Source organism: Pan paniscus, chromosome 8 (genome assembly GCF_029289425.2).
Source record: "Pan paniscus chromosome 8, NHGRI_mPanPan1-v2.0_pri, whole genome shotgun sequence".
In the NCBI taxonomy this organism is placed as follows: Eukaryota; Metazoa; Chordata; class Mammalia; order Primates; family Hominidae; genus Pan; species Pan paniscus.
In genome coordinates this window covers 133,242,822-133,531,179 of record NC_073257.2, presented here as the reverse complement: position 1 = coordinate 133,531,179, position 288,358 = coordinate 133,242,822, and the positions used below count along the sequence as shown (strand labels likewise).

The window sequence follows — 288,358 nt, the reverse complement described above, 5'->3', positions numbered from 1 at the left end:
CTGGTGGGGATATTTTGATGCCAAAATGTGCAAAGCCAGCAAGAACGGGACTATTATTAGACCTTCCCCCACCGGCCCAGTTACCGGCCACATGACTCGGCCCTTTGATGGCTCAGTGGGAGCCTCAGCCCAGCTCTCTGTGACTACTAATATGGTGTTTCTAAAATTGCCTTCCCACTGGTGCATACTATCACTGTCCTCCTGATGGTGATCTTTTGTTTCCAAAAGCAATTAATCTTCTTTGTCTTTTCCTATTCTTATTGCATGTGGCCAGTTCCTGGTCTTTGTTGCTGTACTAAATCTGTGAATTGTTTTGGAGCATGTGGTGGACGGGTTTTTATGCTCCAAGTTTTTGCTGAAAGCTGTGATGGCAGGGATGGCTAGTGAGATTTTTTTTAAGTGCTACAATTCTTAGGCATGTAGCAAGAGGTTTCACTTGAAAACTTGGAGAGATACATTGTAGATGACCCAATTTCACAGCTTCATAGCGTGCTGCAACCTGACTAGTTCTGCAGCTTGTCAATCAGAGATTTACTGAGCAGCAGAGAGGTCCTGGGGGAGGTGCTACAGGGACGGATAACGCAGTCCCTATCTGGTTGTGGAAATAAGACACAGCGTGTAGGTAGATAGCAAGCATAAAGGTGCCCAGGGTGTATACGCTAAGTGGAGGTTCAGGAAAGCAATGCTGTTCATGTAAATGCTACTGTAGGTGCCAGAACAGGAGGGGTGACCAGTGGAGGCTCCCAGAGGAGGCAGGTGCTTGAGCTGAACAAAAAGGTAGGATGTCATAGACACAGTGGCCAGGGAAGGTACCAGCAACTCCAGCAGGAGGCTCCGTACACGTGGAGAATGGAGTATTGGGCTTTATGATGCTGTAGGTTATAAGCTTTCCATTTCATGGCAGAAGTGGTGATTCTTAGAGTCAAGAACATTGGGTTCTCTTTCTAGCTCTGCTGCTGACATCCTCTGGTGACTTTGGCCAGTCACATGACCAGCTCAGGACCCCTCTTATGACTAACAGGGCTTGTCATTGCCCTTCCCTTCTTCTGCTGCTCAGGAAAGATCAAATCAACCATTCATCCATCATCCACCCATTTAAACACCCACTTACCACACCCATCACCCATCCATCCACCTGTCCATAAGTACATATACCCATCCAATCATATACCTATCCATCTGTCTATCCACCCATTCACCTGCCTAACAATCCATCCATCCATCCATCCATCCATCCATCCATCCATCCATCCATCCATCCAATCATCCACCTATCTAATTATCCACATATCCATACATCTATTCATCCATCCATCCATCCATCCTTTCTGTAAGTCAGCTGTGCATTTGTTCATTCAGTTTCTGTTTCCTGAGTATCTACTCTGTGACAGACACTGTACTAAGCGCTAAGATATGCAGAGCAAAAAAGCATGATTCCTGTCATCAAGATAAGCCAAGGGTGAGGGGAATGATACATACACACATTTTCCTACCCAAATGATAGGGTTGCTGCCACTACAGAGGAATAAGTAAAGGACTGCCAGTTTAGAGGAAGAGGGTCCTTTTGAACATGTAGTAATAACACTGTAGGCTCGCCTCCACCTGAGCACTAACCTCATGGGTATAATTACCTGTCTATCTTCTCTGGTAGACTGAAAGATCTTGAAAACAAAGGTCATATTTTCAGGACCATCCTTAGACCTTGGCAGGGGGGAATCCCTAGTCTGGGACCCCTGTTTAAGAATCCTACTCTGGGCCTCTTCAGTGGAACCCCATTCCATAGTGTGACGAATCTGAGGCTAGAAGGACATGCGCATCTGGAGCCTCTGTCTCCTCCCCATTAGTTAGTCCTGTCACAGAAGCCAGGGACCAACATTCTCAGCCTCAGTGGATTTGAGAAGCCTATGTCTAGGACCTGTGTAAGCCTCTCCCCTGTGTGGGCCCCCTTGAGTCTAAGTGGAGGGCCAAGGTCAGCCATTTGTAGGGTGTGGACAGAAATTGGGAATGAAACTAGTCGGTCCACTTGTGTCTTATGTGCACGCAAGGCCCCATATGGTATGGTTTAGCATCGGATGGAAAGAGAAGGACAGGCTACAGGCCAGGGACAGGAGCCTACCCTTCCCAAGCCATCAATTCCAGCTCAGAACCCCAAGAGGTCCAAGAATTCCACATTCAAACACGGACTTCCAGGTTGTTATAAAGGTATATTTTTCCAGGTTTACAGAGAGAACCTATTAATTAACAGTTAAAAAAAAAAACCTTAACATATTTAGACATATGGTACATGGATCTCCTCTAGTGAACTTGCCTAGGCCTCATAAATATTAGGGATGGGACTTCATGCCTTGTTTGTGGTTGAATCATAAATTCTTAAGCACACATGGTAACTAAATGTAGTGTGTGATTCTGGACTGGACTTGGGACTGGAACAAAAAGTGCTGTAAGAGATGTAATTGGGACAGTGGACAAAATTGGAATAGGAACTGTGGATTAGATAAAACATATAAATGTTAAATTCTTGAATCTGACAACTGTCCTGTGGTTTCCTAAGAGGACATCCTAGCCTTTAGGAAACATAAATAGATACATGGGGGTAAAGGGTCATGATGTCTGCAACCAATAAAGAGAGAGAGTGATAAATGTGGCAAGACAGTAAAGACCGATGAACGTGGGTAAAGGGTATATAGAGGTCCTTTCTGTATTATTCTTGCAATGTTTTTTCAACTGTGAGTTTGAAATTATTTCAGACTAAAAAGTTAAAACAAACAAATAGCACACTGCCTTGGGCAGAGTAGATATTTCGTAAGTGTTTGCTGGGGTGACATTGAAGCAGGCTCTTGAGGAGGGCTCTGGTTTCAATAGTCAGCAACAGGGAAAAGAGCATTAATAACACTGCCCAACAAACACAGGGGTGAACAACATGCCTGCACTGTGCTCAGGGCTCTGCTTTATTAATTTATTTAATCTTGGTGGAAACCCTGTGCGGTAGGTGCTATTATTCTCCCCATTTCTCATACAGGTGAGAAAACTGCAGCCTAGTGAAATGAAATAACTTGCCCCAGTCCTACAGTGGTTAACAGTCTGTCTCCAGAGCTAGCTGCTCAGCACTTGTGCTTTGCAGTCTCTGATAACATTAGTTAATACTCAGTGAGTGCTCAGTATGAAGAGTCATGGTTCTAGAACTCTCACATGTACCAACTCCTTTAATCCCCATAAACCCCTATGAGGTTACTATTATCCCCATTTTACAGATGGGGAAACCACAGCACAGAGAGGGGAGGAACCCAGGGAGCTGGAGTCCAGAGCATGTCCTGTTGAGCCATGCCCTCTGCTGAAAGTGTTCCTGGAAGACTGGTTCACATCAAGGCACAGAAAGGGAAATATAGGAGAAATGTCTATAGGAGGCCAGTAATTGGGTCTACCTGGATTGGAGCTATCCATGGGTAATATGGTGCAAGGGCAGAGACTGGGCTGGGAGATGCAATGGCCAGCTGTATCCCTTGCTGGTGGATCACAGCCCCGGGCGGTGATCAAAGCATGGGTTAGTCTGGAGGGGGCGCTCAGTGATTATCTCACAGGGCCTGTGTTGGCCACAAACCATTTGGCATCCTCAACAGCAACTCCTAGTGGCATGTGTGTATTCCAGGTGGGGTGATGTCAGTGGGAGGAGGAGGAATGGAGAAACCACAGGACCCTATCAGGATCTAGGAAGAGCCAGGCGTGCAGGAACAAGGCAGCCCAGCCTAATAAGGCAAACTTCAATACAGCCTGCCTTTTGGCCTAATTGCTCAAATGTAGGAACGAATACATTTGCTCAGCCATAGCCTGTGTACCCAGGACTCAATGGTTTGGTCACTGTCAGTTCAGCTGGGGCACAGGATGGTGGGTTGCTGAAGCAATCAGCTGCAGGCCCAGGTCGCCCTGTGCAAAGAAAACAGAAAGGCCTGTCCTGTCCGCACTGGGCACCCACTCTGGGTTACTATGTTCTCTATGAGGTGCAATGCTTTGGGGGCATACAGACCTGATTAGAGTTTTGTTATGGGCTGAATTGTGTCTGCCCTCAAAATTCATATGTTCAAGTCCTAACACCCAGTATTTCAAAATGTGGCTGTATTTGGAGATAGAGCCTTTTTTTTTTTTTTTTTTTGAAACAGTCTCTTTCCATTGTGCAGGCTGGAGTACAGTGGCATGATCTTGGCTTACTGCAACATCTGTCTCCCGGGTTCAGGTGATTCTCTTGCCTCAGCCTCCTGAGTAGCTGGGATTACAGGTGCCTACCACCATGCCCGGCTAATTTTTATATTTTTAGTAGAGATGGGGTTTTGCCATGTTGGCCAGGCTAGTCTCAAACTCCTGACCTCAAGGGATCGGGCCGCCTTGGCCTCCCAAAGTGCTGGGATTACAGACGTGAGCCGCCACACCTGGCCCTGAAGAGGTAATTAAGATAAAATGAGACCATTACAGTGGGCCCCAATCTAATATGACTGGTGTCCTTATGAGAAGTGGAAATTTGGACACAAAAAGAGACACCAGGGAGGCACATGCACAAAGAGGCTGGGTGAGGACACAGTGAGGAAGCAGCCATCTGGAAGCCAAGGAGAAAGACTCAGGAGAAATCAAATGGGCTGACACCTTGATCTTGGACTTCCCAGCCTCTGGAACTGGGAGAAACACATTTCTACTGTTTAACACTCAGCCTGTGGAACTTTGTCATGGCAGCCCAAGGAAGCGAATACAAGTGCATTCAGTGGAGAGGAGCCTGGGTGCCAGGGATTTCAGGTTATTTCATAGGAGACACAGGTGACATCTTTTTTCCATACTAGACAGGTTATGACAAAAAATGATGACTCATGGGAGATAGAATCACTGACTTCCAGTAAGTGAAGGGCTGTCATGGGAGGGGAAGGGGTCTTCTCCCTTACAGCTCAAGGGGCAGAACCAGGGCTAGTGAATTGACTCTTCAGGGAGATGTGAGCTGAGAAGTGAGGTTCCCATCACTGAAGGCACTCAAACACAGCTAATCACCTGGCAGAAATGCAGAGTTGTGTAGAGGTGGCAGAGTTCAGTAGCCTGGATCCCATCCAGCTCTAACACCTGGAGCTCTCTGCAGTGCTGAGAAGGCCCACTGGAGACAGATGTGGTTGGCCTCAGATGTCAGGCTAAGAAACTGCAGAGAACCGCTGGAGGTTTCTGAGCAGGGGAGCACCAAGGTCAGGGCATGACTTAGGAGGGTCACCTGGAAGCAGTGAGCAGCATGGATTGCAGGGGTGAGAAGGAAGAGAATGGTGGCGGGGCAATAGCCTAGGGGACATAATAAGACCCTTAAAGGTTTATATGGTGGAAAAGGCACGAAGAGGTTAAACGCAGGAGCTGTTTCTGGGGTGATGGACAAGATCTGGCAACTTTGGAACAGAGGAGGGCGCCAGCGAGCAGCTTCCCACACAAGAGGATGTGGCACCACTAACTCAGCTACTCCCTCCGCTCCACGCATCGCTCAACGCTCCAATCCCACCTTCCCACTGAGGCCTAACCTAATGGGTTAGCAGGCTCCTCGAAGAGGCAGATGCCTCAATGGTCTTAGCTGGTCAAGAGATTTCTTAGGAGCCACTCCAGTGAAAGAAAACCAGGCGAGAGCAAGGAGAGGCTGGGAGAGTCTGACGCCTGCAAAGGAGAGACGGCAGGGAGGTTAGGTGGGAGTATCTTAATCTGCAGGTGACTCTTAAGAAAGTTCAGCATGGCTGTCGGGGCACCTTGAGCCAAAGTAGCCCCGTGTCTCCCAGGAACGGGCCTCACATCCCTGCAGTGCTGTCAGCAGCCTGTGGGAGGCCTGTCCTGAAAGCAAGCGCATCTCAGAGCCCAGCAGCGGATGCTTGGCCGGTTACTCGGTTCTGAGATGTACATTTTCAGAGTGTGATGCCTGCCTACTCTGTTTAATGCTGTCACCTGCCCTGCCCTCCGTCCCTGTACCCGGGCCCCCGATGCTGCTCACCCCGGCCCTACTTTGTTCCCCCATTGCATTGTTCATATTCAAACATGATATCTAACATACTTATTGATTATGTGTATTGTTCATTTTCCATCTCCCTGACCTCCACCTCCAGCTAGAATGCAAGCTCTATTAGGGCAAGGGTGTGTATTGATTTCATTCGCTGACGTATCCCAAAAGCCCATGGCACTGCTTGACGCATAGTAGGTGCTCAATAAATACTTGTTAAATAATTAAACTGAATTAACAGAGCTGGGGAATCGGGAAGAGGAACTAGTTTAGGAGGAAGTGTTATGAGGCCAAAGAGAAAAGTTCTGTGACCTTCCAGAAGGCATGGTTTGTAAAGTGCGGTCTCCACCCCAATTCCTCTGCTAAGCCTGGTTTCCCAGGACCAAGATACAGCCCATGTGGGTGGCCCTGGCTCCCATAGGTTGAGGTCGCCCTTGCCTTACGCAGAAAGACCTGAACTAATGTGCCTTTCATTGTAAAGGCCAATGGAGGTTGGGAGTTTTAATGTTACTGTTAGCAGGAGAGGAGTCATTTCTCAATGCAATCAGATCAACAAAGGTTGCATTTTGTACCTGAAAAAAACTTTTCCCTCAAAAATAAGTTTTACCCGGAAGAGCTGGTGAAGATGAGCACTTGTGCTCCTGACAAACAGCACGACTCTTTGACTGGCACGAAAGATGGTGCCATTCACAGGATGGGAGCTGGAGGCCTCCTCTCCCAGCCTGCGAGGCTGCTCGCCACGTGGGCACAGCGGATGTGGCCCTCCACGCTCCCTCCAGAGTCCCAGAACCCCTTCCTGCTATTGCTTCCATGGGTGTTGTTGCTGACCTGTGGCCAGGCCCCCCGGGGCTGAGTGTGGATTCCGATGCTCCTCCAGGTCACTTTGTCAGTGTTGCCCCTGGCACTGTGCTCCCTGGCTGCCCAAACAGTTGGAAGAGATGCTTTGAGGGCTGCTTCCAGACTTGGCTCTCTCCATGGAAATTCCGGGCCGCTTCTACCACCAAGCAGGCTGGCTGCCCGCTGGGCCTCCCAGCATCTTCCAGCCCTGGGAGCCCTCCTTCCTGGGGCCAATCCTCTGCCTTCACTTTCTCAGAGGCTGCAGCAGGACTGGGTATCCACTGACTCCTCATGTAGGCTCGTAAATTGGGCCTGAAGATAGGAACCATCTGGAGAGTCTGCGAGACCAGCCCTTGGAGATCCACCCAATAAACTGGCCACCCCCAGCTTGAGAAAAGTTGGGGCCAGGATAACCAAATAAAGCGTCTAGAACCTTGGACAGAATTCTGTTTGTAAAAACTGAGAACTTTTTCCAGCTTACACTAAGGCCTTCCAGAAGCTGGCCTCCACCTCTGTGTCCATATCTCCCTCCACTCCACCATCTGAGCCCCACGGCAGGTCCTGTGTACACAGCACCCAGCACATGGTGGGCACCCAATACACAGGTGTGGGACAGGTGCATTCCCTTCTGCGGGGATGGACACTTCGTACCTCTCTGAATACCAGTGATCCTTCAAAACCCAGGTCCAGGACTTATTGTATGTGAAGATTTTTGGGACATCTTTGCCCCGCAGAAACTGCTCCCTGCTCTGAAATCCGGAGGCAGATGTCTGGACCCCCGGTCTGACATGCAGCAGACACTTCTTGTCATTCATTTTTTCCCACCAACATGTATTGAGCTAGTCGTTACCAATGCAACGAAGCAAAAATGCTTCCCGTTGCTGCCCTCAGAGAAGTCCTCACAATAGGGTGAGTATGATGGTTAATTTTATGTGTCATCTTGGTTGAGCCACAGTGCCCAGATATATGCCCAAATGTTATTTTGGAGGTTTCTCTGAGGGTGTTTTTGGATGATATTAACATTTAAATCAGGCCAGGTGTGGTGGCTCACGCCTGTAATCCCAGCACTTTGGGACGCCGAGGCAGGCAGATCACCTGAGGTCAGGAGTTCGAGACCAACCTGGCCAACATGGTGAAACCCCATCTCTACTAAAAATATAAAAATTAGCAGAACGTGGTGGCGGGCACCTGTAATCCCAGCTACTCGAGAGGCTGAGGCAGGAAAATGGCTTGAACCCAGGAGGCAGAAGTTGCAGTGGGCCGAGATGGCCCCACTGCACTCCAGCCTGGGCAACAGAGTGAGACTCCGTCTCAAAACAAAAACAAAAACAAAACAAAATGAAAAAAACATTTAAATCAGTGGACTTTGAGTAAAGCAGATGCTCTCCATAATGTGGGTAGGCCTCACCCAATCTATTGAAGTTCTGATGGGAACAAAGATGACCTCCTCTGAGCAGGAGGGAATTCTGCCAGCTGGTGGTCTTCAGACTTGATCCACAACATCAGGCTCTCTGGGTCCTACCCTGCAGATTTCAGACTTGCCAGCCTCTGTAACTGTGAGCCAATTCCCTAGAATAAGTCTTTCTCTCTCTATGTATGTACACACATATCCTACTGGTTCTGTTTTTCTGGAGACTCCTGAGTAACGCAATGAGGAGCCACCAGTGAGAAGTGGCACAAGGTGAAAAGTGAAGGAAGAACAAAGGATCTTGGAGCACAGAGCCCTCTCACTCAGCCAGGGTCAGGGATGGCTTCCCAACAGAGTTCAGAAGGACACTTTGCCACGTTGCCTCCATAGGAACTGCCTCCAGGTGGGGGTTTTCTTTGCCTTCGCAGGGGAACTGCATGGAACCCCAGAATGCTATGGTCATCGTTATTGATGACAGATCACTTTTGCAGCCCAGTCATTTTATCCGTGTTATTTCCTACCCTGCTGTAGTCAGATGTGGGAGGCAGCCAGCCTGCCTTGTGGTCATCGTTTCAGCCTGCTGAGTGCCTGTAAACTGCCGAGCTGGTTCTCCTTCCTGTGGCCAGGGGAATCGGAAGCGGCTTTGTAAGCCTTCATGGACTTCCTCACTCAGCACCCTCTGCGGGGGGCTGAGGATGCTCAACAAGACCCATTCATCCAACATGTGACACTCTTCCCTCCATTCCACCCACAGCCAGAATTGAGGCCCGTCCTCAAAGCTGCTTTGCTGCTCTCTAATCTGAACCAGGTCTGAACAAATCGGCTGATGTGACACCTGCAAGTGAAAGTCCTCTTTTTCTCATAACTTAGATCCAAGAGTTGGCCAGGTGCGGTGGCTCATGCCTGTAATCCTAGCACTTTCGGAGGCCGAGGCAGGTAGATCACCTGAGGTCAGGAGTTCAAGACCAACCTGGTCAACATGGCAAACCCTGTCTCTAACTAAAAATAACAAAAATTAGCTGGGCCTCGTGGCACATGCCTGTAATCCCAGTTACTTGGGAGGCTGAGGCAGGAGAATCTCTTGAACCCGGGGGTGGAGGTTGCAGTGAGCCAAGATCGTGCCAGTTCACTCCAGCCTGGGCGAAAGAACAAAACTCTGTCTCAAAACAAACAAACAAACAAACAAACAAACAAACAAAACCACACAGACACACACAGGAAAAAAAAAAAAAAACCCAGAAAAGAAAAAGATCCAAGAGTTGACCTGGTTCCAGTATTTTCCAAGATTACAATCTTCAGCCTTTCCTTTAGTTCTGCTAGAACCTCCAACTTTACAAGGAATTCCTTATGTCCATTGGAGCTGGTTTCTATGACTTGCAACCAAAGAATCTCATCTACTTTATGAATAGAGACTTGGGCACAGTAAAAAATGAGTCGGGGCAGGGAGAAGGGATCATTATATATATTGAAAACTCCTCCATGCCAGGCAACATGCTGAGTCTTGTATTTCATAGATTCCAGCATGCACATTTCTCGAACACATGTGCAGTTTAACTTTAAAAAAAAAAAAAAAAAAACTGGCATGACTATATCCTAGCTGTCAGTCACACAGCCAGATGTGGCCATTACTGCTTGTGTGTGAACATCAGCACTTGCAGGGTCAAAGACTTGGACAAAAATCCCAGAGATGATAGAGGAGCACTTCTTTTCTTTCTTTTCTTTTTTTTAACTTTTATTTTAGTTTCAGGGGTACATGTGCAGGTTTGTTATATGGGTAAGCTCATGTCTCAGGGGTTTGTTGTACAGATTATTTTGTCACCCAGGCACTAAGCCTAGTACCCAATGGTTGTTTTTTTCTGTTCTTCTTCCGTCTCTCACCCTCCACCCTCAAGCAGGCCCCAGTGCCTACTGTTCCCCTCTTTGTGTCCATGTGTTCTCGTTATTTAGCTCCCACTTATAAGTGAGAACACATGCAGTATTTGGTTTTCTGTTCTTCTGTTAGTTTGCTAAGAATGACAGCCTCCAGCTTCATCTATGTTCCTGCAAAGAATGTGATCGTTCTTTTTTATGGCTGTGTAGTATTCCATGGTGTATATGTACCACATTTTCTTTATCCTGTCTACCACTGATGAGCATTTAGGTTCACGCCATATCTTTGCTATTGTGAATAGGAGGAGCACTTTTTAAAGAAAAGTCACGTCACTACCAGAATGAGGATGCTATATCTCTGGCAGCCACAGAGAATGATACTGTATGGGAAAACATGAACAGTGACAGCTCTTAGTTTCGAAGAAGATTGAGAAAAATAGGGCTCTGAATAAGAAGGTTTGGGCATACCTTAGTCAATTTAATTCATTTATATTTACCATTTCATTAAAATGCAAAAGAGTGGTACATGATTTTAAAAAATCAATGTCCATAGAAGCTTAAAAGAGCTATCTTAATAAGTATACAATGGGTATTCTAAGCTAGAGATTGCCACAGTTTTTCTAGGAAGGGCCAGAGGGTAAATATGTCAGGTTTTGTGGGCTAGGCAATCGAGGGGGCAGCTACCGAGCTCTACTGTTCTGGCCCAAAGGCAACCATCCATCATGCATAAACAGACGAGCACCACTGTTTCCATTCCAGATGCCTGCATTTGTGGATGCTGAAATGAGAGTGTTATATAATTTCCTTTTTGATTTTCTTTAAGGGATGGGGTCTCACTTGGTCACCCAGGCTGGAGTGCAGTGGTCTGATTGATCATAACTTTTATTTCTTAGTTCAGTATTGGGCCCCTTACAGTCAATGAAATAAACTTTACAGCAGTCCCATGAAGTAGGTAACAATCCCAGATGGTGACATGAAGACACAGAGAGGGCCGGGCACAGTGGCTTGCACCTATAATCCCAGCACTTTGGGAAGTCACGGTGGAAAAAAAATTAGTCGAGTATGGTGGCATGTGCCTATAGGCCCAACTGCTCATGCTCAGGAGGCTGAAGTAGCAGAATTGCTCGAGCTTAGGAGTTTGAAACCACAGTGAGCTGTGATAGTGGTGCTGCACTCTGGCCTACGTGACCCTGTCTTTAAAAAACAAACAAACGGCCAGGCGTGGTGGCTCACACCTGTAATCCTAGCACTTTGGGAGGTCAAGGTGGGTGGATCATGAAGTCAAGAGATCAAGACCATCCTGGCCAACGTGGTGAGACCCCATCTCTACTAATAATACAAAAATTAGCTGGGCGTGATGGCGTGCGCCTGTAGCCCTAGCTACTCGGGAGGCTGAGGCAGGAGAATCACTTGAACCGGGGAGGCGGAGGTTGCAGTGAGCAGAGATCGTGCCATTTCACTCTAGCCTGGAGACAGAGTGAGACTCCATCTCAAAAAACAAAAACAACAAAACAAACAAAACAAAACAAAAAGATATAGACATATTTTGCTGCTGAAGATCAAACAGCAGGTCCAAGTTAAGTTTCAACCCTAGGTCTGATTAACTAGCTAAAAAAAAAGCAAATGTGCCTCTTTCAAAGATGGCAACTTGGAGGTTGTAACTAACATTACAGTCTATAGGTATAACCTAGAATAATTCTAGCTGCCTTTCATTCGAGTCTGCCTCCTTTACACAGAAGAATGTAGGAATTTAAGTGTAGTTTTGGGTAACAACAGCATGACTGACCAAGTGGGTCGTTCTGAATGAGCGCTGATGGCATGATACAGTGACTGACATATGCTGGAGGGCTAAACTGCTCGTAGAATTTCTCAGACTTACTGTCTTACCCACCTCTTGAATATTAAGAAACACATTTTTATGCAGAGAGAAAAATGCAGTAAAAAAAAAAAAAGAATCAAGTGTAACTTATAATATGTGCAACTGGCCTCGGGGGCTTCCTGGCCTCTTCATACACTTGCCTTTCCTGTAACTTGGGCAGGGAATTGCTATCCCACTTGAGTCCCCCGGAGGCCTGGAGGAGCAGAGGAGTGGAATGAGCCCTGAGGTTGATGGAGCAGGGGCTGGCACATCCCAGTGGCCCCAGAGCCACAGAAGGAATTAACAAGTGTTCTGCTTCATTTTTCCAGGCTCCGTGCTGTGGACAGGCCTCCTGGACAAGCCCTCAAATGAGTTCTGCAAATGGGCTTCCAAAATCAATAGGCTGCAAAAATCTATCTGGCCTGCAAAATCTTCCTCAGTCTCCTTCACATCCATCAATGCCCCCCTCTCCCTGGCGCAGGCATGTCCCTCCACTCCGCACTGCTTGGCGGTCACAGCACTGGCCTGGGATCTGGCAGGTTAGCTCAAAGCTGCAAATATGGGGACCTGTGAAATGATACCAGAAGCGAGCCATAAAAAAAGCTTGAACAAACACATCTCTGTGGGAATCGTTCCGGGCCTGCTGGTGCTCCTGGCTACCCTCAGCTATTGAGATGTTGCCTTTCCCTCTTTGGGTGTGGTCCTAGAGAGTTGAATGTCTTCCAGTTACTGTTTAGGTCTTGCTTCATAATATTAACAGCTACCATTTATTGAGCAAATGCTGTGTGCCAGGCATGGTTCTCTGAACTTCAGAACCATTAGTCCTCTCCTTAAAAAACAAACAACAACAAAAAACAGCCCTAAAGTGTTGGCCCTGTTTTACAAATGAGGAAACTGAGACTCAGAGAAGTATTAAACTTGCCCAAGTGAAAAATGAGCTTTATGGCTTAGCTGGGATTCTAACACAATTCTGTCTTCCTGGGAAGCCTGCGCTGGTTTCATGTTACAGAAGCAGAGACTTTGAAGAGCTAATCAAGCCGAGGTGTGAAGTCAGAATCATTGCCTCTGCCATGTCCCCACCATCATTTCTCAAGTCCAGGCTCTCTCTAAAGCCTTTATCCGTCTCCCAACAAGAGGTGAGACTGTCTATTGTCTATCCCCCGACGTGGCACACAGAAGCAGGTGTTGGTGAATATCTGTCATCTCCTGGACCAGAGGGAGAGTCCATCACAGGAAGAGAATGAGCTGTTGGTATTGGAACTGACCCACCCCAAACACTGCCCCTGTGGTGTAGGGCTTACTAAATACTGAATCCATGAATAAGCCCGCCATTCCAATAGCCCGCTACCTCTGTCTAAGATGAGTCCAGATCACTAGGTGGAAGCACACCTCAGTTTAGGGAGCTGCATCGTTAATTTTTGGAAACAGCTGGAGTTCCATGTTGAACCTGTGTATACAAAGCCAGCTCAGAGCTCCATGGTCACTTGCAATGGAAGAGAGTTTTTATTATGTAAGCAGAATGTATTTTTGAACTAACTGGTTTTCCTGAAGGCATTCAATTCTTAGGGTTGTATTTTACCGTGAAAATTATAATGGGTTATTGAGAGCAAGCTGTACATTTCTAATCTGACAGGCAATTGGAAATATGCATGCTGAGAATGAAAAGCATGTTGCCGTGTTTATGGAAAACTGAGACACTCTTGTGATTAAGGACTGCTACATGGAACTCATCGCCAGGGTTTGTCTACTGTGGTTGAGTAGAAGAAACAAAACAAACAGCTCTGGACACATGGAGAGCCATCCATCCCACCCCTTACTGTGAGGAAATGGTAGACGTCAAGGTGTGACTTCAAAAGGAAATCCCCGTTTTGTCTTGCCAATGGGACGTGAAGACTAGTTAAGCAATTACATCCAAGCTGTACCTTGATTTTGCATTCATCTGAGCTATGCGCGGAACTCAGTGGTGAGTTTTCTGGTAAAAATGGCTCTAGAATTACAAAAATTTCAGTTCACAGATACTTGAAAATGTTGCATTGCAAAAAAACTCAGTATTCTAAAACTAACTGTTCCAGTGGGGAGACAGCCAAACAAAGATTGAAAACCAAGCCTCCGGCTGTTGGTAAACCCAAGGACCCTGGTACGTTTACTGCGGGATGATACTGGAGGTGCATCCAGGCTATCCGAGAGGTCTTCCTCGTGCACAGAGCTCTACTGAGCACCTGGGGAGGGGGCATGGTAGGACTGGAAGAGGCGACCTGCAGGACTGGCCCAGCTAAGTTCCCCACTTTAGCTCCCTCCCTCAAGGCCCGCAGCCACACATCAGCATGCCCAACTCAGGCCTGCCTCAGGGCCTTTGCACTGACATTGCCTCTGCCTGGCTCACTCTTCCCCCAGCTCCTGCTATGGCTCACTCCTTACCATTCAGGTCTCTGCTCAAATATCCTCTCCTCCGAGAGCCTTTCCCAGCCGCACTATCAAATCAGTTCCTCTTCCTCCTCTCAGCCTTTGCCCGTGACCCTCTTCTATTTTTCTCATAGTAGTTGTCACAATGTGAAGTGATATTATGTATTCATCTGTGCACTTGTTTCCTTTATTCTCTGCCTCACCCATTGGAGTGCAGTGCTGTGAGAGCAGAAATCACTCTTGTTTAGGGTTGTAGACCCAGGTCTCAGAAGAGGGCTGGCTTCTGGGGCCAGGAACCCCTTTGGCCTCTGATGAAGCCCATGGACCTTTTCTCAGAATAATGCTTTTATTTTTTTTTATTTCAATAGGTTTTTGGGGGAACAAATGATGTTTGTTCACTACTTGTTACATGGATAACTTACATGGATAAGTTCTGAACTTACATGGATAAGTTCTTGAGTGGTGATTTCTGAGATTTTGGTGTGCTCATCACCCAAGCAGTGTATACTGTACCCAATGTGTAGTCTTTTATCCCTTCTACCCTTCTAGTCCCCAAAGTCCATTGTATCACTTATGTCTTTGTGTCTTCATAGCTTAGCTCCCACTTATGAGAACAGATGATGTTTTGTTTTCCATTCCTTAGTTACTTTACTTAGAATAACGGCCTGCAACTCTATCCAGGTTGCTGCAAATGCCATTATTTTGCTCCTTTTTATGGCCAAGTAGTATTCCATGATGTATATATACCACATTTTCTTTATTCACCTGTTGATTGATGGGCATTTGGGCTGGTTCCATATTTTTGCAGTTGCGAATTGTGCTGCTATAAACATATGTGTGCAAGTGTCTTTTTCATATAACGACTTCTCTTCCTCTGGGTAGAGACCCAGCAGTGGGATTGCCAGATCAAATGGTAGATCTACTTTTAGTTATTTAAGGACCCTCCATATTGTTTTCCATAGTGGTTGTACTAGTTTACAGTCCCACCAGCAGTGTAAAAGTGCTCCCTTTTCACCACATCCATACCCAACTTCTATTATTTTTTGATTTTTAAATTGTGGTCATTCTTGCAGGAGTAAGGTGGTATGACGTGGTTTGGACTTGCATTTCCCGATAATTAGTGATGTTGAGCATTTTTTCATATGTTTGTTGGCCATTTGTGTATCTTCTTTTGAGAATTGTCTATTCATGCCCTCAGCCCGCTTTTTGATGGGATTATTTGGGTTTTTTTTCCTTGCTGATTTGTTTGAGATCCTTGTAGATTCTGGATATTAGCCCTTTCTCAGGTGCATAGTTTGCGAAGATTTTCTCCCACTCTGTGGGTTGTCTGTTTACTCTGCTGATTATTTCTTTGGCTGTGCAGGAGCTTTTTAGTTTAATTAAGTCCCATCTATTTATCTTTGTTTTTGTTGCATTTGCTTTTGGATCGTTGGGCATGAAGTCTTTGCCTAAGCCAATGTCTAGAAGGGTTTTTCTGATGTTATCTTGTAGAATTTTTATGGTTTCGTGTCTTAGATTTAAGTCTTTGATCCATCTTGAGTTGATTTTTGCATAAGATGAGAGAGGAGGATCCAGCCAGAATAAGGCCTTCAGATGCATAAAATAAAACCCATAAGACTGAATAGAAAACAAGTAGATTGAAATATAATTGAAACAGTTATCAAAACATACAAAATGTGATACATGCATGTGTTCTTTTATTAACACTTAAAATAGTGAGATTCAATGTGGGTGTAATCACTATTGTAATTTCAAGGTGGTGATGAGAATAAATGCTATTTACAAGGCCTGCCACAGCTATAATGTGATGTGAAACTATCTGACAAAAGTCACAGGTACTACTAACACTACTGTGGTTTGGAGGCCTATGTTCACAATTTATGGAAATGCTGAATATTAGTTCAAGGTTACTAAAATGAAACATGTCAATTTTTTACATCCAAGTTCACAAACTCTGTAAATTCACTGACCCCAGGATAAGAAACTGTATGCAGGTGGTCAGTAATTGTTTGTTGGATAAACGAATGAGAGGCTAAAGGTTTTAGAACACATGAGTCATGCTCTCTAAGCTTCATGCACATCAAAAAGATGTAGGCTGCTTTGAGGAGCCAGGTTCTGTGCTGGGTCCTGGGGATATGGAGATAGAAAAGATACAGCCCTACTCTCAAGGAGTTTCCAGTTCTAGTTGGACAGAATACCTGTGCATAGGCAGAACATTTCAATACAATATGGCAAATCTGATGGCCTGTGTCCAGGGACTGGGCCCACACTGGCACTGCAGAGCAGGCACCTGGAGAAGAAACTTTTTGAGCTGAATGATGGAGAACAAATTACAGTTCCCCTGACAAAGGAGGGGTTGGAAGTGTGTTCTAGACCCAGAGAACAGTGAGCAGAACTCAGAGTTTTAAGAGAGCTGGGGTAGGAAGCGAGCAAAATCAACTGTGGGAAGTAACGGGAGACTCTCTCCTTCCTTCCACAAATACTTATTGAGCATCTACTAAGTGCCAGGATCTGTTCCGGGGATTGGGAATTCTGTGCTGAATGAAACAGATACATGAGCCTCCATGTCCCTCCACATCAGAAATCTCCTGTGCTGCCCACAGCGGGCCCTGGCTTATTTCACCAGCAGAGTGGCTACTCCTGAGTGTTTGCCAATGAAGGCATGATTGAGAGAATGAAATGAAATGAAGCAAGCTCTCTGCTTCCACTGAGCTTGCATTTATTTATTTATTTTTATTTTATTTTATTTTTGAAACAGAGGATCACTCTGTCACCCAGGCTGGAGTTCAGCGGCGTGAGCTCGGCTCACTGTAGCCTCGACCTCAGGGGCTCAAGTAATCCTCCTGCCTCAGCCTCTGGAGTAGCTGGGACTACAAGCATGCTCCACCATGCCTGGCTAATTTTTTTTTTTTTTTTTTTTGAGACAAGGTCTCACTCTGTCACCCAGGCTAGAGTCCAGTGGTATGATCTTGGTTCACTGCAACCTCCACCTCTCGGGTTCAAGCGATTCTCCTGACTCAGCTTCCGTAGCACCTGGAATTACAGGCACCAGCCACCAGGCCTGGCTAATTTTTGTATCTTTAGTAGGGACGGGATTTCACCATTGTTGGCCAGGCTGGTCTCGAACTCCTGACCTCAAGTGATCCATCTGCATCAGCCTCCTACAGTGCTGGGATTACAGGTGTGAGCCATGGCACCTGGCCTAATTTTTGTGTTTTTTGTGGAGACGGGGTTTCACTATGTTGCCCGGGCTGGTCTCAAACTCCTGGGCTCAAGCGATCTGCCCACCTCAGCCTCCCAAATTGCTGCAATTACAAGAGTGAGCCACTTCGCCTGACCGAGCTTGCATTTTAGTAAAGGGAGTCAGACAGCAAATAAGTAAGTATATGCCATAGTGTCCAACAGTGACAAGTTCTGAGAAAAATAAAATAGTAGACAAGGCTGAGGTGTTTTATGAGGACTGTGGTGTGAGGAACTCTGTAGCCTATGCATGCTAAGAGGCTTTAGGGCCGGGCGCAGTGGCTCACACCTGTAATCCCAGCACCTTGGAAGGCCAAGGTGGGCAGATTACCTGAGGTCAGGAGTTTGGGATCAGCTTGGCCAACATGGTGAAACCCCATCTCTACTAAAAAATAAAAAATTAGCTGGGTGTGGTGGCGCGTGCCTGTAATCCCAGCTACTCGGGAGGCTGAGGCAGGGAGAATTACTTGGACCTGGGAGGCAGAGGTTGCAGTGAGCGGAGATCATGTCACTGCACTCCAGCCTGGGCAATAGAGCCAGACTCTGTCTCAAAAAAAAAAAAAAAAAAAAGCTTTAAGGGTATGGGGGTTGACGTAAGCTGCTGGTGATGCAGAGATATTGTTATGAATTGAACTGTGTCCCCCTAAATTTATAAGTTGAAGCCATAAACCCCCCAAAGTGACTGTATTTGGAGACAGAGCCTTTAAAGAGGTAATTGAGATGAAATGAACTCATAAGGATGGGAGCCTAACCCAACAGGGCTGGTGTCCCTAAGGAAGAGGAAGAGACACCAGGGGCACGCTTGCACACACAGAAAATGCCGTGTGCGGACACAGAGATGAGAGAGCTGTTTGCAAACCAAGCAGAGAGGTCGTAGGAAGATTTTCCTTACTTTGACTTGTAAGATTCTCAAGACTGTCCCTGGTAAGTCAAGATCACAGTACACAGATGCCACCAGGCAGGGATGGGGGTGGAAAGACCATGGGCTTGGCCTCTGGGCTTACTCACTGTGTGACTTGGAATTATGAAAGTGGATTTGCTGTAAGGCAAGGTCCTGGGAGTGATTCTCTCAGTGATTGTAGAAGAAACAATCACTGTGGATCCCCGGCACTGTAGGGGACCCCCAGAAGCTGTTCAGTCCAGCTTCCATCCTTCCATCCTGCTTCCATCTTCCCGGGAGAAGCAGACAGGCTACGCCAGCCTATGGGACTCTGACACATTCACTCATTTGAAAAGGAATTCATGGTGCCAGTTCTGTGACAAGCTCTGTAGTAGGTGCTGCAGAAACAGAACAAAATGGACAGAAATCTCTTCTGCCTTAATGATCCCACGGACAAGCAGTTGATGTGCAGGCACACACATGACCTTGGCGTTCATTTCATTCTCTCGCTCATGCCTTCATTGGCAAACATTCAGGAGTAGCCATTCTGCTGGTGAAATAAGCCAGGGCCCGCTGTGGGCAGCACAGGGGATTTCTGATGTGGAGGGACGTGGAGACTCATCTGAGCAAGAGGGCTACAAATCCACCTGCCTTCTTTGTTAAAATGCCATTCTTTTGCGACCAGCATTGTCCCCTCAAGCTACATCAGGAGAGATCAACCTTGCTGACACCTTGATGTTGGACTTCCAGCCTTCAGAACAATGAGAAGGTAAAGGTCTGTTGTGAGGTGCCCTGATTGGCAGCCCCAGCAGACTCACGCAGGGGTGCATTGTCAGAAAGCCCCAGTTGGACAGAGGCAGAGAAAGATGGGAGAGAGAGCGCGTGAGGGAGCACGGCGTGCAGTGGGAGGAGGTGGCAAGAGTCCAGACGTGAGGCCATGCCCAGGCCAGCTGGGCTCCTGTGGAGGGCGTGGGGACCAGAGACCTGCCGCAGAGGCTTGTGTGGTGGGCCTGGGATGCTGGGTAGATGGGAGGGAAGATGAGCACCTGGCAGGTGTGGATCAAGAGGCGACCAACATGCAGGTAGAAACTTGGGCTTGCTGGAGTCACTAGAGCCACTAAGTCTTCAAAGCGCTAAGATTTATCCCTTCTCTCATTTCCATGCAGACTAGGAAGTAGGAGGCAGGAAGGTCGTTGTCCTGAGACTTCCTCTCTCTGGAGGTTGGACTCTCTGGGCTCCATTGTTCCCACACAAAGGGGCAGTGATAAGTTGGTTGTTTGCCGCTTCTGGTGTCAGCAGGAGAGACTGCCTCCTTGCCTCACCCCCCATGCATGGGGCACCAGATGATGTGAGGCCTCTCAGGGCACCAGTGACTGCAGAGGAGGGATGGGTACTTGCACCTCAATCACAAAAGAGGGATTGAAGGGCTGTAGGGCAGGCTGGGAGGCGAGGACGCAGCCTGGCAGCCCTGGGCTGGCACAGGCTGCTCCTGGGCTGTGAGCAGCACAGCTGCTTCTCTGCACTTCAGAAGCACGTGTTCTGCTTCCTTGAGCCCAGGGGCCCTCGGGGGTACATTATATTCTGTTTCTAGACCTCCCATTCTGTGCTTCTGTCTTCTGGCCACCTGGGGTGCATCTGCTCCTTACCTACCAAACCACCTTACTCCTCTTTCCGGGGGAGACCAGGGCTCTGTTGACCTGGTTCACACCAAGGCTAAAGCATCTAGCATTTTACATGACAGTCTGAGGGGACAATGCTGGTCACAAAAGAGTGACATTTCTGCAAAGGGGGCATTTGTATCCCTCTTGCTCAGATGAGCCTCCATGTCCCTCCACATCCTAAATCCTCTGTGCTGCCCATAGCGGACCCTGGCTTATTTCACCAGCAGAGTGGCTACTCCGGAATGTTTGCCAATGAACCCATGAGCAAAAGAATAAAATAAATCCAAGGTCACATGTGTACACCTGCACATCAACTGCTTGTCCCTGGGATCACGAGGGCAGAGATTTTTGTCCATTTTGTTCTGTTTCTGCAGCACCTGCTATAGAGCTTGTCACAGAATTGGCACCATGAATTCCTTTTTGAATGAGTGACTGTGTCGGCCAGACATAGCCTGGCTGCTCCTCCCAGGAGGATGGAAGGATGGAAGCTGGACCGAGTGGCTTCTGGGGATCCACCACAGTGCCTGGGATCCACCTCGTGTAGGTTTCTTCTACAATCATTGAGATAATTGCTTCCAGCTCTTGCCTTATGGCAAATCCACTTTCATAATTCCAAGTAGTATTTGGATGGCTGTCGTAGGCCCTGCTCCATTTGTTCCTCACAATTACCTGTGATGGAGACAGGACTAACCCCATTGCCCCCATCCTATCACGGGGAAGCTCAGGCTTGGGGACGCTAACTGTCTTGCCCAAGGTCACACAGTGAGTGAGCCCAGAGGCCAAGCCAATGCTCTTTCTGCCCCCATCCCTGCCTGGTGGGGGCATCTGTGCACGGTGATCTTGATTTACTGGAGAGATCCTTGAGAATCTTACAAATCAAAACAAGGAAGATCTTTCTATCTAAAGAGAGAAACATCCTCTTCTATTTAAATGTGTGGCTCTCGGGGCCTTTCCCCCCCTTGCTTTTAAAAAAAATTAGGTAAAATTCACATAACATAAAATTAACCCCTAAAAATGCACATTTCAGTGACATCTGGTGCATGCACTACTATGTTGTGCTATATCACACTCACATGAAATTTCAAAACATTTTCCTCATCCCCAGAGAAAACCCCTTACCCAGAGGTAGTCAGTCCTCCCTCCTCCCCTCACCCCCAGGCTTGGCAACCACTCATCTCCTTTCAATCGCCATGGATTTGCCTATTCTGGGCATTTCACATCAATGGGGTCAGACAACCTGTGACCTTTTGTGTCTGCCTGCCTGCCTGCCTGCCTTCCTTCCTTCCTTCCTTCCTTCCCTCCTTCCTCGCTTCCTCCCTCCCTCCCTCCCTTCCTCTCTTTTGATGGAGTCTTGCTCTGTCACCCAGGCTGGAGTGCAGTGGCATGATCTCAGCTCACTGCAACCTCTGCCTCCCAGGTTCAAGCAATTCTCCTGCCTCAGCCTCCCGAGTAGCTGGGATTACAGGTGCCCACCACCACGCCTGGCTAATTTTTGTATTTTTAGTAGAGACGGGGTTTTGCCATGTTGGCCAGGCTAATCTCGAACTCCTGACCTCAAATCGTTCACCCACCTCGGCCTCCCAAAGTGCTGGGATTACAGGAGTGAGCCACTGCATCCAGCCTGGCTTCTTTCACTTAGGGTCATGTTTTCCATGTGTAGTGTGTGTCAGTACTGTGTTTCTTTTTACGGCTGAATACTATTCCTTTGTTTGGAGAGACCACACTTTATCTATGGTGTCTAAAAGGTTGCGTGAAAAGGTTCGACTTTCTTGGGTTATTGCCTTCTATGGAGATGCTCTGAGACAAGTCTATGGAATCCCACTTCCCTAAGGAAGCCCGTTTCATATCACATCCTTTGATGACACCGAGATGTCTCTGAGGAGGCAAACTGAAGGTCAGAAATGGGTGAAGACCAGCAAGTCCAGTGAACCCAAACAAGATCTGATCTACGAGGTTATGGGGGACAGCAGTCAGAATGGGAGATGGGAGACAGCTGTCTGCCCAGCCCTGCCCCAAGGTCACTGGCAGCCTGGCTGAGAACGAGCCTTGCGGGGCTTTGCTCCCTTCTCTGGAGAGAGGAAGTTAGGCTGTGGCTCCTCTCTGCTTTCCAAACCCCGAGGTTCCACCCTGTTCTTTCCACAGCACTGGTTCCTCCATGGTTAGTATCCAGGTTTGGGTTTTCCATGTTGTTTTCCCCTCCACCTGCTGTGTGGAACTTTTTGGCGCCCAATAGAACCTTCCTTAGGGGAGAGATCACTGGACTCCTGCAGAAGCCGCCTTTGAGACCGTGGGTTAGTGAACAGGGACTCCTGGGGCAATGACAGGAGTTAATTGCATCAGGTTCCTGGCTCATGGTAAGTTTTTGGTAGCTGTAGCTGTTACTACTATGATACTAATAACAATAATTATTAATGTTATAATTTAGGCCATTGGAAAAAGCAGTACAAAAATGTGACTGGTTTGTTCTTGTTTGCCAGGTGAATTTCCAGCTTCCCTGGGTGGGGTTGAGATGGGAACTATGGACCTGTCTTGCTTGGACTGAAGCGGCACCATGCAGCTGGCCACCTGTGGCTACCTGGCCATAGACTACAGCGTTCCCACCTCCACATCAGCCACAGACGCAAAGAGGAGCTGGGGTTCTGCACACCAGGTCATAGCCCATATTTGATTCGATTTAAACCAGACACAGCCCTTTCTCAGGGCTCCCCTTCCCACATCCTGTTCCCAAGTGGCTTTGAGGATGAAGCCAAGTTCTCCTTAATGATATCACAGCGGGAGTTGATTGCTACCTTGAGTGATTTGGCTGCAACAAGCTTCATAAATGAGTGTTTCTTAAACTTGAATGTGCTTATAGATCACCTGCCGATCTTGTCACAAGGTAGAGGCAGATTTGGCAGGTCCGGAGTGACGTCTGAGATTCTGTGATTCTAACAAGCTCCCGGGGGAGGTCGAGGCTGCTGGTCCTCAGATCACCCTGGCAGTCGCAGGGCCCTACACACGTTATCTCCTTGCCTGGGCTGTGTGTCAGCCAGCTCGGCCTTCATGGGGAGCTTCTAGAAAACCCCTAGCAGGGCTTCTTTACTGCCCTGTGGTATAAAAACCATTCCCTGATGACATTAGGAGAGGGCCTCCCAGCAGCTGTGACCAGCCATCCAACAGGAGGAGGGGCCATGGCCTTGCTGTGCTAATGGTGGGTGACCTGGGACAGAAGCTGGCTCTGCAGTCTATCAAGCATAGCAGTCTGAGCTGTGGCAGCCACTCCTGCCCTGTGGGCATAGCCCAGGCTGCTGGGGGACTCAGCCCATCTGCGTGGGGCTCAGGACTGAGGAGCTCCTGGGGGTTCACTAGGAGAGTGGGGGGTTTGGACCCCCTTTACTCTGCTTTAGTCCCTGCTCTCAGTCATATGTAACCAGTTAGTGTGACTTGGGGTGTCATGTTACTGCCACATAGACTTCACCGTGCTACAGGGAACAGGGAAGGGGACTAATTCCCATCCCCGGGTCACCTGGCCCAGATCCTGAATCATCTTTTCCCCCAGCCAGTGCCGCAGTGTCTACTGAAGGGTAGTCACATTGTAGAGATTATGGAGGGCACGAAGGCTTCTGGAATATTCTAAAAGCAGAAGAGCATGCATACCCGAATCCTGAGAGACTGTGGGAATGAACGATCTTCTTCCCAATGGCCATGCAGTGCCTGAGGTCCACTCCCTGCCACCCCACACTCGGTACCGTCCGCAGCCACGGGGCCTTGTAATTTATGACACTAGCATTTCCTGTAGGATATGGGGTGGAGAGCCAGGAATCATATGTTTTGTCCTTTCCCCTTCTTTCAAGGGTAACAGAGCATTCCCTCCATTCCATAATCAAGGAATGAAACCTATGTCCCTGTTTGGATTGCATGAGTTTCAAAGACACCTTTCCAGGATTGAGATGTGATGAAGCCTCCACTGGAATTTTTAAATCATGAGTGGGGGTTAAGTGGTGAGCAGTTGAAAGAATCAGTTTGCAGCATCTATAAAAGCTGCTACGTTTCAAACTCAGGGTAGAGGTGCCAGGGCCACAGGAAAGCCGTGAGAGGGCTACCTGGACAGTGGGGAATGTGTGAGGGCTTGGGGAGAGAGATGCTGGTCCCATGGGTGACGGCCGGGCACGGTGGCTCATGCCTGTAATCCCAGCACTTTGGGAGGCTAAGGCAGGCGGATCATGAGGTCAAGAGATCGAGACCATCCTGGACAACATGGTGAAACCCCGTCTCTACTAAAAATACAAAAATTATCCAGGCATGGTGGCGCATGCCTGTAGTCCCAGCTACTCAGGAGGCTGAGGCAGGAGAATCGCTTGAACCTAGGAGGCGGAGGTTGCAGTGAGCTGAGATTGCGCCATTGCACTCCAGCCTGGTAACAGAGCGAGACTCCATCTCAAAAAAAAAAACAAAAAAGGAAAGAGAAGAGAAGAGGAGGGGCCAGGGTGAGGCCAGCAGTAATGAAGTGAAGGGCTTGTCACCACAGCAAGGGCAGGGTGAGGATGGTCTGAAGAGGGGAAGATACCGCCTCTGAGAAGAAACTAGCTAACACCAAGAATCTCCCCTGAGCCAGGTGTGGTGGCTCATGCCTGTAATCCCAGTGTTTGGGGAGGCTGAGGAGCGAAGATTGGTTGAAGCCAGGAGTTAGAGACCAGCCTGGTCAACACAGAGAAACCCTCGTCTCTACTAAAGTTACAAAAATTAAATGGACATGGTGGCGCATGCCTATAGTTCCAGCTACTCAGGAGGCTGAGGTGGGAGGAAGGTTTGAGCCCAGGAGTTCAAGGCGGCAGTGACCTATGATTGCGCCATTCCACTGCACTCCAGTCTGGGTGACAAAGTGAGACCCTGTTTCAAAAAAAAAAAAAAAAGAAAAGAATCTTTCTTGAAACGAGTGCTTTACGTGTATGTGTGTTACTCAATCTTCACAAAGATCACACACAGGAGATGTCATTATGCCCATTTTACAGATGCAAAAACTGAGGCTCCTTGACAGCTGCAGTCGTTTAAAGCCATGGTGCAGCCACCCAATGATGGAATGCATCTTTGGCAATCTGTTTCGCCAAGCCCTCCAGGTGACTGCGAAGCACTGGAGTGATGACCTCATGGCTGGGGTTGTGCAGTGGTAGCCATTTTTCGAAAAGGAAAAACTGCTGTTAAAAACTGAGACATACCATTGTGAAAGCCTGATAGAGAAAAATAGCAACTGATGGCCTTCTAGGAGCACCCTGTGGACTCTTCAGGCAACTGATTTCTGAGCATGGACTAAGGCCAGAAGGGCTTTGTAACTCCATGGAATCTGCATGTTTAGACAGTGTACATCAGCTTTTATTGAGAGGGAACAGCTTTTGTATTTGCTAGTGTTCTCGTAAGGTAAGATCTTCACCTTTAAGGATTTTATTGATTCAGGGCTTTCAAAAATGCCTTGTTTTGATCTGTTGCTGTGCAGAAGCTGAGCTAGTATATAAATATGGGTAGTGTTTATTGAGTATTTACTATGTGCTGGATATTGAATATGCATTACACGTATTGCCTCATGTGATCCTCACAACATGCCTATGAGGCAGGTATTATTGTTATTCTTATTTTATAGATGGGGACATTGAGGCCCAGAAAGGTTCAGTAACTCTCTCTCTTTTTTTTTTTTTTTTTGAGACAGAGTCTGGCTCTGTTGCCCAGGCTGGAGTGCAGTGGCACGATGTCGGCTCACTGCAAGCTCCGCCTCCCAGGTTCACGCCATTCTACTGCCTCAGCCTCCTGAGTAGCTGGGACTACAGGCACCCGCCACCACTCCCGGCTAATTTTTTGTATTTTTAGTACACACGGGGTTTCACTGTGTTAGCCAGGATGGTCTCGATCTCCTGACCTCATGATCTGCCTGCCTCGGCCTCCCAAAGTGCTGGCATTACAGGTGTGAGCCACTGCGCCCGGCCACAGTAACTTTCTCTTTGTCACAGAGCAGGGGAGGGTTGTAGCCAGGAAATGAGCCCAGGTTGTTTTTTAAAACAAAACTTTTATTATAGAAAAATTTAAACATATATAAAAGTAGAAAAAAGTTGTATAATAAACTCCCATGCATCCATCACCCACTTTGAACAAGGATCAGCATTCTGCCATTCTTGTTTTATTTTTCTTCCTCACATTTGTTGTTTTCTGGAGTATTTGAATCCTGGATACCACATCATTTCACCTGTAACTACTTTCATAAGCCTTTGTAACAGATAAGGACTTCTCTTTTTTTAATATTACTATAATAAGATTATCACACCCCCAAAATTATTCCTTTATATCCTCTAATACTTGGTCCATGTCCAGTTCCCCTAACTGCCTCAAACATGTTCTTTTGCAGTTGTAATGTCTGAATCAGGGCACAACCACCCAATGGTGTATTTGGTTGTTGTGTTTCATTTCTTCAAATCTGTAAGTTTCCCACTTCTTTCCCTTTGCCATTTATTTGTAAAAAGTTCCATATTCTGGATTTTGCTATTTATATCTCTGTGGTGTCATTTAACATGCTCCTCTGTCCCCTATACTTCCTTTAAACTGTGTGTTAGAGCCAGAAGTGGATTTGATTCAGGTTGAATTTTCTGGAAATAATGCTTTCTGGGTGATACTCTTCCTGCCTATTGCACAGATTCTCTGGTGACTCTGTTTTTGATGATGTGAAGATTGTCCAGTGGGCCAGGTGACGTCATCCTGATCAATGCATCACACAACTCTGCTGGAGTCTTCCACTTGTCTTAGCAGCCATCAGTGTGTGTTATTAAGGTGCATTATAACATTACAGACAGCAAAATGGTGGGCGTCTCATCCCCTCCTTCTGATCTGTATTCATTAGCTGACATTCTTCTCTCAAGAGTTTCCTACATCAATGACTTGTTAACCCAGGCAGTCTGGTTCTAGACTTTGCTCTCAGAATCTATGCTTCTCATACTTTCATGTGGGCACAAATCACACTCGTCAAAATGCAGATTCTGACTCAGTAGGTCTGGGGTAGGAGCTGAGAGACTGCATTATCGATAAGCTCCCAGGTGCTACAGATGCTGCTGCTCTGCAGACCACCCTCTGAAAGGAGTCTGGATCACCTGTTTTGCCAGTTAAACTCTTCAGACTGATGCTCTCCTCTACAGCATTCTTTATGAATGGCCAGCTATCTCTGAATGGGCAGCTATTCTAATGCTAACCAGTAGTTTGACATTTTCCCTCATAAAGGCAAGGTTAGTGGTTTAAACCTAAGCATCAGGGTGTATTATTCAGACTACAAAATGTTACTGTAGCTTAGAATGTTTTGAGAAAATTTGACACATCACATAATATAATATTGAAGGTACAATTTTTATTCTTGTCTTGTGTCTCACATTTTGTCAAAAGTGAAATGCTTTTCTAAGGGAAGGCCTGGTGACATGCCAACCACCACTTAGCATCTTCTGGTGCCAAGTTTATAGACAGCTGTGGTTCTGCCTGCCCTGCAAGGCCTTTTTCTTTCATTGGCAGAAACTTGGCATTGCTTTGGAGGACTATCTTTCCAAGGTCTTTTGCTCTCTCTTCATCAAAGCGTGGGCCGATCAGACCTTCTCTCTCCATGAATTTAAATCTTGAGTAGAGCAATGTCAGGACTGAAGATGGCTGGAGCTGATTCCTTTCAACAGGAGTGCTGAGGAGAGATTGTCTTCGATGTCCTTCCTCTTAGGTTCTGGGAGCTCCCCTAGTCACATGTCTTCTAGCCCTGACTTCTCAGTGTCTTTTTAAATATGTGAAGTATCTCATAAGTTCCAAATGAGACATTTTTCTGCTTAAGTTATCCAGAGTTGCTTTCTGTTGCTCACAACCAAGAAACCCTTGGTAGAGCCTCCATCCTAGAGCCTCAAAATGGTGTGACTTACCTGCTATTGCTGTGACAGTGGAGAGTGAGCAGGTTGACAAGGAAGCACTTCAGGCATTTGTCTTAGTGATGCCAGCATCACCAATCACCCTTTAATAGTGGTCACATGTCAGAGTACCCTGAAAGCAGGAGTAAAGATAATGAATTGCAACAGGAGAACCCCTTGGAATGAGGCTTCTTCCTCTTGACTTTTCCAGTGAATTTGGTTTTATGGGAAGCACATTTTTTCCCACTGGTCAGAGGAGCATGTAATTTTACAGGCTAATCTTGCCCTTATGGAATAGAGGAAAGGGAGCAAGAAGCTACCAGCATCAAAGATTGGGTCCTGTCATGAGGCCTCAGGTACCCTCCTTTTCTACTACAGCCTCCTCAAGCCCTGGGGCTACAGCTTTATCTAAGGAGTAATAACTATGATCTTAAGGAAGCCCCTGAGTCATCAGAAAAGTTATGTTCAGTATGTTCTGCTTAAGAACAGAGGGAAGAGTTTTTGGCTACAGAAGGAAGAAGGATATATATCCTCAGCCATTCCTAATGAAATAAAGTAGTCAATAAACAGAAATAAAATCACAACAAAAACAAATGTAAGTAGTAACTAAACAAGGAATTACCTTTGTATCTAGAAAAGTCATGACCAGGCTGGGTGTGGTGGCTCATGCCTATAATCTCAGCACTTTGGGAGGCCAAGGCAGGAGGAAGGCTAGAACCCAGGACTTTGAGACCAGCCTGGGCAACATAGGGAGACCTCGTCTCTAGAAAAAAAGTACAAAAAGTCAGCCAGGCATGTTGGCGCACACCTGTAGTCCCAGCTACTTGGGAGGTGAAGGTGCAAAGATCGCTTGAGCCTTGGAGATTGAGGCTACGGTGAGCTATGATTGCACCACTGCACTCCAGCCTGGGTGACAGAGTGAGACCCTGGGAGAAAAAAAGAAAGAAAGAAAAAAGAAAAGAAAAGAAAAGAAAAGGAAAGGAAAGAAAAGAAAAGTCATGACCTTGGAAAGAACCAGAAAATTCTGATGTAGTACAGCTCCTGAATTCAAACTGCTCTCTCCAATGAAAGAAGGAATTAATGAAACTTGGAGGATTCTTACTAATATTCTTCAGTCTAGAGAAAAACATGACCTGTAGTAGAGAAGACAAGAGTAAGCAGTTCCATGAAAAGTTCAGGGGAAAGATCCCTTGAGTTTGGAAGGCCCTAAATGTCACCTGGAAACCTTAGTGGAGAAAGGAGGGGTTGCCAAGGCTTGCCATTGTTCAGGAAGCCAAAACACACAGAAGTGTGATATAGCAATGGCTGGATGGAATGAACCTTAGTTTCTGACATTTAGTGGGATCCCAAGTGAGAGAGAGCAGAGCCCAAACTTCCAAGAGAAGGCTACTGGCCAAGCTCCTACTCCTGACCTGCCCCTTCCCCATTTCCTTGTCCCCTGACTTTAGAAGGGTGGAGAGTTAGTAAAATCTATCTCCACACTGTAGCCCAGATGACATTGAGCCCCAGATAAAGTGAGAAGGGTGTCAAGGAAAATCCCCCCACTATTTCAGAATAAATAGGTGTTGAGCTAGATGTAGTGGCTTATGCCTGTAATCCCAACTACTTGGGAGGCTGAGGTGGGTGGATGGCTTGAGGCTAGGAGTTCAAGACCAGCCTGGGCAACATAAGGAGACCCTGTCTCTTAAAAACAACAGCAACAACAAACAGAGTAGATAGATGTGTACAGAGCTGTACCCATTAAACTTGAACAACATGATAAGACATGGTGTGACAAATATTTAAACACACTATAGAACACAATAGCAACAGATGAAAGAAAGGAAATATTGGTGAAAAAAAAAATCAATGAAGGCCTGTCCTGGACAAAAACATATTCTTCAAGAACTACCTATGAATCTTTGGTATAATAAAGAACTTAATAAGACTATGAAAGATTTAATTCATAAATTAGAAGTAAGGAATAATAAGGCTAGGCATGGTGGTTCATGCCTATAATCCCAGCACTCTGGGAGGCTGAGGCAGGCAGATCACTTGAGATCAGGAGTTTGAGACCAGCCTGGCCAACATGGTGAAACCCCATCTCTATTAAAAATACAAAAAATTAGCCATGGTAGTGTGAGCCTGTAGTCCCAGCTACTTGGGAGGCTGAAGCAGGAGAATTGCTTGAACCTGGGAGGTGAAGGTTGCAGTGAGCTGAAATTGCACCACTGCACCAGCCCGGGTGACAGAACAAGACTCAGTCTAAAAAAGAAAAAAAAAAAAGAGAAGTAAGGAATAATAAAGATATGACTGAACAATCAAATTATTGGCATGGAAGAAGTGCTGAAATTATTCATGGCAAACACACAAGAAAAAGGCAACGATTACAGTAGGTTAGAGGAGATGCTAGTTATGGAGGACAAAGATGATCCAATATAATTATAATTGGTGTCTCTGAATTAGGTACCCAACAAAAAAAATAGGGAAAAATATGTTCAGAGATGTAGGTCATCAGAAATAAATTGCAAATTTTTAGATCAAAGGGCATCAAGGGGAAAAAATGATATGTAATGACTGACATTAACCTGTATCCTGGTTAAGATATTGAACTTGGAGGATAAACAAAGACTCCTTCAGACTTGCAGGCTGCCTGCAAGGGAAAAAAAGTCAGGTGTCCCAGACTTATTAAGAGAAGACAATAGAGTAATGTCTAGAGTGTACTGAAAGAAAGAAAGCAAAATCCAAAAATATTAAACAGATGCAAGCTGTCATTCAAGCAAAAGACTTGCAGGCAGACACTGATACAAGAAAGAGTTCAGGGACGATAGTACCCATGTATTCTTCTGCGAAAAAGCCCTGCCAACCAAAAAGATGGATTAAAATGAGGAACTTGGGGCGGATGCGGTGGCTCATGCCTGTAATCCCAGCACTTTTGGGAGGCCAAAGTGGGTGGATCACTTGAGGTCAGGAGTTTGAGACCAGCCTGGCCAACACAGTGAAACCCTGTCTCTCCTAAAAACACAAAAATTAGCTGGGCATGGTGGCACATGCCTGTAATCCCAGCTGCTTGGGAGGCTGAGGCAGGAGACTCACTTGAACCTGGGAGGCAGAGATCGTGCCACTGCACTCCAGCCTGGGTGACAGAACAAGACTCTGCCTAAAAAAAAAAAAAAAGGTAAACAAATAAATAAATAAAATGAGGAGCTCAGAAATGCAACACACTTAACCAGGGAGTGGGGAAAAGGAGAAGGGAGAACATGATGGCAAATTTCCTTTCTTTTTTTAAAGAATAATAAATCAAAATTAAAACAAAAATTTGAAAAAAAGCTCATGACTCCAATGCCTTCATGATTTTTAAGTATCATTTTTCTTAACCTTGGGAGAATTTATAAGTACGAATAGTCATCTCTCAGTGTTTGTGGGAATTGGTTCCAGGACCACTTTGGATTTATATCAAGTCCCTGATATAAAATGGTATAGTATTTGCATATAACCTATGCACATTCTTTAAATTGTCTCTAGATTGTTGTTAGTACCTAATCCGATGCTTACATCACTTCATTTGCATGGATTCAGCATAGTACTCAGCCCATGGCAAATTCAAGTTTTGCTTTACAGAGCTTTTTATTTTTCTTTGAGACAGGGTCTCACTCTGTTCACCAGGCTGGAGTGCTGTGGCATGATCTTGGCTCACGGCAACCTCTGCCTCCTGGGCTCAAGCGATCTTCCTAATTCAGCACTCTCCCAACCTCTAGTAGCTGGCTACAGGCACGTGTCACCTAATTTTTGTATTATTTGTAGAGATGGGGTTTTGCCATGTTGCCCAGGCTGGTCTTGAACTCGTGGGTTTGAGTGATCCACCCATCTCGGCCTCCCAAAGTGCTGGGATTACGGGCATGAGCCACTGCACCAGGCCTACTTTTTGAAACCATGTGGAATTTTTTTTTTCCAAATATTTTTGATCCATGATTCATTGAATCCACAGATGCAGAACCCACGGACACAGAAGGCCAACTGTATTTGTTTTGGAAATAACAATTTATTTTAAGTTCAGAAATCCCTTCAGCTTTTTTTACCTTCCATAAAATTTAAGTTCATTTAAATTTTATACAGAATTTAAATTCTTTTTATTCTAATATGGCATTATGATATGGTACTCGTCTGTTAATCATTTAACATTATATGTAGAGCCTCCTGTGTGCCAGATACTGTTCTGGGAACTATGAAACTGCAGAGATAAAAACAAGAACCAAAATATTTTAAAATTATTTCTGCACACTCTGTATCCTTAGAGAAATTCAGGATGATGTTCGCAAAATATTAATCTTACGATTTCTGGATTGTAGGATTTGGTGTGTGTCTTTGAACATTTTATGTTGATTAAACTTTTAAAGCACTTGTATAACGCTTTTTTAACTTTTTAATTTATTTATTTTTTCTTTTTGATTTCTTTGAGACAGGGTCTCACTCTGTTACCCAGGCTGGAGTGCAGCAGTGCCATCTCAGCTCACTGCAACCTCCACCTCCCGGGTTCAAGCAGTTCTCCTGCCTCAGCCTCCTGAGTAGCTGGGACTACAGGCGCATGCCACCACGCCTGGCTAAATTTGTATTTTTAGTACAGATGGGGTTTCACCATGTTGGCCAGGCTGGTTTTGAACTCCTGACCTCAGGTGATCTGCCCCCGTTGGCCTCCCAAAGTGCTGGGATTACAGGCATGGGCCACCGTGCCTGGCATTAATTGAATTTATTTTTAATTGACACATAATAATTGTACATATTAAGGGGTAAGAGTGATATTTCCTTTTAAAAATTAATTTAATATAACACTTTTCCATGAAAAAGTTATGTGTTTTTAAAACTTGAGTGCTTTAATGAATTGGAAATTGGAGAATTATTCCTTCCATTTATTAATTTTGCAGTTTTTTCATTTGTAACGATGCTGAGGCCAGGCGTGGTGGCTCACTCCTGTAATCCCCAGCACTTTGGGAGGCCAAGGTGGGCAGATCACGAGGTCAAGAGATTGAGACCATCCTGGCCAACATGGTGAAACTCTGTCTCTACTAAAAATACAAAATTAGCTGGGCGTGGTGGTGCACACCTGTAGTCCCAGCTACTTGGGAGGCTGAGGCTTTACAGGTTGCTTTAATGTGAAATTCTTTGATCACTTGAACCTGGGAGGCGGAGGTTGCAGTGAGCTGAGATCGCGCCACTGCACTCCAGCCTGGCTAAACATTTTTCCATGTCTTTTTTCACTAGGAATATATTCATCTTTGTTGACAGGTCTGTTATATAATTTTCCATTCCATATACATTTATATGTGCTCTTTCTACCTTTGCTATCTTTGACATATTTTCTCTTGGCTGCAAATGTTATTCCCAGTCTTGTTTGTGTATGTATTTTTATTATTAAAATAATCTTTTCTTCTTGCTAAGAAATACATGATCACTGCAGAAAAATCAAATCATATAAATAAATGGAAAAAACAGAATTTTAAAAATCACACAATTCCACCTATTCAGAAATAACTTCCATTAACATCTTGGAGTTTATATTTCCAGATGCTTTTCTATATAATTACCATTTGGGATTTTTTAAAACAAAAATGTCACCATACCACACTGTTTTGCATATGCTTTTCTTCACTTAGTTTATTGTGAACATCTTTCCCTGTTATTGAACTTTTTTTGAAAGTTTAATGGTGTGTACTATTTTATTGTTTGGCTCTTTATTTTTAGTTAATTCACTGTTGGTCATTTAGATGGTTTCCTGTCTTTCACTATTATAATGTATAATGCAGTAAATGTGCTTTATAAATAAATTGTTGTGCACACCCATACTCCTTTCCGTAGGACAAATCCTAGATGTAAAAAGTTGCTGGGGCAAAAGTAAAACACATTTCAAAATGATGCTTGACGTATGTTGAAAACTGCCATCTAGAATGGCTGAGCAAATTTCAGTTCCATCAGAGGTGTATGAAAGTGTCTGTCCTTGCAACTTGCATCCTTTTTGTCTCTTAAGCCTTCACATAGGTGAAAAATTATGTCTAAAAGTTGCTTTAATGTGAAATTCTTTGATTACTAGGGAGGTTGATTTAAAACAAATACTTATTGGTCATTTCTATTTCCACTCTAAGAACTGCTTCTTCATGCGTTTTGCAATTTAAAAAGACTAGGCATCTATTTCTTCTTGCTTGGAATAGTTATGTAGTAAAGATAGTGATATTCCTGGTTTGACATTTTATTTGAATTGTGATCTCCTTTGTGCAGAAGTTTTCGCTTTTTTTCTGCAGTCATATTTGTCCAAAGTTTCCTAAGTAACATTAAGGAAGTATATACTGCAACATATAAAAGTTTCTATTTAATCACAGTGAAAACAGAAAAACGTTCAAGCCCTTGACTTCATTTCCACCAAGGCCCCCGTTTGACTCTCAGGCACTGCTCTTTCTGTTGAGGTTTTGGATTACTCTGGTTCCACTCCAGTTTGCTTTCATCTTTCCAGCACCAGGGTATTTGTGACTTGCTATGATCCATTCCTCTTGTCTGGGGCACCTATGACTCAGCAGGCCCTGTAGATAGAGATCACACAGGGTCTTCAGGGTGCCAGGGTTTTAAGCCAGGCTGGTGGAGCTGTCCCCAGGCACCAACACGAGTCCTCCTAGATGGGCAGCCCTTTCTGGAGGTGGGTGCCTGCTGATGTTTCAGCAGTCAGGGCATGCGACCTGGGTCTGGGCTCTGGTGTTGGGAAGTGTGAGGCATGAGGCAATGCTCTGGTTCTCAGGACCTGGGAGTCAGCTGAGAGCCCTGGGCCCGAGGCCTGAGCTGGGGCCCCACAATTGACAGTGAAGGTAAAAGAAGCTTGGTCATGAGAAACAGCAACATGCTGAGTCCAGAAACCAGGGGCTGGTCAGAGTCTAGCCGGCTGCCAGAAAGGATTCTGGAGGCTAAACACAAGAGCCGCCTGTCCCTGCAGGCTTCCCCATTCTTCTTCACCCCTCCCAGGCTTGAGGCAATCTCCTCCCACCTGGGACCCCCCCCGCCCCCCCCCCAGCGCTTTACCTGCTGCTCTTTAGTGTGCACTGCCATGTGTTACAGTTATTGATAAACAGGTGTCATCTCCCTCCTGGCCTGCAAACCCACTGATGGCCAGTCTCATCTTTGGATCCCTTGAGCACCCAATGCAGTGCCTGCAGAATGAGGGCCTTGCAGGACACATGCGACCACACTGATGGGATGGTTACTGGATTCGCAGCAACAGTTGCTCTTGCTCCTCCTCTTTCTCCCCCTCTTCATTCTTATTTTTATTGCTCTTCTTTTTTTTTTTTGAGACAAGAGTCTTGCTCTGTCGCCCAGGCAGGAGTGCAGTGGCACAATCTCTGCTCACTGCAACCTCTGCCTCTGGGTTCAAGCAATTCTCCTGCCTCAGCCTCTTGAGTAGCTGGGACTGCAGGCTCACGCACCACCACACCCGGCTAATTTTTGCATTTTTAGTAGAAACGGGGTTTCACCATGTTGGTCAGGCTGGTCTTGAAATCCTGACCTCGTGATCTGCCAGCCTCAGTCTCCCAAAGTGTTGGGATTACAGGCACGAGCCACTGTGCCCAGCCCTTTTTTTTTTTTTTTGAGATGGAGTCTTACTCTGTCTCCCAGGCTGGGGTGCAGTGGCACAATCTCGGTTCACTGCAGCCTCTGCTTCCCGGGTTCAAGTGATTCTCCTGCCTCAGCTTCCCAAGTACCTGGGACTACAGGTGCCCACCACCACACCCCGCTAATTTTTGTATTTTTAGTAGAGACGAGGTTTTGCCAAGTTGGCCACGCTGGTCTCGAATTCCTGACCTCAGCTGATCCGCATGCCTCGGCCTCCCAAAGTGCTGAGATTACAGGCATGAGCCATCCACCTGGCCTTCTTCTTCTTTGTTCACACATTCCCTCAAAGTTGGTTGTATTGATCCGGTAGTTCCTCTGATTTGGAAATTGCAATTTACCAGGTTCATTGAAGAAATAGGGAAATAGCATTTTCCCAGTCATTCACATTTGCTCTCTGTTTGCAGCTCTTGAAAGACAGCTGTTGAAAATAAACCTGGACTGTTTCTCTTCCCGCACATGAGCTCTGCTTGCCCTGTACCCTGGCACAGGTCTATAAGTGCAGATGTCAGGCTGTGTTCAAAACCCGGTTCAAACAATCAGTGCCCAGGCTGGGGGAGGCTGGCCCTCACCCTTCAGTGGGCCCCCTTTGGGTCCCCTGCCCAAGGTCCTGTTGCCAGTGCCAGCATGTAAAAAACTCCATGTGTGCAAGCTCTGACTTGGGAGAAGAAAGCCAGAATATGGCTGGGTGTTTCTAAGCCCCCCAAGCTCCACACTGTAAACACAAGATGTCCTGGCCACCAGAAAGAAACAGAGTAGCATTTGTTATTCTTTAAAATATGCCTTTTAAGCATTTGGCAAGTCATCGTATAGAAAAGTAATGTGTGCTCCAGTGAAGGAGGGCTTGAGTGAATAAAGCTGACTGTTCGCTGTCTGGCCTGGTTTGTTTGACTTGAACAACAGTCAGAGGACGAGTGCATACTTGATCTTTCTTCTAAAGCAGAGTGTCTTATGCGTTGCCAGTCCCTTCTCCAGGATGGGAAGCCTGGAGAAACCTCTGTGCCTTTACCAGTAACAACAGTAACTTTTAAAGACGTCACCCAGCATGGAACCACTTTCAGTGAAAAAACTGGAGGATTCAAACTTTTCTCCTTTGTTCCCGAACCAAACTGGGAATATAGATGCCTGGCTTCTGGTTTGAGTGTGGCCAGGTTTGCAGCTGTGTTACTGTAGACAAGTTGCTTGGCCTCTCTGTGCTGTACAAAGCAGATGGTCAGATTGACATTTGTGAAAACGTTGAGATCAGGGGCAGGCAAACTATGGCCCACGGGCCAAATCCATCCCACCACCTGCTTTGGTACAGGCTGTGTGAGGTAAGAAAGCTTTGTACCTTTACAAATCACCGAAAACAAATCAGAAGATGGCTAACATTTTCTGATATGCAAAAATGATAGGAAATTCACTTTATGCTATGGGAAAGAAGCCAGACACAAAAGGATAAATATTGTATGATTCCACTTATATGAAGTACTTAGGGTGGTCAGATTCATAGAGGCAGAGTAGGATGGTGGTTTCAGTAGATGGGGTGGAGGAAGGCGGAGTTAGTATTTAATGTGCATCGAGTTTCAGTTTGAGAAGATGAAACATTTGTGGAGATGGGCGATGGGTGATGGTTTCAAAACAATGTGAATGTACTTATCACCATCGAATGGTAGCTTTAAGATGGTTAAAATGATAAAATTGTATGTTCTTTCCATTTCACCACAGTAAAAATATGATATGACATCAAATTTCAGCATCCAAAAATCAAGTTTCATTGGGATACAGCCATGCCCATGACATACACACATATGATCTAGGGCTGCTTTTGCTACAAGGGCAGAGGAGAGTATTTGTAACAGAGACTGTGTGGCCTGCGAAGCCTAAAGAATCTGTAATGGCCTTTGCAAGAAAACACTTGCCAAGCCCTGGTTTACAGACATAAGATATGCTGCATTATGTGAGGGGGACAACGTTACCCAGAGCACTAATTCAGAAATGGTTTCCCATATGGTTCAGGGCAGAGTTAGATTCCCAATGTCACTATCCCCTCCCTCCCTTCCTCCCTCCCTCCCTCCCTCCCTCCCTTCCTTCCCTCCTTCCTTCTTCTGAGACAGAGTCTCACTCTGTCACCCAAGCTGGAGTGCAGTGGCACGATCTTGGCTCACTGCAACCTCCACCTCCCAGGTTCAAGCGATTCTCCTGCCTCAGCCTCCTGAGTAGCTGGGATTACAGTCATGCACCACCACACCCGGCTAATTTTTGTATTTTTAGTGGAGACGGGGTTTCACCATGTTGGCAAGGCTGGTCTCAAACTCCTGACCTCAGGTGATCCACCCACCTCGGCCTCCCAAAGTGCTGGGATTACCACCGTGCCCGGCCTATCGCCATCTCTTTAAAGAGATGCTACTTACTGCATGGCCCTGTGCCTCAGTTTCCCCATCTGTAAATAGGGCTAATACCCTACCTCATAGGATTAAAGAGTGGATCTGTGCAGTTTGGGATCATGAAAAAGTGCTGGAGATGGATGGTGGCAATGATTGCACAACAACGTGAACAATCTTAATGAACAAACAGTGCACTTAAAAATGACCAATATGGGCCAGGTGCGGTGGCTCATGCCTGTAATCCCAGCACTTTAGGAGGCCGAAGCAGGTAGATCCCTTGAGGTGAAGAGTTCGAGACCAGCCTGGCAAACATGGTGAAACCCTGTCTCTACCAAACATACAAAAATTAGCTGGGCATGGTGCCGGGCACCTGTAATCCCAGCTACTCGGGAGGCTGAGGCAGGAGAATTGCGTAAACCTGGGAGGCGGAGGTTGCAGTGAGCCGAGATGACACCACTGCACTCCAGCCTGAGCAACAGAGCCGGACTCTGTTTCAAAAAAAAAAAAAAGACCAATATGGTACACTTTATGTTATACTCCTTTGACCACAGAATTTAAAACGACTGGATGTGTGTACAGTGCCTAGAACTGCATGTGGCATGCAGCAAGCATTCAATAAATGCAAGTCGTCTCCATAATGAAGAGTGGGAACCAGATGGTGATGCTCATGCTGTGTGAGGCTGTGTGCACTTGGGTTCCACTGGCTGCGTAGTGTGTGCGCTGTCAGACCCTACTTTAAGACACGCACATCAATTGCTGAAAGCAGTCTGTCTGTCTGTGTATTCTAGTGCAGGGATTTTGTGTAATGATGAGCAGGGGAAATTGGGTGGGCACTGGGGTTTTCCTCCACACTGAAAGGAGCCATCGACGAAAGGAATATGCTTGAATTCTTCTTCCTTGATGATACCCAGGTGGCCAAAATAGGGCTTGCAGCTTCCCTAGTCCCACTCTGTCTATCCTCCCACGGTGAAAACCAGTTAGAAACAACCAGCCCCAGAGGGCACTAAATGATGAGCTGGGACTAGGGGGTGACTGGCAAGGTCCTTGCTTGATCTCTTCTAATACTATGAGCAAATAGTTTCCTTTAGAGATGATTAAGAACATTACTGTTGCATAATTAATTGTCTTAAAACCAACCGTTCCACTTCATTGATTTGCTATTTTTAGCAAGATTTTCCACAGTCTCTTTGTTTTGTTTCCAAAATAATTGAGTTACAGCTAAATTAATGAGAAGTGATCATTTCATTGCTTTAAAAGGCTTACGTCTTCTCAGGGAAGCACGCGGCCCTCAACCCAGTCCTTTGTAGCACAGTCGGGACTAGCAGGGCAGGCAATAGAGTTATATAAGACTTCTCTTCAAGTAAAACTTTATCTCTGATTTTTAAAAACGTTGTAAAGAAATGTTGATGGGGAAAGCCAGTTGAAGTCCCAGCCTGGATGTATCATTCTCCAAAGAAAAGAGCCCCAGTGCCTGGAAACTGACAGAAATGAAAGGCAGGGCTGTGAGGAGAGCGTCACAATTTAAACAGGCTTTGCTAAAAATCACAGTGCACGCTGCAAAACGGCAGCTCGCATTTCAGTCTCAGAGTTTTGCTACAGTCTGTGATTATCCGTTTGAAGAGTCGGGCCGTAACTTAATTCTGTAAATCAGAGCGTTCCTCAGAAAGAGACTTGGGGGGCTCTGCTGAGCCTTTTCTTGGCAGCCTGGCTTGGAAGTGGTGAGTGCCTTTTCCCCTAGTCAAAGCCATGAAGACTAAGCTGAGAGACGAGAAATTTTAGCCTGTTTAAAAGAAACTCAGTCCGTATGCGGCTGCCTGACAAGACCCAGGGTGTGCTGGAGACTTAAAAATGTGATGATCACACTTTGTTTGGGACATGAGAGCGGGGAAGTGGAGGGGAACTGGATAATTCTTTAGCAAGTGAAGGCATGTGCAAAGCATGGATCTGAAAGACATTCTGTAAACACATTTTCACAAGCAGCGTGCTGAACTGACTCATTTGGGGTGATGGGACTTGGTTGTAAGAGATTCTGTTATAGATAATACCTCTTTTAGAACCGCGGTGTGCTGGCTACCCACAATTGGCAGGGACAAGCAGAAGGGTTGAGCGGCACTCAGATGGGTCTTGGGAGAAAATGGATAACATGGTCGAAACTGGAGAGACTGGCTGGTGGCTCAAGAGCATTAAGACATGTACAAGCAGGCAGAGTGAGGGGAAGGAGGGCTTGGTGTCACATAGGCAGTGGTGTGCTGGCTAATGTTTAACAACTGGTTTTCTAAGAAATGTTTTAAAAAGCCTTGATTTGTAGTGTTTGCTGATTTCCATAGTGTAAATACTTCCAGAATGGCTCATTTCGAGCTATCTATGTGTCTTCCCTAAACATGGCCTTGGCAAGAGGTGCACACAGTTGGCTCCTGTGAACCAGGAGAGCTGGCTCTAGCTCACAGATGAGATAAATAGTGGTTTTCCAGGATTTAAGGGAGAAATGAAAATGCTCTGGAAAAAGGACGTGAATGGGGAAACCTATCAGGTATAAATTAGGCTGAGTTATTTAGCAGGGGGGTGGGGTGCCACCCATTATTTTTCACTGGAGGTAAGACTGGAGCTAAGACATTTCATTCAGCAGGGATGTTTGGGGGTCTTTTTGAGAGTTCTTGCATCTTGACTGGGAAAGTTAGGTCATTGTCAGTTCCTCCCAATGGTAAGCAATGTGACAGACATTGAGAACAATGACATTCAGCAAATGTTTACCTGAGAGCCATGGTATCCCACCCACTGTGCCAAGCACGGCATCCGTCTCTAAATAACTGAGTCTCTAGGAGCAGACATATAAACAAGTAATTAGGCTGTGTGTGGTGGCTCAAGCCTGTAATCCCAGCGCTTTGGGAGGCCAAGGTGGGAAGATCACTTGAGGTCAGGAGTTTGAGACCAGCCTGGCCAACATGGTGAAACCCCATGAGTACTAGAACTACAAAAATTAGCCGGGCATGGTGGCATGCACCTGTAATCCCAGCTACATGGGAGACTGAGGCAGGAGAATTGCTTGAACCTGGGAGGCGGAGGTTGCAGTGAGCTGAGATCACGCCATTGCACTCTGGACTCCAGTCTAGGCAACAGAGTGAGACTCTGTCTCTAAATAAATAAACAAAAAAGTAATTATACTATGATAGAGACATGAATGGGAGCAGCTAATTCTGACCAGGATGTGTCAATAATCAGGATGAACCAGTGATTTCTGAAACAAACACGCTGAAAGAAGACAGGGGAAGCTGAAAGTAGGTTGTTGGTATCACCGAAACCAGGACGCTAGCTACCATTCCTGGTATAAGAATCTACACGGTGGCCCGGCGCGGCGGCTCACGCCTGTAATCCCAGCACTTTGGGAGGCCGAGGTGGGTGGATCGCCTGAGGTTAGGAGTTCAAGAGCAGCCTGGCCAACATGGTGAAACCCTGTCTCTACAAAAGTACAAAAATTAGCCGGGCACATTGGTGGGTGCCTGTAATCCAGCTACTCGGGAGGCTGAGGCAGGAGAATCGCTTGAACCTAGGAGGCAGAGGTTGCAGTGAGCCGAGATCGAGATTGTGGCATTGCACTCCAGTCTGGGCAACACAGCGAGACTCTAACTCAAAAAAAAAAAAAAAAAAAAAAGAATCTACATGATGAAATCTTCTACTTCAGTGCAAGAGAATCCAGGAGACACATCGTTAGCAATCACACACTGTTGTGTGGCCTGGGGCCACCTCAGAGAGGTTTTTTTAACGTCTCTGAAGTTCACTGCCATCCTTTGTAAATGAGGATCTTTCAGAAACTTGGTGGGGCTTAGAGGCCACCTCCTCACAGCTCTTTTCTGCAGTGTTATGGAGACAACAGGTGGGAGCTTAGCTCCCCAAGTGGGACCCAGAGCCTGGGACCAAAACCAGTGTGACCTTAAAGCAATGTTCTGCTAATAGGCAGTGTGACTTCAGGTTGCTCAGCTTATTCAGGTTCACTAGCTTCATATGTCAAATAAATATGTTGGATTTGATGATCTCTAAGCATCTCCTCTATTAAATAATAATAGCCGGGGTACCCACAACCCTTGGTTGTTGGGCTAGACCTGGTTTACACCTGTTATTCTGTTATGACTTTTTTTTTTTTTTTTGAGACAGTCTCGCTCTGTTGCCCAGGCTAGAGTGCAGTGACATGATCTTGGCTCACTGCAACCTCTGCCTCCCGGGTTCAAGCAATTCTCCTGCCTCAGCCTCCCAAGTAGCTGGGGCTACAGGCATACGCCACCATGTCTGGCTAATTTTTTATATTTTTAGTGGAGATGGGGTTTCATCATGTTGGCCAGGCTGGTCTCAAACTCCTAACCGCAGGTGATCCACCTGCCTCAGCCTCCCAAAGTGATGGGATTACAGACGTGAGTCATTGTGCCCGGCCCTGGTATGATTATTATAGTCCCCTATTCACTATCAAAAGTGTCCCTGGTCAGCAATCATGTATATAGTCACCTTCAACAACTAACATTTTAAAAGTACTTCCGCCTTGCCAGTTACAGTGCTTTATCAATATGATTTTATTTTATCAGTTCAGCTTATGAAGACATGTGTTTAGACAGCTTCAGGCCCCACAGACAGAGCTGATACTCACACCCAGATCCTAGATCTGTCCGAAGCCAACATCTTAATCCCTCTTAGCCACTATGCTTTGCCCCCTCTGTGTTGTTCGGTCACTCTACAAATATTTACAGAGTGTCTGCTATTCTATTCTAGTCCTGTGGTTCAGAAGAGGTTTCCAGAAACAAGTTCAAAAAGCTCTGCCTACGAAGCTGGCAATTGCTAAGAAGCAAAAAGCATTATTAATTAGGTTCATGCCCACGCACACCCTGGAAGGCTTTCGTGCATGTGTGGAGCATACGAGGCACATGAGGCATCAAGGGACACTCGCAGCAAATGAGCTTTGCCTTTTCAACTCGATGCATTGGGGAGGCCCAAATAATCTGAAACATTAGCTTAAGTAAAGCACCAATTAAGTAGGTGTGTTGGGTGCAGGGCATGTTTCAGCTTGATAATTGTTCTTTATTCTGCACAGATGTGGGTCAGATTCCCAGAGATGCCCAATTCTGATGCCAAAGAAAGTTGGGAGACTCGCGAGGGACTTAAAGAGACAGCACAGCTTTTCCAGGTACAACTGGTTTGCTCCACACAGGGACTCTGAGATAAAGAAACCAAACAAAGATCCAGTAGAAGGGAGGGAGCGAATGGTGGGAGAGGTAGGTTCTGTGTTCACCCGCGGTCATTTAAGCAGAGTCCCCTGTGTGCCGGGTGCTGTTTTAGATACTGATTTTGAGTGATGTTGATACAAGCCTGCTTTCTCATGACTCCTGATAGTTGTCCTTTATTCTAACTATTGCAGCTTCATAGATGCCGCCTTGAATCCCTACCGCTACAGGACATGGCTGACTTTTTTTTTTTTTGAGACAGAGTCTCGCTCTGTCACCAGGTTGGAGTGCAGTGGCGTGATCTCAGCTCACTGCAACCTCCACCTCCCGGGTTCAAGGGATTCTCCTGCCTCAACCTCCTGAGTAGCTGAGATTACAGGCACATGCTACCACACCCAGCTAATTTTTGTATTTTTAGTAGAGAAGGGGTTTCAACACGTTGGCCAGGATGGTCTCAATCTCCTGACCTTGTGATCCGCCCGCCTCAGCCTCCCAAAGTGCTGGGATTACAGGCATGAGCCACCGTGCCTGGACAACTTTTTTTTTTTTTTTTTTTGAGATGGAATTTCGCTCTTGTTGCCCAGGTTGGAGTGCAATGGTGCAGTCTCGGCTCGCGGCAACCTCTGTCTCCTGGGTTCAAACGATTCTCCTGCCTCAGCCTCCCAAGTAGCTGGGATTACAAGTACTTGCCACCATGCCTGGCTAATTTTTGTATTTTTAGTAGAGGCGTGGTTTTACCATGTTGGCCAGGCTGGGCTCGAACTCCTGACCTCAGGTGATCCACCTAGCTTGGACTCCCAAAGTGCTGGTTTTACAGACATGAGCCACTGTGCCTGGCCCATGGCTGACTCTTAATCAGCTTCCCTCAGCTAAGGGTCCCCTCTGTCTATTTCAAGGCTGGGTAAACTCCAGGCTGCTAGATCGGACGTGCTCATTATGTTAACGGTGTCTGTTTCCTCTGATCAACACCATGATACCACACGGAAAGCAGGCAGGCAATTTTGGCTTGGTGCACAGATGGGACCACCAGGGCCGGGAGGGCGATGCTTGTTAGGGTTTAGCTGAGGCTCAAGTGCCATCAGTTCCAAACACGTGTGCTTTCCACAGCATGCTGAGACCTGAGGGCTGAGTGCAGCTCTTTGGAACTTAAGAAGAAAGAAGTGGGACCAAGGTGGGCAAACGGACTGGGTGCAGAGATCCATCTCATGGCTGCTGGTCCAGTCCATCTCAAAACCAGCTTCATCATAGAGCTGTCCTATCTCTGCCACCACACATACCCAGCTAAGAGATACTTCTTCTTTTTTTTTTTTTTTAATGGCAAAGGCAGATGTCTTTGCTTAAGTTTCCTGGCAGCCCTGGCAGCTGGTTGAGACACCTCTGAGCTCTACCGCAGCTCCTGCTAAAGCCACTTGGTCGGGTTTGCAAGGCACAGCTATGCAGCTGCTGATGGGTCTGGTCAGGCTTCTCCAACCTCGGAAGTTCTGCAGGTCTTTGCAGGCTCCCTCCTCCGCTTCCCTCGGGTGCCATCCTTGGGGCAAGGGGCTATCACCATCGTCTGGGCTTGGCACGGAGTAGTCCATGTTCTGTGGACCTACACTGTAAAAAGCATGGCCCCACATCACCTGGGAACTGGTAGACATGCAGAATCTCAGGCCCCACACCAGAACTACTGAGTCAGCTTCTACATTTCCACAAGGTCCCCAAGTGCTCCGTGCACACACTGAAGTATGAATGGAGTCCTGCTTTGGGATGTGGCTGTCCACCTGCAGAAGATTAGGGTCCAAGACCAAGAAGGATGAGGCCCCTCACTAACTCTCTACTTCCATTACTTTACTTTTGTTTCTGCTTTTGCTGCAATTAATAATTGTCTTATTTATTTGTTTATTGTCTATCTCCCCCAGAATATAAATCATATGGAGGCAAAGATATTGTCTCAGTCAGTGCTGAATTCTTAGTGTCTTGCCCAGAGCTCTGCACAAGGTAGGCATTCAAAAAATATTAGTAGGTTGGCTGGTGGGTTGGATAAATGTGTGAATGAAGCAATGAAGATAGAGAAAGGGGAAGAAGGAGGGAAATAGGTAGGTGCTTTGGCTGACAAGTTGGCTGTCCTCTTCTTTAGGTCCTTAGAGACAACTCTTGTCATTCTCACTCTCCTGTGAATGTTTTGGCCCAGGTGCAAGGCTGCTGTTAGTAGCAATGTGACTGGGCGGGGTATAGAGTTGTTGCAAGAAATCTCCAGTCACCAGCACTGTGACTGGAGAATGTGGTCGTCACATTTAATTCAGCAGGGAAACTCTTTTGTAAATGAAATCTGATGCAGAAACCCAATCTAGATGATGTATGTATCCGGGGTGTTCATTGCTCTCGGATTCCAGATCAGGGGACACTGACATGCCCTGCTCAGGCCTCCCAACCACAGGTGCCCTCAAGGGGACAGGGTCTTCCTCCTGGGCCACTCTGGGCACTTGCTCTGGCATCCCTTCCCCTCCATCCTTCTTGTTCTGTGCTCACCTTTTTTAGATTGCATGGACAAATGCTCTTCTGCATCTCCTCTTTCATGCTGGGGCTTGATGGTTCATCAGAGTAATGCCAAAGCCAGTCATGTTCCTGCAACAGGGCCAGCCTGATAGTAGTGGGCACAGCACCCTGAGTCCTCCCTGGAACCTAGCGACCTTCCCCAGCCCACACAAGACGGACTTTTTATCCTGCTAAACAGATAACAGCAGAAGGGTCCCTAGATCCACAGTGTGGCTGGGGGACCAGAGCCTCCTCCATAAGGCCAACCCCTCTCCAGCTGCCTCCTTGTTGCTCCTGAAGAATTACTCAATGACAGACCATGGTCAATAAATCTCTGCTACCCAATTTCGCAGATGGAAAAACTGAAGCCAGAGAGGAGCAGTGACCTGCCTTTGGCCCCCCAGTGGCTGAGCTGGGGTGACAGTTGCATCCCCTGGGAGATCCATAGCTCTTACCTCAGCCCCTTCTCCAGCCTGGCCCTCTCTTTTGGCAAAAGAAAAATGCTAAGCAATGGTGAGTTACTAGACTGATGGTCCCTAGGGGCCAAGTTACGGAAGGGTGACTTGTTTTTCTCTGTGGTCAAGTGTCCTTTTACTGACAACTCTTCAGTAGTACAAAATTCAGACTTTGTATCTTAGCATGATATTTGGTGGCTGGCTTGCCAACACAAGTGTCAGGTGGCATGAAATCAAAACACAGCAGCAGACAGCTTTGGCCCTTGAATCATTTGTTCATAAAAGATTACTTTTTCAGTAGCTGCAGAATCAAAATTGTGACTTTTTACTGATACAAGGATCACATGGTTCACTTTTTTTTTTTTGGAGACGAAGTTTTGCTCCTGTTGCCCAGGCTAGAGTGCAATGCCATGATCTTGGCTCACTGCAACCTCCGCCTCCCGGATTCAGGTGATTCTCCTGCCTCAGCCTCCTGAGTAGCTGCGATTACAGGCGCCTACCACCACGCCCTGCTAGTTTTGTATTATTAGCAGAGACAGGGTTTCACCATGTTGGCCAGGCTGGTCTCGAACTCCTGACCTCAGGTCATCCACCCGCCTCAGCCTCCTGAAGTGCTGGGATTACAGGCGTGAGCCACTGCGCCCAGCCACACAGGACTCACTTTTGCAGGAAGGGACCCATTCTTGCAGGGCACTGTTGTCTTCTATGGCTCTCCTCACACTTGTCATTGCTAGTTCAATACCTGTGTCCTCACCTGACTCCACACTCCAAGACTCACATTTGCTGCTGTCCCCGGGTCTGGCATACCAGGTACTTGATAAATGTTGGCTGAATGAATGAATAAACAAATCTACGATTCAGTGGAACTCCTCTGGAGTTTCTTGGTTATTTATTGCAGAGTTTGTCCACACAATGTCTTCTTATCAAATGCCTCCCAGTTACCTCCCAGATGTGCCTTGATGTGGAGACCAACTCTCTTTTTTGTTCATTCCAGTTTGGTTGTAAGTTGGTTTTGGGAACACGTTGCACAAGAAAGTAGAAAAATATGCAGAGAGCAGACTGCTGCACTAGTGGAGACGCGCGGGGGCTGTGGCCCTCCAGAGCTGCTAAGCTTTGCCCTCACGTCCTCTGAAATTGCCTTGTAGGTGAGAAATCACTTTCTGGAAATCTGGTGTGGTTTTCACCTTCCTCATTGGGAAGGCATTTAAAGCTGTTTCTGACGTCCACACCCATCCTCCCAGCTTGCTCAAGGAATTGATAGAAGTGGCCTCCTGGGTATGCAGGGGTCTCCTCAGGGGTCCAGCTCGGAGATCCATGCTGGGCTAAAGATGTGATATCTGCAGTCTATGTATGTGAAATCAGAGAGGGATGGGTGAAAAACAAGGTTTCTTTTTTTTTTTTTAAAGGTTTTTAAAAGAGGAGTTAAAAAAAAAAAGAGCAAGTATGTGCCCCTCTCTTTCATGTGCACTTTCTATGTAATTTTTTTTTTTTTTATTTTTTGAGATGGAGTCTCACTCTATTACCCAGGCTGGAGTGCAGTGGCACAATCTCGGCTCACTGCAGCCTCTGCTTCTCAGGTTCAAACAATTCTCGTGCCTCAGCCTCCCGAGTAGCTGGGACTACAGGCATGTGCCACCACACCCAGCTAATTTTTGTATTTTTAGTAAAGATGGGTTTCACCACGTTGGCCAGGCTGGTCTCAAACTCCTGACCTCAGGTGATCCGCCTGCCTCTGCCTCCCAAAGTGCTGGGATTACAGGCATGAGCCACCTCGCCCGGCCTACCTATGTAGTCTTAACTTACCACACATGAATTAAGCCCTAGGATGAAGTTCCACTTTATTTAGTTCACAGCGTTGTCACTTCTTGTGGAAAACAAGTGTTGAACGATGTGTTTGGAGCTCGGAACTGAAGGGTGCAGAGAGGAAGTAGGTTTCCTAGTCTGATCTCACCAGGAGACTTGAAGCAGGAGTTTGCAGTTAAAGAAGACTTCCTGTTTGCCTGAGGAACATCCTATCCAGACTCAAAAGAAGGAAAGAAAAAGGTGGCTAGACCAGGTCAATGGACTTCAAAACACCAGGTTTCCACTCCTGTCATCATTGCTCACACAGGGAGTGAAAGAGGAAGAGGTTTCTCTTGTTTCTATAGCTTTGTGCCCTCAGGTTGTTGGTCTCCCTGCCAGTTGTGATGTGACTGCTCCTTCACTCCGTTTGTTGTGACTCCTTACTCCATGAACTGGGGTCTTTAGCACTGTAATAATGTCACCAAAGTTGGGTGTCATTCTCCATTTCCCTAACAGTGACCACCTGCAGTGGGTTAAAAGGTGGCTGCAAAGTTTCTGCCACCTCTCCCATCAAGGGGTAAAGATTCTTTCCACTCCTCTTGCATCTTGGCTGGCATATGACTTGGTTTGCTCAATAGAATGTGACAAAAGCAATGTTGTGTAACTTCCAAAGTCAAGACTTAAGAGATTTGCAACTTTTGCTTTCCCTTTCTTGGAACACTCCTGCTTGGAATTCAGTGCTATGCTGTGATAAGCTCCAGCCTAGTAGAGAGCCCATATGGAAGGAAATTGAGGTGCTTCTATCGACAGCTCACCTGAGCCCCTGACTGACAGCCAGCAGGAACTGCCAACTAGGTGAGTGAATGAGAGAGTGCTCACTCCAGCCCAGTTGAGCTTCTGGATGAGAGTGGCCCCTGATGACATCACTATAGAACAGAAGAACCACCCAGCTGAGCCCAGTCAACCTACAGAATTGCAAGTAATGATAAATGGTTGTTGTTTTAAGCGACTATATTTTAGGATCATTTGTTATGCAACAATGCAGAAATGAAACTTATAGCAGGGTTTGTGAAAATTTCTGAAGGCAGAGAATGTCTTTTCCTAATTTCTTACAAAGTGCAGTGTTTGGCTGGGGTGTAAATTTCCAATGAAAACTGGACCTGGGTGGTGATTTTTTCAATATTAGAACCAAAGGGGCCCTTGCAAAGTGCCTTACCCACTCACTTTTTACTCATAGGCGGGTGACCTTCCTTGTCAGCTGGAAAGCCCTGTCCTCATTCTGGCATCAGGAAGCCTCTCCTTCCCTGGATGATCTCAAACTATTTTCGTCATGTGGATTGCATGTTATTTACTTATCTTCTCTGCCTCTACCTCCAACCTGCCAGCAATATCTGGATGCTTTCTAAAGTCAAGTCTTGGTCCCTGTGGACAAAATGCCAAAGGCTGTCTTTACTCATCTTTCACATGAGTGAAAGTCAAGGAAGGCTTGGAGTACCCGACACTTCAGGGTGCCTCCCATTGCTGGACTCCCTGTGGCTGCTCCAAGCCTCACCTCGGGGAGCCCATTTTAGCAGCACCCCAGGCATCTTTGCCAATTCCAGGGATGCCATAGAGGCTTCAGAACTAAATGGATGTGAATCCATTTTATTTCAAACAATATTCCATGAGTGGGGCAAGTGAAAATCACGGAGGGCAGAATGAGAGCCTCTCGGGAGGGGACCAGGTGGGCATGGGACTCTCACCCTCCTGCAGTCCCCAGATGCCCCTTGCTGTGGTGTCTGTTGACAACCTCAAGATGCCAGAAGCTGCCAAACCACGATTCCACTTGTGGTCCTGCTTGAGGTCAGGTTCCCCATGAGCTAGACTCTGAGGTCAAGATTTGTACACAGGAAGCTTCCTGAGGTGCTGGCCTTGGGATCCCCAGCCATGGAGGAGTGAAGGAGGTGGAACTTGGTGCCAGTGAACCTGCCTTGGTCAAGGCAAAAGCACCTGGAGCTACTGTGGTCTTTCAGAGTTGTCTCCCGTTGGGTGAGGGGCCAGGCCTTTCTGTGCTCCCGCCCTACCTCACCCCAACAACTAGGGTGACCACCTGTCCCTCACCCCAACAGCTAGGGTGACCACCCATCCCAGGACTAAGGGGGATCCTGGGATGTGGGCCTTTCAGTGTCAAACCTGAGACAGTCCCTGCAAACTGGGATGAGTTGGTCACCCTAAAACAAGTTGGGGAGGGAGGGGCGTCTCTTCCACACAGGGCAATTCCCCACAAGGGACTGGGCAGAGAGTCGCTGCCAACTCTCACGGCAGTGGCTCAGCCCCGAGGGAGGATCTGGGCACCTCTGTGTCATCCGCCACAGCGATTTATTCGTTTCCTCTGAGTGTTTCTGGCTGTGTTCACGTGAGAGCTGTGACAGGCCCAGACCTCTTTTGGGGTGTTGGGGGCATGGTGGCCCCTTCTGCCTGAGCTGTTGTGGGGAGGGGTTAGGGTCTAAGGTTAGTACTGAAGGCGAAAACCTTGTTTAGTCAGGATTCCCCTTGGAACTCTCTGGAGAGACGCTTGGAGACTATGTGCTGTTTCCCATAAGCCCTGCACCGCCAGTTTTTCTTCCGGGGCTGGAGCTGCTCTCTGGTTTTCTGAGCAGCCGCACAGTGGTTGGTTTGTCTGTGGGAGCCAGGCTGTCACCTCGGTGCTGGGAGGTGCTGACACCATGGCAGTCACTCAGACGCCTGACAAAGGGGACAGTGATTCCTGACTTTGGAGTCCTGTCACTGCTGCTGGACAAGCCCATGAACTAGGATGGCCATTCGGACACCCTCCCCCGCTCTCCCTCCTCCTCTCTCTTCCTCTCCCCTCTCCTCTTTCACTCTTCCTCCCTCCCTTCCTCCTTCTCCTTTTCCAAGCACAAAACCCTTAACTCGAGGTTAAAGCAACCCACTGAATGGTAGAAAGACCTTCCAGCAATGAATCAGACCCACCTCTGGGTCCCTTTCTGTTACTTACTAGAGGAGGCCTTGGCCAAATCCCCAAGACATCTCTGGGTGTCTGTTTCCCAAAACCTGGCCTCTGTGTCCCCTGGACTGTAAGACGCTTGAAGGCAGCCACTGTCTCACTCACCGTTTTGTGGCCAATGAGCACCCAAAGCGGGACCCAGCTCCAAATGCGCTACCAGTTAATGAATACATCAATTAATTAATGAATTAATGAATTGATGAAGCCTTAGAGGGCTTCACGAGGCCCCTCTTTGTGGACCAAAAGCACATGAATAAATGCCCTTCATGATGGCGCAGATGAATGGAGGAGCTGATGAAGCCCCTGGTACCTTCTGCCAGCCTCAGCTTGAGAAGGGGTGAAGCCCAGAACCGAATTTTCTCCTGATCTGTCTGCATGCCCCACAAGGGGACGTAGGCATGGGATGTGGCAGATGTTTGCCCGTCTAAGGTGCCTCAGAGTCACAATTAAGAGGTAATCCCTACTTAAATGTCTCAGGTCGCCTCTCACCTGGCTCACCTAACCTCACCTGCTCTTGGCTGGGCTGCACCTGGCAGGTGCTTGTGGCCGCCTCCGGGATCAGTTGAAGATGATCGTGTACCTGGCTTGCACCGTGGGCCTCCTGGGTTCTGCTGGCGACTGTACTAGAAGGATCTGCTGCTTGGACTCTCCCTCCCCCACATCCTAACAGAGAACATTCCTCGGAGCAGAACTTTTACACACAGGCCCATAGGAGGGGATCCATAAACGAGGTTTATTAACCAGCTGAACGGTGAGTCGTCAGGACCAGGGCTGTGAGGCTAGGAAGATTCGGTCAAACACCACCACATTTGTTTATTTTTTTTAAAGTTTCTGAGCGAATGTATATTTCAGCATGTTTAGAGATTGGCAGCCCTGGAAAATGAAGTTTATTTATCCTCTAGATAGACATTACATAAACAGCTGCAACGGCCTTCCTGCCCCATGTGGTGGTGGCTCTCAGCTCTGACCTGCGGGCCGCGCTCTGAGCCCAAAGGTGGCCCCATTTAATCACATACTCTTCCCTTAGTGGGGCCTGGGCTGAGCCTGTGGGAGGTGAACAGCCTCCTTCTGGGACCAGGGTGAGGTTGAGACCAAGCCTCGACTGCAAGTGGTGGTGGCTTCCAGAATCTTCTCTGGTGGCCTCAATTCACATCCAGGTTTCCATTTATGTATTCATGTAATAAACAGTTATTGGTCTTTTCCAGGCCTTGGGTTACACTCTGATGATGCCAGGATAATCAGACCAGCCTCTGGGAGACCCTCCCCACCAGGGTGAGAGCCTCGGGGGGGCAGTGTCCTGCGACGGAGGATGATTTCCCTTAGGGACATCTTTCAGCCCAAAACGAGCCTGCCTGTCTCTTCCATTCCCCCTGCAGCAACAGCTGTCCCTCATCCTCCCAGCTCTGTTCCCATCTGCGCCTGGGGAAGTGAGCTTAAGGATTTTTCCGGAAATGAGGAGAGGTCAGGATGCTGAAGTGTTTGGAAGGCATCCGACGGAATGACGGCTGAGGCCCTCACTCTCCACTGAACTCTGCTTGCGGCTGGGGACTGCTCTGTGTCTGCACGTGTTCGCATTTATTAAATGTGGAGGTGCAAAACAAAACAAAACAAAACAAAACAAAAAAAACCAGTGAGATTCCTGGACTGCTGATGGAATCTATCAAACCTCTCCTCCTCCTCATTATAAGGCAGGCCCCCACATAGTAAATGCGCAAGGGTGGTAAGCTGCCAGTACCTAGGGGCTTGTATGTCACGCAGATCCCAAAGAATTATGGCCCCTAGAAGGCCAACTTGGCAAGAGTGCTTGGATGTTATTGTTGTTCTTTCTAGGAAGAAGAGTTCGTGTTTACAAGAAGGATTGTTATTGGACCAAGATAGGCAGGGGGTGCAATTTCTTGCCTGAAAATTGCTCTTCTTCCGAACCTTTCAGCCACTGAGTCAGCACCTTGCTTTATCTTCCTTTCTCTCTGACAGAGTTGAGTCTTCCGTCTGCATTTCCTCATGGACAGGCTCTGTTTCCAGCCAGCTGAGCAGTACAGTCCATTCCTATCTTTAATCACCTACCTTGCCGATGGGTGCAGCACATGAGGGTGGCCTCTCCCAGAGCAGGTGGGACTTGAAGGATGGCCAGGATGCAGATTTGGATTGGCTGGGAAAAGGGAGCGGGCACTGCAGGCTGGGGGCCAGGCTGAGTAGAGGTGTGGAAGGGAAGCTGAGCATGAGATAGGAGGGGCAGTCAGGAAGGAGGCTGGGAGGAGGCCTGCTTTCTCAAGCTGTCATCACACATTCACTTGCTGTCCCAGTCCATACCCACAGGGACCCAGACAGCATCCAAGACTTGACTTGCGCATTGCCAACTGCTACTGTAGATTAAGTGGGCCAGAGGTCAGGCCTTGTGCTAAGTGCTTCTCCAGCGTTACCTGTGCTTTGGGTTCAATTGTGACCGTCCTCCTCTCCTGCCAGAAAAATATACAGGTGATCATTCTAACTCCTCTTATCTATGGATGTAACCTTATTTAGAAATAAGATCTTTGGGCCAGGTGCAGTGGCTCACGCCTGTAATCCCAGCACTTTGGGAGGCCCAGGTGGGCAGATCACAAGGTCAGGAGCTCGAGATCAGCCTGACCAACATGGTGAAACCCCGTCTCTACTAAAAATACAAAAATTAGCTGGGTGTGATGGACTGTGCCTGTAATCCCAGCTACTCAGGAGGCCGAGGCAGGAGAATCGCTTGAACCCGGGAGGTGGAGGTTGCAGTGAGCTGAGATCACGCCATGGCACTCCAGCCTGGGCAACATGAGTGAAACTCTGTCTCACAAAAAAAAAAAAAAAAAAAAAAAGAAAGAAAAAGAAAAGAAAAGAAAAAGAAATAAAACCTTTGAATTACTTTGAGACCAAGGTGAGGCGAGTGGATCATTTGAGATCAGGAGTTCAAGGCCAGCCTGGCCAACATGGTAAAACCCTGTCTCTACTAAAAATACAGAAAAAAAAGTAGCCAGGTGTGGTGACACATGCCTGTAATCCAGCTACTCAGGAGACTGAGGCAGGAGAATCGCATGAACCCAGGAGGCGGAGGTTGCAGCTGAGATCACGCCACTGTACTCCAGCCTGGGTGACAGAGCGAGACTTCATCTCAAAAAAAGAAAATAAAAAAAAGAAAAAGAAGTAAGATATTTGCAAATGTCCTCAAGTTAAGATGAGGTCATTAGGGTGGGCTCTAATTCAATATGACTGCTGTCCTTATATCAAGAGAAAGGTGTGGACTTAGATGCACAGGGAGAACGCAGTGTGACTGAAGCCACTGAAGTGCTGCAGCAGCAAGCCAGGAACGCCAGGGAGTGCCAGGGAGTGCCAGGGAGCGCCAGGGAGGGCCAGGGAGCGCCAGGAAGGGCCAGGGAGCGTCAGGGAGGGCCAGGGAGCATCAGGGAGCATCAGGGAGGGCCAGGGAGCACCAGGGAGGGCCAGGGAGCACCAGGGAGTGCCAGGGAGGGCCAGGGAGCACCAAAGAGCACCAAGCAGGGCCAGGGAGCGCCAGGGAGGGCCAGGGAGCGCCAGGCAGGGCCAGGGAGGGCCAGGGAGAGCCAGGGAGCATCAGGGAGGGCCAGGGAGAGCCAGAGAGGGCTGCAGTCACCAGGAGCTGCAGGAGGAGAGAAAGGATTCTTTGCTAAGGCTTCAGAGGTAGCACAGCCCCATGGACAACTCGATTTGGGGCTTCTAGCCTCCAGAACGGTGAGACAATAAATCCCTGTGGTTTTAAGCCACCAGGTTTGTGTCCTTTTGGGAAATGGACCCACCTTGTTTTACCCTATAACATCCTTCCCCAGCTGCAGGAGGCAGAATAACACCCCCTCCAAAGACATCCATGCCCTCTACCCCAGAATTGAGTAAAAGGGACTTAGCAGATGGAATTGAAGTTATTTTAAAATGGGGAGATGATTAAGGTGGGCCCAGTCTAATCACATAAGCCCTTAAAAGTGGAGAACATTCTCTGGCTAGAGGCAGAAGAGATGGGGTAGAGGAAAGAGAGAGATTCAGAGAGTGAGAGGGATGTGATGTGTCCTTACTGGCTTTGAAAATGGAGTGGGGGAGCTGAGCAAGCACCCCCCCAACCCACCACTGACCACCAGGAAGGAAACAAGACCTGAGCTCACTGCACAGCACCTGAATCCTGGCAACATCGTGAATGACTTTGGAGGCAGAGTCTTCCGCACAGCCTCCAGTGAGGAACGACGCTCTGCCGACACCCTGATTTCAGCCACCTCCATCCAGACCTCTGACCTACAGAGCTGCGAGATAATACATTTGTGTTGTTCTTTAAGCCCTTAAATGTGTGGTAATTTCTTATAGCAGTGATAGAGAACAAATATGCCACCTATAAAACAGATGCAGCAACTGAGACCCGGGCACCGAGGTTTGGCAACTTTGCCCATGTTCTGAGAACTGGGCAGGGGAGAAGCTGCTGTGGGAATCCAAGTTTGAGGGAAACCAACATCCATGTGGCTTACTTATCTGAAGCTGAAGGAATTTGTGGCAAATTTGGACGATGGGTAAACTGAGTCCAAATAGGAGAGTGACATGACAGGGAGCTGGCAGAGGGGAAAGGAGGGATGCCAGGGAGATCTGTGATCTCTCGGTTGGCACAGGGGTGGTGCCCATGGCAGACAGCTGATACTGAGGAATTGCTGGTTATGAGAAACCGCTGGAAACCCACCAGGCTTGAGCAGGTAGCAGGCTCTGATGGGCACGGTGGCTCATGCCTGTAATCCCAGCACTTTGAGAGGCCAAGGCGGGTGGATGACTTGAGGTCTGGAGTTCAAGACCAGCCTGGCCAACATGGCAAAACCCCATCTCTACTAAAAATACAAAAATTAGCCAGGCGTGGTGGTAGGCGCCTGTAATCCCAGCAACTCGGGAGGCTGAGGCAGGGGAATAGCTGGAACCCTGGAGGCAGAGGCTGCAGTGAGCCAAGATGGCGCCATTGCAAACCAGCTTGGGTGACAGAGTGAGACTCTGTCAAGAAAGGAAGAAAAGAAAGAAAAAGGAAAGAAGGAAGGAAGGGAAAGAAAGAAAGAAGGAAAGAAAGAAAGAGAAAAGAAGAAAAGAAAGAAGAAAAGAAAGAAAAAGAAGGAAGGAAGGAAGAGAAAGAAAGAAGAAAAAGAAAGAAAAGAAAAAAGGAAAGGAAAGGAAGGAAGGAAGGAAGGAAAAAAGAAAACAGGCAAACAGGCTCTGAGAATCAGAGCCAGGTAGAGAAGCAGGGCAGGCACTGGAAACAGCCAGGAAAGTGAATGGTGTGGGCACCTCTGTAGCAGGAGGTTAGTCGGCTCCATTTTAGATAAGGGGCTCTATTTCACCCACCAGCTCCCACTGGATGGCAGAGCAGGGGAAGAAACACAGTGGCCGTCTCAGGCTTTGCTGGCAGTCTCTCCTAGATCCTCATAGCAGCCCTGGGCAGGAAGGCCGATGTCGTATCATTCCCTGGTGACACGGTTTCTGGGCTCTGGAAAATGGATGGTGGCTCTGTCTGGCTCTGTCTAGCTCCAGGCAGCCGTGTTTGGCGGCATAAATGACGTTCCACATGTAGCAAGACTCCATCCTGGGAAGTGACCACAGCTGCACATGTCATATACACTTGACATCCCAACAGTGTTATACATCACTCCCAATAGTGCAGACTAAACACCAGGGGTTATTACTTCATTCAGGAGGAAACGCAGACTTAGAACAGATGATTACAGTTATCACCAAATATTCAATAGCTCTGTCAATACATAAATTGATCACTACGAAACAGGCCCAAGCTGCCACAACAGTGGCTCTGGAAACCAACCCCAAGGAAAACATGACAGAATTTCTGGTCAGGCGCGCCTCCCAATACTAAAAGGGGTTTTTGGGCATAGACAGGCGGGAAGGAGAAGGGTGTTAGTTCTCAATGATTTCCTGGAAGAATGATTGTTTCCCTTGGACTTGCCCGGACTAGTCAACCTGTGGGTGTGGCTTCTAGCCAGCACAGCATTGCCATATGCAATACAGCATACTTGGTTACATCTGGATTTCAAATACACAATGACTATCTTCGTAGATGTATGTCCCATGCACTATTTGTTCATGAGATAGTGGGGACCTATTTATACTAAAAAAAATTACTTGTTTTTCATCTGAAATTCAAGTTTAACTGGGTGTCCTGTACTTTTATCGGCTCAATTCAGCAGTGCTCTGAAGTCATGTCTTATCTGATTCAGAGGAGATGAGGGTAACCATTATCTTAATTCTTGCTTGAAGCACACAGAGGAGTTTTACAAAGAAAACAAATGGATCCTTTCCTCGTATACAGAGGATTTCTTTAAATAGAAATTTAAAGCAAAAGATAACTCAGTTGGATAAGGTGAAGAATTTGCTGACCGTCATGAGTCAACACTGGAATGAATTTCTACGTGATGCTAAGAAGAACTTTAGAAGAATGTGAGCAAGTCCCCCTGCCCTGGACAGCCTAAGCTGCTACTGAAATCAACACCATTATGGGTGAATTTTGAAGATGATTACCGCTAATATTCACAGCCTACAAATAAGGCCACAGAAGCTCATAAAAGCCGAGTAACCTACCCCAGGTCACACAGCAAAGAGAAGTAGCAAGTAATAAGGTCAGGGGTAGGATAGGGTTAGACAGAGCTGCAGAGGGAGGTCTGGATGCCTCTGGTCTGGAAATACTAGTACCAGCTGACAAGTATTGATCATTCACCATGCACTCAGCACTTCACCTGAAGTATTCCATTCAATCTGCGCAGATTGTGTGAAGCAGGTATTAGCATGACTTCATTTTACAGATGAGAACGTGGTAAGGAGGGGCAGATGTAAGGCCCAGAGCAGGCAGCTGGACTCCAGGTCCCATGATCTCAGCCACTATAGGACAGCAGAGGGTGCAGCCTGCTGTCCACAGGCCCACTAGAAAAGGAGTCAACATCTGAAAACTGGGACAATTGTCATCTGGATGGGACAGCCAACTTCTCTGGGAAGATCAGGAGAATCAGCCCCTTTAGCCTCTGTTTCCATTCATCAGCTGAAGTCACTACCCCATCACCGTCACGGGGACGCTGGCAGCATAAGCGAAAGCACAGGCTCCAGGGTCAGCCCTCCCTCCCGACTGTGTAACCTTGGATGAGCTCTCAGTGTTTCCATAGCACGATTTATAAAATGGGGGTCACAGTAGTGCTACCTCACAGGGTGCTTGTGATTGAAGTGTGATCACCCATTAAAGGCCATAATCCCAGTTGCATGGAACATGGTATGCACCCAATAAACGTCAGCCTCCAAGCACCCACTCTGTGCTAAGAGGGCCGTTGCCATCGTTCCTGAAAATGTGGAACCTTCAAAGCTCCCACTGGCCTGATGAAAGGGCAGGACTGGGGTCCCCACCTCTGGGCAGGGTGACTGGCAGGGGAGAGACCAGAGGCGGAGGCTGCCCCAAATCTGGCAGGTACCTCTCCAGGGCAGCTGTGGTGAGACTAGGAAGGAAGCAGGTGTGGTGGCTTTCAAGAGAGGACAGCTCCAAGGGGTGCAGTAGCGCAGGCCTGTAATCCCAGCACTTTAGGAAACTGAGGCGGGTGCATCACGAGGTCAGGAGTTCGAGGCCAGCCTGGCCAAGATGGTGAAACCCCCGTTTCTACTAAAAATACAAAAATTAGCCAAGCATGGTGGCACATGCCTATAATCCCAGCTACTCTGGAGGCTGAGGCAGGAGAATCGCTTGAACCCGGGAGGTAGAGGTTAAAAAAAAAAAAAAGAGAGAGAGAGGACAGCCCACAGCTAGGACTGCCGGGCCTTGGTGGGAGAGGAGCGCCAGAGAACACCAGGGCCAGAAGGCCCAACAGGGGGCCGGAGGTAGGAGCTGGTTTCCCGGCGAGGGTGCAAAGGTGGTTCTCCGCCTTGTTGATCCACAGGCTGGAAACGTGGGGCCGCCTCCCGGGGGCGAATCCACGCAGCGAATGGAGAATTAGCCTGAGGTAGCCGCACGCCAGGCCCAGGCAGAGGCCGCTGCAGCACCACGTCCCTGCAAGGTCCCGCGCCCCAGCCGTCGGGGTAAGAGACATTTCGTCCAGCTGTGCTTGGGCAAGCACCTGGGCTCCTGATTCGCCTCGACCTGGGTCGCTCATCATCTGCACAGCCGAAACGACTTCAGGGCTGGGCTCGGCGCTGGCGGGGCTGCCCCTCCTCCCTGCCCGGCCGCCCTCTACCTTGATGCCAGCCCCGTCACCCATGCCCCGGGCGGCGCCCGCCCGCCCTTTGCGCTCGCGGTGCTCGCGGCCACACGGGGGCGCTGGCGCCCGATGCGCTCCTCCCTGCGCAGAACCCGGAGAACAAAGGGCGCCCCGGGACCTCGGCCTCCCTCACCTGGAACCACCTGCTTCCCGGGCGCTGCCCCAGCGCCAGGCCAGCATCCGGCCTCCGCGAAGGAGTTAATTTTTGCTCAGCGCTGCTCTTAGAAATCTGTTAAAGAAATCGCTCCCCACTTGATGGTCTTTCTCCCCAGCTTGGGGACACAATACGAGAGCTCTGGGACTCTAAAAGGGTTACTAGGTTTGTGGTTTTACGATGTGTGGGGCTCTGTATTCTCCACTCCCTCCCCGAGTTTACCAGGATCCTGGCAGCATCATTTTTCTCCCCTTTGGTTTATGAAAGTGAACTTCTTTTTTTTTTTTTTTGAGACAGTCTCGCTCTGTCAGCCAGGCTGGAGTGCAGTGGCGCAATCTCGGCACACTGCAACCTCCGTCTCCCGGGCTCAAGCAATTCTGCCTCAGCCTCCCGAGTAGCTGGGATTACAGACGTGTGCCACGACGCCCGGCTAATTCTTGTATTGAAGTAGAGCCGGGGTGTCACCATGTTGGCCAGGCTGGTCTCGAACTCCTGACCTCAGGTAATCCGCCCGCCTTGGCTTCTCAAAGTGCTGGGATTACAGGCGTGAGCCACCGTGCCTGGCGAAAGTGAACTTCTTTTCACATTTGGAAGAAGTAGACACACCCTCGGGAAAGAGTGTAGCAAAGGCAGAAATCAAGAGAAAAGAGAAAGAAACGCATCGTGGAAATGAGGTAATTGCAGGGAAAGGTAACTTCCTCACACAGCTCAATCAGCTTTGTCCTAAACTGGCTTCTATTCCCCACCTTCTAAAGAGACCGTGCTCACTGTGTACACAAACCTATGTACATGTGCCTCTTTGCACTTATGAGGATGCTTTAATTAGGAAATGCTGGAGGAGGCTGAGTTGCAGTCATCAATCAACAAGCATCTATTAAGAGCCTGTAAGGTATAAACACAGCCCCATAAACTGCTCCCACTAGCCAGGTAGTGCCAGGTCCTGGGAATCTAGAGATGGGAGATGCAGCCCCGGCCTTTCTGAGTATTAGCATTTAGTGGTCCCCAATTAACCCCTTTCCACCAAAATTGTCGTCCAAGGTCAGTTTCTGCTAGGCTTTCTTCCATGGACAGGCTATCTTGGTTCAGTAAAGCCTTTCCTCCCTCTGGGCTTGAGGCTGAAAGCACACAGTTGTGAATCTCTGAGGATTTGAGGGAGCAGGAATCCTCGAAGGGAGGAATTTAGGGCCCATAGAAACTCCCACTGAGACCAGGAGCTGCTTCCAGGGGGCCCCAGGATCAGAAGGTGATGGTGCAGACTAAAATCTTTTTTTTTTTTTTTTGAGACGGAGTCTTGCTCTGTGTCCCAGGCTGGAGTGCAGTGTCGCGATCTTGGCTCACTGCAGCCCCCACCTCCTCAGTTCAAGTGATTCTTCCGCCTCAGCCTCCCGAGTAGCTGGGATTACAGGCACATGCCACCATGCACAGCTAATTTTTGTATTTTTTAGTAGAGACGGGGTTTCACCATGTTGGCCAGGCTGATCTCAGACTCCTGACTTCAAGTGATCCGCCCTCCTCAGCCTCCCAGAGTGCTGGGATTACAGGCGTGTGCCACCATGCCCGGCTAAAATCGTTTTCATTGTCAACAGTAAGACCTGTCCCGTGTATCTCCTGCACCGTTCTCTATCTAAGGAGTAGAATTCTTGTCCCTACCTGCACCTTTCTCTATCTAAGGAGTAGAATTCTTGTCCCTACCTCCACCCTGGTAAGGCAAGATGCCCATTTAGGGCATGGGGAGCAGTCCAGGGGTGATGAGCGGGGGGACCTGGAGAGGGAGAGCAGGAGCAGTTCCTGGGGACTCCTCTAAGGAGGTCTTCTTGGAGGAGGAAGCGGAAAGCAGGGTGTGCTCTCTAGCACAGCCCAATACATCGTCTGCCACGTTGAAAATACCCTATAATACTGCACTCTCCAATGTAGTGGCCTGGCCCCGTGTGACTGTTGAGCCCTTGAATTGTGGCTAGTGCTACTGAGGAGCTGAAGTCTTATTTAATTTTAATTGATTTAACTTTAAATAATCATGTTGGCTGGTGGTTAACGTTATCAGACAGCATAGCTTCAGGCAGCGATAAAGGTGTGGGTGGGGTGGGAGCAGACGGGATATTGTTGCTAATCTCATCCTCATTTACCCCACCCTGGCGAAAACCACTTGTATAGTTTCTGTCCAGTGAGCTGGGAAACCTCGTTGTGGTGGAAGTGGTCGTGATGTGTGGAGGGTGGGGGTGATTGAAAGGCACGGAGTCACAGCCAAGAAATGACATGCCATAAATTGCCCTTAAATAGCAATGGGCCAGGGATTAGAGGACTTTTCCGGTAGATACTTGTTACCAGTAGGAACAGCACGGTTCCTAGACTGTGGTTTCAGAATACTTTGGAGAGGATGTTCACTTCCTGTAACACCAGGGTGGCCTTCAGTGATGGGTGAACCACAAGTTTTCAGCTCCAGGTGGAGGCGGGGAATGTTCAGAGATAGGCCGGAGATCATAGATAAATTTATTTTTAAGATAGAAGGGGGACACTTCAGTTATGCAAAAGAAGGTGAGGCCAAGGTTAGGGTGGGATGGGGCTTGTTCAGTAACTTGCCTAGACTTGCAGAGTTAGCCCTTGACCACGATGGGATAAAATCCCAGGTCTTGGGGGCCCTGACTCAGTGCTGTTTCTATGGCACCACATTACTTGTCAAAAATTTACCTTGAGACCTTGGACATTGTAGATGTTACATGCAGCTGGCTTGGCCAACCAGCTAATTGACCTACCAGTTTTCCTTCATAGATTCAGATTGGCAGAAGCCAAAGGTAGGAATGTGTTTGTGGCCACAGGGGTGGCACAAGGGACAGTACTGGGGTCAGAGTCCATAATGCCCTCCACTAGAGTTCCCCCAGGTTTTAATTGTGAAATTGTTTAAACATTAAGAAAGTTGGGTGAATAGTGCAATAAGTAATGTATACTCTCAACTGTATAGTGTCAAGAGTTAACATTTTGCATATTTGCTTTATCTGTATGTGTTTGTCCTTTTTTTTCCTGAGCCACTTGAAAGTCAGTTGTAAACATCAAGCCATTTAATCCTTTAAACTTTGGCATGGATCTCATAAGAATACAGAAAATTTCCTACAAAGCCAAGCTGTCATGATCTTATGTAAGTGAATTAACAACAATCTCTAATATTCAATCTCTAATATTAATATGATCTCCTATCTGGACAATATTAAAATTTTCCCAATTATCCCCCCCCCCACTTTTATAGTGATTTCTGCTTTTGTTTAATTTTTTTAAAAACAGAATGCATTCAAGTTTCCCAAATTGCCCTTCCGTTGCATTTTGGGCAACAAACCCGATTACTCATTTGTAAATTGCAAATGTGTCGCAGAGTTTTAAGTCTTAATTTCTCAAATGCAAGTCTTAGTAATTCTTAAAAATTTTTCATTTCCACTTGTTATTGACAATAATCGTTCTGTGAACCACAAATTGCTCCTTTATTCCTCCCCTATTTTGAAGACTATGCAGATTCAGCAGATGAAACTGTAGGTGTGTGAAAGAGGTGTCTAACAAGCGTATGCACCTAAACTTGAAGGCTCTTTGAAATATTAACAACAATAATAACCCTTACAGAAATCCTTCTTAGAGCACTTGAAGGAGGAGAAGTGAGCTGAACTCATGGTGAGTGGGTAATTGTTTTCTGGAAATAGTAACAGTTTCAGAGGCAATGAATGCTACTTGAAATATCTCCGTTCTGGCCGGGCGCGGTGCCTCATGCCTGTAATCCCAGCACTTTGGGAGGCCAAGGTGGTTGGATCACCAGAGGCCAGGAGTTCAAGACCAGCCTGGCCAACATGGTGAAACCCTGTCTCTACTAAAAATACAAAAGTTAGCCAGGTGTGGTGGCGGGAACCTGTAGTCGCAGCTACTTGGGAGGCTGAGGCAGGAGAATCGCTTGAACCTGGAAGGTGGAGGTTGCAGTCAGCTGAGATTGCACCACTGCACTCCAGCCTGGGCAACACCTGGGCAAAAGAATGAGACTCTGTCTCAAAAAAAAAAAAAAAAAAAAAAAAAAAGAAAGAAAGAAAGATGTGGAATCCCCTAGAAAGAGCCAATTGCCTGGCATTGGATGGGTGAGACTCACCTGCCATGGTGGACTTGTACTAGTGGCCATTGTAACCCCAGCTGGGTCAGGAACACAGACTTTTCTGGGTTTTGCTGCCATTAACCAGAGGGGTGACTTTGAGCCCATCACCCCTCTGTGTGCCCTGCTTTCTTCCCCTGTAAAATCCAGGGGTCACACTTGATGCGCTGTCATAGGTTTGACATGCACTTCCTCACCTTTAGGCCTGGTCTCCTTCGGAAGAACAACCTGTGCCATTCAAGTCACTCAGAAATTCAGGAAATGGTTAGAGCAGGGCAGCCTTTATTCAGATGTCCCTAGTGGTTTTCAAGAAGCTCTTTCCTTGCGAACAGAGATGTCCTTGCTATCTCTTAGCTATTTAATAGGGTCAAAGAGGATTCAATGAATTGGGATGTGACAAGCACTTAGACATTTTTATTTGTATGGTCCTCATGGTATTGAGAAACTCTTTGGCACATGGGAAGGTTATGTGTTTTCTATGATTATTCTTAGCCATATACAGTGGTTTGTTCACCCTTATATGTGGTTCTCCTAGTAGGAAAAGTGTCTTCTGCCTGGCACTGTCCTTGCCTCCCCCTGGACCACTGCTGGGGAGCAGTGGGCACTGATTGGCATTGTGACGCCTCCTGTTTGGATGTTTTTTCCTACGCTTACACACTATGAGAAAGTTTAATATCTAAATTAGGCACAGTAAAGTATTAATAATAGGCCAGGCACGGCGGCTCATGCCTGTAATCCCAGCACTTTGGGAGGCTGAGGCGGGTGGATCAGTCGAGGTCAGGAGTTTGAGACCAGCCTGGCCAACATGGTGAAACCCCGTCTCTGCTAAAAATACAAAAATTAGCCGGGCGTGGTAGCAGGCACCTGTAATCCCAGGTACTTGGGGGGCTGAGACAGGAAAATCTCTTGAACCTGGGAGGTGGAGGTTGCAGTGAGCCGAGATGGCACCACTGCACTTCAGCCTGGGTGACAGGGCGAGACTCTGTCTCAAAAAAAAAAAAAAAGTATTAATAATAAACAACTAATTAAAAAAGGACAGTTATAATAAAAGTTATATGAATATGGTCTCTCAATTAAAATATCTTATTGTACTATGCTCACCTATTTTCAGACTGCAGCTGACCTCAGGTAACTGAGGGTAACTGAAACCATGGCAAAGGAAACTGTGTATCAGGGTGGACTACTGTGTATGGATAGTAATCCTCGAGAGACTTGCTCGTGTGTCAAAGTTTCTCCAAACCATGAGGACCACCTGAATAAAAATGTCTAAGCGAGGCTGGGCATGGTGGCTCACGCCTGTAATCTCAGTGCTTTGGGAGGCTAAGGAGGGAGGATCACTTGAGGCCAGGAGTTTGAGACCAGCCTGGGCAACATAATGAGACCCCTGTCTCTACAAAAAATACAAAAATTAGCTGGGCATGGTGGTGCTTGCCTATAGTCCCAGCTACTCAGGAGGCTGAGGTGGGAGGCTTGCGTGAGCCCAGGAGTTGGAGGCTGCAGTGAGCTGTGATTGTGCCACTGCCCTCCAGTCTGGGTGACAGAGAAAGATCCTGTCTCAAAAAACCAAACCAAACCAAAACAAAAACAATTAAGTGCTGGGTGCGGTGGCTCATGCCTGTAATCCCAGCACTTTGGGAGGCAGGTGGATCACTTGGTGAAATGCCATCTCTACTAAAAATATAAAAAAATTAGCCGGGCATGGTGGCAGGCGCTTGTAGTCCCAGCTACTCGGGAGGCTGAGGCAGGAGAATCACTTGAACCCAGGAGGCAGAGGTTGTAGTGAGCCAAGATCGTGCTACTGCACTCTGGATGACAGAGCAAGACTCCATCTCAAAAAAAACCAAAAAGCAAAAACAAAAACAAAGGCAAAACAAAACAACCAAAAAAACCCCAACGAATAAAAAAACAAAAACAAAGAAAAACTAAGTGCTTGTCACGTCCTAACTCATTTCATCCTCTTAGTGATCGTATTAAAGATCTAGGAGAGGCTGGGTGCGGTGGCTCACGCCTGTAATCCCAGCACTTTGGGAGGCCGAGGCGGGTGGATCACGAGGTCAGCAGTTCAAGACCAGCTTGGCCAAGATGGTGAAACCCCATCTCTACTAAAAATACAAAAAATTAGCTGGGCGCGGTGGCAGGCACCTGTAGTCCCAGCTACTCAGGAGGCTGAGGAAGGAGAATCATTTGAACCCTGAGGGTGGAGGTTGCAGTGAGCCGAGATCGTGCCACTGCATTCCAGCCTGGGCGACAGAGTGAAACTCTGTCTCAAAAAAAAAAAAAAGAAAAAAAAATCCATGAAATAAGAACCATTATTTTCCCCATTTTACAGCTGAGAAAATGGAAAATTCAGATAACTCAAGCAATTGGCCTGAGGTCACACAGCGTTTGTTTGTTTGTTTTTTTTTTTGAGACGGAGTTTCTCTCTTGTTACCCAGGCGGGAGTGCAATGGCACAATCTCGGCTCACCGCAACCTCTGCCTCCCAGGTTCAAGTGATTCTCCTGCCTCAGCCTCCTGAGTAGCTGAGATTACAGGCATGTACCACCATGCCCAGCTAATTTTGTATTTTTAGTAGAGACGGGGTTTCTCCATATTGTTCAGGCTGGTCTTGAACTCCTGACCTCAAGTGATCCACTTGCCTCGGCCTCCCAAAGTGCTGGGATTACAGGCGTGAGCCACCATGCCAGGCCTTTTTTTGTTGTTTTTTGAGAGGGAATCTTGCTCTGTCACCCAGGCTGGAGTGCAGTGGGGCGATCTCAGCTCACTGCAACCTCTGCCTCCTGGGTTCAAGCGATTCACATGCCTTAGCTTCCAGAGTATATGGGATTACAGGCATGCGCCACCACAAGCGGCCAATTTTTGTGTTTTTAGTGGAGACGGCATTTCACCATGTTGGTCAGCCTGGTCTCGACCTCCTGGCTTCAAGTGATCCGCCTGCCTCGGCCTCCCAAAGTGCTGGAATTACAGGCGTGAGCCACTGCGCCCGGCCACAGGTCACAAAGCTATTGAGTAAAGAAAGCTGCATCCAGCCTCTCACCTTAAGAAAGCCATTCCCCTTTGCCTCAAAGTGAGGCTATACTTCCAGAAGGACTTTGTCTCCGGGGAAGCCTTGGCTTTGGAATTCAGGCCCAGTTCTAAGTTTAAAATCATTGATGCTGTTCAGTAGTGGGATCAATGATTTTGCTTCACTTAAATGCCACAAGCTCCCTGAAGATGGGCTGGAGCTGTCAGGGCATCCAGCCCCTCCCCTTACCCAGAAGTAAATACTCTTATCATAGTCCTCCGACTATTCTATATCCTTCCATTTGAGTGCTTCTTTTATGCCGCGGGCACTATTGAGATGTAGCTTAGAGAATGAAATTCCTGGTGTTGCAGGGAGCTCAGATCCACCCGGGAAGGTTCATGAGCACTTCATGTCAGCAGGCTTTATTTTCGTCTAACGTTTCCATAGAGTGAAGGAACAGCCACCCATTACAAAACAAATTATTAAAAGAAAAATTTCAAATCTTCAAAGGAGAGAGGCCCGTGGTAGTGAGCGCTCCCACCCCCTTCTCCTTTCTCTTCCCATCACCAACGGGCTAGCAGCACAATTTGTTTCTTGAAACTTTTGGGGGCATCGGAGTTCTGGTGTCCTCATTTTTCTTCCTTCCCATTGATGTATCATTACTAGAGTGAAAAAAGAAGGGCGTCTCGAGGGCTTTTGAAAAAAAAAAGGGTGACTACTCAAGACATTTTGTAAAGGGGGGAAAATTGCGAAGAAAAGAGACCTCAGTAGGGGGTGGAGGAACTGTGAATGTGTCCTTGTCTGGCGGTTCTTTCAGCTGAAACCTGGTGCTGGCGTTTGCAGTTCAGTTCAAACTGTCACCTTTAGTTCTTACTGGCTTTTCTGCCCTTGCCCCAGAACCTCAACAGATTGGGGCTTATTTACCTATTCACACTCCGCCGTGGAAGCTCATTAATAGGCTTTATTAGCAACACCATTCATGGGAGGCCATTGACGAAAGGGGTTCCAGCCACTTGAAGAGGGAAGAGAAAAGAAAAAACTGTAAAGAGATTATTTTCTCATTCAGAAGCCTCAGTGGTGTGAAGGTTTTCCTGGATGGTCTGAGGTCACTTGAAGACTAAATATGGGGACATAATTGATTTTTTAAAAATAATTCTAAACATACATCCCTCCCCTCCCCAAAACTGAAGAGTTTGCTGTTGTGGTCTCGTGGGTTTCAGTCCCTTATATATGAGCCCTCTTTAGGGAATAAGGAGCTTTTGATAGATTGGTGTCTTCATTTCTATAAAAAATACATTCTGCAAACTGTGCCTGGACATGAAAGTAGGTGTTCTTATTTGTCATTTTCAGCGGAAAGCTTCCTTTCCATTCAACATGCATAAAGCTATTGATGAATGGGGGATAGGGACAGCGGCTTCCTGCACCATTAATTTATGTGAGAATGCGTTAACAGCATTTTCAATGGCTGATGGATGCGGTGTAGGATGGGAAAGGAACTGTCCTGAGACACTCGAGTTTCCCATTGGTGGGGAATATAAAGATGTAAGTGGCAGCCTGTGAGCAGGCAGACACGTTCAGCTGCATCCCTTTTCTGAGAACTTGAAAACATACTGCTATCAGAACAACCCATGTGGGAGTGAATGGCTAAGTGTCACCTGGGCTGAGGTGTCTGTTAATGTATAGGCTCTGGGGCTAATCCAGGTTAGAGGACTTGACCAAAAACATACCCTCCCACCAAGCATATAGAGGGATAATTTTGCTTAAGAACCAGTTTTTATTTTGTTGCTATCAAATTTCCAAAATACAATGTTATAGCCTTTTGCCTGAGGCAGTTAAATGGATTTCTTACTTGTCTGGCTTTTAAATAACTTGCATAAACGTTTTCTGTGCTATATTTGTGAATAAAAATGATTTTCTAATCATGTAGCACCTTGAAAAATATTTTTGTAAATGTTATGAAGGGTGCAATGTTAGTGACACAGGTGCAAATATGTTTCTAAATCCAGGAAAAGTCTGTTTTCCAAGTCAGGTTTGTTCTCAATGCTTCATCTATCTTCAGGCCTCAAAAGGATTCTAAAGCATTTCTGGGTTTAGTGACCTTTTCTAAAGAAAAATAATTAAGGTTTTAATCTATATGGTCTTGAACTTAAGCACGGCTGCTCAGGAGCTGGATGAATAAGGAGGGAGAAAAAGCATATTTAAAATAAATTATTCCGAAGACACGGCTTAGTGAAAAGGTAAATGGAAATAGGAACTTTAACCAGTTACAGCTTGGTGTGCAGTTGAAGAATCAGATTTTGCATTTATGATTTTTAATCTAAGATTCAGAGGGAGGAATTACTTTGTTCAAGGTCTATTTATGGTAGAGTTGAGTCTTTAGACTCCTTTGAATTTCTTTTTATTAATCCAAACATATATTATTAAACACTTTTTTTTTGGATGCAATTTTGGCTTTTTCTGAGAGAGCCACATTCAAAGTCAGGCTGTCCTAGTAGCCAGCTGTGTGATCCTAGGCAAATTACTTAACCTCTCTGATCCTTAGTTTCCTTATCAGAAACTGGGAATAGTACTCTGCAGGGTGGTTGGGCAGATGAAATAGAATCACCTATGTAGTGTGACCCTCCCATAGTAGGGCCTCCATTAATATTCAGTTTTTTCCTCTCATTTCTATTGTTTAGAAGGACAGAAACATGCAATGTCCTGCGAACATTTCCAAGTGGCTTCCTCTCCTCCAAAAGCTTCAGCTGCCTGGCAACCCTTCCCGCAGTATCAAGCAGGCGCATTTTAAAGTCTCTTTAGCGGGAGGACAGGGTTAGAGCCTTCGGTCACTTGTTTTCTAACTTGACATAAAACAACGTAACGCAGTCGCTCAGCGAGCCGTTGGCCAGCCTCGCTCGCCCGGGGAGGAGGGAGGAGGTGGCGCGGGGCGCGGGACCAGGCCTTATTCGGAGGCTTTGGCTGCATCCCTACGGCCGCATCGCGGCCGAGCCCTCGCCGCCCGGGCCGGTGTCTCCGGCTGCTCGGAGGCGTCGGGAGCCGCGCGGGACTCGGGGCGGCCCGGGCGCGCGGCGCTGATTGGCAGAGAGGGCGCCGCCGTCCAGGAAACGGCTCGGGTTTCAGTGGGGGCGTGACCCGCCGCGAGGAGGCGGCGGCGGCGGCGGCGCGGGCGGCGGCTGGAGGAGAGCGCGGTGGAGAGCCGAGCGGGCGGGCGGCGGGTGCGGAGCGGGCGAGCGAGCGCGCGCGGCCGCCACAAAGCTCGGGCGCCGCGGGGCTGCATGCGGCGTACCTGGCCCGGCGCGGCGACTGCTCTCCGGGCTGGCGGGGGCCGGCCGCGAGCCCCGGGGGCCCCGAGGCCGCAGCTTGCCTGCGCGCTCTGAGCCTTCGCAACTCGCGAGCAAAGTTTGGTGGAGGCAACGCCAAGCCTGAGTCCTTTCTTCCTCTCGTTCCCCAAATCCGAGGGCAGCCCGCGGGCGTCATGCCCGCGCTCCTCCGCAGCCTGGGGTACGCGTGAAGCCCGGGAGGCTTGGCGCCGGCGAAGACCCAAGGACCACTCTTCTGCGTTTGGAGTTGCTCCCCCCAACCCCGGGCTCGTCGCTTTCTCCATCCCGACCCACGCGGGGCGCGGGGACAACACAGGTCGCGGAGGAGCGTTGCCATTCAAGGTAATCGCCGCGCAAGACGCCTCGGGGAGCTTCGCCAGCCGGGGACGTGGGCGCCACGGGAGCCCGGGACGCCGGGTGCACCGTCCTCCGGGCGGGGGGCGCGGAAGGACTAGCATTGTGGAGGACGCTCCGTGTCCTCCCTCTGTGGCTGCATAGGTGATGGGGGAGGTGGGTGCGTGCTGACGGTCGGCGTTCTGGAAGTTCTGCCTCTGCTACCCCCATCCAGATGCTGACATCTGCTTCTGGCGTTGACGCCCCCCTCCCTGTCAAACCCTGGCGGGCGCATTCCCGCTGACTGGGCGCGTTTCTCCGACCCCAGAGCAGACGGGCGGAAGGTTCGCCTGCCCGTGGCACAGCCCCGCCGGCCGGGTCCCGGGGGGCATCTCCGAGGTGCCCCATCCGTGTGTCCTGGGAACTTCCGTACCATCCAGGCCCTGCGGAGACCCCTTTTTCGGGAGGGGGCCGCTGGGGTGGGGCCGGTGACATCCCGTAGGGGTGGCGATGGCCAGGGGTGGCACTGCTGGGGAGGCGACGGCTCCGGTGCCCGGTTTTCGGTGCCTGGGCGCCCCTCGCCCGCGGCCGCCGTCGGCGCTGGAGGGAGCGCAGTGCGCCTGGGGCTAGGGGGCGAACTGGACCGACTTTTTCTAGTTCGCCTGCCTGCTCTGCCGCAGCGGCTGGGAGATGTCGAAAGCGCAGGCGAGTTCTAACTTGCGCGCTCATTTTTTCGGCCACGGGGCCGCGCTGGGGAAAAAAGCCGAGGGCCCTGCGTGGCGCTGGCTCCGACCCTCACGGACCACGGACCTGGCGCAGGAGGCCCGCTCGGGGGCCACCAGCCTCCGTCGCTCTCCTCGCACCCCGCTCCCTTGCAGACCGTTCTCCAGACCCTCCTTCCTTTCTCCCAATTCAATAAAACCTACCCTTAAAGGCAAACCTGCTTTCAAACTCAGGGCACCCATTATGTGTTTGGTGTGAAACGCTATCAACATTTAAAACTCCATTGTCTCCCTGGTCCCAAATCCCTGTAAATCTTCCACCGGGCTCGACTCATTTTCATCTGAAAAGCCTGTTTAGTTTGAATAGAAAAGCAATCAGGCGCCCCTCTCCCTTTCCCTGGAATGTCAATTAAAATGCAGATTTCTCTGAGCTCTTTAGCGCCCCGAGAAGGGGGAGAAAAACAGGATATTTCAGGCAAACAAATGAAAGAAGTGCTGCCCTGAAAGGGGGTGGTGGTGGGGAGCACCCCCAAGCTGCTCGCAAGTTCTGATTGGACGCAAGCATTAAACCGGGAGGGCATTGTGGTCCTGGGTCAGTGTGTGTTTTTTGAGATTTAAATTTGTTGAGGAATTTCCCCCTAGCCTTGACCCCTTGACAGCTCCCGCTCCTACTCAGTGCTGGGGAGAAGTAGGGAGGCCTTAAGCGAAGAGATGGGTCTGCACTTTGGAGGAGCCGGACACTGTTGACTTTCCTGATGTGAAATCTACCCAGGAACAAAACACCAGGTGCTCCCAGTGGCCGAGCCAGCAGTGGACAGATCACCCCTTAGGTGGAAGCCCAAAGCGGAGGGCACTGTATTGGTCTGCCTTCTTGGAGGGCGGGGGTTTTGGGAATGTCATGGTAAATTGAAGAGCCCAGCACAGGCCTGGCATGGGGACCGCTCCGCAGCCAAGCCCTTCCTGCTTGTCACTCTGCCTGTCTTTGGGGGCAGGCTTGTGCCGAGGTGAAAATGGACCGGGGGGCGGGCGGCCGAGAAGAGCCATCCATCAATCAGAGGGAGGGTGACAACTCCTCCCGCGTGCAGGCTGAGAAGAGAGTTCCCTTTCAAGGGGAAAAATAAACACGCTGAGGCTTTCACTGGGGCTCAGACTCCAGGAAGGATTATGGTATTGAAGGCAGGAAGCCGGGATTGTGGCCGCCAGCGGCATGCTGGGCCTGTGTTCCCAACACCGAGCCTGGGGACCTAATTATCCTGCCTAGGAGGTCGCACCATACTTTTGTCCACTGGTGTGAGGAACTGTGCAGACCTGTCGCCTTAGGTCTCCGCCTTCCAGAGTTTTGGGGAGGGGGCTGCCGTGGGGTTTGGACCTGGAAATGGCTGAAATGCAAATTTCTAGTGCCAGCTAGCGGGATGATGGAACGGCTTGAGATTCAGCGGAGCGCCCTGTCCACCTTTCTCTGCCTGGAGCCAAGGAGGCTCCTCTGGGCAGGGACAGGTGGGCGAGCAGGCCGGGGAAGGAGCCTGGGGTGAAACCTCTGCGAGGACTTAGGATTGTTCCTGAAGTCGTGTTAGAGGTGGAAAATTCCCCTGCATTCTGCAAATGCTTAGTAAATCAATGAGAATGTTTGTGTACTTTCCTCCCACATGTATGTAGAAATAGATCCGAAATTATCTTCTGAGGCTCTTGACTTAAGAGGAAAGAAAAGTTAAGAGGAAAAATCTTTCAAGCTATCTGAAAGCACATGCACACACCGTGCACGCACACACACCATGTACACACACACACGCTGCACACATACTTTTCTTGCTTTTGCTGTGAATCACACCGTTTCACCTGTGCTATCTTTGAAGCAGAGGTTTTCTTTATTCCTCCTTTGGAAATGATGTGGCATATTCTTTTCCCTCCTCCATTTTTGTCCTCAGTCAAAGCTAAAAGGAGCAGTTTTTATGATGAGATTTGGGGAGGCTCCAGCAGTGTTGAAATCCTATGACATAACTTGAAACATCGAGTGGGTACATAAAAAATGTAGAGTTTAGAGATTTTTGTATTAAAGGCCTCCCTGCCACCCCCAGTCTTAGAAAATGTGGTTCATTCCTGCGGTTCACAGAATCTGAAGCCTGAGATTGATGAGCCCCTTCTTGTGATTGTTTTAATCATTCTCTAAAGTTTGTGCATTTTACTGTACCCTTAGTCACAGAGAATACTGAGTGAATTTAAAGTTGCTTGGAATATGTTAAGCTTTCTTGGAAAATTCTCTTTCCCTTGGATCAGATGGGTGAACAGAATATTAAGTTGAGTGTCCTCTTCTAACTTATACTCTGAAAATTTAGCCAATAGGTTTGCATATTGAAAGTTATTGGTCCAATCACATACCATGACTATAATTTACATAATTTACATCATCATTATTAATAAATTCCTGCATTATTCATCAGAATTTGCATCTGCTCAGTTTCCTCACCCTTCTACAGAGGTTGAAGACATTTAGCAGCCCTGGACTGCCATTTAGTCACAGGGGAAGGGAATTCAGGCTTCGAAGTCCTTTTTGGATCAGCTGCGTTGAATGCGCTGCAGTTGTGTTCACTCTTCGTAAGTGGCTGCTTGGCGGAAGACTGAAAGACACTTCTCCATTTGAAAATGAATCCTGACAAGTGTAAACTGGTGGGAATTTTCTGTAGCCTTCCTGGGATTCTTTTGATTTTGCTGGTCTCCTTTCTTCCCAAGAGCTACAGTGAGGGTGGGACAGACTGCTCACCTCCAGCCCAGCAGAAATACGGAGCTGTGAGCAGACGCCTCCAACAGTTTAGCTTTCTAAAGCCCAGTTGGACTAAGAGAAGGGAACGAGGTTGGTTATGCCAACCCGAGCATTTTTAACTTGCTTTTGTAGTTGCCCTTGAAACTAAGGTCACGTTGCTTCTGCTCATTGAGGGCGGTGGAGGCGATAGTGGATAGTAGAAGAGAGCACACATTGCCTCACTGAAGTGGCTGCACGTATCTGAGTCCTGTAGCTACTGTTTTATCTCTGTTTCTTAAAAGTATGCTTTTAAAAAGATTAGCCTCACACATTTCTGTGGACCGGTCTGGTGGTATCACCTGGGACTCTGAGGTGAGGATGGAAGGATTTAGCAGATAATGAAAAAGAACTCTGTTTGCACACATTTGAGAGGCTGAAAAATGGTTTTATCCCACTTGGGCTGGAGTGATTTGGCATTGGGGAAGATTCCCTGACTCGCCAATCTCTTTCCTTTAGTGACTGCAGCAGCAGCGGCAGCGGCGACAGCGCCTCGGTTCCTGAGCCCACCGCAGGCTGAAGGCATTGCGCGTAGTCCATGCCCGTAGAGGAAGTGTGCAGATGGGATTAACGTCCACATGGAGATATGGAAGAGGACCGGGGATTGGTACCGTAACCATGGTCAGCTGGGGTCGTTTCATCTGCCTGGTCGTGGTCACCATGGCAACCTTGTCCCTGGCCCGGCCCTCCTTCAGTTTAGTTGAGGATACCACGTTAGAGCCAGAAGGTAAGTCATTTCATTTCACTTTTCAGGTTTGTCTTGGGATTTGTCTGGGGGCAGATTGTTAAGGCCTGTTTTAGAATCAGCTACCCTTGCATTGTAAATGGGGCTTCTAAGAGCACCTGATCGTGGTCTCTTGGCTCCCGGCAAGGCAGAGCTGATGAGAGAAGGTCCATTGCCGCAGCACTGCAGGCAGGATGGTATAGTTTGGTGGTTTCTTGCTGTGTGTGTTTCTCTGTGCTGGGTGAGGGAGACAGCTGGGAGTTGGCCTTTATCCAGTGCCCGAGAGAGCTGTGGAAGGGATGAACCTTGGGAGGATGAATGTCATCTCTAGTCTCCCCCAGCATCATTCCTACTGCTTACAATGTAAAGAATTGCTATTTTCGGACAAAATGAACCACTAAAAGAAATTGCCAACATCTGAAATGCTGACATCTTATTTTCATTGTTTAAGGAGAAAAGAAGTTTCTGAAGTTTAGCACAGAGAGAGAGGCTTGACATCTCAGAATTTTTTTTTAGCCGTTGTAATTCATAATACTTAAGCAATGCATCATCACAGAGTGGCAGATTCTAGTTTAGGTAAACTTGAAAGTGAATGTGCCAGGGGATCTCCTCCAGCTCCGAGAACCTCCAAGTATCACAGGGCATGCACCGGTGTCACAGCTTCGGAAATTTAATTTTCAAGGTGTACGTCCAATTGTGAGGACTACATGAGGCTGAATTATTCAGCTTAGCAGATTTGGAACCTCTCTCCCAGCCCTTTGGAGACAACATGAGCCAAGCCTCTACTTGGTGCTGCACTGAAATCTGTCATCAGTAGGGAATATTGGTAGCTGAGTTATTTTTCGAGTGGTAATCCGAGAATAAAACGGCAGATCCCAGCACTCATCGCCACTTAATGAACCTGTTTGCGGAGAGTCCACCTGGTGCCTGCCTGGCTTTAGGAACCCGCAGCAGTCCGAGTGGTGTCTGGGGTAAGCTGAGCTGCTCTGGGAACACATCTCGTGCGTGGGGTGAATGAACAGCACACTTACCCAGTGGGGTAGGCTGGGAGAGGACAGAGAGCCCAGCCTCCTGAGCCGGATCAGGACAATTTAGGAAGGAGGGTTGCGTCCATCTGAGATGAGAGTTCTGAGAGACATGGGCTCCCCAGGAAGACCCCAGGCACCTGTCATTGAAGGATGAGGACCGAAGCACTTATCACCTGAAGCAATCGTGTGAGACTGGGGAACTTTTTGTTACACAGAGGGATGGCAGCTCTATAATTAACAGGTGTGGTGACATCTCCCTATGTCTCTGGGAAGGGAATCTGGTAGGAGTTTGTGTCTGAGGCTTGTATAGCTACAGCTACAGGCCGATTATGGAACTGCCTCTTGGTGATTTGTGCTGGGACACCAGGATGAGTGTAATTTGCAGTGGTGATGCATTTTTACAGGGCTTTCATGTAAGAGGGAAAAAGTTCCTGGTTTCTGAAAGTCATGCCTGTACGTCTTTAATTTTGCTGATAATTAAAATGGATGTTTCTGTGATTGCTGGTTTTCCCTTGAGTGCGTGGCTCAGCAAAAACTGAGGAAGCTGAGCTGGGATTTCCTACGGTGTGGGCTTTAGGAGCAACCCAGGTTAGGGAAAAACTGTCATTTTTCATTTTGGCTTTTCAGGGCAGCGTTATTGTGAGTTTATTTCAACATAAAGTGTAAAATGGTCCCAGAGGATTTGTTTTACTGTATTTAATTCTTGAAGGAAGTTTAAGATTGTGTATACATGCAGGGAGGCACAGGTGAGGCAGAGGGAAGAAATAGTGGAAAGGGACGAAGTTCCCCGAATGAGTCTTTGTGTAAGAATTTACATCCAACAATGTGGGTATTGTTGGAAGCAGGCCTGCTCAACCTGGGATCTGTGGATGCACTTACGGATCAGGAAGGAGGTCGATGAAGTTCTGGAAATTTTAGGTAATATTTTGTTAATGTCCTTTTGTGCATTTTTATGGGTTTATAGTTTCCATGAGCTATGAGTTCATTTGCATCCAGAATTATGAGATGGAAAAGAAAAGATGTCTTAGAGGAAGGTGCAAAACCTGGCAAAGAAGAGGCTTTGGAAAAGTATACAAGTCCCAGGCCTCAGTTTCCCTTTCTGTCGTCTGAGGGCTTAAGAAGATGATCTTTAGGGTCTCTTCATTAATAGTCATTGAATATTGATGTCCTCAGAAGTCTTCTGACTCTTCCACCAAAAGGTTGTTAGGAGATTTCCATTTGACCTGGACATAAAGAGCAATTAGCACAGGGGCTGGCATCCAGTAAGCACCGGGTGCATGGCCTTGTCGCCATTGTCGCCAGGGAGCTGGGAACATGGGTCTTCCCAGTCCCGTGGGCTGGCTGTGCCAGGTGCCACAATGTCAAAAAACATCTAGGCTTTTGGAGACAGTTGAGAAGAAAGTTGTTTTTGGATGGAGGAGGCCCTTGGTGTTTCCAGGAAGCTGTGTTTGCTTTCTGTAGGGTCCCCACTTCCCCTCATCTGTTAGTCTAATACTGGCCACTGATTTGAGCCCTAAGACCAGTTCTTCTGTTGCAGGATTTCGCTTTGGTGTCAGAGGTGATTAGGAAGGTCATTGAATTATAGATGAGAAAGGAGTTTTTAACAGCTGAAAATGGGCTCAGGTTTAGGCTCTGTGCTGGTGAATTGGAAGAGAGAGAGAGAGTGTGTGTGTGTGTGTGCGCGCGCGCGAGCGCACGTGCGTGCGTGCGTGCCTGTGCCCCTGTCCATCAGTTCTCCATGATTAGAACTACTATAGCTTTGGTTAGCAGTAAGTTCCACCTTGACCTTCTGTGCACCAAGGTCTTATCTTGTGAGACTTTTTGGTTTGCTAATTTATTTGGAAGCTCAGTTTAGATAATGTCTATTGGATAGGAGAAAAATGGGACTGAGAAGTTCCAGGAAGAAGCCTGGGCCCTAACACTAGAAGGTCCTTTTCTTTTGGCCCCTCAGGGAAAGGTTATGTTTAGTCATCTTGGCTTTGTGCAATATCGTATCATATCATATGTCATATCATATATCATATATATCATTTGTCTTCTGGACACTTTCTGAAATAGTAGCAGTGGGGTCGGGCCCACTCAATTGACTTAAGAAAATAATCTCTAGAAGATTTTAGTTTTTAATATTTCAGATTAAATATGAGTTTTCCAGTTGGTCATTCATTGTTAATTTCCTTTTGGTCATTCATTGTTATAGGGCACCAGCAGAGGAGTGAAAACATGGTTATTGACTCGAAGGGGGGCAGTCCTCAATGCCAAGTACTATTCTGTTGATTAACATTATAAATATTTGAAGTCTAGTCAAGCTTGATTACCCTGAGAGGGGGCAACTCTTACTTTCAAGTTCTTCCTGACATTGTCACCTACTCTGGTTAATTAAGTCATTGTTGACATTAATGGCATCTTTGTTTACACCAACCCAGTAGGAGCTAAAATGAAAGGGCTTTTCAACCCTAAACCCTTAATTACTTTCCCACCCTCCACAGAGTGTGACTCTGAAAAGTAACAACCTGAAAAAAAATGTAGTTTGTGTAGCAATTTTTTGTCAATCTTCTGAGAGGCGATGCTCTCCTGGACCAACGTGAGTTGGTCCAGAGTTCAGTAGCAGAAACGTCGAGGACAGGATCTACACAGAGACCTCCCTAAGTCAGATTTTTCCAGTATGGTTTAAGTCCTTTGTTAGAAGTATTGTAAATGCCATAATATTAACCATACGCATTTAATTGCAAGTTAAAAGAAAGGAAGAAAGAATATATCCGCATACCAAGAGTGAATGATTTAAAATAATCTTCTGTTTCGTATTATCTGCATCTTTGTTTTTCAATATGAGTGTTAATATTTAAGAGTTGACTGTAACTTGATAGTTAGCTTTGGAACAAGGACTTATTCTTGGTCAATTAAACCAAATACAGGCTTACGCAGTTAAATACACAATGAAGTACACATTCTTTATTAGTATATAAAGTGTTTCACAATTCATAGACCAAGAGCCATGTTTAATATTACTTATAGAGCAGAAATCTGGCAAGCCCAGAGAACTGGTACTTGTATCATTTTATACTGGCTCTCTCTGATTCAAATTTGGGGTATATGTGTGTGTTTCTGTTTTGTCTGTTTATTTCAACCAGTTAAAAGACAGAGCACTTACTATGCCAATGGCCCCGCATCAAGCCATAAGTAAAGACTTTATTCCTTTCAAGTCTTTCTGACCCAGTTGAGGGTGAGAATTCACAAAACCACAGCAATCCAATATGAGATGTTTTTAATATCAGACTTAACAAATAATTACATGGCTATGAAATAACTGGGGTCGTGTTTAAACTGGAAGTGTTTTGTTTAATGTTCGTAGTTTCAATAAAATGTATCCACTAGTCTTCCAGTTTGCAGACTGTTGTTTAGGTGTTTGTTTAGCCAGGGTAATTGTTAAAAACTCTGTCTAATCTAGCTTACCCTTACATTTCCACGGAAGCTAATTTTAGTCATTAAAGGAAAACATGGGAAATTGATTTTTGGGTGCCTGGCTGTTAAGCTAGGTAGGAAATATAGCTGGTGTGCTACTCTCCACTGTACTGGTCCGATTCTCGGCAGGGGGACATCTCTGTAGGCAGTTCAGAAATTATTTTTTGGAAGTTTTTTAGGCTATTCCACAGATAATTCTGATCCAGTAGGTTTTATGCAACTGTGCAAAATGCTTATGGTCTCTATTTTTTTTTCCTTGAGAGATGATTTTAGCCTTTGGTTTTTTGTTTGTTTTTGTTTTTTGAGACGGAGTCTTGATCTGCCACCCAGGCTGGAGTATAATGGTGCAATTGTACCCTCACTGCATTGTCAAACTTGGCTCACTGTACCCTCGGACTCGTGGGCTGAAGGGGTCCTCCAACCTCCTGAGTAGCTGGGACTACAGGCCTGGATAATTTTAAAAAATATTTCGTAGATATGGGGTTTCGCCATGTTGCTCAGGCTGGTCTCCAACTCCTGGCCTCAAGTGATCCTCCAGCCTTGGCCTCCCAAAGTGCTGGGATTACAAGTGTGAGCCACCACACCTGTCCTAGCCTTAAGTTTTGCATTTTTTCCATCTTTTTGCTGTATCCCATATGATTTAGAGATTTTTGCTGTATCCCATGAGATTTAGAGATGGCTCTACTTTTTTTAGCTTTCCTAGCATTGAAATGCTTGGTGTTGCTAATCATACCCCATCTTTACCACACCATCTTCCTCCCTGACTTGCCTTCTTAGTGTAGTGTGGTCAAGAACTTGAGGCCAAGTTCTTTTTTTTTTAAATTTAGCTTTTATTTTAGGTTTGGGGGTACATGTGATGGTTTGTTATATAGGTAAACTCGTGTCATGGGGGTTCATTGTACAGATTGTTTCATCACCCAGGTATTAAGCCCAGTACCCAATAGCTATTTTTTCTGCTCCTCTCTCTCCTCCCACCCACCCTCCACCCTCAAGTAGACCTCAGTGTCTGTTGTTCTTTTCTTTGTGTTCATGAGTTTTCATCATTTAGCTCCCACTTATAAATGAGAATATGCAGTATTTGGTTTTCTGTATTTGGTTTGTTGCTAAGGATAATTAATGGCCTCTAGCTCCATCCATGTTCTTGCAAAAGACATGATCTTGCTCTTTTTTATGGCTGCATAGTATTCTATGTTGTATATGTACTACATTTTCTTTATCCAATCTGTTATTGATGAGCATTTAGGTAGATTCCATATCTTTGCTATTGTGAATAGTGCTGCAATGAACATTTGTGTGCATGTGTCTTTATGGTAGAATGATTTATATTCCTCTGGGTATATACCCAGTAATGGGATTGCTGGGTCGAATGGTAGTTCTGCTTTTACCTCTTTGAGTAATCGCCACACGGCTTTCCACAATTATTGGGCTAATTTGCACTCCTACTAATAGTATATAAGTGTTTCCTTTTCTCTGCAATCTCACCAGCATCTATTATTTTTTGACGTTTTATTAATAGCCATTCTGACTTGTGTGAGATGGTATCTCATCGTGGTTTTGATTTGCATTTCTCTAGTGATGAGCTTTTTTTTTCATATGCTGGTGGGACGTATATATGTCTTCTTTTGAAAAGTGTCTGTTCATGTCCTTTGTCTACTTTTTATGTGGTTATTTGTTTTTCTCTTGTAAATTTAAGTTCCTTATAGATGCTGGACATTAGATCTTTGTTAGATGCATAGTTTACAAATATTTTATCCCATTATGTAGGTTGTCTATTTACTCTGTTGATAGTTTCTTTTGCTGTGCAGAAGCTCTTAAGTTTAATTAGATCCCATTTGTCAATTTTTGCTTTTGTTGCAATTGCTTTTGATGTCTTTGTCATGAAATCTTTGCCCATTCCTATGTCCAGGATGGTATATTGCCTAAGTTGTCTTCCGGGGTTTTATAGTTTTGGATTTGACATTTAAGTCTTTCTTCCATCTTGAGGTGATTTTTTGTATATGGTATAAGGAAGGGGTCAGCTTCAATCTTCTGCATGTGGCTAGCCAGTTATCCCAGCACCATTTATTGAATAGGGATTCTTTTCCCCATTGCTTGTTTTCATCAGTTTTGTCGAAGATCAGATGGTCGTAGGTGTGCGGTAGGTGTGTGGCCTTATTTCTGGGCTCTGTATTCTGTTCCATTGGTCTACGTGCCTGTTTTTATACCGGTACCATGCTGTTTTGGTTACCGTAGCCCCACAGTATAGTTTGAAGTAAGGTAATGTGATGCCCCCAGCTTTGTTATTTTTGCTTAGGATTGCCTTGGCTATTCAGAGGCTAAGTTCTTTTAAGGAGAGGTCTGATTGAACAAGATGCTGGACAGGTCATTGTGGTGGTCCTTCACGTCTTGAAGATGTCTTCTTCTGTAATAGACAAAAGTCACACTTTTTACAAGTTTCTCTTTCCTCACTGTGATTTGTGTGTGGTAGCTGATTTCTATTTATATAACTTCAAGCTCTTACCATTTAAATATTTATACACAAGTATGAATCATTGGGACAAGCCATGGCCATCCTTGAAGAGTGTGTGTCAAGTAAAATAGGCGTGCTTTAGATTTTCAGTAATTTTGGTTTTGGGAAACCGGTACCATGGAAGAGCTTTCAGATGCTGAATGTGTAATTTACTCCACTTTGGAATACTGTAAGTAATTCTGCGCCATTGTGGACTTTGGCCACATCATGCCACTCTCAAAAACTTCTGATTCTTTTTGACAGTACCAAGTCAGGGGGCTAAGCTGTTGTATATTCTTTCCTTTAACCCCTTGTCTAACTAAAGAATGGTAAATTCCAATTCATTTCAGAATGGAATGCACACATATAGAGTTTCAGGTTATGCTGAATGTGTTTTATGAGGAGGCTAAAAATAGCTTATAAGGAAAATGCTGATAGATTCAGGAACGAGAACAAGGGATGTGTTTATTTGTATGATTTATGTAGCACCTTTCTTGGAGAGAACTCAATTCTGAGCTCTAACGTTAATAAACTCTATATCAATTGTCGTGATTATTTTCGAACCCTTGAGCTCCTATATTACTATATGTGACCCATTTGTATACCTGACAGTTTACTGTTAAATTTTCCATAGTGACCAGTTGTAATATTTTAAAAGTATCCAGACATTGAAAAGGCCAACTGTGTGTATCTGTGGTGTGTGTATGTGCTCAGGGGGCTGTGCTATAAAATGAATGTCAAGATCATTGCAATGGTTAAGTTTAGGTTTTAAACTCTTTGAACACCCTTAAAATTCAGATTGTCAGTTGACAGTGGGATTGCCCCCAAAGATGTGTGGCTGCCTTAAGGAGCCTTCTTGTCCTGCTAAGCCTCCTGGATTTCCACCAATGCATGTTGCATTTCTACCTGGCTGCAATAGACGCACAACTGAATATATATCGTGGACATTTATAAGTGTTTCAAATTTAAAACCACTCAAATTTTTAAAAGAACAAGAATCTTCTATGCATTTAATCTAAATTCTGTATCAGCCATTCTTAAAAATAGAATTGAATAAAATCATTTTGGATGGCATGTGGTATGCTTTCTGGAGACATAAACTAACAGAGGGAACTTGACCTTGGGAGGTAGGTTTGAATCTCTCTACTATCTACTGATGCTGTGATTTCAGAAAAGTTAGATAACCTCTCTGAGCCTCAGAGATAGTATCTATCTTGAAGGGTGAATGTGCAGATTAAATGCAAATGAAATGTAAAGCCCCTACTGAATTTCCTGGCCCAGAGTAGGTGTTCATTAAATGCTGATTTCTTCCCTGTCCCACTTCCTGTCAACATTTCCTGGACCAATAAGATGTTTACTCTACAATATTACCAATATTTCCTGGACCAATAAGATGTTTACTCTACAGTGTATAGTGATAATTGTCTGATGAGAAGCATTTACATTAATTAAAATGTAAAACTGGCTCTAGGCCCTGGATTTGTCCAACCCTTTTTATTATCTTGGGTTTTTGCAAGTCCCATGGATTTTAGAAATGGGATCATCCTGCTGCTTGCAGTCCAAATGGTTCAAGGTTGACATTTTTTTTCCCCTCTGTTGAAAAAAGTCAGTTGCAGCTCTGTAATAATAACAGCAGACACATACTTCATGAGGAACAATGTATTTTGGCAAAAGAGTTTTCTGTTTGAAGCTTCAAAATACAAAATACTCTGCCACATTGCCATTAGGCCCGGTGAAGAACATTGGAGAGGGGTTATGGAATCGGTTGGGGTGGGGTGCAGGATGGAGAGGGGTTATGGGATCGGTTGGGGTGGTGCGGGATGGAGAGGGTCATGGGATCGGTTGGGGTGGTGCGGGACGGAGAGGGTCATGGGATCGGTTGGGGTGGTGCGGGATGGAGAGGGTCATGGGATCGGTTGGGGTGGTGCGGGATGGAGAGGGTCATGGGATCGGTTGGGGTGGGGTGCGGGATGGAGAGGGGTTATGGGATCAGTTGGGGTGGTGTGGGATGGAGAGGGGTTATGGGATCTGTTGGGGTGGTGCGGGATGGAGAGGGGTTATGGGATCAGTTGGGGTGGTGTGGGATGGAGAGGGGTTATGGGATCTGTTGGGGTGGTGCGGGATGGAGAGGGTCATGGGATCGGTTGGGGTGGGGTGCGGGATGGAGAGGGGTTATGGGATTGGTTGGGTTGGGGTGCGGGATGGAGAGGGGTTATGGGATCTGTTGGGGTGGTGTGGGATGGAGAGGAGTTATGGGATTGGTTGGGGTGGGGTGTGGGATGGAGAGGGGTTATGGGATTGGTTGGGGTGGGGTGCGGGATGGAGAGGAGTTATGGGATTGGTTGGGGTGGGGTGTGGGATGGAGAGGGGTTATGGGATTGGTTGGGGTGGGGTGCGGTGTGGTGTGTTCTGCTTTTGGCCAGGCTGGAGAGGTGAGCTCCATAACATGGTATGGTCATCCTTGCCATGTTTGCCTGTAGTGACCTCCCCTGAACACTCCTAGATGAGATTTTTGTCTACATGGAAGGGAGCTCAAGGAAATTGTGATGGGACCCACAGTACTGAAGTGGACAGGAGCTGAACAAGCATTTGCACATGATACCCCTATGGAGGTTACTTGGTAGGACAGGCTATGAAGTAGGGGCAGTATGGATGAGGTCACGTTTCTTTAGCCCATTCCTTGAGATGATGATGATGATGATGGTGATGATGATAACTGGCTACCATTTATTGAGTGCCTGTCATGGTTGGACTCTGTGCTAGGTACTTTAACATACATTATCTCTCATCTTAATAACCCAGAACATCTTGGGTTTTCCTATTCTCATTTTATGGACAAGGTAACTGAAATTCTTGGGGATCAAGTGACTCCTCCAGGACCTCATCATTAGTGAGTGTGGGCCCAGGTCTTTGGGTGAATGTGTTGGTGTAAGAAAAATTTCCCTTCTTCCTGAGCAGGAGGATTTTTTTTTTTTTTGCTGGAGAATGTGGTGACCCCTCATTCTTTCCTAAATCTGTCGTTTGACTATTAAACCTGTTAGGGACACTGCTGGTTGATGCTGTTTCTTTCTCACACATCCATACCGAATTCTCCGAAAGACATTTGAAGAAAAATTCCAGACAATAAAAATGTTTAATGATTATACTTTGTGATTCTTCTAGAATGGCTTCTGGTGGCATGTGACTTATTGGAAAGAGGCTAACCCTGACTGCTGCCAAGGAGACCAATGGGAGACTGGGTCCCAGTTGGTGGTCCAGGCTGCGCCACACCGTAGGAGTCCATAACAAGAAGGGCTGGCCTCTGTTGCCCGTTGATGCATGAGCCATCTCAGCAGAGCAGGCCGTCCCCAGTTATTCCTTGTCCCGGATGCCTCTGCTGGTTTGTCCTAGTGCCTGCTAACCCTCAGCTGTTGCCACTTTGATATTATGTCAAGCTTTTCTTCCCAGAATTTCTGATTTACGACTGGATATGAAGTCAAGGCCTACCTGCATAGACAGACCCCTGTACCTGGGACTCCCACGAACTGTGGTCATGGAAACAAGCACCAAGGACTACCTGACCCTTCTAATGTCACTTTTCTGCAGAGATTAGGAGGAGAGACTAAGAAAGCCAAAAAAGAAAAAATTCCAAGAATGAAAAGGCCAAAAGCAGAAACACCTACTCTTCTTCCAGTCTTGGCCAGGAAGGGTGTCCTTAGGGGAAAAAAAGAGGCCAGGGAATGGAGCCCATTTTTAAAGCAAGCAAAGATCAGTTCGGTATTTAAAAATAAAAAGTGAACTCCAGTACCAGTTAATGTGGAGGTGAATCGAGGCTGGTTTAGCCAGCTGAACTTTGTTCTTGGCTACTTGTACAGCAATTGCAGAACACTCAGGGGTCCCAGGCATTTCAAAGTGGGAGTTGAGTTTTGGAGGAAAGTTGTAGAATTCCTTTTTCTTTTTTTTCTTTTTCTTTCTTTTTTTTTTTTTTTTTTTGTGAGACAGGGTCTCTTGCTCTGTCACCCAGGCTGGAGTGCAGTGGAGCGATCTTGGATCACTGCAACCTCTGCCTCGCGGGTTCAAGCGATTCTCCTGCCTCAGCATCTAGAGTAGCTGGGATTACAGATGTGCACCACCACGCCCGGCTAATTGTATTTTTAGTAGAGATGGGGTTTCACCATGTTGGTCTCGAACTCTTGACCTCGGGTGATCTACCCACCTCAGCCTCCCAAAGTGCTGGGATTACAAGTGTGAACCACCGCACCTGGCCGTAGAGTTCTTGACTAGGAGATGCTGCAAATTTCCCTCTTAAATTTGCAGCTCCCCGTGCGATGACAACTTTCAGAGCTTGGCAAAGGCAAGATGGTATAAACATGATTTTTAGATTGCAGGGTAATTGCTGTGGTTTCTTTGAGTTTTTCCATCCATTTGCTCCTCAAATAATTTTTGAGACCTACTACGTGCCAGGTTCTGTGGGGATGGAATAGCAAGCAATAAACAGTTGAGTAGGGGAGACAGGCTCTTGTCAAATAATTGCAAAAATGAAGGGCTGGGACCGGGTGCAGTGGCTCACGCCTGTAATCCCAGCACTTTGAGGGGCCGAGGTGGGCGGATCATGAGGTGAGGAGTTTGAGACTAGCCTGGCCAACATGGTGAAATGTGGTCTCTACTAAAAATACAAAAATTAGCTGGGGGTGGTGGCAGGCACCTGTAGTCCCAGGTACTTGGGGGGCGGAGGCAGGAGGATCTTTGAACCTGGGAGGCAGAGGTTGCAGTAAGCTGAGATCACGCCATTGCATTCCAGCCTGGGCGACAGGGTGAGACTCTGTCTCAAAAATAAATAAAAAATAAAATAAAATCAAAATAAATAAAAATAAAAAATGAAGGGCTAGGTCCAGTCAAAGGTGAAGATTCTGTGAAGGAAAAGCATGGGCCGGAGGCATGGGCCCCATGTTTAGGAGTTCCCAGGGACTGGGACTATGAAGCTGCTGCTGCTTTTTTTTTTTTTTTTTTTTTTTTTTTTTAAATGCAGGGTTTCACTCTGTTCACTGTGTCACCCAGGCTGGAGTGCAGTGGTGCAATCACAGCTCACTGCATCCTGGGCTCAAGCGATCCTCCCACCTTGGCCTCCCAGAGTGCTGGGATCACAGGTGTTAGCCACCACACCTGAGGCTGGTCTTCCCCTTAAGGAGGTGGCACCCACCTGGATTCCCCAGCAAACCCACCTGCATTGCAAGGTTGACCCTTATCAGTACCAGCCACCTTGCCTGCTAGGTTGACCCTTGTCCAGTGAGGTGATTTTCCAGGGCCTAGCCTCTCTGCTGTCCCTTGCTGGCTTCACCTGTTGATGTTGATGGAGGTGGAGCAGAGGCCGTTGAGTGAATGCGTGCAGCTGGGCTCAGAGGCCCCTCTTCTCCCCTCCTGTGAGGTGCTTGCCCTTGAAGGTGTGGCGAGTGAGGAGGCCGGTCAAGGGCATCCCGGCGGCCTCCAGGCCGTATTTGAGTGGGTCGTTTCAGCCTGCTTCCTATCTCTTTTCTGTTACTACCTCTAATTGGCAGAGTTTCTTGCCAGGTCAATGTGGAGGCAGAGAGATGGCCGGAGGGCGGCCAGGGGAGTCAGGCCAGGTGTGGGCAGGATGGGATTCTGCCTCCTCCCAGGTGCCTCGCCTGGGGGATGCCCTGTCCCAGAAAGCCTACATTCGTGGGAGCCGCGCACACCCCTTCTGAGATCTAAAGCTTCCCTCTGAATGCTCATTTGGAGGATTGTGAGAGGTAGTGACTCTTCAAAGTTTGTTTGTTTTCTTGAAGCTTTTACCTCTATGCAAATATGCGGTTTGGAGCAGGGAAGAAAGGTTAACTGTGGTGGCGCCGGCTCTTAACGTGGAATGTCCTGAATTAATGTGGGTTTCAGTCCTCTGGCTCAGGATCCCCTGAGGGAGAGTTTTTCTTTCCTCTGCAAAACACAGGAGAAAAGTGATCCCTGTGGCTCCGACCTGCCTTCCTTGGGTCCTGCGGTGCAAAACCAGCTGGGACCGTGTCCCGCCCACCCGAAGGCAGTGTGGGGAACCTTTCCTCCAGGTCATTCCCATTCAGCTGATTGCTGCTGGCTCCCCCGGCCACAACTCTGTGCCTTCAGGCCTCTGCACGGGTTTCGATGCTGGCCAGGCCTGAACTTGGTGAGCCTCAAGCAGACCGTTCAAACCCATTCAAATGAGGAAGACCATCTGTTTCCCAGTCTCCAGCTGCTGCTGCTTCATTTGCAAATGGCTGGGATGCTGCTGAGGGGATCAGGCGGGGACACATCTGCAGACTCTGAAGGAGTGTTGGAACCGAGATCCTGCTGAGAGAAGAAAGGCCGAGCCCTTTAAATCAACTTGCCAAACAGTACCCCCAGAAGGTCCTGAGTTGAGAAAGCAGGAGGCAGCCTTGCCCTCCTGGAATAACTCTTAACCTTCCCTTTTCTTTTGTAGCCTTGGCCACTTTAAAAGTATTTCTTTATTCAGAAAGTGCGTAGTGTGGGAGGGCCTGCTCTATGGGCTTGGGGGAAAATGTCAAACGGGATTTGGACATCTATCTGACCTTTCAGGGCCATACAGGGCAAACGTATCCGCTGGAGTATGCACCATTTATTGAATGTTTACATCAATATCAGGGAGGTGAGCTTGTCCCAGCAGCAGCTTCTAGGAGCCACAGGTAACAGTAAGTGTGGCAAGGTGACTGTCCCTGAAAACCTGCTTCTGGAATGAGTCAGGCTTTAGGGTATGCTCTCTGGAATGCAGGCCAGCCACCCCAACTCACAGTAACGCAGGCCCTTAGCTCTGTGGACTGCGTGAGGCACAGCTGTGGAGACTCTTGCCCATGGTTTGGTGTTTGCAGGGTTATTCCCGGCATGCAGTGGGGCTAGGGTAAGTTATCCGGCTCCTGAGCCCTGCTGGGGTTCTCATCTCAAGGGAATTCTGTGGTGTGTTACTGTGCCCCACATGCAAATATCAGCTACTCTCAAATGTGTTGGATGGATGAATAGTAGAAGGTATTTTAAGAAGCCACAGGCCTCTTTGTAAATTAAACAGGCATCATACATGGGTGTTGATAATGATTAATCTAACAAAATCTTCAGATGTTTAGTCTCTGGGAACATTCCAGAAATCCTCACTTAGGTAACTTATATGTGATGAGACCTATTTGTTCACTTGAAAGAAAACCTGTTTTGAAGTCAGAGGAATGAGAATAGAGGCTCTCACATGGTTGGAAAAAGCAATCTGCAGGCCGGTTACGCCCCGTAAACAGGAACCCAGGACTGCCCTCCTGGCCAGGGCTGAGTTGCAGGATGGGGACCCCCCCCACCTCCAACCGCCCGCCAGGATGAGGAGTGCTTGCTCTCAGACGTGCCCCTCACTTTAAGTATACAGAGGCCTTCCTAGGCAGCCTTTGATTGTGTCCTTGTGGTGACCTTGCCCTGCAGCAGGCAGCACTGGAGATGTTTTTCTCTTCTCTAAAGCATGACTCTGAGGCTCAGCGGTGTGAGGCTGTCCAAGCTGACACGTTCACTACTGGCAGAGGCGGGTCTCAAAGTCTCATCCTTGGACACTGGAGCTGAACTTCTTGTAGTGTGGGTCTTGGACCAGCAGCATCAGGCCTCACCTGTGGGAAATAAAGAATGTCAGCCCGCACCCGCAGGCCTACTGACCCAGAATCTTTTTTTGTTTTTTCCTTTTGAGACAGACTTTTGCTCTTGTTGTCCAGGCTGGAGTGCAATGGCACAATCTTGGCTCACTGCAACCTCTGCCTCCGAAGTTCAAGTGATTCTCTTGCCTCAGCCTCCCGAGTAGCTGGGATTATAGGCTCCTGCCACCAGACCTGGCTAATTTTTGCATTTTTAGTAGAGACAGGGTTTCACTGTGTTGGCCAGGCTGGTCTCTACCTCCTGGCCTCAAGTGACCCACCTGTCTTGGCCTCCCAAAGTGCTGGGATTACAGGTGTAAGCCACAGCGCCCAGCTGACCCAGCATCTTTGGAAGTGGGAGCAAGGAAGCTGTCTTAAACTGACCACGTGGTTTTATGCACAGTAAAGTCTGAGAAACATTGCATTGATCCCTACTCCAGTCCCTCTCCGTACATCTTTTGGGTAGAGTGGGTTGGGGACGCAGACTGTCTTTGGCTGTGCATGTGCTAGAGGCTGAACAGGACGAGATGGGAGCAGTGCAGTGTCTTAATGGGAATCGGGATTTTCACGGAGGAGCTGTTGGAACTGGGCTGAATAGGAGCCTGCCAGGCAGCAGAGCTGGGTGGGCTTGTAGGTAGAGGGAACAGTGCCCATGTGGACAGGTAATAAGCCAGAGTGTCAGAGAAGAGGGATGTGGGGCTTGGAGCAACCAAGCCTCAATGCGCATGATGTTCTTTGGGTTTTATTCTCTCTGACTTTGGAGTGGTCTGTGCCTTTTTAAAAGAGTAGAGATCATGTGCTTTTCAGAAGATTCCTCTGGGGGTCTGCGGTGGCTACAAGGGGCGCACCATGGGTGATGGGTTAGGCGCATTGCAGAGGTCTTGTGGAGGACTGGAGGAGACCTGTGGGATGCAGTTTTGCCTGTACTTTCTTTCAGAGCTAAGCTTTCTATCAGGGATAGGCCTAATAGGGGAAGGGGTGTGGGGACTGATCAGAGGAAGGGCCAGAGGAAAAGAGGGGCTTCAGGGCCGACTTGGAGCTTGGGCGGCAGTTCAGTGGTGTGACTCCCTTCATCGTGTAAGCGAAGAGGCTGCTGGAGGAGGAGGAGGTTGAAGGTCACTTGCTTGTTTTGGATACGACCTCTGCAGACATCCAGGTTATGTATTTCCTCCCCCCGGGCAGGTGGAAATATGAACCTACAAGCAGGGACTTGAGTGGCATCTGCGGGGAGGAGGTGGGAAAAGCCACAGGTGCCCAGGAGACTGGAATGCAGGGAAAGGACCAGAAGAGCCAGAGGTGGAATTCTGGGTATATCCATGGATACAGGAGGGGTGGCAGGGAAGGAGAAGTTTCCTAGAAAGGCAAGAAGTCCTCCTTGACATGTTCCTGTCCATAAGAACACATACGCACATGCACGCACCAGGAGGAAGCAGAATGCTAACCGAAGATAATTAACCCCCAACTCTGTGTTAGGGATTGAGAAATAGACCAGGAGCCCTGCCCCCTCCTCTCTCACTTCCTGACCTTCCACACTGAGAAGACCTGGCTAGGCAGCCTTGCTTTTTTTCCTGTTTAGCGGAGGAGTGAGGATTTCAGCCGGAAGGTCTTTCTGATGGCAGATGTGTAAGTGCCAGACATTGTGCTGGGTGCCTTCTGTGTCCTATCTCATTTATTATTGTTCCTGCTCTGAGGACTTGCCTCAAGGTCATACGATTTGTAAGTGGCATAGTCTCGGTGTCAGTGACAGGTCTGTTTGGTGTCTCTCTCTCTCTCTCTCTCTCTATATATATATATATATATTTTTTTTTTTTGAGATGGAGTCTCGCTCTGTCATCCAGGCTGGAGCACAGTGGCGTGATCTCGGCTCACTGCAACTTCCGCCTCCCAGGTTCAAGCGATTCTCCTGCCTCAGCCTCCCGAGTAGCTGGGACTATAGGCGCCTGCCACCATGCCCAGCTAATTTTTGTATTTTTAATAGAGATGAGGTCTCCCCATGTTGGCCAGGCTGGTCTCGAACTCCTGACCTTGAATGATCCACCTGCCTCAGCTTCCCAAAGTTCTGGGATTACAGGCATGAGCCACCATGCCCGGCCTTGGTCTATACCTTTAACACCCCCAGCCTTTTCTGAAGAGTCACCAGAGAGGGGACAAAAATGAGGCCATAGCCTTACTGCTAAGGGACCATGAGAGGCTTGGGGTATAGCTGTCTGTTGAGACAGGTGCTTTACTACTTTGTAAGATGAAGAGAGCTGCCTCTGGCTGAGCACTGTCATTAGGACTCAGGGAATGGAAGTGTTTTGAGACCAGAGGGTTCAGTTTCAGGACTGGAGATCACAATGCATTCATTTTACAGAGTGACAACTCTGTAGGGCCACTCTTCACCCTAAGATTGGGTCATTAAAGGCCAGGCACATCCTATTCACTCCTTCACCTCCTTGTGAGCCCCCAACATGCGTTTTGATGAAAGGGTTTTCCCCAGAACAGTGTGTCCCAAGAAGCCCTGAAGGGCTGGAGATGTACCAGCTTTCTCTGCTATGTCCAGCAAGTGTATTTTCAGAAGGTAGGAGGCTCGGGCTGGGCTGGCCAGGCAGCCAGGCACACAGACTCCTCATTGTACATCCAAGCCGGGGCGTGCAGGACTTCAACATAACTTGTAGCGCAAGTATCTATTTCCTGGGCGCTACATGATCTAATGGCCTGTCGCTTTGGGAAATGCTTTCTGAACAAAAGACTCGATTTATTTATTTATTTATTTTTTGAGACGGAGTTTCGCTCTTGTTGCCCAGGTTGGAGGGCAGTGGCGTGATCTCGGCTCACGGCAACCTCCACTGCCCAGGTTCAAGCGATTCTCCTGCCTCACCCTCCTTAGTAGCTGGGATTACAGGCGTGTGCCACCACGCCCGGCTAATTTTGTATTTTTAGTAGAGACGGGGTTTCTCCATGTTGGTCAGGCTGGTCTTGAACTCCTGACCTCAGGTGATCCACCCTCCTTGGCCTCCCAAAGTGCTGGGATTACAGATGTGAGCCACTGCGCCCGGCCTTTTATTTTTTTAAATTATTATTATTTTTATTTATTTATTTTTTTGAGATGAAGTCTCGCTCTGTCACCCGGCTGGAGTGCAGTGGCACGATCTCGGCTCACTGCAACCTCTGCCTCCCTGGTTTAAGCGATTCTCCTGCCTCAGCCTCCCGAGTAGCTGGGATTACAGGCGTGCACCACCATGCCTGGCTTAATTTTTGTATTTTTAGTAGAGATGGGGTTTCACCATGTTGGCCAGGCTGGTCTTGAACTCCTGACCTCAGGTCATCCACCCGCCTCGGCCTGCCAAAGTGCTGGGATTACAGGCATGAGCCACCGCACTCGGCCAGGACTCAATTTTGAAGTTCTTATGCAAGCAAAGCTGCCCATATCTAGGAGTTTATGCACACAGTACTGATTCAATACCTGTGTCTTAGTGGTCCATCAGGAATTTTTCACTCATGAAATATGACTTTAATACACGTGTTGGGACCAGAGAGAAAACCTTCCCTCTGTGCATCTTTTTTTGGAGAACACTGTCATGAACAGCCGAAAACATCAGATCAAAAGCGAGAGGGATACTGACAAAACAGGGAGTGCGGATTTCCACTTTGGGTGGGGACATTGGGAGACACGGTGACTCACTCCTCGGTAAGTGCATTCTTAGGCTCTTTACTCTGTGTGCATTTTTATTTTCTCATGGGCAACAATATAATTTCTTTCAAACATGAAGAGCCATCCAGCATGTTTCTCAAAGGCAGACTTAAATGATATGAGGGGTGTGCCTAAATATATAATTTTTAATGGTTACCATATTGGAAACATTAGCCATGATCCCATCTGATGACTAGGAACATGAGCCAGTCTGGAGTTTCTGGAGAAATCCAGCTACCGCTGCAGAGGCGGCTGTTAGCTGTTGTTACCGGCATCCTTGTTAGCGACCAGGGAGGTTTCAGTCCCGACTTGTGTCTACCAGACACCCTGACAACTGGTTAGAAAGAGAGGACTGCACCCTTTCAGCCTGCGTACTTATCTGTTGTTTGTTGCTTTGACTTCTTTTTGTTCTCCGTTTTTATGTTGGCAGTATTTCTCGAGGTAGAGAACTTTCACCTTTATATTGTGCGGAGTATTTGTCCCTTCCTCGCCCCCTTAAAGAACACGTAGTACCTATGCCTTATAAGGTCTCTGTTTGATGTGAGGAATTTGGTCTTCTTGCAAGTCGGCTCTTGCAGAGGGGAGGCTTTGAGGATGTCTGGGCTGCAGCAGGCTGTCTTCGTTGCTGTGTACACAGCCCTCATGGCAGGGCACGCAAAGGTGGTTGGTTCTGACTTCAATGGCGGGACTCCATTGCCTTTATTTTTTAATTTAATTATTATTATTATTATTTTTGAGATGGAGTTTAGTTCTGTCACCCAGGCTGGAGTGCAGTGGCGCGATCTGGGCTCACTGCAACCCCCGCCTCCCGGATTCAAGCAATTCTCCTGCCTCAGCTTCCCGTGTAGCTGGGACTACAGGCACACACCACCATGCCCATCTAATTTTTGTGTTTTTAGTAGAGACGGGGTTTCCTCTTGTTGGCCAGGCCGGTCTCGAACTCCTGACCTCAAGTAATCCACCTGCCTGGGCCTCCCAAAGTGCTGGTATTACAGACATGAGCCACCGCACCTGGCCTCCATTGCCTTTATTTCTTTCTGCTGATAAGTTCTGATGCCAGTGATACCCAGATTGTGCCATAGGAAAGAGGGGGCTGGGCTCTTCCAGAAACCCTATCTTGCAGAAATCTCTCTTCTTTTCCTATGGACAGAGAATTGGGTATTGACCAGTGAAGACTTCTTGCTGGGACTGGGCGTGGCCACTACAGGACATCTTCCAGACTAAGAGGGCCAGTTGGGGGTTACTGGACCAGGGAGGACAGTGGCGGCCACTTACTTGCCATGTGCTTTGTGTGCAGTGACTATGTAGCGACATTTGCAGCCGGACTGTGTTTCTTCCGTAGAGACACTGGCAGCCCTACAGCCCTACAGCCATGACATTTACTCTGTACAAGGTGGCAGGAGGTGTGGGAGGGCACCGGGAACCGAAGGCCATTTTACTACCCTTCCCGCAGTGCTCCTGTTACAGTGCTTGTGGGAGTCCCAGCTGTGCCTCCAGGTACAAACGGGTTTCTTCCTGCAGCCCGCAACCCTGACAGGACATGCCTCCCGGGTGTGCTCCTAACCTGCCTCTTCTCTCTGCCCCCTCCCTCTTTCTCCTCTCCCCTTCCCCTCTCTTTCTTCCTCTTGCCTTCCTCTTCTTTCCTCTCCCTCCCTCTGTTTCTCTCCTTTCCTTTTCCTTGTCTCCGTCTCTCCTCTCCTTTTTCCCCCTCTCCCTCTCTTTCATCCTTCTGTCTCTTCCAGAGGAGTCTGTTCAGGGATTTCTTTCTCTCTTTCTTCTTCCTGGAGGAATGTGTTTAGGGATTGGACACCTCTGACTTTGGAGGAGGGAGAAACCTCAGTGGGATGGGTTCCAGGACGACCCCACCGCATCCTTGGAACTAGGATGATCTAGACGTTGGAAAAGACACCATCCCTGGGAAACCCCAGAAAAGGCTTAATTTGTGAAAAGTAATGGAGGGAGCTGTGCCGTTGGTAGAAACTGCTTTTTTCTTCCTTAACAGTTTAAATCTGTCGTCCATTCTCCGTGAAGTGATTGGACGGGGCAAGACTCAGGTTTCCCATCTGTTCTCTGTTTGCATTTGGGCGCCATTTCAAAAACCACACGGGAAAAGTTTATAGGCAAACATTATAAAAAGTGACAGTCTGAAGTGCTGCTATCGCTGGTTTGGCAATGTAAAGTGTTACCTGAAATAGCTTACCGTTTCCAAACCCTTTTGCTGTTTCAACTGTCTCAAGACAACCCTCCCGCTGAGATGGGTGAGAAGTCCAGCTGGATGTGTGCAGTGAAGTCACATAAGTCACAGCCTTTTTTGACTTTTACAAGATTTCCCCCTCCTGGGGCTATCTTCACATACAGCGAGGATTTTTTTCTCTCTGTTTACTTATAGAGAGGTAAATTCATGCAGCTTGTGGCTAGTGGCACTCCGTGTGATGTCAAATGGTCTGCTGAGGGGCTCGGAGAGTCAGGCAGCCCCTGCCTCAGTTTCTTTCTCTCCCCAGTCAGAGGTCCTATGAGCCCCCAAGGAATAACAGGATGGTTTTCTTAGGGAAGGAAGGCCAGGTCAAGGCAGGAATTACTCACAGCTGATGTGCAGATGCCTGTTGTTATTCATACTATTTATTTATTTGTTTGTTTTTTTGTTTGAGACAGTTTCACTCATGTCGCCCAGGCTGGAGTGCAGTGGCATGGTCTCGGCTCACTGCAACCTCCACCTCCCGGGTTAAACGATTCTCCTCTGCCTCAGCCTCCCAAATAGCTGGGATTACAGGCACATGCCACCACGCCCAGCTAATTTTTTATATTTAATAGAGATGGGTTTCACCATGTTGGTGAGGCTGGTCTCAAACTTCTGATCTCAGGTGATCCACTTGCTTTGGTCTCCCAAAGTGCTGAAATTACAGGCATGAGCCACTGTGCCTGGGCTACTTATTTATTTTTGGAGACAGGTTCTCGTCTCGCTGTGTCACCCAGGCAGGAATGCAGTGGCGCGATCATAGCTCAGTGCAGCCTCTGGGGCTCAAGCGATCTTCCTACCTCAGCCCCCTGAGTAGCTGGGACTACAGGTGTTTATCATCATTCCCGGCCATTTTTTTTTTTTTTTTTCATTTTTTGTGGAGAGAGGATCTTACTGTGTTCCCTAGGCTGGTCTTGAACTCCTGACCTCAAGTGATTCTCCCACCTCGACCTCCCAAAGTGCTGGGATTGTAGGCATGACCTGCTGTGCCTGGCCCATTTATTTTTTGATTAGCTGTACAAGTACCTGTCTCTCTCATTTTTAAAGTATCAAAACAGTCAATTTTATTTTTTATTTTTATTTTTGAGATGGAGTTTTGCTCTTGTTGCCCCGGCTGGAGTGCAATGGCGTGAGCTCAGCTCACCGCAACCTGTAATCCTAGCACTTTGGGAGGCGGAGGCGGGTGGATTGCCTGAGCTGAGGAGTTTGAGACTGGGCTGGGCAACGTAGTAAAACCCTGTCTCTACTAAAATACAACAACAACAAAAAAATTCCCAGGCGTGATGGCATGCACCTGTAATCCCACTACTCCAGAGGCTGAGGCAGGAGAATCACTTGAACCCAGGAGGTGGAGCTTGCAGTGAGCCGAGATCGCGCCACTGCACTCCAGCCTGGGCGAGAGCGAGACTCCGTCTCAAAAAAAAAAAAAAAAAAGGCCAGGCATGGTGGCTTACGCCTGTAATCCCAGCACTTTGGGAGGCTGAGGTGGGCGTATCACGAGGTGAGGAGATCAAGACCATCCTGGCCAACATGGTGAAACCCCGTCTCTACTAAAAAAAAATACCAAAAATTAGCCGGGCGTGGTGGCAGGCTCCTGTAGTCCCAGCTACTCAGGAGGCTGAGGCAGGTGAATAGCGTGAACCCGGGAGGCGGAGCTTGCAGTGAGCCAAGATCGCGCCACTGCACTCCAGCCTGGGCGACAAAGCCAGACTCCGTCTCAAAAAAAAAAAAAAGAAAAAAAAGGCTGCTTGCTAACACGCTGCTGGTACTTCCCAAGTATTTGAAACTTCTGGGAGAAAATTCACGTGGATGCAACTGAGCTTTATGCAGCAGGGCTGCAGTAGTGTGGCCACGGCAGTAGAAACGAGTGTTGAGCTGTGTCCCAGGAAGGAGACTTGGTGCCTTGTTTGTTTACCAATTTTAGGAAACAGTGACAAAGATTGGCCAATACTACTGTGAAGCTTGCTTGCTTCTTTTCGAATTTTAATTCATATTGTGAAAAATACATGGAAACATATTCTCTGTCTGTGGAAACCTCTGAAAGAGCATTTGTGCATAGCAAGGCGGCTTCTGGAACCTTCTCCCCATTGCGTTTTGGCAGGAGATGAGGGAGATGTTGGGCTGTGCACCCCTGGTGGATTCGCACAGGAAAGGTGAAAAGTATGCCACAGCAATGGGAAAAAGTAAATCCAGGAAGTGCTCACATGACTACAAAAGGAGTTATGTACATTTCCTGGGGAATTCTTTGCTCTTTCACAGAGCAGGCTGTGCAGCCTGGTAGAGTCAGGGAGAGGTTGTCCATCCATGGGGGGTGACCAGAGTTAGGGAGGCCCCTTTGCACATGCAGGCACAGGGGATTCTCTGATTGTCCTGGCTCCGCGCAGCCTGGGGCCAGGTCAGTACAACTGTGGGGATGAACATGGAGGGCTCAGGGAGTGCATGTTTGCAGGGAGTGGGCAGCGGGTCAGGTCACCTGCAGCATTCAAACCCAGAAGAGAAGCTAAGCCCTGTGGACGGCAAATGGACCCAAGGACACGGGCAGGGACAGAGCTGCTTCCACTGAGCCAGCTGTTAGGCGCTTGTGTTCTTGGCCCCCTGGCCGGGGTTGTCTTTGATATGTGTCGTGTGTGCTGGGCCCTGCAGGCTGGGCTTGGGGGGCCACTGGGTGGCCTGGGAGGCTACCAGTGTGGCATTTGGCCCCTCCCCAGCGTATGACCCCACCCCATCCCTGCCTCTCTTCTTACTTACATCCTCCTCTTTTTATTCTCCCCAACCTCTTTCTCTCTTTCTTGTGTGTTTATTCATGCATTCTCCCTAACATGTGCTTGCAGAGTCTTCTGGGATACCCAGGGGTATTACTGGCATGTTTACTAAAGGCACCGCTGATCCCCAAAATGGGCCCTTTGTGAAATGACCACTGAAGGGGTGGAGGGAGGAGTCCTTGCTTTCTCAGTTTACCAAGACAGCAGTTACTGGTTTGAGACTTTGAAGACAGGATGGCTTGATTTTTATGGATAAACATCATTATCTCATTGGTGTATTTTAGGGGGTGATATTTTACTATCCTTGAAGCTTGGCTATCTAGATGACAGTTTTGATCTGGTTTTACTGGGATCAAAAGCAGTTTTAGTACATCAAGTCATCTTAACTGTCCATTGAGATGGGACTCCTGTAAAATCACTTTGTATCTGGAGATAGCAATCCAAGTGTTCTGGCTGGGCGCAGTGGCTCACGCCTATAATCCCAGCACTTTGGGAGGCCTAGGCGGGCAGATCACGAGGTCAGGAGTTCAAGACCAGCATGGCCAACATGGTAAACGCTGTCTCTCATAAAAATACAAAAAAGTTAGCTGGGTGTGGTGGTGCACGCCTGTAATCCCAGCTACTCGGGAGGCTGAGGCAGGAGAATCGCTTGAACCTGGGAGGCGGAGGTTGCGGTGAGCCGAGATCGTGCCACTGGATTCCAGCCTGGGTGACAGAGCAAGACTCCGTCTCAAAAAAAAAAAGAAAAGAAAAGAAAAAGAAACCCAGATGTTCTGTGATTATCCTCTGAAAATCGTGGTGCTTAAAAAATCACAGCAAGTATCTTCCGCCTTGAAGAATAACAGTAATAGTGACAGTTATTAGCCCGACACGTTGTAGTTGATGATCAGGTTCGTCTTCGTTGGCTCATTGGAATCTTACCAATAATAAACCAGTATTTGGGTACTCTTACCCTGCAACAGATGGGGAACACCAGGCCAAAAGGTTAAGCAGGAATGGAGAGGCGTGGGAACTCAGGGCTTCATCCTCTTCTCGTCCAGGGCAGCACCCTTCACCAGGCATCTCCCATGTCCAGCTCCGAATAAGACACAGGTCCTCGCTGTCCCCTGTTCTTCCTTCTAGAACAGCACGTGGTAGTCCAGCAGCTCAGATACCCCCAGTTTCAGCAAGATTTTGGGGTTTACTGATTTTAGGTGAAGGAAAGGATTCTCAGTGAAAACACTTTCATTTAAAAACAGGAAATCATACATCATAACTCCTCCTTTGCCGGGAGAGAGATTTTTTTCTGCATCACAATTGCAAATGCCTTGCTTATCTTTTTTTTTTTTTTCTTTTTTTCCCCCTAATGGAGTCTTAGAGCATTCCTCTGCGTGACATAGGGACATGGTTGCACCTTATCTGAGGGTCAGGATGGAGCAGATTGGTGTGTGGGTCCCAGGTGCCTTCCCTGTAAGGGAGGGAAGCTTTGCTGCTTCTGCTCAGCGGCTGCCCTGGTGATCAATTCTGGCTAAGAGGAAAGTACATTCCATAACATTCCTGGTGACTTGCTGATCATGTGATGTTGTCGTAATAGACATTGATCATTTTATGACCCAGACTAATCCAATGTACATTCATTCTAACATGGTGGGTGCTGTTTCAGCAATGAGTTGTTGGAGACCTGGGACTCAAAGGACATCTGGTCCTTGCCTTAGCCAGCTGTCAAAGGGGTTGGACCAATAGCGTTTGGGGCCCCTTCAGCTCTCATGTTGAGTGAATCTGTGACTCTAGGATGTTGGGAGTGGGAGATGGGCCAAGATTTGGGACCAGACTGAATCCCTGCCGTCTTCTCCTCCTTCTCATATTTCTCTTCCTTTCTTTTTTCTGTTTGGTCTCCATAGTTTAAAGTATTTCTATTAGTCACTCAATTCAGCCGCATTTTGACTTAACCAGCCTTGAGAGACTTGCTCTAAGAGCCTTCAAACTAAGTTCCCAACATCTTTTAAACTTCGCTTTGTCCTTCACTTCTCAGCTCAAATGCCTGTTCTTTGGAGAAGTCTCTCTGATTGTCTTATACAACAGGGATTGAAACACTTTTTGCAAAGGCAAGACTGCAAATATTGTAGGGCTTGCAGGCCACAGGGTTTCTGTTGCAATGACTGAACTCTGCCCTTGTAACACACAAAAGCAGCGCCAGACAATAAGGAATGGGCATGGCCGTGTTCCAATAAAGCTTTGTTTACAAAAACAAGCTGCGGCTGGCTTGGCCCGCGGGCCATCATCCGCCACCTCCTGCCAAGGGACCAGCCCTCCTCTGCCACTGCTGTGTGTGCCCGTACCTTGCCATGTCCTTCTTCCTAATGCTTAAGCAAGAACACTGTATTTTTTGTAGATTTTGTATTTATTGTCTGTCACCCCCACCATAATGGACGCTCCACAAGTGCAGGGTCTTTATCTTGTCTCCTCTTGCTGCGGAGCTTCCAGAATAGGCTTGTTGTATAGTAGACATGCAGTAAATAATTACTGAGTGAGAAAACAAATGTTAGAAACATAACCTGCCCGTCAGCTGGGCTTTCCTTGCTTTGGGGTGCATTTGTCCATGTTACATTTAGCTTCTATTTTCCTCCTTTTGTTGTGATTCTCTCTTTGTGTTCACGTGCTAGTTGGCATCTGGGGCTTGGCATGCATGCCTTTGGTGATGCCCCTTTGAGAAGCCCCGGGCCTCCTGTGTGGCTGTTGATGGTGGTGGTGAGGGGGATTTCTTGTCCCCGATGCGTGTGGCCCTTGCTCCTTTCACAGTGGGACTGAAACACAGATTGACTTGATTTCAGTCTCCTGTGGGAGATTTGTCCTTCTGAGGGGTGTCTAGGCAAAACAGTTGCCTTTGATCCTGCCCTGATTTGGTGCTGTCTCAGTGCTGGGAAGCTTTGCATTTTCTAGGCCTGGAACTCTGGGTCCCATTCACACTTCTCACTGGAGGGATGAAAGCCTCCTTCTTGGGCCCTCGTGGCCATCCCAGCTGGCCGCTCCAGCTGTTGTTATTAATAAACGCCAATGGTGTCCTCTCAACTCCAGTGGAGAGGTTGTGTGGGTTGGATCCTTGTGGGTCCAATCCCGTGCTGCATATCTGGGAACTGTGACCTTGTTTGACATGGCCATGTGTCTGCCAAGCAGGATGGGGTCGGTGGCGGGAAGCACAGAGAACCATGAGACCCACGCCTTTTCTCTAGGGTCTTGGTGTCTCCTTGGGGAGATGGGATGCGTTCATGAGAATATGGTGCATCCCATGAGCTGGCAAAGTGGGCAGGTGCATGGTGGAGGGGGAGGGAGCCAGTGCTCTTCCGCCCAGGGGGATTGATGCAAGGTGACTCCCATCATGGAGGACCCTGCTTGATTTGGGCCTTGGAGGGTGGATGACAGGGAAGAGAGGGAGGAAGGACTGTCCCTACAGAAGAAGCCTGGGACATGTGTGGTGGGTGTTGGTGAGCAGGGCGGGACTCAGCTTTGTCGTGTGGAGTCGGGGGCACACAGCACCCAGCGGCTTCATTTCAGGACCCCTGTAAGTGCAATGGAGACTGCCTTGCAGCTGTCTGGGCATTTTGCTCTTTTTGTTTTTGGTGTTAAGGCCTCTAGGCTTTTATCATTTTGGGAAAACAGCAGGTCTCAGCTCACCCAGCACAGAATTAGGTCTCTAAACCGGCAAACTACTGATCTGAACATGAGAGCTCATGAAAACTCTGGGTGGCAAAGAATCTTGTAGAAGGATCCCTTAGTTTTCCTTGAGTTTGAGACATTTCATTTTAAGAAGCTTGGCCTTGGGGCAACAGACCAAGTCTAGCACAAATAATAAAGAGTGTATGTGTGTGTGGCGCACAGTCACGTTTCACGTACAAATGTGTAAAACTCGGCATTCTTACAAATAAAACATACCACAATAACAGATTTTTGCAGGTATTACGGTGCAAGCACGCTTTGGCAATCAATTTAAACATTTTCTTGTGGAATATTCTTCCATGCTATGGTTTGGTTTGTTTCTAAAGCCCCATAGGATGTGGAAACTAAGTCAGGACAGATTTTCTGGGGGTATCCTCTGGTTGCTGTTCCAGATACTTCCTGACTTCCTGGGGCTTGGGGAGAGGTGGATGCCTGCTGGGGCCATTTGCAGAGCAAGAACAGCTTCTCCTGGGAATAAGCAGGCCTCCACTGACCTTTGTTGGACGTTCTCTCCTCTCCCTCCTTCCCATCTGTCTCCGTCTTCTCTCTCCCACCTTTCTGCAGAGCCACCAACCAAATACCAAATCTCTCAACCAGAAGTGTACGTGGCTGCGCCAGGGGAGTCGCTAGAGGTGCGCTGCCTGTTGAAAGATGCCGCCGTGATCAGTTGGACTAAGGATGGGGTGCACTTGGGGCCCAACAATAGGACAGTGCTTATTGGGGAGTACTTGCAGATAAAGGGCGCCACGCCTAGAGACTCCGGCCTCTATGCTTGTACTGCCAGTAGGACTGTAGACAGTGAAACTTGGTACTTCATGGTGAATGTCACAGGTGAGTTGGCCCGCCAGCACTATGCTCTCTCTTCTCTGTAGCCATTATCTGATTTACATTTTTTTGGCCAAGTGAAAAGGTAGTGAGATCTCTAATTGTAATTGGATGCCAGGCATACAGCTTCATAGTTTTTGAAATTCTTCTTTGGGACCTGGTGCACCAGAAAGGCCAATCATTAAGAATGATAGAATTCTTGTGCACAAAGTAACATTTTTCTTAAGATAGTACGCTTTTATTTAAGTAAATACATGCTTTTTTTTTTTTTGTACCACTGACATCTTTGGCATTTAGAATATAGAGTTGAAATTTGGATACTCAAGATTTCTGATTCGTTTAATAGAGTTTGAGTTTCTCTCCTTGATTTCCTTCTATGCAGTGAGCGGGACAGAACAGGCCCCCTTTGTGGCCGAGTTTAAAGTTCTGCTTTCAGAATGTTAGTTGATGATGAGAAGGGCCACACAGGGACTGAGTTTTGTTAGGGATCAATTTCTTTCTTCAAGGGGACCCTGCATACTGAAAGGTTAATGTTGGAAAAAGAGTCTTTGGGTGCTACACAATTGGTAAATTTGTCAGGGGCTTGAATACTGTTTGAAGCTTGAAATCCAGTTCTCATATATCCAATTTTATAGCCTGTTTAAATAGCGTGAAAGCAGAAAACATTGAGAATCATAACATAGACCAACTGTCATCATGGAGGGAAAATTTAAGCCATTAAAACTATCTTAACTGAAAACAATCCCAGGCTCTTTGCGAGGGTTCCTGGGTTGTTGACTTTGCTATGGAGAAGGTCTCAGTTGTAGATAATTGCAACCTTTTTGCTTTGCAAAAAACACATCCATGGAATATGTTCTTTTGCATACAGATGCCATCTCATCCGGAGATGATGAGGATGACACCGATGGTGCGGAAGATTTTGTCAGTGAGAACAGTAACAACAAGAGTAAGTAACTGCCCGGCTCCGATGGTCCCCGAGAGAGGAGCATGGAGGGAAGTCCTGCCTGTCACCTGTCTTCTTGTCGACTCTTCTGCGCCATGCTGTGTCCCGCGGCCCTTGCCTTTCCCCGCTGTGTCTACTTTCCTGACTTTCAAACCTGAGAATAAACCAGTGTTGCTGCACAGCCTTCTCTGTCGTTTGTCCTTTCTTCTCGTGTCACTGGTCATTCGTTTTTCAAAGCAGTTACTACTTTTCTTTCCTTGATTTTCCCTTTTCCCTTTGACTTCTCCCTATTCAGAGACATAAGAATAGTAGAACCATGTAACATCTTGGTTTTCCTTGTAATCAGTGATTGTGCTTGGTTTAATCCAGTGGTGCGTGACTGGGGCAATTGCCTATTCTTGCTCTCCCGGCACATTGGGCAATATTTGGTTGTCACAACAGAGGGAGGGGGTGCTGGTGGCCTTTAGCTGGGGAGGGGCCAGGGATGCAGAGCACAGCCCCATAACAAAGAATTATCTGGTCCAAGATGTCAATCATCCCTAGGGTGAGAAACCTGGCCTCCTACAACACACACCTCATGCTGAGTGAAAATGAAGGACGTGTGCCTTACTTTGTAGACCACGATTGAAAAGGGAGCCAAGGGTGGCTTGCTTAATGAGGGCCGTGAACACTGAGTGCTAACGTGGGAGAGGCCATTTACTTGCGAGGAAGAACATGGCGTAGCCTCTTGGAGCTGGGCAACCTGGGTTTGAATCTTGCTCCACAACTTCTGAGTTGCTCATTTCACTTCTGTGCCTTAGTTTCTTTATAAAATGGGAGTAATAATAATAATAATACTATCTTCTGGGGTTGTTACGAGGATTACATGAGTTCCTAGTTGTATAGTGCTCAGAAGAGTGGGTGCTTGCAAATGTTTATTCAACACACAAAATACAATATAGCATTACTTGCATTTTCCAATGACTTGGCTAGAATGTTCCTAAAGTGTTTGTACATAGGGTATTGGGGTTCTCTGCTTACATGGTATATTCTACATTTTTCTTAAAAGGATTTTAGTCAATTTGGTACATTTAAACAAGGCCTAAGTAATATACCACACCCGGCTAATTTATGTATATATATATATTTTTTCCCGAGATGCAGTCTTGCTCTGTCACCCAGGCTGGAGTGCAGTGGCACCATCTTGGCTCACTGCAACCTGCACCTCCCAGGTTCAAGCAATTCTCCTGCCTCAGCCTCCTGAGTAACTAGGACTACAGGGGCCTGCCACTACACCTGGCTAATTTTTGTATTTTTAGTAGAGATGGGGTTTCACCATGTTGGCCAGGCTGGTCTCGAACTCTTGACCTCGTGATTCACCTGCCTCAGCCTCCCAAAGTGCTGGGACTACAGGCATCAGCCACTGTGCCCAGCCTAATTTATGTATTTTTAGTAGAGACAGGGTTTTACCATGTTGGCCAGGCTGGTCTTGAACTCCTGACCTCAAGTGATCCACCCGCCTGGGCCTCCTGAAGTGCTGGGATTACAGGTGTGAGCCACTGCGCCTGGCAATACTTTATTTTTTCGAGCAGTTTCAGGTTCACAGCAAAATAAAGAGGAAGGAACAAAGATTTCCCATATAATCTTCCCCAACACATGCATAGCCTGTCCTGTTATCAACATCCCCACCAGAATGGTACATCTGTTCCAGTTGATGAACCTGCACTGCCATCATTATCACCCAAAGGCTGTGGTTGACTTTAGGGTGTGTAATCATACAGTGTGTAGCCTTTACAGATTGGCTTCTTTGACTTAGTAAGATGCATGTAAGTTTCCCTCATGTCTTTTCATGGCTTGATGGGTCATTTATTTGTAGCACTGAGTATTCCATTGTTTGTATGTATCAAAGTTTATTTACCCGTTTACCTACTAAAAGATATCTCGGCTGGGCACTGTTGCTCACGCCTGTAATCCTAGCACTTTGTGAGGCCGAGGCGGGTGGATCACTTGGGAACAAAAGTTCGAGACCAGCTTGGCCAACATGGCAAAATCCCTGTCTCTGCTAAAAATACATAGGTTAGCCAAGTGTAGTGGTGCATGCCTGTAATCCCAGCTACTCGGGAGGCTGAGGCATGAGAATCACTTGAACCCAGGATGCGGAGGTTGCGGTGAGTCGAGATCACACCACTGCACTCCCGCCTGGGTGACAGAGTGAGACTCCATCTCAAAAAACAAAAACAAAAACAAAAAAAAACCAAACTCTGTTGCTTCCAAGTTTTGATAGTTGCAAATAAAGCTGCTACAGACATCTTTATGCGGGTTTTTGTGGGGACATAGTTTTCAATTACTTTGGGTAAATGTTAAGGAGTGTGATTTTTGGATTATGTGAGAAGAGTATGTTTAGATTTGTAGGAAACCACCAAGCTGCCTTGCAAAGTGGCTGCACCATTTTGTATTCCCACCAGCAATGAATGAGAGTTCCTGTTGCTCCACATCATTCGATGTGCTTGGTGTTCTGGATTTTGGCCATTCTGATAGGTGTGTAATGGTATTTTGTTGTTTTAATTTAAATTTCTCTGATGACAGATGATGTGAAGCACCTTTTCATATGATTAATTGCCATCCATGTATCTTCTTTGGTGAGATGTCTGTTAAGGCCGTTGGCCCATTTTTTAATTAGGTTGTTTGTTTTCTTACTGTCGAGTTATAAGAGTTCTTTGTATATTTTGGATAACAGTCCTTTATTACATCTCTTTTGCAAATAGTTTCTCCCCTCACCTGTGGCTTGCCTTTTCATTCTCTTGACAGTGTCTGTTGCAGAGCAGAAATTTTTAACTTTCATGTAGTCCGGTTTTTTCTTTTATCGATGGTGCCTTTGGTGTTATACCTAAAATGTCATCACCCAACCCAAGGTCATCTAGATTTTCTCCTATGTTACCTCCTAGGAGTATTATTGTTTTGTATTTTGTATTTATGTGTGTAATCTATTTTAAGTTAATTTTTGTAAAGGATGTAAGGTGTGTGTGTGGATTCACTTTTTAGCCTGTGGATGTCCAGTGGTTCTGGGACTGTTTGTTGAAAAGACTGTCCTTTAGGTTTTTTTTTTTTTGTTTTTTTTTTTTGAGATGGGAGTTTTGCTCTTGTTGCCCAGGCTGGAGCGCAATGGTGCGATCTCAGCTCACCGCAGCCCCCGCCTCCCGGGTTCAAGCAATTCTCCTGCCTCAGCCTCCCGAGTAGCTGGGATTACGGGTATATGCTACCACACCCCGCTAATTTTGTATTTTTAGTAGAGACGGGGTTTCTCCACGTTGGTCAGGCTGGTCTGGAACTCCCGACCTCAGGTGATCTGCCTGCTTCGGCCTCCCAAAGTGCTGGGATTACAGGTGTGAGCCACTGCGCCCAGCCTGTCTTTTAGCTTTTTAAAGCAAAAAGATAAAATAGATATTGGTAGGTGCCTCGGATAAATGAGTTACTTAAGTGAAGACTTAGATTTGTCCCTGAGTCTCCTAGCAGCTGGGGCAAAAGAGAAATATTTTGATTGATGCAGTTTTTACTTTTTGTCAAGAGGAAGCTTAGGGCAGTGGTTCTCAAAGTAAAGTTCCTGGACCAGCAGCATCAGCATCACCTGAGAACTCCCTCGAAATGCAGATTCTCAGGTTCCTCCTCAGACCCACTGCCTCAGAAACTCTGGGGCTGATTCTGATTCACACTGAAATGCGACAACCACTGGCTTAGAATTTGCACGTGGAGGTCTGCCCTGAATGGGAGCTTACTGTTAGCGGTCTTGTTCGTAAAACAGTGGATAATAAGGTGAGTGGAAGTATCTTCTGTGATTTGTACCAGCCTTCTAAAGAGGTTATCATTATTGTTATTTAATAAAAAGCACTGATACAGTGGAGCATGTCACTCGCTTCTTTTTTTTTTTTGAGACGGAGTCTTGCTCTGTCACCCAGGCTGGAGTGCAGTGGCGCTATCTCGGCTCACTGCAAGCTCCGCCTCCCAGGTTCACGCCATTCTCCTGCCTCAGCCTCCCGAGTAGCTGGGACTACAGGCGCCCACCACCACACCTGGCTAATTTTTTGTATTTTTTAGTAGAGATGGGGTTCCACTGTGTTAGCCAGAATGGTCTCGATCTCCTGACCTCGTGATCCGCTCGCCTCAGCCTCCCAAAGTGCTGGGATTACAGGCGTGAGCCACGGCACCTGGCCCACTCACTTCTTTTGGCCAGTGGCTCTGGCATGAAGCTGGAGGCAAAGATGCCGAGGGCCTGCGCTAGACAGGCTCTGTGCTGGCTGCTGGTTCCGTCCATGCCACCAATAACCCGATCAGGTGGAGAGAGTATTTATTCTTGCTTTATTGAATGGAAAATTGTGGCTTAGCAAGCAAAAGAAGGGCTGCGTTTCAGTTGTAGGCCTGTTGCCTGAGAGCATCCTAGGGTCACGATGGGGGTGGAGTGAGAATGCTTGTACAGGTGTTTACAGCTCTCAAGTTTTACTGTATGTGGGTGCCCTCTCTATGGATTGAGACATCAGATTCTGTCAGCTTGGTTTTTGGATGCCTGGGGAACTGCGTTGTCCTGGTTGTCGGCTACCTGCCTAATAGCAGGTTACCGTGAAACCATGTGAAGCAATAGAATGCAACAGCAAGGTATGGATTACATGACAGGCAGGCTGAGTGGTTCAGAAGGATTATGTGCTGTGGACCTTATGCTTTGCATTGTGAACAGTGTTCCTAACTGCCCAGCGCCCATGCAGAAGGGCCAGGGGGTAGAGCACCCATGTGATGAATGCCAACCAACAGTGTACTTGCCATGCCTTCACCTTGCAAGCAGGGTTCTTTTGTAATTAGCTCTCGAATGACAGCAACTCTGCTCCTGAAATGGGTGCTCTGCAGTGATTAAGGGCTAGTGTTAGCTGTACCAGGGAGATACTGCTGTGAGGAGGTGCCTCTGTTTGGTGTCTGTGAAACATTAGATGCTATTTAAAGTGATAGCGGTTCTTAGCTGGCTACTTGGCCTCTGCCATCTGTTAGTGTGATTAGGCTGGTCTGATTCACAGGTGCAGCCTGGGGCGGCTGAGATTAAGCAGCTGTGGCCTGTGTGGACAGAGGAATGCCACGGCCGGGGTAATTGGCAAGGCAGGAAAGGGGACGTTGCCATTAAAACAATTTTTTGCCACCTCAAGTGTCAAATGCCTGACCCGATTAATAGGGAAAATTGCAGAAGCACCAAATTCTTTGCATTTTCAGCCACCTGGAAAACACTCATGTGTCCAGATTGATTTCTTTGGTGCCTTCTGATTGTCTGAAAATGCCACTGGGGTGTGTTTGAATGTTCTTCTTTAGGAACTTTGACAAATGATGCTCCAGTGACCCTGTGTTGATGGTGACATTTTTGGGCTTTTTTGAGTTTTTTTTTTTTTTTCTCCTTTTCAACTAAATTGAAAATTTAGTTCTGTATCTTCCAGTTGGAAAAATATATTGCAGGTTATTCCCTCTGCTGATTTGCTAGATTATTGATCTAATTTTGGTGGTTAACATAAGAAGGCAAGCTCAGCTGCCTGCTAGAGTATTTTTTAGATTCTGTACAGAGTACGAAAAGCTTGGGTGCCAAATACAATGGCAAAAATAACAATCAAGAATTAAAGATCGGGCGCGGTGGCTCATGGATGTAATCCCAGTACTTTGGGAGGCCGAGGCAGGCAGATCACAAGGTCAGGAGTTCGAGACCAGCCTGGCCAACATGGTGAAACCCCATCTCTACTAAAATATAAAAATTAGCCGGGCTTGGTGGCAGGCGCTTGTAGTCCCAGCTACTCGGGAGGCTGAGGCAGGAGAATCACTTGAACCCGGGAAGTGGAGGTTGCAGTGAGCCGAAATCGTGCCACTGCACCCCAGCCTGGGCGACAGAGTGAGACTCCGTCTCAAAAAAAAAAAAAAAGCAAAACTGTATCTATTAACATCATGTTGTACATGCATTGAAAAACCCAGCCATGGGCTGATTTGATTGATCTTTTTAAGTTGGTTTCTTCATCACAGATGTGCAGGGCATTCTCTGGTCATATTTTAGCAGCTGACTAGCTGATGACCTCACATGGTACCAGCACTAGATGTTTCCAAGTGGAACAGTCCTGTGATGTCATTACAAGCCTGGTTGCCAGGAAATAATGCTGTTACATATGCCCCTCAGTGCAACACATTTTCTCCAGAAAGAAAGTTGCAGTTTCATATGCTAATTTTTGAAATGCATCCAGGTTGAGGGTTTTGAAGGGTTGAGAATTTATCCTTTCGCATAGAAAAGTATAAGTTAACTAGTTCTTGCCTTCCCTAGGTACTAGGTATGTTAATGGGTTATCTGGCAGCAACTAGGTAGATGCATATACCCATTTGTTCGAGGGATTTTTATTGTCTCCAGCTTGTTTCGGTGATCAATGTTTCTGAAGAGCTTGAGACTTAGTTTTTGAGAAGATCATGATGGACGAAAAGTTCAGGTCCATTGCTTAACTCGAGGGAAGTGATGGAGAGACAGTTGCATCAAGACTCTTGCTGCTAAAGTGGTTCTTTCTCTCGAGTGATGAGAGAAAAAGTAATTTTCTATTTTGGTTTCATTCCTGTTGAGACCTGCAGATGCCCACACTCCATGTCAGGGAGAAAGGCTATTTTTTTTGGAAGTACCTAGGGAAAATGAAGGTAGTTAGCCTGAGATTCCAAACTCATTTCATTGATTAACCTGCCGATAACAGTTCAAAGTCACCTTTGTTCTAATTGGGATTTTTACTTGGTAGAGATCCTAAGTTGGTAACAGCAGGCTTCTTAGTTGTGTTGAAGTTTCTAGGAATTGAAAAGAACAATATCAATAACAAAAACAACAAAAAACCCACACAGGCTTTGCAAATTTTTAGAAATTCCCTTTGTAATGAAAACATCATCAATAAGTTGGTTTGGGCCAGCACGGCAGCTCGCACCTGTAATTCCAGCTAGTTGGGAGGCCGAAGCAGGAGGATCGTGTATACCCAGGAGTTTGAGACTAGCCTCGGGAGCATAGCAAGACCCCATCTCTACAAAAAATAAAAGATTAGCCAGGTGTGGTAGCTCATACCTGCAGTCCCAGTTACTTGGGAGGCTGAGGTGGGAGGATCAACTGAGCCCAGGAGGTCAAGGCTGCAGTGAGCCGTGGTTGTACCACTGCAGTGCAGCCTGGGCAATGGAGCAAGACCCTGTCTCTTAAAAAAAAAGAAAAAGCTGCTTTTGGTATTTTATCACAAAGACTGGTGATGGTGTTCCATCCAATGGTTGGACTGAATATCTTTCTCAGTCTCCTCCTTGGTCAAACAGCATAGCCAATGATTGGAGAAGTTTCCTTTGAAGGCAGATCTTGGGAATTCCCATGGGCTAACTGGTCTGCCAGTGGGCTCAGTTCTTTCACTTGTGGTTAACTTGCTTGGTTTTGAAAACATATATTTCTGATTGAATGCCTGGCTGGTTAGCAAGTTTTAAATGAGATTTCTCAAAGCCACAGACATACCCCCTCATAATCATATCCTCACTCACATCTCCATATTTTGTTAGATTTGTTTTCTCTTAGTTTATACCAAACCGAAAGCAGAACTGCAGGGTAGTGGGGAGCTCTGAGACATGTTTCCCCTGTCAGGAGTCAAAGCATTCAAATGTCCTGATTAGTGATATTTTTAAAAGCCCTAATTATAGACTCGAGACAGAGGCTTTAGTGGGGCTTTAGAGAGTTTGTGAGACTTAATCTAGGAGCTGGAACAGGCTGTGTTTTTAAAATTTTTTGCATCCATAAAAATACAGTTGGCAGTCATTGGTGGCCACTGCTCACATAAATCTTGAACTTTTGACTTAATTACCATGGGAGAGTTCAAAGGGCAGGCTGGAGTGGTTGAAGGAACACTGCTCAGGGAGCTGGAGATGGGCCTGGCCTCAGCCCGGCCTCTGGCTGTGTGACCTTGATCAAATCACTTAACCTTTCTGGATGACATTGATATCATCAGTCGTTGGGCCAGATGGTCACCGAGGTCTCTTTTGGTACAGCCTGGTAATATGATTCCATGTTTCTCCTTTAAATCATTGGGCCGTGTTCTCTCTTTTTTGGTTCCAGAGAGAAAGAGAGAGAGTAGATTATAAACCTTAGGTGTCAGCATTGAGATGTGCAAGGGTTTTGGTGGGGGCAGGCCCAGCAGCCTATGGTTTCTCACTAAGTTTAAATTGCAGGGTCAAAAGAAATCATATAATCCTACCATTTGTTGACAGAATCAATACCTGCCTAGCACATAGATACCTGGAAAGTGTGTTCGAACTGTCAGGGACCTTAATCAGTGCAACTACTTCATTTTATAGCTAAAGCTTTTAATAGTCATCTATCCGTCCATCCATCCGTCCGTCCATCCATCCATCCATCCATCCATCCATCCATCCATCCATCCATCCAATAACGCTTGAGTGCCTACTCCATAGGCTAAAGACAACTCCAGCTGTACCCTCCAGGTGCCCTACTGTTGTTGGTCAGCATCAGAAGGAGTATTTTTCAGTACAGAGACACTGATGTTGGAAGCACACATCTATCACAAAGAAGGGGCCCTGAGAAAGAATAACTTGGCTCTGGGGTGGGAATAATAAAGGCTGTGTTGGAGTCCTTTGAAGGAAGTTTCTGTGGGTTTATAAATCTCTCTTTAACTCATTGCATCTTAAAAGACTTCTGTTGTCTTAAAGTAAAATTCTACTTAATATTATTACTAATGTGCAATGACTGTTACAGTGTAGAAAGTGATAATGAGTAGGTATGCTATACGCTGGTGATGGGATTTGATTGATGGGATGGGATTGATTGATTGTGGCTGGGTCTGACTGTTCTTTAATCAGCTCATTCTTAGTATTTGATGATTAGGAGAACATCATTCTTGTGGTACCTATTACATCAGAAGGTCTAAGAATGTCAGAGCCAAAGGAACCATACCTCTCATCGAGGTTAATTTGTTTCCTTTACAGGTGGATTAGTGTCATTCATTTTGAATGCCATTGGAAGTTTATACCACACGTCTCTATTAGCTGACTTTAAGCCCGCTCTTCATACACCTCTAAGGTATATAAAGTTCAGGGAAACTCATGTGTCCTTAGCTTGCAGATTCATTTTATTGATTGATTGATTGATTGATTGAGACAGAGTTTTGCTCTTGTCACCCAGGCTGGAGTGCAATGGCATGAACTCGGCTCACTGCAACCTCTGCCTCCTGGGTTCAAGCAATTCTCCTGCCTCACCCTCCCTAGTAGCTGGGACTACAGCCATGCGTCACCATGTCCAGCTAATTTTTGCATTTTTAGTAGAGACGGGGTTTCACCATGTTGGTCAGGCTGGTCTCGAACTCCTGACCTCAGGTGATCCGCCCACCTCGGCCTCCCAAAGTGCTGGGATTACAGGTGTGAGCCACTGCGCCTGGCCTGCAGATTCATTTTAGATAAGATTGTTGAGTAAACATCCCTGTTAAGCATCTACTATGGACAAGGCTGATCTCTGCTTCAGTAGATCTTTAATTTGGTACATGAGTTCTTTCTCCAAATGAGAGTTGTTAAAGCTGTTCACGAGCCTTAGTATAAAAGGGGCTTCCTTAGGTAGAGGAGCCTGTTCTAAGTTCCTGGATGGTGTTTGTCTCCAGCTGCTTTGCAGTTCTTGGGAGGCCCTGGCATTTCCATGTGTGTCCTTTCCAACTGCAAAAACATACAGAGGACACAAGGCTGCTGATGAAGGAAACACAGTAGGGCTATCTTATAGTATTATTGTTTTTCTAGATCTTACAGATTCAAGGTTCACATAAAGCTAGTGTATTTTAGGAAGAGCTATTGTTAATTTATAAAAGAGTTCCAGCCAGGCGCGGTGGCTCACGCCTGTAATCCTAGCACTTTGGGAGGCTGAGGCAGGTGGATCGTGAGGTCAGGAGATCAAGACCATCCTGGCTAAAACGGTGAAACCCTGTCTCTACTAAAAATACAAAAAAAAAAAAAAAAAAAAATTAGCCAGGCGTGGTGGCGGGCACCTGTAGTCCCAGCTACTCGGGAGGCTGAGGCAGGAGAATGGCGTGAACCCGGGAGGCAGAGCTTGCAGTGAGCCAAGATCGCGCCACTGCACTCCAGCCTGGGCGACAGAGCAAGACGCTGTCTCAAAAAAAGAAAAAAAAAAAAAAAGACTTCCTCCCCTCCCATATCAAGTTCATTAAACATATTTGTGAGCTTGACATTTAAAGAGAGGCTGTGTGCTGGTGTGATGTTAGCAGTCACCAGGGTGGGGCTGGTCACACATGGGAGCCTGGGTGGAGGGTTGTGCCTGGATTTTTTATGGTGGCCCCCAACCTTAGATCTCTGAGACCTAGATGAGCAGCACTGCGCCCGTACCCTGCTGTATGGCTGTGTCTGTGTTTTGCAGAAGCAGATTTTATAGGTGTAGCTTTGATGATTGAAATATCACCCCAGGGAAGTGGCTACCTGCCAGAAATTCCAGCAACATTATTTCACCTTAGTCCTTAAATCACTCCCGAGGCACCAAGACAAAGGTGCGGGTTGCCCATGGGCTGTTGCCACAGGTCAGGCCTGCATAGGTGCGCGTGGTCTGGGCCGGTCCCTGGGCTGTTACAGTCTCACCCATGGCTTGGCCCAGTGAGGGCAGAAAAGAACAACATTCCTAGTTCCTTCAGCTAAATCCCACTTTTTTTTTAGGGAACATAAAAATCATGCCTAATGGTATGTAAGCACATATCTGTTGATTTCTTTTATGTAAAAAAGAAAAGACATTCCACAGGATCAGCTCAGCAGTAATTGATGTTATCTGAAAGAGTTACTGCATTAATATTTAGCTAATTCATATGAATAGGCTATTGTGTTTACTTAAACAAATGACATGAGTGCAGACACCTGACAGCATGAGGTATGCTTTTCATTTAGGTCAGATTTGTAAACGTCTTTGTGTAGTGACAAAGCTCATTATTTGTTTTGTGCTCTCAATGGTTTCTTTTTAGTGGCTGTGGCTGTGGATGGATTTTTCTAAGTAGAAGCTTTTAAAATGAAAGATTATTGAAATTGTTTCAGTATATGCCAGGCCCTGAGAGTCCTGGGATGAATGGGAATCAAGTACTCCCTGGTGAACCCTCAAAAGAATAGGTGCGTTTATGGGCATTCAACACCCAGAGCCAAATGTCTACCCAGGTTGCAAATGCAACTGGATTCAAAGGAAAGAATTCAGCCCCTGTTCTTTCTTTCTCCTCCTTCCTCTTCTTCCCTCCTGGCTTCTATAGTTTTGCCCCTCTTCCCACTGTTTCAGCATCATATGGGTGCACCAAAATCCCATCACTTTGACACTTAGATAAGCACAGGGATAAAGATACAGCATGCCCTTGTAAAGAAATCTCAGCTCTACCTTTGACGACAGGTTTCAAGAGCAAGCGTGAAGGCTAATTGGGGTAGGTGTTTGGATGCAGCGATTTCAATTCCTGATTGTACCCTGAGAGTCTGGCTGCTAAGTGAAGGGGGATCCTTATCCCCCAGGGACGTGCTCTACACCCGTAGAATAGAGGAAACTTCTAAATATGCGTCAGAGACAAAGCCCCTGCCTAGTGCCATTTTGCCTTGGGTTTGTGAACTGTGTGTGCTGTTGTTCAGTCTAGCCTTCATCAGAAATAAGCATAGTTATGAATTAGCCTTCTACAATGTTCAAGTCCCTGTTGGTGGCTGTTTCAGAGGAATACAGGGATTTTGGTTACCACTTTGCTAAGACAGAAACATATATGTGAAAAGTTAAATTGCTGTACAGTAGAGGTTCTGGACAGGAAAAAAGGAGGATGTGTGCCTTGACCCAGGCTGGCTTTCCCGGACTTCAGCCTTAAACATCAGATTGGTGGAAGGTACGGATTCCAACCTCATGGAGAAGCTGCATCTTCCTAGCAGTGGAGAGTAGGGTTGAAGATAGTGGGCTCTGGCATCAGACTGATGTGGTTCAAATCCTGGCTGCACCTCTTCCAAGCTTCGTGGCTTTTGGCAGGCTACTTAACTGCTCTGTGCCTCAGTTTCCCCACTTGGAAGCCAAGATCATGATAGTGCCTTTCTTGTTGAAGTATTGTGAAGATTAATGTGTTGACATGTAAAAACTCTTTGAGCAGTGCTTGGCAAAGTAGAAGCTTTCAGTCGGTAGTAGTCATTCGCCATTATTAGCAGACATGAAGAATTTACAGTGGTATTCTGGCTTGATATTGTGGCTTTTATTTAGAAAAAATATACTTTACTTTGTGATTTAAAACTTTTTTCTTGACTTTAAAAAATCACTTGTATTTATGACTTCGGGGACATTTGGAGGGCATAACTTCAACATATCATTTAATTGGTAGCCTCCTCTTAAGTTATCATTAGGTGGGGTGGTAGGGTTATGGCATTCATAACCACCATTGGAAAGAAATTTTTTTTTAATTAAAAAAGTTAGTATGTATTTAGTGATACAGTTTTTGTTTGTTTGTTTGTTTGTATATAAGTTCTGAGAAATGTACGAATGCCTCTCTGGGTTATTTTATTATATTAAAATGATAATTTATAGTATTGATTGCCCTTAAAGTAAGGCTCCAATGGATAAGTTGATAGGGCTTTTGAGAACAACCTGTTTTTACTAGTGTGTATATGTGATCATTTAATAGGTGTGGCAATCCAAAATGATATATTTTTGGAGGACTGAGCTGTCACAGTTGTATATGTTGTTCATATGTATATAAAATAGCATTTTAAAACATGATTTGGCATGAAATTATTTTCTGGCATCAAGAACAAGAGAGAGAAGGGGCCTCAAACACTTTTTTTTTTTTTCTTCCTGTTAGTAGACATGAACCGTCCCTCTCTGGGACCTTCTGCTCAGCCAGCTGGATTAGACTTCTGAAAATATTTTCCAAATGTAAATATTACCCAAAGATTTAAAAAATAGCCTAGCATTTACATGCAAAGTGAAATGATCTTACCTGTTCGGAGTTTACTCATGGAGGGGAAGCTGTCCATCAGTATACATTCTAATATTGTTTTCCAAAACAGGAGCACCATACTGGACCAACACAGAAAAGATGGAAAAGCGGCTCCATGCTGTGCCTGCGGCCAACACTGTCAAGTTTCGCTGCCCAGCCGGGGGGAACCCAACGCCAACCATGCGGTGGCTGAAAAACGGGAAGGAGTTTAAGCAGGAGCATCGCATTGGAGGCTACAAGGTAGAATTAAGCTTTCAGAACATCACATTTCTTACATTTTTGTTTATTTATTTATTTACATTTTTTTTTGCGATGGAGTCTCTCTCTGTCGCCCAGGCTGGAGTGCAGTGGTGCGATCTCGGTTCACTGCAACCTCCGCCTCCCAGGTTCAAGCGATTCTCCTGCCTCAGCCTCCCGAGTAGCTGGGACTACAGGTGTGTGCCACCATGCCTCGCTAATTTTTTGTATCTGTAGCAGAGACGGGGTTTCACCGTGTTGTCCAGGATGGTCTTGATCTCCTGACCTCGTGATCCGCCTGCCTCGGCCTCCCAAAGTGTTGGGATTACAGGTGTGAGCCACGATGCCCAGCCCTACATTTTTGTTTATTTTTTGAAGTGCTCAAAAGTTAGCAGGAATTAGAAGGAATACTTTAACAAGAATCAATAATTGTCACAATTGCCCATGTCAGGGTTTGATATTAAAAAAAAATATTACCCCGGACTTGCATGTAATTTTAAAGTACAATTCCCGTTTGTGTTGTTCTTCATATGAGGAGAGTTTAATAACAGAAGGGTCGAAAGTTGAGAGTCTGTTTTCTATATGCTTTATAGTGTATAAAACTAAAACGGGTGTGGAATTTGAGAAGCGTCAGTATAGTTTCCCTGTCAGAGCAGGATTGCATGAATAGTGAGGGGACTTGGATTAGAGACTGGAGTATGAAATATGATGCATTAAGGGAGAGTGCGTGGAGATGACAGCGGCAATCTGCTGTCCTCCTTGAAGGATTCTTGAGAGCACGTCACACAATGCCATGAAATTTAGTCTCATCACTCCCTAGGGAGTTTGAAATTGGCAGCTGTCTCCCTGCAGATGCCCGCGCATGCTCCTCTAGCCTTTGTTCATCCACTTAGCAGACATTGATTGAGCACCCTGTGTGCCAGGCACACTCCTGGGCTCTGGGGAGATGAGAGGGTGAGGCATGGCCCCAGCTCCAAGGGGCTCCTAGTCCAGTCCAGCAGGGGAGGCAGAGGAGAACTCTGGCAATGGGAGGGACACAGGTTTGGTTGAAGTTGCAGGAGCATGTTGCATCCCATGGATGTACATGGAAAGGTGATATTGGATTGGCTGTTTGGAAGAATAAGGAGAAAGGAGGTCAGGAAAGGATTCAGGTCTGAGTTGGAAGGAAAGATGTCTCAGAAAGAGAGAGATGGAATTTCCAAATTATTTAGTATGGAAGGAGAGAACTGTAATAATTGAGCATATGAAAAGGACTGAAGGAAACCTTATGATGAAATTCTCTGATGCATTTGGAACATAGGTGGGCATATTAGTTACCTGTTGCTGCATAATAAATTGCCCCAAGGTATGGTAGCTTTAAGCAACATTTATTACCTCATTGTTGCCTGGATCAGGAATGAAGGTGTGGCTTAGCTGGGTCTTCCATCTCCAGCTGTCTCACAGGACTGTAAGCAAGGAAGGGTTGAGGCTGAGGTCTCATTGGAAGGGTTAATTGGGGAAGGAACTGCTCATGTGGTTGCTGTTAGGATTCACTTCCTTGCAGAGGGCCTCAGTTCCTCACTGACTGTTGGCTGGGGGCTGCCCACTGTTCCATGCCACACGGGCCTCTTCATAGGGCAGCTGCTGTCATCAGGTTGAGCAAAGGAGGAGCCAGAGAGAGAGAGAGCAGGATCGCAGAAGTCACAGCCTTTTGTAACCTAGTGTTGGAAGGGACAGCCACCACTTTTGCTTTTTTCCATTATTAAGCAAGACACTAGGGAGGAGGTTGCCCAAGGACCTGAATGCCAGGAGACAAGGGGATCACCGGAACCCATCTGGGAAAACTGCATGGTGGGAGGAATAGAAGACGCTCTTTAGCTCAGACCTCAGGTCCTTTAGAGCCAGGTAGGGAGGATTCCTCAGTAGCAGCAGTGGGGTGTCCAGGACTGTGTCTCACGTGTCTTTAACACACCAGCATCACTTTAGCTCCATCATTGCTGTAGGTAAATGAGCCTCCTTTCCACCTAAAAATGCCCTGCAACCCTTTTCTGAAATTTCTTAGACAGTTATTCATCTTTAAAGGATTATTTTCTTCTGCAAAAGTTTTTGCCTTTTTGTTTTAACACTTAGAAATTAACATCTAGAGGCCAAAATTCAGAGGAAAATGGGGACAGCCTATGAGTAAGTTTCTAAGAACGCATGGTGGGCAGTGAACATGTGAAACGGTTATGAGGCAGATCTGCTAGCAGGTGGGTACTGTTGAAGCTTGAAAGTAGAAATACTTTGGTTGTTTTTCACAACTCCTACTTGGTGGTGGAAGCAGGAGGCAGGGGGTGATTTGTCCTTCTGTTCTTAGTTCAGTCCTTAGACCAGATACGATGAGATTGAAAGGTTGGCCCTTTTAAAAGAAATCTTTTTGAAAAAAAAAAAGTTAAGGATTTCATGGGGGGATGCTGGTTAGAAAGGAAGAGTTAAGCCACTAAAATCACGGCCCCTGGGATTGTTTTTAACCACCAAATGCTCTCTGAAACTCACATAATTGATGCAGTTCCAATGATTTATTTAAATACAATCTGAGTGTGAGAATGGTGGTCAAAATCCTGGTGGTTAACTAATTTTGTCAATTAAGACAGCCTTGTAAATAAGTACAAAGAGGAGCTGATGAGGCTCCAGAGATCTCTGGGCTCAAAATAAATGGAACCGACATCATTATTATGGGGAAGGAGCTTTTTGCAAGTCTGAATTAGTGATTACAAATATGCTAAGAGACTAAGAGGGCCTAATGAGAAAATGCTGCCTGATTTTTAACAGGTGCAGTTCAGTGTTAATTATTGATGCCAACATTCCGCTAGACGAAGAGCACCTATGTTCTAAAAGCAAAATGAGGACTCCCAGCAGAAAGCCTTTAGCCTGCCCCTGTGGAGTGCAGATGACCAAAGTGATTTTGTTGTATCACGCTGAGCCGTTTCTGGAGGGAAAACGAAATGGAATTTCAGTGTGTGGGACAAAAACCTAAAATATATTTTGCTTTACCAAAAAAAAAAAAAAAAAAAAAAAGGCCAAAAGCGGAAGAGGGCCACACCTTTGGATGCAGCGTGCTGGCGTGGTCCTCTCCTTTCTGGTTCTCTGGTGGAGAAAGGCTATGGCTGTAGGGTGGGGCGGCCTGGGAGGTTGGCCCGCTAGTTGCAGAGGTGGTCAGCCTAGGTTGATCAAGGGCTTTTCACAACAGCAGTGGCATTGAACGTTCATTTTGGAGATGCCAGATGCCAGAAACTCTTAGAAATTCCATTGAGTCCCAAGGGCTTCCGGGACTTGAAAAGGAAAGACACATTTCTCATCTCCTGGGAAGGTTCCTTCAGTTACATCATTACCTTCGCTAATGATGTGTTAAGCCAACCCCAGGTCCTGGAGTCACTGGAGCTCAAAGAGGCTCATTCCCACCTGTGGGCCTCCCCCATGGGGAGCTCCTTGGCTGGCTATGGCCTGCGTTTGCCTCAGAGAGTCCTTGTTGGGGCCTGACCAGGGCAGACTTTGGGGAGAATGGTCCCTGGTGTTGGGTTTTCCCTCGGATATTTTCTTCGTTACCTACATAAACTTAAAGAAATGTGCCTCTGGGTTGGGCACAGTGGCACTGTAATCCCACTGCTTTGGGAGGCTGAGGCAGGAGGATCATATGAGGCCAGGAGCACAAGACCAACTTAGGCAACATAGTGAGACCCCAATTTCTGCAAAAAATTTAAACCATTAGCTGGGCGTAGTAGTGCTCACCTGTAGTCCCAGCTACTCAAGCAGCTGAGGTGGGAGGATCACTTGAGCCCAGGAGTTTGGGGCTGCAGTGAGCCGTGATTATGCCTCTGCAGTCCAGCCTGGATGATAGAGGAAGACTCTGTAAAAAAAAAAAAAAAAAAGAAAAAAAAGGTACCTTTGCACATTTGACTTCAGGAAACTATATTGTTATTTTCATTCCTCGGCACTTCCCCAAAAGCAAAGAGACCTAATTGAAACTCAGAGGGCCTGACATCTAACTGATCCATTCCTGACTCCTGTCCATTTGCCACTTTGCTTTATTTTATTTTTATTTTTTGAGACTGAGTTTTGCTCTTGTTGCCCAGGCTGGAGTGCAATGGCATGATCTCGGCACACTGTAACCTCCACCTCCCGGGTTCAAGCGATTTTCCTGTCTCAGCCTCACAAGTAGCTGGGATTACAGATGCCCGCCACCACGCCCAGCTAACTTTGTATTTTTAGTGGAGATGGGGTTTCACCATGTTGGTCATGCTGGTCTCGAACTCCTGACCTCAAGTGGTCCACCCTCCTTGGCCTCTGCGAGTGCTGGGATTACAGGCGTGAGCTACTGCACCCGTCCCATTTGCCAGTTTATTTAATGGAGAAGCAAAATGTCAAGTTTTCCAAGATACATTTTTCCAGAAAGCAAATACCTGAAAAACTTCTTCAAACAAATGTGTGTTATTTCTGCAATTTTTCTTTTTCCTTTATAATTCTGTTCATTCCATAAACTATGATTGTGCTTTGGTGGCCTGTCCATCTCATTCTTTCTACCCGTTTATGGATTGGGCACCTCGGCAGCCATCCCCTGCATTACAGCTTGTTTTGAAATGGCATGCATGTGCGGCCAATAAAGGGAGGAGGGAAGACAAAAAAAGCAAAACAAAGTCAAAGAGAATTATGAAATGTGACAGAAAGCTCATTTTCATTCAAATGACCAATAGAACTATTTGGAATTCGGCAGTTCAGTCTTGTTTATCAAAGAACCCATGCTGAGCCATCCTTAGGTGATTAAGAATCAAATTATTATTTTTAAAATGCATGAGTAAAGTCTTGCTGGATGTTATTAATATGTGATTGATATAATAGTAAAGGACTTGAATCATAACTCTATCTCCCTAATCATACTTATTCCTGGGCTTTTGCATCAGTCTTGACCATGGGCAAGTTTTTTCAGCTCTCTGTGCCCCAGAATCCCTTGCCTTAAAATGAGAAGATTGGCTGAATAATCCTGATCCCTTCAGGCTCTGAGAACCATAATTTAATAGCATCACCATCGTGTAGCATCAGCCATTTCTCTTCTTAAACAACGGCACAGATTTTTTTTTTTTTTTTTTTTTTTTTAATAAAGAGGTTACCTTCATGGCTAGATATTTCACAGGGCTCAGGACAGTTATTGCAATTTAATGCAGAAAAGCAAGAAGCTGGCTGAGATAATTAATAGACCACCTCAATTCTCACCTCCTTCGTAGGTAATTATTTAGGCATAGGGGGTTCTTAAAAACCATCTTTTATGCCACTTCAAAGTGCCTACATAGACCAAGAGAGATCGCAGGACAGAGGACTCATTCAACGTGACTGTGAAATTGGCACAGAAGCCCTCAGCGTTGGGTATTACAGGGGTTCAGGTTCCCCTGGAGCCCCTCAGCAGAGAGTAAAGCATTATTGAGCATGAACCAAGTATATTTCAGATCTAAGAAAAGATGATTTTTAAAACTTTTGTTATAATCACTACCAAACTGGTTGTTTTGAAGCATAGGTTAATTAGATTTACATTTTCTAGGTTAGTTACTTAGATGTCATTTTAAAGACTTTTTGATGAAATGTTATGCTTAATCCACAAGTATGTTTAGGGGGAGAAATCATGACTAACGTACTTATCAGCATGTTTATACTTTATGGAGTTTTTTTTCAGTGAAGACATTTCAGCTTTAATCCCACATCAAGCAGTCTTTGATGAGGACACAGGTATATGTTTGTATTAGCCAACGTTTATGGACTGCTCCCCTGCATCGTGACTTACCAGGTGCCTCCCATGGAGCAAGTTGCTCAGTCCTTCCACAGCCCAAAGAGGCAGACACTGTTATTTTGCCCTTTTACATTTGAGGGCTTGCCCTACACCTGTCTCATAGGTGGCACAGCTGCCATTTGGACCTACGTGGTTTTGGACCAGAATTTATGCTCTTGCTAAACTGCTTTCTTCAAATGTAGTTCCATGTTTTGTAAAAACACTGTTGCTGTTGAATGAGAAACATAATGAAAGTAATGGCTCCCCAAAAGCATGCAAAGATCTAGCCCATGGTATACAGTTGAGAGCAAAGTTGGGGATATGATGCTGTTCTTTCAACTTCCAAGACCTCTGTGGGTTATTTATTTGTTTGTTTTTGAGACAGAGTACCTCTATATTGCGCAGGCTGGAGTGCAGTGGTACGAACATGGCTCAGTGCAGTCTTGACCTCCTGGGTTCAAGTGATCCTCCTGCCTCAGCCTCCTGTGTAGCTAGGACCACAGGTGCATGGCACCACATTTGGCTAATTTTTAAATTTTTTGTAGAGACGGGGTCTCACTTGGTTGCCCAGACTGGCTTCGAACACGTAAGCTCAAGTGATCCTCCCACCTCAACCTCCCAAAGTATTGGAATTACAGGCTTGAGACACTGTGCCCAGCTGGTTATGAGGTTTTTACGTTTATTGTGGTAATATATGCATAACATAAAATCTACCATTTAAGTCATTATCAAGTTTAGTAGGCATTAATTACATTCACGGTGTTGTGCAACCATCACCACTATTTTCAAAACTTTTTCATCTCTCCAAACAGAAACTTTGTACCCATTAAGTAGTAAGTACTCATTTCCCCTCCCCCACTGCACCTGGTAACCTCTAACCTACTTTTTGTCTCTATGAGTTTGCCTATTCTGTGTACCTTACATAAGTGAAATCAGGATATTTTTCCTTTTGTGTCTGGCTTATTTCACTTAACAAAAGTCCATCCATATTGTAGCATGAATCAAAACTTTATTCCTTTTTATGGCTGAATTATATTCCATTGTATGGATATACCACTTTTTTTTTTTTTTTTTTTTTTTAAGACGGAGTTTCACTCTGTCGCCCAGGCTGGACTTCAGTAGTGCAACTTTGGCTCACTGCAACCTCCGCCTCCCAGGTTCAAGCGATTCTCCTGCGTCAGCCTCCAGAGTATGGGATTACAGGCGCTCACCACCACGCCCAGCTAATTTTTGTATTTTTAGTAGAGACAGGGTTTCACCATGTTGGTCAGGCTGGTCTCGATCTCCTGAACTTGTCATCCACCCGCCTCAGCCTCCCAAAGTGCTGGGATTACAGGCATGAGCCACTGTGCCCAGCCCCACATTTTGTTTATCCATTCATCTGATGATGTTCACTTGGGTTGCTTCTACCTTTTGGCTATTGTGAATAGCCATTGTAGCAATTGGTGTACAAGTATCTGTCCCAGTCCTTGCTATAAGTTTCTCTGGTATATACCTAGGAGTGGAATTGCAGGACCATATGGCATTTGTCTGTTTTGCAAAAGCAAAAATGGGGAAGATCGTGACATTTTTAAAGAGCTAAGTTCAACAGGCGGTGGATGTCCTGCCACAGCCACCTTTGTGAGCACCGACAAGCAATGGGCCTCTAAGAAAACATGGCATGTTGTAATTCACTTCCCACCTCCTCTGGAGAGATCCAGTGGTTGTTTACCGAGCAGAGGGAAGAGTTTCTGCCACTGGTCCCGAGGATCAGATCGCCCGGCCTTGTTCTCTGGACACCTCCTGAAAAGCAAACTTCTTGTATCAATGTTGGAGTTTAAGCATTAACAGGTGTTTGCCTCCACATCTGCATGGTGGTGAGCAACAGCAGGTACCTCTGTCCTTGACATGCAAGGTTAGTTGGCACAAATGCTTTCAGAAAGGATGGCTTCAAGTCCCCCAGGCACCTGCTGAAAGTGGGGGACTGGGATGGGAGAATAAGATTTTATGCATTTTTTGTTTTTTGTTTTGTTTTGAGACAGAGTCTCACTCTGTCACCCAGGCTGGAGTACAGTGGCACGATCTCAGCTCACTGCAGTCTCTGTCTCCTGGGTTCAAGCGATTCTCTTACCTCAGCCTCCTGAGTAGCTGGGATTACAGGCACCTGCTACCATGCCTGACTAATTTTTATATTTTTAGTAGAGACAGAGTTTCACCATGTTGGCCAGGCTGGCCTCGAACTCCTGTCCTCAAATGATCTGCCTGCCTCGGCCTCCCAAAGTGCTGGGATTACAGGCGTGAGCCACCGCACCTGGCAGATTTTTTGCATTTTAATGGCAACTCACCTGTTGAATGAACTGATCTGTTCGTGGGGTGGGTGCCTCTGTGAAGGCCAGGATTACAAGAGATTGCTGTCTTCCTGGGAAAATTGGGTGCTGATACTGGCGGGAGAAAGGCTTGGGAATATCTTTCTGATATCACATGGACACAGCGTTCTACCTGGCACAGAGGAAAACTTTCTATCACCTTCTGCATGTTTATTCTGCTTGTTATCGAACACCTGAGTATTTGGAAATGTCTGGATTTTTTTGCAATGTGGAAGGTAAATATCCAGGTGACAGCCTGGGTCTTTAACCTTTCACCCTTCACCTTTCACTGCGGTGTTTTGGTGTCAACAAACTAAATCTACATTCCCAGTTGTCACCTGAGGGTAGCCTGGGATTTAATAGGCATTTTGGGGGAATGAAGGTAACAGAAGAATTCCGAAAAACCTGTCTGGGCCACCTTGTGTCTTTGTGTGGATAGGGTGTGGAATGTTCATGGAATCCGCTTCTTGTATTATACTTGGGAGTTTAGGCCATTTTGCTTCAGTCTGCTTTGTTTCAATATTGAAATGTTATTTTAAAAAAGTCTTTAGTGAACATAGTTTTGAAGCCCATGCTCTCCTATTCTGTTACTTGGCAGATGAAAAATAATGATGAATTCCACAAAGATTTGGCCATGAGCAGGAAAGAAAAAGAGTCGTGCTTGTGTTGGTTGGTGCAGAATTTCTTCTATCTCTGGCTTTTGTGTTTGTTTTGCCAGATCCATTGGTTCTGCAGGGGGTAGCTACTATTGAATGATTATCTAAGGATCTGTTTTATTATGCTTTTTTGTTGTGCGTGTTGAGATTCCTGTTTGTTTGAAAGATAGAAATAAGAAAAAAGTAAGCAATACCCATAATCCCACTGCTTAATTATATAAAGTACATTGCTAACAATTTGGTATATTTTCTTTCTGATTTTAGCTATGTTTATAGTCAGGCTTATACTTTCAGTTTTATATGCATCTTTAGGGTGGTAAATGTGTCTGCTTTTTTTCTTTTTTTTAAATAAATTGGAATCATGAATTAACTGTTTTTCATTTATCAATAACTGTTTAATGATACCTTACCAGGTCTGAACATAATACTTCATTCTTTTTATGACTATAGACTACGCTGTTTGAATGAACTATCCATCAGTTCATACAGGATGAACTATGCATTCTTAATGTCTCTCTCCTTGACAGTTTTTTGCTCTTACAAGCAGTGCTTGAAGCAGCAGTTTTGTTCCTGTGCCTTGAAGTAATTGTGCTATTTTCTGTGGGCTAGCTTTCTAGAAGTAGAATTAACTGGGTCAAAAAAATGTGTGCTGCTAATTTTAATAGGTACCAGCAAGTTATTTTACACAAAGGTTTTTCTCAATTTATGTTCCCATTCTCAATTGGAATCTTTTATTTCCCTACACATTCACCAAGTACTGAATAACATTGATCCTTCTAATTTTTGTTAATCAGCTGGTGAATAACAGTGTCTCATTATTGTTTTAATTTGCATTTCCCGGATCGTTAATGAGGTTAAGCATCTTTTCATATGTTTATTGGGTATTTACATTCCCTCTTCTCTGAAAGCAAAGACGGTGTATGTGCATTTGGCCTAACTGGCAAAAGAATTGTAGCACTGAAAATCTGAGGAATTTAGAAACACGCGTTGTATATATTACGTCGGAAGAGTGGTTTCTTTAGGTTTATTCTGAATCTCCATATGGAAATAGAGTAATGAAAAAAAAACCCCAAACTTTGTGCTTTTGTTTGCCATCTTTATAAAGTTAACTGTTGTAGTTTCTTAGCTTGCTATTAAGCAACCACTAATCAATGGTAGGATATCCCCTACAAAAGTGTCCAGCAGTCCCACTGTTGGTGGATTTAAGAGCATCCATTTGGAAAATGCTACAGCTCATAAAATTTGGGTCAATAAATCAAATACTGGAGCAATGGTGTAAGAAAATAAATATTAACAGCACTGCATGGGGCAATATTGATCTAGTACCAAGATTTCTGGATGGACAGAAACACCCTGTTTGGTAATTGTGCTTCTCATTGTAAAAACATTTTTATAAACGTTAACTTATTAATATTTGTAGTGCATCTCCAGGAAGTAAATATTCAGAGAGCACGTGCTCTTGAAGAGGGATCTTGTATGGAATGCCATGGCCCCAGTGAGAGACTTGAGCTGACCATATCCCCTGGGGTTAAAAAAAGGGAGCAGTGAGCCAAGCTGCATATGCCAAGATTTAATGTGTCAGCCGAGTCAGGCGATGTCCCCTCCCTGTGCAGTTCAGGTTCAGCTCCATTTGGAATATTCCATTTGCCAAATCTGGATCCAGGCACAAGAAAGACATTGACAGTTTGAATGGGGTCCAGAGACAGGCACTAGCCGTGATTAAGGGCTTATGGGCATGACATTTGAGCGGGGGCTCAAAGAACTGAATATTTACAGCAGGGATAAATGCTGGATTACATGGCTTGGCGACGTGGGGACCCGTGGCTACATCCCTAAGTTACCTGCCACATGACTGGTTCCCCGTAGGCAAAGAGAGAATCATTTCTGTTACCCTTGAGAGCTTGAGGTGAAGGGAGGGTCTCCTTTTGGGTCTGTGGACCTCAAGTAAAATCAAGGAGCTTATACCTATGTGTCCCATGCTCTTAGCATAACGACGCCATCGTAGCACCCAGGGATCCAGGATTTAGGTAGGGAATTCTCATTGCGCTGGAAGATTTAGCATCCATATCTCCTCCTCCTTCAGAAGACACATTCTGCATGGAAGGTGCTTATCTCTCCTAAGGGGAGACGCGCTAGCATGTTGTCTGGGTCCTGTTACAAGTCTACGGCTCAACCAAGAGCAGAAAGCGAGTCTTTGTTGTACAGTAAAGACTCTCCACTGTCGATCAGATGCCCATAGATTCATTTCTCTGCCAGACATTTTACCTGCGACAGTGAGGATCAGTTTCCCATCACCAGCTCCAGGCTGTTAGACTCTGAAACTACCTTCGTAGTTGTCGATGACTGCAGCAGCCCAGCAAAGTGGCTGACCAGAACTGTCTTAACTCACTGCTTGTACTCTGTTAAGGAGGAAGGAGGCCAGCCTTCACCCAGTGATCCTTTCTAAGACTGTCAGTGATGAGCAGCGACCTGGTTTTAGAACTCAGCAGCAGTACCTCCACCCTGCAGTCATGGCTTGCATAGAACTGAGTGGCTGACATGAAAACCGTGGCACTCCAGTGTGCTCTTCGCATCTCTTAACTCTGTTGGCAGGCTAATCACTGGCGCTGCTTTGCAAAGTGGACAGCTGCTCTGCCCTCCTGTTTTTATAGTGGAGTGGTTACGAGATGATTTTCTTTATTCTCTAGTTTCTTATATCACTCATGTGCTTGCAGATGCTCTGCCTGTATTTGTTTTTTACGTGATTAACCCAAAAACACTTGCAATGCCCAGGGCATGGCTCAGAAGGTCAGTTGAAATTCCTGAAATGATAGCTAAGGTTAGTAGGCCTTGACTGTTTATTTTTTCATTTCGTTTCACTGGAGTGCCTTGTCCAAAACACCTGTAGAGAATGACTTGGATTCAGATAGAAATACTAAAGCCTCAAACCCTGAAGATACAAGATGTTGCATTTTGTGGTAAGGAAAACTCTCGCATGTTTGAAAATTTGAGTCTATGGAAATATTTGAAAAGCAGGGGGAGAACATAAGAATGGCGTCTCTTTGTGTATTGACGGTACCTTGGGTAGGAGTCACAACAGCTGATTTTCACATGTGCTGCTTATCTTTGAAAAGTCTCAAGAAGTTTGTGAACGGACTGATATACAACTTGAGTTTTGTAAGGATTCATTGCTCCCATATTTGGAATTCTGGGTATTTCTCTGAGGAACATATATATCTATTCAGCCACAACCAGAGATGGGAAGGGCAGACTGATGTTCCCAGCTGAAACTTCTTGAGACATCCAGACAACATCTGAGAACTAGGAGCTCCTTAGGAGAAATGAATTAGCTATGGCAGCACAGAGGGCTTGGAGCAGTGCCTGGCATATAGTAAATGCTCACTAGTGTTAGTTCTACATGGTTCTGTGATGCCATAGAGGCTGAGGCTTCCCAGTGGATGGGCAAACTGGTAGCTCGCCTGCCCGTGGCCATTGGTACCAGGCTGGCTGGTGTTCAGGCTCCCTGGCCAGTTGGCCTCTCCTAGAGGAGCCCTCAAATCCATGATGGTAACAGACCCACGCTGTACACTGCCGAATACTCCTGCAGATCTGAATATGTCAGTATTTGCTTCACAGGTGTTCACCATGATGATGATGATGGTTTTCATTTCTCACAATTCTTAGTGACAGTTATCAATTTAGAATTTAGGTGATTCTTCCATACCTTCCTTGCCTCCTTCAGCTTCTTTTTAAATCAAGAAAGCACAGTGCTTGGTATTCTGTGCTAGGATTGTTAAATAACCGCCTTTGCTTTGATCTTTTCAGGTACGAAACCAGCACTGGAGCCTCATTATGGAAAGCGTGGTCCCATCTGACAAGGGAAATTATACCTGTGTGGTGGAGAATGAATACGGGTCCATCAATCACACGTACCACCTGGATGTTGTGGGTGAGTTTGCCTCTCCTCGTGTGGCGGCTGCATACCAGCCCATTCTTGCTTGACTCGTTTGAAAGCATGAACGTTAAGTCCTGTTTCTCCCATAAGTTTCAGGAGAATTGGTTCATTCTTATTCTTTCTACTATCATTTTACAAGGCTGCTTCTGTCATCTGACAATATTCTGTTTTCCAGGCAGCCAGGGTTTATGAGCTTTGCATGATCCTCATGGTTCCCAAGCGTCATCTGTGTAAAGTGGACGTGGTGTGAAATGTCTGACATTTTGGAAGCTGAGATTACTCTGAAAATGTTAATTGGGCAGGTGAAAAGGGTACAGATGTGCTGTAGCAGACCTTTGGTTTTAAAAGAGAAGCATCATTTCCCCAACAGGGCAACTGTAGAAGGCCAGCTGAAGAGTAAAGGAAAAGGTCTGAGGACTGAGCCTGTGGCTGGCTGGAAAAAGGTGTATGTTGAGGGCCCTTCACTTCCATCACAAGAAAGTCATTAGACGGTACCAATTCAGTGTCTGTTCCTGGCATCTATTTCCTCTGTGCAAAGGGAACCATGTATATGAGCTTATAAATACATTTTTGTCAGAGTGCACAGATAAGTAGGCCATTTTAATTAAACATTGAAGACCACCTCGCCTGTTGTCTTGGAAATTCAAGTTTCTTCCCAGGTTTTGCCTGTGATGATGGGGCTTTGTTGTAACTAATGAAGAAAGGAGGTTTCTGTGTCTTGGAGGATTGCTAACATATGGAACTCTACCCAAGACATACTTCATTGTTGCAGGATGGCAGGTTAAGATCCCTTCCATGTAGGGGCCATCTTTTCTCTTTCCTGTCATGTGCCTTGACTTTCAACCTGCCACCTTGAGCCCTTTCTTTTGGTTTGTCCTCCCCTAAATACAGGTTGCTGTCTTCTGCTGTAGACTCAACTCAGTTCACACTCACGTTTTGCCGTAATGTGACTGTTGGTAATTCCACAAGCCTACACCACCCACTGTGCCTCTGTAAACGAAGTGTCTCCTACATCATAGCCTGTGCGTGTGTGCCTAGTATCATCTCACGTGTGGGTCTCCTTCAATAAAACATCTTTGAAGAGGGAGACCCCGTTACATATTGGAATTGCCCAAAAAGCCACTAAAAAAAAATCCAAAAGCTTGATTAACCAAATTGCAAAGATTTGGTTAATTAAAATTTTAGGTTAACTGAAAAGTAAACAAAACTATTTTGATTTTCTGTCAAGTTAAATGGAATTGGATCTACGAGACACTCTGCCTTAGAAAGCATGATATAACCATTACTTCCATTTGCATATAAGCATTCAGGGAAAATAGTGTTTATTCGAAGATTTGAGTTTTGTTCTTCAGAAGCCTTCATGTGAAATTTGATAGGTCCTTGAATAATGTTGATCCTATAGATATTCATAAAAGAGTGAGTTTTAGAGCTCTTTCCCCATAGAGAAAACATGTGGCATGTTTCTTAGTGAGAATTACCATGTTCAGATATTTTACAAAACAAACAAAAAGAGAAGTAACACTCAAATTTGAGACGAAAATGATTAACATTTGTGTTGGCATTGATACACTGTAAATCCATTGATCAAAGAGCATATGACTTGGCCTTTACCTGGGTTCCTGTGTGTACCGAATGTGACATAAAACTATTTCTATTTAGGGAAAGAGGGATTTTGGGCTAAATGTTCTAAATACCTAATTTTGAAATTAAGTAATTTATTGTGGGAAAAAATAATTGAGCTATAGCAGTCTTTTGGGATTATAGCTTTGCATAGGTCTACAAATCATTCATTAGGCTGGGCTGGGGCCATTCCAGGCATCGTGGAGTCAGATGGCGGCCACTCTGGTCTGGGCTCTTGCTTACAGCAAGTTTTAGGTTGAGTTGTTATGTAAAACATTCAAAAGCCCCTCACCCCACCTCCCCTTTGAGCTTTCTGGCAGCTCATCCCTGTGAAGCCCTGAAATCTCTCTTAGAGTTTAGGCTTGGGATTTGAATTGGGCTGCTGAATAATGGAATTGTGCTGTCTAATGTTAATCCCCTGGCAATCAGTCTTGTTGAAAAGAGCGTATGATTCAGTGGTGTAATGTAGAGAGAGCGTGGAGTGTATGGAGTAATGCAGAGAGAGGCCTGATTATGTCACAAATTTGGGAGATCGCCCAGCTAAACACGGGCCAATAATGACACAATGCTGGTTGGGAATATCCATTAAAGCTCAACTCCAATAATTTTCCAAGCCTTGAACCTTCTTTATAAATAGAAGCCAAAAGTCTGTGGAGTAAAAGGCATTTTCAGTAAAGATGGAAGTGTGAAATACTCTCATCTCTGCTCAAAACCCTAGTAATTGCTTTGCGAAGCACTAATAAAATAAGAATTGAGTCAGCTAAAGAGGCTCATATAGACGTACAGGGTTGGCAGTCATTCTGAACATCTCAGCAAGTGGAAACAAAAAGGATTCAAGCTTAAGCAGTGAATTTCTGGTAGCCCACAGGCCCAAATGTGATACACTGCTGTGTGATAACAGCTTTTCAGCCACCTCTCTGTTTCACAGAAAATCAGAAACCCTTTCCCAGTGAAAGCGAAGTCCCTTTCTTGCCCACATTCTTTGGGGTTTTATTTTTGTTTCTATGATACATAGATTGTGGTTCAGATATTACGAAGCATCAAGATGGGTGAGATCTTTTTATTGAAATTCTTCCTTGGAAAGGCATTCCCATAAGCACTTTAATGTAAAAGCCGTGTAATTTAAGTGACATTCTTGTGTTCTGGAATTAAACGGCAAGCCATTGTTGTGTGTAAGGGAAATGCTTTCATGTATGGGAGCCCTTTTAGGAGCCTGGCTTGATCCTCATTAAAATTGACACCATTACTTTTCAGCTATTTACTGCAAGGGAAAATGAGTGTGATGCTCCACGTCTTGGTAATTGTGGCGATAATAAAATGGGCTCCCCTAAAGTAGCTGTGGCTCCGGGAGGTGGCGAGCCTTCACCATCGTTCATCATTGAGTGGTACCGGAGCCCTGGATTCTGACTGAGGTCCTGTCACCGTGAAGCTACAATGCTGGGATGACTCATTTCACTTTCCTTGTGTCCAAAAATGAAGGAACTGGAACTCATGAATGTTAGAACAAAAAAAGCGGCTTGTGCCGTGGAATGAATAGCAGGTTTGTCCGTGGCCATACCTGGGGCCCCTAGTGAATTGGGACGAATTATTTAGCTTTTCTGAGGCTCTGTTTTATCATCAGTAAAATCGGAATGATGATACTTACCTCATTCCTATGATGGTTGTATTAGGTTTCCTAGGGTACCCCTAACAAATTACTATAAACTAATTGGCTTAAAACAAAAGAAATCTATTCTCTTACAGTTCTGGAGCCTAAAAATTCAAAATTAAGGTGTTGGCAGGTTCCACGCCCCTCTCCCAGCTTCTGGTAGCTGTCCTTGGCTTGTAGAGGCACTGCTCCAATCTCTGCCTCCATCTTCATGTAGTCATGTTCTCACTGTGTGTCTCAAAATCTCCTTCTGTCTTCCTCTTGTGAGGACACCTGTCACTGGATTTAGGGCCCACCGTAAATCCAGGATGAGCTAACCTTGATATTTTTAACTTAAGTACTTTTGCAAAGACCTTTTTCTTCAAATAAGGTCACATTCCTAGTTTCCAAGGCTTAGGACGTGGACGTACCTTCTCAAAGGTCACCCTTCAGCTCACTACATTAGTTACGAGGCATCAGTTGGGTTAGCAGATGAAAACATCAGGCTGGCATGTAGGTGGCCAGCAACAAATGCTGGTTTCCTCCCTTCCAAACCAGGATTCTTTTGAGGGTTAGAACGGATCTTTAATAGCTTTTATTAGTCTCAATCAGAAGTCTTATTAAACAAACAGAATGCCATTTTGGGGCTGGGCATGGTGGCTCACACCTGTAACCTAGCACTTGGGGAGGCCGAGGCGGGCAGATCACCTAAGGTCAGCAGTTAGAGACCAGCCTGGCCAACATGGTGAAACCTCGTTTCTACTAAAAATACAAAAATTAGCCGGGTGTGGTGGTGGGCACCTGTAATCCCAGCTACTCGGGAAGCTGAGGTAGGAGAATTGCTTTAACCTGGGAGGTGGAGGTGGCAGTGAGCCAAGATCATGCCATTGCACTCCAGCCTGGGCAGCAAGAGTGAAACTCCATCTCAAAAAAGAAAAAAGAAAGCCGGGCATGGTGGCTCACGCCTGTAATCCCAGCAGTTTGGGAGGCCGAGGCAGGCAGATCATGAGGTCAGGAGTTCAACACCAGCCTGACCAACATGGTGAAACCCCGTCTCTACCAAAAATACAAAAATTACCCGGGCGTAATTTTTGTATTTTTAGAAATACAGGTACCTGTAATCCCAGCTACTCAGGAGGCTGAGGCAGGAGAATCGCTTGAACGCGGGAGGCAGAGGTTGCAGTGAGCTGAGATTGTGCCATTGCACTCCAGCCTGGGCGACAGAGTGAGACTCCGTCTCAAAAAAAAAAAAAAAAAAAAAGCCATTTTGGGACCTACAGACATGGCCAGAGGCTGACATTGACATTTCCTGCTGAGGTTTCCACCTTTGATTAATGCTGTCATCAAGGCCATCCTGAGACTGATTTGGCTGTTGGACTTGCAGGAGAGGGGTGTGGAGTTTGAGGACTTGAAGTTCATGGAGTTGGCTTCTTTACGCCCACCCCTCCCCCTCCCCCACTTTGCAGTGGAGGAAGTTCAGGTTCAGCTGGGGTAAGTGATTTGCTAAGTAAGGGCTTGGAGCAGGCATTCTGGAGCTGGGGCCTCCATCTGGGTGTTCTCCACGCCTATCTGTATGAATGCTCCTTGCTCTCCAAGCGGACTTCTTCATTTGATGTTCACTGTGGTGTGTTTCAGTAGTGACTGCCACAGCCCGACTCTAAGGAGGTGCTGCTGTCACCCCACCCTGCTTTCAGTTCTTTGCTGCAGAAGACAGAATGTGCGGGAGAAAGATGGGACCTTAAAAGACTAGTTGCTCTTCCTCACTCATGTAGACGATTTGGCTTTGAATCGTGAATTATTGCTTCTTTTGGGCATTCCAGTTCTGCATTTCCAGAGACCCTCAGGTATGTCAAGCTTTTTGCCTGGCATTTGATATTTTGGGGGCAAAGTACAGTGGAAGTGGAAATGGTGCCTCTGGTTTTGTCAAGGCCAGATATGTCTTCTCTCCACTCCTTGTGTTTTTTGAGAAAGAGTCTTGCTTTGTTGCCCAGGCTGGAGTACAGTGGCATGATCTTGGCTCATTGAAACCTCTGCCTCCCAGGTTCAAGTGATTCTCCTGCCTCTGTCTCCTGAATAGTTGGGATTATAGGCATGTGCCACCATGCCCAGCTAGTTTTTGTAGTTTTTAGTAGAGATGGGGTTTCACCATGTTGGCCAGGCTGGTCTCGAACACCTGGCCTGGAGTGATCCGCCCGCCTCGGCCTCCCAAAGTGCCGAGATTACAGGCATGAGCCACTGTGCCCAGTCTTTTATCAGTTTAACTTTCCAGAAATTTGTTCCCCCTGCCTGTCCCCATCCCTTCAAATGAAAGCTGTAAGCAGCAGGCAGTTGTTGTTTGGGGGCCCATCAGAGGCCGCATGTCACTTCTGGATGGGTCAGGCATCACTACCAGCCCTGACTTGATGGCGGCAGATCAGCATGGCACTGTCAACTAGCCCTTGACATAAATCTGTTGTAACTCAGCCCCAGACATGATAGGACACAGCCTGAAAGCGCACAGGAATCCGTACCAGAGCGAAGTCCCCCCTCAGGTGTGTGTTCAAGAATGAAGCGTCTTTTATTCCAAGCACTGACTGATAAGCTCGAATGTGGAGTTGACACCTGGAATGGAGTTTTGGGAGCTTTTGGCAGCCCATCCCCAGTGGAAGAAGGAGGAATGGCTGAAATTGTTGACTGCTTGGGGCAGCCTCTGTCCCAGGAAGACAAAGGCTCCAGTGTGATAGCTGAGCTGGGGCCAGGGGACGGAGGCACGGCGGAGTCCCTCAAACCACAGCTGGAGTGTGAAGTTTGGACTGTCTCCTGGGTTGGGAACAAAGTAGTGGTTAAGTAAATGAAGAAGCGGTGGCCTAGTTAATTAATTAACCGGTTAATTCATTACTGAAGCTGTCAAGATTCAGTCATTCCTGCTCACTTGCTCGTGATGGAAGGCTGCATCTCAGTCTCAGCTTCCATCACACTGTGGCTTCTGGATGGAATTTTTGTTTCTGTGTGTGATAAGGAGTGACTGTGGTGGCATCATTTAAATGACATGATTCTGCACGTCCAGAGATGTTAGGATATTGAAAGCCTGACCATTACCTTTTAGGTTGTCACGCTTGTACCTGTTCCTGGCACAAGGTCTCGGCTCCGTAGAGCCCTGTGGGGTTCTGAACTTGAAGCCTCTTGACTTAGAGGCTTCCTGGCCAGGGCTCATTTGATTTTCCATACTCCTGACTTTGCTGCCAGTGAATTCTTTTCCATTTCTTGCTCTGAGTGTAAGACTTGGTGTCCTACCCTGACACGGGCTCTGCATGCCAGCTCTAGAGTTGCGAAATCTCACCGGAGGGGGGCAGAAAGCCCCTCTGTTGAGAAGGGATTGGGGTGGCGTGCCAGGTAATGGGTCACAGCGACAGCCTTTCTAAGTGGGCTTATTTAGTTGACAGATCACGGAACCGGAGCGGAGTTGAGGAGGAAGCACCTTCCTTTTGCCGCTTTCGTGTCCCCAGCAGCCATCTCATCCTGTTCTTATAAACCATCGCTGTCACAGACAACCCCTAAGGGTCTCTACTCTGTGCCAGATGCCCTCTCTGGAGGTTCAGGTGGAAATTACATGGAGAGGGGTGTCAAGTTCTGTTTCCACCCTTGCTAACTCTATGGCCTTAGAAAAGGCATGGAACCTCTGAGCCTCAGTTTCCTTGCCTGTAAAATGGGGTGATGACTGTTTCCTTGTAGCACTATGGGGAGGAGGAGGTGGTAGGAGAGGCAGCGCGTTTAAATAATAGTACCATGCAACTGTTAGTCGGTATTGGGCGTTGGTCCCATACTTCCTCTTGCATCTCCAGACAGAGCCGTGCACCCTGAGCCCATCCTGATGAAAGGAGGGGTCAGTCCTGTCCTTTCCTCCAGGATAGAGATTTCAAAACTTCCTTTGGTAGCTACTGTTTAATGAGCTTTTGATTGCTACAAAGCAGCTTTTCATTCCTGTTTCACAACAGGGATCCCGGGGGGCAAAGGCTGGTTAGTGGCAGCTAGATCACTCCAAACGTACTGACTGGCAAATACAGACTCTCCTGCAGAACTGACCCCAGCAAGAAGCCTTTGGGAGCAGGTGGTATTCTGCGGGTGCCAGCTCCCTGGGGTGGGAGCAGGCACACACCAGCCTGGATGGGGCATGGTAGAACTCTGCGGTGTCAGCTTTTTTGTCACATTCTCTGCAGGCTACCCGTTGTCCTTTGCCCCACCATTGAGGAAGGAAGCCTTATTGATTGCTTTCGATTCTTGCAGGGGGCCTGGGTGAGGTGGCTGGAGAGAGGGCTAATATTTGGTCTGGCATTTAATCTTGGCATTTCATTTATGGTGTGGGCAAAGAGGATGTAGAAGTGTTAAAATCAAGTTAATATCTTACAGTTTTATGTAAGAAGAGGTTACCTGGAGATTCAGGTGAGGATGGGGCAGAGAGAAAGCTGCTTCTGTCAGAGCTTGGGCAAATAAACTTGCCATGAAATGTCAATTTATTGATGGCAGTAAGAGTGTGCAGTAATGTGCTGGAACTTAGTGAGGTTTCTATCAGCGTGTGCTGAATTGAAATAATCAAAAAACAGTTTAATAAGTTGCTTATATTTGGAGTTTTGTGGTTCTTAACATTGCAAATTCTGAAGCAAGAAATTAGAGTTTCTCTCTAAACTCATTTACTCATGTGGCTTTATCAACGGCTGTCTTTGTAAACCGAAAGACCTCAGTTGGGAAGTTTTATGAGACGGAGTCTTGTTCTGTTGCACAGGCTGGAGGGCAGTGGCATGGTCTTGGCCCACTGCAACCTCCGTCTCCTGGGTTCAAGTGATTCTCCTGCCTCAGCCTCCTGGTAGCTGGGATTACAGGCGGACACCATCATGCCTGGCTAATTTTTGTATTTTTGGTAGAGATGGAGTTTCACTGTGTTGCCCAGGCTAGTCTTGAACTCCTGACCTCAGATGATCTGCCCGCCCAGGCCTCCCGAAGTGCTGGGATTACAGGCATGAGCCACCGCACCTGGCCTGCCAACTCTTGTTAAGATGTGAGTGTGGAATGCTGTGTGTTCTTCCCCTTTTAAAAGATGTGTCTGTTGGTTTGCTTTTACGGATTCCCTCTCCCTTAGGAGACCCGGCTGTTGTATTCACGGTCTTCATGCTTGGTTTGTTTTCACAGTCAGAGAAGGTAGGATGCTGTAGGGTTCTACCTACAGGTAGGATGTGCTCCTTACTTAGAGATTTGGAAGGGTGGCATCAGAGAACCACTGTGTGTCTTTCATGATAGCTGGTCAAATGTGGGTGTCTGTGGGAAATAGATGGCCGAGGGTGTCGGTGTTGCTGTGGGGAGGTTGTTCTGTTTCCTCTTCTGAGAAGAGACAGATGAGGCGATGAGGCAATGGGAGGCTCATTGCTTTGGCTTGGAGGGAGAAAATAGAGCAGAGCTCTCTAGCTGGGATTTTGTGTATTTGCTGAGTCGCAGTGGTTAATTCTCTATCTGTGAAGCACATGGCACGCTCATGCAGCCTGTATGTGGTCGAGAGGGTGACAGTCGCTTGAATAAGGTATAAGGCTTTGCCCTCATGGAGTTCCTCAGGTCACATTTTGAGGTCAAAGACCATAAATTGGGATGGAAATTTCTAGATCTTGATGGAACTCCAACTTTTTCTCTCTTTCTCAAAGCCTCTGGATTACAGGATTCTCTCAAACAAGGCTGGCAGGAATTCTGTCCATCCCAAATAAGTATGCAAATCTACAGGTCAAATGGTGCCCCAGACATATTCCCCACTGGATCAGGGAGATTGTGGTCTTTTGAGAGACAAACACTGAATATTATTCTAGTAGGATCTTTTGGAAATTATGCTCTATTAGAAAAAGGAACTTCTCATTTTACTGGTTCAGTGTACACTCTGGACTGAAACTGAAAGGTAAAGGACTTAGCCCTTTAAATTTTACATTTTGGCCGGGTGTGCTGGCTCACGCCTGAAATCCCAGTACTTTGAGAGGCTGAGGCAGGTGGATCATTTGAGATCAGGAGTTTGAGACCAGCCTGGCCAACATGGTAAAACCCCATCTCTACTAAAAAATACAAAAATTAGCCAGGCGTGGTGTTGTGTGCCTGTAATCCCAGCTACTCGGGAGGCTGAGGCAGGAGAATCACTTGAACCTGGGAGGCGGAGGTTGCAGTGAGCCGAGATTGTGCCACTGCACTCCAGACTGGGTGACAGAGTGAGACTCCTTCTCAAAAACAAACAAAAAAAATTAAAATATTAAAAATTAGCCAGGTGTCATGGTGCACACCTGTAGTCCTAGTTATTCTAGAGGCTGAGGCAGGAGAATTGCTTGTATCCGGGGGGCAGAGGTTCCAGTGAGCTGAGATTGTGCCATTGCACTCCAGCCTGGGCAACAGAGCGAGACTCCATCTCAAAATAAATAAATAAATTTTACATTTTGGACTGAAAAAACAAAACCATTCTGTATGTGAGACTCTCACCGAGTGTTCATAGGGAGGGACTGGGGCTGGGGCCTGACTTGAGGCTTCCCATCTGGCTTGGACAGTGAGAAGAGCAGTGGCGTTTGGATTGAAGGCTTTTGTGATCTGGGTGACGATTTTGAAGTTTCTCTTTAGGTCATGCTGTACTTAGAAGTATCTAGAACCGTGATTATTTTCAGTTTCTGAGTTTCATCTCCAAGAAAACAAGTGGGATTTATTGTTCAGCCTCTCATGTTATTCCTATCAAAGGGAGGCATTTCTTGTTTGCTCAGATGGGCTGAGAGCTTTTACTTCTGCTCGAACCGCCCTAGGAGCAAAACAAGGCATGTGAGAGAGATGAGCATGATAGATTTTCTAGACTTCTCTAGAAGAAAGGCTTTTTAGATGGTGAAAGTTGATGAAACCTGCCAGCATTTTTACAATGGACATCCCTCTATGTCTGCACATCTCAATCTCCTTCATTCTTACTAGTGGCCAATATGCTCTTCTTTCACGGATGTAGTACAATTCGTTTAATCATATTAAACAATATGATTGTTGTGCAGATCTTTTGTTTTCCAGTAAAAAAAAACCCTACAGCGACAAGCTTTGTCCACACTTATTTATTGGGCATCTGTGTGAATATTTTTCTAGGACAGATTTGTAAAGGTTGGTTAACTGGATCGTTTTTGATAGATTTCAGTCAAACGTTTTAAAGCTAAGGGGCCTTACTTACTTGGAGTGGTTGCTGTCTTTGACAGAGGGCTCCCCTGTGGTTTGGTTTTTAGCTTCTTTGCAAATCATTTGAGAGAAGATACTCTAATTGGGAGTTCACCCATTGTAATAAGAGGGTATACCTAATTCCTGGACATTAAAAAAGAACAAACTTTTCCAGCTCGAAGGAAACATTTTCTTCCCCTGAAGGAAACCCAGCTATGCAGACACCAGCTGATAATCTTGCATTCCTGAAAGATGTTGCACCCTTATGGCAAGTGGCGGCTGCTGAGGCTCTGACATGACTCCCAGGCATGAACGCTCTCAGCTGTGTTTACCTCAGCTCCTCGGGAGGGAGCCTGGGAGACTGACGCCTGAGTTTTATATCAGTGTCAAAACCCAAGCACAACCTAGGGAGGGACCTCCTGCCTAGTGTGTGTGGGTCAGGAGATAGAAAAGCTCTCACTGAGTAAACTGGACAAGGTCGATATACCTCGCTGATTGAGAAGGTAGGTTTTCCATGACCCTAGAAATTGATCTTGTTCACTCTGAGATATTGTCACCTTTGTTATGTCTCCTTTTTTAAAAAAAAAATTGTGGTAAAATATACATAACATAAAATATACCTCTGTAACCATTTTTGAATGTGTAATTCATTTACATTAAGTACATACAATTTGTTGTGCAATTATCACTATTGTTCATCTCCAGGACTTTTCCATCATCCCAAAACCATGACTCCTTTTAGCAAAAGAGACCAATTTCGAACGTAAATTTGGCATAATAACTCTCTGGTTACCAAAGAATCTTCAGTTCTGGTGAAACTTTTTGAAGGCAGAGAGCTCAGAGTGTCTTAAACACTTGGGGTGTAAATAACACACAGCCCTACTCCTGTAATTCGCCCAAGAAGACCCAAATTGATACCCAGCTGGTAGAAGCCACTCAACCCCAAGCCAAATAATACAGCCTGTAACATTAATTAGGGAAGGTACTAATAATACAGCCTGTAACATTAATTAGGGAAGGTACTAATAATACAGCCTGTAACATTAATTAGGGAAGGTACTTTGCCTCCACCTGCTTTGGTCTTCCCAGGCCCTGAGCCCAGCCAGCACTTTACTCTCTTCTTCACTTCATCGAGCAAGCACAAAGGCATTAGTGGTGTTTTGCTTCTAGCATTTCACAGGGTGCAGCCTCCATAAGTCACTTTGTGACTTTAGTGCTGGAGGGAGGACACTTCATTTTTACCCAAACAAGCTTGTTCCGCAGACTTCACTCTCTCTGCAAAGAGACGTGTGTGTTTTAGAGGAAGTGGGAGCCCCAGCCGATTCTGCAAGACTTCCGAGAGTCAGATATCCAGACAGAAGATGCGGACACCTGGGTGACCAGACAGCGAAGAGGAAAGAACAAAACGAGCATGTGCCAAGCCTGTGAGGGAGAAAGGGCAACAAACCAGTGACCTTCCACAGAAATGTGTTTAAACAAAACAAAACAGGTGACTCTGGGTGCCCAGCATCCCAGCCCACTCATCTATTCTAGGAGGTGATAAGCCAAGATACTGGCTGTGGGCACCTGGGCTCTTTCTGAAGGTGGTCTTCCTGGCCGTCATAGCGTTCCCTTTTTCTGCTAATCATTTTTAGTTCTGACCTTCCTTTGTGCTGATCTTCAGAAGCTGGAGAAAGCTTCGTATTTCTGGGAAAACAAAACAAAACTCAGAACCCAGCGAGATTTAGCCTGTCAGGCTTGAGTGCGTTAGGTGGAGTCTTGACAAGGCAATGAACTCATTCTACTAATTGTAATTAGCGTGGGGCCTTTAGCAAGTTCTGGGCTCCTCAGACTTCAGAGGGCTTTGATCGGCCTCCTCCTCCTCCTAATAACCATGCCTCATGCTAACTGGTTTAGTGCGTTTTTATGCAACAAAAGCAACCACCGCCTACTCTTTAGAAAAAAGCTAGGCAGGCTTTAGAAAAAGAGTTCTCAGTTGTTTTCACTTGTCCTCCAAATCGCAGAGTGTTCTTTCCCTTTTCAGCTCTTTGGCGTTGCTAAGAGACTGCCATTTTGGAGGAAAGGTAATTAAATTTTGATTTTAATTTAAAGACAGAGCAAGCGAGGTTATCCACGCTCCTTACATGAATGGGGGCCTGAGAGCAGGAGACTGGCTGTTTCCAGATCAATACTGGGAACTCCGTGTGATTCGAGTCTCTTGGTGTGTGACTGCCGGAGAGAGGTGGCTTTGAAATGGCTCTTTGTGGCAAGTACTGCCTAACTTTTGGGGAGAAATGCTCAGGAGACCAGTGTGAGCTGGGAAACCAGCCACTCTGTGCTTGATTAATTTATAGGTGTAATTTAAGAGCCTGGTTCTCCTGATCCCCGGGATGCATGTTTACTGAGCCTGTAGACATGAGGCCTCTCGGCTCGGTGGACATTTTTTATGGCCTTTGCTATGTCAGAGCAAAAGTTGTAGATCTCTTATGAGCAAACATATTACTATGTCCAGAGGAGGACTGGCATGTTATAAAATTTCAATGGTCAATTAACAAAGATTTATTCTTTGTCACTCAGGTATTTTTTTCCTCTCTCTCTCTCTCTCTCCCTCAATAATGACCTCTTGGAAGGAAGCAGGCTGTGCTTTCCTGCTGCAGTCTTTAGGTGGGTTATGGCTCCCAGCTACAGAGCAGGGCTTGACAGAGCCCATCCTGATATTTCAATTCTTAGCAGCTGGGCTTTCTGCTTTAGTAGAGTGGACACTTGAAAAAAGGGGGCGAGACCGAGAGTGAGACAGAGAGAACGCTGGGAGAGAATGTATTTTTTAAAGCACTTCAGCCTGTGTTTACTACGCGTTTATTTGGTGGAACCTCATTCCAGCAGTGCAGCCAACTGTCCCGGCAGCAGTGGCCGCACCCTTTGGACTGCTTTCCATTCCGTCTTAATTTGGAATTCACACAGCCACCTTCCAATCACTCTTTTGAAGGTTCTCATCTTGTTCCAGGTCCATGCACTGTGCATTTGCAACCTGCTGAACCTCAGAACGTCTATTCTTATATGTGTATATATGTAATTAAAATTACAGTAAACAGAGGAGCTACTCATCAGCCTATTTTCCATGTGTTTATCTCACTCCCTTTGTAAAAAGGAAAATCTGTTTTATATAATATCTGAGAGTTAAACATGCTAGAAGAGAATCTTGCCTAAAACTGTAAATCCTTCCTGTCCTTCCTGGTGGAGAAGATGTGATTTTTGTTATCACATAGAAGAAGAGATGAACTAGCACTGGGCTTTAGTCTCTCGCCCAGAGATAATACATCAGGGGATTCTTTTTATATCAGTTTGTTGCAAAAAAGTTGCAAACTTGAGGGGTTTGGTTTGCCCAGGGACCGGGGAGGTTCCTGGTGGGGAGAACACATGAGCTTTTGGGGTCATCGTCCCCTTTGTCTCCGCCGTAGTGCCCACTGGGCCAGGCCACGAAGGGGGCCCCCACTCTGCCCAGCCTGCATCCTCGTCCACCATCTGCACCCGGCCATCACCTCGGTTTTTCAGAAGTTAGGAAAGGAGTCCAGGCGCTGTCATCCACTTACTGTTCACTGTTTCTGAGGTTCTTAGGGATTCCGAGGGGTGGTGGATCGCTGAAGGGTTCGAGAGGAGGAGCGCAGCGTTCGGCAGATGCTGGCATCCTGGGCCCTTCTCCAAGACGTCCAGGCCTCCTCCTCCGACTTGTTTAAGGGCAGAGAATAAGGTTGCAAAGGAAATCAAAGCCTGATGTGGAGAAATGAAACATGAGACCTACTGACTTTTTAAAAACATTTTAAATAACATTCTCTAAGGTTTCATTTTATACTGAAGGCAGCTGTAATAAGTTTGGAAGACAGTGTAAGGTTTCTATTACAGAACAATCCTGCTTGCAGTTTTTCTACCAGAAGTGAGAAAGGGCGGAGGGGGAGTGGAGGTGGTTAAGAGGTTATTTTGTATAAGGTGAGAAAATTTGAAAAGATGAATTCAAGACTGCAAGCGTGTAACATTTGGTATGCTGTAATTTGCAAATGCAATAACATTAAACCATTGCAAACTTGGTGTGTGTGTGTGTGTGTGTGTATACATAGCCGGGATAGCATTGGAATAACTTAATAACTGGAGCTCAGCAGCACTTTGACCACAAGGAAAACAAGACTGCAGCTCTGTAGTGGGCCCTGCCAGTGTTGCCTCAGTGACTAAATTCCCTGCCGAAGCCTGGCGCAGGCCAGAGATGTCAGGCGGGATGAAAGCACTCATTGTTCACGGGGCATCATGGTTTGGTACTGCATGCACAATGTTTACTTGTGAAACGATTTATTAGAAACAAATATGTTTAAGAAAGAGGACTTGGTTTGAAACTCAGTTGATCTGGCTTATGACATTTAAGATTTTATGACCTTTGTTTCTAAGAATAGATGTGTAGGCCCACTGTAAATATTTATCTTAAAACGCACCCACACTACAGACACACATGCATGTGCAAGTGCAAAACTGGAAAACGGAGCCAGGGCATGAATTGATACTAAAGTTCACATTTCTGTGTGAAGGAATAGACCTTCTTACTATTTGCTAGGTGCATAGGAGCATAGTTTGTGACCTTGTCTGGCAGGATCTAGCCCAGAGGACAGCTTCCCCTCGTGCTGTGAAGTCTCTTGGTAGGAGGCCTGGGGAGGAGAGGAGCGTGTGTCTGTTCGTGCGCGGACTTAACTCTGCCCTTCCCACATGGGTGAGGCCAGCTGGGATTAAACCAGACCTCGGTCACTGCCCGCTGTGGACAGGTCCCTGGGGTGTCCAGCCAGCTACTAGGCCTGACCAGGAGGCTTGCTGGGGCCCATCCCTGGGTCATTGTACGAGCCAGAGAGCAAGGGTTTCACCTGACGTCTGAAGGGGCCCAGCTTTGAGATTTTCTGCCCACCAACACCAGAAGTCTTAACTTCAGGTTCTTTGCTCAGCCTACATGGGCAATATAGGGGCAGATGAATGATTTCTTTGCGGCTCTAGTATCCTTATCTTTATAATGTGAAAACATAGATGTCTGTAAAGTGATGGGAGATTCTGGAATGAAATGTGCTAAGAGTAACCACTAGCACTTTTTCTTTCTTTTTAAAGACCAGCAACAGGCTTATGCAGTAAAATCAATTTGCACATGGTCTGGCTCTTGTTCAACAAATTCCACTAGATGATGTTTTAATCTGAAAGGTCCAATGATGTAGATATCTATTGTTCTAATTTGCTGTTTCCAGCCCAGTGCATGGGGATTCTCAGGTACAGTGCAGAGACATCCTTGGTGTGCTGAGCTGGCTGAGTTCTCCTCATTTCCCTCAGTTGTTTTTTAACACTGGAGGTTAGGGTAGTGGTACCCACACCTAGGGGAGAAAGAGAGGGAGGAGGCTGGTAAGTGCAGGCCTGTTGGGATGGAGTTGTATTCATGAATGGACACATGATTGTGTTTTGTGTGGCTTTTGACAGATCTGTGTAGGAAGGTTCCAGTAAGTTTGTACGACAAGATCAGGTAGCAGTTTGGTGGTCTGGTGGCTATTTAATTCTTTTTATTTTATTTCATTTTATTGTTGCAAGAATGCTAAGCATGAGAACTACCATCTCACCTAAGTTTTTTTTCTTTTCTAAGACGGGGTCTCACTCTGTTGCCCAGGCTGGAGTGCAATGGCATGATCGTGGCTCACTGCAGCCTCAACTTCCTGGGCTCAAGCCATTCTCTCACCTCAGTCCCAAGTACCTGGGACTACAGGCATGCACCACCATGTCTGGCTAACTTTTGTATTATTTGTAGAGATAGGGGTCTTGCTATGTTGCCCAGGCTGGTCTCACACTCCTGGCCTCAAGCAATCCTCCTGCGTCAGCCTTCAAAGTTCTGGGATCATGCTCAAAGGCATGAACCACTGCGCCTGGTCTTCAACTAAGTTTTCAGTGTACAATACGTTGTTGTTGACTGTAGGCACGATGCTGTGCAGCAGGTCTCTAGAGTTTGCTCATCTTGCTTGACTGAAACTTTATGCCTCTTGATTGCAACTCACCATTTCCTTCCCTGTCCCAGCCCCTGGCAACCACCGTTCCACTCTTTGATTTTATGAATGCGATGAATTTAGATACCTCATATCAGTGGAGTCAGGCAGTGTCTGTCTTTCTGTGACTATCCTGTTTCACTTAGCATCATGGCTTCCACGTTGTCACATATTGCACCATTTCCTCCTTCTTCATGGCTGAATAGTATTCCGTTGTGTATATAGCCACATTGTAAAAATTAATCCTTCGGCAGACACTTAGATTGATTCCATTTCTTGACTATTGTTAATGGTGCTGCAATTAATATAGGAGTGCAGATCCTGATTGCAGTTCTTTTAGATAAATAGAGAAGTGGGATTGCAGGATCTTAGGGTAGTTCTGTTTTTAATTTTTTGAGGAACCTCCATATTGTTTTCCATGGTGGCTGCATCATTTTATATTCCCACCAACAGTGCGCAGGGGTTCCAGTGTCTCCACATCCTTGCCGACACTTGTCTTTTTTTTTTCCTCCCATCCTGACAGGTGTCATGTGATAGCTCCTTGTGGTTTTGATTTGCATTTCTCTAACGATTAGTGACATTGAGAAACTTTTCATACACCTAGTGGCCATTTGTGTCTTGGAGAAATGCATAGTTAAGTCCTTAGCCCATTTTTCCACGGGTATTACTTAACACTTGAGGAGTCTCATGTGTGGGTGCTAGCACACCTTGGCTTGATTGTCTCCACAAAAGTTTTGCAGAGACCGCCTCTTAGCTGGAGAGAAGCCTTTCCAGGCATAAGATGAGAGGGTGTATTCTTTGTTGAGAACGTGTTCTCGAAGGAGAGAGAGGCAAGGCAAGTGAAGCTAGGAAGTAATTTTGGGATACCATCTCTGCCCTTTTATAGGGCAGTCTAAAACATAGCCAGGAGTTGGAAACCAGCATCTCCTTATGTTTCATTCAGTGCCATATTGGAATAAGCTAAGAAACATCTACTTGTGCATTTAGTACCTGGCATAGAGTAACACCTGATATTCATCAAAGAGCTAAATGGGTGAATAAAGAATGAATGAATGGAGTGAATTCCACAATAAAGAAGTGAATCCCATTATTAATCAAATCTGTTCATAACTTTGGGCTTTAGGCTTTAGTTTAATTTTTAAAACAAAGGTTGGAAGTCTTCTCAGAGCATCTTAGAAATGTATTGGAGCCGAGCGTGGTGGCTCACGTCTGTAATCCCAGCAATTTGGGAGGCCAAGGCAGGTGGATCGCTTGAGCGTAGGAGTTTGAGACCAGCCCGGGCAACATGATGAAATCCTCTTTCTATAAAACATTTGAAAATCAGCTGGGCGTGGTGGCAGGTGCCTGTAGTCCCAGCTACTCAGGAGGCTGAGGTTGGAGAATCACCTGAGCCTGGGAGGCTGAGGCTGCAGTGAGCCGTGATCATGCCACTGCACTCCAGCCTGGGCAATGAAGTGAGACCCCGTCTGAGAAAAGAAAAAAAAAATGTATTGGGAGACACGTGCCTATCGAAACCATTTTTGGTATTCAGAGTGTCTTTAAAGTTAGTCTTGTCATTTGCCTGTGATGTTAAGCTTGTGGTTGAGGTGAGTCTTTGAGATTATCTCAAATAGGATAAGTGAAGAAGCTTCCCTCCCCTACCATTTGTCACTTAGATTGTCAGAGTAGAATTTCTTCCCGTATTCATCAGGTGGCAGTGGACAGCCAGTCACCTGGGATGTAATAAGTTCTTTTCTCAATTTTCTAAGTAAGTGTTCTTTTTACAAGGGTCGCGCTCCAGCAGTCTCCTTTGAAGTCGTTTCTGTTATTCATGGGGCCACGGTGTTATTTCAAAGGTGTCAGCCAGCAGGCTTGAGGCTTTTCTGGCATGAGGTCACTGACAGCCCTCTGGACAACACCACTTATTTATTGGTCTCTCATTCTCCCATCCCCGCTCCTCCTTTCTTCCCTCTCTCCACCAGAGCGATCGCCTCACCGGCCCATCCTCCAAGCCGGACTGCCGGCAAATGCCTCCACAGTGGTCGGAGGAGACGTAGAGTTTGTCTGCAAGGTTTACAGTGATGCCCAGCCCCACATCCAGTGGATCAAGCACGTGGAAAAGAACGGCAGTAAATACGGGCCCGACGGGCTGCCCTACCTCAAGGTTCTTAAGGTGAGGACTTTCTGAATCTAAAGGTACCCACAACTGGGGTCTCCTTCATGGGTTTGGCCACAGGTTCTTTGATTTCCTGTTGGAGTTGAGAGAGGATGATTCTCTTTTTTGACTAGCCAGCAGAGAGTATTCTAAGGAGTTAACAGATCATTACACTTGCTAGTAGAATTTCAGAAGGGAACTATGGAGTAGGGGAACAACTACTAAACTTGGAGAGAGAATAGTTCAGCTATTTATCAGCCCTGAGATTGCAGACATTTAGGCTTAGCTGCACCTCTGTAAAAGTAGAGATCATGATACTCTCTCCCCCATAGGGCGGTTGTGCAGAATAAATGGGATGGAGTGGATGGAAAGAGCTTTGTAGGCTCAAGGCATTGTGCCAGTGTTGATTGCTACTCTGATGTTGTTTTCTATTAATAGGACATTAGGATCCAATTTTAGTAGCCACGTTTTAGAAACAATTTGGATTTTTTTTTAAACAAGAACAAAACAAAACAAAACAAAACCCTGACCTTTGAAATCCATTCAGAGGTGATTTAGACAATAAACTCTAGGTCATATTTCTGCACCAGTGAAATGTTGAACAAGGAAAATATCTTTCCCTCCTTATTTCTTATTTGCAAGCCCCCATTTTCATAGCATCTGCCTCTTTTTTAGATCTAGGTTTGCTCTTCAGGAGACTGAGGACAGGGGCAGCTAAGTCTGTACAGCTGGCTCTTAACTCCTTGCCTACCACGCCTCCCATGTCTAGTTGCTCATGGAGAATGAATGTCCTTAAGAAGAACATTCTTCCAGTAGAACCATAGGTGACCCAGCTAAGAACTTTCAGCCAATGAAGTGTTCTCACCAGCTAATAATTCCAAGGATCAAAGGCATTGGGAAAAGATGACCAACCTGGGGACCCACCCGACCTATCCAGTTAGCTATCGCTCACACCCTCCTGCCCTTCTCTCCACCAGGTCTTTCCATTGTCCACCACTGGACTGATTTTGTTCTTTAAAATCCGCAGCCCTTTAATGCCGCTGTTTAGATGTAATGGAGTTTGTTTTCTTGCGGTGTGTTGGTGGTGGGACCATAGACAATGCTAAGACCTTCCTGGTTGGCCGTTATATTGTTCTCCTGTGTCTGTTCTAGCACTCGGGGATAAATAGTTCCAATGCAGAAGTGCTGGCTCTGTTCAATGTGACCGAGGCGGATGCTGGGGAATATATATGTAAGGTCTCCAATTATATAGGGCAGGCCAACCAGTCTGCCTGGCTCACTGTCCTGCCAAAACAGCAAGGTAACAATGCTTTCATTTTTGTCTTTTTTTAAAAAGAAAGCTGGATATAGAAGCTGAAAAGACTTGGTGCTTTGGGAGACTGCAGGCAGCTTATAGGATAACTCTTGTGGCCTTGGTATATTTATAATAATCTTTCTTCGGTGATGCAGCTGGTATGATGCCAGTAGCCATGGAAAAATGCCCACAACGTTCAAAGTGCTTGCTCCAATTTCTTCTAGAGATTAGCCTCCACCCCCACCCAGTTTTTAAGTTGTTCCTTCTGGTTGATCTTGTTTAGGCTGCACATTTCCCATCATTACTGCACATTAACACCATTTAAAACACACGCTTCCATGCCTGTTTAATACGGGGCGTTTGAGTATCAGCAGAGTTTGTCTCCTTCTACTTCAAGTTTTTAGGGAAATATTGGCAAGATGCAATTTGTTCAACAAAGCATCATTTCTTTGGTTGCATAGTTGATCCTTATGAGTTGCTGTTCTTGACCTTGTTGCACCAAATTTGAGGGGAGCTCATCTTAATGAATGTAGTACTGGATGCTACTAAAGGCAAAAGGTTGACTTTTTAGGTTTGTCGTGACTCACATCCAAATGTTTATTAATGAAAAGAAAAAAAGCCCAGTTTTTTTGGTTACCAAGATGATGCTTGCTTCCGTTTCTTTTTGTCAATGCTATGTAGGGCAAGATGGTATCGCAGAAGTAAAAATAACCAGAGCCTGGTAACCAAGACAACCTTCCACCCCGATTGGTTCCCACAGGGCCAGGAGGATGGGTGAGGTGTCCATCTGGGCTTATGTGCAGTGTGTTGTCTTAAAACACAGCAATTTAGATAGAACTACCCTTTCCTCTTGGCGGGAGTCTGCAGCCAACAGGACCAGAACCAGCTTGGCCTTCTGGGCACCATACTTTTGGAAAACCACCCCTAAATGCAAACCAAAGCACAGGCCAAGAGAACGGACCTCTGTGGGTTGATTTTTTCCATGCGTTTGATTGCGTGCATGTGTAGGAGGTGAAGCCGGTGTGGTGACGGGCCTGTGGAGGTGAGCTGGTCAGTGTTGCTCCATGTCTCTCGGTTGTGGGCTTTGTGGATGGGCTGCAGTCGGAATCTCCCGGTGGCCAGCACCCCCTGAAGCCCCCGGTGCGACGCCTTGTGGTTCCACAGCCCCCTCCACAATCATTCCTGTGTCGTCTAGCCTTTTCTTTTGCTTCCCTTGTTTTCTAGGCCGCCGGTGTTAACACCACGGACAAAGAGATTGAGGTTCTCTATATTCGGAATGTAACTTTTGAGGACGCTGGGGAATATACGTGCTTGGCGGGTAATTCTATTGGGATATCCTTTCACTCTGCATGGTTGACAGTTCTGCCAGGTATATACTGTTCTTTCTCTCTGGGTTTTTTTCCCTTTTCTTGGTTGATTGCTATAAAATTAACACAGCTTCTGTTATCAGAAATGGCCCCTTTTATCCTTGCATAAAGATATAAAAATGTTAAAAATGATCCCTCAGGGATAAGAAAACTGCTTTGGAAATTCACACACAGCGAGATCCCACACTCACATTTATGATCAAGGGAAATTTCACCCTTAAAACCTGAAGGGATCTCATATTTTTAGTGAGTCATTGAGCCAATGTATAAATTAGCCCATCCCCCTTTCTCTTAAGGAACAAGTTGCCATTACTTTGGTAAAATTCAAAGTAATTTATTCTCATTTCAAATTCCATTTTGCTAAAATCCTGTATGTGTTTTTATTGCTTTCATCCCACTTTGTATTTTTAACGAGATGTAAATAGAGGGATGTGTATGGAGGAGCCTGGGGAGCGGCACCTCTGAATGTCAGATGCACAGAAGCAGTGTGTTGCCTACCTTGGGGATCGGTGGCTTGCTGCATGTTGCGATAGAATGGACTTTCGGTTTGCTTTCATTGCAAAGCATGCTCCTGCCATCTTGGGCTTGATGTTATTTCTGCCTCACAGAGAAATAAACATCATTGCAGCCCTGTTGCCTAAACATTGCTGCTGTCTGAATCTTTAACCGACATCTCTATTCTAGTGAAACTTTCTTGAAATTAAACACTGTCCTCTCTGATGCATCTGCCTTTTTGTCATTTCCTTTGTGAAACTGCAGAGACTGTGGTTTGCTAGCTTATGATGTTCCACTCCAGTTATTAATTCCTTGTTTTTAGAGTACAGTGCCTACCTGCATGCTTATTTTACATCTAGTAAAAATAAAATAGATCGTTTCATTTTTGTGCTGTTGCTGCTGAGAGTTTTGACTATCTTGCAAGTATTTTTCTGATTAAAATGTATAAGCTTTCAATAATACCATTGCATCCGTTTTTCCTTTTGTTGCGAATCTGCTCTGTGAATATTTGCTTTGAAACAAAGAGATGTCTCTTATGTTGAAGCTTGCTTTTATTTGCAGTACTGCATTCTGTGGTGCCTAACTGGCACTTCTTAACCAGTTTGCCTGACAGTGCTGGCACTTAACTAAGAATGCAGTTTGAGAAAAACACTATTTGGAAATACACTGCTTGTAGATGGATCATCGAGGACTAAGAAGAAGTCAGACATTGGAAGTTGATATAAAAATGTGCTAAATTAAGTAATTATATGTATACTCACACATAATACCTTTATGTTTTTTCTTTAAGAGAAAAGCTGTAGTGACGTAACAGTATAACCGGATATGTATAAACTTAAAAGGTTATTAAAGAATATTATAAGCTTTATGTATTATGGATCTATTGGTTCTATATTATAAGCAATTCAATCTGTGTATTTAATGCATTGGTTTGTTTATGGACTAGATGGTATTAAGGAATTCACCAAAACTTTTTCAGACCAGCCTACTAGATGAACATCAGTTTCATATGGAATTGTGTTCATCCGGGTTAAATTATCCTGTGGAGTCTTCCTTTGGAAGAGCCTACCCATGTAAGACTGAAGCATTGTCACTGTCTCCTTAGAAACAAAAGTGGGCATCGTTGATATTTCAGAATTTTTTATTTGGTTTGCATTCACAGACGATCATGAAAGATAATCCTTTCATTGTGGGTACAGTTGGTCGTCCTCCACTCAAATGTCTAACAGAATGTGGCCTCATAGCCTGCCCTGTGCAGCTGGGTGCCAGCCACTCGCTGGATTGCAGGTGCCCACTGAGGCTAGAGACAGTGACTACCTGGGTCCTGGTGGTCAAATGATGGACCCCTGGTTATTCATTTTCATTGGGGAGAGGCACTTGGCAGGCCTTGGCCCATGCCATTCTGCAGGATTGAGTTTTTGGGAAGCCCACCTTGCCTTGAGAATGGTCGTCGCCTTTTGGTTCCTTTGGTTGTGCTATGATGCGTCAGTCTGGTGTGCTAACTCTATGGCCTGCTTATCTGTTCCTCCTCCTGTGATCTGCAATCTAGCGCCTGGAAGAGAAAAGGAGATTACAGCTTCCCCAGACTACCTGGAGATAGCCATTTACTGCATAGGGGTCTTCTTAATCGCCTGTATGGTGGTAACAGTCATCCTGTGCCGAATGAAGAACACGACCAAGAAGCCAGACTTCAGCAGCCAGCCGGCTGTGCACAAGCTGACCAAACGTATCCCCCTGCGGAGACAGGTAACAGAAAGTAGATAAAGAGTTTAAAGAAATTTACTCCTCCCCCATGACCCAGCCAGCTTGTGGATCTTGTCCTCTGCTTTAATGCCATCGACTTCTGTGAGCTTCCATGTGCGAGTGATTCTGATGTGATGCTTGGCGGTCACCCAGTTAGTGTTTGGAGCTTGGAGAGTCTAGTCATGGTGCGTTGCTTGGATCAATGGGGTCCAGTTCCAAGGGCAAGAAAGGACAATACTGTCAGAATCAGAAAACTAATCAGCAGGACTGGAAATAACTGGAGGCAAATCCCCCTGTGTGTGTTTGATCAGACTCAAGTACAGCGGTCTCTTCGAAGCTTTAGCCACATTCGTGTCCTGTGATCTAATACCTTTTTTAAGATAAGCATGAACATTTGCTTGGGACTTATGCCACTAGTACGAAAGAGACTCTAAGTTCTCTGACTTATTTTTTAAAGTCAAGATCAGTATCTTATGCCCTGGGGGTGCATCTGAACTGTTTGATTTAAACTGGTGCACAATAACTTTCTACACGGAATTTTGGCTTAACCTCTTTGCAATTTATAATAGAATTGTATGCATCTATTATGTCTCATTGTTAGTAGTTCACAGGTGTGGCTGTGGATTTATTGGTAGAATATTTGTATGGAACCAGCAACAGATTGTTTTTAACCCCCAACTTGGTCTTTGGTGGTTGCTTTTTGCTTGTGTGTGCCTCCTGATTTGGTTTAATTTTGCTTTGGGGGAGATGGGGCAAGATGGAGCCTCTGGTGTAAACCAAAGCCCTGCATAGGTAGGTGGGACAGGAAATGCCTCAGCTCTTTTCTGCTTGTTCACAGAGATGGAAGCGGAAGGCAGATGTAGATGCAGAACGTTTACAAAAGCATTTGAAACTTGGTTCTGATAAAGGTTTCTTTTGAAATAGCAAGTAAAACAGCAAACTCATTGGCTCTATTTCAGGGTGTATTTTAGTAAAATGTACGGGGTGCTTGTTAAAATTTCAGATTCCTTTGTCTCAGCCCCAGAGATTCTTGTTCAGTCATCTTGGATAGGGCCAGGAATCTGCATTTTACACAAGCCCTATGGTGATTTTAGAATGCACTTTGAGAAACTCCAAGTTAATTCCAGGCATGCCTCTCCCGGGACTTCAGGTAGGAATGACGTTCTCTGGACAAGGCATTAGGAAGGATTAGGAACCAGTTGGTCAGCAGTGGTTTTGGAATGGGTCTGGTTGTTCACAATCCAGCTTCAAACTCCTGGCTGAATGGGTCCTTGTTAACTTCTCTAAAGCCATGTTTCAAGCAGGTCTTTCTTTGTGGAGACGGAGGATAGAATTTAAAGTGTGTGTCAAGTGTAGGCGAATGACCAAATTGTGTTAACAGCATGGACAAAAGGGGCCTATTGGGTCACGTCTGCCACCAAGAACGCTGTTGTCATTTTGAGTGACATGATTATCTTTCTTGGGGCCAGGAAAGCAAAGATGAGGCCAGTTGGCCAACCAGTTTCTAGAAGAGTCCAGTCCTGAGATAACTCTTACATGGTTTCTATTATTTTTTTTCTAATAGGGAAAAATGGTAACTTCTGGAGGCAACTTGTAATTTGGCATAGCTAGGCCACTGCCCCTTAATTATCTCATCATCTTTTTTTCTGCAACTGTTAAAATGCTTTTCTTTTTACTTAATATAGAAGGGTAAGATGCCCTTAAAATCCCCCTGACTCAGCCACAGTCATCGTGTTTTCTTTCCCCAGTGCCAGCTGGCTTTTCTTCACTGTCCATCTAAGAATACAGTTTGAGAAAAATAGTATTTGGAAATATACTGCTGGTGGATGGATCCTTGAGGACTAAGAAGAGGGCAGACATTGGAAGTTGACATAAGAATGTTCTAAATTAAGTAATTACATGTATACTCACATGCAATACCATTTATATTTTTTCTTTAAGAGAATTCAGCCTGGCCGGGCGTGGTGACTCACGCCTGTAATCCCAGCACTTTGGGAGGCTGAGGCGCGTGGATCACCCGAGGTCAGGAGTTCGAGACCATCCAGCCTGACTAACATGTTGAAACCTCGTCTCTACTAAAAGTACAAAAATTAGCTGGGTGTGGTGGTGCATGCCTGTAGCTGCTTGGGAGGCTGAGGCAGGAGAATCACTTGAACCTGGGAGGTGGAGGTTGCAATGAACCAAGATCACACCATTGCGCTCCAGCCTGGGCAACAAGAGTGAAACTCCGTCTTTAAAAAAAAAAGAGAATTCAGCCTAAGTTGGTCCTTTTTCCTCTCTTCCGTGTGTTACCAGAGGGAACATCAGAGTTCCTTCCTCTTTTTCTTCCCTCCTTCCTTTATTTATTCATCATAATTTACTAAGTGCTGGGTATAAATCAGGTTACATGTAAGACACAGCCTGTCACATTCACCAGTGGTTCCAAGGTTATTTGATGGTAAATGCCTGTAATCCTAGCTCCACAGGAGGCTGAAGCGGGAGGATCCTTTGAACCCAGGAGTTCAAGACCAGCCTGACCAACACAGTGAGACCCCAACTCAAAAAACAAAACAAAACAAAACAAAAACCCAAAGTGGGAAAAAAAAGAAAATGTAATTGGCTTGTGTTCAGTAGGGTCAAGGAGTATAACAGAAGCAGAGGAAACGGGGCAAATACCAGTTCCCTGGAAAAGTACATCTCCGCGAGATTAATTTATTTGGGGGGAATGTTGACACACCTCAGCTCCTTCTACATGTCCAAGTGGGGCACATTATTGGATCTTCACAAAGAATGTTTCATCAGTACGCATGGCCCCTTTGGTAGAGAAAGAGATGCTTATCGGGTATCTGGATAAAAGAGGGTTATTGGACTGGAGCTGGAATGAAAAGCCCCAGAAAGGCCTGCAGATACGTTGATGACAGAGCAAATACCACAGGGATGCCAAGCATGCCTTTACCTGGCGACAGGTGAGCCTCTAATCAGATGTGTCAAGGATGGGTTGTTTCTAGGCATTTATGAGGCCACTTTTTATTCTGTGTTGGCCAGTCTCCTCTAGGACACAGGGATCACTCAGTGTCTCCATGGCCCTGACTCTTTCCCTCTCCAACACCCATACACACACAGCGTCTTACTCAGGTCCCTCAGTCCATCCTTGTTCTCTTTTCAGGACAAGAAAAGTTGGGTTTTTGTTCCTCCTGTGAGTTTTTCCTTCTTGGCATTTATTAATTTGCACTAGACTTACTGGTGTAACACAGACGTTTCAGTTTATGTTATTTTTTTGAGCAAAAATATTTTTTTCCAGTACCAAAGAAGAAATTCCTTGCAATCATTTCCTAGTAAGCGTGAATTTTTTGAGACTTTGTATGCACATGGCTTGAAGAAGGAGAAGCAACTTTTGGGTGGTGGGAGGCAGATGGCAGGTGGCATCTCCCTGTGTCCTTTGATGGAGGCTCATGTCACATTCAGTGTCAGGGCTTGGGCACCATGCCAGACACTGCTCACCCACTCCCATTCCTTTGGCGCCCAGCGAGTTAAATGAGACCAACAACAGCCAGCCCAGAGAGGGGCATCTTTGTGAGCGTATTGGTTCTGGTACAGGTCTGCTGGACAGCCAGTGGCCAGTGTGAAGCAGCCTTTGTGAGTTAAAGGGGGCAGCATTACTTTCTGTGTTTTCCACACATCAATTAGGTGGTGGGGGAAGGTGTAGGGGTGGGTGGAGGATGGAGTGCAGAGGAAACTGAGGATGCCTGTTTAGGAGACGTGCAGTGTTGCTGGGTTTGCTGAATCAGTTTTACATCGAGCACATCAGTTTCTTTCTCTGGGGCTTGAAGCTTCCATAGGGTAGGATGGAGATTTAACTGTCTTATGGTTGGCTCCGTCCAGATAAATTCATCTCCTGTGCAGCTTACACCCTCTCTCACTGCCGTCAGCATGGTACAAGAGGCTGCAGGGTGGTTTTTTTTGTTTTTTTCAGACTTTAGTTTCACCTTCTCAGCTGCTGATATAGGTAGGCTGAAAACCAGAGAAAAATCAAGAGCAGACTGGGTGCCGTGGCTCATGCCTGTAATCCCAGCACTTTGGGAGACCAAGACAGGCAGATCACCTGCAGTCAGGAGTTCTAGACCAGCCTGGCCAACATATAGTGAAACCCCGTCTCCACTAAAAAATACAAAAATTAGCTGGGTGTGGTGGTGCATGCCTGTAGTCTCAGCTACTTGGGAAACTAAGGCAGGAGAATCACTAGAACCCAGGAGGTAGAGGTTGCAGTGAGCTGAGATCGCGCCACTGCACTCCAGCCTTGATGACAGAGTGATACTCCGTCTCACACAAATAAAATAAAATAAATCAAGGGCAGTGAAGGCTACCTTTTGTAGCAATACTTTTGAGGCAAATGGCATATTCCTGGGGACGTTAGGAATAGGACCAAGATGAAGGGGGAGGAGCGGAGCGGGTGCCTCGGGGGAGGAATGTGTGACTCAGTAGCCAGTTCTCAGGTCCAGTGTTAGTGATCCTCAAACATATGCCAAATTCCGGGAAGGGGGATGGATGTTCTACTCCCAGAAGCTCGTTTACTGCCTGGCAGCTGAACATCATGATCTGGGAATATTCTCTGTATTTTGGTCAATCAGGTGGTCTAAACCTTACCGGCTCCAGAAAACATTTGGGTAATTAGAGTGGTCACGGATGACTTAACTGGAATCTGCCCTTTCATGTGGGCACCTCACCCTCCCTGCCCCTATTTCGCTGCTCCCTTTTCTCCTCTCTCAGCCTCCAAAGGACATGACAGTTTGCCCAAGATCTGACCTGGACCTTGGCTGATGCGATCTCTCGAGCAGAGCCAGCGCATCTGGGGCTGGTGCGTCATGGCTCTGATAGGTTTACTCGCAGAGTCCCAGGGAAAGGCCTGCGGGAGGCAGAGACTCACTATGGGAGAAAAGTGAGTGTCTGATGAACTGCCTTGCCTAATTACCTAAGTTTTGTTATGGAGGAATTAAAAATGCAACTTCAGAAGCCTTTGAAGCTTTATCTCAGGCACCCAGCTTGCGGTGGTGAAAGCATTTTGTTTGGCCATAGGGGAGTAGTGGGCAAGGCTTATATTAGAGCAGAAGTATGTTAATGCCAGCCTCGTGTTCTTGTGGGGGAAGGTGGTTTGCAGCCTAAGAGTCACAGGGCCTGTTTGGCAGGCTGTGGTCCAAGTGTGTTTGTTAGTCCTGGGCAATAAACACACAAGTATTAATTCATCTCTTCTCCCTGGAACATCTTTGCTTCTGCTTGCTCTGTTCTCTGAGAAATCCCCTCTAGATGGTAAGTTTAATTCAGTATAAAGAGATAACACTGTTAGACCAGGCGCAGTGGCCCACACCTGTAATCCCAGCACTTTGGGAGGCCAACGTAGGTGGATCACCTGAGGTCAGGAGTTCGAGACCAGCCTGACCAGCATGATGAAACCATGTGTCTACTAAAAATACAAAATTAGCTGGGCGTGGTGGTACATGCCTATAATCCCAGCTACTTGGGAGGCTGAGGCAGGAGAATCACTTGAACCCGGTAGGCGGGGGTTGCAGTGAGCCAAGATCGTGCCTGGATAATGAGAGTGAAACTCTGTCTCAAAAAAAAAAAAAAAAAAAAAAGAAACAGATAACACTGTTTCTTGGTGGCCCTTTAAAAAGAAAGGAAAAAAAAAACACTTCCTCACTTAATCTCCCATATGTACTATGGAAATGTACGAAAAGCACATTTACTTAAAAGCTTGACTTATGGCACATGCTAGAGAGATTCCGGAAAGTGAGGAAAATGGAATTGGAGTCTGTGAAAATACGTGCTTAAAAAAAAATGCCTGCCAAGATTCGGGAGTGGGAAAACAGTTTACTAGAGTGTTCGTGTTGATTGTTTATAAGTAACTCACTTATCACTAACAAGGGAATATATTAAAATTGGTTAGGAAGGAAACTCTGGAATTGAAGTTTCTAGGTAGGAATTGAAGAATAAGGAAGATTATGATTTTGTGCAAAAGAAAAGAGAATTTAATAGTGCTAAAGAAGTAGAAGGATTTCAGAGATGAGCAGTGGGAGTTATTTGAGGTTCCTGATTCAGAGGAAAGATGCCCAGTAAAACATGGAGTCCCACAGGGGAATGGCCTGCCCAGGATCGGGCCAAGCCCCCAACACGGGCTCGCTCTTGGAGTCGAAGGGAATGAAGAGAAAGCCAGCCGTATTTTATAGCCCCAGAGGGGATTTTAAAAGCATAGTAAAAATGCATGGAGGTAAAATTAAGATATACCTCAGTAGACAGAGCAATCAAATTCTATAGTTTCTTAGACTTTGCACGTTTTCTTACCCTTTTCCCCCCTTTCGCGTTCTTATGAAAGTATTTTCCAGGTTTGTACATTTAATCTGAATCTCCGTACTTCATCTGAACAAAATTCCCGTAGGTCATCCTTCTTGTAGACCTCATTTTTAAAATTCTAATAATAATGACAATAAAGTTGATAAAGGTTTTCTTATTTATTTATTTTTAGGCTTTCCATTTGAAAAGCTGTCACATGAAAATCTTCTCGAGACAGTCTGTTTGGGGGATGGTGTAGATACATGTGAACTTTTGCCAGGGGTTTGTGGATGCAGATTCCTTTAGGGTCATGGGTGAGCCACAGAGGGGTGAACTTCAGACTGAATGTTAAATTTTTCTCTTCTGAGGTAACCCCTAAGCCATATTTGTCATTAGGACCCTCTTACTGTCCAGTTTTCCTCCTGCCCTGAGATGATTCCCTGACTCCTGGATTCTTCATCTCCTGCTTTCTAGAACCCCAGCCCATCCTGGCAGTGAGCAGAGGGCCTCATCTGGCAAATCAGACATGCCCACTAAGGCATATCTTCTGCAGTCAGCCCTTAATGTCACTGGGTTATCTTCCTGGTTGCACACAGTTTGACAGTACAATCGTCCCTTGGTATGCGTTGGGGATTGGTTCTAACAACCCCGAATATACCAAAATCTGTGGATGCCCAAGACCTTTATTTAAAATGGTGTAGTATTTGCATATGAACTGTGTACATCCTCTCATATACTTAGTCATTTCTAGTGATACCTGTAATAACTAGCGCGTTGTAAATGCTATGTAAATAGTTGTTATACTGTATTGTTTTTTATTTGTATTTTAAAATTGTTGTATTGTTATTTTTTTATTAATTATCTTTCAAATATTTTTGATCTATGATTGGTTGAAACCATGAATGCGGAACCCACAGATACGGAGGACTGACTGTATCATACACACAGAACCACCCTAGGCTCCAAACGCTCCAAGTTACCCAGAGAGAAGTGCCTTTGTCTGTTCTCTCAGATCTGGGCAGCAAATGATTCTAAAGGGACTAAGAGAAAATATTGCAGTGTTGGTAGCAGACATTAACTGAGCTCTTAGTGCCAGGCCTAGCACTAAGCACTTCATCAGTTTTTTTTTCCCTCATTTTATCGTCACATTAATGCTGTGCAGTTGGACCTGTTCCTGTCTCCTCTTTTCTTTTTTGAGATGGAGTCTTGCTCTGTCGCCCAGACTGCAGTGCAGTGGCACCATCTCGGCTCACCGCAACCTCTGCCTCCCAGGTTCAAGCAATTCTCCTGCCTCAGCCTCCCCAGTAGCTGGGGTTACAGGCACTCACCACCATGCCCGGCTAACTTTTATATCTTTAGTAGAGACAAGGTTTCACCATGTTGGTCAGGCTGGTCTCGAACTCCTGACCTCAGAAGATCTGCCCGCCTTGGCTTCCCAAAGTGCTGGGATTACAGGTGTGAGCCACTCTGCCTGGCCCCTGTCTTGTTTTTAACAGATGAGGAAACCCAGGTCTAGAAAGGTTAAGTGATTTCCCAAAGCTCACACAGTGAGTGAGTGCTGAAACTGGGACAGGGACCCTGACAATCTGACCGCACAGTCCCATGTTGTTGCAGTTGGTCAGGATGCAGCCTGCCTAATGCGGGGCCTCATGTTGTGAATGATGAGTACAGGAAGGGCAGCAACGGGATTGGCTGTTGCCCACATCGAAGGATGCAGAGATGCCGCAAAACCTAGCCTGGTAGCAGAAGGAAGGGCCGAAAGCAGTGATCTTGTAACTTTTCACTCATTTTAGAAGTCAGCATATTTCAAGCATATGCCCTTCGTTTTCTTTTCCGTTGTTCATGCCTCAGCTCAGATCCTTATTATTCTAAAAAATATTTTTGTTAAATAAAGTACTTCTTCTAGAACATAAAAGAATTACATACACATGGTCATAAAATCCAAATGGTCTAGAAAGTTCTGAAATAAAATGTATTTTCTACCCCCTCTCTCAACTCCTAATCTCTCTGCCCACAGGTGATCACTGCTAAGTCTCTTATATATCCTTCCAGAAACTTTTAAGTGCCCTTGTTCTCACACCTCGCTGTGGGACAGCTGCCTTCCCCACATCCTATTCTGTGAGCCTCACTGATGAGAGCGGTGATTTTCAGGGAGGAGGCACAGAAGCCCAGCCATGCCTCTGCCTCTGCTGGGTGTTAACGTCATCCAGGACTGCGGTCCCAAGCAATTGCTTAATCGGTTCCCACTCCTCTATTGATTGCAGCTTCCTATGCACCCCATAGTGGAATCCTGGAAACTGGTATCCAGTGATGAGGGGCTACGCTGCAGGCCGTGCAGAGAGTGTTCTGGCTGTACAACCTGCCAGACCCTGGCCGTTTGCGGAAGTCGTCCCATTGCTAGGCCTCTTTTTTTTTTTTTTTTTTTGAGACCGAGTCTTGCTCTGTTGCCCAGGCTGGAGTGCTGTGGTGCAACCTCAGCTCACTGCAACCTCTGCCTCCTGGGTTTAAGCGATTCTCCTGCCTCAGCCTCCCGAGTAGCTGGGATTACAGGCGCCTACCACCACAACCGACTCATTTTTTTTATTTTTAGTAGAGATAGGGTTTCACCATGTTGGCCAGGCTGGTCTCAAACTCCTGACCTCAAGTGATCTGCCCGCTTCCTCCTCCCAAAGTGCTGAGATTACGGCGTGAGCCACCGCGCCTGGCCGGCCGGTTCTTACTAGTTTGGCTGGAGCTTCTTGCCCATGATATCCTCAAGCATAAGGTCCCCCTGCAATGAGTGGTGATTTTTGCCTGTTCATGGGGAATAACTTTCAGAAGACCTTCTTAGTCTTGAAAACACCTGCGTACTTAAGCATCCACAGCACACGGCCCTGATGCAGAATGAATTAGGAGGACAGAAAGATTTGGGGAAGCATTATTGGCCGTTAAACCCGCTCCTGAATCTTTCTGAGCTCTGTAGATGGAGCTTGAGATGTTCCTGTGGACCAATGCAAACTGGAAGTCTTGATGTTCTCTGAAAGTTCCTGGCTTCTGTTGTGTCCCGCAGACGAGGTCAGCTCACTACAGTGAGGTTGGATACCACATGGCTGGGACTTTAAAGTTGTCTGTTTCATCCAGGGTGGGGCTTATGCCTAGTCTGTGACCTCAGTGGGGAGCAGGACGGATTCCCCAGGAGCACCCACATTTACCTTCTCGTCTTTTCCCGCTTGCTTCTGCCATTTGCTTGTGCAACCCAGACACTTGGGTGTGAGGATCTCAGCTCCACAATCAATGATTCTTTAGTTCCCGCTTTTAAAACATTTTGACCATACAATGAATAAATGTTGCTCATACTATCTGCATAATGAAGTTTAGGAATAACTACCCCCTGCCAAAAGATTGAATGGAAGGCTCAGGAAGTGCTCATGTACGTTTTAAAAGATAATAGGAATTCTATGTGAAAAATGGCCCACTTCTTTATTTTAATACTGAAAACAACTTCCTAATCCTAAAATGATTTTCTTCCCCTAATCTATTCTTGGGCATCTTCTTGAATTTCCAGCCTGCTTTGAGGGAAGTCTGGGTTTACAAAGGCGAGATTCAAAGCTTTTCAAACAGGACAGGTCCTCTGGTTCCCTGTGAGAAGAGCCCAGGACCCAACCTGTGAAAGTTCATCCCACCTAAATTTGTTCATCTGGACTTGGTCTTTGCCAGTGTGATTGAAGGCGTTTGTAAGCACATCCAGGAGTGCTATCCACCTGGGCAGTCACGCAGGAGACAGAGCCCAGGGTGGGCTAGTTGGCTGCTTGGAGATGGATCGTGGTTAACTTCACATTCTTGTTCTCTTGGGCCAAAGTCTTGTTCATGGTTTAGAATAAGACAGTGTTCAAGCAGCCTGTGGTCAGACTAAGATTGCGTAGTCATCCTCAGAAGTGGCCTTCCAGTGTGCTCTGCGTGAGTCTTTTTTTTCCATAGAAACCAGCCAAAGGACAGTGATATATTTAAGAAATAATCATTTTATCAGACACACTGAAATGGATCAGGATAAACAAGAAAGTAACTTGGTGGAGCCCTGTGTACTGCCAGGTGGGAGAGGAGTTCTCTTGTGTGGTTATGGGAAAAGGTGTATTTTCTTTCCATTGATGCTTCATCCCACGTGTTTAGTGCACTGGTTTCTGAAACCGAAGACAAGAGGCAGCCCATTTCCACTGAATAGCCTGGCCATCAATAAGTTTCCAGAAGGACTGGGGAGAAACAAAGAATGGCCCGCAATGCTGGGGTCTTGGGTTATTTTGAGTTAAAGGGACTCGGAGCTACTGAATGTCTTCCACATTCAAGTCCTAGAACTCTTGCCTTGAGATATTCCACTTTACATTTCCAAAGACAGAGGAAATATGGTAGAGCCAATTTCCTAAAAGTTTTCATAGAATTTCATAAGCACAGCATTGATCCTGATCTGGGTGGTCTGAGTGGAGATCCATTATCCAGGGCTCCAGTACAGGTGCAGGTACAACCATAAAGGCACTAATGAAGCCAGAGAGGACTGTCTGCATGTCCTCAAGTGACTCTCTGGAGGAATTAGGACAGAAAGAAAATTTACATTGTGATCAGATGGTATAGAAAAATTTCATAGAAAAACCTGAACATAGGAACATACAATTTGGATGAAATCTGGTACTGCATGGACTGGAGGGCAGAGGAGTTAGATTCCAGTGGTTTTCTAATTTGGTTTCTGACTTCTGCCAGCCCCCAACCCATTCCTTTCTAAGATTCGATACTCTGGCTGGGCTCTGGCTGACTTCCAGCCTTCTCAGATGGAGCCAGGATTACATCTGTGTCTTTGCATTTTGTATCCAGGTTTCGGCTGAGTCCAGCTCCTCCATGAACTCCAACACCCCGCTGGTGAGGATAACAACACGCCTCTCTTCAACGGCAGACACCCCCATGCTGGCAGGGGTCTCCGAGTATGAACTTCCAGAGGACCCAAAATGGGAGTTTCCAAGAGATAAGTGAGTACTTCTCTTGGCCGTGTCCCAGGATGGAGACTCAGCTATAAATGGGGATATTGGATTAACATTTTCTTTTTATGACCCTTAGCCGCAAAGGTCTTGGTGTGATGATGTCAGCAGGAGTAAGATTGTATTTCAAATAACCAGCTCCTGGAAAAGAAAAGAACGGATTTAAAAAAAAATAACTCCTTGAAAGCAGAGCTACTTGCCCCTGGCTGGTCCCCAAAGAAGATGGCATCTGGTTATCATTTTTTAAGTGTCTGGGCAATTCAGACTCCGTCAAATGGAATAAAAGTAGAATTATCCAATTTATAAAACAGATCGGACATTCCAGCTTTTGGTTACTAGAACAAGACTGTTCTCTGTTCACTTCTGTGGAGAAATTAGATGCAGAATATAAATGGCCTTAAGGACCGCTACCCAATGTTGCTGTTCTCATTGGTTATTAATGTCATATTGGGCTGAAAAGCTTCAAATATGGTACCTGACATCTAATTTCTGTGATCCATAATATTTTCCTTGTTGGATGATACAGAGGTGTGCCAATCAGATGTTTAGTCAAAATATGGCCACCTGGGTGGTGTTGGGGCTACGTATCTCTTGGTCTCGCTTGAACTCCATGTACTGGAGCTCCATTGGGCTGCATTTGAATCCTGGCTTTGCCAGACAGTGGCTGGGCAACCTCGGGTGAGGCACCTGATTCTCTGAAATTCATTCTCATAAAATGAGGGTGGTGGTTCAGACCTCCCAGGACTGAGCAGAGTTCTTGGCTTGTGCGAGTTTTCCTTTCCTTTCCCTTCACGTGGTGGTAACCTGGGAGCTCTGAACTGCAAACCTCAGCAGGATCATTGTGTGGGGCATGGAGTCAGTGGGCAGAATTTGAGCTCCTAGCCCTCTTCCTCTAGGCAGGGACCGACCCCCAGATCCTCCTTCTGAAAGGAAGTGCAGTGGTCATTGTAGGGCTGTCCACTCACTTCTGGGGCACTTTTTGTAGTCACAGCTTGAGAGTACGGGAAGGTGGAAATGCTGACTACTTCTGCATCACATACACTGGAATAAGCTCTTGACTTGCTTATAAGCAGCTACCCTGTTTGCCTTGACATTTTCAGTAGCTCCTGAGATTATATACACTTCTCATGTGTACATATACACATTTGGAAATGCAAAGATAAGCTCTTCCAGAGACTGATCTGATGAGCTCTATTTGGAAGGGAGAGGTAGCTTATGTGGCTGGCACTTCTGATTTTGATTCACGTGATGTCACATCAGTTTTGTTTCCCAAGTGCCAATTTAGAGATGTGTACCGTTAGCTAGGACTGAATAATTGTATGGATATTATTTGGTTAGAGTGTTAATGGAAATAATTTCCAGTTGATTTGTATACTGTAGTGAAAAGACCACTCACTCATTCACTTATTCATTCACTCAAGGCATGTTAATTGGACATTTACTGGTGGGGCACCAGAGAAAACACCAAGAATGGTTTCTTTACCTGTAGGATGTGGAGAAATGGATGTTTCTTGTGAACTCCGCCAGCCCTAGTTTGTGTGTGATTATATACACAGATAGGTTTATGTGCACATTCCTATATATATAACTGAACTGGGGAGTTGTGATCATATTTTAAGAAATTGCAGCTTTCGGGTTTAGTCCATAGTTTTTGCCACCTGTGACACCACAGTCAACAGTGGAAGTCTGTATGTGCCCAACTGTTACCTCCCACCCGGGGTACCCTGAGTGTGGAAAATCTGAGTGCTAAACATTTCAAAACAGTGTTTAGCGCAAACGTAGGTGGAACAGATTTCCAATGAATGAAGGCTATTTAGAAGCAGTTTATTAGATCGGAGGCAGAAGTTATACAAAGAAAGGATTGTTATGCTTGTAGTAGCAAGGCAGTGGGACATAAATTAGCCATTTTTCCAATGCAAATATTTATTTTCTGCCAAGATGTTAAATTTAATTTTAGTTCTGGGTAGAAACAAAATGACCTCAGCATAGCACACGCTGCCCTTAGTCTTTATACTGAACTTTTGCAAACTATTGTGTACTTACCATAAATACTGTTTACTAATGGCAGCTCCATGCTTTGCTGTGTTATGCTTAAGTTAGAAAGAGCCGTATTTATAAGTATTCCAAAGACTTTTGCGTTTTGTTGGTTTCTGGAATGCACAAGGACAATATATGGCTATTCGTCCAATGTGCATAGACCTTGTAATCTTAGAAATTTAATTTGTGGTGTTCACTTTGGATTTTCTTCATTGTTAATTTTATGTAGTCATAAGGACTTTTAAACTTATGTCAAAAAAAAGTCCCCAATTTTTTAGAATTTTCTTTTTAGTAAAAAGTTAGAGATTCCTTGAAATGCTTTTAAGAGGCATATCCTGTAACTTGGCAAGGAATGTGACCATAAAATCCATTGGTATTTGAATAATAATTTTAAAGTCACCATTTTACAGGGACAAAAAAATAAGAACAGTCTTAATGTTTTTTCTTTGAGCCATTCTAAATTACAAATATTTAATTGGCTCAAGATCAAAAGCTCTTCTCTGGCACTTAGGAAAGCTGACCACCGCACTAGCAAGGATACCTTCCCTAAAGAAAATAAACCGAGAATACCAATGTGAAATTTAATAGCTGTTCCACCAGTAATTGACATTCTCTAAAACGTCACTAGGAAAATACTCAGGCGCGTGTGTACCCTAAGTCTCATTAGTTCCATATGATAAGCACTCCATGCTTTAGCAAGCCGCTGAAAGATTTTTATATTTAGTTCTGGAATTTCCCTCACTACACCCCGTCACCAGATGCTATGTGCTAATCCCCTATTTACACATTTAGGCTGACACTGGGCAAGCCCCTGGGAGAAGGTTGCTTTGGGCAAGTGGTCATGGCAGAAGCAGTGGGAATTGACAAAGACAAGCCCAAGGAGGCGGTCACCGTGGCCGTGAAGATGTTGAAAGGTGAGCGGGGAGGCGGGAGGCTCGGGGAGGGGCTGGGTGGAGAGTCTTATCAAGAAAGTTCCTTTTGTGGCATGTGAACTCTATCATGGCACGGGGTCAGAGAGCACATAGTTGACCTAGGGGTTGAGAAGTTTTCGGTATAAATCAGCATCTCGGACAGACTATTTATCTTGAGCTGTGTGTACTTATAAAGAAAAGCCAGTTTTGTTAGAAAGCGGTAGCTTCCTACATAGAGTTATTCTTTGACTCCTTCTTCGTGACCACAATTCTTCATTCTCTCTGTATTTTTATGTGCTTAGAAATTATCAACTCACATATAATTGGATTTATTAGCTAGGAGTTGGTGTGTTAGATTTGGGACTTAAACCTTAACTTTACAAGTACAAGGAAATTTGTGTTTTTGGAGGGAACGAAGAGACGTAAGGGAGCAGAAAGCCTTCTCTTTTGCGTGAGGAACAAAGCAGAAATGACACTGGTCTGGGAGAGTCACTTAGAAGCTGAGAAGGAGTGAACAGGATCAGGGCTGGTGCAGAGCCTCCTGGGACACATAAACAATTACCCTGAGATGTAAATGTCGTGTTGTGTTTGTGGGACTGTGAACACTTCTACGTTAACCTTCCAACCCTGCTTCATGCCCATGTCCAAAGAACTTAAAGAACTTTTAACCATTAACTTATTCGTCCTGCAGTATTCTTTTATGAGAAGAGTTATAGGGAACGGTCACATTATAAATCCTCTTGTAGGGATCTCGGAAAGAAGATCCCACGCCGAGTGTTTCCCACGTTTCCAGGCAGAGAGGCCCGTCCTTGGGATATGGTGCTGGGCATGTCGCAGGCGCTTTGGAATTAGGCTTTGTCTTTCTTTTGTGGGTTCTCATGGGATAGTCATCACATCCCTCCCAAGGGGAAGTAGCAGGCTGGACTTTGTCAACAAGATGTGTGTTTTGTTTTTTGGGTTTTTTAAAAGGCTGTTTATCTGAGTGACTCCCAAGGAAAACTAGAGTGCTTTGAGATGTTCCCCACCTTGGAGCCTGATGCCGGGGAGGAACACTGTGCTTTCTTGCCCCAGGTGTCATGGCACCACTGACGGAGGCAGCCCCTGGCTGCGTACCAGGGCCAGGTGTGGGGAGGACCCAGGCTTCTCATCTCTTTTGGCGGAACTTCTGGTTTTGCTAATGGAGCTCAGAGTTACATGGGATATTGCAAAAAGGGAGGTCTGGGAGTTCTCTTTCTCTTGTGATGCCCAGGCTGGCAGCCTTCCCTGTAAGGACACAGAAGGATATTAGTCCCCAAGCCATTGTGGCGTGTCCTTTCTTACAGCCCACAGCTGTGTCTCCCTCCCTCCTCATGGCCCGTGGCTCCCTCCTTCACATACATCAGTGTAAATTTTGCACACACAGTCACTTGTATTGATCTTCCTTTTGTGAAGCTAAAAAACTATTTGCAACGTGGTTCTTATCCATGCCCATATTTCATTTTTTTTTTTTTAAAGGAAACCCAGATTTTCCATACTGAGTTAGCTTGAGGTAGAGGGCACATGGGAAAGTCTTGCCACTTAGGAGAATCTAAGAGAAGCTAACTGCGAGCCCGCGTATGTGGGACCTGTGCCATTCTTGCTTGAAATTACAGAGCGGAAGTTTATGTAACTTTTCTTAGGATGGGAACTGCAGTGCCCTCTGAGAAGCCACTAGAAGTCGCAGCCCTTTACCTGCTCAGAATGCACATGCACACACGTTTATGGCCCTGTTTATGGGGAACCGTCTGAACCCACCTCGGAACGCTCTAAGGGCCTCGAGGGGCTGGGTTAAGAATGCTTGGTCGGGAGCAAGTCTGTAGTGATTTGAAATGGCCCTACCCTTGGTCTCCTCGCTGGTTTCAGGCACCATGAAGTTTGGTGTGGTTTTCTGAGACGCCTTAGATATGGCAGAGGATGAGATTATCTCATGGTCTAGGAAAGAACTGGCATTAGTGTCAGAAGCCCCTGCTCTCGTCCTGACTCTTGGCCCCATTGGCCCCCCAGTGAGCTCTTTGACACAGAGTGAGGCAGTTCCCTGTGTAGGCCTTTGTCCCTTCCTCGATAAAATGAGGGAGATGATTTGGAAAATCTTTTCTGATTCTGAAATTCAATTTCATGCTGTTTCAACTAAGTCTTTGGCAACTAACAGTAGCTGCCCATGAGTTAGAGGAAATGAACTGATTTGTGAATATGCCTACTGTTCATAGATGATGCCACAGAGAAAGACCTTTCTGATCTGGTGTCAGAGATGGAGATGATGAAGATGATTGGGAAACACAAGAATATCATAAATCTTCTTGGAGCCTGCACACAGGATGGTGAGTAGGAGGAAAAACTGCATTCGCCCAAATACTCTGCAGTTTGATTGAATCATTTTAGAAATGGTTGGGCTTCCAGATCCTGCTCCCAGAGCACCCTGTGTGCATGTTTAAAGTTCTTTTTAAAATCCCCATTGGAAGATGTTCCTAGCCATGAACACAAAGAAGGGTCTGTGCCCGTACCTGGGGGCCAGTGGAAAGGAGGGTGCAGGTGACTTTGGATTTGAGGGCCTAGAGGGCCCTGCTGTTTCTAGGTCATAACCTGGAGGGGGTTTTGGAAAAGGCAGCCTCCTTATGTTTTTGTTTTGTAAGTGCTAAGAGAGATTTGTCAGAACAAGATCCTATGTTTTGGTTGAGAAGTTCTTCCCTTAAAACAGGGATTGAAGAATCCACATCTTGCTGTGGGTCACAGATGGCTGAGCTCCCAAGAATAGCTTAAAAGAGGAGAAAGCGGTATGAAGGAATACGTTATTTTCCCTGGGGGAGAGAGACCCTGTCTTCTTCCATTGAATGTTTACTGGCACTTTGAAATCAATTTGCTAAGTAATTAGTAAACTTGAAAACGCCTATCTTTGACTTAGCAATTTCTCTTATAGGTCTATATAGGAATTGGCGAACTTTTTCTGTAAAGGGAGGTCGTAGAGATATTTTAGACTTTTGTGGGCCGTATGGTCTTTGTCGCAACTTCTCGTGTCTGCCATAGTAGTGAGAAAGCAGTGCTAGAAGTACAGAAATGAATGGACCTGGCTGCATGCCAATAAAATTTAATTACCCAAACAGGCGGTAGGCAGGATTTGGCTTGCAGGCTGTAGTCTGCCAACCCCGAGTCTATACCATGGAGAAATTATTGCACACGTGTGTAAGGGAACATGTACAGAGATGTTCATTGCCTACTGTTTGTTATGGCTGAAACCTGGAAGCAAATGCCTATGCATATAAGGGAATGGATAAATAAAGTGTGGTGTGTTTATACGATACAGTATATGCAGCTGTGAAAAGGAATGATCTAGTTTTGTTTTTATAAGCCCAACAAGCCCAAAAGGATAATGTATGGGTAAAAATTGTTGCAAAGCTCTAAGAGCTTTATTATTCATTTATGTGATTAAAAATAATATATTACTTATTGAATAGTTAAAATGAACCAAAAGGATACAGTGGAGGGATCCATTGCTTTCCAAGAGTGCGCAGGTGACAGCATGAGAGTGACAGGGAAGAGCACGTCAACTGTGTCTCTGTGCCTTTTGAGGCTATCATGACCAAGGGCTTATTTATCGTTTTGGAGAGATTATAATCATATTTTTATGTGTGCTTTTCTGTATGTTAAAACTTTTTCTTTTTTCTTCTTCTTCTTTTTTTTTTTTTTTTTTTGAGACAAAGTCTCGCTCTGTTGCCCAGGCTGGAGTGCAGTGGTGTGATCTCGGCTCACTACAGCCTCCACCTCCTGGGTTCAAGCGATTCTCCTGCCTCAGCCTCTCAAGTAGCTGGGACTATAGGTGTGTGTCACCGCGCCCAGCTAATTTTTGTATTTTTAGTAGAGATGAGGTTTCGCTATGCTGGCCAGGCTGGTCTTGAACTCCTGGCCTCATGTGATCCACCTGCCTCGGCCTCTGTAAGGTCTGGGATTACAGATATGAGGCACCACGCCCAGCCGCTGTATGTTAAACTTTAAAAAAAAAAAAAAAAAAGCATGGGTTGTAATAACTAAAAATGTTTTGCTGAATTGCCCAAGGGCAGACCCTGGATTCTCTCTTTAGGGAGCTTCTCTTCTTCCTCAACAGGGCCTCTCTATGTCATAGTTGAGTATGCCTCTAAAGGCAACCTCCGAGAATACCTCCGAGCCCGGAGGCCACCCGGGATGGAGTACTCCTATGACATTAACCGTGTTCCTGAGGAGCAGATGACCTTCAAGGACTTGGTGTCATGCACCTACCAGCTGGCCAGAGGCATGGAGTACTTGGCTTCCCAAAAAGTGAGTCTTTCACATTCTACTTGGTTGGGTGGAATCCAACTAAAAATGTCTTTAAAGAAAACAGGCAATTTGGACATGCTCATTTGCTAGATCAAGCCCTCGCATGTCTTGTACAACCTGGAAAATATTTATTGCGTTATTCCCATTTGAGTTTAATGAACTCTTTAAAACCAAAGCAGCCTCATAAACCTATAGCATCGCTGCAGAGATGAGCAGAAAAGATACCTCTTCTTTGAGACAGGACCATGTGTGATTTCCCTCGGAATTCAGCTCTCCAGGTGGGAAATGGATGGTTTTAAAGGCCCCCTTTAATTCGGATGATTTTCTTTCTTTCTTTTTTTTTTTCTTAAGCTTCATTTATTTTGTGGTTACTGAGTTTTTGAACGTAGACTTTAGGTGTTTAGTGTTTTGGGTTTGATATGGCATTAAATATTCTAAGAGTAAAGGTCAAACAAAGGGGTATTTTAGTAACCTTGCGTCCTGGAGCTCTGCGTTTATTTTGTCTCGTTTGGCGGGTGACCCTCTGTGGTTAGAAGTTGGCCAGGTCCCCTGAGGTGGACTGCCTGCATTCCAGGCATGCCACTTACCGTGGAACTTGAAACATTTCAGTTATTCTGACAGTAGTTAGACAGGTGCCCAGATGTCCTCGGAGGCATTTTGGATGACCCAAAACTCCCTTGTCAGCCCCACACATAGGGAAGCGGAGGGGCGGAGCTGCCTCCTGTGCAGAGGTGGGCCTTGCTCCTACCTGCATTGCAGTTTATTGCAGTGCCAGGAATTCCTTGGGTCCCCAAAGAGGTGAGATCCTCTGGTCGGCGTGGACCCTCTGTCACTGGGGGTCTGGGTTGCCTGAAGAGTCACAAACTCAAGTCTCCATGGGGCCATGCCAGTCACACCACCAAGGCCTGCGGATCACTCAGAGTGCAGAGATTCGAGGGATGGCTGCACCTCAGCTCTACTCTCTGGCCACATAGGAACATGGCCCAGAGCTACCCCATGTTCTGGATGGTTTTTTCTTTCTTTCAAACAGGCTGGAGTGCCGTGGCATAATCACAGCTCACTGCAGCCTTGACCTCCTGGGTTCAGGTGAGCCTCCCACCTCAACCTCCTGAGTAGCTGGGAGTACGAGGATGTGCCACCATGCCTGGCTAAGTTTTGTGTTTTTTGTTTTTTTTTTTTGGTAGAGACGGGATTTTGCCTTTTTTCTTTTTAATTTAAGAAAAACTTTAAAAACATTTTTTCAGGAGAGTTTAGAGTTTAAGACTTTTTCAGATCTTTTTCGTATAAAAATCTCCCAATATATAGGTTTTAGGAAACTAATTAAACACAGTTTTGACTTCTGTGATTGTGTTTATGTACACGTGCGTGTGTGTGCGTGTATGTAGGGTAGTTTGCCAATCTATTTGGCATCCAGAGACAACCAGACAGATCCAGAACATGGGACATTTGACAAGATATCGCTTCAAAATGTCAGTGTCTCGAAAGACAAAAATTGCTAGGGAGATAGTTCCAGATAAAAGGGGGCCGATGAGACAATTCCTAAGTGTAAAAGTGGGATCCTGGACTGGATCCTGTGGGTCGGGGAGGGTGGCCAGTTCTTAGAAAGGACATTTGTGAGTGTCCTTTGAATATGGACTGTATAATATTACTGGTTATATTTCTGTATCAGTGTTGAATTTGCGGGGGATGGTGACAGTGGTATCTGTTGTAGGAGAAATACGCTGAAGAATTGAGATTTGTGAAGTATCAGTGATGCCTGCAGCTCAGTTTTAAGTGGTCCAGCCATAAAATATAATCAATCCATTCACTATCCCAAGTGTGTATGTGTGTGGGGGCAGGTGGGGCAGGACATGGAGACAGCAAGTGATTGAGTAGGTGTAACAAGCAAACCCAGCAGTGGTGGATACTCACTGTGCCATCCCTCCTTTTCTGCAGCTGTGAACTCTTCCTAAATAAGCCTGGGGAGGGTAGCCCATCTGTAGGCTGCCTATTTTGATATTCTGGTCTTGATCACTCCCTGCCCTACCTGTGTGGGAGATAGGGGAAGCAGTTTTGCACCCAGCAAGGCGGTGCTACTAGGAGAAATGTGGTAGGAGGGCTGGCTCAGTCATTTTATTAAATCCTTCAACATCTACTCCTAGAGCACCCCCGATGTCTCATGCCCTTGGTCAGGCTCTCCAGCGAAGTGGCCAGAAGAGACATAGTCCTTGACCTCCTGGGGCAGGAACCATGGGTGACAGTAAGAGAAATTGACCGTAAATGTGGGAATGAAAATAAGGTTGTAAAAAAATATTGAAAAAGGTGCCATGGAGGAAACAGTGGAATAAGGCCTTACTCATGCCAGGACGCTGCACTTTGCTGTCACTGCCATGGAAGCCTCTGAGGGGGAGGAAGAGGATCCGTTTGTGCTTCAAAAATGCCTCTCGTTGCTGCTTGTGTGGTGAATGGGAAGGCTGAGCCCCTGTCAAAGGTGATGATGGTTTGGGCTAGGGTCTGTTGGGTCCAAAGACACTGAGAAAAGCTGGTGGGCTGATGTTGGACATATTTTGCTCTTGGGATAGTGAATGGATTGATTAGATAGGAGGGAGAGAAAGAGAGATCAAGGATGACTTCTGGATTTCCAGTTTGAAAAACTGGATGGTGGTGCAGCTTCCAAGTCTGGGAGGACTTGGGAATCAGGGCCGGGGCAGGGGGCATAGATTTGGGTGGAAAATCCGAGCTCGTCTTGAGCGTATCTGAGTCATCCAAGGGGAGATAATGAAGAAGCTGCAGGCAGCAGCTCAGCTCTGAGGGTGGGCTAACAGCTGGGAGGCAGCAAAGGGAGCTGTGAGTTCAAGCCATGGGCGTGGACAAACTCATGTGCGGAGAAGCTTGGAAGAGGAGAACAGAAGCCTGAAGTCAGGTCCTGAGAAAATTCTCAAATCTAGAGATTGACTGAAAGCACCAGAAACAGCAGCGGAGGCCGAGCAGGCACAGCCTGAGCAGTAGGAAAATCAGGACATGGAGCACAGAGGCCCCACATGGGAGCTTCAGGAAGGAGGGGGCAGGCAGTAGAGCCTCGGCACTCAGACTGGTGAGAAGCACGGGTGTTGAGTCCTGGTCCTAGAGGCAGTGGTGGTACCCCTGCCCACCCTGGCCCTGAGGACCCAGAGCTCCTTCCTGTTTTGGAGCTGGCGGAGAGAAAACTAAGAGACGAACTTTGCTAAGCAGGGCAAATGCATCCATTTAATCGTGGAAGAACGGAAGTACCCATATTAAAGTGTTGTGATAATAGTAACTATCGTTATTATTAATTACTGACCCCTCCGGGAGAAGCTAACCGTCTTCCAGGCACCGTGGCAGAGCATTTGACATAAAGCATCTTACGTAGCCCTCAGAACAACCCGGAAATAGGTGGGATTTGGATCCCCATTGTATGGGGGAGGACGATGAGGAAGCAGCAGGAATGGTTTGAGACCAGATGTGTCAGGAGGACTCAGATGTCCTCACTTCTGAGAAGCGGAGTTGTAGGTCCGAAGAGTGGAGTGGCAGGTCCCAGACCTAGGTCTCCTGGTCCCCCACTCAGCTGTCTCCTGCTCTCAGGAGGCCCCTAACTCTCTCTAAACTGAGGCAGAACCAATGAGATTCCACGTGGGGGGCGGGTGAGGGGTTGTTTAGTGCCCCAGTGTGGCCTCATTGTCTCTACATTGAATAACAGCCCAAGGTAAAAGGGATATTGTATGGGCCTTTAAGACATGGCATGGTTCCAAAGCCACTTCCTGGAGGCCACCTGCAGTTAAGGACCCAGAATAGGTTTGAAAATGGAGGTAGATGAAGATGTTAAGCATGGTCCCCTTGCGAGGGCTCTGCTTCCAAAAATGGAGGGCTTATTCTTGAAAGTGGAGAATGAAGAACCAGGCAAAGGGTCCGGCCCTGGCTTTCCCACACCCATCCCCTCACAATGGGGAGCCATGGGCTTGTGAGAGACCTGCTTGCCTGAAGGAAGGGGCAAAAGAGAACTGTTGATTACATCGTTACTGATGTACTGGGTTCATCTGTGCTCAGCGCTGGGCCGATTGAGATGAACACACAGTGCCTGGCCTCCAGCAGCTTTCAGTGGTGTGTGTACATGTGCGTGTGTGCGTGAGTGTGTGAGTGTTGGGGTCGGGGTTGGGGACTGGAGACAGAGAAGTGAAAAAACACCATGGTGTATATAGCAATGCAATTAGGTAATAGGGTATTTGAGCCTTACACAATTTATAAAATCCTTACTATTTTTAGCTCAAATCACACGAATTTTACTTTTTTAACCAAATCCCAAACCCAGTTAACCCTCAAAGTGTTAAACCTGAGCAGTTTGTTTTTCGTTTTTGTTTTTGAGACAGGGTCTCTCTCTGTCACCTGGCTGGAGTGCAGTGGCGTGATCTTGGCTCACTGCAGCCTTGGCCTCCTGGGTTCAAGTGATTCTCCCACCTCAGCCTCCTGAGTTGCTGGGACTACAGGCATGTACCACCATACCTGGCTATTTTTTGGTAGAGACGGGGTTTTACCATACCATGTTGGCCAGGCTGGTCTTGAACTCCTGACCTCAAGTGATCTGCCCACCTCAGCCTCCCAAAGTGCTGGGATTACAGGCATGAGCCACTGCGCCTGGCCCTGAGCAGATTTTTTTTTTTGGTTGAGACAGAGTCTAGCTCTTTCGCCGAGGCTGGAGTTCAGTGGCGCTATCTCGGCTCACTGCAGCCTCTGCCTCCCAGGTTCTAGCGATTCTCCTGCCTCAGCCTCCCAAGTAGCTGGGACTACAGGCGCTTGCCACCACGCCCGGCTAATTTTTTGTGTTTTTAGTAGAGATGGGGTTTCGCTGTGTTAGCCAGGGTGGTCTCCATCTCCTGACCTCGGGATCCGCCTGCCTCGGCCTCCCAAAGTGCTGGGATAACAGGTGTGAGCCACCACGCTCAGCCTGAGCAGTTTTTTTAGTGAAGCCCCAGCTTCCCCACCTGTAAAATGGGTATAACACTATCCATGTCATAGGTTGCCGCAGGAATTCGATGTCATCAGCCATACTGGGCACAGGGCATACTGTCTACATCATAGGGATGTTGGTCTTCCTTCCCTTAGTGACCCACTGACCTTCCCCTATGGAACACCAAACTGTCCCAGGGCCCTAATTGTATAAAATGGTCAGCTCCCTGTGCTGGAGAACAGCTCACATTCCTGTGGATGACGGGAATTTGGCTTGCCTTTGATTACTTTCTTTTTCTCGGGTGTGGGTTCCAAGTCTCCTCTTATTCAACCCAGAGGCTGGGGTTTGATGTTTCCTAGCCCCTGGGATGAGGGATGGCCACGCTAGACTCTGGCTTTTGCTGAGAAGATGGTGGAGGGAGCCGTCAGCAGTGTCTCTGTGCAAGCTGAGCCCTAATGCATAGTTGGAGCCCAGTGCGTGGGAAGCACATTCTTCTGACCACACAGCTTGCCAGACACACAGAGCGCGTGTCGGCAGGAGCACACCACCGGGAGAGTTTGGCCCGGGGCTTGGAAGTTCAATTTGAAGAGGCTTCCAAAACTGGGAACAGGGCTGCAGCCCCAGACGAATCTCCAGGCAGCTTCTGTGAGCTCTCACGTTTCCTGCTTCCAACCTGGCCAGGGATTGCAAGCTTGCGTGGCTTTCTTGCTTTCCCGCTTCTGGGCTTAGGCTACCCGGGAGGCCCAGAAGTGTGTGAACACAAGGAATAGCTAGGGGTCGGGGTGGAATCAAATAATTCCTTATTTATATTTCAGGGATCACGTAGCTTGCCCCTTTTTTAATTGTCCATTTCGTGGAGTGCCTAAGATCGCCCCCATTTCAGCCTTGTTGAATGGACTGATAAGACTTTCTGCTTCGTATGATAGTTAACCTTTGCCAGTAACCAGTGTAAAAGGCTTCGGTGGTGATATTTGCTTCTTTGTGTCTTATCTCTTCCCAAAATAGAAGGTGATGATTGGAGACCCTAATTACCTTGTATCTTGTGGAAATCTTGCTATATGAAAGTGTAACAAAAATGCAGCAGCTCACAATAGCGTATCATTTGTAGAAAGGAAAAATCATAGGCCGGGCGTGGTGGCTCACGCCTATAATCCCAATACTTTGGGAGGCCGAGGTGGGTGGATCACTTGAGGTCAGGAGTTTGAGACCAGCCTGACCAACATGGTGAAACCCTATCTCTACCAAAAATACAAAATTAGCCTGATGTGGTGGTGGGCACCTGCAATCCCAGCTACTTGGGAGGCTGAGGGCAGGAGAATCACTTGAACCTGGGAGGCAGAGGTTACATTGAGCCAAGATCGTGCCACTGCACTCTAGCCTGGGAAACAAGAGTGAAACTCCGTCTCAAAAAAAAAAAAAAAAAAAAAAGAAGGAAAAGTCGTAATAGATCTTTCTGAGACCCAAGAGTTAGTGTCAAGACAATAAATTAGCTGTTCTGCAGCAAGTATTTAATATTTCAGTGTTTAGAATCAGTGTATGTGGCACATTCAGGCTGAGGCCAGGTGTTAGGAGAAACTGGACTGAGAACGTGGATAGACGGGCATTGGCCATGGTAGAGACCAAGAAAGGACATGACTAGTCATTTCAGGAACCTTAGTCATGGGACATGGAGGAGGTACAACAGGGCTAAGTTTGGAAGCGTAGAGACCCACTAGACGGGCAGTGTGGAAGTCTCAGGGGGAGGGGGCAGACAGTGAAGATGGCCTGGACTAAGGGATTAGCAGTGGGAAAGGCATGGTGTGGACACATGGGAAGGCATTTTGGAGTTGAAATCAACAGGACTTGGGAGGAATATGTAAAGAATACCGGTGTATAGCTCTCCGATTAAGAGAGACAAAGCATTGGAGGAGTTGAAACCTTGAATTTGAGACGTCGAGGGAATGTCAGTGGGGAAGTGTCCCACAGACAGTTGAAAATGAGAACATGGGTCTCAGGAGGGAGGTCATGATGGAGATACGAACTTGCGCATATTTTGTATGTGTTTAGAATTAATGCCTGGAGGATATATGGAAATACATAAACTTAATGGAACAATTCCTCTATTTGAAGGGACAGAAAAAGAGAAGAGCCAGCCAGAGATTCTAAGAGGGCAGGGAGAGACAGAGAGGCAGCTGAGGGAAGGGGACGGGATAAAACTAAACAGAGGGGCTGGGTGTGGTGGCTCACACCTGTAATCTTAGCACTTTGGGAGGCCGACGCGGGTGGCTCACCTGAGGTCAGGAGTTCGAGACCAGCCTGACCGACATGGTGAAACCCCATCTCTACTAAAAATACAAAATATTAGCCGGGAGTGGTGGCAGGCACCTGTAATCTCAGCTACTCAGGAGGCTGAGGCAGGAGAATCGCTTGAACCCAGGAGGCGGAGGTTGCAGTGAGCCGAGATCGCACCATTGCACTCCAGCCTGGGCGACAAGGACAAGACTCCATGTTAAAACAAAAAAAACAAAAACAAAAAAACCTAAACAGAGGGACCATTTTAAAAAACAAGCAAGAAATCAATAGCATCTGAAGCCACAGAGGAGGAACAACTGAGGAGTTGGAGGACGTCATTTGCGTCTGACAATTCAGAGGTTCTTCATAAGCTTCAGGAGAGGCAAGAGTGGAACACAGATTAGAATGTTTGAGAAGTGACCAGGAATGAAGAAGACACAATGTTGGATTTTAACCAACGCTTCTGAAAATTCAGGTTTAAAGGGCAGGAGAGCAAGTGTTGAGAGAAAAGATTTTAGGATGATCAGATACAGATCTATAAGCAGCTGAAAGAAAGACACCGGTGTGGCTGGACAACTGGAGATAGAAGAGAATATGGTTATTTAGTCTACCTTCGCTCTTCAAAATGATCATTCTATTTATTTATAATTCCAAAACAAATACATGTCGTGTTCCAGGCTCTCTGATGATCCCAGTTGACCTGTCTTCTTAATCTTAGAGCCACAGTGCGTTTTCTTTTCTTTTCTTTCTTTTTTTTTTTTTTTTGAGACAGAGTCTCACTCTGTCACCCAGGCTGGAGTGCAATGGCATGATCTCAGCTCACTGCAACCTCTGTCTCCCAGGTTCAAGTGATTCTTGTGCCTCAGCCTCCTGAGTAGCTGGGACTACAGGTGCACACCACCACGCTCGGCTAATTTTTGTAGTTTCAGCAGAGATGGGATTTTGCCGTATTGGCCAGGCTGGTCTCGAACTACTGACCTCAAGTGATCCGCCCACCTTGACCTCCCAAAGTGCTGGTATTACAGGCATGAGCCACCGCACCCGGCCACACTGTATTTCTTATAGTATACCGCAACTGTTTTTTAACATCAGCTATATTTTCTATCTGCATTTTAAGAAATGAACATATACCCTTTTTGTTCTGGCGGTGTTTTGAAATTAGTTATTTCTCTTGCTTCTTTCTTGATTTCAGTGTATTCATCGAGATTTAGCAGCCAGAAATGTTTTGGTAACAGAAAACAATGTGATGAAAATAGCAGACTTTGGACTCGCCAGAGATATCAACAATATAGACTATTACAAAAAGACCACCAATGTAAGTCGATGGCAGTAACACAGTGGGCAGGGGCGGGGGTGGGGCTCAGAATGTTCCAGGAAGAAAGGCCGTCAATGTTGAGAGCTGGGTGGGATGGATGGGGACCCATTCCCCTGCCCCGATTCCCGTTCTTTTGCCTTACTATTCACAAACTCTCAATATGCAAATTTAGCCTCTATTATGTCAATTTTAGTAAATGTGAAACACTTATATACAGAATAATCAGCAACCGCTAGGATTTTCTTACGGTTCTCATCAAGAACTTTCATAGCAAAAACTACAGCTTGGAAGTTACTGGTTTAATTTTTGCCTAATAACTGGTCAAGGAGCATCTGTGTGCTAGGGAGATAAAGGATAGAATCCAAGGAGATGGCATTTTATTAACGGCCCAGACCTGTGCATCTCACACATTGTTCATGGTCCTCATTGGGACTGATTTCTGCTCTATTGACTGACTAGTAAAAACCGAGAATATCAGCTCTTAAACAGGGCATAGCCCTATTGAGCCTGCTAAGATAAATTCTTTTAAATATATTTAGTTTTTGCATTTTCCTCTACATTTGCAGGGGCGGCTTCCAGTCAAGTGGATGGCTCCAGAAGCCCTGTTTGATAGAGTATACACTCATCAGAGTGATGTGTGAGTAACTCTCTTTTCTCTGGCTTTTTCCTGGGCTTGAGCTGCAAAAATACTGTACGTACTTCACCTTTCTTCCTTCTTTAGTGGCTGCTGCATTTCACACATTCGTAGAAGGTGCAGGATCTGGCCTTAGAAAGGACGGATTTTATGGTAGGCTGATAACCAATGCTCTGTTACTAATCTGCCTGGCTTCAAAGAGCACAGAAGGTGGAACTGCTGACCTCCCCCTGCCAGAGCGGAAGTCCTTCCCTTAAACATATTCATGGATGTGCGACTACAAAGCGGTTATCTAATTCGCCAAGCTCTTGGCATGTTCTTCACTCCATTAAAGGAGTAATCCTGGAGCTTTTCCCACTTACGAGTAGTTTGTCATATTTCCCTCTAACCCAGATTTGTCCTTAAAGAGAGGAGCTGAGTGAGATGTGGTCCAGGCTGGGGACCTCCACAGGGTCTACTCTCTATGTTTATCCCTCAACAAAAAGGTCTGATCTTGCTTTGGCATCCTTGATAGCATTCTAGAAACACAGTAGAATATTTCTATTATGATATACTGACAAAACCAGTGGGGTCAGGCTCCAACTGATATTTTAGATTTGAAAATTCAGTTGAAGGCTGTGTGCAGTGACTCATACCTGTAATCAATCCCAGCACTTTGGGAGGCCAAGGCGGGTGGATCACGAGGTCAGGAGATCAAGGCCATCCTGGCCAACATGGTGAAACCCCGTCTCTACTAAAACTACAAAAATTAGCTGGGCGTAGTGATGCGTGTCTGTAATCTCCACTACTTGGGAGGCTGAGGCAGGAGAATCGCTTGAACCTGGGAGTCAGAGGTTGCAGTGAGCTGAGATTGTGCCACTGCACTCCAGCCTGGCAACAGAGCGAGACTCTGTCTGGGGAAAAAAAAAATCACTTGAACTATTTTTTATTTGTATGAGCAGGAGGAGTTCTGGGTAGGCATTAATTCTGTGCTACCATAGTTGGTCCTCTCAACAATCCTAAAAAAAAGACATGACGATCCCATTTTTGCTGTGAACAACTGAGGCACAGAGGCTGTTCTGCCTGTCCTGTGCTGCTGCTTTTGCTCTGTAGAAAACTGCGGAGTGAAACACCACCATCGAGTACAGAAGGTTGAGTTTCCAGAATGACCATGACATAGCTAAACCTGGCTCTCTCAGCTTGCTCATCCCAGAGATTGAGCCTCCTGAACTTGGCACAGGAAGTCCAAATCTCTGAAGAGTCAAGTGTAAATAAATTGTGGCCTGTGAGATGCGTTCAGTTTTGTTGTGTGCACCTCATCTGGGGCATGTGATTCCTCATCCTAACCCCAGCCCTGTGCTGATTGCCTTTGCGATCTTAGTAAGTTCCAGAGCCTCTGTGCAGCAGATGTTCCGCCAGCCACACAGGGCAGCTGTGATCCTGCGGAGTTGGCTTGCTGGCCTTATTCTGTCAACTGCCCATCCTGGTAGATCACAACCCTTGGGTCAGGCACATAAGGAGTTGGAAAGGAGCGTAAAGGCTTTGAAACTGAGAAACTGAGATCCTTGCATTGCTAACACATTTAAGACAAGCAGCTCTATTCCAGAGTGATGGCAGTTTGCCTTTTTGTCTATTGATGGAAAATTCCATCAGCACATCCCTGTGTCATCATCATTCGGGGATGCTCTTGCAGGGCAGGAAAGAGCACATAGGATGAGCTGCAGGAGGGCCCATTTGTCTTTGAACTTCAGAAGTGAGGAAGTGTTTATGTCTCAGCTGGGCGTGTTTAGGTTTTGGCAACGTGGATGGGTTAGTAATGCCGTGCTTTCTCCTTTTGTTGCAGCTGGTCCTTCGGGGTGTTAATGTGGGAGATCTTCACTTTAGGGGGCTCGCCCTACCCAGGGATTCCCGTGGAGGAACTTTTTAAGCTGCTGAAGGAAGGACACAGAATGGATAAGCCAGCCAACTGCACCAACGAACTGTAAGGGCTGTTGTCTTTCCTGCCAGTGGACTTGCCACACCAGTAATACCTCTCCTGATGTATCTCATTTTTGAAGGCCCCTGATTTCCTAAACATGCTCTAAGAAGAATGGCTGAAGCTCTCTGGGCTCAATCCAGAGCTGGGATACATAGCGACACCGACAACCATTACTTGTCTGAGAGAAAGAACATTATTCTGAGTATGGAGAGGGCTTTGGATCAGAGGGTGTCTGGCTGCCTGGCTAAGGGCTCCTGACTTTGCAGAGCCAGCAGGAGTGGTCTTCCTGGGCCACTGTGCTGCACCTTCTGCGGTCTCCCGTGGAGTGACAGGAAGACCCACGGGTCAGGAAACAAGCTAGAAAGCCGCGGGGCCGCCCTGCAGGGTGTAGGATTAAGGAACCAACACAGCCTTTCCCTGGTGGTTGTGCCTGGCCCCCGCCTGGCCCCATCGTGCCCAGTGGAGAATCGGTGTTTCCGGAACTTCTCGAACCATTGAAAATTGCCATTACAGATTGACGCCAACCACATTTCCTCAGAGCGAAGGAACTCGTGTTTGGTTACCTAGGTCTCACTTGTGTTTTAGTGCAGAGAATTAAATATGTGTCCAGGCGCCCTCCTTAGAGTACCAGATCTGCCTGTAAAACCATGAGCTGGTTTCTAGCAAAACCTGCCTCACACTTTAAGTGGAGTTATGTTGTGTTTGTGACGTGTGCCTGGTGCAATAGAATCAGTGCTTTGAAAGGAGTCTCTCTGCCTCCTGCCTCAACCCCTCCAGGATTAACTAAGAAGAGTGATTGTCCCAGAAACTGCGGTCTATTGTGTATCATTTCATGGGGATTTTATATCAGTAATCCCGTGAGTGCTTTTCGGTGTACCGTGGATGTCTGATGAATGGCCACATTTTATAGCATATTATATAAAGGCATTTATTGTGCTCTTTGTCATTCCTATTTTTTTTTTTTTTTTTTGGTAACGTAGAGGATCTGTCGAAACCCAAAATCAAGATAAGACCTGGGAAGCTAAGCCTATCTAAGAGTTAATCAGGAAGTTAGTGTGCAGCCCAGTGGTGGCAGATTAATTCATCAAAAACTTGAAGTTGTAGTTTTCAAATTTTATTTGATTTTTTTTAACTCAGGAAGCTGTGTCAACTAGAATCATTAAGACCCAAAGCACTGGGCAGATAAATAGTAGAGCTGCTTTGGTGCAGGGCAGGGTGTCAGGGGAGGGAAGACTGGAGACCAGCCTATGGAAATACGCATTTTCCTTTAGCCTCCAAAGCATCTTTAGGGTGTGATGCCATTGTGAGATGTCACTGTGGCCCAGGGTTACCAGGGAAAACACATAGCTGTGTCTTTCTTGATGGCTCCGATGCCTTTCTAACATGTTTTTGTAAGTCAAAGTGCCTTTCGGAGGAACTGGCAGGGAAGCTTTTGGGAAAGTGATTCATGACCTCCTAATCTAGTTGCTTGGAAGGTTCTGATGCATTTTCCTAATTTACACCACGTCCCCATATTGCCTATTAAAACTGACTATAACCACATACCCAGTGCATATGAAATTAATTCAAGAAAATCCATTTTTCCCAGGTACATGATGATGAGGGACTGTTGGCATGCAGTGCCCTCCCAGAGACCAACGTTCAAGCAGTTGGTAGAAGACTTGGATCGAATTCTCACTCTCACAACCAATGAGGTAAGAACTTCCTTCTAGAAGCCCCTTGTCCTTGGTTGTCTTGTGAGACATGCGTAGTGTTTTACACACACACTCCCCTGTTGGCTGTTGGTTGGAGTCTGTGGTCTTGTTTATTCTTTTTCCATAGGGTCAGATAGTTCAACTATGGGTTCCTCTCAAATCATGATTTTTCTCAGAACTTCATTTTGTGAGTTCTGACTCATGAAACCAAAGACAGAGGGACATCCCCGAGGCTGCCTTCAGCGTAGCTGCTGGTGGAGCAGTCTGGGGTGTGTGGGAGAGTGGGAAAGGGGAAGCAGTATTCACTTGCATTTTGGTGTGCATGGGAAAAAGCTTGGATTCCTGTGCAAGTTTGATTCTGTGCTTTGGTCATTAGTGGGTAAACTGATAACGTTCGTCATCATTTGCTTGATGGAATACAATGAAGTTTTGTAACACCAGCTTCTGTTACCACAATACTGTCCTATGTGATCCTGTTGGTAATGCTATATGCCTTGCAGCCTCTTTCTAGGTGTATATAAACATACACTGTTTTCTACAATGAGCAACTTACATGATTTTTACATAAAAACATGTACCTTTTGTTAAAATATTTATTTTCCCTAAAATATTTATGCTCTCGCCTGTAATCCCAGCATTTTGGGAAGCCGAGGAGGGCAGATCACCTGAGGCCAGGAGTTCGAGAGCAGCCTGGCCAACATGGCGAAACCCTGTCTCTACTAAAAATACAAAAATTAGTTGGATGTGGTGGTATGTGCCTGTAATCCCAGCTACTTAGGAGGCGAGGTAGGGGAATCGCTTGAACCCAGGAGATGAAGTTTGCAGTGACTGAGATTGCACCACTGCACTCCAGTCTGGGAGACAGAGCAAGACTTCATCTCAAAAAGAAAATAATAATAATTTATGATCCTTGCCAACAAAATAAACACTCGTCTGTCACTCACTGTGCAAATTTAGCCATGTCAGTGGCTCCTTCAATATGCAGATAGAGTGCCTTTTATAATTATGGAAAGCATATGCTCTGAGCAGGAAAGATGATAAACCCATCAAGTCTAGTCAAATCTTAAGATAGAGAAATTGTTAATGAATGTATTTTGAGATATTTAATGAGGATGCACAATAGTGTTCTTTTACACAGGAAACTAACTCCAAACCATGCAATTGTCTCAACAAGAAAAAAGTTAAGGTCCCCCAAGTATTTTAGAAGGAAAATAATACACTTAATTTCTGATTTAGAAAATAGGTTTAGAGTGATTTTTTAAAAAGTAATAATCAAATGTAGTGATATGAAGTCTTAGCTCAGCAGCTTTATCTTATGTGTCTGACTGTGGCCTGTGCTGGATAAAGGAAGAGATTGCACTTAAATGAATACAACTGACCTTCAGAAGTTGAAAGGAAAGGAACGGTTCAAGGGGGGAAAGAAACCAACTTTCTTCTTCTGCCAAAATTGTTGTTTCTAGTATAAGTTCCTTTAACTGTAGACTTGGAATCTACTGATATCCCTGTTTTTTTCCTATCAGATCTGAAAGTTTATGGCTTCATTTAGAAACTGGGAAAAGTTGGCCAGGCGCAGTGGCTCATGCCTGTAATCCCAGCACTTTGGGAGGCCGAGGCAGGCGGATCATGAGGTCAGGAGTTCCAGACCAGCCTGGCCAACATGGTGAAACCCTGTCTCTACTAAAGATACAAAAAATTAGCCGGGCGTGTTGGTGTGCGCCTGTAATCCCAGCTACTCCGGGAGGCTGAGGCAGGAGAGTCGCTTGAACCGGGGAGGCGGAGGTTGCAGTGAGCCGAGATCATGCCATTGCATTCCAGCCTTGGCGACAGAGCGAGACTCTGTCTCAAAAAAAAAAAAAAAAAGAAAGAAACTGGGAAAAGCACTAAAGTTCTATTTTAATGATCTCATGTCTATGCTCAGAGTGATTTATTTATATATTTACATGTAGAGTGGGTCCGTTGATACTGAAATTTGTATCTAGTACCCTAAAATAAAAAAGCAGAATGCCATATTGTCTGGTGGATATAAAAATCGAAGTTTCTTTCCTTCTGAAAATCATTACCATATGCTCAAGAAAAACGGTTCCATTTAGGACAAAATTTCGTTTTTATCATTGTAAGCAAAAAGTTCTCTTTTGATGTGGTGGGCGTGTTTGTTTCCAGTTGTGTGGTTAATGCTGATGTTGTTGGAACTGACACATTCCCCTTCTGGGATGGGGACTCTTTCTCTTGCCAACCCTGGTGATGAATTAGAGGGTTTTGTGTGTGTGTGTGTGTGTGTGTGTCTTTAAAAATGTCTAGTTGCCGACATTCCATGGGCTCTTTTCTGATAACACTGAGGCTGTTTGTGCTGTGGTCTGCACTTTTTGCCCCCTCTCAGCAAAACCACATGTCATAGAATAGTTGTTGGCTTCTGGATGTGTGAGCAGAACTGCCCCACTGTGCCAGCCCAGTGGAGGCAGAGAGACCCACAAGTTCCCAATTTAGAAAGCTTTTCATAGCTTCAGAACAGGGGTTGGCAACTGCTTTCTGTAAAGGGCCAGGGAGTAAATATTTTCAGCTTCGCCGGCCCTGTGGTCTCTGTTGCAACTTCGCCACTGTAGCCTCAAAGTAGCCACAGACAATATGTAAATAGATGTGTTCTAGTCTGTCTTCTAGTAAAATTTTATGGATCCTGAAATTGGAATTTTATATAATTGTATATAAATTTTATTCATTTTAATCCTATAAGATATTCTTCTTCTTTTGATTTTTTTTTTCAACCGCTTACCAATGTTAAAGACCATCTTTAGCCCTCAGGCCATACAAAGTCGTCTGTGGGCACCCAAGTCGGAGGAAGTGTCACCCTGGAGTGATCCAGAGGGCTTTTTGCAGCACCAGCACTGGATGCCTTGGGGAGCAGAGGACACTTTCTGAATCTCGAACCTTCAAAACTTTGAAACTTAACCTATATTTTCCTGAAGTTTCCTTTAACTGTGCATTATGGATTTAACATACATGAGTATGTCTAAGCCTTTTTTGAACCTGTTTACATTTTCAACTCGGAGAGCTTCTGAGAGTAATCAGTTACATCTGTTAAATTACCCGCTGAATGAAGAAGTATTCCCCTTCAATTATCCCCGAAACTACAATAGTAAAATGTAATTCAGAAAATAAATATTCATAGTCTCAACTACTTAAAGGGGGTCTGGGGACCCACAACATGTTACCGGTTTTCATTTTGCTGGGGCTCGCATTTGAAGCAAGGGCTCTAGTGAGGAGGTGGTGTGGACTCAGCGGGTTATTTAGATCCGTGTGAAGCCGAGTTGCCTGCCCAGCACCTATAGCTCAACTAGGTTTTATTGTTCTCTACCTGCCAATAGTTGATTTATGATGGGTTCCAAGAGAAAAGCTAAGGACAGCCTGGGGTACATCAGACGTGGTCTCAGGGAGGTCTTCGTGGAAGTCAGGTGGGCTGGGTCTCTGTTCACCTTCTAGGGGTCTCCTGTCCTGTCCCGCATCCAATACCCACATCTCAAGAGTTTGTGTTTGAAATAAAACTCTTCTCTTCCCTTCTTTCAGGAATACTTGGACCTCAGTCAGCCTCTCGAACCGTATTCACCTTGTTATCCTGACCCAAGATGAAATAAAACGTCTCTCTTCCCTTCTTTCAGGAATACTTGGACCTCAGCCAACCTCTTGAACAGTATTCACCTAGTTACCCTGACACAAGAAGTTCTTGTTCTTCAGGAGATGATTCTGTTTTTTCTCCAGACCCCATGCCTTACGAACCATGCCTTCCTCAGTATCCACACATAAACGGCAGTGTTAAAACATGAATGACTGTGTCTGCCTGTCCCCAAACAGGACAGCACTGGGAACCTAGCTACACTGAGCAGGGAGACCATGCCTCCCAGAGCTTGTTGTCTCCACTTGTATATATGGATCAGAGGAGTAAATAATTGGAAAAGTAATCAGCATACGTGTAAAGATTTATACAGTTGAAAACTTGTAATCTTCACCAGGAGGAGAAGAAGGTTTCTGGAGCAGTGGACTGCCACAAGCCACCATGTAACCCGTCTCACCTGCCGCGCGTACTGGCTGTGGACCAGTAGGACTCAAGGTGGACATGCGTTCTGCCTTCCTTGTTAATTTTGTAATAATTGGAGAAGATTTATGTCAGCACACACTTACAGAGCACAAATGCAGTATATAGGTGCTGGATGTATGTAAATATATTCAAATTATGTATAAATATATATTATATATTTACAAGGAATTATTTTTTGTATTGATTTTAAATGGATGTCCCAATGCACCTAGAAAATTGGTCTCTCTTTTTTTAATAGCTATTTGCTAAATGCTGTTCTTACACATAATTTCTTAATTTTCACCGAGCAGAGGTGGAAAAATACTTTTGCTTTCAGGGAAAATGGTATAACGTTAATTTATTAATGAATTGGTAATATACAAAACAATTAATCATTTATAGTTTTTTTTTGTAATTTAAGTGGCATTTCTATGCAGGCAGCACAGCAGACTAGTTAATCTATTGCTTGGACTTAACTAGTTATCAGATTCTTTGAAAAGAGAATATTTACAATATATGACTAATTTGGGGAAAATGAAGTTTTGATTTATTTGTGTTTAAATGCTGCTGTCAGACGATTGTTCTTAGACCTCCTAAATGCCCCATATTAAAAGAACTCATTCATAGGAAGGTGTTTCATTTTGGTGTGCAACCCTGTCATTACGTCAACGCAACATCTAACTGGACTTCCCAAGACAAATGGTACCAGCGTCCTCTTAAAAGATGCCTTAATCCATTCCTTGAGGACAGACCTTAGTTGAAATAAAAGCAGAATGTGCTTCTCTCTGGCAGCTGGCCTTCTGCTTCTGAGTTGCACATTAATCAGATTAGCCTGTATTCTCTTCAGTGAATTTTGATAATGGCTTCCAGACTCTTTGGCGTTGGAGACGCCTGTTAGGATCTTCAAGTCCCATCATAGAAAATTGAAACACAGAGTTGTTCTGCTGATAGTTTTGGGGATACGTCCGTCTTTTTAAGGGATTGCTTTCATCTAATTCTGGCAGGACCTCACCAAAAGATCCAGCCTCATACCTACATCAGACAAAATATCGCCGTTGTTCCTTCTGTACTAAAGTATTGTGTTTTGCTTTGGAAACACCCACTCACTTTGCAATAGCCGTGCAAGATGAATGCAGATTACACTGATCTTATGTGTTACAAAATTGGAGAAAGTATTTAATAAAACCTGTTAATTTTTGTACTGACAATAAAAATGTTTCTACAGATATTAATGTTAACAAGACAAAATAAATGTCACGCAACTTATTTTTTTAATACTCGTGTCTTACCAAATGGTTTCCTGTGCTTGGAGGTGCTGACTGCGTGCTGTTGTGAATGCAGGAAGGGCAGGGCTGCCAAGGGTCTTATGTGCTACACACGGGGGTGACTTGCCAGAGGGGTTGACTGAGACCAGCAGTACCTGTGACAGGTTGAGGTTGATCCAGTGGAAAATCTGAATCAGTTGGTTGGAGCCCTGGCTCGGTTGCTTACTGGCACCTCAATGGAATCATCGTTCCTTTCTGAGCCCTACCAGTTCCCCAGAGGAGCAAACAAAGAGCCACATGGTAGAGAGCTTTGCAAACTGGAAGGTGACCTAAGGATGACAGGTATTGAGTAGGGAAGACGTTCAGAACATCTGAATCCTGGGGACTTAAAAACCTTTTAGGCTGTTTTCTTCATGATGTATGGAGAGAAGGATTTGCTTCAAATTTTCCAAAAGAAAACTTGGACAAATGTTCGAATAATTATTTATTTTCATACCAGCAACGATCTGAAGAGGGAAATGGAGTTTTGCCTGTCAGTTAACAAATGTGAATCTGTGACTCTTAAGGGTCTGTTATATCTACTTGCCAGCCTCATCAGCAGCAGGAAAGGGAATTGAACATAGGCCAACTTCTCCTGCACTTCAGCCAGGCTCTTAGAACCTTACAGGGCCATTGGTAAAGAGTGCTGTCTTTGGGGTCTCCTCTCTGTTTGAGGCCATTCATGGTGGAGCAAGGTGTAAAGTAGCATCTTCACGGGGGTTCTGTGCATTCCCAGGGGACAGGGTACCCTGCATCCACCACACAGCCTCTCCATCCCTCCTCAGGGAGCTTCTCTGCATCTGGTCTTGTGGGGAGTTCCTTAACCCCACACATAGGAACATAGGAAATTAAAACATGGCATTTATAGTAAAACGTCTGAACAACTTGAGCTGCTATGAACTGAGGACTCCACCTCCAGTTTTGAAAACAAGAAATGGGGCTGCTACCTTATACTGCATCACTGAAGATTGCTTGCAGGGCTGGGTCCAGAGGGCTCAGCTAGGACAGAGGAGGAAGCTGAGGCTCCGCTTGAGGTCCCTGAGGGTCACATGGCTGGGATGTGGTCTAAGGAACAAGACTGCAGCCTTGTTCAGTGCAGGAGAAAGACAGTGGACTGTGGGCTTGGACAGAATTGATTGGTTTGTTTCTTACAGCTGGGTGATTGTGCGCAAATCCCAGCTTCTGTCTGGATGTTTGTCTCTAGGTGAACCTGGTCCTCACCAGCCTCTCGACTTGCCATGAGGATTTGCTGTAGGGCTTAGCTGTGGCAGACAGGACTCAATAAATGTTTGTTTTCTACTTCCTGAGAATTTTTTTCTACATTTCAGTGATTTTAGTATATCCACGTTGTGTAACCATCACCACTATCTAATTCCAAAACGTTTTCATCACTCCATAAAGCCAACAAATTCCCATTGTTAGCCACTTGCATTTCCCCCTCCCCCAGTCCTTGGCAACCCCCAATCTGCTCTCTGTCTATGGATTTGCCTACTCTAGACATTTCATGTAAATGGAATCATATGCTATGTGACCTTTTTTGTCTAACTTCTTCACTTAATGTTTTCAAGATTTGTTCATACGGTAGCCTGTAACAGCACTTCATTTCTATTGCCAAATCCTATTCCATGATATAAATTTACTACATTTTGTTTATCCATTTGTCCATTGATGGACATTTAGAGTGTACTTTCCAGTTATGAATAGTGCTGTTATGAACGTTCATGTACTGGGTTTTTGTGTGGTCAGGTTTTCATTTCTCTTGGGCATATATGTAGGAGTGGAATTGCGGGATCATATGGTAACTGCTAGACTGTTTTCCAAGGTGGCTGCACTATTTTACATTCCCACCAGCAGTGCATGAGCATTCCAGTTTTTCCACATCCTTGCCAACACTTGTTATTATCCATATTTTTTATTATAGCCATCCTAGTGGATATGAAGTATCTTCCTAAGAATTTCGTAGCTGAGGAGATAGGATGCAGATCATTGAATAAAGATACATAATGCTTTCCTGGTTTCTCCAGAAAAAGATACTTCAATTAATCAGCTTGGTTTCTACACTGATGAAATGGCCAAGGTAGCTAAGATGCCTCAGTGGATCTTCATGAAATGGAGAAGCTGAGAAACCAATCAATTCCCTGTCTTCCCTCTTGGCTGAGAGAGGAAGGAAGCACTGCTAAGTGGTGCAAGGATGCAGGATCTTTCTGGCTGGAATGCTTGAGTGTATCTGTCCTCACATCCCCAGTTTTATACCAAGTAAAGTCACGCAAGCTTGAAGCAGTCCATGCGGACTAATGAATGCACCATTACTTATGTATGTGGGTCCATTGGGTTCCTCCTTACCCAGCCTGCATTTTGATGTTATTTATTTTTTCATGGTTTTAAAGATGAAAGCAAAGTTTATCTTCTCTCACATTTCATCCCCAGGAGCCTTGAAATGACTTGGCTGTCGACCCTGGGCAGGGACAGCAGAAGCCGTCCATGTCTCAAGTGACATTCTGGAGTAGGGCCCTTCTTGTGCCCTTTTTTTCTGCCGGGTGTCTGGGATTTTTGAATGGGCTCCTCCAAATTGCCTTGAAGTCCTGTTTCAGAAGGTCACATGAGGTGCTGTAGAAGTCAGTGGATGGGAGGGCATTCAATGTCTGGCACTGGGGAACCATCCGCTCCGGACCTTTGAAATACAATTTACAAAGGGATACCTCAGCACATGAAGCTGTTCAGTGACTGAATTTAGCTTACTGTGCACATATGGGTAGGTGATTTTTCCTTCTGCAGCTCAGAACACTGCCTCCTTTTGGGCTGCACTCCTTTTAGGTTTCTTTTCCTCTTCTAATTCTTTTTTAGGCTGGAGTGCAATGGCATGATCTAGGCTCACTGCAACTTCCGCCTCCTGGGTTCAAGCCATTCCACTGCTCCCAGCCTCTAATTCTCTTTTGAGGACACTTAACTGATGCTTGCTGGTGTCTCTTACTAGTTAAAATCCATAGCATGAGGTGCTTTGAAAGGGACAGAGGACACTTAACTGACGCTTGCTGGTGTCTCTTACTAGTTAAAATCCATAGCATGAGGTTCTTTGAAAGGGACAGAGGACACTTACAGATTTATAAATTAAGAATCAAGCAGCTGGGCGCGGTGGCTCATGCCTATAATCCCAGCACTTTAGGAGGCCGTCGTAGACAGATCACCTGAGGTCAGGAGTTCGAGACCAGCCTGACTAACATGGTGAAATCCTGTCTCTACTAAAAATACAAAAATTAGCCGGGTGTGGTGGCTAATGCCTGTAATCCCAGCTACTCAGGAGGCTGAGGCAGGAGAATTGCTTGAACCCGGGAAGTGGAGGTTGCAGTAAGCCAAGATCACGCTGTTGCACTCCAGCCTGGGTGACAAGAGCTAAACTCCATCTCAAAAAAAAAAAAAAAAAGAAGCAAAGAACGCTTTCTTGGTCTGTAAGTGGGATGACAAATGATTCTATGTCAAAGGATTGTTGAGTTAAATGAGATTGTACCTGGGAAGCATGAAACAGTGCCTGCTGCATATTAGCCACTATCAACACTCAGGTATTAGCTGCTATTTCCATCTGTCTATCTACAGCTATTTGACATAGATGTACTTACTGAAACAAATATGAAGATAAAATATGTGTGTGTGTATAGATATAAAATTGTCATTGCTGAAGAAATTTATTCGTGAAATTGCTAATCTATTACAAACACAAGTGTCCATTGTACACACAATTTTTAACAAAAAACATGTAATAAGTTTTTGGTTTTTTTTTTTTTTTTAATTTTTTGAGACAGGGTCTTGCTCTGTTGCCCAGGCTAGAGAGCAGTGGCACAATCATGACCCACTGCAGACTTGTCCTTCTGGGCTCAAGCCATCCTCCCACCTCAGCTTTCCGAGTAGCTGGGACTATAGGCATGCACCACCATGCCTAGCTAATTTCTGTATGTTTTTTGTAGAACTGGGGTTATGCCATGTTGCCCAGGCTGGTCTTGAACTCCCGAGCTCAAGCGATCCACCTGCCTGGGCCTCCCAAACTGCTGCGATTACAGGCGTGAGCCACTGCGCCCAGGTTAATAAGTTTTAAATCAATGAAAATAATGAACAAAATTTTCAAAAACTTATGAAGTTGTATTGACAACATTCAACCTGTTATGGTTCCCTTTTTAAACAAGCATTCACTTTACGAATACTAAATAGGCAATGAATGCCTAATATGATTTTTAAGGGACAATTAAACACTTTTAGAAGTGCACAGACCAGGCCAGGCGCGGTGGTACACACCTCTAATCCCAGCACTTTGGGAGGCCGAAGCGGGTGGATCACCTGAGGTCAGGAGTTTGAGACCAGCCTGGCCAATGTGGTGAAACCCCATCTCTACTAAAAATACAAAAATTAGCCTGGCATGGTGGCAGCATGCCTGTAATCCCAGCTACTCAGGAGGCTGAGGCAGGAGAATCGCTTGAGCCTGGGAGGCGGAGGTTGCAGTGAGCCAAGATTGCACCACTACACTCCAGCCTGGGCAACAGAGCAAGACTCCATCTCCAAAAAAAAAAAAAAAAAAAAAGACATGCGCAGACCAAGCTGGTGAATGGTGAAGTACCACGATCTCAAAGGCAGACCGGAACAGGAGCAGCTCAGGATGGTTTCTGCACGGCAAGCTCTCTCCGGCTCCAGGTTTGGTATTGTTACAAGCAAATTGAAATGGGTGGTGTTACAAAGGGAAATATCACATGGGAAAAACAGAGGAAGCCTGGGGCTCTCGAAGTTTAGGATTGTGTATGGTTCAGGGGCTGCGGAATTTCTGGGAATTGTAAAATTAGCATCGTTCACCTGACAGGGTTGGAGAGGCTGAAATAAACTTTCCGTTGTGTGGGGAAGTCCATTAGATGTTCTTAATCATTTCTACAGCGTGTACTGCAGAGGTTTAAGTGGGAGAAGATGGCTGGAACATGAACACGGGCTCAGGGCTGCCCTTTCAGATTGTTCTGTGACTTGACTTGCTGCCTCTTCTGGAAAGAGGCTGTGTATATCTTTGTACACGTGATCACAGCAGGAGAGGAAATCAGAAGCCTCCTCTTCTTCCTGGCCTGGTCTTGACTCCCCATGAGACTGGCCCTTTCGTTGCCTCTTGCCGGATTTAGGTTTCACCAAAATGCAGAAATTCCTTGTGGATGGCTGGCTCTCACCCAGTAGCAGCCAGAGCTGTGAATGAAAAAGGCAAAGTCAAAACTTCAAACTTGGGCTGAGGGGTGCAGGGAGTGGGAGGGCTTGTTCTGCTGTTGCTTATTTCAGGGCCTGACAAATGGAGGCCCACAGACCAAACCCAGCTCACTGCCTGCCTTTGTACTGCTTATGAGCTAAGAAATATTTTTAAATGGTTGAAAGTATTATTTTAAATATATATTTTGGCTCACGCCTGTAATCCCAGCACTTTGGGAGGCTGAGGTGGGTGGATCACGAGGTCAGGAGATTGAGACCATCCTGGCTAACATGGTGAAACCCCGTCTCTACTAAAAATACAAAAAATTAGTCGGGCATGGTGGTGGGCGCCTGTAGTCCCAGCTACTGGGGAGGCTGAGGCAGGAGAATGGCATGAACCTGGGAGGCAGAGCTTGCAGTGAGCCGAGATCACACCACTGCACTCCAGCCTGGGCAACAGAGTGACTCCGTCTCAAAAAAAGAAAAAAAAAAAAAAAAAATATATATATATATATATATATATATGTGCAAATTATATAAAGCCCCAGTTTCAGTGTCCATAAATATTTACTGGGACACAGCCACACTCATTCATGTACATAATGTCTATGGCTGTTTTCCCACAACAGCAGCAGAGTGGAATGGTGGCGACAGGGATTACCCACAAAGCTGAAGATATTTACTACCCATGGCTCTTTATGAAAAAGTTTGATGACCCCTGGCTTAGATCTACAATGTGCTAGTTGGTTGCCAGACCCAGGCAGGTGGAATCTTTCCCATGCCTTGTGGGGAAAGACATTAGCAGATAGCAAGGGCCTGAAACTGGGTGTTGCTTTCAAGAATAGGGGTCCAAACTGGGTGTGGTGGTCCAGGCCTGTAGTCCCAGCTACCGAAGAGGCTGACGAGGGAGTATTGCTTGAGCCCAGGAATTCGAGGCCACCCTGGGCAACATAGTGAAATCTCATCTCAAAAAAAAGAAAAAAGAAAAAGAAAAAAAGAAAGAGGCCGGGTGCAGTAGCTCACGCCTGTAATTCTAGCACTTTGGGAAACTGAGACGGGTGGATCACGAGGTCAAGAGATCAAGACAATCCTGGCCAACATGGTGAAATCCTGTCTGTACTAAAAATACAAAAATTAGCTAGGTGTGGTGGCACGCACCCGTAGTCTCAGCTACTCGGGAGGCTGAGGCAGGAGAATTTCTTGAACCTGGGAGGCAGAGGTTGCAGTGAGCTGAGATCGTGCCACTGCACTCCAGCCTGGTGAAACAGCGAGACTCTTTCTAAAAAAAAAAAAAAAAAAAAAAAAGCCAGGCACGGTGGCTCACACCTGTAATCCCAGCACTTTGGGAGGCTGAGGTGGGCGGAACACAGGGTCAGGAGATCAAGACCATCCTGGCCAACATGGTGAAACCCCGTCTCTACTAAAATACAAAAATTTAGCCGGGCATGGTGACACGCACCTGTAGTCCCAGCTACTTGGGAGGCTGAGGCAGGGGAATCGCTTGAACCTGGGAAGTGGAGGTTGCAGTGAGCCGAGATGGCACCACTGCACTCCAGCCTGGTGACAGAGCAAGACTCCGTCTAAAAAACAAAAACAAAAAACAGAATTGGGGTCCATTTGAGAGATCTCCACTAAGGGTGGGGATGAAAGTCATGAAAACTGCCCTTTGACCAAGTGGGATGTTCTAAGATCGTCTGGAGACAGTAAGTGGCCAACGCGCTGTGTCTAAACCAGCCTTCTGGGCACCGTTTTGCCCCTGTAGCAACATGCCCACTGCTCTTCCTAACAAGCTTGCCACAGAGATCCACAAACCAAAGGCTAAATAAACAATGCAGTTCTTCCAGAAGGAAGGGAGGTGAGAGGCTGACATTTGGATTTGAACGCTGCTTGTTTGGTAGGAAGTAAACCTGGTCTCTTCCAGCGAGGGAGCACCTCTGTACCGTAACACTGTATTCCTTGCTCAGGCTGGAACACCAAGTTCAGGGGGCAGGGTGGCCCTCTACACAACCTTGTTGCCCGGGTTTTCTTTTCCATCACCCCGGTGTCCTTGCACGCATTAAGCTTTCCATGGATGCAATGACAGGCACGCACCCTTGTCAGACTCTGAACACAAAGGCAATCCCAGGACAGACTAGTGTTGGAACCGCCTTCGTTTGCCTGGACACAACGTAACTGAAACTTCTTTTTCTTCCCATTTGCTGGAGTTTAAAAAGCGTCTCTACAGCTGTGATGGCTGAAGGCTTGAAACAACAGAGCCACTTGCCCCATAAATCGGCATGCAACACCCCCCACGTAAACAGATCCGGGAAAAAAAACTACATACGCAATAAATGTGTACAGGTACTGGAGACTGGTAATACAAATTCTTGGATCTGCTTTCAGTTTTCCCCTTGTCTTCTAAATGAAGCTGAAAGCAAATCAAGCACTAAGCCCTTATTTTTCTAATCTGAAAGCAGGTGAATGTGGTCAAGAGCAGGAGATATGCAGATGAAGGGGGGACCCCTAATAGTGGAAACCTGGGTGTTCATAGCCTCTTTGGGGAAGCAAAGCCTTGGGCAGATCCCCAGGGTGAAAGCGTAGACTCTTTTTAAAGACTGGGCAGGAGGGAGGGAGCAGGCGAGGCTGGAGCCCACATTGTTGGGCTGCTCTGACTTACATGGCACCTGTAGACCCAGGGAGAACCTGAGAAGGGGCTCCTGGGCCAGGGGCCAGGCAGGTATTTGTGGTTGTGTGTGTGTGTGCATGCCTATGCACTGTCGTAGACCAGGGTTTCACAGCTTTTAAGAACAATAAAAACATTCAGAATTCTTCTAGTGGCCTCACAACGTAGGGCCTTCTGGTTATTTAAGATCTCCAACATGCGTCAAAAGCAGCTTAGGAGGGGAGCCCAGATCATCCCTACAGCTGCAGAAGAGCACAGCAGCCAGTAAGAAAGAAGGGTAGTGGGGGAGCGGGGTGTGGGGGAACATGGATGGTTCCAGAATTTCTTCAGAGAATTAGTCAAGGGTCTGAAGTTGGCATGAAATGGGGTTTGAGGAACTGGGGAGTTGACTGGGAGCTGGTTTTGCAGAGCAAACACATTGCTTTAATGTAAATCAAGTAGTTTTGTTCATTTAATTTAGGAGGCTGGAGTATGATATGGTTTGGCTCTGTATCCCCACCCAAATCTCATCACGAATTGTGATCCCCACAGGTTGAGGGAGGTACCTGTAATCCCTACGTGTCGAGGGGAGGAGGTGATTGGATCGTGGGGGTGGTTTCCCCCATGCTGTTCTCATGATGGTGAGTGAGTTCTCCTGACATCTGATGGTTTTATAAGTGTTTGACAGTTCCTCCTACACACATTCTCTCTCGCACCTGCCACGGTGTAAGATGTGCCTTCTTCAACTTTGGCCGTGACTGTAAGTTCCCTGAGACCTCCCCCGCCATGTGGAACTGTGAATCAATGAAGCCTCTTTTGTTTATAAATTACCCAGTCACGGGTATATCTTTATAGCAATGTGAAAACAGACTAATGTAGAGTTTAAAAATCTCCCCAAGCTACCTCACCCTGGCCTGCCGCTTCCAAAAGGTCTAGTTAGCCCGAATAGTTTCATTTCTAAGCCCTTCTCTCAATCTTCCAGACCAAAGTTCTAGCCACCCCAGGGGTGCCTGCTCCCCATCCTTGCAGGTAAGAAGGGACATGCGTATTTTCCTGCTCCCCCACACTCCTTTAAGCAGTCATGCCTCGCCTGTTGGCTGCTTATTATGCCTGGCTGATGGATGCAGCTCCAAAGCTGAAACACCGTCAGAGTTTGTGTGAAGGGAGTTGGGGTGGAGTGGTTAACTTATCTCCCATGAGGCAGGTGCTTTGACCCAAGGGGCATGGTACATTCTAGAAATGTGTAGCCACCCCCCGTTTCCAGGGGAGAATAGGCTGTTTGGGTAGAGCTGGCATCACGAGGGGAGAAATGAGGCTGGCACCTTCAGAGCTGGCTCTTTAAGCCTGGCCCAAAGCAAGTGTGTGAAGTTGCTGTCTGGGGAGACCTCTGGAACAATTTCTGGCCTCATTCTGCCTTCCCTAGCAAGCCAGCAAGTCACAGGTACTATGGGCCCAGCACTGCACTGGAGATGGGAAGTCATATTAGTTATTAATTATCCTTGAAGTAGCCCTAAGGGTGTTCTGTTAGTTTTCTAAGGTTGCTTTAAGAAACTACCACAGACTTGGTGGCTTAACACAACAGAAATTTATTCTGTCACAGTTCTGGAGGCCGGAAATGTGAGATCAAGGTGTCGACAGGGCCATGCTCCTTCTGAAGGCTCTGGGGGGGGATTCTTTACCTCTTCTGGCTTCTGGTGGCGCCAAGTGTTCCTTGGTTTGTGACTGCATCACCCCAGTCTGTTTCTGTCTTCACATGACCGTCTCCTCTTGTTGTGTGTCTGTCCTCTGTGTGTCTCTTAGGATGCTTGTCATTGGATTTAGGGCACACCCACGAAACACATGATGATCTCATCTTGAAATCCTTAACTTATTTATATCTGCAAAGACCCTGTTTTCAAAAAAGGCCATGTTTAAAAGTTCCGGTGGTTAGGACATGGGCATATCTTTTGGGGGCCACTATTCAACCCATTGCAGAAGTGGAGGGTTGGAGATTTGAGGTTTGGTGGCCCTCTCCAAGAATTTTACAATCAGGTTAGTGGAGAACAGGGTTGGTACTCGTGAAATAATTTGCTAGGTAACATATTTTATCCAAGGGGCTGCTGTGGTGCCAGAGACTGTGTTGAGAGGCCAGGCCCATTCCCTGCCTCACCCTGCCGAGAAGGAAACTTGTTTGGGGTGCGTCTTCCCAGCGTTTTTTCTCATTTCATCCTCGTAACAGTGGCGTGAGATAGGCACTGAGAGGTCAGTTAACACCTACACAATCATGTGGTTGCCACATCGGAGAGCTGGGATGCAAATCTGTGTGGGCCGATTCTGGATCTGGGGATCTAAATACTGGTAACCCTGACAGCTGCCCAGCAGGCCCTCCCTGATGGGGGAGCTTCAAGGGAGGTGGGGACCCACACTTGACCTTCCTGGAGGCTAGAACAGGAGACAGAAAGTGAGTGAGCTTACCTAGGCCAGAGGAAGGCTTGAGGGTCATTCTTGGGTGGACAACAGCTATAGGAATAAGCCCTGCACAGGAGGGGAACAATAAGAGAAGACTCTTAAAAAAGACTCTTTAGGCTGGGTGCGGTGGCTCACGCTGGTAATCCCAGCACTTTGGGAGGCCAAGGCGGACAGATCACCTAAGGTCGGGAGTTCGAGACCAGCCTGGCCAACATGGTGGAACCCCATCTCTCCTAAAATTACAAAACAATTAGCCAGGTGTGGTGGTGCTCGCCTATAATCCCAGCTACTCGGGATGCTGAGGTGGGAGGATCACTTGAACCCAGGAGGCAGGGGCTGCGGTGAGCTGAGATCATGCCACTGCACTCTAGCCTGGGCTACAGAGCAGATTCTGTTTCAAAAAAAAAAAAAGACTCCGTAAAGACTTCCCTTCCCTTCACATCTGCCCACGTGAAGGGAACTCTTTAAAGAAAAAATAATTGTCTGAGCTCACTGGGGCAGGCCTCAACCCACGTCTCCATGGAATGGAAATAGTATCCCTTGTGGCTTCCTGAGGAGGAAAAAGATTTTAGGGGGATGGTGTTAGGCAGAGAAACTGGGGGGGTGGGATGGCATGATGCCCCCTGGGTGGTAGCTGGCCGCTGTGAGGTGGGCCCGTTCTTTCTCTCTCTTCTTCTGAGTTTGTCCTCGACTTAGCTCTGGCTGCCATAACAAAATACCACAGACTGGGTGCCTTAAACAACACGTTTATTCGCGTACAGTTCTGGAGGATGGAAGTTCGAGATCAGGATACCAGCATGGTTGGGTTCTTACTGAAGGCCCTCTTCCTGGCTTGCAGATGGCCACCCTCTCACTCTGTGCCCACCTGGCATTTTCTTGGTGCAAGGGCATGGAGAGATTAAGCGATATCTCCCACTCTCTTCCTCTTCTTATCAGGCCACCGATCCTGTTAGACCAGGACCCCATTCTTATAACCTCCTGTAATCTTCATTACCTCCTAACTCCATCTCTTAGTCACATTAGGGGGTCAGGACTTCAACATATGAATTTTGGGGCAGGGGCCACAATTCAGTCCATAGTAGCCCTCTTCCTTCCCTCCCTCCCTCCCTCTCCTCTTTTGCTCTGGTCTCATGTCCAGCCCCCAGACAGCATCCACGGGAACTACAAGACTGTGGGCATTGACCCTTTTCTTCCCCAGCCAGTGGGGTGGCTTCTGAGTAGCCAGTGGCTTTAAAGCCAGCACCAGCATCTCCTCCTGGCCTCACTGTTCAGACCACAGGGAATCCCCTCAGCCTTCAAGTAAGGGTGAGAAGGGGCAGCGGGTGGCCAGGCAGCCCAACCCAGGGGAAAGCCAGAAGCCGGATTTAAACGCGGCTCAGCTCTCACCCTCCAGATGGCCCTGACAAATCACTTAGTCCCTTTGAGCCTCAGTTTCTCTTCTATAACCTAGGGTGGTATTAAACCCCCTGGCCCTGCCTCCCTGACACAGCTGTTGTCAGGTAACGTTGGGAAAGGACTAGAAAGAGGCAAAATGTGATAGAGTTCTAAAGAGAAACCACAAGTGTGTGTAAATAAGAAGTCGTCATCCCTGGGCCACGAGGAAGATGGCTCTGCCCACATCCATTCGTATCTAGGCTTCAGCACGAGGACGTGAGTCCTGGGACCCGGCACGCACGCCGTGGGCAGGAGAGGCTCTCCCCTGGGTGCCGCTGCTCCAAGCACATGTCCCACGGTCAGGGAGCTGCTGTTCTCTCAGGGGATGGGGGAACTGCATTTCTCTGGAGATGGAGACCTGTTTGTTGTCCCCACTGATGTCAGGAGGTCCTAGAGATGAGGGTGGCCTGCTACCCACAGATGCCAGACACCCACAGCCTTCCGACTTTCCCACATCAGGGGTTCTGAAAGAGAATGCCGTCAAAGAGAAAGGAAAAAACCCATGTCCTTTCCAGGAGATGAGTCCAATTTGTTTTCAACTGAGTTATGTAGAAGGAGGGTGGACTTTTTGGTGGAAGAAAGTCCTTTAAAACAGAAATGTGGTCCAGGATGAGGTGGCCATTGTTAAGTCAGGTCAAAGGCAGAGCTACCCATGGCCGTCTTCACGTGCCTCTGGAGGGTCAGAAAACGGGCAGAACAGGAGAAAATGCTGAGAATGGCCCATTTCTAACAGAGAGTCTTGATCTTCTTGCAGAATTTTGGTTTTTATTGCCTAGAAATGGGTTGTTTTTCCTCACAGAGAGCAGCCTTGGTTTCCCTAGCCTCCTCTTGGCCTCCCAATTGCTGGGTGACCTTGGGGTAAGATGCTTGCCCCTTCTGAGCCTCTGTTTCCTAATTTCCAAAATGCAGACAGAGGTATTGACAAGTGTTCCTGCCTGTCAGGCTTCTGGTGAGGATAAGAATTGTGGATAGAGCTGGGAGTTTCCACGCCTGTGCAAACACATGGGTGGCTTCAGCATGTTACCAGTTCTCTCTCCTTCCAGAGGCTGGAGAGATTCCTCACCAAAAATCTCCTGACCCCTGTGGAGTGGTAGAGAAGGCTTTACCCACCTGAATTCACCAGTAGCTCCAGGTTGCCTCTGCTTTCCAAAGAATACCCCTTCCTCATTTGTTGTTCTATTGGCTGAGGGTGTAGAATCCTGGGTTGTGGTGGGTGAGCTCTTACAGTTCCCCTTGACCTGCTCCTTTTCACAGATGAAAGGATGGAGGCCCAGAGAAGGGGCCAGGCAGCCGCACAGATGACATGCAGAGGAGTTGGTAAAGGAGCTGGGACAGGAACCCATGTCTCCCGACTGCAGTCTCCTGATGCTGCCCGAAGAAAGGGTCCTTTCTTTTTTCTCCTTCCCTTGACCTGTTGAAATTCTGCCTTGATGATGTTTAGAGGCAGCAGAGCTCAGATCTCAAATGGTGCCAGTGAGCTGTGCTTTGTTTGGCCTGTGTTATGGCTAAAATATTTTGGAATTGGTTCTCCATGTTAAAATTCAGAAGACTTCACAGAAGCATGCATATTTCAAGTGCTCTTCATAGAAATGCAGATGTTGGTGACATTGGCTCCCTCTGCCGCATGGCCATAGTCCCTAGAGGGAATTAGCATTTGTTCATTTTAGACGGGGCACTTGAGTGCCACCTGGTCAGCTCGCACCTGGCCAGTTTCACTCTGTGATGTGTCTGCCTGGTCTGTGTGGACACTCGTGCCCTTGACTCCTGAGTAGAGCTGGTTGCCCGGCATCATTAATTCTCCCCATCTCACACACAACACATCTGGACCACAGGTGATTCCTGTTTTGCTACTTTCTGATTCTCGAAACCAGTTGACTGGGCTTCGGGTAAAATTGAAGGCAATAAGACATCCCATTCCATAATGGAGTTATTTTCCTAGCGTCCATTTGAAAACGCAAACTTTCCAGAAAAAAAATTACTTTCTTTCCCAGTTGACCTAGTTGCAAAGGAAAGTCTTATTTTCTTAAGGGGCTGAGATCTTGCTGGTGTGGTATGTGGAGAGGCTGGTCAGCATTTCCATTAGGAACACTTTCCTGGGCTTTCAAACCCAGCCATAAAGATGTGTTTTGGATGAAAATTGGTCCTTCCCCAGTAGAACCTGGGAATCTTTATTTCAAGGACTCTTTCAAAAGATCTTTCACTCTTGAAGTGCAAATATATGTGGTTTGTGGCTTACTAGACCACGTTTGAGGTTTGGGATTTTGCTGTATGACATTTTCTCAACCTTTAATTTTAAAGCCATCATCTCCTATATTTATTTCCATGGTTAAAATAGGTATTTTCTCTCTCTCTCTCTCTTTCTCTCTCTCTCTCTCTTTTTCTGAGGAGAGTGTTGCATAAAAGGGAACTTTGTCCATCATTCTCGGCTGGGGTACAGACTGACATGGGGCCTTGGCAGAATCCTCATGTGGATGTCTCTTAAGTGTGTTAATTTATGTTAGTGGACAAAATTAAGTGGGCATGATTCAATTATGTAATGCAATTAAGAGAGGTTTGCATTTACAGCAGTGTTTTGCTTGTTACTCTTGTTTTGATCCTTGCCTGGCAGTCACAGGTTTTTAAAATTATCTGGATTTAATTATTGGAAAACAGAGCTTTTTTGCCTGATATGATTACTCTCAGGAAAAATTTTGAAAATCTACCGTGCATAATCTATTCACTTTTTTCCAAGAATGGCTGGACATTTTAAGTGTGAAGGGGTGGCCTACTTCTGTAATGCAAACTGAACTCACCAAATACACACCCGTTTGCTCCATCCATGTCCACCTGCCCAAGTCTGTGCCTCTTCCCATGTTCCCTAACTTAGTCAAGACCGTCCACGCAGCCTCCCAAGCCAGAGACTCTAGACTTGGCCTGGACTCCTCCCTTCCTCTCCTCTCTAATATCTGGTGAGCCACCACTTTCTGTCCATTGTCTTGACAAGAGTATCCCGAATCCATCCTCCTTCTCATTTCCCAAGACTTCATCTCTTGCCTGGGCTCAGCTTCCTCACCGGCCCAGCTGTACCAGTCTCTCCCATCCAGGCCACCCTTTACCCTGCTACCAACCCATTATAGTCCTAAAAAAGTTGTATTTCATCCCATCCCATTCTGTTGCTTAAAAACTTCTGTTGGCTCCTGCAGCTTGCAGATAAAGTCCAAAGTCTGCAGCATCATGTTCTAACCACCTTACCAGGGCCTGATATACGCCACTCCCTCCTCAGGAAACTTATGCTCCTGTTGCTCTGAAACCATCGCTCCGTGGACTTGCAGGCCCTTTCATGACACAAGCATTCTGTTCTCTATATCTAGAGTGGCTTCCCTCAGACAGTTTTCATTGGCAAACTCATTCAAGGCCCAGGTCTAACATCATGTCCCTTGGAAGGCCTTCCTGGTCACTTCCAGATAGAGTCAGCACTTTATTCAAATCTTAGTGACAGCATATATCATGATGTATTGTGGTTTATCTTTCTTTGGGTCTTATCTTCTCCTAGACTATGAACACTGTGAAGGCAAATTTTCAGATCTTTATTGCTATGAATTTCTGTCCCCTAATATGGTGACTCAACGCCAGAGGATGCTTCATTAATGTCTGACAAATTGAATAATGCCTGAATAATCATACCTAATATTTATAAAGGGCTTGTCATGCACCGGGCAGTATTTCAAGTGCTTTACATATTTTAATTTTTACAACCACGTTTGTAGTATAAGCACGCTTAGAATTTGATTTGCTCCCGAGAAAACAGAGGCACAGAAAGGTAATGTGAGTTATCCAAGGTCACATAGCCTGGACTGAATTCAGGCCATCTGAGCACAGAGCCTGCCGATGGCTGAATCCTCACATTATTCTGTTTCCCAGTAAATGAGTCCCAAGTGCCCGGATAATTTATGGGTAGATTTGAGGCAAGAGTCATAGCAGGGCCTTAAACTCAAGATCCATTCCTGGCCCTGAGTTTTGCATCTCAGACTATGGACCAAAAACTAGATCTCTGTGGTCTTCATCTCCTCAGCTCGTAGGTCTGGGTGATCCACAGGGAGCTTGGGTAGGAAGGTTGATAAACTGCTGGTCTGCCTTTCTGAGCAAATCATTTATAACATGAAATCCTGATCTGAACAAACCCCTAATAGGGAAGGTCAAGGCCTCAGAGAAAAAGGAAGGGACACATTAGCCCCTTCATCATCATCATTGTCATCATCATCATCATCATCTCATCACTTTCATTACCTGGGAGTTGCTTTGAGGTCAGAAATAGACCTCACGCAAGAATGAGTTATAGTTGTCTGTACATTTGCTACAGAGCACAGGGATATAGATGAATGACACGGTGTTGCTGAAGTTCCCTCAGGAACACCACTCAGGAGAACCCAGGTAATTACCTCCTTCCTAGAAGATTTGGTTGGAATTCATCTGCCTGGAATGGTTTAGGTACTACCTTCCCTGGAGGCAGGGACGTGAACTAGGTCTCTTCCCAAATTCCTTTCACAGGAGCGTAAGTTCAGCAAACAACACCCAGAGTTGACATCTCAAACAGAGGGTCTACGTGGAAATTGGCCAGGCTTGCTAGAGACAGGGCCTGGAGGAGCGAGCCTCACCTGGCTCAGGTGCCGCTCTGCCACTGAGACAGGCACTTGCTGCTTGTCTCTCCAGCATAATTCCTCCCTTACTCTTTCCTAATCCAGACTCCCCGTTTTGGTGATTCAACTGGTTAGGGGGAAGCTGATTCATCTCCTGGCTCCAGGGATGGAGCCAGTACCTGGGCCAGGCCAATGAGCAGGCTCTGGCCTGGTCGGAAATGGGCATGTACCCTAAGTCAGTCCAATCAGAGGACTTTTTCCTGGGGAAACAGGACAATGAGTGAGACTGTTCCCCATGGAATGTACCCCTGAATCCTATAGCCCTGAAGGCTTGTTAGAAATGCAAATTCTTAGTTCTTGCCCCAGATCCTCTGAATCAGAATTTCTGTGCCAGGGCCCAGGAAACAAGCTTTCCAGATGATTCTGATGAGCACTCAAGTTTGAGAACCAATTCTCTATTCAGTTTACAGATAAAAAACAGGTGCAAAGACTTGCCCAAAGTCACACAGCTGGGGAGAGCCACTGCAGGGCTAGAACTTGGCTTTGCTTCCACCAACACCCTCTAAGAGCCATCTCTTTGTTTTCATTACATTGTAAAACTATTCCAACGACAGAAATCTCACCTTTTGAAGTTCTTCCCTTACCCAGGCCCTTTACTCCAGGCCTAAAAATAAATGACACGTGCTCTGAGGTTACACGGGGCGAAGCCTCCCTCTTACTCCCAGGCTCATGTGCCGTATCACAGGCTCCACGGAGGCTGCATTTAGGAGAATTTGGAGTCAGCGAGGACCACACAGTGTCTGCAGGGACAGGTCCATGTTTGGCCCAAGAACCAGGGCATACCAGGAGAAGGCTGGTTGCTATCATTCCTGGGGGCAAGCTGCTAGTCTCTCAGCTGGTTCCTGCTGATGGATCTGAACACTCAGTTTGGGTTGCCGCCCCGAGGCTCTGCTCCATGCGTATGTGAGGGTAGGTTTGTTTTTTTTGGGGGGGAGAGGTGTGGGGGGGGACACAGCTGGTTCCTGGCCAGAGCCGTGGCTCCAGTCTGAAAGTCCAGGCATACCTAAGTCGTCTCCTGTGGCTCCCCAATGCCATATTAGGCTGCCCCCTCTGAAGGGTGGAATCTCTGACTCATCCTCCCTCCCCAACACCCCCTCACTCCTGCCAGTTTTGGCCAAGATTAGAATTCACTCAAATCTGTGGGTTCTAAGGTTTATGTGCTATTTCAGTTTGGCAAATGACTCCTTCTTGTTTCAAGTTTGAAAAAAATCCCTTCCGGAAAGGGGCTTTGAAAGGCTTTTCTTGGCGACACAGTGTTTTGGGCAACCCAAAAGCAACGTGGTGATTTCAGTGCCCTGAGTCAGGAAGAAGCCGATTGCATTTCTCAATATATCCTGGGGTCAATGGATGAGAAGCAAGGAGGATTTCGAATCAGAAGGGCAACAGCAACCCCCTCCTGCCGTTCTTGAGCACACCGCAGGTTTCCAGTGCTGAGCTAGGCACTCTGTGCAGTTTATTAACCCACACCAGTTGTTACCCAGTCCCAACAGGTAGGCAAACTTTTTCCCATTTTAAAGGTGAGGAAACTGAGATTCGGAAACATCCCGAGCCTAAGGCTGAGCGGCTGAGAAGTGAGTGAGATGGGAGCTTGGGTCCTGCCCATGGCTATGCCCCGTGGTGGGCCTGGTTCTTGGGAAGAGGCATGGGGTGTGCTCTGCTACCCCAAGGTGACTGGAGGTGTGTGTTCTTTACACCACCACACCCTGGGATTTGGAAGATGAATCAGTCAGGGCTTTTTGTTGTGGGTAACAGGATAGGAAGTTGAAAATGAGGGGGCAGCTTGAGAATCAGAGAGAAAGCAGGAGAGGAGGGGGGCACAAAGGATGAGAGCCCAGGAGCTCTGAGGGTTTCTTGGCAGAGCTGATGGAAGGTCTCTGACAGTGCTGGTCATGGAACAGAGGCCTCAGCCATGTCCTCTGCTGTTGTCTCTCTGCTCACGATCCCGATTCCAGGGAGAGCAGGTGCAGTGGGCTCTGCTGGGGTCTGGCGCCCATCTCCTGGCTTGGGGAGGGCAGGTGTCTTGAATGACGATCCCATCAGACTGTATCAAAGTGGGAAAGAGGTCATTCCCCAGGAAGAAATCAGGATGTTGTTACTAACAGAAAGGGGGAGGAGAATGGGTGTTGTGTTGAGTGGCCAGAAAGCCTGAAATGTGCATGATACCGGGTGTTGGGTGGAAAAGCTAGAAGTTCTCCCATCCTCTGGCTGTGGGGTGAGACTTTCCTCTCTCTTACATCTAAGAACCAGAGATGCATTTGTAATTGCAGCAGACCTGAAGACATTGCTCTGTTGTAGACTGACTGGTCATTCTGAAAGGTGGCTTTGAGTGACGGGCCAGTTGTGATAACGAGGCTGATAAATGAAAACCGCATAGAGCTGGGGCCTCTCCCTCAGAATATAGCCCCTCACCACCCACCCCAGGCTTAGGATCCTGGCCTCTGCAGTTTCCAGCTTTGCTAATCTGCAGCCTGTGGGATCTGCAGGGCCAGCCGTGGGGAGCTATTCTCACCAATTATGACAACTCCCTTACTGGCTCCCCAAATTTTGAAGCTCTGGGGCAGAAAAGGCTGGCAGATAATGAATGGGAGCTGAACTAGCTACTCTTCCTTGGCCCGCCAAGAGATGCCCCTGGGATGAAGTGGAATAAAGAAAGCCCAAGAAATCTCATGAGTCTGAGCTGAGCTGGGTCTTATAGATGACCCAAGCCAACTGTTTTACTTTAGAGAGGGAAACTGAGGCTGAAGAGGGTCAGGCAGTACCCAAGCTTCCATGATCAATTGATGACCGAATGGGGAGGGGACCCGGGGTCTCCAGACTTTCTGACCTGCCCAAGGGTGTGCCACCCACCGACTCAGGGTCTTCTCCAGCCACTGCTCTGGGCAGCTTCCCTTCCAACTACCATTTATTATGTACCAACTGCAATTTATTAAGTACCTACTGTGTGCACAGCTACCAACTGCCATTTATTAAGCACCTACTATATGCACAGCTCTATGGGCATACCAGGACTCATGAAACCCACTGCCTACTCTCAGGGGGTTTACAGCTAATTGGGAAGAAACAAGGAAACAGCTGCAGAAACAGGCTGCAGGCGAAGGGTTTGCTGCAGGGACTCGGGCAGGTGCCAGTTTCCCTCTCTGGTTTCAGGTGGACCCAAGCTCTTGCATCTGTATGTGTGTGCAGGTATATGCTGAGGTCTCAGGTCAGACCCTATTTCTTTTTGCTTCCCCTTTGGGGGGTTGCTGGGAGCTGGGTTACTGGTGACGAGTCTGCAGGGTGGGGTAAGGGTGGGCATGTTTACAGTGCTTTCTGGGATCACATGTGTTCTCATCTTCTCGGCTTGGCCAAAGTTTTTAAGAATGAAGAATGTAACAATTCCCTAGTAACAGCTTTCCCACCTGGGCCTTGGCTGCTTCTCCTGGCCAGCGGCTCCATTACCTTCCTTTACACCTGTCCTAACCCTCATTCTAATTCTCCAAGTCCCAGCTCAAAGAGCCTACCCACACCTCTCCTGGGGAAGACTTGCCCTGTCCCAGGAGTCCTTTCTCTGCAGATAGAAAGTGTCCGGGGCCAGTGATAGAGTTTGGATGAGTGTCCACTCCAAACCTGATATTGAAATGTGATCCCCAGCATTGCAGGCGGGGCCTAATGGGAGGTGTTTGGGTCATGGGGACAGATCCCTCATGAATGGTGGCTTGGTGCCCTCCCTGTGGTTATGAGTTACCTTGAGATCTGGTTGTTAAAAAAAAGCCTGGCACCTCCTGATTCTCTCTCTCTCACTTTCTCTCTTGCCATGTGATGCGCCTGCTCCCCCTTTGCCTTCTGCCATGATTGAAAGCTTCCTGAGGCCTTACAAGAAGCAGATGCTGGCACCATGCTTCTTGTACAGCCTGTAGAACCATGAGCCAACATAAACCTTTCTTATCAATTACCCAGCCTCAGATATTCCTTAATAGCAACCCAAAAAGGCTAACCTAGGCAGCTCAGGTATTTGGCTTTGTATACAGTGAGGACCCAACAAGCTCTTGATAAAGGATGAATCTCCTCCCTCTCTCCACGGGAACTGTGGTGTTTGCCAACTTGTATTCTCTTTCTAGGATAACTCCCTGTCTTAGCGCATTTTCTGTTGCTATAACTGAATGTCTGAGACTGGGTAATTTGTAAAGAAACTTAGACATTTTCTAGAGGCTGGGAAGTCTAAGGTTTAGGGGCCACATTGGGTGAGAGCCTTCTTGCCACACATTACATGGCGGAAGGTATCACATGGTGAGACAGCAGGAGTGTGTGTATCAGCTCAGGTCCCTCTTCCTCTTCTCATAAAGCCATAGTCCCATCATGGGGGCTCTACCTTGATGACCTTACCTAATCCCAAGTACCTCCCAGAGGTCCTACCTCCAATCAACATATGAATTTGGGAATTAAGTTTTCAACATGTAAAATCTGGGGGACACATTCAAACCAAAGCACCAAAATGGCAACTGTCCAGAAATGCTTTATACACTCGCTGAACAAGCATCTTGGCTCTATCCTAGAGTCATAAAATCATCAAAAATGGGAATTATGCTTCAGGCAAGTGGAATTTGGCAAGGACGTAGCAGCAATAGCAACATGGTAGGTTTGAACTTGAAGTTCAGTCCTCAACTCTCCCATTTAAAGGCTGTGGGACATTGGACTAGCCACTGGACTTCTCTAAGCTTTAGTTGACTTGTCTGTAAAATGGATAGAACACTGATGCCTGCCTCTCCAGAAGGGTGTGAGAATCAAATCAAAGAGTGTATCTATAAAAGCACTGGCTGAGCCTCAAAGTAGTGGACAAATACTAGCTATTATGATTACATGGCCCCTTGATATGATCTATTTGCAAAAAGATAGAATAATTCAGATCTTTATGCTTGGGCCTAATCTTTATGATAAAAAGAAAAAAAGGCCAGGCACGGTGGCTCACGCTTATAATCCCAGCACTTTGGGAGGCTGAGGAGGGTGGATCAGCTAAGGTCAGGAGTTCAAGACCAGACTGGCCAACATGGCGGAATCCCATCTCTACTAAAAATCTCTACAAAAAAATAGCCAGGTGGGGTGGCGGGTGCCTGTAATCTCAGCTACTCAGGAGGCTAAGGCAGGAGAATCACCTGAACCTGGGAGACGGAGGTTGCAGTGAACTGAGATGGCACCATTGCACTCCAGCCTGGGCAATGAGAGCAAAACTCCATCTCAAAAAAAAAAAAAAAAAAAAAGAAAGGAAGAGAAATCTAGTAATCTGTAGTCTTGTGGTTTTCTCTTAAAAATGAAGTTCCAATTCAAGACAAAAGTCCTGGGGAACTTGAACTGATTAGATAATTCTCCTAGGGGATCTGCAGTCCCTTTCGAGGAGGGTTCCTTATCGCAGGTCTCAAACAAAGCAAGTGTTGACCTTTCTAAGTGAGTGTTCCCCCACCCAGAGAAAAGCCTTTTTATGTCATAGCTGATGTGAGTGGTTGCTGGGCTGATGTTATCTTCAGGGTGTGCCTGCTGTTAGGGAGAGAAGCAGAGACACCATCCACATCCAGATCAGCAGAGGCAGAAACGGCTCAGGCAGACATGCGGAGGCTGGCCAGGATGTGCCAGGAACTTTGCCTGCCTTTAAAGAAACTTGCACATTCCAAGAGCAGGATGGGGCATTAAAAAAATTAGCCCTAGCCTGACTTTTCTACAGAGAATATGTTAATGCTTTTCAAGTATGTGAAAGGGGAATGTCACAAAGAAAGAAACAGCCCAGTTCTCTATGGCCCAAGGACGGAGCAACCCTAGACCTGATGTGATGAGGTTGTGGTAGGCACAGCTGTCCTCAGGGAGAAAGGAGGTACCGACCCAGAGGCCACAAGGCCACCAGGAAGGAGAAGGGAGGATGGGAGCTGCAGAGAGTATTTCCCCATTAAATGAGAAGAAGGTGTGGGGTAGAAGGGCATTTAGACTTGGATTTTTCAGTGTCTTCAAGATTTGAGCTTTGGGGTTAAAATCCTAATAGCGCCTTATGCTCCACTGCCTTGTGGGACTTTGGATCTTAGCATCTCCATGTGCTCTGAGTTCCTCCCATACAGGTCTTGCACAATTATTAGTTGAAAGATCAATAAACGATTGGAGTCCGTCCCATGGTTATGGGTGTAAGATCTGTGGACAGAGAGCTTGGATTCAAATCATGGCCCTACCTCCTGCTACTTGTGTGACCTTGGGAAAATTATTAAATTAATTAAACTTCTCTGTGCCTTGTAGCTTTCATTTGTAAGGTGAGGATATAAATACACACTAAGTCATTGGTTGCTGTGGGGTTCAAATTAGGTGATACATGCAAACTGCTTAGCGCAATGTCCCCTGTAGAGTAAGAACCCAAAGAAAGCAAGGAGATTGCGTCTTGGACTTTTGGCTAAGAGCAAGCAAAGGTTAGCATGGAGGCCATTAAGACATGGTACCTGGGACAACTGCACTTACCCACCCCTATGAAGTTCGGTAGGGCCTTATGACTTGCTCTCACCAATAAAATGTATGTAGCAGTCATATGTGGAGCTTTGTAGGTAAGAAGTTTGGCTTGCCTGTGTGTCCCCACCCTTCAGAGGTACCTGTGAAGGCACGGTTTGAGATGGCGCCTGGGTCCCTGAGTGACTATGAGCAGAGTCCCCTTGCACTGGAGATGTAATGGGAGCAAGAAATAAACTTCTTTGGAGGTTAGGCTCTAAAATGTTTGGTGTGTTTGTTACTGCATCATAGCCTAACTTCTCCTGGCTAATACAGGCACCCAAGGAGAATTCTTTTTATGCCAGACTCACAGATCTTTTTTTCTGGGAAGAGGCAGCATGATAAAATGGCCAAAGCCTAGCCTTTTGTACAATAGGCCTGGATTTGAATCCTGTCTGGCCACTTGACAGGCCACTTTACAGCTCAGCATTCATTATGGGTTTTTTTTGTTTGTTTTTGTTTTTGTTTTGTGGAGACAGCATCTCACTTTGCCACCCAGGCTAGAGTGCAGTGGTGTGATCTCAGCTCACTGCAACCTCCACCTCCTGGGTTTAAGCAATTCTCATGCCTCAGCCTCCCAAACAGCTGGGATTACAGGTGTGTACCACCATGCCCACTAATTTTTGTATTTTTAGTAGAGACGGGGTTTCTCCATGTTGGCCAGGCTGGTTTCAGACTCCTGACCTCAAGTGATCCTCCCATCTTGGCCTTCCAAAGTGCTGGGATTACAGGTGTCAGCCACCACACGTGGCCTTATCATTACCTGTTGACCAAAGGTCCCTGCTCCTCTCCAGTTGGCCCTACCACACGAGGCTCCCCTGAGAGCAGTAACTGCGCCCTCCTTCACTTCATCAGGCCTGGGGGTGGCAAAGGCTCTGCTGCTGTTAGCCCCGTGTTCCTGTACTGTCCTGCCTCACACTGCCCACAACCAACTTGGGTTATTCTATCTTCAATGTGCCGTCTTGTTTCTGCTTGGGCCCAGTGACAATGCAGTCTTGCTTCCCTGGGCCATTAGCCTCCTCTGCTCATAGCAGAGTAGCTTGGTCACTTTTTCATGCCTCATCTTTCCAGTTGTGTTATAGGTAAGCTCTTTTTTTTTTTTTTTTTTTGAGACGGAGTCTCGCTCTGTCGCCCAGGCTGGAGTGCAGTGGCGCGATCTCGGCTCACTGCAAGCTCCGCCTCCCGGGTTCACGCCATTCTCCTGCCTCAGCCTCCCAAGTAGCTGGGACTACAGGCGCCCGCTACCACGCCCGGCTAATTTTTTGTATTTTTAGTAGAGACGGGGTTTCACCGTGTTAGCCAGGATGGTCTCGATCTCCTGACCTCGTGATCCGCCCGCCTCGGCCTCCCAAAGTGCTGGGATAGGTAAGCTCTTAAAAGCAGGAACTCTCTGTTCTTTGCTGGGTGCCCAGAGTGGACTGGTGCGTTCTCCTCTGGTTGCACATCTGGAGCTGTTTACATCGCATACAGATTCCCAGGCTCTGATCTGTATCCAGATCTCTGGCTAGGGTGTAGGGTTGAGTGAGCAGAGAGGGTCGAAAAGCAGCAGAAAGATGGTTGGTAACCATGTGTTCATGAGGCTGTGAGGTACCACGGTCCTGTTAATTATATTATAATCACATGAGAAGCTTGATTTTGGATGTGATCACTTCCATGCATACATACTCAGTATGGACATGTGTGCATGACTGTGCACGTGTGTACAAGTGTTCACCTGAGCAGGCTGACTGGTCTGTTCCACAGAAAGACTCTGCTCCCTGCTTCTTCTGAGCCTTCATACTGATCTCTCAAACAGAAGAATAATACCCTCCCCTTCTGCCCTTGTAACTCTCCCCATCTCTCAGGGCTCACAATTTCAGCCCTAAACCATTGCGTGTAACACACAGAGAGGGATACAGATGCTTTGTTTCTTTTCTGTTGGTTCATGCACAACACTACAACCTTTTTCTCTAGATAGACATTTTGAGAGCTGGGACTACGTTTTAAGCTTCCTCTTTCTTCTTCTTTCTTCTCTTTTACTGTTTATCAATGGCTTCATCTAAACCAGGCATCTTGCAGGGTGCTTTTTAATATTTCAGGTCATTAATCTTTGCAACCACCCCATGAGATAAACAGTATTATCACCATTTTACAGATAAACAAGGCTCGGGGGAGGGAGGGTTAAACAACTAGTCCCAGTGGCAGCCCTGGGTTTTCAAGGTAGGTCTGTCTAACTCCAAATCCTTTGCTATAAGTCGGTGATTTTCAAACTTTGGTGTCAGGACTCCTTTATACTCTTAAAAATTATTGGAGATTCCTAAAAGCTTTTGGAATGCGGGTTATATTTGTTAATATTTATTATATTGGGAATTAAAACTGAGGAAAACTTAAAAGTATTATTTCACATAAAATAGCAATAATGAGAACACATGGACACAGGGAGGGGAACATCACACACTGGGGCCTGTCGGTGGATGGGGGTTAGGGGAGGGATAGCATTAAGAGAAACAGCTAATGTAGGTGACAGGTTGATGGGTGCAGCAAACCACCATGGCACATGTATACCTATGTAACAAAACTGCATGTTGTGCACACGTACCCCAGAACTTAAAGTATTATAAAAAATAGCAATAATCAACCCATAACATATTAACATATATAACTTTCAGAGTAAAAATTAAGTATATTTTCCCAAAGAAAAAAGTGGCATTTTTAATTTTTTTTACATATTGCAATATTCTTTATTGTCTGCCTTAATAGAAAACAGCTGGATTCTTATATCTGCTTATGCATTTGATCTCTTGTGGTACTACATATCATGTAGACTCTGGAAAACTCTACTGTACACTTTTGAGATAATGAGAGTGAAAAAAGCGAAGAACTTAGTGTTGTTATAAAAATTGTTTTGTACTCATAAACTCCTGTAAAGGTTTCAGGGTCCTCCAGCTGTGCCCAGGCAATACTTTGGGAACCACTGCTGTATGTTTCTAAGCTCTGTCTTCTCTTTGCATTTTTCCCATTGTTTCCCAGTATTCTTTTATTTTTTTTTTATTTTTTGAGACAGAGCCTCGCTCTGTCACCCAGGCTGGAGTGCAGTGGCACGATAGTGGCTCACTGCAACCTCTGCCTCCTGGGTCCAAGTGCTTCTCATGCCTCAGTCTCCTGAGTAGCTGGGGTTACAGGCATGCACAACCAGCCTGGCTAATTTTTTTTTTTTTTTTTTTTTTTTTTTTTTTGTATTTTTAGTAGAGATGGAGTTTCATCATGTTGGTTAGGCTGGTCTCAAACTCCTGACCTCAAGTGATCTGCCCGTCTTGGCCTTCTAAAGTGCTGGGATTCCAGGCGTGAGCCACAGCACCCGTTTCCCAATATTCTTGTCTGTTCTCTTGGGTGCAGCCTGGACTTCATGTGTGCCTGTTCATTGGCTAATAGATGAGGATTCTATGGCTCTGCCACAGGATCCTGGAGGGAGGCTGCCTGATGTTCCAGTGAATATCCTATGTTTTCTATACTATTTAAGGGACATGGGTGTACTGGATGTTCCTAGCCTGGCCTCATGAGACTTTGCGAACTCAGCTTTGTGATGGACCAATGGTCCTAATAAATCAACACCATTTATTTTTAGGGGAAAAAAGAGAAAACGATATAAATTTCTCTAGTAAATAGGAGATAAATACCCCTTCTGGTTTGGGGAGAGGGAGGGATGAGTAGGTGGAGCATGGGGGATTTTTAGGCCAGTGAAACTATTCGGTGTAATTCTGCAATGGTGGATACACACCATTAGATATTTGTTGAAACACATAGAATGTGCCACATTCTATTAACATTTAGTTAACAGCAATGAGGCAATATTGGCATATCAGTTGTAACAAATGTACCACACTAATGCAAGGTTTAATAATAGGGAGAAATGAGGGCATGCAAGGGAGTGTATGGGAATTCTCTGTATTTTCCAATCATTTTTCTCCAAACCAAAGCAGCTCTTAAAAATCCCCAGAAATCACTGCGTCCAAAAAAAAAAAAAGTTCCCCTTGCCAATTTGGTCCTTAGCCAGAGACCTTTTGTGGTTTGGGCTGGTCCAGTGGAAACCTCTGAACTCTTATCCTACCTGAACAGCTCTACTGGGAGATCATATACACATGCACAGTCATTACCCCAGACAAGATGTTTTCTTGGGATTTTTCTCCCATCGACTTTAGCTCCCAAAAGTCTACAGCAGCACAAACTGGGATTTGGAGGGTGTAATTCTGTGGGGAGACTAGTAATTAGAGGATTGTTTAAAAGACTGCCAGCGTTGTTTAATGAGTTGGGAACTATCAGCCCATCATCACAGGGATAATCGGCCCTCTAACGCACAATGGAGCAGGAACAATGTGTGTCACTTTCTGCAGCTGGAGAATCTGCTGGAGTGAGATCTGGGAGGGGGCCCAGCCCTTCTGTCTAGACCACTGGGGACTTCCCTTGGCTGGGAACTCAAGAGGACAGTGTTTGGTGATGGTGGGTTGGGTGGGAAGATGTGGCAGGCTGCCGTATGTGGACTATTAGTTCATGGCCAACTCCCGCAGACAAGCTTCGGCTTGTGCTGTAATTCCTCCCCACCGACCAGTTGTATTTTAAATGCAGCCAAGCTGGAGGAATGGAACCTGTTATTGCTATGCTTGGGGAATTGTAAACCACAAGGCTGGGGCTAGGTGCAGCAAGAGAGGCACCTAGACCATCCATCTCAGGTACTTACACTCAGGCCCAGGCAAGTGCAGAATTTGCACCTGAGAATGGTAGCACTTTGCAGTGGAGGTGCCCCACTCTCCTCGAACCCAAGCACACGCTAGCCATGGTCCTGTTGTCCAATATGCCTTACCTTAATACCTATTTTGTCACCCGTCTTCACCACACCTGGCTTATACATACTCTGAATAATTCCCAGCTTGGCTCCTGCATTTCTTGACCCAGTGCACAGCCTCTTCCTCAACCCTTTTGGGACTGGCAGGCTCAAGAAATGTGCTTGACTCTGGAAGGTTTCTCCATAGCCCAGTGAGCACACGGACTCTCAGATAAAAATGAGCTTAGGAGACAATAAGTAGTTGTTCTGAGACTGAAAGTGGAGACCCTAGTGACAAGGCGTGGGGGAGCTTTCCTTAGGTGCTTTCATGAGACTCCACATTCAGGTGGGGAGTGGCGGCAGTGCTATTTGTGAAGACAGGCATTGCGGTGACCCTCCTAAAGGATTTGTGTTTTTTTTTCCCCCTCTTTGCTCAAACTTAATTGGTAATATTATAACTTTCAATTTAATCATTGACCTAAATGAGTTGTATTTTTATCTCTGCAGGAGCCTGGCTGGGCTGCATAAAAGAGTGGTGGCAGCTGAGTGAGGGAGAAACTTACTAGAATATTTGGGCTGGCAAGTGACACCACTTCTGCTCCGAGATAAGATGGAGACTTTTTCAAGCTACGTTTTAAAATCATAAAACCCAAGATCTCCTGCTGGAGATGAGCTGTAGGTGGGTCTGGAGCATCTGAGAGCTGTGAGGGAGGAGAGTCATACCAGAATTACTGAGATGATTGCTGAAACCAAGATTATAAGTCATTAAGGGTTTGAAAGTTTTCTGCAGGTGCACAATAGACTACTCAGTATCTTGGATTCTTGAGCTGGGGTCAGGTTAACTATTAAAAGAGGACAAAAGTCTTGCTAACAAAACCTGAAGTTTAAAACATACACTGTTCCCGCTGCCTTGGCCATTCTTGCTTAACTTAGCTCTCTTTTCCTAGCTTTCAGGATCCACTGTTGATTTACTTCCATGCCTAGATTAGTAGCAGTTTCCTTCATGGTGATATTAAATTAGCTGGCTCATTTTCCACCATGAGAGTGGGTATCCCTCACTTCAGTGTCCACTGTAATAAAAAAAGACACAGCCATAGGATATGTGGGGGCGGACAATTGTTGCATTTCTTCTCCAGCTGGTGACTCCCTCTGCTAGAACTGAACGCCAGGCTTGCATGGGAGATTCTTGCTCCCTTTCTTTCTCAGACAGAACAGATTGCATTTTTCATTGTAGAACCACAGATGCCATAACCTTTATGTGCCTAAAATCTTCTTTATAAGCATCCAGTTTCAGTATCTTTGATCTGGAGGATGCAATCACATTTTCCTTGAAGATAGTAATCATCTAGAAAAACACAGAGGAGGAGAAAACACCCTTAAATAAATCCTCGAAACAAATTTAAAACCCACATTGTTTTGAATTATTCCACGATTCTCCCTCTCCTATCTTCCACTCTCATCTGGTCTTTGAATGGGAGGATTTGGAGCCATAAAGGGTCTTAGCATTATCTGGGCTGGCCACTCTGAGTCTCAGATGAGATACTTCCTTCGCAAAGGGAAACTTTCTTATAGTTACATTGGTATGGGGTGACTTTTTCAGGATTAGAGGATTTAAATCTGCTTTTAGGTTTTGTTTGTTTTGCTTTTTTAAACCAGAAGAGACCAGGTGTGGTGGCTCATACCTGTAATCCCAGCACTTTGGGAGGCCAAGGTGGGCGGATCCTTGAGGTCAGGAGTTCAAGACCAGCCTGGTCAACATCGTGAAACCCTGACTCTACTCAAAATACAAAAATTAGAGGGGCGTGGTGGCGCATACTGGTAGTCCCAGCTGCTAGGGAGGCTGAGGCAAGAGAATAGCCTGAACCTGGGAGGCGGAGGTTGCAGTGAGCCGAGATCGCACCACGGCACTTCAGCCTGGGTGACAGAGTGAGACTCCGTCTTAAAAAAAAAAAAAAAAAAAGAAGAAGAAATCCTAGCAATCATTTAATCAAACTTCCACCATGGTAGTCAGGATTCCTTGTGTTGCAGGTGCCAGCAACTCTGCCCAAGAGCAAGAGGGGCCTATGGAGGGGATGGAGGATGGGTCGGGGGTCCTGGGACTGAAGGGTGGACTGCTGGGGCCAAGCAGCTCCAGGATCATAGGAGCCTGTGCTGGAGCAGAGGCTCTGCAGACTCAAGCTGCCTGTGGCCCCTCTTGGCAACCGTGGAAGCTTATCCACCTGGGATTGCCAGGGCTGCTGGTACCTTTAGGGTTACAACTTTGTAGCTAATAAAAAAAAAAAAAAGAAAAAAGAAATTTCTAGGGGAAGGATGTTGGTTTGCTCAATTTGGGTCATGGGCTCAACTCAGCACAGGACTGCTACTAGAGGAACTGGGGGGTGTCCTGCAAAACACCAGCCAGGGCACTCCCTTCTTCTGGATGAGGAACTGACATCCAAATTCATCTAAGTGATGATCCCTCAGTGGAGTGGCAGAGTCACCTTCATACCTCCCGATGCCCCAGGTGAGGGCATTTGCCCCATCATGCAGGGTTACTTCATCCTCTACGTGCCAAAATGCTCCCAGTCATTCTTTCTCTTAGAAGAAATGAGCTCAGACTCAAACAGTGAAGCCACGAGCAGCTGGGACCCTCAATTAACCAGAAATCTGTTTTTCATTCAACTTTGGAGGAAAATAGAAGAAAGTCTCCGGTTTATTCCATGGTCTTACTCTTAGGGTGTGTTTCAGGGGGCATATATAGATGGCTTAGTCTCCTGCTGTTTTCAAATATCTTTTTTATGCTTTTAAAAATTGTGATAAAATATACACAATGTGAAATGTACCATTATGACCATTTTAAAGCGCATGATTCAGTGACATTAGGTACATTCCCAACGTTGTATAACTTTCACCACGATTCATTTCCAGAACTTTTTCATCATCCGAAATAGAAACTCTATACCCATTGAATAATAATTTCCCATTCCCCCTCCCCCAGCCCCTAGTGACCACTATTTTTTTTTTTTTTTTTTTTTTTTTTGAGACAGTCTTGCTCTGTCACCCAGGCTGGGGTGCAGTGGCATGGTCTCGGCTCACTGCAAGCTCCACCTCCCAGGTTCACGTGATTCTCCTGCCTCAGTCTCCCATGTAGCTGGGACTACAGGCGCCTGCCACCATGCCTGGATAATTTTTTTTGTATTTTTAGTGGAGACGGGGTTTCACCGTGTTAGTCAGGATGGTCTCAATCTCCTGACCTGGTGATCTGCCTGCCTCGGCCTCCCAAAGTGCTGGGATTACAGGCGTGAGCCACCGCACCTGGCCCACTATTCTTTCTATCTGTATGAATTTGCTTATTCTAGGTAGCTCCTATAACTGGAATCATACAATATTTGTTCTTTTGTGTCTGGCTTATTTCACTTAGTATAATATTTTCCAGGTTCATCTATGTTGTAGCGTGCATCAGAATTTCATTCTTTTTTTCTGGGTGAATAATATTCCATTGTGTGGATATGCTACATTTTGTTTATCCATTTATCTGTTGACATGTACTTGAGTTATTTCCACATTTTGGCTCTTATAATAATTCAGCTATGAACATTGATGTGCACCAAATGTCTTTTGGCAGTGCTAAATATTCATCATCATAAAAATGATACTAAGGTTTCCCCATTGACCATACCAAAAAAAAATTAAGTTTCCCATCAAATGCAGGCTTTGTGGGATCATGGAGAAAGCATGGGCTCCAGAATTCTATAGCACATTCATTAATGCTGGGCATATCATGTCCTAGTTTGTGACATTGGGCAAATGAACCTCTCTGAGCTTTCATTTGCTCATCTCATCTAACAAATGGCCGACAAAAAAGGCTGAAGTTGATATTTCTGGGCTGCTTTGAAAATTTGGTGCTTCCCAGCTGGGCACAGTGGCTCATGCCTGTAATCCTAGCATTTTGGGAGGCCAAGGCAGGTGGATCACTTGAGGTCAAGAGTTCAAGACCAGCCTGGCCAATATGGTGAAACCCCATCTCTACTAAAAATACAAAAATTAGCCAGGCATGGTGGCAGGTGCCTGTAATCCCAGCTACTCGGGAGGCTGAGGCAGGAGAATTGCTTGAACCCAGGGGTGGAGGTTGCAGTGAGCCTAGATCGCTCCACTGAACTCCAGCCTGAACAACAGAGCGAGACTCTCTCAAAAAAAAAAAAAAAGAAAGAAAAGAAAGAAAAAGAAAAAAAAAATTGGTGCTTCCCAAATTCACTTAGTAATCAACAGTGCTTTGTGAGGCTTTAGGAAAACAGATTCCTGAGTCCCGCTCCACAACTCCTGATTTAGAATATATAGGAGTGAGGCCTGGAAATCTGCATCTTTACCAAAACCTTCAGGAGATGTAGATGAGGCCAGTTTAAAACCCACTACTGAAATGAAACTTAGGAAGCCAAGTGCACACTCAGAACCTGCCTCACAGATGGAACTTGATAAATGCTGGCTCTTCCCTCTTGCCCTTCTTCATGCTTTAGATATGAAGAAAGAGCAGAGGACAATTGCATTTTGAGGAAACACTTGCAGCAATGACCATGTCAGGTCACAGCAACAAAAATTCTAATAATGGATTGTTTTTCACTCTGAGCAACTAATCATTGGTAAGTGATGTTGGCAGTTAAGGGTATAAAACCAGTCACTTTATTCATTTGCGGTTTTGATCATGCATTTGGCTATGATTGCACTGTGTGCAATACAAATCTGCCAATGAGGATGGTGGAGTAAAGGGGGGCTGGTGGAAGGCACCCTGTTATGTTATGTAGAAGAGAGAACTCCTTGGAGATAATTGTGCAAACCTGAGACTTCCATGCAGAGAAGGAATCAGTGAATTTATATCAAAGAAGCCAGATTGATATTCTTTTCTTCTTTTTTTTTTGGTTCCTTTCAAATTATAAAAGGAGTGGACAAAGGGAATGTTGTAGATGTAATTTGTTCCAGGCTCGAATAAAGCGTATTTGTGTCTTATGAAATTTTACGAGAAAAATGTAATTCAAATTGGCTTGGAGATGAGAGCTGTCAAATAGATTGAAAGCTGGATTATAAACCAAGACTAATGAGAGCCTGCAATGAGCACAAAGTTAGGGATGGAGTCCAAGAGAATCTCTGCAAGGTCTTACAGGGGAGGTAAACAGCCTATTAATTAAGGTAGCAGATGGTAGTAAATTGGGAGATGTTTTAGATTCCAAGGACAGAAAAAGAAATGAAAGCATGGGATCTGTATTGGGTAGTTAGAAACCTCAGCACGAAGTCAATGACAGGAAAGTAATAAGAGCTGCAGGTAGTCTTGGAAGCCAGCAGGATTTGGAATACCAAGGGGTTAGAAAGAGACTAGAAATGTTAGTGGAATGGCTAAGAAGCTACTGAAGAAAGTGGTTCACGCTGCGAGGCAAAGTTTTAGGGACCCAGAGGGCCGGCTTGGGCATGTATGCTCAAGCTGAAAGAAACACATTTCTGGGTGGGTGTAGTCTTAAGATCTCCCCCAGCGGGTATTTGCAGATAAAGAAGCTGCCTGAGTAGAAGGGACTCAATTGGATGTAAACTGAAGAAATAAATTAGCACAGGAGGAAAAAAGCAGGTGAGCTGAGATAATCAGTGTGATTTGGCTAGAGGTTGAAGACGGATTGACGAGATGGATAGAACGTGGGCTTTGGATCTCAGGTTTTTGGCGACCACTGCATCTTCCAGTTGACTGGGGGTTGACTATTAATATTTAGCCTTTCTGAGCCTCAGTTTCCCCACCTCCTATAAAATGAAGACACAATTTCTTACCTTTTATAAATATTATAAATTTGGATGAGACTTACGTATAGATTACTGTGACATGGTAAGTTTTGAACACATGCTGACTTGTCCCGTGTACCTGTGTAACGAACGTGATCAGCACATACTTGCGGGAGGGGAAAGTGAGGGATGCTTGTAGGAACTTTGGGCAGCACCTACACAGCTATCCCCATTTCTTTTTGTTTGTTTTTGAGATGGAGTTTCACTCTTGTTCGATCTTGGCTCACTGCAACCTCTGCCTCCTGGGTTCAAGTGATCCTCCCGTCTCAGCCTCCTGTGTAGTTGGGATTACAGGTGTCCACCACCAAGCCTGGCTAATTTTTTGTATTTTTAGTAGAGATGGGGTTTCACCATGTTGACCAGGCTGGTCTCAAACTCCTGACCTTAGGTGATCCACCTGCCTCAGCCTCCCAAAGTGCTGGGATTACAGGCGTGAGCCACTGTGCCCCACCAACTGTCCATTTCTTGGTTCTCATTTCCTACACAAGGCAGTCAGCCGTACCCTGTTTTTATTACAGTGGAGTCACATTTAACTCAGAGGCTAGAGTGTAAAGCCATCACACGAAGTGAGAGTCACATATGGTCAAAATTATCCTTAAAAATCCTTCAAATCACCCATAAAATACAGTACTATGTAGTCTCTCAAAAAGTTCTTTTCAGCCAGTTTTTCCTCTGGTGTTGGAACTGATCACAGTTTTATGTTTGTGTGTGTGTGTGTGTGTGTGTGTGTGTGTGTGTGTGTGTGTGGTGTTGAGCACCAGGTGAAGTAGTTGGCTTACATTTATGGATCATGCTATATGAAAATGCTTATTATTATTATTATTATTATTATTATTTGAGACAGACTCTTGCTCTGTCACCCAGGCTGGAGTGCAGTGGCTTCATCTTGGTTCACTGCAACCTCCACCTCCTGGGTTCAAGCGATTCTTCTGCCTCAGCCTCCCGAGTAGCTGGGACTACAGGCATGAGCCACCAAATCTGGCTAATTTTTGTATTTTTGGTAGAGACGGGGTGTCACCATATTGGTTAGGCTGGTCTGGAACTCCTAGACCTCGTGATCCGCCCACCTTGGCCTCCCAAAGTGCTGGGATTACAGGCGTGAGCTACTGCGCCTGGCCTATTCCTATTATTTTTTTGAGACAGAGCCTTGCTCTGTTGCCTGGGCTGGAGTGCAGTGGTGCATCTCCACTCACTGCAACCTCCGCCTCCTGGGTTTAAGTGATTCTCATGCCCCAGCCTCCCGAGTAGCTGGGATTACAGGCCATCATCCCTGGCTAAGTTTTGTATTTTTAGTAGAGAAGGAGTTTCGCCATGTTGGCCAGGCTGGTCTTAAACTCCTGGCCTCCCAGTGCTGGGATTACAGGTGTGAGTCACTGCACCTGGCCTGAAAATGCTTATTTTTTAACACTGAAATGGCAATTGGCATGGTGAGATGCTTACAGCATAGGGGCATCCAGTTCAAGCTGACTCCATGCCTGTGCTGGGCAGGTAGAACTGTGAATCTTTTTGTTATCTCTCTTCTTGGTCAGTTTGGGCTGCTATAACAAGATACCATAGATTGAGTGTCTTAAACGACAGAAATTTATGTTTCACTAGAGTCTAGAAGTCCATGATCAGGGTGCCAGCAGATTTGGTGTCTGTTGAGGGTTCTCTTCCTGGTTTGCAGACAGCTGCGTTCTGATTGTGTCCTCCCACAAGAGAGAGCAAACTCTAGTCTCTTCCTTATCCCATTATTGGGGCTCCACCCTCATGACCTCATCTAAACCTAATTACCTCCCAAAGGCGCCACCTCCTAATATCACTGAGGGTTAGGGTTTCCCTATGGGAACTTCAGGGGATACTAACATGCCGTCCATAGCAGAACTGGATATGCAACTCCCTTGAACTGAAGCAACTGCCATGGATCAGACTGGCTGGCTGGGGGCCTGTGAGCTCAGCTTTGGTTGTGGGGAAAATGGACATAATAGGACTCCATACTGATCAGCTTCCCTGGGCCCCCTGCTCAGCTTGTTATGACAGGGCACAAAGGAGGTGGCTGTGCCAGAGGACGTGAGCCCTAGCCAGAAGCTGCCTGCACTTGGCCCAGTATGAGCTGGGGTGAATGGGGGCAGCCTAACTGCTTTTGCACTCTGCATAAACAAGGCCTGATGGCAAGCACTTACTGAACAGCTACATGGCCTTCGGACAAGGGGGTGTTCATCCTCTGAGTCTAGAGATGGCTTGGATATGATTTTGTTTCTCTGCTTTTCCTCCAGAGGGATACACTTTATTAAAACATGGTCAATTAATGCATTAAGAACTCTGTTGATGATAACATGTACACCCTTTGTTCTGTAGTGGTGTACTTGCTTTTTTTTTTTTCTTAAAAATATATCCTGGGGGATTATTCCTATTGGTACAGAGAACTTCCTGATCCTTTTTAAATTTAGGCAAAAGTTACTATAACATAAAATTCACAATTCTAACTATTTTAAAGTATACAATTCTGTGGCTTCCAGTACATTCACAGTGTTGTGCAACCATTACCACTATCTAATTGCAGAACATTTCCATCATATCAAAAAGAAACTGTATCCACTAAGCAGTCAGTAGTTTTAATTTGCATTTCCCCAATGACTAATGATGTTGAGCATCTTTTCATATGTTTATTGGCTGTATCTTTTCTTTGGAGAAGTTGTCTATTCAGATTCTTTGCCCTTTTTTTAATTGAGTTTTTTGTTTTGTTTCTGTTGTTGTTGTTGAGTTGTAAGAGTTATTTACATATTGTAGATCCTAGACTATTATCAGATATATTATTTGCACATATTTTCCTCTCTTCTGTGGTCTGTCTTTTCACTTTCTTGACAGTATTCTTTGATGCACAGTTTTTGATTTTGATGAAGTCCAATTGATCTTTTTTTAAAAATTTTGTTGCTTATGCTTTTGCTGTCATATCTAAGAATCCATTGCCAAAACCAATATAATGCAAAATTACTCCTGTGTTTTCTTTTAAGAGATTTATATTTTTAGCTTTTAAATTCAGGTCTTTGATTCATTTTGAGATAATTTTTGTATATAATATAAGGTAAGGGTCCAATTTAATTCTTTTGCACAAGTCATCTTTTTTTACATCCATGTAGCATTCTGTTCCATACTTTGTTTAACCAGCTTTTTGTTTTTGTTTTTTTGAGATGGAGTCTCACTCTGTTGCCCAGGCTGAAGTGCAGTGGTGTGATCTCGGCTCACTGCAACCTCTGCCTCCTGGGTTCAAGTGATTCTCCTGCCTTAGTCTCCCAAGTAGCTGGGACTACAGGCGTGTGCCACCATGCCTGACTAATTTATTTTGTATTTTTAGTAGAGACGGGGTTTCACCGTATTAGGCAGGATGGTCTCGATCTCCTGACCTCGTGATCCACCCGCCTCGGCCTCTCAATGTGCTGGGATTACAGGTGTGAGCCACCGCGCCTGGCCCTAACCAGTTTTATACTCTATTCTATGACTTGGGTTACCACTAAACTTTCACTATTAAAACCAATGATACAATACATATTCTTGTATATAACCACTCCCTACATATCTGCACATATTTGTAGTCTGAATTCCTAAAAGTAGAATTGCATGATCAAATACTGATTGCCTAATTGCTGTCCCTGGAGGCTGAGTGGATGTGCATGACCTCCATCCACTGGTTGAGAATGTGTTTCCCCACACTCTTGCAGATCCTTGTAGGTTTTTGGCAACCAGATGGGGAGTTTTAATTTGGAACTTTCTTATTATGATCAATGGTGTACACCTTTTAATATATTTTAAAAGACTGTTATAATTTCTTTGCTATGAGCTTTTCATAGCCTTCACCTATATTTTCTGTTGGCCTTTGTTTTGTAGGAGATACTTATAAAGCAAGTGATGTCTGTTTGTGATATGTTTATCATTTACCCGTTAGCTTTATTAATAGCATTGTTTTCCTTCCCAGGAAAAAAAATAATGTGTTCAAGTGCTCCAGTTTTTCTTTCTAAGACTTTTAAGTTAAGTGATTACTTATAATAGTCTTCCCCATTCCAATATTATAATACTATTTTTCTTGTATTTTTATGATTTCAATGTATCATTTAATCTTTGATACAGATGGAATTTATTTGGCCATGTGGTGTGAGGTAGGGGTGCATTTTCTCCCCTAGATAATTGAGATATTAATAGTTACTTTTGAGGTCAGATATCCATTTCCCATAGAAAATAAAGCAGTAAAAGTTCAGTCCTAACATGAGGGAAGCCCAAACCCACTTCATTGCTTGGTCCAGGCTGGGAAGGCCATCTCTGCACTGGAACCAGAGGATGGCCTGTTCTTGGCCTTTCCCAGATGAGGAAGCGTAGAGCAGTGGTTAAGAGCAAGAGTCCAGAGGCAGGTGGACGGAGTGAAAGTGCTTCTCTCTCAATACCTAGTTGTATGACCCTGGTCAAATGTTCTCACCTCTTTAATGTGCTTTCTCCTCATCTGCAAAACAGGGATAATATCAGTACCTGCATCATAAAATGGTGGTGAGAAGTAAACAAAGTCCTGAATGTGAACTGCACTGCACAGTGCTTGGCAAGGGAACACAGGGGAGCTGCTGCCATTATCATTGTCACCATTATCCTCACCACCACTATTTGGACCCTTGGTGATGGCTCCAACCTCAGGCCTGCCATTTACTGATGTAGAAGTGACTGGAAAGTGCTGGCTTCCTTTCCTCCTTCCCAGGATAGAAAGCTGACCTGGGGCTCCTCCACCTGGCCTGGCTCCATCATTCAGACAGTCTTCTTCCAGGGCAGCAAATGACCTCAGATGTTTGCCCTGGGCCACCCCAGGGGAATTTTGGGCTCTTTTTGTGTTCTATCCATTTCTCAGTCTTTTCAATTAAGTGAAATCAAGTAAAAACACAAATCAAGTGATCCCTGAAGGGAGATGAGATCTCACCAGGGAGTCCTAGAGAACTACAACCAAAGTAGCTTGGCATGTTGCAGGTGGTAAATGGAGGTTCAGAGTGTGAAAGTGAATATATAACCCCAAATTAATGATTTTATGGTAGACCAGGACCCCCTGGGCCCTGATTCTTTGAGCAGAGCTTCATCTTTGCAACCATGGCTCCCAGCCCCACTGTTTCATCAGGTGGCAGTGTCAAGGGGAAAGGAGCCCTGGGTCCTCTTTTTTATTTTTAAAATCTTTTTTTAGATGACTCATAAAACCACCTCCTTTTTTGAGGAAGGGGTATGAATCTCAGGGAGGGTTCCTGCTACAAGGCCACTTGGCATCACCCTTGGCTCTGCTTGGAGCAGCCTCCAGGCAGTGACATTTCAGTTGCTGCAAGTCTGGAGCTGTATTATGCCATGTGTATCAGGAGAGTAATTGGATAAATTGGCCCTGGAGGGGTTTTGGTAACCATTACTTTCAGTTATTTTGTGATCCCCCCCACGGGGGAAGAGTGGGTCCTTTTCTTCGACTGCAGCATGAAGCAGGCTGTACGCAGCCCCATCACCTACCTCAGCTACAGAGCAGATCCGCTGGCCTTAGGGGACCAAAAGCTGGGGAGGGGCTGGGTGTTGTACCTTTGCTTTCTCCTTTCTGCTGCAGGTGAACCCTGTACCACTTAAGCCTGATATCCACGGCTGTTCTCAGCAACTTCCAAGCATTACTTTCAGTTATTTTGTGACCTTTGATGAGGCGGCTACTTCTTTCTCCTCCCAGCCTCAGATAAGGGATGACACAATTCAGAGAACGAGAGAGTCAAATTCTTGTGGTTTGGGCTTAAAAGGAGAACTAGATGAAGAGTTAGGTTATGGGGTCCCCATGCTCTCAGGACTGGGGAGATGCCCCAGAGAAGCAAGAGAGGTTGGGTTTAGCTGGGTCCTCCAGATGGGACTGTGCATCCTGCCTAGGACCTGGGGAAATGGTGGTAAAACCAGAAACCCCAGGCAGGTGGCGGGGATCTGCGATCCGGGGCATCCACGCCTCCCATCGCCCGGGGTCTCTGGTTCTGGAGTAGAATGATCTGTCCAGTGATCTTAGGGAGGCTGACCTGAGGCTGCTTTACAGGAGGTCTCTGAATCCAGAGGTGAATTTAATTGTTAGGTGACTTAAGGTTTAAACAATTTGAGACCCTCTTTAGAAAACAAAATTAGAAATGATAAATTTCAAATGAGATACAGGCAGTGTCTCTTTTGGGGGTGATGAAATGTTCTGGAATTTGTGTGATCATTGGACACGTCTGCAAATAACTACAAAACACCGAATTGTCCACTTTTAAAGGGTGAATTTTATGGCATGTGAATTAGTTATAATTTAAAAAATATATTGTTAAAAAAATCAGGTAAGGGTTCTAGAAGGGGCCCAACCTGAGAGGGCCTGCAGCAAAGCTTTGCCCACTTCACGGTGCAAACTCTGCAGCCCAATGTGGCTAAGAGTGGTGTGGGCAGAGGGCCAGAGGCAGGAGAGTCCTGCTAGTAGCTGCTGTGTGGACAGATGGCCCCCTTGAGGACCAGATCCTTCCCCTTCTCTGGCCTACCTCCCACAGCCAGGCCCGAGTGCGCCTCCAGGCACTTCCATGCAATCTTGGAGGAAACAGAGTGGGAATTAACGGGGATGAGGCTTCAGCTTTGTGGGATGGGACCAGGAAAACAAAGAAGCCACATGTCTTGTACTCCTGATTTTGACCCAGCCTGTGTATACAAGCTCTGGCTTTGAGGGGCTCAATGACCAGGTCTCTCTCCGGCCCTGCAGCCAGGAAGGCTGACCAGAGGAACCCTACTTCTACCCCTGTGAGGCTTTTTTTGTTTTGTTTTTTGGGTTTTTTTGGGGTTTTTTTTTTTTTTGGATGGAGAAAACGCCTGCAGTCTGGGCAAACAGACGAGGCTCTTTGGAGGCCAGGGATATGCCACTGTCATATTTATAATATAATGCTTGTTTATCTTGAATCGGACCCGGCTCTCTGTATAACTTCTGTTCCTCACATTTTGAAGATTTGGGCCCAAAACACATTTCAGGGAATAAGGAGAAAGCCCTTGTTTGAAAATGAACCAGCAAAATAAATCATTGTGTTTCTGAAACAATGCCCACTGCATACTTTTCAATTCTGAGCTTTGGCAGCAGCGTTTTTAAAAAGCACACACACAAAACCTATCACATAATTCTTTCTGAAAGGCTCATTCAGCAGGCCTGCCTTTCAGTTCCCAGCCCCCTCTTTCTTCTCTCTTTTTTTCGTCTATTTTAAACCAGCCCTTCTGGTGAGAGGGCAAGTGTACATACAGCCTTCCATTGTGTTTGTAAAACAGAGCCATATCAGTTGAGAAGTAATGATAACATTTGTAGTTATGCAAGTGGAGATAACAGTAATCAGATCTCTGCTCTGGGCAAAAAATCCTAGTGGCCAGAACCTAACAATGGGTTAGGGTGTTATGTTGAAAGGTGAGGGAGTTGTGTTTGTGTGTTTTTGTTTTAGCAAAGCACCAAGCCCTTTGTTTTTCCTGCTGGAGGATCTCCCAGTTAAAGCCCTTCCGAAGCTGACCGGTTAAGGAGACCCTTTCCTAAATGGAGATCTGTGGTTCCCCTGCTCACTCGAGTTTTCCTGGCTATTTTTTCTGGCATCAAGTGATTTAGGGTTTCCTCTGCTTTCCAGCAGGTAATGTGACCTCTCCAGATTAGAAGGAGCTGAGGCTAATGTATTCGCTCAAGCAGAGGCCAGTGGAATGATAGCATCAGTTTGCACTGCCATTTGGGTTTTTTAAAAAGAAAGGTGTTGTTCTGGAGTTGCCCTTATTCTTTCCAAATCTGATTCCCCTGTGGCGGTTTCTGTTGCATTTTTCCCCAAACAACATGCAAATATATTGATACCTGGGAGTTTAAACAACGGCAAGAACTGGAAGGTGCAATTTCCAAGGAATGCCAGGCCCAAAACAGCACCCAGCCGTGTCTGGATTTGACACAATGGAGACCAAGGTTCTCAAAATGTGAGCTGTATTTAGAGATCACGAAGTGAACTCCTGATTAGGTGTTGGATATCTGAGTTCCTCTGCTGGTTGGTTTCTCTGATTTCATTTTGGGGTTGCCATTTACTTATTTTGGTTGGGGGAAGTAGTAGCCTTGGGTTCTCCAGATGTAGCAAAGAATATCTTAGTGGAGACCAAGTGCCCCATCATAGAATGGCTGTCAAGAGACATATCCTGATTCTTATCTGACTTAGGCATAACGTTGGATCCACAATAACCGTAATTCTCAATAAAATGGAGGCCCAAATATTTTTGTCTTCTGCTCTGAAGCGTTCCTAATTACATTAGAGATAAAATGCAGGTTTTTCTACTTTTCTTCTGGACACCTGAAGAAATGCTCCATTTTGCTCTCCTTTCCTACTCTTATTTACCCAGAAAAGAAACTGGAAAAAATATGAATGTAGACATGGAATTGCGAAAAGCAGCCACATAATCCGTGAATTGCTTAGGGGTGGGGACTGGGGCGGCAGGAGGACTTGTATGAAGAAATCCAGTTCTGTTTTATTTTTCAAAGTTACATTTTCCTCCCTGTCTCCAGACATAAGTTTTTGAATTAAAAATTATACTTTGAATGATGTGCAGATGTTGGCATCTTAAAACCAAATACTGTTGTCCTGTGGGTTGCTAAGCAACCTGTGCAACCAAATCAGCTCGGGTTTGAAAATGGAAACAATTTCAAGAGATAAGAAAATGAAGCCCCATCCCTGAGTGTGAGGCGGAGGGCTGGGGTAGGATGGACTCTTCCCATTGCCTGCCCTGGTTAGAAGTGTGGCTCTTCTGGCTTTTGTGGCTTGAACATGCATTTTAATTTCATTGTGTCAATTCTCATTATCTGTCTATGTGGAATCCCCTTTTTGGTTTTCAGAAATAATTAAGTAAAAAGCCCTTTCACTCACTGCATTTTTTGGCATTGATAAAGGCATTTGAGGCATTTCAGACAATGCGGGAGCGAGTATCAGAGCAAGTCTTTGAAGATGTTCTTTAAAGACGGCCCTGACAAACAGTGGCAAACAGACCAATTAACCCCAGAATCTAAGTCCTGGCTGCTTTAAACTCCCTTCAAAAGAAATTAGCTCTAATGTTAATAAAGTGGGTGTTAGACCATTTTGGAACATCAACTTCAACAGACTGAGTCAATTGGAATGGAATTATTACATCGTCTTGCCAAAAGAGGAGCCCAGGGCTGGTGTGAATTTTTGTTACAGTTGCTGTCTGAAAATTAGAAAAAAAATTCCAAACCTTAGTTGGAACAAAAACTCCCAAGTGGGATAACACAGGTTTATGTGATATTTTTTAAAATATTAGCTTTAAAAAACAAAAAGACTCAGGAAAGGTAGAAAAGAAAGTGCCCAGAAGTGTGTCCTCGAATGTTGGGATTTGTGGTTAGAATGAGGATTGCATTCAGGCCCCGGCCCCGCAGCGACACGGCTCACCGCTACTTGGTCGCTTGCGCAGGAAGGCCTGGAGCTCAAGGTGTGACTCCTTGCTGATTTTTCAGATCCCAGGAGAGGAAGACCAAGAGCGGCAGGCTCCCCAGGCAGTGCCAACGAATGGCCGTGGCCTGGGTGCATATCGTCTTGCTTTGATGATTTCTTACAGAAGAAAAAGGAAACAAAAAAATTTTGCTGGGGGAATAGTTTTCATCCACTGGGACCCCATAGTTCGATTTTGCATCGTTTCGGTAAAATGTCCATTTCCAAGGGTTGTGTCTCACTCCTATAATCTCTTTCTTTGAGGAAAGACATAGACCTTTTAATCAATGCAATTGCTGAGAAAAGGTAAGATTTGTAGTGTTGGTCCTGCCAGCGTAACTGTTTGACAACAAAGGGTAGGAAGAAAAACGAGATCACGACTCCTGGGTGGCTAGGAAGGGTGGCAGAAGGGAATGGCATTCTGTGTGACAAGAAGCTCAGAGCACTGGCCTTATTGTCAGATGTGGGAGGAGGGATGTGTCTGGGACCACACAAGAAACGCCTCTTCAGCTGTGGAGCGTGAGCCGCTGGGGCCTGGGTGTCAGAACTCAGCTTTAAGGAGCTACGTGGATAGTCTTCACTGATCCTTGTTGCTCTCTCGCCACCTTCCCTAGCCAGAAGTGACCCAGGAGGGAAAACAAAGCTGGGAGGCGAAGTCACTTGCTGAGTCACGTGAATGATGTGTGCAGGATCCCAGTCCTCCTGCCTTAGCTGGTCCCATATTCTTCCTCCTGCACAGGGAGCGAGTGTCCCTGAGGTGTCGCCTGCTCAGGGCTTTGAAGCTGGCAATGGTGGGGTCAGGCTCTTGCATTTGTGAACAGGGCTTTTGCTCACCCTCTGCACAACACCCCTTTCTCAGGCTGGCTGTGGGTTAGAGGCTGGGGTCCCTCCTGGTTGGAGGCACTGGGTGGGAAGTAAGACTCTTGCCACTGTGGCTGAGGCCATCTTCCTCCATGCTCTCTACCTCTGCCTTGTCCAACCATGGTCTCTGACACCCAATAAATATGAAGCACTGACTTGGTAAGAAGAGGAAAAACCATCAATGCTAAGCATTGACTCTCCCTGTAGCTTTGAGAGGCTTTAAGGTAGTTTTTCTTTGTTTTGTTTTGTTTTTCGAGATGGAGTCTTGCTCTGTCACCAGGCTGGAGTGTAGTGGCGTGATCTCGGCTCACTGCAACCTCCGCCTCCTGGGTTCAAGCGATTACCTTACCTCAGCCTCCTGAGTCACTGGGACTACAGGTGCCTGCCACGACACCTGGCTAATTTTTTATATTTTAATAGAGATGGGTTTCGCCATGTTGGCCAGGACGGTCTTGATCTCCTGACCTCATGATCTGCCCACCTTGGCCTCCCAAAGTGCTGGGATTACAGGTGTGTGTCACCACGCCTGGCCCGTTTTTCTTTTTTAATCTAGGAAAAATGAAGATCCTGGTTTGGATTCACTTGGGAGAACTGGGCCATCTTAGTCTCATTTTGGCATCCTTGCCCTTTCTTTGCCTGCTCTGTGGAGGATGCCCAGTCCTCTGTAGAGTGGTTCGTCAATTCAAGTGTCCCAAAAGGTGGATTCCTTTATTTAGCTAAATTCTCAATTTATGTCTATTTTGAACTTCAGGATGGCAGAAATCAATTCTTTGTCAATTGAGAGAAACGTTCCTCTGTTTCTGGGGTTGGGTCTGAAAATACAGGGGCTTATGAGGTCATGGGGCCAGGCTCTTAAGAATGACCTATTCATGCTGATGTCTACTGAGTCGTCCATTGCCCCTTCTGGTCCATGAAGGTTGCAGCTCAGCTGGCCTCTTTCCCTTTCGTAAGTCTCCCCCCGGGGTAAAGGTTTTCTGTGCCATGTCGTGGTGCCACGGAAACATCTGCTGCTCTCACACCTATCTAAGGAGCCAGGGCTCTGTCTGCCTAGACAAAGTATAGTCATCTTTTTGAAGTTTGGCCACATTCTTGGGTGCTCCACCCAGGACACGGTGCATCGGTTCTTCCACCCAGGGTTCCAATAATCATTCTTAGATTTTCTCATCTTTCCTCTACACTCATTTCTTAGAGTATGTGTGTATGGGAGTGTGGTTTGGGATTCCTCCTTAAGGACCCACAGTTGTCTCAGTTAACTTGCCTTCTAACTCCCTTTTGCCCAACCTGGGAATCCATCCAGTATCAAGGGCACTCAAACTCCTTGTTCATGCCTCAGTCTGGTCCTCTCAGATCTAAGCTTTTGAGGTTCCCTTTCCTTCTGCTTTCTGACCTAAAAAATTGTTATACACACCAGATGCGGTGGCTCACGCCTGTAATCCCAGCACTTTGGGAGGCCGAGGCGGGTGGATCACCTGAGGTTAGGAGTTCGAGACCAGCCTGACCAACATGGTGAGAAACCCCATCTGTACTAAAAAATACAAAAATTAGCCGGGCATGGTGGCAGGTGCCTGTAATCCCAGGTACTTGGGAGGCTGAGGCAGGAGAATTGCTTGAACCCTGGAGGTGGAGGTTGCAGTGAGCCGAGATTGCGCCATTGCACTCCAGCCTGGGCAACAGAGCAAGACTCCGTCTCAGAGAAAAAGAAAAAAAATGGTTGTGTATGGTTGCTCACGCCTGTAATCCCAGCACTTTGGGAGGCCCAGGCCGGGGGATCATGAGGTCAGGAGATCGAGACCATCCTGGCTAACATGGTGAAACCCCCTCTCTACTAAAAGTACAAAAAAATCAGCCAGGCATGGTGGCGGGCACCATAGTCACAGCTACTTGGGAGGCTGAGGCAGGAGAATGGCGTGAACCCGGGAGGTGGAGCTTGCAGTGAGCTGAGATCGCACCACTGCACTCCAGCCTGGGTGACAGAGCGAGTCTCCCAAGTGCCTCAAAAAGAAAAAAAGAAAAAAATTATACACACACACACTGTTACTAAGATATAGTTTACATATCAAATAATTCACCCATTGTAAATATACAGTTTGATGAGTATTCATAAATTTATAAGTTGTGCAGCCATTAGCACAATCCAGGTTTATAACATTCCCATAACCCTCAAAATTTCCTGGGCCCATTCTCTGTCAATTCCACTCTCCTATGGCCCCAGGCAACCACTGATCTGCTTTTTGTTTCTATAATGTTGCCCTTTCTAGAAATTCCATGTAAATGGTATCATATATAATACGTAGTCTTAAGTATCAGGCTTCTTTCTCTTCTGCTTGGGAAACAAGAGTTCCCATTTAAGAAGTCTGGCTTGGCCGGGCGCAGTGGCTCATGCCTGTAATTCCAGCACTTTGGGAGGCCGAGGCGGGTGGATCACCTGAGGTCAGGAGTTTAAGACCAGCCTGACCAACATGGCAAAACCCTGTCTCCACTAAAGATACAAAAAAATTAGCTAGGCATGGTGGTGGGCACCTGTAATCCCAGCTACTTGGGAGGCTGAGGCAGGAGAATCGCTTGAACCCAGGAGGCAGAGGTTGCAGTGAGCTGAGATTGCGCCATTGCACTCCAGCCTGGGCAACAAGACTGAGACTCTGTCTTTAAAAAAAAAAAAAAAAAAAGAAGTCTGGCCATGAGGGAGGCTACAAATATGATGGTGGCTGGCAGTGGCAAGGGAGGGAGGGAAGAGTTTGTTTTAAGATATAAGATACTTGAGGGGCTTAAATGCTGACAAAAAGTCATTAGAAAAAGGGAGGTTGAGGATCCAGGGTGAGGACGCAGATGCAGGTATAGGGTGATGAGCTGACAGCAAGGGGCTTCTAAGATGGGGAGGGGTTGGCTCTAGAACTTGGGTGAAGATGTTCCCCTTGGACAGGGGGACTGGGCCGTCCCTTTGGTGGGAGGGAAGGGGTGAAGAATGGGCAGCTTTGGAGATGTGGTGGACATTTGGGACATTTCTCCGTTACCTGCTGAAAATGAGGAGGGTGGAGAGTAGGGAGGGTGTTTGAACACAATGCAAGTTAGAAATTATTATTATGGAGAATGGAAAGTTGAACTGACCAAGGAGATACATACAATTGGAGTGCCAGGCAGAATGAAAGGCCCAGATGGTGTTTGTGGATGTGACTGCAGGGTGACACTGATCTGTTTGAATGTGGTCTTTACTCAACAATACTGGGTGCACGTGGTGAAGTTGAACCATTGAGTAGATGTGGTATTCAAGTTTCACCTAGTGACAGTCATGGAAGAATAATGGGCAAGGAATTTAGGATGTTGGTAGGAGAAAGTTTGAATAAACCCATGTTGAATATGGAAAGTAAAGATAGGGAGGGAGGGAGGGGGAGAGTGAACAGAAAACAGGACAAATAAGTGGAGTATTGGGAGTCACTGAAAGACCAAGCCAGAGGGAAGAGAGGCAGTGATCTGAAAGACAAATATCTGAATCTGTGATTTCAGAGGTGGGACTCTCTGCAGTGAAGGCCACGGGATAGCTGAATGGGAGTGGAGAATCAGGTCAGTGGAAATGGGTGGTCAAGGATTGGAGCAAGCAGGTGTAGGAGTAGATGTTTGTCCCCTCCAAATCTCATCATGACATGTGATCCCCAATGTTGGAGGTGGGGCTTGGTGGGAGGTGCTTGGGTCATGGGGGTGGATCCCTCATGAATGGCTTGGTGCCATCCTTGTGGTAATGAGTGAGTTTATTAGTTCACATGAGAGCTGGTTGTTTAAAAGAGCCTGGCAGCTCTCTTGCTCCTCTCTCCATGTGATGTGCCTGCTCTCCCTTCCCCTTCTACCATGAGTAAAAAATTCCTGAGGCCTCATCAGAAGCTGAGCAGATGCTGGTACCATGCTTGTACAATTTGCAGAATTGTGAGCCCAATAAATATCTTTCCTTTGTAAGTTACCCAGCCTCAGGTATTCCTTTACAGCAACGCAAAACAGACTAACACAAGGAGGCTGGTCCCCATGCAGAGAAAGCTGCTTACAAGGTCATAGTGGGGCTGAGGGCAGAGAGGAGGAGAGGTGGAATGACCTCATGGGCGGGTTGGGACAGAAATAGGTGGGGTAAAGGGTGGAACAAACCCATTTACCTGACAGTGGGGGGGATGGTGGTCTGGAAATTTTGAGAGGGTCAAGATGTCCCTGAAAAAAGCTGCATAAGGTGCAGAAGGCACAGTTTTCATTTGACATGAAGCTATAATGGGGTTACAGGTATCACTGGAGTCAGATTCTAGATAGGGCCAACAGATCAAAGCTGGGGATAAGTAGGAGCTTGCAGGCACCTCCTCCTGACTGGTTCAGGTAAACTGGGGTTGAAGAGCAAAAGTCAATCCCAGGTGTAAATTCCCTTCAAAAGGCTGGGCACGATATAATCCTAGCACTTTGGGAGGCCAAGGTGGATCGCCTGAGGTCAGGAGTTCGAGACCAGCCTGGCCAACATGGTGAAACTCCATCTCTACTAAAAATACAAAAATTAGCTGAGTGTGGTGGTGGGCACCTGTAATCCCAGCTCTCGGGAGGCTGAGGCAGGAGAATCACTCGAACCCAGGGGGCAGAGGTTGCAGTGAGCTGAGATCACACCACTTCATTCCAGTCTGGGTGAAAAGAGTGAGACTCTGTATAAAAAAAAAAAAAAAATCCCTTCAAAAACTTCTCTAAAATTGTCAGGTCAGCCACACTTTAGAGCCTGGGGGAGTTGCCTGGTTCTACAGCTGCTGTTCAGAAAAGAATCTTTGGTGTTGCTTTACTGCTCAGTTCTGCCTTCTGCTATTGAAACTTCCTCTTTGTTGCCCTGAATATCTGCAGTGGGTGCTGCTGCCTGGAGGACAGGCAGGTTTAGACAGGACTGCCTTCAGCCAGGCAAAATGGGCTTTTCATTGTCACAACTGTTTGTATAGAGTCATTGGCTGTGATGACTTGTTCTGACGGATGATACAAAATCACTATTGGAAATTCTTTATGAAAGACCAAACAATAAATAAAACCTCTTTGTTTTGTGGAGGATAAATGCTCCATGGCATCCACCTAAATGATCTTTGCTTTTGAAGTTTTCATGCTATTTAACACTTCTGTTTGTCCTTCTTAGGTCAAAGAGCCTTAATCTTTTAAATATGTTTCATAACCTCCCAGCATCTGAAAACACCATATTATCTGCAACTTCTGGGCAAGGGAGAAAGGGCTATGTCTACCACCTTTTGTCCAATGGATCCATGTCCCAAAGTGACTTTGCAATGGAAGGTGAGAACCTGTTCGTCCCCACCTGGCTGCCATCCCTGCTCAGCTCTCTTAATGGGGCATCCCGTGCTGAGTGAGATGACAAGGCTTAGAGGTAGGTATGTATTTGGACTAAATATGATGTTTATTTTATGCTCTGACTTTGAAACCCAAATATTATATGCAAATCCATTCCAATTTTCCTGGAGTCACAGAGATTCCATTGAGTTCCTTCCCATTGTCTTATAGAGGTACACTGATGAGGCTGTTGTATGTTAAAGGAAACAGTATAAGACCCTTCATTGAGTCTCTACTCTGGGACCAAGGTGATGTTGATGGGATTTTCTTCCTGATGTCCCTCTCCCTCATTATGCTGGGGACACCTCCCATCCCACATCGACATAGCTACTGCATGAGCTAACATGTTCTTATGTAACCTGCACTGCTGGTCAGCTTAGTATTGGGTGGCCTCTGACCAAAGCTGGACCAATCAGTCCTTACCTTTGAATGTGAGAACACAGAAGGATGACCAACTTCTCCCAATTTGCACATGACTGTCCCAATTTTAGCACTAAAAATTTCATGTCCTGGGAAACTCACCACTCCCTAGCAAAGGGAGGTCATTGGCTACTCTTGGCTGGAGAGAACATCAAAGCCAGTTTATTTCTGGTGATTGCAGCTCTGAGCTAGTTTGTAGTGAGGGAAAATGTGCTGATGTAGAAACCTTGGTAGAGACTGGAGACCAGGAGAGAGATTCTAGCTTCATCTCTGCACTTCCCGTGCTCCACGCATGACTCTTCAAAATCCACCAATCAGTGCATTTCACTTGTGGCCTGATTTACGTTAAATGGAGCTTCCTCACCTCAACCAAAAGAAGCCTGGTGACTGGAGCACTCTTCCTGGAGCTGTGCTGAACCTTCCTTCTCATTTCATCTAACAGCCTGGGAGCTGGACAGCAGTGTGAAACTTTACAAAGGAATGAGGAATCAAATATTTTAAAGGACAGGGTCAAGGCCAGCATGCTACAAAGGTAGAGAACTGGGAGTCACACCCAGGTCCAGAGACTCCAAGTTTATGGTCTTATTGTCACACTGCAGCTGCCTCTGCAGCTGCTACCTGAATCTGTTAATATTGGCAAGGTATTGGTAAGTCTGGCATCTTATTCTAAAGACATCAGAAAAGGTCAGTAGACCACCTTATTGTCACTTCTTCAAGTCCTATTTCCTCCTTTTGCTGGGGGAAATTCTTAGCAAAAGCAAATGGTTCTCTCACATTTGCCATGAGTCAGCGTCTTATGTATATGAATTTACTTAATCTTCACAGCAGTCCTACAGGGTATGGACTATTACAGCCTTACTTTACAGGCAAGAAAACCAAGGTCCAAAGAAGTTCAGCCATTTTCTAATAAGCAGCAGAGTTGGGGTTGTGAGTCCTGGCTCAGGTCCCTGCACTCCATCACTTCAGAACCTTTAATGATGTTCCCAGAACCAGGCTGGAAATCAAGATGCACCTCACTTTCTCCTGCACTAGCTACTGACTGCTGTGGGATTTCGGGAGGTTTTTCACCAATTTGACTTTCTCCTTTTTTTCCCCATCTATGAGGATTAAACGAGAGTCATGTAGATTGCCAATTTGTGGTTCTGGCTCATGGAGTGCTCAATATATGGGGGTGGATCTAGTTCAGGCCTTCTCTAGATGTATCATTCAAGTTTCAGTTACAGAGAACAGAATCAACTCACATTGTTTAAGCAAGTAGGGTTTTATTTTGATTTTTTTCCCCCAAAGTGGCAAATGGCTTATAGAATTGTTTTGAGGCTAAAGAAAGAGACTCAGGCTGACCATTCAAGAAGAAATCTCAAATTTAGAGTGAAGAACTGACCACCCGGGAACATGCGGGTTCTTCTGCGACAAGGAAACCACTGGCTCCTGAAGTACAGAAGGCACCCTGGGCAGGAGGCCACTGCTGCTTCCACCAGCTCCAGAACAAGCTCACATCTGCTATGATCCACACCAGCAAAATGGGTGCCCCTGCTCACTGACACTCACGAAGCCGGACACTAACACCTGCTGCCGAGAGGCTAAATGCTCCAAGCCAATTCTTATCAGTAGGGAGAGTCAACAGAATCATTACTTCAGCCTTACTTCCACTTTCCTCATCACAATGCTTGCATTTGATTGGCTGAGATGAAATCGCAGCCATACTGAGATGCAGGGGAGTCTGGGAAATGTAGTTTTTAGCTTTCTAGCCTCTGCAACTCACATAGGCATGCAAGAGACGGTAGAATTGTTGTTGGGTACCAACGGACATTGGGCACCAATCCATCAATCTAGGGTTGTCCCCTAGGCCAGGCAATCTACAGGATGCTGAATGGTACTTCTGGATAGAACTGCTAATATTCCTGATGAGGCTATTGGGTGCTCATGGGCATGGCAGGAAGCCAATCTCCATGATCCTCCTCTGCCTGCATGGAACTATGAGTATAGCTGCTGTGCAATGCACACCCCTGGGACACATCCTTCTCTGCACTTCACGTGACAGGTGGAGTGAGCAATATGTGTGGTGCGAGGTGCTCTGGACCAAGGTTTTGGTTGCCCTTGTTCACCAAGAAGATGTGACATTGAGCATGCTTCCTCCTTTGTAAACTAGCGGGCTGGATGTGACTCCTCACCACACTTAGCAAGCTCTAAACTTATAAGAAACAGATTCATATGTGGTAACTTCATTCCAGAGGAACATTGAAGGAATAAGGTATTTCTTTTCAGTATCAACAATGTCAAAACCACAGTATCTGGGTCTGCGTGGTTTCTGGTAACACAGAGGCTGTTAAAACTCCGTCAGTGCAAATGTGGCCGTAAATAGATAATAAATCTTCATAGGTATATAAGACTGCTATATTTGGACTCAAACTTGTTAACCCTCACAAGATAAAATTCAGTTTGATGGCTCAGCTCTCCAAACTGGGCAAGGGTTCAGAAATGGAAGGTTTGTGGATTTCATTGCTAAGAAAACAGTAGAAGTAGCAATATAGAATGTCAATATTGAAGCTGAATTTTACTGCTGGAGCACAGGCCAAAGTTGGGCCCTTAGTTTTTGGCTCTGTGGAGATCAGACGTGAATTCCTGGATTCTGTTTGCCTGACATTTTAAGGGACTAGAGCCATTTCAAACTGCTGAATATGCGTGCAAAAACTAACATGTAAAAGCTAGCATTTAGACTCTGTTAAAAACTTCTAGGAGCCTGGGTGACCTTCCTAGGCAGAGGTCACCTGTGTAAGAAAGCCCAAATTCAGAAAAGCCTGATTGGTGGCTAATACAAGACTATTTCCCTGGCAAAATCCCAAGTATCTTAGCAACTAGTTTCATCCTGAGTTTTACATAAATAAATCTCTTTTGGCTTTCTGGAAATTCATCCTTGATGGGGCGTGAAGCCCTCCATACCAGGGCAAAACTTTTCTCTAGGAATGTACATTTTCAAGGTTGCCTGTGGCATTCATGGTTTTATTTTCTTAGAAGGGTTAAGAGGCCCTGAGGGCTAGAGAGACCTTGTAGTTCACTCAGCTTAGCTCCCCAGTTGCGGGGAGAGGTGAGGCATGAAGTCAGCGTGAGAAGGTCTAAGTCAGGGGGAGCGAGTCTCGACTGTCATCTATCAGTCCTATTCGACCCCTCTCCTGTCCTCAGCTGACAGCGTGTCCAGCAGACATTGAGGTTCTGTGAGTCAGTCAACTTCTCCCAATTCCCATCTCACCCTCCATTTTTTTTCTTGCTTTCTTAAGCAATCTATGTTGTGTTTTCTCATTTTTGTAGCTGGCAGAATTCTTTCAAGACTTACCCAGTGACAATATCTTGGACATTTTACTTAATTGGCTTTGACATTGTCCAGCTTAGCTTCATTTCTGAGTCTGACAGTTCCCAAATATTGATCCGTCAATGAGCAAATCCCCTCCCCTCTTCCCTCTACCTTCCTTCCACACCAAATCATGAAAATGAATGACTCTTGGCTAGACTGGGGGGCCTGGGTTACTGTGAGTAGCTTCTCTCCAATAGCACCAAGGATGCCCATGGGAGCTAGTAGCGAGGGGGACAAAGCAGGAAGCTGTAGATCCCCAAACCAAAGGAGCCACCACCAGATATTTCAGGCAGGAGACTAGACAATGAGAATATAAGAGAGCAAACTTGAATGCATGAGTTAGGGGCTTGCCTACAACAGGATTGTTTTTTTGTGTTAACCAGAGTGAGTAATAGATGGTCAGCTTGGTTTACAGGCCAGCATCCACCATGATCTTAGCACTGTGTGTGTGTATGTGTGTGCTTGTACAGTATGTGTGTGTATGTGAGTGCAGGAACCTATGAGCAATAGGAAGCATGAGATACAGTCCTTAGTGACAGTTTACAATCCATTTGAAAATATGCAACGGACCCATGCAACATAGCAGGCCATGGATTAACTGCTAAATAACAGTGGAAAGATAACTAAACTGGTAATGAGGATGCCAATTCCAACCCTCTATCTGCTTTTTAAACTTGGCTCTGTGGGTTGCAGTTTGCCCTTTTGCAATGTGAACATATCTTAGCTTGGGCTGCCATAACAAAATACTACATACTGGGTGGCTTGGACAACAGAAATGTATTTTTTCACAGTTCTGTGGGCTGAAAAGTCCAAGATCAGGTCCAGCAAGGTTTGGTTTCTAGTGAAGGCTCCTCTCTCTCTTCTTGGCTTGTAGACAGCTGCTTTGCCCTCACATAACATTTCCTTTGAGCATGCACACACCCAGAGAGAAAGCTCTCTGGCGTTTCTTCTTATAAGGGCACTAAGTCTGCAGGATCAGGGCTCTGCTCTCATTTAACCTTAATTACCTCCTAAATGCCTGCTGTGCTCCGAATGTTTGTGTCCCACCAAAATTCAAATGTTAAAACCAGATCCCCAATGCAATAGTATTCAAAAGTGGGGCCTTTAGAGAGGGCAGAGCCCTCATGAATTAGATTAGTGCCCTTATAAAAGAGGCCTAAGGGAGCCTGTTTGTCTCTTCCACCCTGAGAGGATGCAGCCAGGTGCCATCTATGAAGCAGAGAGTAAGCCCTCCAGAGGTTGACTGCTGGTGCCTTGATCTTGAACTTCCCAGCCTCCAGAACCATGAGAAAATAAGTTTCTGTTGTTTATAAATGACCTAGTATAAAGTATTTTGTTATAGGAGCCTGAATGGGCTAAAACAAAGCCCTATCTCTAAATACAATCACACTGGGCGTTAGGGCTTCAACTGATGCTTTTTGGGGAGACACAATTCAATCCATAGCAGAAGGGATGGGACTAAACAATTCTTAAAAAAAAAAAAACTTTAAAAAATAACATGGATACAGGAATGTGCACAGAGCATGCGATTCTCTACAAAGCAAACACTGGGGTCTTTGGGTATCAATACCACCCATGTCGAGAAATAGAATGATGCCCGTACCCAGGAGCCCTTTGATTGCCCTCCTAATTGTCCTCCTTTTCTTTCCTGGGGACAACCAATGTGGTGTACATAGTTTTTGAAATCCCTTTCACATCTAGCATGGGTGACTCTAGACATAACCACCATGGACAGAAGATTCCCACAGCCCTGGGCCAGAGCTGTTAAAAAACTAAAACTCTATGTTATCTAAGCTCTGTAAATCATCTAACAACAGCAATGAGTACTTAGGGCCCAGATTGTTCTTTTGGCCTTCAGAACTCTAATATTTTTTAACAACTGAGGATGATCAACTGCGTTTCCATATCTTCTTTCTCTGCTGAGTATTTGGCACGGTGGTTCTGAGGTTGTTCTGTGGGTCAGAAAATTCCTGCTTTCATCCCAAAGCTCAGTGCCAAGCTACAGAGCTATTTTTTTCTGGTGGTGCAAAATTGAGCTGGGTGGGTACATCATGGTGCTAAGCTGTTTCTCAGGGCTGCCAAACTGGGACTTGGCTTGTGTACTTATGCCCCTAAAAGGTTGCCGCAAACATAGAAAAAGGCTAAGCATTGTGATTTCACACACACACACACACACACACAGCACACACACACACACACACACACAGCACTGCCTCCAGACCCTGAACCACATAAGATGCACATGATGCATCCATTCAAATGATGTTTGCAAAAGGAAATGGGTTTGAAAATTCTTTGAATGGAAAGAATGGGTCCTGGATACTGTTCAGAGACAAATGAGTACACGAGGTTTTACTAAAAAGCTGGTTTCCAGCAAGGCTTAGAATCATTTCGCTGTGGCTTTCACTGTATTAGAGGTTTCTAACCTTGTTCAGTTAGTGACGCAGTTGGAGGAACTTCTGGTGATTCACTGGGGGAGTGAATGACCTTTTCTTGTCTCTTTTCATCTGCCCATCAGCTCAGTCCTATTGGATCATGCCTGCCACATGCTCCCTGCCTAAGTGCCTAAGCACATTCACTCACATATACACATGTGCATGCACGTACACACACACTCCAGCTGTCCTTACCGTCTCTGCATCCCAGCTATTGCCCTTCTGCCTACCGGTTGGACATGAGGTCATAGCTGGCCTGATCCACAACTTGCAAGTTGGAAAAATGTTGAAGGAGACGGTCCTATGGATTTCCTCCTGACCCCTGAACCTGAAGGAATGGTGGCTCTGTTGAGCTAAGTGCCCACTCTGTTTCTTCCCCTCTAGGATTTAAATAATTCTCACCACATGACATCTTCTGCTGGGCAGACCACACATGGAGCTGGAGCAGGTGTTCACTTAGGGTGCATGGGTTGAGGCATGGGGAAGTCCCCGGCTCCTCAATTTCCCTCTTTTTCTCCATTTCACCTGCCTGTCCAGTGACCAGAGTCCACCTGCTGAGACCCATTCCTGGGCTGTGGAGGCCTTTTGGTCATCAGGAGTTTCTCATTAAGAGGCATGAGCTCACGCCTTCATGGGCTAATACCTAGTAGAGATTAGATAACACCAGTGAGGAACATGTGGAGAGGGGTCACGGGGGCAGCAAGCGGGAGAGGAGGGCCTTTGGGAGAGGGGCAGCAGAGGGCCAAAGACCACTTTGCTTCTTAACAGCTATGGGGAAGACCAAACATCAGAACTTCAGCAGGCAAAAGGAGATATTCTGCTTTTAGATAAGCACTGGTCACATCAAAATGGCCCAACAGGCTGAGAGTTTGAGGATTCACTAGTAGAGAGGACTGAGGCCTCTGGTTACGTTAGGCACAAATGAAGTGTTAAGGACAATCAGGTTAGTAGCTAACTCAGCTCTGACCTCCTGCTTGTTAATTACTTGGTGCTTCTATTTCTTTGTGGTGAGAATGGACACCTGACATTCTGCATTGGCTTAGCCCCAGGTATAGACTCCAAGTTTAGGAACACACGAAAGCTTGCTCAGTGCCCTTGATTTGCACAAAGGAGCATGCCTGCCTAATACCAAAACAGAGTCACAGAGGCCGGGAATTCATCACACAATGGAGCCTGATGTGCATGAGGCAAGCCCTTACAAAAACTTGGGACTGTTGTGGGGTGGGGGGAGAGGGGAGGGATAGCATTAGGAGATATACCTAATGCTAAATGACAGGTTAATGGGTGCGGCACATCAACATGGCACATGTATACATATGTAACAAACCTGCACGTTGTGCACATGTACCCTTAAAGTATAATAATAATAAAATTAAAAAAAAACTTGGAGGTTTTTAAGAGACATAAAAGTAAAGTAGTTCTTGAATGTGAGTCAATGCAAGACTGCAAATGAAAACAGAATGAAACTTGATCAAACCTGGTGTTCCCCTCACAGGCTACCTCTGGGCGAAGGAGATTGCTATAGACTGGAAAATGTAATTTCAAGGGGGCCTGGAGAGAGACAGCAATAAAGACCAGTTTGTTTTATTGCACATTTTGAGGCAAAAGGCTTAGGAAGTGCCTTAATGGATGAAATGAGAGATGGTTCTAGAAGACGGAGCTTGATAAAAGGTGGGCGGCCGAAACTCTCAACAGGAGAGATCATGCTTTTTTAATTTGTAGAAATTCATGGAAGTTTTACTGTACTTGCCACAAGGTAAAAATTATGGGCTGTTTGAGTTTCCATTTATCATTGTTGATGAAGCAGAGGTGAAAAAAACCTGCAGCTAGTTGTTGTCAAATAAACTGGTGTGCTGGTAAGTGCTAACAACAGGCTCTGGGGGTGGAGGAAGGGGTGGAGGTGGGGTAGGGTGGGAGAAATCCTGACCTGTTGTGCTTGCCGATTTCCATGGTGTAAATACTCCCACTGTGGCTAACTTCAAGCTATAAAAGAGATGTCAGTGAACACAGAGTTGGGAAGAAATCTGCACAGTGTGTGTTCTTGTGAGCTAGTGAGAGCCAGGTCCACACAGCCCTGCTTAAACAACCCAGCTAGTTGTTTCTTTGGCTTTGATGTGGGAAACAGTGGGAGGGGAGAGCAGCTGATCTGGTTGTCCTTCCTCAGATGAGACTTGACAGCCGGCTTCAGGATGGCAGGGCAAGCTGTTTTAGGTGGCACAAGACTGGGGCTGGGGGAGGAGAGCCAGATACAGGCCACTCTCTCCTGAAGCCGTTATTTGAAATTCTAATGTTTTAAAATTATTCCCGAGGAATCTGAAATGCTTCAGAGAAATTCCAGTAAGCCCAGAGGATTCTGAATAACACATGATACTAATGGCAAAAGAATATTGGGTCTTTAGGGGAAAGTGCCCGTTATTTGAAACGGACTCTTTTTAATGACATGTGAGCTGACCTTGGGTAACAGGATCAACAGGGGTCTTGGGGTCATCCCTCTTGTAGCTGGTGAAGATTACTTAGAAGGGAATGGCTGCTACTTCCCTCGGAGCTCCTTACCCACGCTCCATGTGTTTAGCATTTTTGAAAAGACCAGACCTGAATTAAAATATCACCTCTCAACGTACAATCATATTTGCCAGACCAAGCGAACAATGCTTATTCCTGTAAGGATGGTCATCTCCCAAATGAGGCACCTTTTCTTTGAGTGTAGGGTTTCAATTCTTTGGTCCTAAGAGTATTGAAGTGCAGTCCCTCTCCTCTTGCCAGAAGCCGCAGGGAAGGGGATGCCAAGGGAGTGTCCCTTGACCCCTCTGTAGAGCAGCCCTGCATTTTGGATGTCCAAGTTAGATTTTGACTGAAGAAAGGTTTCTGTAGCTAATGAACAAAACAAGTAGTTAAAAAACCAAAATGCAAATACCTACTCACCAAAACAAAACACAAAACTATACAAGGAAAAATCTGCTGTTTAATGGCTTATTCCTGCTTGCTTTTTTTTTTCTTTTTTTTTTTCCATTGAGCTTATCCCATGGTTACTAGATATTTATGTCTTTTACATTTAAAGACTGGAAAGCTAGGAAACCCATTATACAATTTGATCTATGAATATTTATTACTAAGTGCTAGAGAAATAAGTAAGACCTGGTTTCCCTCTACTCAAGATGCTCGTTTTTTAATAAGGAACACAGTGACTTGTAGGAGTTAGAGCCTCATTTGGGAGGCTGTGGGAAGCCATGGTCAGCTTGTGACCAGGGCGGGATCCAGTCAGAGCTGTGTTTTTAGAAGTCAGTGTGGGAAAGGAGGGTTGGGAAGAGAGACCATGAGGAATGTACCATGGTCCATGCAGGTAGAGATAGTGGGAAGGGAAGAGGAGATGGGTGTGGGGTCAATAGTTTCAGGAAGAGAAACACAAACATTAAGAGAAACTGTTATAAGGGCCAGACGGTGAGCCCATTTGAACTCTTAGGCTTGAGAGGAGACAGGAAGAAATTGATGTGTTCTCCATGGGTCACTGGTGTTGCTGCACATCTTGTGAGCAAAGGCACAGGTAGCCTTTGTTGTAGATTGCCTTTTCAAGGATGTTTGTCTAGTGAACACCCTTGGATGACAGTGTTTTTCCATGGGCTAGAAAGTAAGTTTGCATGTTGTCCCATAAAATAAATGTAATATCTCAAAGGTCACACAGGCTTATTTGGAGCCTACTATAAAAAGGAAGCTCATGCTGCCTGCTGTGCTGAGAGCAATGAAATCTTTGGTCTCTGACCCATGAGTCTTGTGTCTTCTAACATTCATGAGACTGAGGTCAGGAATACAGGCCAGCAATGACAATGCCCTCATGTGAAAATGTATAGGAATTAACTTTTGGCTTTTGAGTAATAGTCAACGTGCACTGAGCTTTTACTGCTTGCCAGTGATTGTCCTAAGCATTGCATGTGTATTATCTCATATGAGGCTCCAATGACTCACCCAGGGGTGATCAGCTCATATTTGAAAGATTATTCCAAAGGGCACTCTTGAGAGATAGCTACTACAAGGCATTAACTATTTTTATAATCAAAACCAGAGATTTTTGCTAATAGCATAACAGATGGGAAAAATTTCTTTCTATTGATAAACTATATGTTTAATGTGTGTGGGTTGGCCTGTGATATTACACAGGCATCTTTCTGCTGCATGAGCAGGTAGAAGAATCTATAGGGAGCCCAATAGTTCTACCCTTTGGAATGATGCCCCAGGCTTGATTCTGAACTGACTCAGTCTAGCTAATGTTTTGGAGGGTTCTTGCTGCCTGTGTCCAAAGCTTGAATATTTCGACATTGACCTTGAGTGAGTGACCTTTTCATGCAAGTGCAATTGAAGCATCTGAAAGGACAGCTAAGAGTTTGTCAAGTTTACCGAATAGGTTGTGTTTTTCTGCTAGCTTGTTAATAATGTGTATATCTGGGGTGGAATCTATCTAGAAGGGAGGTTGTGGGGAACAGACTATAGCCCCATCTGCAACTAATTGTTGCAGACTACGAATATTTACTCAAAAGGACATACTAATTGAAAATAACCAAATTGACTTGTGTCAGGCTCCAACTCTCACATAGGAGGTGAATATTATTAATATCTTCATATTACAGATGAGAAAACTGAGGCACAGGGAAGAAGACTGTCTCCCCAAGGCCACACAGCTAGGAAATGCTAGCTCCAAGATTCAAAATGTCACCTTTACTTGTTCTGCTAAAGCAAAATGTAGCTGTCATTCTTTCCTCGTCATGAAAAATTAATTTGCAGCAAGGAAGAAGTGGAGATTATATATGTGAAGTTTGCTATTTAAAATAGATGACTGTCAGAGGTCTGTATTTTTAGAATTCATTGCCAGGGGCAGATAAAGTTGTGCATAGGCCAGGCCCAGCCTTCCAGCTTTTGCTTGTCTCTTCTAGCTCTAGGGGATCCAAATATAGTTTTTAACATGGGTGCCTTTCCCTCGGGCTCATTCTGATCTTATTTTAAGGGCAAAGAACGCTGAGCTTGGCTTGGGTAAAATTGGAATTCACCTGCCTGGTGCTTCTTCTTCTTATAAATGTCCTGCTTCCAAGAAGGTAGGTTAACAAGACTTCTGTGGGAGATGCCTTCCCAGAGCTATTCTCTCTTCTTCCTTGATAAGGTTTCAAACACTTAAGTTTGGTCTAAGCCAGCCATGGAAAGTCCATCCTTCTGTGCTGGTGAGTGGTTTATAAGGGACCCTATAACCCAGTCCTGGCCAATGATGGAGAGTAAGTGAGCAATTCTGGACATGACTTTCCTTCTGATAAAAGGTAGAGGGCATTATGAGGAGGAGCCCCTTTTGCTCCCACCCTCTTCCTTTCTGCTTGGGTGGGACACTGTCATGTGAGGACTCGATGTCCAGTGCTGCAGTAGTCATCTTGTGACCAAGAAGGGAGACTCACCAACACGTGAGGGTGGCAGAGCAGAAGGACAAAAAGAGCCGAGGTCTTTGATGGCATTGTTGAGCTGCCTACCAACCTCCAGATGGCCAACCTCCAGCTCAACTCTTATGGGAGACTAACAGTATAAGCTACCTTCAGTTGGGCATCCATTACTTGTAGCTGAAAGCATTCCTAACCAAATAAGTGTTAATTAGTAAATGGCTAACTCTCTGAAAAAAGAGTCCACTCTGATGTTCAAGAAACATGTGTCCTGAGACCTTGATTAATCCCATAGTCATAAATCAATGATAAGCCCATAAAATGCAAGAAAGTGTTACTAAAAAAAAAAGGAAGAGACTTTTTGTTCTAATCAGGGACATTTTGGTTGTGAGTGAAAAATTAACAAAAGGAATGAAAGTATTAGCCTAGTAAGTGAAAGGTGGAAACATAAGCTTCAGATACAGCTTGATCCAGGACTCAAATTTTGTTATTAAGTCTTGATCCATCTTGCATCACTTAGTTCTGATCTTCTTTGACTTGACTTCATGTTCCAGCTCTGAGTGGTAGCAAAAGGCTGCCATCAGCTTTGGGGCCACAGCCTTTATTGTCGAGTCCAGCAGTAAAAGAGCAAGTTCCCCTAAAAGTCCCAGCAAGACTCATTATTTCCATAGCTGTGCTTGGGCTCCATGTCCCCAGGGGAATGTGATGCTTTGATTCAGACCTTAGTCACCTGCCTTGCCTTGCCTTGGCACATGGTAGAGTCAACTTCACCTGAAAGTCCATAGACTGAGGACAGGGAAATAACTTCTTTTCTGGAAGAAATCAGGCACTGTTATTGGAAAGTGGATGAATGTTTGGTTGCAAAATTGGAGATGTTCACTCTGTTCCCTTAGAACAGACTTAAAAAGTCTGTTTTCTGCTTAAAAACCATCTCTTTATTCAAAATTCCTTTTTTTTTTTTTTTTTTTGATAGAGACAGGTTCTTGTTCTGTTGCCCAGGCTGGAGCACAGTGGCGTGATTATAGCTGACTACAGCCTCAAACTCCTGGGCTCAAGCGATCCTCCTGCCTCCAATCTGACGCCTTCCCACCTCTGCCATTACCACTTCCCACATCCCCTCCAGTGGCTGAGACTGTGGGCACACACCACCACACCGTGCTAACTTTTTGATTTTTAGTAGAGACAAGGTCTTACTGTGTTATCCAGGCTGGTCGCAAACTCCTGGGCTCAAGAGAACCTCCCATCTTGGCCTCCCAAAGCTCTGGGATTTCAAGCATGAGCCGCTGTGCCTGGCCTTTATTCAACATTCAACATCCATGCACACACCCATGTTTTTAACTTCCATCACAAGCATTAGCAATCAGCTGCCTTTTCAGAATCACTTTTCTAGGAGTTTTTACATACAATGCACAGAGAACACAAGCCACATAGTTATTAATGCAGAGATGTCTACCAAGACCCTTGCCAGACTTATAGTGTACATGATTTAAATTCATGCCTTGGAAACTTACAAATTGGTGCAGGGCACACAGCTTCTGGTTTTACTCTTGAGTGGCTGGAAGGACAAGTTGGTGACCTGGCAAAGAACTACAGTGATGAACATTTTATCAAGAGTGACAAAGGGCCTCAGCAGAGAAGAAAGCTGGTGGCCTGACCCCATTTGTGACTTCATTTGCCACTCATTCATTGCAGAAAACAAGGAATGCCTCTTTCCTTGACAGCTGTAACAAGGCATAGGGTATGTCTGGGAGGGGCCACTCCCCATACACATTTGTCCTCAGGGAGTTGCCACTAAAGACCGTCCCACGAAGCACTGAAGGCAATGGTGTCATTACATACTGCAGTGTCTTCCAGAATGTGGGACTCACACCAGGGGAGAAATACTTTATGGCATTAGGGACAACACAGATAAGCACTTCTTCTCTTGAATAGCTATTCAAGTATTCCTTTGTTTAGATTTATAAGAACTCCACATGGCTAGCACCCTACACTCTGATTTTAGTGCTGTTGTTGCTGAAGGCAAGGCTGAAGCAAATAGCTTTCTGGTATCTGTCTTATGCAGACCTCATTAATCACTGGTGCAGTGCCCAGATAGAAGGTAGACACAGTGGAAGTTGCAAAGAAAGACTGCAAAAGGCAGAAGTTTGGGAAACATGACTCTTCAAAATGCTTTTACATTAAAAATGTTGTTTGCCTTTCTATTAGTTTTCTGCCACTGCATAACAAATGACTACAACTTTGGTAGCTTGAAACAATATACATTTGTTCTCTCACAGTTTTTCCATGGGTTAGGAACTAGCCCTAGCTTTGCAAGTCCTCTGATCAGGCTCTCACAAGGCTGCAGTCCTGGTGCTGAGCAGCTGAGCAGGCTTATTTTCCTGAGCTCAGCATCCTCTTCCACGCTCATGTGGTTATTGGCAGAATTCAGCTCCTTGTGGTTGTAGGGCTGAGGTCACTGCTTTCTTGCTGGATGTCAGCTGGGGGCTAGTCCCAGATCCCAAAGGCCACCCACAGTGTTCGCCATGTGGCCCCTGCAGAGGTCCCCTTTCCAACATGGTGGCTAATTTCTTCAAGGCCAGCAAAGGAGTCTCCCTCCAGTCTGCTAAGATGAATCTTAAATAGACTAACATAATAGTAGGAGTGACTATCCCATCCTTTTTACTATGTAGTATAAGCTAATCAAGAGAGTGACTCATTGCATTCACTGTTCTCACACTCAAGGGACAGGGCTATGCAGGGGATGTATGCCAGGGGGTAGGAATCTGGGGCCATCTTGGAACTCTGTCTATCGCAGCATTTAATTTCTCCCTGTGATAGTTAATTTTATGTGCCAACTTGACTGGACCATGGGGTGCCCAGATATTTAGTTAAACATTACGTCTGAGAATGTTTGTGAAGCTGTCTCTGGATGAGATTAGCATTTGAATTGGTAGACTGAGTAAGCAGATTGCCCTCCTGAATGTATAGATGGGCCTCATCCTATCTGTTGAGAGCCTGAATCGAATAAAATGTTGAATAGGAAAGGATTCTTTCTGTCTGCCTGCCTGTCTTCAAGCTAAGGCATCAGCTTGAGTCTTTTCCTGTCTTTGGACTTGAACTGGGACTATACCATCAGCTCTCCTGGGTCTGGACTTGTCAGCCTCTGTAATCACATGAGTCAATTCCTTATAATAAATGGCGTTATATCTACCCACACACACACACATACACACACAGACAGGCCTGCACCATGCACACACACCATGCATACACACACACTATGCACATACACACCATACACACACATACACACACACACACACACCACGCACACATCCTATTCTGTTTCTCTGGAGAACCCTAATACTCTCCTATTCCTTTTGTTCATTCACCAAATATCCCTTTAGTGTTGCATATGCCACACACCATGCTAGGTACTAGATATACAGTAGTGATAACAGAGACCTAGTTCCTACATTTATGAAGTTTACATTCAATCAGAAGATAGTCATATTCAGAGAAGGACTGTGTGGTAGATAGAGCTCCCTCTCCCCTCTCCCCTCCCCCCTCCCCCCTCTCCCCTCTCCCCTCCCCCCTCCCCCCTCTCCCCTCCCCCCTCCCCCCTCTCCCCTCTCCCCTCCCCCCTCTCCCCTCTCCCCTCTCCCCTCTCCCCTCTCCCCTCTTTCCACGGTCTCCCTCTGATGCCGAGCCGAAGCTGGACGGTACTGCTGCCATCTCAGCTCACTGCAACCTCCCTGCCCGATTCTCCTGCCTCAGCCTGCCGAGTGCCTGCGATTGCAGGCGTGCGCCGCCACGCCTGACTGGTTTTCGAATTTTTTTGGTGGAGACGGGGTTTCGATGTGTCAGCTGGGCTGGTCTCCAGCTCCTAACCGCGAGTGATCCGCCAGCCTCGGCCTCCCGAGGTGCCGGGATTGCAGACGGAGTCTCGTTAACTCAGTGCTCAATGGCGCCCAGGCTGGAGTGCAGTGGCGTGATCTCGGCTCGCTACAACCACCTCCCAGCCGCCTGCCTTGGCCTCCCTAAGTGCCGAGATTGCACCCTCTGCCTGGCAGCCACCCCGTCTGGGAAGTGAGGAGCGTCTCCGCCTGACTGCCCATCGTCTGGGATGTGAGGAGCCCCTCTGCCTGGCTGCCCAGTCTGGAAAGTGAGGAGCGTCTCTGCCCGGCCGCCATCCCATCTAGGAAGTGAGGAGCGCCTCTTCCCGGCCGCCATCACATCTGGGAAGTGAGGAGCGTCTCTGCCCGGCCGCCCATCGTCTGAGATGTGGGGAGCACCTCTGCCCCGCCGCCCCGTCCGGGATGTGAGGAGTGTCTCTGCCCGGCCGCCCTGTCTGAGAAGTGAGGAGACCCTCTGCCTGGCAACCGCCCCGTCTGAGAAGTGAGGAGCCCCTCCGCCCGGCAGCCACCCCGTCTGAGAAGTGAGGAGCGTCCTCCCTCCTCGTCTGGGAGGGAGGTGGGGGGGTCAGCCCCCCGCCTGGCCAGCCGCCCCGTCCGGGAGGTGAGGGGCACCTCTGCCCGGCCGCCCCTACCGGGAAGTGAGGAGCCCCTCTGCCCGGCCAGCCGCCTCGTCCGGGAGGGAGGTGGGGGGGTCAGCCCCCCGCCTGGCCAGCCGCCCCGTCCGGGAGGCGAGGGGTGCCTCTGCCCGGCCGCCCCTACTGGGAAGTGAGGAGCCCCTCTGCCCGGCCAGCCGCCCCGTCCGGGAGGGAGGTGGGGGGGTCAGCCCCCCTCCCGGCCAGCCGCCCCATCCGGGAGGGAGGTGGGGGGGTCAGCCCCCACCCGGCCAGCCGCCCCGTCCGGGAGGGAGGTGGGGGGATCAGCCCCCCGCCTGGCCAGCCGCCCCGTCCGGGAGGGAGGTGGGGGGATCAGCCCCCTGCCCGGCCAGCCGCCCTGTCCAGGAGGTGGGGGGGGGGCGCCTCTGCCCGGCCGCCCCTACTGGGAAGTGAGGAGCCCCTCTGCCCGGCCAGCCGCTCTGTCTGGGAGGGAGGTGGGGGGGTCAGCCCCCGGCCCGGCCAGCCGCCCCGTCCGGGAGGGAGGTGGGGGGGTTAGCCCCCCGCCTGGCCAGCCGCCCCATCCGGGAGGTGAGGGGCGCCTCTGCCCGGCCGCCCCTTCTGGGAAGTGAGGAGCCCCTCTGCCCGGCCAGCCGCCCCGTCTGGGAGGGAGGTGGGGGGGTCAGCCCCCCGCCCGGCCAGCCGCCCCATCCGGGAGGGAGGTGGGGGGGTCAGCCCCCCGCCCGGCCAGCCGCCCCGTCTGGGAGGGAGGTGGGGGGGTCAGCCCCCCGCCCGGCCAGCCACCCCGTCCGGGAGGGAGGTGGGGGGTCAGCCCCCCGCCCGGCCAGCCGCCCCGTCCGGGAGGGAGGTGGGGGGGTCAGCCCCCCGCCCGGCCAGCCGCCCCGTCCGGGAGGGAGGTGGGGGGATCAGCCCCCCGCCCGGCCAGCCGCCCTGTCCGGGAGGTGAGGGGCGCCTCTGCTCGGCCGCCCCTACAGGGAAGTGAGGAGCCCCTCTGCCCGGCCAGCCGCCCCCTCCGGGAGGGAGGTGGGGGGGTCAGCCCCCCGCCGGGCCAGCCGCCCCGTCGGGGAAGTGAGGGGCGCCTCTGCCCGGCCGCCCCTACTGGGAAGTGAGGAGCCCCTCTGCCCGGCCAGCCGCCCTGTCCGGGAGGGAGGTGGGGGGTCAGCCCCCCGCCCGGCCAGCCGCCCCGTCCGGGAGGGAGGTGGGGGGGGGTCAGCCCCCCGCCCGGCCAGCCGCCCCGTCCGGGAGGTGAGGGGCGCTTCTGCCCGGCCACCCCTACTGGGAAGTGAGGAGCTCCTCTGCCCGGCCACCACCCCATCTGGGAGGTGTACTCAACAGCTCATTGAGAACGGGCCATGAAGACAATGGCGGTTTTGTGGAATAGAAAGGGGGGAAAGGTGGGGAAAAGATTGAGAAATCGGATGGTTGCTGTGTCTGTGTAGAAAGAGGTAGACATGGGAGACTTTTCATTTTGTTCTGTACTAAGAAAAATTCTTCTGCCTTGGGATCCTGTTGATCTGTGACCTTACCCCCAACCCTGTGCTCTCTGAAACATGTGCTGTATCCACTCAGGGTTGAATGGATTAAGGGCGGTGCAAGATGTGCTTTGTTAAACAGATGCTTGAAGGCAGCATGTTCGTTAAGAGTCATCACCACTCCTTAATCTCAAGTACCCAGGGACACAAACACTGCGGAAGGCCGCAGGGTCCTCTGCCTAGGAAAACCAGGGAACTTTGTTCACTTGTTTATCTGCTGACCTTCCCTCCACTATTGTCCTGTGACCCTGCCAAATCCCCCTCTGCGAGAAACACCCAAGAATGATCAATAAAAAAGAAAAAAAAAAAAAAAAAAAAAAAAGAAGATAGTCCCCAAGTGAGATTTGTATGCTGGGCCCTCCACACAGGGTCTGCAACAAAGAGGATGAGCCAACTCTCAGTGCTGCCCCCCAAGCACCTTACTGTGGCTAACATGTAGGGCAGTAGTTGATGTGTGCTGTGGATGGGCTGTGTGTCCATCGTGTACGTGGAGAACTGGGTGCTGGAGGTAACTTTCTGTTGAGGTTATGGTGGGAAGGTTGGGGTTTGAGCTGGCAGACACGTCCAGTATGTCAATGCAGGAGGGCCTCAGGGTGGCGGTCTCAGTGAAAGGACCATGGGGACTAGTCTTGATGTATACCCAAAGCAATTTTATGTAGCACATGCATGAGAAGAGCATCGCTTGAGAAAAATGTCTGTTGTCTGTCTCAAAGCATGAGAGCTGCATGAGGAGAGGCTGGTCTGGGTACACGTATAGATGCTGGTGGGCAGGGGCCCCTGTGAGTGTCCTCATGGCCCTGCCATGGAGCTGGCTTTTAGAGGAGGTGGTAGTTTGATGGGGAGAGAGGTCAGGAGAGAGGCCTGAAGGAAAATGCAGTTCATCACTTTCCTAGTTTTCTACCTCTCCAAGTCATAATTTGTGTATTATAAAGTGAGACAAAGTCCATTTGGAGAATTTAAAATATACAACTCATACATTGATGTCAGTTCAAATTTGAAAATGTTAATTCTTTGGAAAGGTATAAGGTTGTGACCAGAATGGTGGCATTGGTTTTGGGCCAAGGTAGGGAAAAAGAGGAGGCGGTAGAGGAGGGTGGCCCCCAGTCATCCTGGCTGGGAATGGTGGGGGTGAGTGGAGGGACGGACACAGCTTACTTCTCTCTGATCCCTGGAACCTGTCCTTCTTCCTGTGGTTCCTGCCTGGGCTGTCAGGGGCCTGCTGAGCCTGGGGGCCAGGCCCCTGATTATGTCCCTTCACCCCAGGCACCTTGCTGTCTCCTTCCCGGTGTTTGTCAGTAGAGTGCTCCAGCTCATTTCTTGATGACATTTAAAACCCAAGCAAGAGGGAGATGCACAGACCCTTCTTGTTTACTTGGCCCCAAAGGGAAGCCCGGCTGGGCAGTTGCCCCTCTGGGGGATTTGGAGCTTGAAGTTTGGGCACACCAGATAGCCAGTGGGGGTGACTGGAAGGAGAAAAGTTACTAGTGCCAGAATGATCAGAATTCAAAATCCAGCTCTGTTACTTGCTAATGTCTTGGTAACCTTGGTAACCTTAGTTACCTGTGTTGAGCCTCTGAGTCTTCACCTGCCCAAAAGTGGTGGTTTTGAAGATTTGATGAGGCAGGGAACCCAATTGACCAGGGTATTGTCAGCTGCATTATATGTACTCGCTGAAAGTCAGTCCTCACTCCCTCTTCTCCACTGGGGTTAGGATATTTTAGATCTTCTAAGCAGTAGCATCCATACTGTACACTTAACTAACACCCTTCATGCAGCTACGAGTTATCATTTCATCTTAGGTTCAGAAAGTTCTTCAGCATCTTATAGTCTCTTTTGCTAGAGGTGGAGGCAGGAGGTCATTGGTGGGAGATGACGGGGAGTCCTGGCTAGTAGAACATAGAATACCTGAGAGCAGAGAGTCTGCAGTGCCTGGGACTTTGTGGCTTGAGTACATGTGGTTCTGTGGCTGTTTGTGACACATGTGCAAACCTGTGTGCAAGACAAGTGATGTGGTCTGGCTGTGTCCCTCCCCCCCACATCTCACCTTGAATTGTAATAATCCCCATGTGTCAAGGGCAGGGCCAGGTGGAGATAATTGAATCATGGGAGTGAGTTTTTCCTGTGCTGTTCTCCTGATAGGGAATAAGTCTCACGAGATCTGGTGGTTCTTAAAGGGGAGTTCCCCTCCACATGCCCTCTTGCCCGCTGCCATGTAAGACGTCTCTTTGCTCTTCCTTCGTCTTCCACCATGATTGTGAGACCTCCCCAGCCATGTGGAACTGTGAGTCCATTAAACCTCTTTCCTTTATAAATTACCCAGACTCAGGTCTGTCTTTATTAGCAGGGTGAGAACAGAAACAACAAGTGTTTCCCATTGGCGTGTGGGCTGTAGGCTGCCTCTCAATTGCTTAGCTCAGGACGGTTGGGGCAGAGCTGGTTTGAGGTCAGAGGTTTGCTCTGACTCTCTGTTGACTGTACCCATTTAATTTTACTCTTTATTTTACACCATAAAGTTTTTTCCTATTGCTTTCCTCTCCTGGTCCTTAAACATGAGATTTGGTTTTGCTTGTTTGCTGCCTCTGGGAGGTGGGGCTTCTGATTGAGCAGCAGCAGCTGGCAGGAAAAAGCTGTCTGGCCCTTGGCCTTTAGCCACTGGATTTATACCTGAGCCTTTTCTTGAGAGCTTGTTCGGAGGTTCTAGCAGGGGAGCATAGCTACTCCTATACCCTTGACTGAAGATTGGTCCTCCTCTATCAGGGATGGTCTTCCTCTTGGAGCACATAGCTTCGGGAGGGATGCACATAGAGCAGTGAGGGAGGAAGGGGACACCTGCCTATCCAGTTCGATTGGCTGAATCAACTCTGGAGATCAATGGGGTGACAGATGTTGCAGCCAGATCACTCTCACATTCCTTGAGCCTTTTCTTGAACTTGAAACTGTTGATCAAAATGTTTGGTCTCAAGAATAGCCCAGAGAATGTTGAAACAGGCAGGTCCAGAGATTTTTCTGTAAAAACTCTTGGGGTAGAAGCAGGAGATCAAATTATGCAGGTGTCAGGCAAATGGCACTTCATGCAGCACACTGGGCAGGATGGAAAGTGTAGAATCAGGCAGCTTCGCAGGCCTGTGACCTGTGCAGCTGCCTGGGGCCACGAGAAAAATGAGGAAATGTGTAAAGTAGAATGAGTGTTTTTATCACCTGAAAGTTGAGCACCCGTCTATGATGGCAGAGACTCCTGGAGTGGTTTCGTGGGTTTGGGGACTCATCATTGAGGTTTCCTGCCCAGGATTGCTAATTTTGGGTGAAGCAAAGGAAACTCACTATGTACCAAACGCTGTGCTGGGGATAAATAGATGAGTAGGACCAAGAAGTCCGTGGCCCAGTGGGGAATGCAGACTCCTAAAGAGAAGAGTATAATATAAAGCAATGTGTTGGGTCAGGCGCAGTGGCTCACACCTGTAATCCCAGCACTTTGGGAGTCTGAGGCGGGCGGATCACCTGAGGTCCGGAGTTTGAGACCAGCCTGACCAACATGGAGACAGCCTGTCTCTACTAAAAATATAAAATTAGCTGGGCGTGGCGGTGCATGCCTGTAGTCCCAGCTACTGGGGAGGCTGAGGCGGGAGAACCCGGGAGGCGGAGGTTGCAGTGAGCCAAGACCGTGCTATTACACTCCAGCCTGGGCAACAAGAGCAAAACTCCATCCAAAAACAGAACAAAACAAAGCAATGTTTTGGGCACAGGAGTTATGGGGTAGCGCAGAGGTGATCTCCAACCTTCTAGGTAAGGGGGTGGAAGAGTAAAGTTACAGGGGACTTCTGGAGGAGTCGATGCCAGAACCAGGTCTTAAAGGACTGACAGAGGTTAGCCCAGCAAAGGGTAGTAATGTAGGTGACTCTGTGTGTGTGTGGGCGTGTGCGTATGCTGTGGGTAGGGATAATATTCTAGGCAAATGTAACCATGTGAACAGAGGCATAGAGGTAAGAAAGCATGGTGCATGAGGGAATCTATAAGCATTTTGTAACTGCTGTAGCAGAAAGAATTTGGTGGCAACTAATGCTGCTGGAAGGACTGATTATGGAGACCTTTGCAGCTCTGTTTTGTTGATTAGGGCATTGCTCTGTAGGTGGTAGGGAGTTGTCCACATTATATAGCAAGGGAGACTGACTCTCAGAGAGGTTTGCTGACCTGCCCAAGTATGCATAGCTAATTAGTAGTAGAATTGGCATGAAGTCCAGGCCTGGCTGCCTCCCAACCAGGGTTGCCAGATTTAGCAAATAAAAATACAGAATGCCAAGTTAAATTTGAATTTCAGACAAACAACAAATGTATGTATTTTAAGCATAAGTATATGCCAAGCATTATTTGGGACATACTTATACTTTAGAAAATTATTTGTTGTAATCCTAGCTACTTAGAAGGCTGGATTGGAAGGATCACTTAAGGCCAGGAGTTCAAGGCTGCAGTGAGCTATGATTGTACCACTGCACTCCAGCCTGGGTGACAGACCCTATGTCTAAAAAGAAAATAAAGAAAATTATTTGTTGCATAGATAAAATTCAAATTTAACCGGGGACCCTGTGTGTTTGTTAAATCCGGCAACCCGTCTTCTAAATCCTTTTGCTCTTTCTTCTGTCCCACAATGGTCCTAATGCTCCCCATACCAGGAAGGCTTCACAGAAAAGGTGAGGTTTGGCACAAACTGAGGGATGAAGGGGAAAGGAACGTCCAGAATATGCAGAGTTGCAATTTAAACAGATATTAAAAAATAAGTCTTTCATGGTTGCCTAAGTCAGTGAGATGGGATTTAATGTGACCAGTGCTATTGCTCCACTACCCATTGCCTCCCGAACACCAAGTGGAGGATTCTCCAATTTCACACACAAACGAGGAGGCAAAGAAGTAGATTCTTTGACAACTGGGATTAGTTTGTCTTTTCTCATTCATTATGTTTCAGGAGCTTTAAAATCTTTCAAGACAACTTTGGGGGCAAACGGGGATGTCACTTATACTTTTAAGTGTTTTCTATGGTGTGGGAGAAAAAGAGGAATTCCCAATATGGAAGACTATATTTTCCAGTGCTCTAGCCACTTTAAATACTCTTCAAAGATGTGCCAACAAGAACAAGAATGAATAGTTTTTAAGTCTCCCTCATTATGTTCCTGCCTTCTTAAGATCTTAACGTGCTTGTGTCGGATCCAAGAAGCTTTTTACTATCATCTTGAAACAGAATCATGAGACATTTACTCTAGAAAAATGTGGACTCTTTTTTCTTTTTCTCTAAGTAGAAATAACACATTATGGTTAGCACATGTGTCTCTCCCTTTTATGTGCTCCTTTTGATTATGTGTCCTGTCTCTCCAGGTCTTTGCAGTTGAAAAGGTGAGGCTTTCCTTATAAACGCTGGAGTCCCGCAGAAATGGCTTGGAAGGCATTCCCCCAGAAGCGTGTCTGTGGCTCTGCCTGGCTTAGAGTGGTCAGTGCTGTGGCATCAGGGCAGGTGTCTCCAGCACTCTCACCTCCAGGCTGTGGCCCATCCATCCATCCATCCCTGCTGTATTGCAGTGTGTCTTTTTCCTTTGTTTGGAATTGTTTTCTACTAGGGCCAGAAAGCAATGCCTCTGATTTTTGTTCCTGGTGGTGTCAACTTGAGTGACATTCTTGGCTATTTTCAGCCCACCTGTCCTCATCTGTAAGTCACGTGTATTACTACCTACCTCTCAGGGTGGTTGTGGGGCCTGAACTCCAAACGCATGTCCAGCTTGTATTCGTTTCCAGGCGCCTCCAGAACAGATTGCTACAAACTTGGCTTTGAACAACAAACATTTCTTCTCTCACAATTCCAGAGGCTAGAAGTCTAAAGTCAAGGTGTCGGCAGAGCCACGCTCCTCTGAATGCTCTAGGGAGGAATGCTTCCTTGCCTCTTTTAGCTTCTGCAAGCTCCAGGTGTTCCCTGGCTTGTGGCAGCCCCAGTTCCAGTGCCTCTGACTTTGCATGGCTTCTCTCTGTGTCTCTGGTGTCCTCTTTTGTCTCTTCTAAGGACAGACTCATTGGCTTTAGGAAGTACCCTGATCCAGTAGGATCTCATCTTGATCCTTAATTGCCTCTGCAAAGACCCTACTTCCAAATAAGGCCACATTCTGAGTTTCTGGATGGACCACACAGGTCATAGTGCCGTGCTGGTCTTTCACATAATGAAGTTCCCTGTGCCACCTCTGCCATCCGGGTGCATGTTAACTTAGCCAGGATTTTATGTAACCGTCCCAATCCCCTCTAAAGAATAGGCTATTTACTCAAGGCCTCAGAAAATGTCTTGGAGACTCCCTTGCCAGGTGGTTCCTGCCAGGTGATCTGTGCCAGATGCTAGGAGCCAGGGGCTAGAAGACAGTAGTCCCAGCTCCGCAGGAGCCCATGGTCTAGTGGAGGAGAGTGACACGTAAACAAGTAATTACAATACCCCTATTTATTAGGTGGGTGTGTGCCCAGGACTCCATCCAGAACAGTGCTTCCAGCGTGGTTCAAGGAGCCAGTCCTGCCCTGGCAGTGGCTGCCTGCTTCTCGGGCCTCACCCTGCTGGCCTCGGCAGCCAGAGTTGGCAGGTAACTCACAGGTTAATCTCTATCATCACCCTCATCTCGATTCTTGTCTCCTCTGTTTCTGGCCTCTATCTTTATTGGAAGCATCTCAGCTGGCTAACTGCTACTTAATTTTTTTTTCCCTGGTGATAGATTTCTACACCCCTTTTCAAAAGACAAAACAAATTGTTTGTTTAACCTCCCCGGGAATAAGTGGGGTAGAGGTGGCGTGGGAAGGGAAACACACTTATTATTCTTGTGGGCAGACCTTCCTGGGTATTTCCAAAGAGATTCCTGACTGACTCACCTTATTTTATTTCCCCCACGTACTGAAAAAGAACTTACCTCTCTAATTCTTCCGTATCCATCTCCCTTTCTTCTCTTTCTTATTTTCTGCATCCCCACACACTTTCATTATAGAATGCGGCCAACTTACAGATTTATATGGCTTATTTTTGTATTTTTAGAGAGATCAGTGCATGGGACACAGTAGGTGTGAAAGATGACATTTGTTGATCACTGAGTGAATGTCTTGTTGGTTGAATGGGTTCAAGGGCTATGTTAGAAGCTTGGGCCTGTTTGGCAAGGCTAGGAAGAACCAGTCTTAGAAACAAACTCCTAAGGTTTGCAAAACCAGTGAGTACCTTGGAATCACATGGGTGGAAGATACTTTCTAGAACTGGAAATGCTCAGTGCCTCCTGAAGCTTCTTATTCCTCAAGTCTTGGGGGAGGGCTCAGCAATGGTCCTTTTCAGAAGCTCCCCAAGTACCTGACACTTTAGCAGACTTGAAATTCTGATGCCCAGGCTATACCCCAGACAAATCCAATCAATCAATCAATTAAATCAGAATCTCTGGGGTGAGACTCAGGTGTTACTGTTTGGGGTTTTAAATCTCTGCAGGCAAAACCAATGAGTAGTCAAGGGTGGGGAGACCACTGCCCATGTCCTGGCTCATCCCGACTCTGATTCAGCAGGTCTGCATTTGAGGACTGAAAATGTACATTTCTAACAAGTGTCCAGATGCTGCTGCTGCTTGTCTGAGAGCACACTTTGGGATCCATGGCCTGTCAGCAGAGTGACTTTCCCCTAGGTAACTTGTGGCTCTCGTTTTCTCTGTCTACTCTTTCACTCTCACCACCCTCTCCCTTCACCTCAGTCCTTCCTCGTGAACCTGGGACCCTGGCATTTCTTCTCAGTCCTCTTGGCAAGAGTTTGTCCACTAGCCTTTCTGCCACCAGCTGGCATCTGAATCAAGGGGACATGTAGCTGGATCTGCAGGGGAAGAGAGACCTGCGTTCACAGCTTGACTTGCGTTGGTTTTCTTTTTCTGACTATCACCCTGGGTACAGGTACGATGAGTTTCCATGGAGCCAAATCCCCCCTTCCCATGGACTCCTCCTTTCTCCTGGAGAAGGCTGGATGGGGCTGGCCTAAGCCCCTAGGCCCCAGTGAAGGTGCTGTTAGCACAGCTCAGAGGTCCAATGTGGACATGTGCCAGGAAGCACTCACGGAGCCTAGACAGCTGTGGAGTGCTGACTGCTGAGGAGCTGGGGTAGGTTGGCTCTGGGCTGCATATTCCACAAATCTGGGGCTTTAGGAAATCAGGAGCCCAGGGGCCTACCACTTGTGGATGTTCTCCAGGTTTCAAGAGAGACATATGGTGATACAATCTGGAAAAGAGAAGGGGACATGGAGAAGGGCTCTCTGTCTCTCTTTTGTCTTTCTCCTCCCAGGGTTATGAGTTCACTCAGGGCAGACAATTTGCCATCCAAATCTGTGGCCCAGAAGCCACTTAGTTTAAAGGACGTGATCTTGTAGTAATCATAGAGGCTTCTTGTGTCCAACCCACTTTTAGCCTGTACAAAAGCAGTGAATGTCAAAGGCTGTGCTCCTGGTGGAGCATAAGGCCCTCTTTGTTAGGTGCCAGCTTATCTGGGAGCACTTTATAATCTGAGGCAACACGCCCACTGCTCCTGCCTGTTTTTCTTGGGCCAGGCAAGCCTCAGCCCTGGAACCCTCTGTTCAGGAGTTGGGCCCTGTTTGAGGGGACGCCAAGATGAGCTGCTCTCCCAAAGAGGTCAGAGAGGACACTTGGAATGTCTCAAGGCTCCCAGGCCATGGGATGTCTTGCTTAGGTATCTTTTCTTATGGGGTCTCGGTATCCCTTAAGGCCTCCACAACCAGCATATGGCACCCTTGTGTTGGCCTGCCCAGGGGATCTGGCTTTGCTGTAGCAGAGTCCATCTGTCCTGAAGAAGCAGTGAAGATAACTTTTCTGAAAACAGGCCTACAGTTTGTCCTCCAGGAGGGCTGGAACTCAGGCGAAATAGCTTCAAAGAGTGTACCATCTTTAAGAGAAGAGGGTTCTCCCCTCTTCAAAAACACTTCCCCAGCCAGTGAAGCAGACAAATGATTGAACTGCTGTGTGTTTCCTTCCAGTTACTCTGCAGATGCCTGCTGCAGACCTGCTGTGCACTCAGTGTTGGGTTGCATGCTGCTGATGCCAAGAAAGAAGAAAAGACAGGATCTCTATCCCCCAGGGCAGCAGTTCTCAAACTTTTTAGTTTGAAGACCCCTTTTTACTCTTAAAATTGAGGACCCCTAAGAGCTTTCATTTGAGGGTATTTATCTGTATTTATCACATTAGAAATAAAAACTGGGAAATGTTTACCACTATTTTTCTTTCTAAGCAGCTTTATTGTGTTATAATTGATATAACAAATTATCCACATTAAAAGTATATAATTTCACTTTGAGAGGCCAAGGCGGGCAGGTTGCCTGAGCTCAGGAGTTCAAGAGCAGCCTGGGCAATATGGTGAAACCCTGTCTCTACTAAAGTAAAAAAAAATTAGCCGGGTATGGTGGCATGTGCCTGTAGTCCCAGCTACTCGGGAGGCTGAGGCAGGAGAATTGCTTGAAGCAGGGAGGTGGAGGTTGCAGTGAGCCAAGATTGCACCACTGCACTACAACCTCGGTGACAGAGTGAGACTCTGTCTCCAAAAAAAAAAAAAAAAAGTATATAATTTGATATCTAGTATGCATATGTACCCTTAAAATCATCACAACAAATCCACTGCTTCAAGAAGTTTCCTAATGCCCCTTTGAACCCCTTCCTTCAGTTCCTCCATGCTCCCATACCCTACCAGTAACCATGGATCTACTTTCTGTTGCTATAGTTTGTATTTTATGAGGTTTTATATAATGGAATCATGTAGCATGGTGACTTTTTGCTTCTTTCACTCACTGTAATTATTTTAAGATTCACTAGTGTTTTTGTGTATATCAGTAATTAATTTGGTTCTATTGCTGAGTAGTCTTCCCTTCTATGGATACACCAGAATTTGTTGATTCATTTATGTTCTGACAAACACTTAGGCTGTTCCCAATTTGGGGGTTTACAAACAAAGCTGTTGTAAATATTCATTACGAGTCTTCGTATAGACATAAACTTTTCTTTTTGGTAAAAATCTAGGAGCGGAATAGTTGATCACACAGTAGACATATGTTTAACTTTTTAGGAAACTGCCAAAATGTTTTCCAAAGTAGTTGTACCATTTTGCATTTCCATCCGTAGAATGTGTGAGTTCTAGTTCTTGCCTGTGCTTGCCAATACTTGGTATGGTCTGTGTTCGTATGTCCCAGCCATTCTAATAGGTAGTTGTTTCTTACTGTGGGTTTAAGTTGCAATTATCTAATAATATTGTGCATCTTTTATGTAGATTTCATGTATATCATCTTTAAAGTGTCTAAGTCTTTTGCTTGTTTAAAAAAATTTGGCTGCTTGTTTTCTTGAGTTTTGAGAGTTTTGGGGATTTTAAGTATATATATATATATTTATATACACACACATACACACACATATTTTCTGGATACAAGTCCTTTATCACATATGTTTTGTACAGTTTTTCTCCCAGTTTGTGGCTTGTCTTTCATTCTATTAATAGTGTCTTGAAGCTGAAGTTTTATTTTTGACGAAGGTCCAATATATATGTTTTGTTATTTTTTTGGATTGTGCTTTTTGCTGTCCAAGTTTATAAATGTTTGCCTAATTCGAGGTGCAGTGGACTGAATGTTTGTTTATTCCGAGTTCACGTGTTGAAATCCTAACTGTTAAAGTGATGGTGTTAGGAGGGTGGGGCCTTTGGGAGGTGATTAGGTCATGGGGTGGAGCCCTCATAAATGGATTAATGCCCTCATAAAAGAAACCCCAGAGAGATCCCTCAGCCCTTCCTACTTGTGAGGTCACAGCGAGAAGATGGTTATTTAGGAAGAGGGTCCTCACCAGACATCGACTCTGCCAGTGCCTTGATCTAGGACTTTTCAGGCTCCAGAACTGTGAGAAATAAATTTCTGCTATTTATAAGTCACTCATTTTATGGTATTTTGTTATACTGAGTAGACTAAGAGACAAGAGGACAAGATTTTCTTCTGTTTTATTTTGGAAGTTGTATTGTTTTAGGTTTTACATTTAGGCCTATGATCTATTTTTATTTAAGCTTTTAAGTTAAACTTTTTATTTTGAGATAATTGTAGGTTCATATACAATTGTAAGAAATAATGCAGATAAATTCCTTATACCATTTACCCAATTTTCCTCAATGATAACATCTTGCAAAACTAAGAATACCAGCTGAGTGTGGTGGCTAATACCTGTAATCCCAGCACTTTGGGAGGTTGAAGTGGGTGGATAACGAGATCAAGAGATCGAGACCATCTTGGCCAACATGGTGAAACCCTGTCTCTACTAAAAATACAAAAATTAGCTGGGCGTGATGGTACATGCCTGTAGTCACATCTACTCGGGAGGCTGAGCAGAAGAATCGCTTCAACTCAGGAGGCAGAGGTTGCAATGAGCCGAGATTGTGCCACTGCACTCCAACCTGACAACAGAGTGAGACTCTGTCTCAAAATAAATAAATAAATAAATAAAAAATAATAATATCACATCAAAGATATTGACATTGATACAATCAAAATACATGTTAAAAGAAAAACTTTAGTTGAATTAAATTTAACAGAGTTTAACTGAGCAAAGAAAATTTGCAAATTGGGCAGCCTCCAGAGCCAGAGTAGACTCAGAGACTCCACTGAAGCCACGTGGTGCAAGAAGATTTATAATGAGAAAAAGGAAAGGTACAGAAAATGGAAATGAGGTACAGAAACAGCTGGATTGGTTACAATTTGGCGTTTGCCTTATTTGAACATGGTTTGAACAGTTGGCCACCTTTGATTGGCCAAAACTTGGTAATTGGCACAACAGTAGGCTACAGTCTGTTTACAACTCCATTTAGGTTATATTCACAATGTACAGAGAAACCTTTAGGCCGGACTTAAAATATGTAAGGAGACTGCTTTAGGATAAACTTCGTTCAACACACAGGACACTTCCATCACCACCAGGATCTGTCCTGTTCCCTTTTATAGCCACACCCATCTCCACCGTTCTGCCTCCCACCTTAAGACCACGAATGTGTTCTTCATTGGTATAATTTTGTCTTTGCAAGTATGTTACATAAATGGACTTATGCAGTATATAACCTTCAGGAACTGGGCTTTTCTTACATAGCATAATTCCCTAGAAATTCATTTAAGTCATTGTGTGGTGTATATCAATAGTTAGTCCCTTTTTCTTGCTGAGTAATATTCCATGGGATGGATGGATCACTATTCATCTGCTGAAGGATATCTGGGTCATTCCAGTTTATGTGAAAAAATGTTATAAATAATGCTGCTATGAACATTTATTTGGATATAGGTTTTTATGTGAATATGACTTTTTGTTTTTCTGGGATAGATGCCCAAGGGTGTAATTGCTAGGCCACATGGCAGTTGCATGTTTAGTTTTATAAAAACTGAAAACTGCTTTCCAGAGTGGCTCTACCCTTTTGTTTTCCTACCAGCAATGTATGTATGATCCAGTTTCTCCATGTCCTTTCCAGCATTTGGTGCTGTCACTATTTTAGCCATTCTGGTAGGTGTGTAGTGATATCTCATTCTATTTTAATTTGTCATAGATCCTAAAGATATTTTCCCTATGTTGTTTTCTAAAAGTTTTATAGTTTTGTTTTATCTTGAAGTTCATGTTCCATTTTGTGTTAATTTTTGGATGAGGTGTGAAGTTTAGGTTATTCACAGCTCATTTTTTTGGCCTATGTATGTCCAATTGCTCCAGCACCATTTGTTGTAAAGGTTATTCTTCCTCCATTGAATTACTTTTGACTTTGGTCAAAAATCAGGCAAACATGTCTCTATGGTTTATTTTTGGATTTTTCTATTCTGCTCCATTGATCTATATGTCTGTTGCCCACACTGTCTTGATTATTGTAGCTGTATAGTAGGATAAAATGCTTCTTCCCACTTTCTTTTCTTTTTCAAGACTGTTTTTAGCAAATTTAGGATCTGTTACTCTTCATATAAATTTTAAAATAAGTTTGTCTGACAGACACATGAAAAAATGCTCATCATCACTGGTCATCAGAGAAATGCAAATTAAAACCACAATGCGATACCATCTCACACCCGTTAGAATGGCGATCATTAAAGTCAGGAATCAACAGGTGCTGGAGAGGATGTGGAGAGATAGGAGCACTTTTACACTGTTGGTGGGACTGTAAACTAGTTCAACCATTGTGGAAGACAGTGTGGCGATTCCTCAGGGATCTAGAACTAGAAATACCATTTGACCCAGCCATCCCATTACTGGGTATATACCCAAAGGATTATAAATCATGCAGCTATAAAGACACATGCACACGTATGTTTATTGCGGCACTATTCACGATAGCAAAGACTTGGAACCAACCTAAACGTCCATCAATGACAGACTGGATTAAGAAAATGTGGCACATATACACCATGGAATGCTATGCAGCCATAAAAAAAGGGTGAGTTCATGTCCTTTGTAGGGACATGGATGAAGCTGGAAACCATCATTCTGAGCAAACTATCGCAAGAACAGAAAACCAAACACCACCATGTTCTCACTCATAGGTGGGAATTGAACAATGAGAACACTTGGACACAGGGTGGGGAACATCACACATCGGGACCGTCGTGTGGTGGGGGGAGGGGGGAGGGATAGCATTAGGAGATATACCTAATGTAAATGATGAGTTAATGGGTGCAGCACACCAACATGGCACATGTATACATATGTAACAAACCTGCACGTTTTGCACATGTACCCTAGAACTTAAAGTATAATAGAAAAAAAAAGTTTGTATCTACAAAAAACTTGCTAGGATTTTAATAGGAACCATACTAAACATATCAATCAACTTGGGGAAAATTGTCTTCTTTACTATATTGAGTCTTCCAATCCATGAACATGTGGTATGTCTCTTCATGTGTTGATTTCTTTTGTCAGCATTTTAGACTTTCCTGCACACAGATCCTATACATGTTTTGTTAAGTTTATACTTAGTATTACATATTCTTTGGAGTTATTTTAAGTGGTATTGTTTTTAATTTTGGTGTCCACATGTTCATTGTTATATATAAAAATGCAGTTGATTTTTATGTGTTGATTTGTATCCTGCAATCTTGCTGAACTCTTGTATTAGTTCTAGTAGTCTTTTCTGTAGATTCTTTGGGATTATCTCCATAGATAATAACATCATATGCAAAAGGACAGTTTTATTTCTTCCTTTCCAACCTGTATGCCTTTTATTTCCTTTTCTTGACTTACTGCTATGACTAGTACTATGTTGAATAAATGTGGTAAGAGCCTACATCCTTGCATTGTTTCCAATTTTAGAGAGAAAGCACCTTTCACCATTAAGTATGATGTTAGCTGTAAGTTATTTTTGTAAATTCTCTTATGAAGTTGAGGGAGTTTCCCTCTATTTCTAGTTTGCTCAGAGTTTTTATCATGGGTGTTGATTTTATCAAATTCTTTAATTGTATCAACAGATATAATCATATGGTTTTTCTTTTAGCCCACTGATAGGGTGAAATATATTGATTTTTTGTTTGAATGCTTAACTGGCCTTGCATACTTAAAATAAATCCCATTCAGTCCTAGTGTATAATTCTTTTTATACACTGCTAAATTTGATTTGTTAACATTTTGTTGATGATTTTTGCATCCAAGTTCATGAGAGAGATTAGTCTATCATTTTCTTTTTTTGTACTGTCTTTGTCTGGTTTTGGTATCAGGGTAATAATGAGGTCTCCTAAAATGAGGTATGTATTCCTTCCTCTTTTTCTTGGAAGAGTTAAATTGTATTAAATTGTTATTAATTTTAGAAAAATGCTTGGTACAATTATTCTCGAGTGAAATCATCTGGGCTTGTAGATTTCTTTTTTTGGAGCTTTGTTAAATTACAAATTCAATTTTAAAAATGGTTGTATGGGCCGGACATGGTGGCTTATGCCTGTAATCCCAGCACTTTGGGAGGCAGAGGCGGGCAGATCCCGAGGTCAAGAGTTTGAGGGCAGTCTGGCCAACGTAGTGAAAAGCCCCATCTCTACTAAAACTACAAAAAATTAGCTGGGTGCGGTGGTGTGCGCCTGTAATACCAGCTCCTCGGGAGGCTGAGGCAGGAGAATTGCATGAACCCGGGAGGCGGAGGTTGCAGTGAGCCGAGATAATGCCACTGCACTCCAGCCCGGGTGACAGTGCGACACTCCCTCTCAAAAAAAAAAAAAAAAGAAAAGAAAAAAGAAAGATTGTAGGACTATTCAGATTGTCTATTTCATCCTGATTAACTTGTAGTTTGTGATTTTCAAGGAATTGCCCCATCTCTTCTAAGTTGTCAAATTTATAAAGTTTGTCTGTAGTTTTTCTTATTTTCCTTTTATTGAATCTGCAGTGATATCACCTGTTTTGTTTCAGATATGATCATTTGTATTTTCTGCCTTTTAATCTTTGTCAGTCTTGCTAGAGGTTAATCACTTTTTGTTGACTCTCTCTCTCTCTCTCTATTTTTTTAGACAGAGTCTCGCTCTGTCACCCAGGCTGGAGTGTAGTGGTGCGATCTCGGCTCACTGCAAGCTCCACCTCCCAGTTTCACGCCATTCTCCTGCCTCAGCCTCCTGAGTAGCTGGGACTACAGGCGCCTGCCACCACGCCCAGCTACTTTTTTGTATTTTTTAGTAGAGACGGGGTTTCACCGTGATAGCCAGGATGGTCTCCATCTCCTAACCTCGTGATCCACCTGCCTCGGCCTCCCAAAGCGCTGGGATTACAGGCGTGAGCCACCGCGCCCGGCTGACTATATTTTTAACAACTAGCTTTTTGTTCCATTGGCTTTCTATTTGGTTTTCTTATTTTCAATCTTATTGATTTCTGTACTTTGTTCTTTCCTTCCTAATGATTGCTTCGTGCTTGGTTTGCTCTTTTTCTTTCTAGTAAGAGTTATGAAAAGAATGTTTTACTTGTAAGAAAGAGGACCTGGGAGGAATGGGTATGTTCTATCTTGGTGGAACCAGAAGTCAGTTGTCTTTTAAAGGGATTTAAAGAATAATAAAATCTTACATATTTATACATGTAATAACCATTTATGATCACCCAAATTCCTTCTGCCTAAAGACATCTTTTAGCTTATATTGTGGAGCTGTCAGTAATAAGTTCTTTCAGCTTTTGTAGATCTGACCATGTCTTTATTTTGCATTCATTTTATTTTTAATTTTAGAATAATTTTAGTCTTACAGGAAATGTGCAAAGAGTTATGGGGTTTTAGAGAGGAAAATCACACAGGTTAAGTGCCACTTTTATCACATTATATAAAAGTTTCTGATATGGTTTCAATCCATGTCCCCACCCAAATCGGGCTAAGTTTGAACTGTAATCTCCAGTGTTGAAGGCAGGGTCCGGTGGGAGGTATTTGGATCATAGGGGTGGGTTTCTCATGAGTGGTTTAGCACCATCCCCTTGGTGCTGTTTTTGTGATAGTGAGTGAATTCTTGTGAGATCTGGTCATTTAAAAGTGTGTAGCACTTCTACCCACCCCTTGTTCCTGCTCCTGCCATGTAAGCCATGGCTGCTTCTCCTTTGTCTTCTGTGATGATTACAAGCTTCCTGAGGCCTCCCCACCCATGCCTCCTGTACAGCCTGCAGGACCTTGAGCCAATTAAACCACTTTTCTTCATAAATTACCCAGTCTCGGGCATTTCTTTACAGCAATGCAAGAACAGACTAACCGTTGCATACAATCCACATGACCTATTACTACTGATGCTGACCTTAATCACCTGCCTGAGGTAGTTTGTCAGGTTTCTCCATTGTAAAGTTGCTCCCCTCTTCCGTTTCCTTCCATACTGTGTCTTTGAAAGGAAATTTCTTCGTGAAGTTCACACGTAAGGGGTGGAGATTTATGTCTCATCTCCTCAAGGGAGCAGTCTTTAAGTCTTTACACAAATTATTTGGAATTCTTCTGTTTGGGAGATTTGTCTATTATTCCTCATTTATTCAATTATTTATACCAATATAGATTCATGGATTTTTTTATTTTTTATTTTTGAGATGGAGTCTTACTCTGTTACCCAGGCCAGAGTGCAATGGCGCAATCTTGGCTCACTGCAACCTCTGCCTCCCGGGTTCAAGAAATTCTCCTGCCTCAGCCTCCCGAGTAGCTGGAACTACAGGCGTGTGCCACCACACCTGACTAACTTTTTTGTATTTTTAGTAGAGACAGGGTTTCACCGTGTTAGCCAGGATGGTCTTGATCTCCTGACCTCATGATCCGCCCACCTTGGCCTCCCAATGTGCTGGGGTTAAAGGTGTGAGCCACTGTACCCAGCTGGATATTTATTTTATGCTCTGATTTGTAGCCCAGTTCTATGTTATTTATTTTGTTGACACCTTCATTTTGAAAGACTTTTTGCCAAATACGGAATTCTGTATTGACATTTTCTTTTAGTACTTTAAGGATGTTGCTCTACCGTCTTCTGGCTTACACTGCTTCAAATGGTGAATCTTACGCCATTTTATTTTTTGTTCCTCTATACATAACATGTCTTTGTCTTTGGTTGTTTTTAAGCTTTTTCTCTTATTGGTTTTAATCAATTTGGTTGTGATACATGTTAGTGTAGTTTTCTTCATGTTTGAGATTTGTTGAGCTTCTTGGATTGTGGGTTCATAATGTTTATTAAGTTTGAAAAGTTTGTTATCCAAATATTTTTCTGTTACTCACTCTGTGTCGTCTCCTTTAGGGACTTATGTGGTATGAAATTGTCCCAGAGCATACTGATGTGCTTTGTAAAAAACAAACAAACAAACAAAAAAGTTCTTTTTTTTTTTTTAACAACAGTGTTTCATTTTGGATGGTTTCTGTTGTTATACCTCCAAGTTTATTAATTTTTCATCTGCTGTGTCTAATCTACCATTAATCCCACTCAGTGTAATTTTCACCTTTTAAATGCTTAATTTGGGACCTTAAAAAATCTTGTATGTCTCCATTTTATTTCATATGCTTAAAAAGCTATAATAACTGATTTAATGTGCTTCTCTGATAATTCTAATATCGGTGTCAGTTTCAATTGATTGATTATTCTCTTCATTATGGATCATGTTTTCCTGCCTCTCTGCATGTGTGGTAATCTTTGGATGCTAGCCATTGTAAGTTTACCTTGTTGGGTGCTATTTTTGTGTTACTATAAATATTATTGAGTTTTGTTCTGGAATGCAGTTAACTTACTTAGAACATGTTTCATTTGTTTGAGTCCTGTGTTTTTTATTTATTTATTTAATTTTTTTTGAGACAGAGTCTCGCACTGTTGCCCAGGCTGGAATGCAGTGGCGCGATCTCGGCTCACTGTCAGCTCTGCCTCCTGGGTTCATGCCATTCTCCTGCCTCAGCCTCCCGAGTATCTGGGACTACAGGTGCCCACTACCACGCCCGGCTAATTTTTTGCTTTTTTAGTAGAGATGGGGTTTCATCATGTTAGCCAGAATGGTCTCGATCTCCTGACCTTGTGATCAGCCTGCCTCGGCCTCCCAAAGTGCTGGGATTACAGGCGTGAGCCACTGCGCCTGGCCGAGTCTTATGTTTATGATTTGTTAGGTTGGTCCAGAGCATGGCTCATTCCAGGGCTAATTATTCCTTACTACTGAGGCAAGACTTTCCAGAGTACTCTGCACAATGCTTCACGATTACGAGTTTTCAGATTGTTTTCAATCTGACTGGAGGGAACTAGCACTATCCTTAGTCCTGTGTGAGTACCAGGCATTGTTTTCTCTAATCCTTTTTATTGTGCTTTCCCTTGTCTTGAGTAGTTTTCTTACACCCATGCGCTGATTAGTCCTCTGCCGAATCCTTGAGGACCTTCCACAGATCTCTGGGCTTTTCTTTCTATGCAGCTCACTTCTCTCTGTCCTATGATCTCTAGCTGCCTTGGTCTTCCTGGGCTCAGCCTTGTATCCTCAGCTCAGGATTTCAACCTCATGATGGCTGACTAGGGATATCACATGTCAGTTCTCCTCAGAAGGAAGATCAAAGTTACTGATGAATGGCCAAATTTTGAGAGGAAAATGGAGGGAGGAGAGCCAGGACCTGTCACAGCATTCATGTGGAGAAGCTGGGATACACAGAAAAACAAAGCAGCAAAAATCAGGCTGGGATTGACCATGAGGAGCTCAGAGCCCTGCAGAAAGGGCAGATGAGAGTGCTTCTCTGGGTCCTCACTCCTCTGACAATCTGCTGAGTGTATCCTCAACTCAGGGAGTCTGTGAAGCTCTGCCTCAGTTTCCCTTCTTGGTGCCACATCCTGCGGATTCTCTCAAGGCAACTGCAGGGCTCTCCTTGTTTGTTTCCTGTCTCTCGGGGATCATGGGTTTCTATTGCCTCATGCCCGGTGTCATGAAAACTGTTATTTCCTGTATTTTTGCCTGGGTGTTTGTTTCAGATACGAGAGTAAATCCACTCCTGTTACTCTATCTTGATTGGAAAATCTGTAGAACTTTAATACACACACACACACACACACATATATATGTATATGTATATATGTGTGTGTGTATATATATAATATACACATATATACATATGTACACACATATACACATATATATACATATATACACACATATATACACATATATATACACACACATATATATACACACATATATACACACACACACATATATATATATACACATATATATATAGTCAGATCTCAGTCTTGGGGATTCTGAATCACTAGTAGCTCTGAGGTGAGTGGTGAATACACCCAAGTTTCTGAGTTTAAAAAACAAAAAATCATAACAACAACAGTAACCAGAATTGGTGATTCTTCTGCACTGGCCAGACTCCTCTGCCACAGCAACTGAGAACTCTGACTATAGCATGATAATAATTGTTATTACTTACTAGACATTTCCCATGCAGCACGCCCTGTGCTAGCTATTTTACATGATTTGTGTAATTTAATTTTTGTAACAAACCATTGGTCAAGCTATTCTTATCAGCGTATCGCAGAAGAGAAAACTGAGACAGAGGATACAGAAAACAACCAAAACAAAGATAGCCTTTAGTTACCTAGGGCCAGTTATTTTTAGCCTTGCTGAAGTGTCCAAAATATTACCCATCTGCAAAGCCCTCACTCTCTGATATTTGAACAAAGCAGGCAGCTGCTTTCAGAATTATTTTTATTCATTATAATAATTTACTGGGTTTTACTAACTCTGTCCTTGTGCAATTACTTTAGCATTTAGGGGTATCTTTGCCTTTCTTGATTATGATATTTTTGTTGTTTCAGTCCCTTTAAAGAAAAATTTAAAAATCAAATAGTAAACACAAAAGAACATTTGTTGCACGTGTAGGAAATAAAGACTGTCTGTGTAGGACACAGTGTAGGAAGTAAAGACTGTTGCACATGTAGGAAATAAAGACCCGCTAGCCAGCTTACAAAAGAGTTGAATGCCTTTTTACAGCCATTTCAGGTGAAACTGAGACTGAGGTACTTTGATTCAGTGCACAGACCTCAAACCACAGCATCCCAGGCCTCCAGTTTTTCTCATCTTTATTCTGAACAAGCTCTCCAAAATGTTTTATTTGATAAGGTTTGAAGATCAAGGCCCCTTGTGAACAGGGCATGCTACCTCACATATTCCAGGGACCAGATGCTCTCAGAGGAATCATTTAACTGTTTGCAAAAGAAGGGGGGCACTTCTGGCTGTCGCATTGCAAGATGCATAGTTAATAAAAATGGAAGTATCTCTTCGGGAAGAATGGAGCATATGTTACAGTCTCATGGTAGCAATAACTCAGTTTCTAGACCAAAAATCAGAAACGGTTTTGGAATTGCATCAGGTACTTCGTTCCAGTGTTCTAGTCAAAAGCGAAACTGTCCTTGACCGCCACCTTGCTCACAGAAGGGAATGTGTGGCATGTTTTATTTTTCTCTCCAAAGAAAGTTACCTGCAGGCATCATAAGCAGAGCTACAGGTATGTTAGTTTGAGGATGGCACCCTTTTCCCAAACTCAGCGGTGAATTTTCTACCTATGTGCGGTCACTGCACCATCCTGGAGATGGTGATGGAGAGTCTTGGGGTAAAAAGAATCTTTGAATTCATACACACACCAAACCCCTGCATACACAATACCACTAGTTGTTCAGTATGTGTAGGTGCTTTCAGGATTGAAAGCGTGAATCAACACAGTTTCTGAATTAATAAGTATTATATATGTGTGTATATGTGTGTATAATCTTTTTTTCAATTAAGAGATAAAATGCTATTATAGGCTGGGCGTGGTGGCTCATGCCTATAATCCCAGCACTTCAAGAGGCCAAGGCTGGCAGATCACTTGAGGTCAGGAGTTCAAGACCAGCCTGACCAACATGGTGAAACCCCGTCTCTACCAAAAATATAAAAATTAGCTGGGCATGGTGACGCACGCCTGTAATTCCAGCTACTCAGGAGGCTGAGGCAGGAGAATCACTTGAAGCCAGGAGGCAGAGGTTGCAGTGAGTTGAGATCGTGCCACTGCACTCCAGCCTGGGTGACAGAGCAAGACTCTGTCTCAAAAAAAAAAAAAAAAAAAAGCTACCATAAAGGGCATTTGTGAGGTTTTCTGACATTAACATGGTTCCTCCGCTTAGAGTTGAGAACCATTGACGATATCATCTAGTTTTGCTTCCTGCTTGAATTCTCATGATTCTGTGACTTTTGGGTAAGTCTACTGTATGTCCTGGGCTTTTCATGTTTTCAGTGCTAAGGAATCGATCTCGTGTAAAAATCTGTTGTTTTTTAATATTTTGGGAAGAGTATGTCCATGGATTGTAAGCAAAGGCGCTTTCTCGAAGCTCACAGTTGGTCTTTGTTGAAGCTCTCATGCCATTTTTGAAACCCCCTTGGGTATTTCTGTGCTCAATGCTCCACTCATTGCTTTCATAATCTCCTAATTCCCCGACTATAGGATTATATCCAGCCTGCTTCAGTTCATCCAGTGATCTCTGAACCAAAATTATTACACTCATTTATCGTCTCATATTAAAACTCCTATGTCCTTAGTCCAAACAATTTCAATTAGCTAGGGCTTGAGGGAATGCAATCTGATTTAATTAAGTTATACAAATCCAGGAGTGACAGTGACATTTATGTTCTCCTCCCTTGGTTCACCCTCTCACCCCGACTCCCTCTCTTCTTGCACTTCAAAACGCTGTAAGTTTTCACAGGTGCCAATATTTTTCACAGTACGTAGTTTTCACAGTATGTAGCTCACAAATCAGGGAGCACAGAGGAAGAAGAGGAAAGCTGTAGGTTGTTGACACTAGCTGACTTTTTAATAAGATAATTTGCTTGTGAAAGTCTAGGATCCCTTATTGGGATGGGGAAGAATCACAATGATTGCTTATAATCATATAAGTTAATATTGAAAGATGGCTATGGTTTATATTATTACATAATTGTGTTAATAATTATAATTGTATTAATTCAGGAGTTTTCTGGAGTTCTTTCCTACTCTATGAAAACAGTGAACCAGGTAGAATTGGTAACAGAGCCTGATTCCTAGATAGTGTTTATCTATCAGTTGGGGGGTTGCATGGCTAGAGTGGGAGGCAGTGAGGAGATGTGAGAGCTCCTCTGCAGCAGGGGGCCAATCAAGAGGCAGGGGTGCCCAACGTCTCAAATCCTTGCCTACAAAACAGGGTGCAGCTTCCACCTGAGGCGTGAGGCCTGGATTCTAGTCCCTGGGCAGTGGATGGAGCATTGCAAGCTGATTGTTTGTATTAATAAAATATGGCTTAGAAAATTGGAGAAGCTTGGGCTAAGGAGCAAAGTCAAGGCTCTGTGATTAGGATGAAGCAGCTATGGAGGGGTTGGGGACAGGGACATTGGAAGCCCAAGCATTAGAACTGGAGTCCATATCCTGGGTCGGCCTAATGGGAAGCATGACCCCAACGCAAGCCCTTGTGCATGACTGGCTCGAAAACAAAGGTACGTTCTGTCGCAACTCAGGTGTGGTTTGATGAGACTCTTGGTCTCCTTGGAGCTTAGAAGTCTATTTGGGCAGCCAGCAGTGTAAACAGACATTCAGAATGCAACATGGTAAAAAGTGCTAGAGCGTCGTTGCCAACTACATTTGGAAAGTGGTGGGAGACCAGGAAAGGATAAGGCTAACTTTGCCTAGAGGCTGTTGGGAGAGGTTTTCATGGGGAAAATACTCCAGGAATTGAAAGAACAAGAGAGCAGGTGAAGGAAAAGACATTTTAGATCAAGACAGGGGGAGAATGAGGAGCAAGTTTAGGAGCAGCCGGGTTTGACTATGGATGGGCTGAATTTCCTGGGGTGAAAAGTTATAGTTCTTTTATTGACTGTATTGATTTAGGAATTTGTGTCCTACTCTATGGGAGACCATGAAGAGGATGAATTTAAGCAATAAAACATTGTTTGTACAGAAAACTCATGTTGGAAGCATCTTGACCAGCAAACAATATCAAAAAACTTTGATGTGAATAATTTTTAATTATAAAAATTAAAGTGCAGGGTGTGCAGTGGCACAAATGCAAACTCCTAGGCTCAAGCAATTCACCCGAGTAGCTGGAACTATGCCACCATGCACCGTTTGAGCGGCAATACCAAAATGCCTTAGACTGGAGAACTTATATACAATAGAAATTTATTTCTCACAGTTCTGGAGGCTGGGAAATCCAAGATCAAGGCGCTGGCAGTGTCTGGCGAGGGCTCATTCCTCACAGATGGCACCTTTATACTGTTTGCTCATATTGTGGAATGGGGTCATATAGTTCTCTGGGGTCTCTTTTATAAGGGCACTAATCCCTTTCATGAGGGAACAGACCTCATGACCTAATCAGTTCCCCAAGGCCCCACCTTCTAATATCAGCTTGAGGATTAGGTTCCAATGTATGAATTTGGTGAGGGTTGGAGGCGGGCACAAACATTCAGATCATAGCATCTTATAAGTGGAATAATACAGTATTTATCCTTTTGTGACTGGCTTACTTTATTTAGCATAATGCCTTCAAATTCATCCGTGTAGCATGGGGCAGGATTTCCCTCTGCTTTAATCCTGAATTATATTCCATTTTCTGTATATACCACATTTTGTTTTTCTATTCATCCACTGATGAAGACTTGGGTTGCTTCTACTTTTTGGCTATTGTGAATATACTGCCGTGAACATGGGTGTACACATATCTGGTCAAGTCCCTGCTTTGGTTATATACTCAGAAGTGGAATTACTGGATTATATGGTAATTCTATTTTTAGTTTTTTGAGGAACCACCATACCAAAAGCCCTATTCATTTTTAATGTAGGGTTTTGTTGTTGTTGTTGTTGTTAAATTTTAAGATGTTGAACTAATTTTAGGCTTTCAGCAAAGTTGCAAAAATAGTACGGAGAGTTTTCATATACCTCTTACCCAGTTTTTCCTATTGTTAACATCTTACATAACCACAGTGCAATGAACGAAATAAGGAAATTAACATAGGAACAATGCAATAAACAGAACTGTAGACTTTATTGGAATTTTACATTTTCCCACTAATATCCTTTTCTGTTCCAGGATCCTATTCAGGATCCCACGTATTTATTTATTTTTTCTTCCAACTTTTATTTTAGGTTTAGGGAGTATGTGTGCGGGTATGTTATATGGGTAAATTGTGTGTTGTGGGAATTTGGTGTACAAATGATTTTGTCACCCAGGTAGTGAGCATAGTACCCAATAGGTAGTTTTTCTGTCCTCATTTTCTGCCCACCTTCAAGTAAGCCCAAGTGGCTATCGTTTCCCTCTTTGTGTCAGGGCGTACTCGATGTTTAGTTCCCGCTTCAAAGTGAGAACAGGTGGTATTTGGTTTTCTGTTCCTGCATTAATTCACTTAGGATAATGTTCTCTAGCTGCATTCATGTTGCTGCAAAGGACATGATTTCAGTATTTTTTATACTTGCATAGTATTCCATGGACTATGTGTACCACATTTTATTATCCAGTCCGCCATTGATGGGCATCTGGGTCGATTCCATGTCTTTTCTAATGTGAAAAGTGCTGCAGTGAACATATATGTGCATGTATCTTTATGGTAGAATGATTTATATTTCTTTGAGTTTATACCCAGTAATGGGATTGCTGGGTTGAATGGTGGTAGTTCTGTTTTAAGTTCTTTGAGAAATTTCCCAAGCTGCTTTCTACAGAGGCTGAACTAATTTACATTCCCACCAGCAGCGTATAAGTGTTCCGTTTGCTCTGCAACCTTGGCAACATCTGTTATTTTTTTTACTTTTTAATAATAGCCATTCTGACTGGTATAAGATGGTATCTCATCGTGGTTTTGACATGCAATTCTCTAGTGATTAGTGATGTTGAGCATTTTTTCATATGCTTGTTGGCCACGTATTTGTCTTCTTTTGAGAAATGTCTATTTGTGTTATTTGCCCATTTTTTAAATGGAGTTGTTTGTGTTTTGCTTGTTGATTTGTTTTAGTTCTTCATAGATTCTGGATATTAGACTTTGGTTAAATGCATAGTTTGCAAATATTTTCTCCCATTCTGAAGGTTTACTCTGTTGATAGTTTCTTTTGCTGTGCAGAAGCTCTTTAATTAGGTCTCACTTGTCAATTTTTGTTGTTGTTGCAATTGCTTTTGAAATCTTTGCCAAGAGCCATGCCCATAATAGTATTTCCTAGGTTTTCTTCTATGGTGTTTATAGTTCCGGAGTTTGTTTAAATCTTTAATGCATCTTGAGTTGATATTTGTATATGGTAAAAGGAAAGGTTCCACTTTCAATCTTCATATGGCTAGCCAGTCATCCTAGCACTATTTATTGAATAAAGAATAGTTTTCCCATTGCTTGTTATTGTTGACTTTGTTGAAGATCAGATGGTTGTAGGCATGTGGCTTTATTTCTGTGTTCTCTAACCTGTTCCATTGGTCTATGTGTCTGTTTTGGTACCAGTACCATGTGTTTTGGCTATTGCAACCTTGTAGTATAGTTTGAAGTTGAGTAGTGTGATGCCTCTGGCTTTGTTCTTTTTGCTTAGGAATTCTTTGGCTATTCAGGCTCTTTTTGGTTCCATATGAATTTCAGAATAGTTTTTTTTTTAATTCTGTGAAAAATGACATTAGTAGTTAGGAATAGCATTGAATTTATAAATCTCTTTGGGCAGTACAGCTATTTTAACAATATTGAGTCTTCCTATCCATGAGCATGGAATGTTTTTCCATTTGTTTGTGTCATCTTTGATTTCTTTCAGCAGTGTTTTGTAATTATAATTGTAGAGATCTTTAACCTCCCTAGTTAGCTGTATTCCTAGGGATTTTTTTCTTTTTGTTGCAAATGGGATTGCATCCTTGATTTAGCTCTCATCTTGGACATTATTGATCCTACAAGTGTTATTGATTTTGTACATTGATTTTTGTATCCTGAAACTTTGCTAAAGTTGTTTATCAGATCAAGTCTCTGCTTTGGGGCAGAGACTATGGGGTTTTCTACACATAGAATTATGTAATCTATGAAGAGAGTTAGTTTGACCTCCTCTCTTCCTATTTGAATGCCTTTACTTCTTCCTCTTGCCTGATTGCTCTGGCTAGATTTCCAGTAGTATGTTGAACAGGAGTGGTGAGAGTATGCACCCTTATATTGATTGTTCTCATTCTCAAGGGAGGATCGTATGTTTTATCCAGTTGTTATTTCTCTTAATCTCCTCCAATCCATGACAGTGTCTCACTCTTTCCTTTCTGCCATGACCTTGATACTTTTGAAGAGTACTGGTCAGTTATTTTGTAGAAGGTCTCTTAATATGGGTTTGTCTGATATTTTGTAATAGTTACAAAGCTATGTATTTTTGGAGCACATACCACGGAGATGCTGCTGTGTCCTTCTAAGCATATCCTATCAACGCATCCTCATATCAATATGTGTTGTTACTGGTCATACTAACTTTGATCACTTGGTGAAGGTGGTACTTGAATCATCCTGACCATCTTCCTTGTCCCCAGTCTGTGGAAAAGTGGTCTTCCACAAAACTGGTCCCTGGTGTCAAAAAGGTTGGGGACTGCTGGTTTAAACCACCCAGTTTGTAATATTTTGTTATAGGAGTGTGTCCGGAATTGGTGGGTTCTTGGTCTCACTGACTTCAAGAATGAAGCCGTGGACCCTCACAGTGAGTGTTACAGTTCTTAAAGGTGGCGTGTCCGGAGTTTGTTCCTTCTGATGTTCAGATGTGTTCGGAGTTTCTTCCTTCTGGTGGGTTCGTGGTCTCGCTGGCTCAGGAGTGAAGCTGCGGACCTTCGCAGTGAGTGTTACAGCTCTTAAGGCGGCATGTCTGGAGTTGTCCGTTCCTCCCAGTGGGTTCGTGGTCTTGCTGGCTTCAGGAGTGAAGCTGGAGACCTTCGTGGTGAGTGTTACAGCTCATAAAGGCAATGTGGACCCAAAGAGCGAGCAGCAGCAAGATTTATTCCAAAGAGAGAAAGAACAAAGCTTCCACACTGTGGAAGGGGACCTGAGTGTTGCCACTGCTGGCTTGGGCAGCCTGCTTGTATTCTCTTATCTGGCCCCACCCACATCCTGCTGATTGGTAGAGCCCAGTGGTCTGTTTTGACAGGGAGCTGATTGGTGCGTTTACAATCCCTGAGCTAGACACAAAGGTTTTCAACCTCCCCACCAGATTAGCTAGATACAGGGTGTGGACACAAAGGTTCTCCAAGTTCCCTCCAGAGTAGCTAGATACAGAGTGTCAATTGGCGCATTCACAAACCCTGAGCTAGACACAGGGTGCTGATTGGTGTGTTTACAAACCTTGAGCTAGATACAGAGTGCCGATTGGTGTATTTACAATCCCTGAGCTAGACACAAAGGTTCTCCACCTCCCCACCAGACTCAGGAGCCCAGCTGGCTTCACCCAGTGGATTCCGCACTGGGGCTGCAGGTGGAGCTGCCTGCCAGTCCTGCGCCGTGCGCCCACACTCCTCAGCCCTTGGGTGGTCGATGGGACTGGGCACGGTGGAGCAGGGGGCGGTGCTCGTCTGGGAGGCTTCAGCCGCACAGGAGCCCACGGAGCCATGGGGACGCTCAGGCATGGCGGGCTGCAGGTCCCGAGCCCTGCCCCACGGGAAGGCAGCTAAGGCCCGGCGAGAAATTGAGCACAGCAGCTACTGGCCCAGGTGCTAAGCCCCTCACTGCCCGGGCCGGTGGGGCCTCCCCGCAGCTCCGAGTCCAGGGTCCGCTGAGCCCACACCCACCCGGAACTCGCGTTGGCCCGCAAGCACCGTGCCCCAGTTCCCGCCCACGCCTCTCCCTCCACACCTCCCCGCAAGCTGAGGGAGCCGGCTTTGGCCAGCCCAGAAAGGGGCTCCCACAGTGCAGCGGCAGGCTAAAGGGCTCCTCAAGTGCCGCCAAAGTGGGAGCCCAGGCAGAGGAGGCGCCGAGAGCGAACGAGGGCTGTGAGGACTGCCAGCAGGCTGTCACCTCTCAGTAGTTATAGCAAAAGTTATACCTACCTTCTCTCTCTCTCTCTTTTTTTTTGTATGATGGGTAACATGTTATGGGTACGTTTTTGCTTTTTGCTTTTTTCTACTTGACAGTATGTCCTGGAAATCATTCTGTATATAGAGATCTTTAAAAAAAATAGCTGCATAGTACTCCACTGTATGGATGTACCGTGGTTTATCCAGCTACTCTTTTGTGTATAAACATTTAGGTTGTTCCCAATATTTTGCAATTACGAAACATGCTGCAATAAATGATCTCATGCATATGTACTTTCAGATTGTTGAAAGTATCTGTCTTCAAGGTAGCTTTCTAGAAGTGGGATTGCTGGGTAGAAAGGTAAACGTCTATGTTGCTTTATTAGGAATTGCCAAATTTCTCTCCAGGTGGGTTGTACGAATTTGTACTCCCACCAGGAATGTACAAGGAGGCCTCTTTCCCCACAGCCTGACCAAAAGGATATGTTGTCATAATTAGAAAGTTTTGTCAGTCTGATAAGTGAGAAATGGTGCCTAAGAATGTTTTAAGTTGAATTTTTCTAATTATAGGTGAGTTTGAACATTTTAAAAATTTGTTCGAGGGTCAATGTTAGAACTGTATGTGCCTGAATTGTCCACGGTTTTTCTTTCCCTTTTTTTTTTCCTATTGGATTCTAGACCTTTGCCCACAAATTCAAAGAGGTCTTCATATATTAGCCATATTAGTCCTTTGTCCATGGTATATTTTGTGAATATTTTCTCCCAGTTTGTCAGTTGACTTTACATAACAAACATACCCTAAACAATTTTTTAAACTTTTATGTATCCAACTCTGTGAAGCTTTTATTTTATTGCCTCTTGATTGGAAGCATAGGTAGAAAGCTTTTCCCCTTACCAAGGTTAGCCCTGTTTAACCTCGGTTTAGATTTCCAGATAGGCCATCAACAGTCTGGATTAGGTCATTGACTAGGAAATGGATTGTACCTCTCACTGTTTCATGGGATTCATGCAGTGGTCTGGCCAGCCAGGTGAAGCACACACCCAGTTGTTTGTAACCAAATTTTATGACAATCTCCTATTTGCATACCCAGTGCACAACTGCATATGATCCATAATTGCTCACTCAAGAAGCTCCAACACGTTGCATGACACCCCAAGGGAGCACAATTGCTTGAATTAAAAGGCACCTTTGGATTTTGATGTTAGAACATGTTCCTAGAGAGTGGATAAATGTGTTCTCTTCCATGCAGATGAGAAACTGAGGCAAAGGGAAGATTAGTTGACTTGAAACGGAGAATACAAGGATTTTTTTTTTAAACTTTTAGTCTTTAAGTCTGGGTTCATAACTCTAAGAATATAGGTTGGGCTTTCCTTAATAAAAAAAAAAAGGGAATTTGATCTTGGCACTTGAAAGCCAGTGTTCTTTAAAGCCCGTTTCAATCCTCTAACCATTTTCTGCTTCCTCCTTCATCAAATTAGGGAACCTAGGCAGAGTTTCAGTGATTATATTGAGTGCATTAGGTCATTTGTGCAGTTCATCCAGCCATCCTTATCAGGACTCACTATCTTGCAGGCAATTTTGTTTTAAACTGATGCCTGTGCCTCATTCGCATCCAGTAAAAATCTCTAGGGATGGAGCCCAGATATCAATATTAAACAACTGCCACCAAAACTTCCCAGATGATTCTCATGTTCCCAGATTCTAATATGCCTACAGATCACACAGGGATCCTGCCAACATGCAGATTAAACCTCGATAGGTCTAGGGAAAGACTTGAGATTCTGCTTGTCTAACAGGCTTTCAATGGAGGCAGGTGCTGCTGGTCCATATACTGCACTTTGAGCAGCAAGGCTAGACGTAGACCATACTGCAAAGCAAGTTCGTGGATGTGTTTGTTGAGTGGCTTCAGTTGTTAGGACTGACAGAGTGGTTGACTTGAGGTGAGAGGACCTGTTCCCTGGAGCCATGCCTTTTTCACTGTGTGTGTGTGTGTGTGTGTGTGTGTGTGTGTGTGTGTGTGTATGTGTTGAGACAGAGTCTCGCTTTGTTGCCCAGGCTGGAGTGCAATGGCGTGATTTCAGCTCACTGCAGCCTCTGCCTCCTGGGTTCAAGTGATTCTCTTGCCTCAGCCTCCTGAGTAGCTGGGATTACAGGTGTGCACCACCACACCTGGCTAATTTTTTTTGTATCTTTAATAGAGATGGAGTTTCACCATGTTGGCCAGGCTGATCTTGAACTCCTGACCTCATGATCTGCCCGCCTCGGCCTCCCAAAGTGCTTGGATTACAGGCATGAGCCACTGCGCCCAGCCTTTCACTGTGTTTTATTTTATTTTGTATTTTAAAAGCTGAGGAAGGCCTTGCCCATGAGGTCTGGTGCTATGGCACAGATCCTTGAAATCCAGCTCCATAGCAAGGTGTAGCTCAACTGTGTAATACACACTGGTGCTTCAGCATGTGCTTTTCAGGAATGATAGATACCCTGTTCCCTTTTGTCTCTCTCTGCAGAATGTGCCCTGTGATGAGCCATGTAATTGCAGTTGGAAGGTACCTTAAGTTATCCAGCCCACCGAACAGAGCACAAGCTTAGACCCTCTGCAACACCCTCCATCCCCCTCATCAGCAACAAAAACAATGGAGGTTTCAACATGAAACAAACCTGGGGCTGCCCTGTTTGATTTTTCAGGATAACCCAATGGCAGCCCCTTCAAACAGCCTGGGAGCTGTTCTGCTAGTTTTGATCCAAGGGGTGATTAGTGGTTAATGGGCCCTGAAAGACATCTTTCTTTATTACTGTTGCAGATCACTGTTGTCTTGATATTGATCTTTTCCAATTTTCTGTTTTATCCTTTGAAATGCTCAGAACACAGCCTGGCAACGCATCGCCTGCAGCATTCACTTTGTTTAAAACTCATTTCCTTTTGCAATTAATGCAGGGTATATTTCATTGTTGTTATTTCGTTTGCTTTTCTTTTAGGCCAGAGGCCTGAAATAAATGAGAACATGTCATTTTAAAGGCAAATGGCAGATAGATGAGAACTTAGTTTGAAAATAGGTTCAAAACTTCTTGATAAGATATCAGTACCAGGCTCAACCAGTATATTTACCAAGAAGTTGTCCTTCTTGATGTGGCAACACAGGAGGAAAAAAAAAGAAATGTCAGATTTGGGAGCTTTAGAAAGTTGATGTAACCAACCAGGTGAATGATAATTTTGTTGATGGGAATGTCTATAATCTAAAGTATTTTTAGGAGGTGTGTATTTATGTTCAGACAGGATGAGGTAAGTAATGTCATAGTTTGTTCAATGGATAGTGTTCATACCTTTGATCGCTTTGCTTGCCTTGAGGCACCCACTGTTACTACTTCTGCACTTTGAATGTGCTGGGAGCTGACAGAGGGGTGAATGAGAGGTCCCTGGGTTCTGGCGCAAGGTGTAGGGCAGGAGCCCCCTGGTTAAGAAAGGAAGCCACGTGTCAGAAGTGGGGGAGGTTCTGAGGTTAGATCACAGGCAGCTGCATAAAATCAAAACATGACAGAGCTCAATGTCTTTGCAACAGGACCTGCGCAGCCCATGATGACTCCGGCACCAGAATACATGGCCTGTCTTCCATTCATTTACACTCCAGCTAGAGAAGTTGTCTTGTGTTTGGGGCCATGCTGTTCCAAAGGTACATGTGTTGGAACTCTGGAATTATTCCCAGAGAGGGAAGGTGCCCACAGGACAAGGGTATGGGAGTGGCAGATGCGTGCGCGTCTCCCCTAATGCTCCCTCTGAGGCCTGTTTGCAGCAATTGAACTGGCAGGAGGAAT

The 288,358-nt window shown here is 45.8% G+C and overlaps 1 protein-coding gene and 1 long non-coding RNA gene across 5 annotated transcripts; both read left to right on the top strand.

Moving 5' to 3' along the window:
* Positions 1–41,297: 41,297 nt before the first annotated feature.
* LOC129393250 (uncharacterized) lies at positions 41,298–56,151 on the top strand. The gene is made up of 5 exons (XR_008620041.2): positions 41,298–45,213; positions 46,104–46,263; positions 47,200–47,350; positions 48,052–51,745; positions 52,200–56,151. It is a non-coding gene; the product is annotated as an uncharacterized LOC129393250 (long non-coding RNA).
* Positions 56,152–70,039: 13,888 nt separating this feature from the next.
* On the top strand, positions 70,040–189,268 carry FGFR2 (fibroblast growth factor receptor 2). 4 transcript variants are annotated; one of them, XM_008950985.4, is made up of 18 exons: positions 70,040–70,179; positions 74,146–74,413; positions 101,951–102,217; positions 103,080–103,157; positions 116,202–116,371; positions 128,947–129,070; positions 147,487–147,677; positions 150,178–150,322; positions 152,365–152,561; positions 163,701–163,852; positions 166,691–166,812; positions 169,035–169,145; positions 170,924–171,114; positions 179,520–179,642; positions 180,209–180,279; positions 182,099–182,236; positions 183,822–183,927; positions 187,578–189,268. In XM_008950985.4, the coding sequence occupies exons 2-18, from the start codon at positions 74,248–74,250 to the stop codon at positions 187,740–187,742; spliced, it is 2,517 nt and encodes an 838-aa protein (XP_008949233.1). In that variant the 5' UTR covers positions 70,040–70,179; positions 74,146–74,247; the 3' UTR covers positions 187,743–189,268. The 4 variants fall into 4 exon arrangements, with proteins under 4 accessions (XP_008949233.1, XP_034787510.1, XP_024786150.1 ...); XM_034931619.3 differs by having other exon boundaries at positions 187,486–189,268; XM_024930382.3 differs by lacking the exon at positions 101,951–102,217.
* Positions 189,269–288,358: the final 99,090 nt, after the last annotated feature.

Coding starts and splice junctions, on each gene's coding strand:
- FGFR2 (XM_008950985.4), top strand. CDS start 74,248: ATGGGATTAACGTCCACATGGAGATATGGAAGAGGACCGGGGATTGGT. Junction 166,813..169,034: donor GGCCGTGAAGATGTTGAAAG/GTGAGCGGGGAG, acceptor TACTGTTCATAG/ATGATGCCACAGAGAAAGAC. Junction 169,146..170,923: donor TGGAGCCTGCACACAGGATG/GTGAGTAGGAGG, acceptor CTTCCTCAACAG/GGCCTCTCTATGTCATAGTT.